The sequence below is a fragment of the Lolium perenne genome, chromosome 1, assembly GCF_019359855.2.
Source record: "Lolium perenne isolate Kyuss_39 chromosome 1, Kyuss_2.0, whole genome shotgun sequence".
Taxonomy (NCBI): domain Eukaryota; kingdom Viridiplantae; phylum Streptophyta; class Magnoliopsida; order Poales; family Poaceae; genus Lolium; species Lolium perenne.
In genome coordinates, this window is record NC_067244.2 from 85,202,352 (window position 1) to 85,490,709 (window position 288,358).

At 42.8% G+C, this 288,358-nt stretch overlaps 2 protein-coding genes across 3 annotated transcripts; both read right to left on the bottom strand.

The window, feature by feature from the left end:
* Window positions 1-1,722: 1,722 nt before the first annotated feature.
* On the bottom strand, window positions 1,723-5,303 carry LOC127304137 (mitochondrial import inner membrane translocase subunit TIM22-3). Its single transcript, XM_051334843.2, has 5 exons — window positions 5,095-5,303; window positions 3,307-3,371; window positions 3,143-3,215; window positions 3,004-3,057; window positions 1,723-2,269 (listed from the first exon to the last, which is right to left on the bottom strand). Exons 1-5 carry the CDS (start codon window positions 5,246-5,248, stop codon window positions 2,034-2,036), a joined length of 582 nt encoding a protein of 193 aa, XP_051190803.1. The 5' UTR covers window positions 5,249-5,303; the 3' UTR covers window positions 1,723-2,033.
* A 6,780-nt stretch (window positions 5,304-12,083) lies between these two features.
* Window positions 12,084-16,757, bottom strand: LOC127304147 (uncharacterized). 2 transcript variants are annotated; one of them, XR_007853355.2, is made up of 9 exons: window positions 16,601-16,757; window positions 16,235-16,315; window positions 14,867-14,984; window positions 14,674-14,768; window positions 14,506-14,577; window positions 13,971-14,300; window positions 13,763-13,871; window positions 13,154-13,335; window positions 12,084-12,512 (listed from the first exon to the last, which is right to left on the bottom strand). XR_007853355.2 is itself a non-coding variant. In XM_051334851.2 (9 exons), the coding sequence occupies exons 1-9, from the start codon at window positions 16,622-16,624 to the stop codon at window positions 12,425-12,427; spliced, it is 1,092 nt and encodes a 363-aa protein (XP_051190811.1). In that variant the 5' UTR covers window positions 16,625-16,757; the 3' UTR covers window positions 12,084-12,424. The 2 variants fall into 2 exon arrangements, 1 of the variants encoding a protein (XP_051190811.1); XM_051334851.2 differs by having other exon boundaries at window positions 13,154-13,328.
* Window positions 16,758-288,358: the final 271,601 nt, after the last annotated feature.

Genomic DNA, 288,358 nt, shown 5'->3' on the forward strand with positions numbered 1-288,358 from the left:
TTTTTTAGCTGACTATATTTGTGGATTAGTAGTATCCATGGAGCTAGAACGTCAGAATTGAGAAAATAACTATCAATATACATTTGAGGCCTTGAGGGTACTACTACTGATGACAAAACGCAAACTAACTTCTCAAGTCAACCCTCTTATGACCTAAATGGAACCTCACAATCACCTACGGCCACCCTTTGTCACTTGCCCCGCCGCGGCCGCCGTGGAAGATACGCACGGATGCACCCTCCCGGTGGTCCAGGAGTCGCAGTTTTTCTTCTTGATCTTCTTCTTCTCTTTTTCACCGGCAACATTTTTGTTCTTGCTATTGTCTTCTTTTCCAGCCTTCGAGTTGTCCGTGATCATCTTCGCGGCCTCTTCGCTGATCTTCCTCCGTACCATCTCTTGTCGCACATGTATTTGCGCATAGCTGAACCCCATAGAGGCCATGTTGACTGGAGTTGGTGGAATGATGCAGGCTACCTTCCTTGTAAGTTAACTGGATCGGATAGAGGCTTGTGTGTGCCTACAACCATGTATTTATAGGTGAGAGTCGGAATTATTGGGGGTGGGGCACCGAGTTTCTTGATGATATATCTGTGGACTTATCCCCTTTGGCGGTAGGTGTCACCAGGGGGAGGTTTTGGAGGCTTCAATCACTCACAGTCGTGTGTGGGTCGGAGGAAATGGTTGTGGCCATACTACCTGTGGGCAGAAGCATACGGTTTTGTGTTCCTGGACAGGCGGCTGCCTACCCTGTGCCGTTGTCAAAAGTGCAGTAGACTCTAGAGATTATCTTTCTGCAGCAAATACAACCTCCGTTTCAAAATAAATGACTCAACTTTTCTAGATATGGATGTGTCTAATACATACGTACCTAGATAAAGCTAATAGGCAGAATACAAGCCAAAGTATCTCTATGTTATTGTTGGTTGCTCTTTAAATTTTACTCCAGATATAGTATCCCATGGGCCGCTAGCCGGCTACCTTTCCATGGAGTTGTGGAAGGATATTTGGACAGATGGAACATTTTCACGTGTCGTTCTTTAACTGGAAGAGAATATTCAGAAAAGCAGGAAAGGGCGAGTTAAGCTTTTGCTTCTTGAAATGGCTTAATTATTAAAGAGTTCATGGGTGGATGAACCTTGTGGTCTATCCATGGCACAATGAAGGCGCCAAACCTTTCGAAGTGGGTGGAGGAGGTGGTGAGGAAAAGCGGTGCGTTGCCAGCAGAGTGGGCAGAAAACAACCACCTCCACTAGAGAGGATTATGATTCAGATGATGGTCTTCCACAATTATTTGATCTGGATGTCTGTCTGTCTATCTACGTGCGTCGTGTGTGAGCCGGCTAGGTCAACTTGAACAGTATGCCTAAAGATATACAGTTCAGAAAATACACACAGGTGAGGTTGACATTTATAAAGATAAGGTGATCACTCAATACTGACAGTCACAGGCGATGATGATCGTTTTAGTGCTATCTGCATGTTTGCCCCATGTATAACATTTAGTATGTACAATAATGCAATTCGTGGATGATACAATCTTATTTTGTTCAATAATTCACTGTGTGATTTTTTTACATCAATAATTGATGTGATAAAATAGAACAGGAGTAAATTGGCAGGATTCAGTTCAGCTGGCTCATTTTATAGGCCCATAATGAAGACAAAAACATCAATGATTGATGATAAAATAGAAGAGTAAATTGGCGATCCAATTCAGCTGGCTTCATTTTATAGGCCCAGACAGAGGACAAAACTTTATTATTTAATATTGTTCTCATGTTATACAGTAGACTTGACAAGAACATCAGACGGACCTAGCAAATTTTGATGATAACCAATCTCATCGATATTGGCTCTTCATTATCAAGGCAAACAACACTTGATGCAACCCATTATAGCTCCACAGCCATATTTGAGCAAGTCCATCACAAAAATGAGCAACAAAACTAATCAGGGATTCGGGAGGCCAAACAGAGAAGAGATAGATAAACTACGGAACTAGCTTTCTCTTGTTGATTTGTCTTTGGATCAGTCTACTGCTTGGGCTTAAACAAGCTCTGGCTGCACGAGGCCAAAGCATCTGAAGCATCCAGAAGTGGTGGAAGAGTGAAGGGGGGCAGAACGCCACCCCCCTCCTGAAGCTTGATGGTCGAGGATGGATGTCCGCCAAGTGTGGCTGCCATGGCAGCCTGTTGCTTATTGAGACCATCCATTATGCAGGAGAACGCCGCAAAGGTGACGCAGCTGTGGAACATTGCTTGGGGTGCACCTGGTTTAGGATAAATGTTAGTGTGATGAATAATAGTCCATGACTGGAGGAAAAAAATTAATCCTGTCTCAAGGATTCTGCAATAAGGAATCCTGTCTCAAGGACTACACCTATTACACTGAACACTAAAAACTACATGCTCAAACACAAGTTTTGTGCTCTGACAGGATAGCATGAAAACATTTCTTGAAACTTCCAAATTTTTGTGTACTGGTATTTACAATCAACCTTAGTGACATAGCTAAGGCACATGTGCCTGGTGTACGACAGCAGACCTTCGAAGGGGGCATTGTGGGTTCGAATCCTCAAAGCAATCAGCGTTTTCTTTTTCTGCCTAAAATTTGTATCTTAATCAAGATAACTGGTCCAAGTTTCCGGGGATCACCTTGCCGGATTTCTTGCAAGGTGCCTTTTTAAACAATAAAGTTTTCCCTGGTGTCTATTGCAAGAGTATAGGACATTCACTGCGTGATGGCGGCCTGTTTCTTGCTAAAATGGTCTATGCTTTTCGAATTTTATTCAACACCAGAGGAAATCAAGAAAACCACGTCAAATAAATAGCACACTTAGTTTATTTCGGAATAACATCATGTAGTACCATGTGAACCTTTTTTATTTTGGAAAAGATACCAAGAAATACTCTCTAATGGTATTAAGTGTCTTTGCGGCACTACTGCAAGCAGCACTAGATGATAAATAAGCTACTCAGTTAATGTTGTTTCATCTAATTTTACCTGGAAAACTCAAAGCAAGTCCTGTGCAACAACCAGCCACACCAGCATTGATCACTGCAGCAGAAGTTCTTAGCTGAGACTACATACACATTTACTTCTTTATATATGCTACAAGAGTAACAGAAAGTAATGTACATACTGTCATCTTTCCCTCGCAGTCTTCTCAACAAGCACAAGATGAAGCTTTGGACACCAGACAATGCTGCAAAAGTCTAAAAACGAAGTGCTGTGAGCAAGCTATCCTGTAGAATGATAGACAGCTTCTCTATTGAAAATATTGCATAAATATTGTGATCAATTAACCTTCGCAGAAGATCCTGCATTGATGAGTGAACCCTTCATACCTTTACTAGTAATCAAACCTTGTCCTGCAAAACAAAATTATCAGAAAACCAACTACTTGAAGTCATGAACCTTTGAAGAATGCAAAATTAGATGCACAATCACAATACCCTTCTCTGATACCATTTTGTAGATTTCATTAATTAATTATCATCCCGGGCTAGTAGTTTCTTTCGAATTCTCTAGAATGAATAAATATAAAATCTTCCTCAATAAGCAGCGAAAGAATACAATACAACCTGAACCTGCATTAGCTAGTACAGTAAATATCTAGTGCATCTAAGAAGTTGCCTTGTAGATACTGCCGCTTTATGTCCATAAAAGGATGTCGAAAGTTTGTCTAAATTTAAATGTATCTAGACATCTTTGTTGTATAGATACATTCGAATTTAGACAAATCTTCGACATCCTTTTTTGGACGGAGGGAGTACTTGCCTTAGGATTCTCTCCTCCCGCTTCCTTTAAAAAAAAAAACATGTACGTGAAGAACATATAGCACTAGCATACACTATATCACAAACTAGCCTACCAGTCGGTTTTAAGGACCTTAAATTCTGTTTAAGAAAAGACTTAACATGTAGGTTATGCAACTTAGTTGGACCTCCGAAATGTGTTTGTGTTCACAAACATCTTGTATCTTCGAATGATTACTCTTAAGTGAAATTTTGATAGGATACATGTTTCAGCCACTAGCACTATCTGCGAAACAATGTGCTATTTCTCAACGTCGGAAATTCCAGATCGATCCAAAACCTTCTTTCAAGACCTAAGGAACTTGGACTTTTCATAACAATGATCTTTGAGCATGCTATACCTTCTTCAGAGCTTTAGAGAACTATCTTAAGAAGTCATCTTCCCTTGGATAATCATAGGGGATAGTAAAGTGTGTTAAATGGTGAAGGGTTCGGTAGATAACAAGAGCCCCCGCAACTTAGTTCCACAATTTGGTTCAATCGCAGCCTAATTCACCTTAAACAGGTGTTGTTTATCCTCTGCTACATCAAAGAAAAAGCAGATCTGTCACTTCTGGAGTCATATGTCTTCACCTGTCTTGTGTTAATCTCTTCAACAAGTTATCCCACTGTCAGTTTGTGAAGCTAGGGATATTATGGATTCTCACCACTCCCTAACTCTACCACGTAATGATATCCTTGAGGAATTAAAACTTCATGATTTTTTATATTTTACTGCATAATTATTCATATTTCCAATTTATCGGGTTCCAACAAAGGGCCTTATCCTGGCAATGGCGCCACAGTTTCCAGATTCTGCCAAACAAATTACATTTCATCGCGCACCTGTCACGGCCTGGGCTGTTGGACGCAGCTGGAGTAGATCATAGGTTTTCATTGTGGTTAACAGGGGATTTGGGGACACTGCCTCCAAATCTGACACTTCCGTCTTCATCTACAATCAACATTGTATATCTCCTTTTATAGGTTGGTGATATTGTTCTTACTGCTCTCTCCGACAATTTTCTTAAATCTATAATTTCCACTCTTGCAAAAGAATCCTCTATGACTGCTCTCGGTCATTTTTTTTCAGGTATTTCAGTCACTTGATCAACTAATGGTCTACACTACACCTATCCCTCAGTGTTATCCCCTGCACCGGCATGACCAAATGAAACCCTGTAAAACTTCCTATCAGCGACGGTGTGCTGTTCGAAAGTCCTACTACAATTTATCGTCGCCAAAGAAAGCAAGAAAGGTAGAGAAACAGGGGGGAGAAAGAGGGAGTGAAGAAGACCGTATCCGACGAGGGAGCCGACGAAGGCGCCGGCTGCCAAGTCCCCGGCGGAGCGCACGAGGCAGAGGACTGGAACGGCGAGGGGCTGCGGCGATGCGGCGAGCTCGTCCCCGTCCCACTCGCGCCCCCGTCCTCGCCCCCGCTTCGCCGCCATCCTTCCGTCTTCTGCTGGTCCTCCCTCTCTGCTGTCTTCGTTATCCTGAGTTTTCTTCTCTGTTCAAGGTCTATTATCGCTGTCAAGTGGGGGCATTGGTGCGGCCTGCGGCGCGTCAGGAAGCAAACCCTATTCCGTACCGCGCGCGCACTTTGTACCGCCGGATCGCCCATAGGGTGGGCCGACGAGCGCTGGCCCATAAGATAACAGGGTATATTTCTTTTTGAGGTAACAACGCTGGGAGATTCTCAAAAAAAAAAAAAAAAAAGTAACAACGCTGGGAGTGCATGAACTTGTCCCGCATGTGCTAATTGGTGCATCAACTAGGCTCTACTGCTCTAGTGGTGCTGGTTTATTGCATTTAGCTCCCTGGATTGTGGCAAACGACGCCTAGCCGCCCGCCTCCAGTTCATCCTCCTCCATAGATTGGTTTTTCCTCCTTCGATCGGCTTCGCCGACATCAGGAGGAGTGGGGAACCCGATCTATGCGTGGAGTTTTCAATAAAAGTACTCCCTCCGGTTCATATTAATTGACTCTAATATGGATGTATCTAGACACATTTCAGTTCTACATACATCCATATTGAAGTCAATTAATATGAATCAGAGGGAGTATTATTTTTATTAGATTATGTTAGGATTTTGGTAGCCGTCTTCTTGTTGGTTTTCCCTCAATGAAGATGGCATCGTCTGCAATTAGTGATCTTCGGCCTTTCGTTCGGCGACGAGATCTTCTTCCTGACGTCAATGGTGGTGTTGAACGATTACAATTTTCTAGGTATGGGCCTTCAGATCTTGCTTCGCCAGATCGATTTTGGATCTTTTGTCGTTGTTGCCGCGAGGAGGGTTATTCTCGCAGTTTTTGTCTCGGTTGCTACGTCCTCGATAATGATGATGCGTACTCTCAGCTCTCCATCGATGACAACAAAGCTAGTCGGTTGTTATTCCCTGACATACTGGTGTTGGTACTCTTGCCGATGTTGAATGACTGCTTTAATGGTTGCGTGCGTGCACGCAACCTTGGCATTGCGGCTCAAAAAATTATGGGAGAACTTTCGTCGGTATTTACAGGTCTATGGTTCGTTATCTATCTTTGGCTGCCTAAAGAAGAGTACAAGATTGTGTTCTGGAAGAAGAAAGAATTTGAAAACCTCGAAGATTTGTTACTATCTTTTAGACTTTATTTTATAATCGTTGGAGTCAGTTCATGTATCTCTACCATGTACTATTTGTTACTATGAATATATGTGGTATTGATTGTCAAAAAAAAGCTCCCTGAATTGTGGCTGTGTGGCAACAATATCTCATAGTTCTGTTCATATAAGCCGCCATGTTCGCGAAGAGCTCGAGGCGTTTGCTTGACGGCGGCGGAGTTGGCGGCCATCGTCGGTGCTGCCGCCGACGATCGAAACTTCGTTGATGGATAATTGACGACGACCCGACGAACCTGGCCCCATATACGGTGAGTCCCCGACGGCGCAATCCTCTCTTTTTTCGGATTTTTTGGGGATTTTCTGTGCGGATAAAGATTTGATGTCGATTTTTTGTTGGTATGATGCTAGGTAGTACTCCATGTGTTTTAGAGAAGAATGTGTGTGATTTGTCCTGTTTGGGTAGAGCCAATAGTGGTAGGATTTTACCGGAATTTGAGAGGCTGAGTGTTGTGATATGATCTTGGTAGAGGAGTGATTACTCACTTGTATCATGATTAAGCAAAAAAAAAAGGAGCTGAATTTATATGAGTTGCATCATCAGTAACTTGTATCCTGGCATTATAGTTTGTTTACTAACTATGACCGACAGATAACTGAACTTTTTCAGTGAAGTACGGCGCTCCTCTTTATTCCCCTCCAGTCTGATTTGTTTGGTGTATGGATATCAACTCTCAGTGTGGCTGGTAGATTAAGTCAATAACTGAGTGCGTAAAAGTAATTTTGTCGGCTCATACATATTCTTAATACCTCAGGGTAAAGCACATTGATACAAATTCCATGGCATTTTAATGGAGCGACTGATCTTGTAAACATAAGCACACCATCTAGAGAACATGAAGTTTGAGGTCATATTGTGTACATTGTGCTTAAAATACATCTTACACTATATAGAAGGAATACACAGTATGTAGAGAAGTAGGTCCTGGAGATGCCTTGTTCTCTGTATTTGTCGCCTACTTTCATCTTAATTATTTCATTTCCATCTAGTTATCCCTGCCGATGGCCAACAAGCATGGCAGTATTTAGTTCACGTAATTGTGTTGTTTGAGTTTATGCTGCTTTTATCTGAATTTTGCTGTCACTTGTCTCAGTCAATTGCAATTTAATATATGTTAGTTCATACTGAATTTATACTCTGCATTTATGAAAATTTAGATCCTAGAGATGGCTTGTTCTCCGTGGAGTTACATCACAGAGGTTTCTTCGGTGGTTGGGGAGAACAGGACTTATATTGATGATAAGAATTGACTTCTTCGACAATTGTGTGGCGGACACATGGTCAATGTTGTGGATGGCAGATTACCTTGACTTGGTTGGAATCAATATAGTGGGAACAAGTGCTACATTGTACTGTATCTTCCAGGGATTAGCACAGGCGTTGGACTGAAACCACTAAAGAGTGATGCAAATTTTGTTGATATGATCAATGCAGCTGCTACAAACAAGACAATGAAGGTGTTTGTTGGTCATGTGAATTTGCTGGTCAGGCAGAACGAAGATGATGCACTAATGTATGGTCACAAAGAGCCTCCAAAATTTATAAGCCCTAGAAAAGGGCAGAGGGAAGCTAAAAGAAAGTACACTTGTGATGAAGGGACAAGCTATAATGCAGCAATCATAGAGGAAGAAGATGAATATATCACAGACAATAGAGAAGATCATTATGGAGAAGAATCTGACTTAGATTTTCATGACAGTGATTATGAGGTTGACAAGGGTGATGATGACCTTTACAATGAAAATGTAGATGAAGTTGGTGATGGTAAGAAAGAAGCAGTAGCTGAAGAAGTAAAAGAAGTTGATGCACTAGATGATCCTCAGCTAGTCATGCCAGACGAATCAAGACAGAAAATAGGCTACAGATTCAAAACGTTTGAACCAGATTTTGACATGAACAATCTTGTGTTCAAGCTAGGGATGAAATTCTCTAATGTGAAGGAGCTGAGAAATGCTCTTGCTTCTTACACTGGCAGGAACAGGGGGGGCATATAGAATGCACTAGGGAGGTCAGGTGTACTAGTGTACTACGCGTCCACAGCCACACGATCAAAATATCGGTGGCCCATATGTAAAGGGAGAAAATTCATGTACACTTCATAATACCACCGTGCAGTTTTGGTAATTCAGCAAAAGAACGTGTGTTCATATGGGGGTTTATAGGTGGTTGAGCACAGTTGCCAAAATATTTTACTATATTTTCATTGGGTTCACTATTTCTGTAGAAAATTTAAGTTTATTCCATAGTAACTTTCCAAATATTTAGCATTTTTCAAAGTCTAATGCTTGCCCAGATTTCACATAGATTTCGTTCATGTTTCTTACAGGAGCATGTGTTTCGTACATGTTCATCCGAGTGAAACACAAACCACAATGGAACTCTGTTGTAACTCATATTTAAGTTTTATGAAATTATGAAACCGGACTGAAACCTATACGAAACCTACATGTGCAAACGAATGTTATGAGAAGTTGCATAATCGTTCCATTCGAGTTTCAACAAAAGAAAATCTTGATTTTCGGAAATATATTGAACATTGATCTTGTTTCCAAGAGTGTGAGACGAAGAGGATGGTGAAAATTGATCCCATATTGGACACCCGGTTCAAATAATATACTGTAGTATTTTCTCTGCTTGGATGAAACAATTAATGCATACTTTAATTGATGAGGAAGAGAGGAGATGGACTGCGGGTTGATTTTGGTACAGCTCAGGCCGTAAGTGTAAAACCATGTGCATGCATTGATCTGGATCAGCAACTCAGGATCCAACGGGCAGGGAATAGCTTAGTACATTAGTACACCTCATGCACCTAGTGCACACTATATGCCCCCAGGAACAGAGTGAAGATAGTAAAAACAAGAAACACCGGATCAATTCTAAATGCACGTTGTGATGGAAAATTAGGTAAGCAAAAAATGTAATTGGTTCTTCAGGGCATCAGATGGTGATCAAGAAATTTTGTGGAGTGCACAGATGCATGGAATGTGAAAGCACTGCTCCTTTTCTGACACAATTTTTTTAGATGAAATTTAGAGATGATGAGAAAATGAGCTTGAAGTCATTTGCAAAACGAAGGTGGGGAAGGCATCTTTACCAGAATTTTCACAAGAATAACAAGGGAGAAACACTCAAGAATAATTTGTGGGCTATAGAAAGATCAATAAATGTGCCAACCTGGGACAAGAATATGGAGAAGATGAAGACAGACAGTCCATCTGCATTTTTTCGATAAAGGGAGTATATTAATATCAAAATATACCAATTACACCCAGCCTCTGCAACAACTCACCATCCTAATGGCACTACGGATGCACACAGCCAAAAAATAGAAAAGAAAACTAAGAAACAAAAATCCCGCTACAGTATCTTGGGCCTAACAACAGCAATACATCCACCACCAAGACGACACCTGAACTCCAAAAACGCCGCCTTCAAGAAGGGAACAATGCTCTAACACCATCGTCACCCGATCAAAGATCTTAGGTTTTCACCCAGAAGATAGTCCCCGCTCTCAAAGCAATGCCTCCAACAAGGTCATTGCATGCCACCCTGAAGATAGTCCATCTGCATTTGATTGGGTTGAAGAGTTAGCACCAAACACTTGGGTACTTTCGTTTCTTGGAACTATTCCTCACATACAATCGTTGTACCTACAGCTACAGCTACAGCTACACAAATACAAGGACCTATCACTCGAGTTTGTACCAAACATCTTAACTATTAGGTACTTTCATTTCTAGAAACTATTCCTCACATACATGGGAATATGATGTTGCCTAAATCAGACGTGGTTGTTACTCTTAGAAATGATGGACCTAACATGGACGTGAGAGACAAGCATTGGAGCATGATCATACATGGAGATGGCAGCAATCATGCAAGGATTGAAGAGGACATCACAAGTGGAGATTTTAGAACTTTGAAGCCACCATAATGATGATTGACTTGGATAAAATATGCAAGATTATACTTCCTAAATTTCGTCCATAGCTTATATGGCGTTGCGTCACCTTTATTTTTGGGTCAGGCCCATATCATTTTCGCATGAAGTAAGTCAGCCACCTTTTAGAGTCCGTATTTTAGGAGAAAAGGCCTTCTAGGGTTTGGTTGTATGCCATGAAACCCCCACCGTTTCCCCCTTAAACCCCCATAGCCGTCACTTTTAGACTTGGATTTTGATTAGATTAAATGTTAGTCAATTGTTGCAACTTCGTGTACTTCTTGTAAGGCCAACAGAACAAGACCGACTATTCAAAATCCCACATTTCAATGAATGTTTCATCTTCATCCGCAATATTTTGATTGCATTATTAGTTCTTACTTGTTCTCGATTTCAGGTAGGAATTAAGACTCTCGCTGGTTAGGCTGATCGTGCGCCCGCAAGATTAGTAACTCCCGAAGATTGTCCTAGCGATTGCATTGACGCACAAACTTTGCACGTGTAGTTGGATCGTCAAGCACGAACTCCACCAACAAATCGATTTATCTTCATCTTATCAAAAGATCGAACACCTTACCCTATCAGAGTTGCTATTGATCAAGAACCGAACTGGCAAGGGGGCAGAGGAGCAATAAGAGCAAGGGGCACTTCTGGTGCTGGTACTAGCATGAGCAGGGAAACAACAAGATCATGTGAAAGGTACAATATTGGACCTGGGAGTACCTATCAGCTTCTTTTTGGTGATGATGGTGCACACAATCAAAATCCCCATGAAATTGTGTCCACACAAAATGCACCTGCCGGGTTCTAGAGATATACTAGTTCAGTGGAACTTTGTTATTTTGTGTTGGAACGCAACTGTTAGTCCCTTTTGTAAGAATATGGTGGTGAATGTTGACAATTATCATACGATATTATATAATATATTTCTCGTCAATTGTTTATGCATGCCGTAATTTCATAGGGATTCCATCCAGATGTTGTTTGTCTTATATTTTCCGTCAAACTGTTTTATTTCTTTCAATCCAACTGCTGTTCCTAATTGCAAAGTTTAGAACTGATCCAACCTCACACATGCTCCGTGTGACTGTAGCGTGGCCTGCCAACTAGGCTTGATTTTGACTGTTCACCGATTTGCACCAAACTGCACCCGCATAACAAGTTTATGTATCTGACCGAATCGGTTTTCAAGTTGATGCACCAATTTGCACAGACGGGACAAGTTCAAGCACTCCTAGCGTTATTACCTCATTAATTATTATCTACTAATAATCGTCATAAGGAAAAAAATCATTGTTCATTGATTTGATTTTTTATGAACCTTCTCGAGCAAAAAAAATCAGGAAAAAATATAGGAGTTTGTTTTATAAGGAAATGAACACATAGCATCTAAAGTACCAAGAAGGCATTTCAATTGAATTAGTTGATGAATTAAATTAGAAGATGGTGTGATGATAAATATAAGTTACAGGTAACTTAAGTTATGGGTAAAAGTTACGTGTAACTTAATATTGTAGAACTAGTTCCGGGTAATATAAGTTAGCAAAATTAAATTTTGTTGTCCTATCATTTAACGCTGCAGTCATGCACTTCTATAGTTGCTGGAATGAATCAACACGCCGTCTGTGTTCACCAATCGTGATCAAAAACTCCTATTGCTAGCCTGCATGCCTCAACACATGAATAATATATAATATATAATATATAAACTAGAAAAATTACATAGCTGTAAATTGGGTCGACCAATGTAACACCTCTAGCAATTCTGAAGGTGTGCTTTCCCATCAGGTGTAAGATAACATATAACACTATAACATCATAGTAACAAAACATGAGTATGAATCAGCATATAAAAAAGAATCTACTATAACTCTTATGTGACTAACAACTACCCCCAGCTTCCCACCCCCAAAGGCCCCAACCAGGCAACCACCCAGAAAGCCGGAAATAAGAAAAGGAGAATAATACAGGGAGGGCAAAACCCTTGAACAACAGCAAGGCAGTACCAGAAACAAACAGCACTACTGAGCCTCATCGTCCGCAAAGTTATCAGAAAGACTGCGCTGTGACAAACGGTAGTAGAGAATTCCCATGGTTGCTACACATGCCCTGCATTAACATACATTTTTAGCACATTGATTCAAATTCACTTATCAAGAGTAATAAGAAATTCATTTCGAACAGAAACTAGTTGAAATACATAGGAGATTCCACAAAAACTATTAGCTTTGCAGAGCTCTCATCTAAGGGATTGTTTGTTCATTCTAAACAAAATTGCTTAGTAATTAGTATGTTACAGATCAAAGCTGAATAGAATGAATGAACCTGAGAGATTTCTATTTATTATTTATACAAGTCGAGAGTACTGAAATGGATATCACTGATGACCACTCCTAAAGGTGCAACAAAATCAAAATGCAAAGTTAGCTACCTTGCTAGTAGTCCAGAACTCAAAAAACAAATTCTGCTACATGTTCAATTACTCAAACGCTAAATTGGAAGCTTTAAAGGGGAAAGCTAATAAAGCTTGGAAGGCCAGTCTGTTCCGAGCTGGCATTATATGTCACGTGTAGATTTCATGTTAGATGTAAATGAATTATCGTGCAAATGTTAGGCAGACATAATTCACTAGTACACCTTCAGCCATTATCAAATGAATATTCATTTTGAACGTTACTGCTAAAGAAATAAAGTATTCATTCCAGGAGACCAGTAGTATGCAAAGAACAACTGCATGGCAGAAACCTTACATGATTGCCATTGCAAGCAAGATCTTTGTGGGATCGATTCGTGATGATCTCTGATGTCGTGAGCGGCCTTCTGGAGCATCATTCTCTTTTTTAGAGGGTGCTGTGACTGGTAATGTTGGCAGTGCACTAGACCAGAAAGGTAGTAGCATCCTTACAAATTTGTGACGGAATGTACCTGTTAACTGAAGCTACGTAAGAAGCAAGCAACCAAGCACTACCATCCATTCAAGCAAATGTTCCACCTCGAATTCGACTAGTTATAATTTATAAACCAAACTAATTACTCTTACACATTCCAGGATTCACATGTATATATTATGTTAGATGTATCATGAACCCATGAATAGAGGTGCATTCTGAAAGAAGGGTGGATAGAGAACCAGGTTAACACATCAAGATGCAATAAAATATGATTGTAATCATTTAGAAAGTGACTGGCAACATGACTATTGTTTGGTAATTAAATTGTGGAGACAGAAATGGGCTATTGATTCTTTTTAATTCAAATCATCTAAAGACAAAAGCTCAGTGCAACTCAAGAAACCGCGGACCTGACATAAAGATACATGTAGAAACATAGTTCTTTGGTAACTGATGCTTCCAGCTTACCCCTTTTAGTATACTTTTTGCGGTTTGCATCTTCATCATCAGCGTAATAGGACATCTCTGAACTTTGTCTCTCAACATAGTTAGCACCTTTCCTTGTCGTGGCACCAGGCTACATAATGAAGGAATAGGATTACTAAACCTGTGTGTAAAGAAAAGCTGAATAGAAGACAAACCAAGCCCCACCATACAAACAAAGCCATGTGCTTACCCCGTGCGGGCTTGGACTTCTGATGAAATTTGACTCCTGTTCTGGGAGCTGGGTTGTTATGAGACTAGGTCCATCTATCTCAACTATTTCTGGTTCCACGTGACTAGGAGTCCCAGAGGAGTACATCCCAGCAGGACGCTTATCCTCATTGGAGAGTACCACTGATGATAAAGTAGCATCTTTCGAAGAGTTAACTGTGTTTGCACCATTAGATTCACTAGAACCAGATAGACGCTTAAGGGGATCTGAAGCAAATGCAGGGGGGGTGCCGACATCAGCTTTAGATGCAGTCACAAAATGATTTCCAAATACATTCTTCTCCAATCCAGTCTGCAATATGTTAGGACAAGTGCAACTTTGTCAAAATGTTCAAAAACAATCTTCCAGTAAATATAATTAGCAGTAGTACATAGGTAATGTGCAATACTGCACCAATTAAGTATTTATAGCAAAGAAAATACAAACAGAGGCAGATTGTTGAAGGAGTATCAGTGCTTTTAATCTTTGCAAGCAGGAACAGATTTGAAGGACTAACCTTGGCTACTACTTCCTTCAGTTTAGTGTGAAGGCGAGATCCGGTATCTTTAATACTCAAAGGAGGCCATATCTTTCGGGAAAATTAAGTATATCATAATATTAGGTCAAAGAACTGTTGGAGCCTCAGAGTGATATAGCATATGGAGCCAGAGAGAGATTAACTTACAGGTATGGAACATGAGGGGCAGACAAATCCTGCTGGTGCTGTTTGGGTTGGAAAACTTTGGACATGTGATATGAAGCATTTTGTGTGCATCACATCTAAAGGATGTCAAGAAGAAAATATACATTATTATATTTAATAAAGTTGGCTCCAAGAGATGAACGATTCAAAACATTCTATTAGAAGCAGTACATACGGAGGCAACCCAATCGCGTAGTTTCTTCATTTCCAGCTTCAAGAACCGAATTACAAAACGAGCAGTGTTGTGGCCAGTCATAATCAGAATTAACAACCCATTCAGCATAGTTTTTTACCTACAAAATAGGTAAAATGAGAATAACAATTTTGTAAAAATAAACACAATATGATTACTTTAACAAATTTGTAAGGATACAGTTTTGTAAAATTAATATAATATGATTACTTTAACAAATTTGTAAGGATACTAATTTGTCAACAAGAAGCCAACAGAACTGTTATGTGTGATTATTAACTTTCTCTTCATGTAAAATAAACAAAACAGAGAAGAGATATAATCGTATTGTGCACATAGTTGATGTCCAAATTTATTACAGCGAAGGCACAACAATAGGACTAAGCAACAGTAAGGAATCCCAAAAGCCTGAGTAAGCAGAATGGAGGTGGAAACTGTACGCCGATGAAGTACAGCAGGGAGTCCTCGCGATTTTGCACACCTAGCGCTACCCCCCCCCCCCCCCCCCCCCCCTGCCTGTTGACGTACCCTTTGCACGACGTCCTCAATTTTGAAGGTGCGTCCATGCTGCAATCCATTAAAAAAAATCACGACCAAAAATCCCCAGTTGAGTCTCTCCCAGTCCACTTCATCACCATGCTACTCTTATAGAATCGCTGCTTACAGCCAGGCAAGTCACGAATCCAGCAGTGACTTCTCCTAGAGTCGCTCCCTCCTAGAAGGGAAGCATGGAACCTGTGGCACCGATGTACTTAGGTCTGGGTGGACTCAAACCGCCTCCACAACTGAACCTTTCGAGTGGAGAACTATGATGTACTGGCAGCAGAGCGGCTACCACCGCAAACACTATTCTAGTTCATCTCCTATTAATTGTGTCCCTACTCTGCACACAACTAATCCCACATAATTAAATACCTCTCCAGTATATTGAATTCATCCCAGAACCACTAATGAATCCACTGTATCCACAACATCTTGTCACAAAAGATCGGTTTTGTACATGTATTTCAGGATTGTCTTTACCAGATTATGCATTCTAGGGAGCAAAGAACAAGCTGGGGTGGCCTGCAGTAAGCTATATATTAAAGGACACTGAGGTCCAGCAAGCATAATGTTGTATCACCTAACCAAGGTCCAGTAAGCATAATGTTGTACAACTAACAAAAACAATATGTCAACATACAATTAAGCTAACATGAAGAGGCAAACTTGTGATGGACTAATCAGTAAACAGGATACAGCACATTGAGCAATCACAAAGTAATAGTATATCAACTACTGTTGTCTACTTTCTGTCAGTATGCTCTTTGCCTGAGCCAATTGGGATGAGGATCAAGTCGAGAAGCTCACCACGCACAACTGATGCTCCGGGAAGCAGATGCACTCGCCGCAGACGGGAACCTGGTGGACGAAGCAATAAACTCTCGTCGCCTGAAAATACAAAGCAAGCAGCGCACGCCCTATCAACAAAAATTCAGGCAGCAACGGCAAATCTCTACAAACCAGCAACAAATCCAAGAAGACCAAACTAGGATTTCGAATCCGCGGCATTCGCGGTGTCCTGTCGGATCCAGACCAGACCATCAACAAACCCGCCACCGCGTACTCGCCCCGCCCAGATCCAAAATCCACCATCACACGCCCATACGCAGCAGAAAGAACACGCAAGACACGGCAGGGGGGTATCGCCGGATAGGTGGAGAGATGATGAATTACCTTGCGGCATCTGCAGACGACCATCGCCGAGGAGCCGGATCGGTGGGCAGAAGGATCGGTTGTCGGGACGGGGAGCGAGGGGAGAAGAAGCACGGCAGATCTCGCAGAGACAGAATGAAGTGTCCGTCTTTTTTCTAAACAGCAAGCGTCGTAGGGGGGTTATGCAAACATGTTAGTAGTACTACCTTTACTCCCTCGATTCTAAAAAATAAATTACCTATTTTTATTTGTCAAAATCAAACTTTATAGTAATATTTGAACTAAGTATTTTTTTTACTTAGTTCAAAAAATATATATGTATACGTCACGATGGTTCCAACACTATTCGATTAGATATTATAGATGTTACTTTTACACAAGATAGAGAAAATAAATATCCATTTATTACAATGAAAGAGAAGAATATGTCTCGCGGACAACAAATTAAAAGAGAAAAAATAAAGTGAGTGATCGCATGAAGCTCATCCATCGCCTCTCCTCCAACATCAATCGCTACTTGGCTCTACTAGGCTTAGAGCTTTATTGCTAGCCATCACCATTGGAAGCACCTTTACATGATCTAGCAGAAGACTCGGATACACACAACACTTCCTAGGCTTTTGCATGCAAGAGGCTATGCTTTTCAACTTTCAACACCTCGCAATGCACATCTTCCAACTGAACTACTAGGAATATGTTTCACACATATATCTGCTAACATGCACTGATCCAACCTGACACACTATCTAAATGCAGTTGTCAGGGGATGACCCCCGGTAGGCTAAGGTGGTGGCCTAAACGGCCATATTAACTCTGTGGGGCCGACTTATAGGGATAAGTCGGGTAACCTTGTTTTGCAGGTAAAGTCATATTGACCGGGTTAGGCATGCCGACATACCATACCGACATACCAATCTCGGTACGCTAGGGCGAGTAGATCTGAACTCGGCCTAACTTGGTTGGCACGAAAGGTGCTAACGATTGAAGATCGACGTAACCTGTCGGAACCGGCATAGGGGTCCGACATAGGGCCAACGGTCATATGTCAACCCCAAAATTCCACGCTCAGGTCACATCCTAGTAATCACGCAACAGGGCAGAAGAATCTCATCATGACAAAGACACGTCGCTAAATTCCAACAATGGGGTTGACCATGCCACTGACAAGGTGTACGGTGGTCAGCGGCATGGTGGCAGAATGCCAAGTCATGTCAAGTAGCGTACTTGTGACAAGATGAAGGCTTCCTGGTAGGGGTAGCTGTAGACTTAGATCCACAAAACATGGCTTTATCCCATGTTAGGGTTTTCTCCCTTGTAACCTGCCCCCCATTATATAACGGGGTGCAGGACCTCCACATCAGGGGTTCGACTCTCCTATTCTTCCTCCTCTCGCATACAGCTCAAGGAGCGCCATTGTAGTGGTATTCCACCGCAAGAGATATACAGATCAGACAAGCAGGAGTAGGGGTTTTACCTCCTCATGTGGGTCCTGAACATGGGCAGTTCGTTCTGTTCGTGTGTGCTCGTTAGCTCACCTCCCCTCTTCTAGATCCATCGGAGTACATCGGCCCCATCTTAAGTCATCCCATGGCATCTGTCTGTTACCACGGCGACAGTTGGCGCCCACCATAGGGCCAGCAGTTGCGCCGGCTGGCGTGTTCATCGGATGCGGTCCATCCTCACACACGGCGAGCGTGTGGTTTCTAGCCGTGTCCAGAGGCTCGGCTCGCTGGATTTCGTCAGTGCCAACACCGGCAACTTCCGCAACGCCTCCTTCCCCAGGAACGGCAGCTTCATCAACTTCGGCGATCACCGCGTCTACGTCGGCACGGTTCCTGTGCGCAGGTATCCTAGTGTGGTACAAGTGGCAGCGGATTCTCCTGTTGTATGTGTATCTCACGGCCGGTGTACCGATCGCCCCGCTAACTGCGTGGAGGTGATGATGGTCGACGCGGACGGCGCTGCCGGCAAAGGTGCGGCTAGTGACAAAGACGTTGCGACAAAGTCGGTGCGGCCGGCCAACCCAGCTTACGAGCGGCAACAGAACCACAACGGCAATGCCAGCACATCAAGCGTGCCCCCTACTCCGACTCTGCTCCAAGCTGCCATCAACAAGTTGGCGACGCCGTCCGTGGCCACTGCCGACTTGGCCATGACGCAGGCCGAGTTGGAGGCGCAGCGCCAGCATATCCTCCAGGAGGACACCGAGATAGCTTGTGCTCGGCAAGAGCTGGACATCACCGATCGTAAGTATAACATTTCCCATGGATTTACTCCTGTTAACAATGAGCCTAGCAGAGTAGGCGATGTTAGAAACCGAGGTAGAAATCTCAACAAGGAGTTGAACGGGGATGGTATATCCGGTGTGTCTATGTCGACAACCTATGTGTCGGCAGGAAGGCCGAAATATAGAACTCATGCTAAAAACCTTAGGGCTGCTCAGGCAGCTAATGAAGATTTACCGATGCTTTAGAGAAGCAACACACCTGAGTTAGAGATTTACTTGTTATATCTAACCAGCAAAATGCATAACTCATCAAGGCAGACCTAGGTGTTGGTGCTTTCCCAGGTCGTTCATTCGGCTGGGGCGTTGTAGGAAAGTCGGTTAGGCAGGCATCGTCTCCCATGTCGAGAGAAAAATAGAAGGGAGTATCAAATCCAAGCAACTCACGTTGTATGATCCAGTCTTAGCCGGAAAACAGAAAACGGGCATGGCAATGCCAGTCAGGGCAATGCTGGTAATAACAATGTTGGCAGAAAAAGCCAAGGTGCTAGCCAAGGCAATGCCGGACATGGCAATGTCGGTCTAGGCAGTGGTGGACAAAATTACCTACCCAAGAAAGGGGCAAACTCGGTTGGTGGAGGTCAGCCTCCTCGCTATTCGGCATATCCTCAAGTCGGTGGCCAAGCCCGGAGCAGATACGATGATGGTCACGCGACGATGGAGAAAACCGGTTATCACAAGAACCCTCTCGGTCACCGAGTGGTGCAAAGGCACCTGCCAGCCCAAGATGTCGCCTTGATAGGATTTACCTGTCCAAGATACTTGAAGCTGAAGGCCCACCTTGTCCGGCGTTCTTTGGGCTCCGGGTCATGAGAGAAGAGCCAGTGCGCAAATTTCAATTGCCCCGAGACACACAAACATATGACGGCAATACTAAGCCGAAAGACTTGCTAATCGATTATGCCACAATGGTGTATGTTTCTGGAGGAAACCGCCGTTGGGCGGTAAGATATGTACCCCAAATGCTGACAGGTCCAGCTCGGATCTGGTTGAACAATTTTCCGGTCGGATGCATCGATGGTTGGCTTGACTGCCTTTGTCAGCAACTTCACCAGCACCTATGATACCTTCGATCTGGATTACATATTGTATTATGATAAACTTTTTCCCTAGTAGACCTATGTTTAATCGAACCATGGAAAGCACTGCTAAAATGGTGTAAAGGAAACGTCTACATGACTTTCTAGTTAATTTGATTTTATGTTTACCGGACCTATCTAGTTTATTTTTAAGGGGGTTGTGTTCAATGATGGAAATAGGCTAGGGTTAAGGTTTCTCCTGCAGCTATGCATACATATATAATTGGAGCGCAAAAGTGTAACACATAAAATAGAGATAAGAGATTTCTGAGCAGCACATCTGTAAATACTCTTGCCCCTAAAGCCAAAGGTGCCAAGAGCCTCTTGGTCCAACCACTATCCTCACAGCCGCGAGCAACAATAATTATTAAGCATATGAATACAGACCAAAGCATTAAGCTAGATGATTGTGTCGTGATCCCGAATGAATCACTAAACATGTACCATTACTTTCCCCTTTCTATCACTGAGGTTTTAAGGTAGCACGCCATTCTCCACTCACCCCACATCTTCCCTTGATTGATCTAAATGATATGGGTACCTGCAGATCATCGAATCTAGGCAAAGAGACAAGGATACAAGATTGCAAAACTCATATTCAATTCTTACACATACTATAAGATTATATGCACATAAACGCTACGAGCATTCACCTCTACTCGCAGCCCGTGAGGACTACTCACACATAATATCAAGATCAATAACAAAGGTAGAAATCATTGTGGCAAATGCTTGGATTGAAATCACAATATTCTTACAATGGTCGTCAATTCTCAAGGAGATCTCTATTACAATGGTGATGGCTATGGCTATGGAGGAGATTGGAGATGGAATGGATGAACTATGGTGGTGGATCTCCTTCGGTGTGGTGTAGATGGGTCTGATGGATGGTGCTCTGTTTGGCGATAAATGGCTCTCTCTTTGGCGTCAGGTCCTTCACATAACTTATAGGGGTTGACCTCGAGAAGTCTGCAACACCCAGTACGGGCGGGGCTTGCCCGTACCGATGCCCGTTAAAGTCCCTGGAACCGCCTCTTCAAGCATAATCAACTATGTCGTACTCTTGACATGATTTTCTTCAGTAATTGCAGGTCCATTTGTCATTATGACGTGATTTCCTGCACACCATTCAAAAATAGAAGAGATTGCACATCTTTGCATTAATTAGTTATTAGTAGCAGGTTGAGAGGTAAACTTAGTCAATTTCTTGACTTAGCTAAGGGTTTAAACGCGAGAAAACATGGCGTATTTCACAGCCATCAACTTCCCCAAGCTTAAACTTGATCGTCCGCGAGCAAGAAACAAAAAACTATAAGGAACTTAGCATTTAAACCAAAATAACAAGAAAGCAAAATCACTTACAAGTGGTAGCATTATGAGTCCAACACTTCTTCCATTTGAAAGCTTAGCATAGTTAGAGAAGTGCCAAGAATATAATACAAGCATCGGTAACTCGAGACAATCATAATAAAGATTATAAGTATGAATAACTAGTTGTGTAAATAATCACTCTAGCTTAAGTAGTTAACTCTCAGTTTGCCAAGGAACACTGGAAGTTTATTATCTTCAAAATAAAGTATGAGCATTCATGTCAAAAGAGGTATAAGCAATGAAGTATCTTAATTACGCCCACATCAATGTATCAAGGTTATCAAAAACACTTACTATCTATTCATTGTCTTTCAAAAATATTCATCTAGTAGTAGCGAGTCCATGCCAAGAGTTGAGAAGTGATAGTTTTTGGATCCTTTCATAGTTTCCAAACAAGATTCATGAATGACCTTTTTAATAAAATTTGCAACACTCTAGGGGATAGTAGTACACACGAGTAGCTAGCTACCCGTGCATTCAACTCGTATCGGAAATTGGGATTTATACCTCAAATAGTTCATAAGCTAGAGGAGTTGCTAGCATCCCAGAGTGTGCACCTTAGTTTGTAGACAAGCTTAAAGCATTATCATACTTTGATTCACAACATTACAGCTTGGCATGTGTCTCAGCTACCACTAGGTATCAATTCTATTAAACAACTCCTATCAAGAGTGCTATCAAGTCTATTCCCAACATCTATGGAGTTAAGTATCTTCAAAGTTGAACCCTTAATACAATCGGTCATCATACAAGTCATAATTGTAGGCTTTTTCTTGTTATACTTGTTTGGCAATATTATTTCCAAGACAAAACTCGGTTAACTAAATGAACTAGAGTAAGAGCTTTCACACTTAATTAAACATACAAATAAAAACTCTACTCCAATTGCTTCAAATCACTCCCACTAATACCATATATTAACAAGTCTACTGACTAGAATAAACAATTTCAAGCTTCTAAAGTGGGATACATAAGACATACCTCTTGTAGGCGACTTCATATTTCTCTTCCTTATGATGTGTTCCTTCAAAACTCTTGGTAAATCTCTCTCATTAATAATATCAAAGCAAAGAGGCAAATGCAATTCAGTTCATGGTGATAGTGAATGTGCCTGGTGGAATAAATGTGATAAGTGAATATGATTCTTCCTATTTATATTTGAGAAAGCAAGCAACCCAAAAGAGAAAAAGACTCATCTTGGTAGATTTCATCTTTATCTGTTGATCCTTCTGCTTGTTACCAAAGCCATGGTCAGCACGTCTATTAAGGTGGTTAAACCAGATGAAAGCTTTAAGCTTGGTGGTTCCTTGTGATTCCCCGAGTATTGCTAGATCCTCTTTGATATCGGTCATGTCACTCGGGGGTCGCTGATTCACTAGCAAACAAGTTCCTGTCTATGAGTTCTTGAGATCATGTTACTTGGGCCTTAAATTAGATAACAACATTAGGTGCACATAGACATTCATTCTCATACATAATCATCTTAATCATAATTTCACAAATAGATGGAATAGAATAGGCTCTCACCAATCCTCTACATCTCCCACGCCTATGGGGTCTACTCTCACATGAGAGGATAAAAGCACAATGATATCATAGAAATGTAAATGGAGTTCATATCGATATTACTGTAGCAAGGCACAATAGTTGAAGATCAAATCAAATACAAACCAGGATGGAATAGAGGTTTCAATCCCTAATCTTGCAAGTATGAATCTCTCTCTCTCTCAGTACAAGTGGGGTGTGATGGATGAGTGGATGATCTTGAGGTGGGCAGATCTTCGCGTGAGTCGATGATGGTCTTCTCCTTTTTCAGATCTGATCTCCTCTGTTCTGGTGTTAATGGTGGTTGTTGCGTTCTGTTTCTTCTATGTGTGTATTTACGAAAGAGGCTTGTATTGATATGAGGAAGGCGGCGACACACAGTACGGGCGGGTGGTACGGTTGGACCCACCTGTACGGGTGCTCGCTAAACACCGCGCTGCGCCAGGATTGATTTGGCCTCAATAGGAAATCTTCATACTTTGTTGCAATCAGCTCATAAATGCCTTGGGATCCTCCATAAGTGATGGTTTCCTGAAATACATAATTCAAAGCAAGTTTTCGCCTGGATTGCGATATTAACATTAGTTGAAACACAAAATACAATGAAAACCCAATGAAAACCCAATGAAACCAAGTGATAGATAGTGAAGAATCCTCAGTAAAAAGCATCAATATTTGGAGCTATCAACATCCCCAAGCTTAGTTGTTACTTGTGAAAAAGTGATAAAAGAACAGTAGCGAGAAATATACTTGAGTAGAAGAACTTACAAGTCCGAAGTGATATCAAATTCATCTTCAAAAAACCTTGCAACTTCAAACATGATCAAAATATATTAAAATGGTTGCACCTAATGTCGCTTCCTAACCACGTATCTTGCCAATAAAAAATAAATCCTAAACCCATGGATAGTGTCAAGAGTTTGGCTAGGCTCGCGAATGCATTGTTTCGTCGCATCTCTTCTTATTGAGAGTAAATAGATATTTTAAGCAATGAATGCTTTGGTTAAATTAAGGGTGCACATGTGTAAGTCAAAAGAGAATTAAACTTAGAGAAAATCATTGACCTCCACATCAAGAATCATGACCTTCTAACACCCAATATTTTCATTATATTTCAAGAACTTCTACTCCTTGGTGATGAGCACATGCCAAACTTTCATCGAAACTTGAATGAATTGCATAAATGCTCATAGATAATTTTTTAAATGCGGTTATATCCATCCACATAATCTAATATTTTTGCCCACGGGCAGCATGTAGCATGCTCCCCATGCCTTCAACTCAATAACTGAATATCGGGACTCTTTGTCCGCAGATCATTCATTGGCCAGCGGAGTTGTTAGTCTCATGGGCAAGGATATAATTGCTAAACTTTGCTGGATACTTTTTTGATTGCCGAAAGTAAAAGCACAAATTTGGTATTCAACTCACACGCCGCAAAGTATCCATTCCTCAAAACAAGTCTTTTCAAAAAGTGATATTAAATCAATTCATCAAGATATATGGTTGAGCACTACTAAGATTAAAACCTTAAGACAGACATATGGCACCAAAGTCATCAAGAGATGCTTGTTCTCGTTATTAAAATGATTGGAATTGAATCCAATAGCGTTTGCTTTTCAAACCTCATTTAGTGATTGTGAAAAACCAAAATGGTGACACTAGCATGGAAATGAAATCTATATGACATCGAGATAAATGGGGAGATAGACTAGAGTGCAACCAAGAAAATAATGAGATGATCATGAATGGAATTACAACGAGATTGAAGATGAGAAATGGTACCTCATCTCACTTGCTTTCCTTGTACCCAAGTCTTGCTCCCTTCCATTCGCATCATGAGGTCACTTGAAGTGAATAACTTACAGAAATTCCAAAGAAAAAGTAAAGAGAGTTTGACAAGATAAAAAAAAATAGAGGAAATTTTATATTTTTTGTGTTTTCAATGATAAATGAAAAACGAGAAGTAAACATGCAAACGGTAAGAAAAGAAATAAAAAATGAATAAACTGAAATATGAATGCAAAGGTGGAGGATTTGAACCTCCCCAAGCTTAGGTGTTTAGCCTAACTTGGCTCATTGCCCGCCACCACCACATTGCGGTGGCTGTGACAAGGTATCGACTTGTCAATGCCTACGGATTGTAGACTAGGGTTTTCAGGGAAGTAGAGGGCAAGTAGATCTCGAGGGTTCAGCCGGAAAAGTACTCGACTGCTAGAAAACTAGGGTTATGTTGACAATGAAATCAATCCTCTCTTTCTCCCTCGACTCCCCCTTATATAGGAGGTGGAGCCGAGGGTTTCGTGATGTACAAGTTACAAAGATCGGGAGACTCTTTGAGTTCGTCCCGTAATAGTTACAAGTTATTATTCCTAATACAACTCTATCTTTCCAAACTATCTCTTAATTGGGCTTCCGGGCTTCATAAACTTCGGGTCGTGGGCCTCTAGTAAACCTCGGGTACCATCTTCGGCAGGCCCATTAGGGATGCCTATGTCAGTAGCCCCCGAGATTTTGCTTGAATCGAAGAATCAGGGAAAATCTTCATCACCACAATTAACACCTGATTTCTTTTGAGTTAATAATTAAATGACTTTCATAAAACAATCATATATTGTATAGGGATATCGGTTGTTGGGGCTGGTTCATCTGACGGATCAGGTAACAGTTAACTGCTCTTGTGGCAATCCTGCAAAAACCTACTTCAAAATCAAGTCCCTGGACATGATCTCGGTATAGTGGCGTAATTCGACATGTGCCGCTTAAGGTCTTACCATATGCCGAACTCCAGCCATGTTTTATCGGGTACCTAACGTGTCCGTTAGGATTTTTCTTCGCATCTGTTGATACGGAAAAAAGTAGCAGAGCGCATTCGGGTGCGATGCCACGCCGCGTAGGACGGATCCTGGGGTCTTACATTCGCAAAGTATTGCGGCATTCAGAGCTTAAGTCACGACTGAGGCGCTCTAAGAATATATTGCCGAGTGCCTTTTTCGGCTGCTGGAATAGCACATTTGTTTGAGTCATATGATGACTTTTATATTTTTATCTTGTCCTCCCGATGGGAGTATATGAAGAGTTATTTCATAACTCGAAATATGCTCACCATGACTTTTTCAATTTCATCGGGTACGCGACCAGCGTTCCCGATGGGAGTAGCCCCCGAGGATACAGCCAAGTGCTTGTACTTGGTTGTAGGCTCACCTTTTTATTATCTTTGTCGCTATATTGTCAACTCTTCTAGTACTTCCATCTTTATCGGGTGCGCGACCAGCGCTCCCGATGGGAGTAGCCCCCAAGGCTACAGTCGAGTATTTATACTTGGTTGTAGGCTCAACTTGTGTTACTTTTGAAAAACTCTATGTTTTTGTCATCCACAGTATCCTCTTATCAGAAGTATAGTCAATACTTCTGATAAGAGTAGCCCCCCGAGCATATTAGCAAATGCTTGTATTTGATCATAAGCTCTCAACTTTTCTTTGTTGAAATACTCGAAATTTCCCTGTCGTTATCTTGATGAAGCTACTCGAAGTTCTCTTCTTACGACGTCTTTGCTGACGATGGTTGTATGCTAATCTTTGTCTTTTTGAATCAACTCCTTCATCAAACTCCTTTTAGAAGTAGCCCCCGAGCATTTGAACAAAAACTTGTATTTGATCAAAGGCTCACGAAATTATCAACAACTTTGTCGCCAATCCTCAAAGCACTGCTTCCGCAATTTTCCTTATAGTGACATCAGTGCCGACGATGGCCACGATTGCTGTATTGGGAAGGTGCGGCTCATGTCTTGTCACTGACTTGTGGGTCCAAAACTTGGCACTGGTTGACACGTTACGCAAGTGGGGGACGCTGATACGTCTCCGACGTATCGATAATTTCTTATGTTCCATGCCACATTATTGATGTTATCTACATGTTTTATGCACACTTTATGTCATATTCGTGCATTTTCTGGAACTAACCTATTAACAAGATGCCGAAGTGCCAGTTCCTGTTTTCTGTTGTTTTTGGTTTCAGAAATCCTAGTAACGAAATATTCTCGGAATCGGACGAAATCAACGCCCAGGTTCCTATTTTCCCCGGAACCATCCAGAACACCCGAGAGCCGCCAGAGGGGAGCCCTGGGGGCCCCACACCACACCCTGGCGCGGCCGGAGGGGGCCGCGCCGCCCTATGGTGTGGGCCCCCGAAGCCCTCTGCGCCGCCTCTTCGCCTATATAAAGCCCCTGGATCGAAAACCACGAGGCGTTCGACGAAAACCACGAAACCTTCCGGAGCCGCCGCCATCGCGAGGCCAAGATCTGGGGGACGGAGTCTCTGTTCCGGCACGCTGCCGGAACGGGGAAGTGCCTGGAAGGCTTCTCCATCGACACCGCTGCCATCTCCACCGCCATCTTCATCACCGCTGCTGCTCCCATGAGGAGGGAGTAGTTCTCCATCGAGGCTCGGGGCTGTACCGGTAGCTATGTGGTTAATCTCTCTCCATGTACTTCAATACAATGATCTCATGAGCTGCTTTACATGATTGAGATTCATATGAGTTTTGTATCACAATTCATCTATGTGCTACTCTAGTGATGTTATTAAAGTAGTTCTATTCCTCCTGCACGTGTGTAAAGGTGACTAGTGTGTGCACCGTGTGGTTCTTGTCGTAGGCTATGATCATGATCTCTTGTAGATTGTGGAGTTAATTATCATTATGATGGTATTGATGTGATCTATCTGGTTATATTGATCTATCTTACACTATAAGGTTACTTAAACATGAGCATTATTGTGGAGCTTGTTAACTCCGGCATTGAGGGTTCGTGTAATCCTACGCAATGTGTTCATCATCCAACAAAAGTGTAGAGTATGCATTTATCTATTCTGTTATGTGATCAATGTTGAGAGTGTCCACTAGTGAAAGTGTAATCCCTAGGCCTTGTTCCTAAATACTGCTGAGTTACTACGCTTGTTTCTTGTTTCTTTGCGTTACTACTGCTGCAATACTACCACCATCAACTACACGCCAAAGCTATTTTTACGCTTTGGTTACTCTTGCTCATATATATTCATACCACCTGTATTTCACTATCTCTTCGCCGAACTAGTGCACCTATTAGGTGTGTTGGGGACACAAGAGACTTCTTGCTTTGTGGTTGCAGGGTTGCATGAGAGGGATATCTTTGACCTCTTCCTCCCCGAGTTCGATAAACCTTGGGTGATCCACTTAAGGGAAAACTTGCTGTCATTCTACAAACCTCTGCTCTTGGAGGCCCAACAACATCTCTGAGAAAAGGAGGGGGAAGTAGACATCAAGCACTTTTACGGCGCCGTTGCCGGGGAGGAAAGGTAAAAGGCACTCATACTCCGGTTCCAGGTAAAGTACTTTTCTGGCGCCATTGTGTTTGTGCTCGAAGCTATTTCCTTTAGATCCTGCAATTGCATCTTTTTGTTTCTTGTTTTACACTAGTAAGGCATAATGGAAAACATCTGTGAGCTCTTTGTACTATTTCCTGAGTCAAGACATGAATGGTTTAATGCGAAAATTAAAAAACCCATGGAACATGTTAGCATGAATACTTTGAATACAATTGTTGCTAATGATATGGAAAATTCTAAGCTTGGGGAAGCTGGTTTTGATGAGCATGATCTTTTTAGTCCACCAAGCATTGAGGAGAAAATTTTCTTTGATGATACTTTGCCTCCTATTTATGATGATTATAATGATAGTGGTCTTTTGGTGCCACCTACTATGGAGAGTAAATTTTGTTGTGATTATACTATGCCTCCTACACTTGATGAGAATAATAATGATAGCTACTTTGTTGAATTTGCTCCCACTACAACTAATAAAATTGATTATGCTTATGTGGAGAGTAATAATTTTATGCATGAGACTCATGATAAGAATGCTTTATGTGATAGTTATATTGTTGAGTTTGCTCATGTTGCTACTGAAAGTTATTATGAGAGAGGAAAATATGGTTGTAGAAATTTTCATGTTACTAAAATACCTCTCTATGTGCTGAAATTTTTGAAGCTATGCTTGTTTTATCTTCCTATGCTTGTTACTTTGCTCTTCATGAACTTGTTTATTTACAAGATTCCTCTGCATAGGAAGCATGTTAGACTTAAATGTGTTTTGTATTTGCCTCTTGATGCTCTCTTTTGCTTCAAATACTATTTCTTGCGAGTGCATCATTAAAACTGCTGAGCCCATCTTAATGGCTATAAAGAAAGAACTTCTTGGGAGATAACCCATGTATTATTTTGCTACAGTACTTTGTTTTTATTTTGTGTCTTGGAAGTTGTTTACTACTGTAGCAACCTCTCCTTATCTTAGTTTTATGTTTTGTTGTGCCAAGTAAAGCCGTTGATAGAAAAGTAAGTACTAGATTTGGATTACTGCGCAGTTCCAGATTTCTTTGCTGTCACGAATCTGGGTCTACCTCCCTGTAGGTAGCTCAGAAAATTAAGCCAATTTACGTGCATGATCCTCAGATATGTACGCAACTTTAATTCAATTTGGGCATTTTCATTTGAGCAAGTCTGGTGCCATTTTAAAATTCGTCAATACGAACTGTTCTGTTTTGACAGATTCTGCCTTTTATTTCGCATTGCCTCTTTCGCTATGTTGGATGAATTTCTTTGATCCATTAATGTCCAGTAGCATTATGCAATGTCCAGAAGTGTTAAGAATGATTGTGTCACCTCTGAATATGTCAATTTATATTGTGCACTAACCCTCTAATGAGTTGTTTCGAGTTTGGTGTGGAGGAAGTTTTCAAGGATCAAGAGAGGAGTATGATGCAACATGATCAAGGAGAGTGAAAGCTCTAAGCTTGGGGATGCACCCGGTGGTTCACCCCTGCATATATCAAGAAGACTCAAGCGTCTAAGCTTGGGGATGCCCAAGGCATCCCCTTCTTCATCGACAACATTATCAGGTTCCTCCCCTGAAACTATATTTTTATTCCGTCACATCTTATGTGTTTTGCTTGGAGCGTCGGTTTGTTTTTGTTTTTGTTTTGTTTGAATAAAATGGATCCTAGCATTCACTTTATGGGAGAGAGACACGCTCCGCTGTAGCATATGGACAAGTATGTCCTTGGTTTCTACTCATAGTATTCATGGCGAAGTTTCTTCTTCGTTAAATTGTTATATGGTTGGAATTGGAAAATGATACATGTAGTAATTGCTATAAATGTCTTGGGTAATGTGATACTTGGCAATTATTGTGCTCATGATTAAGCTCTTGCATCATATGCTTTGCACCCATTAATGAAGAAATACATAGAGCATGCTAAAATTTGGTTTGCATATTTGGTTTCTCTAAGGTCTAGATAATTTCTAGTATTGAGTTTGAACAACAAGGAAGACGGTGTAGAGTCTTATAATGTTTTCAATATGTCTTTTATGTGAGTTTTGCTGCACCGGTTCATCCTTGTGTTTGTTTCAAATAAGCCTTGCTAGCCTAAACCTTGTATCGAGAGGGAATACTTCTCATGCATCCAAAATACTTGAGCCAACCACTATGCCATTTGTGTCCACCATACCTACCTACTACATGGTATTTTCCGCCATTCCAAAGTAAATTGCTTGAGTGCTATCTTTAAAATTCCATCATTCACCTTTGCAATATATAGCTCATGGGACAAATAGCTTTAAACTATTGTGGTATTGAATATGTAATTATGCACTTTATCTCTTATTAAGTTGCTTGTTGTGCGATAACCATGTTTCTTGGGACGCCATCAACTACTCTTTGTTGAATTTCATGTGAGTTGCTATGCATGTTCGTCTTGTCTGAAGTAAGAGAGATCTACCACCATAGGGTTAAGCATGCATATGTTAGAGAAGAACATTGGGCCGCTAACTAAAGCCATGTTCCATGGTGGAAGTTTGATTTTGGACAACAATCCTCAAATCTCAAATGAGAAAATTATTAATTGTTGTTATATGCTTATGCATAAAAGAGGAGTCCATTATCTGTTGTCTATGTTGTCGGTATGGATGTCTAAGTTGAAGAATAATCAATAGCGAGAAATCCAATGCGAGCTTTCTCCTTAGACCTTTGTACAGGCGGCATAGAGGTACCCCTTTGTGACACTTGGTAAAAACAATGCATTGTGATGATCCGGTAGTCCAAGCTAATTAGGACAAGGTGCGGGCACTATTAGTATACTATGCATGAGGCTTGCAACTTGTAAGATATAATTTACATGATACATATGCTTTATTACTACCGTTGACAAAATTGTTTCATGTTTTCAAAATCAAAGCTCTAGCACAAATATAGCAATCGATGCTTTTCCTCTATGGAGGACCATTCTTTTACTTTCAATGTTGAGTCAGTTCACCTATTTCTCTCCACCTCAAGAAGCAAACACTTGTGTGAACTATGCATTGATTCCTACATACTTGCTTATTGCACTTATTATATTACTCTATGTTGACAATATCCATGAGATATACATGTTACAAGTTGAAAGCAACCGCTGAAACTTAATCTTCTTTTGTGTTGCTTCAATACCTTTACTTTGAATTATTGCTTTATGAGTTAACTCTTATGCAAGACTTATTGATGCTTGTCTTGAAGTGCTATTCATGAAAAGTCTTTGCTTTATGATTCACTCGTTTACTCATGTCATATACATTGTTTTGATCGCTGCATTCACTACATATGCTTTACAAATAGTATGATCAAGTTTATGATGGCATGTCACTCCAGAAATTATCTTTGTTATCGTTTTACCTGCTCGGGACGAGCAGAACTAAGCTTGGGGATGCTGATACGTCTCCGACGTATCGATAATTTCTTATGTTCCATGCCACATTATTGATGTTATCTACATGTTTTATGCACACTTTATGTCATATTCGTGCATTTTCTGGAACTAACCTATTAACAAGATGCCGAAGTGCAGTTCTGTTTCTGCTGTTTTTGGTTTCAGAAATCCTAGTAACGAAATATTCTCGGAATCGGACGAAATCAACGCCCGAGGTTCCTATTTTTTCCGGAACCATCGAACACCCGAGAGCCGCCGGGAGGGGAGCCCTGGGGGCCCCACACCACACCCCCGGCGCGGCCGGAGGGGGCCGCGCCGCCCTATGGTGTGGGCCCCGAAGCCCTCTGCGCCGCCTCTTCGCCTATATAAAGCCCCTGGATCGAAAACCACGAGGCGTTCGACGAAAACCACAGAAACCTTCCGAGCCGCCGCCATCGCGAGGCCAAGATGCTGGGGACAGGAGTCTCTGTTCCGGCACGCTGCCGGAACGGGAAGTGCCCGGAAGGCTTCTCCATCGACACCGCTGCCATCTCCACCGCCATCTTCATCACCGCTGCTCCCATGAGGAGGGAGTAGTTCTCCATCGAGGCTCGGGGCTGTACCGGTAGCTATGTGGTTAATCTCTCTCCATGTACTTCAATACAATGATCTCATGAGCTGCTTTACATGATTGAGATTCATATGAGTTTTGTATCACAATTCATCTATGTGCTACTCTAGTGATGTTATTAAAGTAGTTCTATTCCTCCTGCACGTGTGTAAAGGTGACTAGTGTGTGCACCGTGTGGTTCTTGTCGTAGGCTATGATCATGATCTCTTGTAGATTGTGGAGTTAATTATCATTATGATGGTATTGATGTGATCTATCTGGTTATATTGATCTATCTTACACTATAAGGTTACTTAAACATGAGCATTATTGTGGAGCTTGTTAACTCCGGCATTGAGGGTTCGTGTAATCCTACGCAATGTGTTCATCATCCAACAAAAGTGTAGAGTATGCATTTATCTATTCTGTTATGTGATCAATGTTGAGAGTGTCCACTAGTGAAAGTGTAATCCCTAGGCCTTGTTCCTAAATACTGCTGAGTTACTACTGCTTGTTTCTTTTTTCTTTGCGTTACTACTGCTGCAATACTACCACCATCAACTACACGCCCGACAAGCTATTTTTAAGCACCGTTGCTACTGCTCATATATATTCATACCACCTGTATTTCACTATCTCTTCGCCGAACTAGTGCACCTATTAGGTGTGTTGGGGACACAAGAGACTTCTTGCTTTGTGGTTGCAGGGTTGCATGAGAGGGATATCTTTGACCTCTTCCTCCCTGAGTTCGATAAACCTTGGGTGATCCACTTAAGGGAAAACTTGCTGCTGTTCTACAAACCTCTGCTCTTGGAGGCCCAACACTGTCTACAGGAAAAGGAGGGGGAAGTAGACATCAGACGCACGTCCTCCGCTTTATCTGGCACGCGCGCTGTAGCGCCTGTCTAGTTCCTTCGCAATAAAAAGACCATTTTACCCATGAAGACACGTGTAAGGTATTGGATCCATTTTTCCTTCATCCGACGGTGCGGCGGTTTAGTGGCTCGCTATAAATGACCTTCTTCTTCCTCCCTAATCTCTTTCGCTGCACCGCACTCCTTTCCTCTCTCTCTCTCTCCAAAAAAACCTCCATTGCTACTGCGAAGCTCTTATGCCCGTGCTCTTCCTCGACCTCGCCAACGCTCACGTTGATGCCACCGCGGGCGAGACTCTCAAGGCACACCGCTCCAGGAACCGGCATGGCGACAGAAGACTTGGAAATCTCTGAGTGGGAGAGATCCAAGATCTCGAACCAGGACATGAACCTGCTCAAGAAGCTTGGGCTGACGAAGAAGGAAGATGGGCTGATCTTTCCCGGGGAGGAAAGCTTCCCGACGTCCCGCATCGGATACCGGGTAACTTTCGTTGACCACCTCATCTGCGGCCTGTCCACTCCTATCCACGAATTCCTCCGTGGATTACTTTTTGTCTATGGGTTGCAACTACACCAGCTGACTCCCAATTCTATCCTCCATATCTCCATATTCATCACCCTGTGTGAATGCTTTCTCGGGACTCCTCCCAATTGGGGCCTGTGGAAACGCATATTTCTTGTTCGCCTCAACAGCACCCACAACATCGCCTACAATGTAGGTGGTGTTGTTATCTGCGTCCGCCCCGATGTCGAGTATTTCGATGTCAAATTCCCCAATTCCGTCCAAGGGTGGCGCAGAAGGTGGCTAAACATCCGCGAGGAGCACATCGACTCGCATGATTACAATATCGCGCCCTTTGATGGTAGCGCAAAAATCCTTCGACGCTGATCATGGGATGCTGAAGCTACCGAAGAAGAGAAAATGGCGACAGATGCGCTGATGAAGCGCATCCATGAGCTTCAGAATACCCGTGGCAAGGAGTTGTCGGGTATTCAGATTACTGCGTATTTCCTTAGGATCAGGGTGCTGCCTCTGCAGGCTCGCAAAAACCCCCTCTGGATGTATGCCGGCGAAAAAGACGCGGACCGCATATCCAAGGATCTTTCGGTGAAGGATTTGGAGAAGCTTGTCCGACGTATTTCGTCGCTGAGCAAGAAAGACACAATTCCAACCTCTTGTCGCGTGGAACCGTACAGCAGCACCAACGCCGTCCCCAAGGTAAATGACTTGTCCTCTCGAATTTATGTTTTTTCGACTACTATCTTGCTTAACTTGCCTTCCCGAATTTATATTTTTCCGACTGCTGTCTTGCTTAACTTTCTGTTGGTGTAAATTTTCCTTCTTCAGAAACATCAAGTTTTATCCTCCCTGCCTCCCCTACCTGAAGGTGGGGAGGTCGACGAACGAGCCGTCGTTACCGATGATTCGCAGGGTACTTCTCGCCCTGAGAGTGAAGTCGCAGGATCTCACAAATCCGTGGCTTCTTCTGAAAAAGATACAGAATCCGATGCGTCCGAATTAGTGCACTCTCTCCCTTCCGCTACTTCCCCAAGGAATAAGAGGAAGAGGGGTGACGTCGAAGATTCCGGCACCTCCAAACCCGTCGGATCTCCTGCCGAGAAAACTTCTCCCGAGGAAGAGGGTGCCTTCTGTCCTTATGAGGATGCCACAATTAGCTCGTAAGCTACTCTGCCTCCTTTTTCTTTTTATATATTGCTTGTAAATATTCTCATGTTATCTTTGTGGATAGTGCCGAAGAATAAGAAGAAGAACCACCCGTCAGTGTGACTGCTCCGACGAGCAAGTCGCAAACTTTAGTTCTTTTGGAAGCTCGCCGTGCAACAGAGGAAACCTTATCTCCTCATCAAGATTTAGAAACGTTGACTCCTGTCGCCAGCCCCCGAGCCTCCTCGCCAAAGAGAGCGAGAATTGAACTTGGCGAGAAGCACAACTTGGCCGGGAGTTCGACGACCCCTCCCTTGGATGATGTAAGAACCCTTGCAGCTTTTTTGTATTGTTTGTCGAGTTTTTTCCGCTCTGAATCTTTCTATCTTCTTTCTTTCTACAGCCTCTGATGAAACACTTCATCAGTCTCGGTACTCAATTTATTGGGTACCGTGACACTGTCGAGAGTTTGAAAGGTACACCTTCATGTGGATAAGATAACTTTGTTTTTCATCGGGTAAACTATATTGCAATCTTTATCTTAACTCTCCTGCCTTGTTTCCTTCCGCTAGAGGCTCTCCCAAAGCTAACAAACGTGCTGATGATCTCGCCATCAAGCTTGAGCAAAGCGAAAAGGCTCGCGAGAAAGCAAAAGAAGACGCTGCCTCTGTTGGAGATCTTCGAAAAAGGCTTCATCACGCTGAGACTTCTTTGAGCGAGAAGACGACTCTTAAGATTGCGCGTGAAGAATCCATCATACGCCGCTTGGAGTCGCAAAATCGGCGTTTTGTCAGTAAGTTATTTTGATCACTGTTCTCGAGCTTTTTCTAAGATTGGCTCTTCGCATATTGTTTTGATGAACCCGAATTTTGTTTCAGCAGGAAAAAATGGTGATGATTTCGCCCTTAAGGAAGCTGAGGATGATCGTCTTCTCGACGCCCTCTCCATCCTGGAACTTCACGGGGATATGGCGCGCAGCAGTATTGTCGACGCGTGGACCGTATTCACGCGCCTTTTCCCCTACTTCTTCCCCAAGCAAACACAACCAACTACTTTCTCCGCACTTGCTAAGCACTTCCTTCCCAAAGAAGATCTTGGCTTGGCTTTTCGACAGGAGAACTTGAAGGTCGGGGGTCGAAGGTACCATAGCGCTAGTTGCAGAGAGCCAGCAAACTGTTGACTAGGTGAAAGCTGGCGACACAGGGAAGATCAACAAGGAGAAGTGGAAATCCTTGGTGAAAGCTGCCAAGCCGCACTCTAAGAAGATCCTCGCCTTCCTGGGATACAAACCAGTTGCTCCCTCCAGTTCCGCCAGACCGGAGGTCAAGTAGACCAACTTACTCCTCCGTTCTTTTGCTCCCTTTTGTAGTTGTCGATATCTTTGTGATGGACGACTCTTTTCGTCGACTCACTAGGAGTTGGCCTTTTTGTAATGGACCTACTTTTGTAAATATCCCAACTTATCAATGAAAAGGAATGATCCATTGTGTGGTAATTGATGTCGACTTTTTATTTCTTCCAATTGGTGTTTGATAATTATTCTAAGACTACTGGACCATCCCCTGCTTCCCCTGCTACGTCTCGCTCTAAACGGATGGCTGACGACGTTTTCGTGGATGATCCTTCATGCGTTAACTCTGAACTCCTGGAATTATCTGAACTTCGGCAACAACTCCAAGCTATGAAGAAACAGTCCCTTATTGTTATGGATCAATCTCGCAAATCTTCCGAACGGGAGAAAATAGCTCTCCAACAGGCCCAGGAAGCCTTAGCATTGAAAGAAACTGTGACTGCCGAGGCTGCGCAAGCTGTTTCCCGAGAAAATTATATGCTTGACTTGATGGCCGACGCGAGTCTGGATATGGCGGGTATGCTTCGCAATTCTGAGTCTCCTTTATTCTTCTTTCTTTTTCATCTCATTGTATCCTATCCCCTGAATAGGCTCTTTTTTGGATGTTGCTGCCGAAGATCAACGGGTTGATGCGAGATCCAACCTTCTCATTAAACTTGCCTTGGAAAACGATTCTAGCTTTTGGTCTTCTCTGGATCGGACCCGACGGATTGTCAGATTTCAAGACCGCGCGGGTCAGGTTCGAGAGTATCTTGAGTTCTGCACCAAGGCATTGGCTATGGTTTACAATGCTATGTTTCCTCATAATCTTCAGCCCAAAACGCTTCCAGACTTGATGGAAAAATTTAAAAGTGCCCATCAAGTTTATGGGTTTGTGAAGGCTCATTTAATGGCTGGTGCCTGATGCGCGTGAGACACACGTCCGTTGGGAACCCCAAGAGGAAGGTGTGATGTGCACAGCAGTAAGTTTTCCCTCAGAAAGAAACCAAGGTTTATCGAACCAGTAGGAGCCAAGAAGCACGTTGAAGGTTGATGGTGGCGGAGTGTAGTGCGGCGCAACACCAGGGATTCCGGCGCCAACGTGGAACCTGCACAACACAATCACAGTACTTTGCCCCAACGTAACAGTGAGGTTGTCAATCTCACCGGCTTGCTGTAAACAAAGGATTAGATGTATAGTGTGGATGATGATGATTGTTTGCGAAGAACACTAAAGAACAATTGCAGTAGATTGTATTTCAGATGTAAAGAATAGGACCGGGGTCCACAGTTCACTAGTGGTGTCTCTCCCATAAGATAAACAGATGTTGGGTGAACAAATTACAGTTGGGCAATTGACAAATAAAGAAGGCATAACAACGCACATACATATATCATGATGAGTACTATGAGATTTAATCAGGGCATTACGACAAAGTACATAGACCGCTATCCAGCATGCATCTATGCCTAAAAAGTCCACTTTCAGGTTATCATCCGAACCCCTTCCAGTATTAAGTTGTAAACAACAGACAATTGCATTAAGTATGGTGCGTAATGTAATCAACACAAATATCCTTAGACAAAGCATCGATGTTTTATCCCTAGTGGCAACAGCACATCCACAACCTTAGAACTTTCTGTCCTTGTCCCGATTTAATGGAGGCATGAACCCACTATCGAGCATAAATACTCCCTCTTGGAGTCACAAGTATCAACTTGGCCAGAGCCTCTACTAGCAACGGAGAGCATGCAAGAACATAAATAACATATATGATAGATTGATAATCAACTTGACATAGTATTCAATATTCATCGGATCCCAACAAACACAACATGTAGCATTACAAATAGATGATCTTGATCATGATAGGCAGCTCACAAGATCTAACATGATAGCACAATGAGGAGAAGACAACCATCTAGCTACTGCTATGGACCCATAGTCCAGGGGTGGACTACTCACACATCGATCCGGAGGCGATCATGGCGATGAAGAGACCTCCGGGAGATGATTCCCCTCTCCGGCAGGGTGCCGGAGGCGATCTCCTGAATCCCCCGAGATGGGATTGGCGGCGGCTGCGTCTCTGGAAGGTTTTCCGTATCGTGGCTCTCGGTACTGGGGGTTTCGCGACGAAGACTATATGTAGGCGGAAGGGTAGGTCAGGGGGCGTCACGAGGGGCCCACACAGTAGGCCGGCGCGGCCAGGGCTTGGGCCGCGCCGCCCTGTTGTGTGGCCACCTCGTGGCCCCACTTCGTTTCCTCTTCGGACTTCTGGAAGCTTCATGGAAAAATAGGACCCTGGGCGTTGATTTCGTCCAATTCCGAGAATATTTCCTTACTAGGATTTCTAAAACCAAAAACAGCAGAAAACAACAACTGGCTCTTCGACATCTCGTCAATAGGTTAGTGCCGGAAAATGCATAATAATGACATATAATGTGTATAAAACATGCGAGTATCATCATAAAAGTAGCATGGAACATAAGAAATTATAGATACATTTGGGACGTAGCAAGCATCCCCAAGCTTAGTTCCTACTCGCCCTCGAGTAGGTAAACGATAACAAAGATAATTTCTGAAGTGACATGCTATCATAATCTTGATCATACTATTGTAAGCATATGAGATGAATGCAGCGATTCGAAGCAATGATGAAGATAACGAGTAAACAAATGAATCATATAGCAAAGACTTTTCATGAATAGTACTTTCAAGACAAGCATCAATAAGTCTTGCATAACAGTTAACTCATAAGCAATAAATTCTTAGTAAAGGCATTGAAACAACACAAAGGAAGATATAAGTTTCAGCGGTTGCTTTCAACTTCAACATGTATATCTCATGGATAATTGTCAACATAAAGTAATATAACAAGTGCAATAGGTAAACATGTAAGAATCAATGCACACAGTTTACACAAGTGTTTGCTTCTAAGATAGAAGGAATAGGTAAACTGACTCAACAATAAAGTAGAAGAAAGGCCCTTCGCAGAGGGAAGCATGGATTACTATTTTTGTGCTAGAGCTTTTCATTTTGAAAACAAGAAACAATTTTGTCAACGGTAGTAATAAAGCATATGTGTTATGTATAAGACATCCTATAAGTTGCAAGCCTCATGCATAGTATACTAATAGTGCTTGCACCTTGTCCTAATTAGCTTGGATTAACACGGATTATCATTGCATAACATATGTTTCAACCAAGTGTCACAAAGGGGTACCTCTATGCCGCCTGTACAAGGGTCTAAGGAGAAGGTTCGCATTGGATTTCTCGCTTTTGATCATTCTCAACTTAGACACCCATACCGGGACAACATAGACAACAGATAATGGACTCCTCTTTTAATGCTTAAGCATTCAACAACAGGTAATATTCTCATAAGAGATTGAGGTTTTGTATCCAAACTGAAACTTCCACCATGATTCATGGCTTTAGTTAGCGGCCCAATGTTCTTCTCTAACAGTATGCATACTCAAACCATTTGATCATGAAAATCGCCCTTACTTCAGACAAGACGAACATGCATAGCAACTCACATGATGTTCAACAAAGGTAAAAGTTGATGGCGTCCCCAGAAACATGGTTACCGCTCAACAAGCAACTTATTAAGAAATAAGATACATAAGTACATATTCTTCACCACAATAGTTTTTAAGGCTATTTGTCCCATGAGCTATGTATTGTAAAGGCAAAGAATGGAATTTTAAAGGTAGCACTCAAGTAATGTACTTTGGAATGGCAGAGAAATACCATGTGGTAGGTAGGTATGGTGGACACAAATGGCATGGATTTTGGCTCAAGGATTTGGATGCACGAGAAGAATCCCTCTCAATACAAGGCTAGGCTAGCAAGGTTGTTTGAAGCAAACTCAAGTATAAAACGGTGCAGCAAGACTCACATATGAACATATTGTAAGCATTATAAGACTTTACATCGTCTCCTTGTTGTTCAAACACCTCAACCAGAAAATATCTAGACTTAGAGAGACCAATCATGCAAACCAAATTTTAACAAGCTCTATGTAGTTATTCATTAATAGGTACAAGGTACATGATGCAAGAGCTTAAACATGATCTATATGAGCACAACAATTGCCAAGTATCACATTATTCAAGACATTATACCATTTACCACATGCGGCATTTTCCGTTTCCAACCATATAACAATGAATGAAATAGTCCAACTTTCGCAATGAACATTAAAGATAAAGCTAAGAACATATGTGTTCATACGAAACAGCGGAGCGTGTCTCTCTCTCACATAAAGAATGCTAGGATCCGATTTTATTCAAACAAAAACAAAAACAAAAACAAACCGACGCTCCAAGCAAGCACATAAGATGTGACGGAATAAAAATATAGTTTCACTAGAGGTGACATGATAAGTTGTCGATGAAGAAGGGATGCCTTGGGCATCCCCAAGCTTAGATGCTTGGGTCTTCTTAAAATATGCAGGGATGAACCACGGGGGCATCCCCAAGCTTAGAATCTTCACTCTTCTTGATCATATTGTATCATCCTCCTCTCTTGACCCTTGAAAACTTCCTCCACACCAAACTTAAAACAAACTCATTAGAGGGTCAGTGCATAATTCATATATTCAGAGGTGACATAATCATTCTTAACACTTCTGGACATTGCACAAAGCTACTGAAAGTTGATGGAACAAAGAAATCCATCAAACATAGCAAAACAGGCAATGCGAAATAAAAGGCAGAATCTGTCAAAACAGAACAGTCCGTAAAGACGAATTTTTTAGAGGCACCAGACTTGCTCAGATGAAAATGCTCAAATTGAATGAAAGTTGCGTACATATCTGAGGATCACGCACGTAAATTGGCAGATTTTTCTGAGTTACCTACAGAGAACCATGCCCAAATTCGTGACAGCGAGAAATCTGTTTCTGCGCAGTAATCCAAATCTAGTATTGACTTAAGACTTTACTTGGCACAACAATGCAATAAAATAAAGATAAGGAAAGGTTGCTACAGTAGTAACAACTTCCAAGACTCAAATATAAAACAAAGGTACTGTAGTAAAATGATGGGTTGTCTCCCATAAGCGCTTTTCTTTAACGCCTTTCAGCTAGGCGCAGAAAGTGTGAATCAAGTGTTATCAAGAGATGAAGCATCGACATCATAATTTGTTCTAATAATAGAATCATAAGGTAACTTCATTCTCTTTCTAGGGAAGTGTTCCATACCTTTCTTGAGAGGAAATTGATATTTAATATTACCTTCCTTCATATCAATGGTGGCACCAACAGTTCGAAGAAAAGGTCTTCCCAATATAATGGGACAAGATGCATTGCATTCAATATCCAAGACAACAAAATCAACGGGGACAAGGTTATTGTTAACCATAATACGAACATTATCAATCCTCCCCAAAGGTTTCTTTATAGCATTATCAGCAAGATTAACATCCAAATAACAATTTTCCAATGGTGGCAAGTCAAGCATATCATAGATTTTCTTAGGCATAACAGAAATACTTGCACCAAGATCACATAAAGCATTACAATCAAAATTGTTGACCCTCATCTTAATGATGGGCTCCCAACCATCTTCTAACTTCCTAGGAATAGAAGTTTCAAGTTTTAGTTTCTCTTCTCTAGCTTTTATGAGAGCATTTGTAATAAGTTTTGTAAAGGCCAAATTTATAGCACTAGCATTGGGACTTTTAGCAAGTTTTTGTAAGAACTTTATAACTTCAGAGATGTGACAATCATCAAAGTCTAAATCATTATGACCTACAACAATGGAATCATTGTCCCCAATGTTGGAAAAAAAATTAGCAGTTTTATCACAAGCAGTTTCAGCAGTTTTAGCAGTTTCAGGTAATTTTGCACGCTTTGCACTCGGAGTAGAAACATTGCCAACACCAATTATTTTACCATTGATAGTAGGAGGTTTAGCAACATGTGAATCATTATCATTACTAGTGGTGGTAATAGTCCAAACTTTAGCTACATTATTCTCTTTAGCTAGTTTTTCATTTTCTTCTCTTTCCCACCTAGCATGCAATTCAGCCATCAATCTTATATTCTCATTAATTCTAACTTGGATGGAATTTGATGTAGTAACAATCTTATTTTCATTATCCTTATTAGGCATAACTTTCAATTTTAAAAGATCAACATCAGAGGCAAGTCTATCAACCTTAGAAGCAAGAATATCAATTTTATCAAGCTTTTCCTCAACAGATTTGTTAAAAGCAGTTTGTGTACTAATAAATTCTTTAAGCATGGCTTCAAGACCAGGGGGTACACTCCTATTATTTTTGTAAGAATTACCATAAGAATTACCATAACCATTACCATTAGCAGAAGGATATGGCCTATAGTTGTTACCAGAATTGTTCCTATAAGTATTGTTGTTGAAATTATTATTTTTAATGAAGTTCACATCAACATTCTCTTCTTGAGAAACCAATGAAGCTAAAGGAACATTATTTGGATCATCATTAGATCTACCATTCACAAGCATAGACATAATCACATCAATCTTATCACTCAAGGAGGAGGTTTCTTCGACAGAATTTACCTTCTTACCTCGTGGAGCTCTTTCCGTGTGCCATTCAGAGTAATTGACCATCATATCATCAAGAAGCTTTGTAGCCGGCCCCAAGGTGATGGACATAAAAGTACCTCCAGCAGCTGAATCCAATAGGTTCCGCGAAGAAAAATTCAATCCTGCATAGAAGGTTTGGATGATCATCCAAGTAGTCAGTCCATGGGTTGGGCAATTCTTTACCAAAGATTTCATTCTCTCCCATGCTTGAGCAACATGTTCATTATCTAATTGCTTGAAATTCATTATGCTACTTCTCAAAGATATAATTTTAGCAGGTGGATAATATCTACCAATAAAAGCATCTTTACATTTAGTCCATGAATCAATACTATTCTTAGGAAAAGATAGCAACCAATCTTTAGCTCTTCCTCTTAAGGAGAAAGGAAACAATTTCAATTTTATAATATCACCATCTACATCCTTATACTTTTGCATTTCACAAAGTTCAACAAAATTATTAAGATGGGCAGCAGCATCATCAGAACTAACACCAGAAAATTGTTCTCTCATAACAAGATTCAGTAAAGCAGGTTTAATTTCAAAGAATTCTGCTATAGTAGCAGGTGGAGCAATAGGTGTGCATAGGAAATCATTATTATTAGTGTTTGTAAAGTCACACAACTTAGTGTTTTCAGGAGTATTCATTTTAGCAATAGTAAATAAAGCAAACTAGATAAAGTAAATGCAAGTAACTAATTTTTTTGTGTTTTTGATATGGAGAACAAGACAGTAAATAAAGTAAAGCTAGCAACTAATTTTTTTGTGTTTTGTTTTAGTGCAGCAAACAAAGTAGTAAATAAAATAAAGCAAGACAAAAACAAAGTAAAGAGATTGGAAGTGGAGACTCCCCTTGCAGCGTGTCTTGATCTCCCCGGCAACGGCGTCAGAAAACAGTCTTGATGCGCGTGAGACACACGTCCGTTGGGAACCCCAAGAGGAAGGTGTGATGTGCACAGCAGTAAGTTTTCCCTCAGAAAGAAACCAAGGTTTATCGAACCAGTATGAGCCAAGAAGCACGTTGAAGGTTGATGGTGGCGGAGTGTAGTGCGGCGCAACACCAGGGATTCCGGCGCCAACGTGGAACCTGCACAACACAATCACAGTACTTTGCCCCAACGTAACAGTGAGGTTGTCAATCTCACTGCTTGCTTGTAAACAAAGGATTAGATGTATAGTGTGGATGATGATGATTGTTTGCGAAGAACAGTAAAGAACAATTGCAGTAGATTGTATTTCAGATGTAAAGAATAGGACCGGGGTCCACAGTTCACTAGTGGTGTCTCTCCCATAAGATAAACAGATGTTGGGTGAACAAATTACAGTTGGGCAATTTACAAATAAAAAAGGCATAACAATGCACATACATATATCATGATGAGTACTATGAGATTTAATCAGGGCATTACGACAAAGTACATAGACCGCTATCCAGCATGCATCTATGCCTAAAAAGTCCACTTTCAGGTTATCATCCGAACCCCTTCCAGTATTAAGTTGTAAACAACAGACAATTGCATTAAGTATGGTGCGTAATGTAATCAACACAAATATCCTTAGACAAAGCATCGATGTTTTATCCCTAGTGGCAACAACACATCCACAACCTTAGAACTTTCTGTCACTGTCCCAGATTTAATGGAGGCATGAACCCACTATCGAGCATAAATACTCCCTCTTGGAGTCACAAGTATCAACTTGGCCAGAGCCTCTACTACCAACGGAGAGCATGCAAGAACATAAATAACATATATGATAGATTGATAATCAACTTGACATAGTATTCAATATTCATCGGATCCCAACAAACACAACATGTAGCATTACAAATAGATGATCTTGATCATGATAGTCAGCTCACAAGATCTAACATGATAGCACAATGAGGAGAAGACAACCATCTAGCTACTGCTATGGACCCATAGTCCAGGGGTGGACTACTCACACATCGATCCGGAGGCGATCATGGCGATGAAGAGACCTCCGGGAGATGATTCCCCTCTCCGGCAGGGTGCCGGAGGCGATCTCCTGAATCCCCCGTGATGGGATTGGCGGCGGCTGCGTCTCTGGAAGGTTTTCCGTATCGTGGCTCTCGGTACTGGGGGTTTCACGACGAAGAGCATATGTAGGCGGAAGGGTAGGTCAGGGGGCGTCACGAGGGGCCCACACAGTAGGCCGGCGCGGCCAGGGCTTGGGCCGCGCCGCCCTGTTGTGTGGCCACCTCGTGGCCCCACTTCGTTTCCTCTTCGGACTTCTGGAAGCTTCGTGGAAAAATAGGACCCTCGGTGTTGATTTCGTCCAATTCCGAGAATATTTCCTTACTAGGATTTCTGAAACCAAAAACAGCAGAAAACAACAACTGGCTCTTCGGCATCTCGTCAATAGGTTAGTGCCGGAAAATGCATAATAATGACATATAATGTGTATAAAACATGCGAGTATCATCATAAAAGTAGCATGGAACATAAGAAATTATAGATACGTTTGGGACGTATCAGTGCCAGGTTTGCCATGATCATGCTGCAAATCCGCTATTCGAAGTTGGATATGACCAACATTGTTGAAGCTTGTCACGTTAAATTGAGGAAGCGAGGAAGGAATGTCGGTAACATCAACGATGTGGTGACACCCGTAGCCGTGGAAATGATTGATTATCTACTTCGGATGGATGTGATTTCTTCTTGGAAGGCCATTATGCTGATTTCATGGGCGCCTTTGCTGAAGGTGATAGAATAAACACTACAAGAAAAGTTCTGATAGACAACGTCCCAAAATCGTCCGCTAAGGGGTATTTTTCGTCGCCTATGGGCCTAACCCGACGATATGGGTTCTGTTGTCGAAACTGCGTCAGGCAAAGTCCTACGACGATTTTTTCGGTCCGTCACGCTTGGGCGCCCTTCCGCCACGGAAAATCGGACCGTTGCAGAAGTGTTTCCGGGAGCCCATTGACTGCTGACGTCATGCAACCGACACGTGGCAGACGCCGATTAGCGCGGATTAAAGGCGTTAGCAAAGTTTGAAACCCCGTGGTAGATGGTAGGCCCACACGAGGCTGCCACATCTTAAGCGGGCCGGCCCATTAAGTTTGCGGGCCGGGCAGTGATTTAGTTTGACCGGTCAACTATATAGCTGGCTGGTCCATTAGTTACGTGGGCCGGGCCTAACCTCTCTGATTGTTGGTCAAAACTTTAATGGGCCGGCCCACTAAGCATGTGGGCCGGGCCGAATGCACTCGTTTGACCGGTCAACAGGCAAAAGGGCCGGCCCACAAGACATGTGGGACCCACTTTCCTGTTATCGGGCCGGCCCATTTAACAAGTGGGGTCCACCTTAAAGCAACTGGGCCGGCCCAAGAAGTTATTGGGCCGACCCAATTAGCCTGTGGGTCCCACTTTCTTGCTATCGGGCCGGCCCATTTAGTACGTGGGGTCCACAATAGATCAAATGGGCTGGCCCAACAAGAAAGTGGGCCGGGCCAAAAACACATGTGGGTCCCACTTTCCTGTAAAAGGGCCGGCCCATTTAGTATGTGGGGTCCACCATATAGCAAGTGGGCCGGCCCAACAAGATAGTGGGCCGGGCCAAAAACATAGGTGGGTCCCACTTTCCTGTTAAAGGGTCGGCCCATTTAGTATGTGGGGTCCACCATATAGCAAGTGGGCTGGCCCAACAAGAAAGTGGGCCGGGCCAAAAACACAGATGGGTCCCACATTCCTGTTAAAGGGCCGGCCCATTTAGTATGTGGGGTCCACCATATAGCAAGTGGACCGGCCCACCAAGATAGTGGGCCGGGCCAAAAACACAGGTGGGTCCCACTTTCCTGTTAAAGGGCCGACCCATTTAGTATGTGGGGTCCACCATATAGCAAGTGGGCTGGCCCAACAAGATAGTGGGCCGACCCAATAAGCAGGTGGGGCCCACTATCGTGTTAACGGGCCGGCCCAGTAAGTAAGTGGGCCGACCCAAAATGAAAGTGGGTCCCACACTACTGTAAGTGGGCCGACCCAATCTGTTGTAGGGCCCTGGTTGTTTGACTAGTCAACTTGCATTAAATTTCATGAGCCTAAAATCTGATATCAATGATACACACAATTACATACACAAATAAAATAACTAGGAAAATTACAAGGCAATTAATGTGCCCAAATAAAAATACATAGAATCATTGAGGACTTCTATTAGCATCATCAATAACACGTTGACATTTGGCAATCGCCTTGATTGAATCTTGTGTACTCTTGGTCAACATATCAGCTACAGATCTTAAAGCAGCAATACCATGTCTTTTATAAAGTACAGCCTTGATATATTTACTGTTTGATGAAAGGAATGGTCTAGGTTGACGGCTATGAGAGGATGCATCAGAAGAAAGATCAGAACTTTTTGTGGGCCTCTCTTCTGATGAAGATTGCTTCACCACAACTGCATTCTGATAATAATGCAACAAGAGTTAAACGATGAACTATGCAGACGTGTATTAAGCATTGTCGATATGAGATAGTCACAAGTACTAAGCACATACTTACATTATATCGTTGCATAGGCTCACCCCGGAACCTTTTTTGCGCTCTATCTTCTACTAAGGACTTCTTCATTACAACTGCATTCTAGTAATATTGCAAACATAGTTACAACAGTGAACTATTCAAACATTTATTATGCAATGCAGATATAAGATAATAACAAGTTCCATAAATAAGACAATGTATGGAACTTGTACTAAGCTACTAGAACTTACATCATAATGTTGCACAAGTCGCTTTGGCGACTATCTTCTAATGATGACTGCTTCATTAAAATCGCATTACAGTAATATTGCAAACATAGTTACAACAATTAACTATTCAAACATGTATTACACAATGTAGAGATCAGATAACGACATGTAGCAGAAATAAGCACAAGATAAGATAAGATGCATGTACTAAGCACATCTTGGCTCATTGCTGCAGGTCCTTCTCTTGCGTGCACTAGTCGTGGTCGACATGCCTGTCATTTTAGGTTCAGCCATCAAGTGAAATGCTAATCCTCCTGCTCCATTGTCCTTAATCTGTGTTTAGATATCACATTTAAGACCAAGTCATCTGGTTTCAAATAACAAAAAACTTGAGCTGCCAAATGAATAAGCCAATATTTACCAGATATCAGATTAAAACCAACTAATCCATCCGTCCATAAATAGATGCCAAAGATTTATTCAAATTCGGATGTATCTATACACTAAATCGTGACTAGATACATTCAAATTTAGACAAACTTTTGGCATCTATTTATGGACAGCAAAAGAAGCCTGGTGACCGGGTGTATACGTGAGCACGCATCCAGGAAGTGACATGTGGCTAACGGCGTGAGTTTCTCCGTGAGGTGATGTACTACTAAAAAATTATTTCACATGATTCCTTAGACCCTGTCCACCTCCATCGTACGGCCAGCGGCTGTGCCAAGCCAATTGACAATGGGACATGCAACTAGAGGATTACTAGCAGCAATAGTTCACAAAGCAAAAAAATTATAAATATCTCCACAGATCAAGATGTACGGGGAGAGGAAAAAAAATATCAGCCAAGCCTCTATCAGCTGCATCGACGGCCTCCCCAGATACGCGCTCTGCGTTGGCCGCCTGCCAAGATGCAGCGAGGCCTCGCCGATTTGTGGTCATCGGCGGCAGCATTCACGGTGTCGCGCCTCCTCGTGGTCGCCGGCGGCCTGGAGGAGCCCTCGCTGCGCCGCGCCTCCCCTCCCTCGTCGTCGGCGCCTGGTGGAGCCCTCGCTGCACCACGCCTCCTCCTCGGGCCGGGACAGGGCCATAGGGGTCGCAGGACGACGGTCCTGGGAGAGAGAGAGGCGTGGATCCGGCCACTCCCTCGACCATCTCCTAGCGCCTCGCCCCGTACAAGATCATGCTCACCGCCGCCCTGTCTCTTCCGTCCGGGCGCAAGCATCAGAGCTCCGTTGCTCCCGGAAAGCCAAGCGCCACCACCCCTGGTCCCTAAACGTTGCCGCCGCCGCTGCATCACTGCAGGCGAGATGCTCCGATCGCGCCTTCCGATTCGCCCCCAAACTCCCGAGATCCTCCTGTTTCGGCGGGTTACAGCGATTGGGGTGGGCGCGATGGGGTCTTGTGCAGGTCGCCTCATCAATCCCCGCGTTGGGCGTGGCCATGATGGGAGGCCATGGTTCTCGAATTCCAGTCATCGAGCTCGATTGGGAGGCATGGCTCTCCAATTCCAGTCAGCGCTAGCCCAATTCGAGTCAACGCGCGTTGAGCGCCTTCAGTAGTTCACCAAGCGGAATCGAACAAGATCACGTCAGTGGACGAGAGATCTTGTGCTCTCCGGCCGGCGGACGACTTGCAGCGGTGGACGGCGTCGAATCGATAGAGGCATGCCAGAAGCTTGGACACGGTCGAGCAGAGGAGGAGTGGACTAGCTCGGGATCTTGGGCCGCTTCGCTTTTTTTGTACAGGTCGGCTCGCGGTGTGATTAGAAGGACGTCCGGATTAGAGAGCTAAAGCAACTATGTAAGTAAAAAAACATGGCTAGCTTGGCCTGAAAAGTGAGCCAATGCAAGTAGAAAAGTACCCATGGATTAGTAGTTGTTTGTTGTCTACCCGTGACCCACACACAGTCCAGGTCGTGTCGTGCATAAAGACAAAATCAGGTTGAAAAAGGATGTTTCACGCCGTTTGTGCTCCGTTTGTGAGGCCAGCATCTTAAAGCGAATCCAACGGTGATGACCGCGTGCTCACGTATCCCCCTGGTCACCAAATCCACTCTCGAATGGACAGAGGTAGTAGATGTTGCTTTGCATGAGATACGAATTTCAGACATTCAGATTTAGAGTAGGGTAATGCCAAGGTTTTCCACATAAAGTAAACTGGCATTAAGAATGACCAAATGTCAGGTTCAAATCACCTTCGCAGTTGCTCCAAGACAAGCATATCAAATAGGCAGAAACATAGTAAAGCATGAATGGCATTGCTATGGTAGGGTTCCAAGTGTTAATCTCTTGCATAAGAAACAATGCATATAGGTTATAGATAATAACGGAAGTAAACTGCCAAAATTACCAACCAAGAACTCAGATTCCAACCTTCCCTAGCGTCCCCGCTGTTAATGTTGGATATTCTAATAAGTGGTTCGCATGATCAATTACTAGGAAAAATAACATTGACAAGTTAGTCTACGATAATACAAAGACCAGACATGCACGCAGCAATAACTATACAAGCTGTGCGACAGGAGCATTCATGGAAAAAAATAGCTATAAGCTAAAGACGAGGTATAAGAGCAAGAAGATTGGAAATGCACATAGCATGATTATAAAAGTAGTGTGAGAATAGCAGACACGAGAAAACAGCTAGCGGCTAGTGGTGAGCTAATGACGTGGTATAAGAACAACCAGATTGGAAATGCCCATAGCATGACTATAAAAGGAATAGCATGCAGTACAAAAACAGTTGTCAGCAAATGAATGGGTATAAGGCTATAAATATGTGGATGCACACAGGTGTCAGTAGAATGAACAGGATGGTAGCGACCGGATAATGCTTTTGTACTGTACAATATTTAAACGAACTTCATGCGAAGTAACACATCAAGAAAGTTAATGGCATATGAGATCTGCAAATAACTACACAAAACATGGCTAAAGAAACACCGCGATCTAACGGGCCAGCGTACTAACCAAGCTGCGGCGGGTGGACGGGGGCGGCAACTTGCATTCCAGCGGCGGCGAACGCGGGAGACGATGAGTCGACCCTGTTTCAGTAGAAGCGGGCGTTAGTGAAGCAGATATGGTTGGCTGGCAAGGGATTCGGTGAAGTTGATACAGCCGCTGCGCCGAGGTAGTCGGTGGAATAGATCGGCTTCTGTGGAGGGGGGGCCACGGTGAAGTAGACCTGGTTCCGTTGGAGAGGATCCGGTGCGTCGACAGGAAAGGCGTTGATTGCTACGCTGTGGATGAGGTCGGCGGTGAAGCAGATCCATCGGTGGCGAGGTCGGCGGTGAAGTAGATCCGTCGGTGGGGAGGTCGGCGGTGAAGCAGATCCGTCGGTGGCGAGGTCGGCGGTGAAGCAGATCCATCGGTGGCGAGGTCGGCGGTGAAGTAGATCCGTCGGTGGTGAGGGCGGCGGGGGAGCGGATCAGGTGGGTGGAGAGCCAACACGATAAGGCTACGCTGTGGAGGAGTATGCCGGCGGCGAAGCAGATCTAGTACTGTAGAGAGTCAGAGCTTTGGCGTGTGAGAGTATTTTTGAGCTAATGGGGTGAATGGTTGGTGGGTGGGTGTGGGCATGTGGGGAGGGTTCGGGATCTAGGCAAGATATTTCATTGTTACCGAATGAGCCCTCCATGGTCGGTGGGTTGTAGCTTCCGGACCAGGGTTAAAAGGGTAAAACTGGTCACGGGATTTTCGAATGGATGCGGCGGGATGATTTGGCGCGCGGCCGAAATTTTCAGTTTCAACCTACGAGCAGAACGACAAAAATAATGTTCTTCCCCAGGGAGCTCTCATTTCTTCCTCTTCTCTTTCTCTCTCGAGTCTCTCCCACTCCCCCGGCTCCTCTCCCCCTTCTCTCCGGCGGCCTCGCCGGCCGGAGACGAGGCCGACTTCTCTCTGTATATCGTACACCCTCCGAACTAAATTAATTGATTCAACTTTCTTAGACGTGTATGTATCTAGAGTAAAAACATGTGTGGATACATCCATATTTAGATAAGCAAAGTTGAGTCAGCTAATTTGGATCCGAGGGAGTTAGTGTTGTTGTAAGCTTAGATCCAGTGTTTCCCATGAGCAGAATGGCGCAATGGAGTCGGGGATCTCGTCATCGGCTTCAGATCTGGCCTATGGTGAATCTGGCGGATCAGATCTGGCGGATCTTGCCGGCCAAACCCCGATCTGGTGCCATCAAGGTGATGGCGCTAACGGTGAGGCTTGCTTTGGTCAGTGCTTCAGATCTGGCCAACGGGGAAGTCAAGCTGCTAACGTTCACAAGCTCGGGGCATACGACGGCGTCATCCGTCTTGCCCGTGAACATCTTGGCCTTTCAGCGGCCCTTCTCAGAGCCAATATGCCGTTGCTGAGGCCATTCTTCTCCTTCGTCCTGGCGACTACCGGTGACACCGTCCCAAGTGGTGCGTCCCAGGCGACGGAGTTGCTGGAAAGGATGCGGAGCAGAGATCTGATGTGCGGTCCAGAAGGACTCGATTGATTTTCTTCTATATGTTTTGGGGTCCTTTTCGTAAAGTTGCAGGTCCTATTAGTTATTGTCTAGTTCGTTTGGACCTCTATGTAATTTTTTGGACTAGTTTCCATTTGCACTGATAAACTTGAATTTTGACAAGTTCACCGGAAAAAAAATCCTTTACACATATGGCCTATCATGTATGAACATTCTTGAGATTTAAACTATATGTAATGGCCAGCACTTGCGCAAGGGGCTCGTCTAGTGCGCACTAGTTTCCATTAGCACCGATAAATTTGAATCTTGACAAGTTCTTGGAAGAAAAAATTGATTCACATATAGCCTATCATGTATGAACATTATTGGGATTCAAACTATACATAGATGGCCAACACGTGTGCAAGGGGGTCCTCTAATGTGCACTAGTTTCCATTAGCACTGATAAATTTGAATCTTTACAAGTTCTCGGAAAAAAATTGCTTCACACATATGCCCTATCATGTATGAACATTATTGGGATTCATATTATATATAGATGGCCAACACTTGTGCAAGGGGGTACTCTAATTCTTGGGGATTACAATCTCTCTCTCTCTCGATCTATCGTTGGTGGCCAGATCAACACACATATGCATGCACTTTATGCGCAAAGGTGCGGGTGCCTCTAATAATTCATGTGTGTGCGTATATTTGAACATATTCTTGGGGATTTCAATCTCTATCTCTCGATCTATATATCGTTGGTGGCCAAAAAACACACATATATACGCATGCACTTTATGCGCAAAGGCGCGGGTGCCTCTAATAATGTGTGTGCGCACTCGATCGATGATCCCTAAACCTTAAACCATAAAACCCTAAAACCCTAATCCCTCATCACTATACACTAAACCCTAAACCCTAAACCCTAAACCCTAAACACTAAACCCTAAACCCTAAAACCTAAACACTAAACCCTAAACCCTAGACCCTAAACCCTAATTAACCCTAACCCTAACCCTACAACCCTAGCTAAATAACCCTAAACCCTAAACCCTAATTAAACCCTACATATATATATAGGCCAACGACACTTAATTGCGCATCAAGCAGGCGACCAACTAATTAGCGCTGATAAATTAATTAACTTGAATTTTGACAAGTTCTCTCGAATGAAAACACATTTGATTAAGTTGCCTCATAATATATATACAATTAGTGTGCATGCGCGCATGGCATACCTTGCACATATCATTCGTGCATATATTTCAATATATATCTGAACATATTCTTAGGGATATATATATATTTCAATCTCCCTCTCGATCTATATATCGTTGGTGGCCAAAAAACACACTTATATACGCATGCACTTTATGCGCAAAGGCGCGGGTGCCTCTAATAATGTGTGTGTGCACTCGATCGATGATCCCTAAACCTTAATTAAACCCTAAAACCCTAATCCCTAATTAAACCCTAAACACCCTAAACACTAAACCCTAGACCCTAAACCCTAAACCCTAAACCCTAAACACTAAACCCTAACCCTAACCCCTAGTTAACCCTAAACCCTAATTAAACCCTACATATATAGGCCAACGACACGTAATTGCGCGGGTGCCTCTAATAATGTGTGTGCGCACTCGATAAATGATCCCTAAACCTTAAACCATAAAACCCTAAAACCCTAATCTCCCTAATCCCTAAACACCCTTAAAACCCTAAACACTAAACCCTAAACCCTAAACCCTGAACCCTAAACCCTAAACCCTAAACCCTAAACACTAAACCCTAAACACTAAATGATGTCTACGCACGCTTCTATTCCTGTAGACAGTGTTGGGCCTCCAAGAGCAGAGGTTTGTAGAACAGCAGCAAGTTTCCCTTAAGTGAATCACCCAAGGTTTATCGAACTCAGGGAGGTATGATACGTCTCCAACGTATCGATAATTTCTTATGTTCCATGCCACATTATTGATATTATCTACATGTTTTATGCACACTTTATGTCATATTCGTGCATTTTCTGGAACTAACCTATTAACAAGATGCCGAAGTGCCGGTTCTGTTTTTGCTGTTTTTGGTTTCAGAAATCCTAGTAACGAAATATTCTCGGAATCGGACGAAATCAACGCCCAAGTTCCTATTTTCACCGGAAGCATCCAGAACACACGAGAACCGCCAGAGAAGGGGGACAGGGCCACCAAACCACACCCCGGCGCGGCCAGGGGGGGGCGCGCCCCCCTATGGTTTGGGCAGCCCGTGGCCCCTCCGACTCCGACTCTCGGCCTATTTAATCGTCCCTAACCTAAAAACCTCAACAAGTTCGACGGAAACAGAGAAAACCATCCAGAGCCGCCGCCATCGCGAAAGTCCAATTCGGGGACGAGAAGTCGTTCCGGCACCCTGCCGGGACGGGGAATTGCCCCCGGAGTCATCTCCACCGCCGTCTTCACCGCCATCTTCACCGCCATCGCTGCCTCCATGATGAGGAGCGAGTAATCCATCCCCGAGGCTGAGGGCTTCGCTGTAGCTATGTGGTTCATCTCTCTCTCATGTACCTCAATACAATAATCTCATGAGCTGCTTTACATGATTGAGATTCATATGAGTTTTGTATCACAATTCATCTATGTGCTACTCTAGTGATGTTATTAAAGTATTCTATTCCTCCTGCATGGTGTAAAGGTGACTAGTGTGTGCACCATGTGGTTCTTGTCGTAGGCTATGATCATGATCTCTTGTAGATTGTGGAGTTAATTATCATTATGATGGTATTGATGTGATCTATTTGGTTATGTTGATCTATCTTACACTATAAGGTTACTAAAATATGAACATTAATTGTGGAGCTTGTTAACTCCGGCATTGAGGGTTCGTGTAATCCTACGCAATGTGTTCATCATCCAACAAGAGTGTAGAGTATGCATTTATCTATTCTGTTATGTGATCAATGTTGAGAGTGTCCACTAGTGAAAGTGAAATCCCTAGGCCTTGTTCCTAAATACTGCTATCGCTGCTTGTTTACTGTTTCTTTGCGTTACTATCGCTGCAATACTACCACCATCAACTACACGCCAAACCAAGCTATTTTACGCACCGTTGCTACTTGCTCATATATATTCATACCACCTGTATTTCACTATCTCTTCGCCGAACTAGTGCACCTATTTGGTGTGTTGGGGACACAAGAGACTTCTTGCTTTGTGGTTGCAGGGTTGCATGAGAGGGATATCTTTGACCTCTTCCTCCCTGAGTTCGATAAACCTTGGGTGATCCACTTAAGGGAAAACTTGCTGCTGTTCTACAAACCTCTGCTCTTGGAGGCCCAACACTGTCTACAGAAAGGAGGGGGAACGTAGACATCAAGCTATTTTAAAGCGCCGTTGTCGGGAGGAAAGGTAAAAGGTACTCACACTCCGGACCTCGGCTACCAAGCTATTTTCCGCCGTTGTAAGTACTCGAAGCTATTTCCTTTAGATTCTGCAATTGCATCTTTTTGTTTCTTGTTTACACTAGTTAGGCATAATGGAAAACAACAAAAAAATTGGTGAGCTTTTTAGTCTTTTTCCTGATTTAGAATTGTTTGATGCAAAAATTAAAAAACCTATGGAACCTTATTTGCATGCTAGTAGTGATGTTATTAGTATGAATGCAATTACTGCTAATACTATGGATAAGTCTAAGCTTGGGGAAGCTAGTTTATATAAAAATAATCTTTTTGCTCCTCGGCTTTGGAAGAAATATTTTGCTCGATAATGCTTTATCTCCCATATGCGATAACTCTAATGATGCTTCTGATATTTTAAATCCACCTGCCGAAAGTATTCCGTATAAAATACCTATGCAAATTATTGAACGCGTTATGGATAACCGTTATACAGGGGATGGAACTGTCCACCCTGGAGATCATTTATTGTTCTTGCATGAATTATGCGGTTTATTCAAGTGTGCAGGTATTGCTATGGATGAAGTGAGGAAGAAACTATTCTCTATATCGCTGTCTGGTAAAGCGGCGCATTGGTATAAATTACTGGATAATGGGGATTCTCTTGAATGGAATGATATTGTGCCCCGGTTTTATTCTAAATTTTATCCTCCACATGAAGTGCATATTGATAGGAATTATATTTATAACTTTTATCCTCGTGATGGAGAGAGTATTTCTCAAGCGTGGGGGAGATTGAAATCACTAATGCTCAAATGTCCCATTCATGAGCTCCCCCGTAATGTTATTGTTAACAATTTTTATGCGAGACTTTCAGGACAACATAAGGACTATCTGGACGCGTGTTCGGAGGGATCTTTCACAAGCAAGGAGGTTGAAGCTAGGTGGGATCTTCTTGATCGGATTGAGGACAACACTGAAGGATGGGAGAACGACAAAGGTAAAGAGTCAGGTATAAATTATGATTATGAATGCATTGAAGCTTTTATGGATACCGATAAATTTCGAAATATGAGTGCTACTTATGGTCTTGACTCTCAAGTTGCTGCAAATCTTTATAAAGCCTTTGCTTCTCATTTTGAATTACCTAGGAAGAATTTTGATAAATATCATGAACCTTTTAAAGAGGCTTGCATGAAGAATGAAATTGTTGTTAATTATTGCAATAAGCATGCTCAAACTCCTAAGAATGCTATTTCCTATAAGCATGTTAATTTTTGTGGAATACATAGACCTTGTGGAATTAATCAAATCAAAGATGAATATTGTATCCATCATGCTAATGAAAAAACTAGAAAGTGGTTTAGGGCTCTAGATGATCTTGGTAAAAAAGTTTGTGCCCTCTATCCTTTTATTTGTGAAGTTTGCCATGAAGTGGGTCATTTTAATTTTCAATGCTCCTCCAATGATAATTTGAATCCAATGAGTGCTGCAAATTTGTATTGTGATGATGAAATTACTCCTAATCAGCATGATGAACTTACTTTATTTTTGGGGTGTGAAGAACTGTCGAGAAAAATCTCTTTGTTACATATGAGTGATCTGGATATTGATGATGTCCTGCATGGGTGTTTTTCTTATTGCATTGATAATAGCCATACAAATACTTACATACAAAATATTTTAGAAGATGACACCTTGCCAAAATATGATAGGACCGCTGTGTGTTTTCAACTAATTAATGAAAAGGAGGGATCCTCCCAAGTTTCTTCTATTGTTTCTGAAAGTAAATCAGGTTATGCGGACAAGCCACCCTTCAAGCCTCTTCCTCCTAAAGAAGGGAACGAGGAGAAGGAAGAGAAGAAGAAGAAGAAGAAGAAGAAGGGAACGAAGAAGAAGAAGAAGGAGAATAAAAAGAAAGAGGTAACGGCGTATCCCCGCGTGAATGAGATAACGCTAGGTAACCGTAAGTATGTTGCTCCTGATGATTATTGTGATAATGAATCTGAATACGATGATCTTCCTATGCCCTTTACATACATTAGTGATCATGATTTGAATGAGCACACTACTTTTGATATTGCAAATCTCTGGGAAACTAATTCTGAAAATGATGATGATAATAATTGCCATAGTGTCAGAGCTATCCATGCTTCCTCCCATAATGATATAGAAAGCTCTAAGCTTGGGGAAGAGGTGTTTGAAAATCCTTTAGCTACTGGTCATTATGTTCTTGATACATCTCCTTCTAATAACAATGATGGTGTGGACACAGATAAACCGACTTTGAAAGATAATTATTCTATTTCCTATGATGACATTGTGCCTCCGATCTCTGATGATTATTATAAAGAATGCTATGATATAGGTTCTAACTATCCTTATGAAACTTGTCATAGTCATGATTGGATTACCAAAAACAATTCCCTTAATATGCAATTTGTTTACCATGTTCAAATTCTTGATAATAATCTCACTCCAATTACTATTAATGAGGATAACTCTTCTTATGCCAAATTTAATGATACTTCTATGCATATGAACCATGATAAGAATGTTTTAAGTGATGGGTATATTGTGGATTTCATCAATGATGCTACTGAAAGTTATTATGAGAGAGGGAAATATGGTTATATGCATTTCAATAATATTAAGTTTCCCCTCTTTATGTTGAGAATCTTGAAGTTACTCGTGTTTTATCCTCTTATGCTTGTCATTTTGTTCTTCATGAATTCATTTGTGTACAAGATTCCTCTGCATAGGAAGCATGTTAGGCTTAAATGTGTTTTGAATTTGCCTCTTGAAGCTCTCTTTTGCTTCAAATACTATTTCTTGCGAGTGCATCACCAAAACTGCTGAGCCCATCTTAATGGCTATAAAGAAAGAACTTCTTGGGAGATAACCCATGTATTATTTTGCTACAGTACTTTGTTTTATATTTGTGTCTTGGAAGTTGTTTACTACTGTAGCAACCTCTCCTTATCTTAGTTTTGTGTTTTGTTGTGCCAAGTAAAGTCGTTGATAGAAAAGTTCATACTAGATTTGGATTACTGCGCAGAAACAGATTTCTTGCTGTCACGAATCTGGGCCTAATTCTCTGTAGGTAACTCAGAAAATTATGCCAATTTACGTGAGTGATCCTCAGATATGTACGCAACTTTCATTCAATTTGGGAATTTTCATCTGAGCAAGTCTGGTGCCATTTTAAAATTCGTCTTTACGGACTGTTCTGTTTTGACAGATTCTGCCTTTTATTTCGCATTGCTTCTTTCGCTGTGTTGGGTGGATTTCTTTGTTCCATTACCTTCCAGTAGCTTTGGGCAATGTCCAGAAGTGTTAAGAATGATTGTGTCACCTCTGAACATGTGAGTTTTTGATTACGCACTAACCCTCTAATGAGTTTGTTTCGAGTTTGGTGTGGAGGAAGTTTTCAAGGGTCAAGAGAGGAGGATGATATACTATGATCAAGGAGAGTGAAAGCTCTAAGCTTGGGGATGCCCCGGTGGTTCATCCCTGCATATTTCAAGAAGACTTAAGCATCTAAGCTTGGGGATGCCCAAGGCATCCCCTTCTTCATCGACAAATTATCAGGTTCCTTCTCTTGAAACTATATTTTTATTCGGTCACATCTTATGTACTTTACTTGGAGCGTCTGTGTGCTTTTGTTTTTGTTTGTGTTTGAATAAATTGGATTACATCATGCTTGTGTGGGAGAGAGACACGCTCCGCTGGTTCGTATGAACACATGTGTTCTTAGCTCATAATATTCATGGCGAAGTTTCCTCTTCGCTAAATTGTTATATGGTTGGAATTGGAAAATGCTACATGTACTAATTGCTATTAATGTCTTGGGTAATGTGATACTTGGCAATTGTTGTGCTCATGTTTAAGCTCTTGCATCATATGCTTTGCACCCATTAATGAAGAAATACATAGAGCATGCTAAAATTTGGTTTGCATATTTGGTTTCTCTAAGGTCTAGATAATTTCTAGTATTGAGTTTGAACAACAAGGAAGACGGTGTAGAGTCTTATAATGTTTACAATATGTCTTTTATGTGAGTTTTGCTGCACCGGTTCATCCTTGTGTTTGTTTCAAATAAGCCTTGCTAGCCTAAACCTTGTATCGAGAGGGAATACTTCTCATGCATCCAAAATACTTGAGCCAACCACTATGCCATTTGTGTCCACCATACCTACCTACTACATGGTATTTTCCGCCATTCCAAAGTAAATTGCTTGAGTGCTACCTTTAAAATTCCATCATTCACCTTTGCAATATATAGCTCATGGGACAAATAGCTTAAAAACTATTGTGGTATTGAATATGTAATTATGCACTTTATCTCTTATTAAGTTGCTTGTTGTGCGATAACCATGTTTACTGGGGACGCCATCAACTACTCTTTGTTGAATTTCATGTGAGTTGCTATGCATGTTCGTCTTGTCTGAAGTAAGAGCGATCTACCACCTTATGGTTAAGCATGCATATTGTTAGAGAAGAACATTGGGCCGCTAACTAAAGCCATGATCCATGGTGGAAGTTTCAGTTTTGGACAAATATCCTCAATCTCAAATGAGAAAATTATTAATTGTTGTTACATGCTTATGCATAAAAGAGGAGTCCATTATCTGTTGTCTATGTTGTCCCGGTATGGATGTCTAAGTTGAAGAATAATCAATAGCGAGAAATCCAATGCGAGCTTTCTCCTTAGACCTTTGTACAGGCGGCATAGAGGTACCCCTTTGTGACACTTGGTTAAAACATGTGCATTGTGATGATCCGGTAGTCCAAGCTAATTAGGACAAGGTGCGGGCACTATTAGTATACTATGCATGAGGCTTGCAACTTATAAGATATAATTTACATGATACATATGCTTTATTACTACCGTTGACAAAATTGTTTCATGTTTTCAAAATCAAAGCTCTAGCACAAATATAGCAATCGATGCTTTTCCTCTATGAAGGACCATTCTTTTACTTTCAATGTTGAGTCAGTTCACCTATTTCTCTCCACCTTAAGAAGCAAACACTTGTGTGAACTGTGTATTGATTCCTACATACTTGCTTATTGCACTTATTATATTACTCTATGTTGACAATATCCATGAGATATACATGTTACAAGTTGAAAGCAACCGCTGAAACTTAATCTTCTTTTGTGTTGCTTCAATGCCTTTACTTTGAATTATTGCTTTATGAGTTAACTCTTATGCAAGACTTAATTGATGCTTGTCTTGAAGTGCTATTCATGAAAAGTCTTTGCTTTATGATTCACTTGTTTACTCATGTCATATACATTGTTTTGATCGCTGCATTCACTACATATGATTTACAAATAGTATGATCAAGATTATGATGGCATGTCACTCCAGAAATTATCTGTGTTATCGTTTTACCTGCTCGGGACGAGCAGAACTAAGCTTGGGGATGCTGATACGTCTCCAACGTATCGATAATTTCTTATGTTCCATGCCACATTATTGATATTATCTACATGTTTTATGCACACTTTATGTCATATTCGTGCATTTTCTGGAACTAACCTATTAACAAGATGCCGAAGTGCCAGTTCCTGTTTTCTGCTGTTTTTGGTTTCAGAAATCCTAGTAACGAAATATTCTCGGAATCGGACGAAATCAACGCCCAAGTTCCTATTTTCACCGGAAGCATCCAGAACACACGAGAACCGCCAGAGAAGGGGGACAGGGCCACCAAACCACACCCCGGCGCGGCCAGGGGGGGCGCCCCCCTATGGTTTGGGCAGCCCGTGGCCCCTCCGACTCCGACTCTCGGCCTATTTAATCGTCCCTAACCTAAAAACCTCAACAAGTTCGACGGAAACAGAGAAAACCATCCAGAGCCGCCGCCATCGCGAAAGTCCAATTCGGGGGACAGAAGTCGCTGTTCCGGCACCCTGCCGGGACGGGGAATTGCCCCCGGAGTCATCTCCACCGCCGTCTTCACCGCCATCTTCACCGCCATCACTGCCTCCATGATGAGGAGGGAGTAATCCATCCCCGAGGCTGAGGGCTTCGCTGTAGCTATGTGGTTCATCTCTCTCCCATGTACCTCAATACAATAATCTCATGAGCTGCTTTACATGATTGAGATTTATATGAGTTTTGTATCACAATTCATCTATGTGCTACTCTAGTGATGTTATTAAAGTATTCTATTCCTCCTGCATGGTGTAAAGGTGACTAGTGTGTGCACCATGTGGTTCTTGTCGTAGGCTATGATCATGATCTCTTGTAGATTGTGGAGTTAATTATCATTATGATGGTATTGATGTGATCTATTTGGTTATGTTGATCTATCTTACACTATAAGGTTACTAAAATATGAACATTAATTGTGGAGCTTGTTAACTCCGGCATTGAGGGTTCGTGTAATCCTACGCAATGTGTTCATCATCCAACAAGAGTGTAGAGTATGCATTTATCTATTCTGTTATGTGATCAATGTTGAGAGTGTCCACTAGTGAAAGTGAAATCCCTAGGCCTTGTTCCTAAATACTGCTATCGCTGCTTGTTTCTTGTTTCTTTGCGTTACTACTGCTGCAATACTACCACCATCAACTACACGCCACAAGCTATTTTCTCGGCACCATTGCTCTTGCTCATATATATTCATACCACCTGTAGTTCACTATCTCTTCGCCGAACTAGTGCACCTATTTGGTGTGTTGGGGACACAAGAGACTTCTTGCTTTGTGGTTGCAGGGTTGCATGAGAGGGATATCTTTGACCTCTTCCTCCCTGAGTTCGATAAACCTTGGGTGATCCACTTAAGGGAAAACTTGCTGCTGTTCTACAAACCTCTGCTCTTGGAGGCCCAACACTGTCTACAGGAAATGAGGGGGAACGTAGACATCAAGGTAGAGGACAAAGATATTCCTCTCAAGCAATCCTGCAATTAAGATACAAGAAGTCTCTTGTGTCCCCAACACACCTAATACACTTGTTAGATGTATAGGTGCACTAGTTCGGCGAAGAGATAGTGAAATACAAGTGATATAGATGAATATGAGTGGTAATAACAATCTGAAATAAATATGGCAGCAAGTAAACATGTAGCAGAACTTGTTGGAAACGGTGCCAGAAAATAGCTTACTGGCGTGGGAGGCAATTCTCTGTGGTGTAACTTTTCTATTCGGAAACAAGGCCTAGGGATCCTACTTTCACTAGTGGACACTCTCAACAATGATCACATAAATAAATAACTTCTCTTCCTTTGTGCTACATACACTCTCTTGTTGGATAACAAACACCATTCATTGTGTAGGGCTACAAGAGCTCCCTCAAGCCGGAGTTAACAAGCTCCACAACATTCGAAGTTCATATTTAAGTAACCTCTAGAGCATAATAGACCGTTGCAATTTAGACCGAGTACTAACATAGCATACACACTGTCACCTTTAAGCTATGAAAGGGGGAATAGATCACATCAATACTATCATAGTAATAGTTAACTCCATAATCTACAAGAGATTACAATCATAACCTACGCCAAGTACTACATGATGCACACACTGTCACCTTTACATCATGGAGGAGGAATAGACTACTTTAATAACATCACTAGAGTAGCACATAGATTAATAGTGATAAAAAGCTCATCATATGGATCTCAATCATGTAAGGCAGCTCATGAGATCATTGTATTGAGGTACATGAGAGAGAGATTAACCACATAGCTACCGGTAAAGCCCTTAGCCTCGAAGGAGAACTACTCCCTCCTCATCATAGGAGACAACAATGGCGATGAAGATGGCGGTGGTGTCGATGGAGATGCCTTCCGGGGGCACTTCCCCGTCCCGGCGGCGTGCCGGAACAGAGACTTCTGTCCCCCGAACTTGGCTTCGCGATGGCGGCGGCTGCGTAACTTTTCTCGCCCCGTGGCTTATTCCCTTAGGGTTTTCGCGACGGAGGCTTTAAGTAGGCGGAAGGGCAGCCTCGGAGGAGTCCTGGTGGGGCCACACCATAGGGGGCGCGCCTCCCCCCTTGGCCGCGCCGCCTTGTGGGGTGGGGCCCCCTGGCTCCCCTCTGGCCCCTCTTCGGTGCTCTGGAAGCTTCCGGGAAAAATAAGATACTGGCGTTGATTTCGTCCAATTCCGAGAATATTTCCTTTGTAGGATTTCTGAAACCAAAAACAGCACAAAACATGAACTGGCACTTCGGCATCTCGTTAATAGGTTAGTTCCGGAAATGCATCAAAACGATATAAAGTGTGAACAAAACATGTAGGTATTGTCATAAAACTAGCATGGAACATAAGAAATTATAGATGCGTTGGAGACGTATCAAGCATCCCCAAGCTTAGTTCCTACTCGCCCTCGAGTAGGTAAACGATAACAAGGATGATTTCTTAAGTGACATGCTACCAACATGATCTTGATCAATACTATTGTAAAGCATATGAGATGAATGAAGTGATTCAAAGCAATGGTAAAGATAATGACTAAACAACTGAATCATATAGCAAAGACTTTTCATGAATAGTACTTTGAAGACAAGCATCAATAAGTCTTGCATAAGAGTTAACTCATAAAGCAGTAAATTCAAAGTAAAAGGCATTGAAGCAACACAAAGGATGATTAAGTTTCAGCAATTGCTTTCAACTTGTAACGTGTATATCTCATGGATAGTTGTCAACATAAAGCAATATAACAAGGGCAATAAGTAAACATGTAAGAATCAATGCACACAGTTGACACAAGTGTTTGCTTCTAAGATAGAAGGAAGTAGGTAAACTGACTCAACATAAAGTAAAAGAAAGGCCCTTCGCAGAGGGAAGCATGGATTACTATTTTTGTGCTAGAGCTTTTATTTTGAAAACATAGAAACAATTTTGTCAACGGTAGTAATAATTCATATGCGTTATGTATAAGACATCCTATAAGTTGCAAGCCTCATGCATAGAATACCAATAGTGCTCGCACCTTGTCCTAATTAGCTTGGATTTACATGGAGTATCATTGCATAACATATGTTTCAACCAAGTATCACAAAGGGGTACCTCTATGCCGCCTGTACAAAGGTCCAAGGAGATAGATCGCACTTGATTTCTCGTTTTTGATAGATCTCAACAAGGACATCCATACCGGGACAACATAGACAACATATAATGGACTCCTCTTTAATGCGTAAGCATTTCAACAACATATAATATTCTCATAAGAGATTGAGGATTAGTGTCCAAACTGAAACTTCCACCATGATTCATGGCTTTAGTTAGCGGCCCAATGTTCTTCTCTAACAATATGCATACTCAGACCATTTGTTCATGAAAATCGCCCTTACTTCAGACAAGACAAACATGCATAGCAACTCACATGATATTCAACAAAGGTGTAAAAGTTGATGGCGTCCCCAGAAACATGGTTACCGCTCAATAAGCAACTTATAAGAAATAAGATACATAGCAACATATTCAATACCACAATAGTTTTTAAGGCTATTTTCCCATGAGCTATGTATTGCAAAGACAAGGAATGAAATTTTAAAGGTAGCACTCAAGTAATTTAGTTTGGAATGGCAGAGAAATACCATGTAGTAGGTAGGTATGGTGGACACAAATGGCATAGTTTTTGGCTCAAGGTTTTGGATGCACGAGAAGAATTCCCTCTCAATACAAGGCTTAGGCTAGCAAGGTTGTTTGAAGCAAACACAAGTATGAACCGGTACAGCAAAACTTACATAAGAACATATTGCAAGCATTATAAGACTCTACACTATCTTCCTTGTTGTTCAAACCCTCACCAGAAAATATCTAGACTTTAGAGAGACCAATCATGCAAACCAAATGTCAACAAGCTCTACAGTATTTCTTCACTAATAGGTGCAAAGTACATGATGAAAGAGCTTAAACATGATCTATATGAGCACAACAATTGCCAAGTATCAAATTATTCAAGACATTATACCAATTACCACATGTAGCATTTTATGTTTCCAACCATATAACAATTAACGAAGCAGTTTCAACCCTCGCCATGAACATTAAGAATAAAGCTAAGAACATATGTGTTCATAAGCAACAGCGGAGCGTGTCTCTCTCCCACACAATGAATGCTAGGATCCAATTTTATTCAAACAAAACAAGAACATAAAGACGCTCCAAGTAAAGCACATAAGATGTGACGGAATAAAAATATAGTTTCACTAGAGGTGACCTGATAATTTGTCGATGAAGAAGGGGATGCCTTGGGCATCCCCAAGCTTAGATGCTTGAGTCTTCTTGAAATATGCAGGGATGAACCACGGGGGCATCCCCAAGCTTAGAGCTTTCACTCTCCTTGATCATATTGTATCATCCTCCTCTCTTGATCCTTGAAAACTTCCTCCACACCAAACTCAAAACAAACTCATTAGAGGGTTAGTGCATAATCAAAAATTCACATGTTCAGAGGTGACATAATCATTCTTAACACTTCTGGACATTGCACAAAGCTACTTAAAGTTAATGTAACAAAGAAATCCATCAAACATAGCAAAACAGGCAATGCGAAATAAAAGGCAGAATATGTCAAAACAGAACAGTCCGTAAAGACGAATTTTTCTGGGGCACTAAACTTACTCAGATGAAAATGATCAAATTGAATTAAAGTTGCGTACATATCTGAGGATCACTCACGTAAATTGGCAGATTTTTCTGAGTTACCTACAGAGAATACTACTCAAATTCGTGACAGCAAGAAATCTGTTTCTGCGCAGTAATCCAAATCTAGTATGAACCTTACTATCAAAGACTTTACTTGGCACAACAATGCAATAAAATAAAGATAAGGAGAGGTTGCTACAGTAGTAACAACTTCCAAAACACAACAAAACAGTAGCAAAATAAACACATGGGTTATCTCCCAAGAAGTGCTTTCTTTATAGCCATTAAGATGGGCTCAGTAATTTTAATGATGCTCTCGCAAGAAATAAGAGTTGAAGCAAAAGAGAGCATCAAAAGCAAATAATAAACACTTTTAAGTCTAACCCACTTCCTATGAAAAGGAATCTTGTAAATAAACAACTCATGTAAGCATAATGCAATAAGCATAGGAAAACTAGACAAGCGCAACTTCAAGATTTTCAGCAAAAAGAGAGGTGTTTTAGTAACATGGAAATCCCTACAACCATATTTTCCTCTCTCATAAAGATTTTCAGTAGCATCATGAACAAACTCAACAATATAACTATCACATGAAACATTCTTATCATGAGCTACATGCATAAAATTATTACTCTCCACATAAGCATAGTCATTACTATTAATTGTAGTGGGAGCAAATTCAATAAAATAGCTATCATTATTATTCTCATCACCATAATCATCATATATAGGAGGTAAAGTACATGATGCAAGAGCTTAAACATCATATAATAGGTGCAAAGTACATGATGCAAGAGCTTAAATATGATCTATGAGAGCTCAAAACAATTGCCAAGTATCAAATTATTCAAAACCATATACCATTTACCACATGAAGCATTTCATGTTTCCAACCAAATAGCAATTAACGAAGCGGTTTTCAACTCCGCCATGAACATTAAAGATAGAACTAAGAACACCAGTGTTCATATGAAAAAGCGGAGCGTGTATCTCTCCCACACAAGAATGAATTTATTCAGAGAATGAAAATAACAAAACGAAAATAAAAGCACACAGACGCTCCAAGTAAAGCACATAAGATGTGACAGAATAAAAATATAGTTTCACTAGAGGTGACCTGATAAGTTGTCGATGAAGAAGGGGATGCCTTGGGCATCCCCAAGCTTAGATGCTTGAGTCTTCTTGAAATATGCAGGGATGAACCACGGGGGCATCCCCAAGCTTAGACTTTTCACTCTTCTTGATCATAGTATATCATCCTCCTCTCTTGACCCTTGAAAACTTCCTCCACACCAAACTCAAAACAAACTCGTTAGAGGGTTAGTGCATAATCGAAAATTCACATGTTTAGAGGTGACATAATCATTCTTAACACTTCTGGACATTGCACAAAGCTACTGAAAGTTAATGGAACAAAGAAATCCATCAAGCATAGCAAAACAGGCAATGCGAAATAAAAGGCAGAATCTGTCAAAACAAAACAGTCTGTAAAGACGAATTTGTCTGGCACAGTTAGCTTGCTCAGATGAAAAAGCTCAAATTGAATGAAAGTTGCGTACATATCTGAGGATCACGCACATAAATTGGCAGATTTTTCTGAGTTACCTACAGACGGGGCTGCTCAATTTTGTGACAGTAAGAAATCTGTTTCTGCGCAGTAATCCAAATCTAGTATCAACTTTATTATCAAAGACTTTACTTGGCACAACAATGCAATAAAATAAAGATAAGGAGAGGTTGCTACAGTAGTAACAACTTCCAAGACACAACAAAACAGTAGCAAAATAAAAACATGGGTTATCTCCCAAGAAGTGCTTTCTTTATAGCCATTAAGATGGGCTCAGTGATTTTAATGATGCTCGCGCAAGAAATAAGAGTTGAAGTAAAAGAGAGCATCAAGAAGAAAATTCAAAACATATTTAAGCCTAACCCACTTCCTATGAAAAGGAATCTTGTAAATAAACAAGTCATGTAAGCACAATGCAACAAGCATAGAAAGGCAACACAAGCGCAACTTCAAGATTCTCAACATAAAGAGGGGAAACTTAATATTATTAAGATGCATATAACCATGTTTCCCTCTCTCATAATAACTTTCAGTAGCATCATGAACAAACTCAACAATATAACTATCACATGAAACATTCTTATCATGAGCTACATGCATAAAATTATTACTCTCCACATAAGCATAATCAATGTAATTAGTAATAGTGGGAGTAAAACTACCATAACCATCATTGTAATCATCATAAATTACAGGCATGGTATAATCATAATAACCTTTATCCTCCATAGTAGGTGGCACCAAAATACCACTATCATTGTAATCATCATAAATAGGAGGTAAAGTATCATCAAAGAAAATTTTCTCCTCAAAACTTGGGGGACTAAAAATATCATGCTCATCAAAACCAGCTTCCCCAAGTTTAGAATTTTCCATAGCATTAGCAACAATGGTGTTCAAAGCATTCATACTAATAACATTCCCATTAGCATGCATATAAAGTTCAATGGGTTTTTTTAATTCTCTCTTCAAACACATCATGTCCTAATTCAAGATAAGGTTCATAAAGATCTCTCATTTTGTTGTTGTTTTCCATTAAGCCTAACTAGTGAAAACAAGAAACAAAAAGATATAATTGCAGGATCTAAAGGAAATATCTTCGAGCACTCACACACCGGCAACTGTGCTAGGAAATAGCTTAGTAGTCGGAGGATGTGAATACCTTTTACCTTACCTCCCCGGCAACGGCGCCAGAAAATAGCTTGATGTCTACGCACGCTTCTATTCCTGTAGACACTGTTGGGCCTCCAAGAGCAGAGGTTTGTAGAACAGCAGCAAGTTTCCCTTAAGTGAATCACCCAAGGTTTATCGAACTCAGGGAGGTAGAGGACAAAGATATTCCTCTCAAGCAATCCTGCAATTAAGATACAAGAAGTCTCTTGTGTCCCCAACACACCTAATACACTTGTCAGATGTATAGGTGCACTAGTTCGGCGAAGAGATAGTGAAATACAAGTGATATAGATGAATATGAGTGGTAATAACAATCTGAAATAAATATGGCAGCAAGTAAACATGTAGCAGAACTTGTTGGAAACGGTGCCAGAAAATAGCTTACTGGCGTGGGAGGCAATTCTCTGTGGTGTAACTTTTCTATTCGGAAACAAGGCCTAGGGATCCTACTTTCACTAGTGGACACTCTCAACAATGATCACATAAATAAATAACTTCTCTTCCTTTGTGCTACATACACTCTCTTGTTGGATAACAAACACCATTCATTGTGTAGGGCTACAAGAGCTCCCTCAAGCCGGAGTTAACAAGCTCCACAACATTCGGAGTTCATATTTAAGTAACCTCTAGAGCATAATAGACCGTTGCAATTTAGACCGAGTACTAACATAGCATACACACTGTCACCTTTAAGCTATGAAAGGGGGAATAGATCACATCAATACTATCATAGTAATAGTTAACTCCATAATCTACAAGAGATTACAATCATAACCTACGCCAAGTACTACATGATGCACACACTGTCACCTTTACATCATGGAGGAGGAATAGACTACTTTAATAACATCACTAGAGTAGCACATAGATTAATAGTGATACAAAGCTCATCATATGGATCTCAATCATGTAAGGCAGCTCATGAGATCATTGTATTGAGGTACATGAGAGAGAGATTAACCACATAGCTACCGGTAGAGCCCTTAGCCTCGAGGGAGAACTACTCCCTCCTCATCATAGGAGACAACAATGGCGATGAAGATGGCGGTGGTGTCGATGGAGATGCCTTCCGGGGGCACTTCCCCGTCCCAGCGGCGTGCCGGAACAGAGACTTCTGTCCCCCGAACTTGGCTTCGCGATGGCGGCGGCTGCGTAACTTTTCTCGTCCCGTGGCTTATTCCCTTAGGGTTTTCGCGACGGAGGCTTTAAGTAGGCGGAAGGGCAGCCTCGGAGGAGTCCTGGTGGGGCCACACCATAGGGGGGCGCGCCTCCCCCCTTGGCCGCGCCGCCTTGTGGGGTGGGGCCCCCCTGGCTCCCCTCTGGCCCCTCTTCGGTGCTCTGGAAGCTTCCGGGAAAAATAAGATACTGGGCGTTGATTTCGTCCAATTCCGAGAATATTTCCTTTGTACGATTTCTGAAACCAAAAACAGCACAAAACAGGAACTGGCACTTCGGCATCTCGTTAATAGGTTAGTTCCGGAAAATGCATCAAAACGATATAAAGTGTGAACAAAACATGTAGGTATTTTCATAAAACTAGCATGGAACATAAGAAATTATAGATACGTTGGAGACGTATCACTAAACTCTAAACCTTTGGACTAGACCCTAAACCCTGATTAACCCTGACCCTAACCCTAACCCTAGCTAATTAACCCTAAACCCTAAACCCTAATTAAACCCTACATATATATATATATAGGCCAAAGACACTTAATTGCCCATCAAGCAGGCGACCAACTAATTAGCGCTGATAAATTAATTAACTTGATTTTTGACAAGTTCTCTCGAATGAAAACACATTGGATTAAGTTGCCTCATAATATATATACAATTAGTGTGCATGCGCGCATGACATACCTTGCACATATCATTCGTGCATATATTTCAATATATATTTGAACATATTCTTGGGGATATATATATATTTCAATCTCTCTCTCTCGATCTATGTATCATTGGTGGCCAAGACACACACTTATATACGCATGCACTTTATGCGCAAAGGCAAGGGTGCCTCTAATAATGTGTGTGTGCACTCGATCGATGATCCCTAAACCTTAAACCCTAAAACCCTAATCCCTAATCCCTAATTAAACCCTAAACATACACCCTAAACACCCTAAACACTAAACCCTAGACCCTAAACCCTAAACCCTAAACACTAAACCCTAAACCCTAAACACTAAACGTACACTAAACCCTAGACCCTAAACCCTAATTAACCCTAACCCTAACCCTACCCTAGGTGTAGCTAACCCTAAACCCTGAACCCTAATTAAACCCTACATATATATAGGCCAACGACACTTAATTGCGCATCAAGCAGGCGACCAACTAATTAGCGCTGATAAATTAATTAACTTGAAGTTTGACAAGTTCTCGAATGAAAAACACGTACATTTGATTAAGTTGCCTCACAATATATATATAATTAGTGTGCATGCGCGCATGGCATACCTTGCATATCATTCGTGCATATATTTCAATATATATTTGAACATATACTTGGGGATATATATATATATTTCAATCTCTCTCTCTCGATCTATATATCGTTGGTGGCCAAGAAACACACTTATATATATATATGCATGCACTTTATGCGCAAAGGCGCGGTTGCCTCTAATAATTAATGTGTGTGTGCACTCGATCGATGATCCCTAAACCTTAAACCCTTAAACCCTAATCCCTAATCCCTAATTATACCCTAAACGTACACCGGCCCTAAACACCCTAAACACTAAACCCTAAACCCTAGACCCTAAACCCTAAACCCTAAACACTACACCCTAAACCCTAAACCCTAAACACTAAACCCTAAACCCTAACCCTAGACCCTAAACCCTAATTAACCCTAACCCTAACCCTAAAACCCTAGCTAGATAACCCTAAACCCTAATTAAACCCTACATATATATATATAGGCCAACGACACACTTAATTGCGCATGAAGCAGGCGACCAACTAATTAGCGCTGATAAATTAATTAACTTGAATTTCGACAAGTTCTCTCGAATGAAAACACATTTGATTAAGTTGCCTCATAATATATATACAATTAGTGTGCATGCGCGCATGGCATACCTTGCACATATCATTCGTGCATATATTTCAATATATATCTGAACATATTCTTGGGGATATATATATTTCAATCTCTCTCTCGATCTATATATTGTTGGTGGCCAAAAAACACACTTATATATGCATGCACTTTATGCGCAAAGGCGCGGGTGCCTCTAATAATGTGTGTGTGCACTTGATCGATGATCCCTAAACCTTAATTAAACCCTGAAACCCTAATCCCTAATCCCTAATTAAACCCTAAACATACACCCTAAACACCCTAAACACTAAACCCTAAACCCTAGACCCTAAACCCTAAACCCTAAACCCTAAACACTAAACCGTAACCCTAACCCCTAGCTAACCCTAAACCCTAATTAAACCCTACATATATAGGCCAACGACACTTAATTGCGCGTGTGCCTCTAATAATGTGTGTGCGCACTCGATCGATGATCCCTAAACCTTAAACCCTAAAACCCTAATCTCCCTAATCCCTAAACACCCTTAAAACCCTAAACCCTAAACCCTAAACCCTGAACCCTAAACCCTAAACACTAAACCCTAAACACTAAACCCTAAACCTTTGGCCTAGACCCTAAACCCTGATTAACCCTGACCCTAACCCTAACCCCTAGGTAGCTAATTAACCCTAAACCCTAAACCCTAATTAAACCCTACATATATATATATTGGCCAACGACACTTAATTGCCCATCAAGCAGACGACCAACTAATTAGCGCTGATAAATTAATTAACTTAATTTTTGACATGTTCTCTCGAATGAAAACACATTTGATTAAGTTGCCTCATAATATATATACAATTAGTGTGCATGCGTGCATGACATACCTTGCACATATCATTCGTGCATATATTTCAATATATATGTGAACATATTCTTGGGGATATATATATATTTCAATCTCTCTCTCTCGATCTATGTATCGTTGGTGGCCAAGACACACACTTATATACGCATGCACTTTATGCGCAAAGGCAAGGGTGCCTCTAATAATGTGTGTGTGCACTCGATCGATGATCCCTAAACCTTAAACCCTAAAACCCTAATCCCTAATCCCTAATTAAACCCTAAACATACACCCTAAACACTAAACCCTAAACCCTAGATCCTAAACCCTAAACACTAAACCCTAAACCCTAAACACTAAACGTACACTAAACCCTAGACCCTAAACCCTAATTAACCCTAACCCTAACCCTACCCTAGGTGTAGCTAACCCTAAACCCTGAACCCTAATTAAACCCGACAGATAGATATATATATATATAGATATATATATATATATATATATATATATATATATATATATATATATATATATATATAGGCCAACGACACTTAATTGCGCATCAAGCAGGCGACCAACTAATTAGCGCTGATAAATTAATTAACTTGAATTTTGACAAGTTCTCGAATGAAAAACACGTACATTTGATTAAGCTGCCTCACAATATATATATATAATTAGTGTGCATGCGCGCATGGCATACCTTGCATATCATTCGTGCATATATTTCAATATATATTTGAACATATTCTTGGGGATATATATATATATATATATTTCAATCTCTCTCTCTCGATTATATCGTTGGTGGCCAAGAAACACACTTATATATATGCGTATGCACTTTATGCGCAAAGGCGCGGGTGCCTCTAATAACTAGTCGATTCCCCACGCGTTGCGGCGGGAATTTGAGAGCCTCTAATAGCTGCAAAGATAAAAGTTATAAATAAATATTAAAAGTCACTTGCCTTTCCGGAGTAAGTAATATGGGTAACTAATATGCTATTAGTGTGTGTCAATATGTATGTATATGAGAATGTGTTGATATAATTCAACACATGCGAAAGTAAAAATTTAAAATATATTCATTAAAATAGGCAAAAAGTTTCTTGCTAATATCATTGCTTCATAATTTAGGATCCGAGACCAATTTATTCAACAACACCACACCAACAGTCCAACATCACAGATGATCAGAGGAGGCGAGGATGGTCTCCGACTATACTGAAAATCAATGGCAAATATGCACATGGAATGAGATGGAATTAGAAAAAACAAAACAACCGCGAACACCATGAATGAAGAGATTTCTGCACGTGCCTCGCACCAGGTCCTGCAGTTCGTGTGCTGGTCGAGGCAGCACCTCTCGCTAGCTTATTCCCTTTAGCAAAGCTTGATTTCTTAGTACAGTATTTTGTGGAAGGGATTAGCAAGCTGTTCCTGCGCATTTATGTAAAAGAAGGCATGCATCAGGAGAATCTTGCCAGGGCCTAGTAGAAGACGCAAAGGCAAAGGACGTTGTCATGCCGGCAGCCGACGCTTGACCTTGGATTCTGAATAGGCACCTAACAACAACTTGCGATCGAGGAATACTCCAAAGGTCTTCTGTGGAGAAGCGCGTGACTGCGTGAGACAGTCGCACGTACTTAGTCGGCTAGATCCGTGAGAGTATGATGAGTTGATGAAGGATCTCTCGGGGGCGCGTACAATGACGCACTGATCCCTGATCCGCCTGTCATGCCCTCGTCCGGGCCGGCTTGCCGCTTGCCGAATCGAGTTGAATGAAAGGTGCAGGCGGCAGGCCGTTACCCCATGATTCGGCAGTGGCCAGGTACATCGGATGTCGAATAGTAGATGGAGAAAGGTCGGCGCCAGTGACATGAGAAAATGGTGCTAGCGGGAATGGATCAAAGGAGGCACCACGAGAGGCCATGCCCCGGCTCGATGGCCTGTGTAGCTTCGTTCTGCCATGATCAGGTTGTGACAGAGGCGCTCCAGGGGATTAAATAGTTCACATTTGACCCAGAACGAAGAGCTGAAACATCAAGGAGTTACTACGGGGAGTTGATAGAATACGAAGCAACACGAAGAAATTAATGTGGAAAGGAGCAACGTGGGTCAAGAAGCGGAGCGTCGTTAGCAGTTAGCAAATTAACAACGCGGTGAAGAAGACGAAAAGAACGTGGAGGTGGAGGTAGAGGTAGAGGACTGATCGGGTCAAACTAATGGGTTGCGCGTTGTTGGCTTAGAAAATCCAATGCGTCTAACCTTGATCAAAAGGCTGCAATATTTTCAGGTGATGTGGCACATTGTGAGAGCAGCTTGCAAACATTTAATGCAGTTAGTGGGGATCAACTTTATAGATATTATAGATTAATGTGTGTGTGCACTCGATCGATGATCCCTAAACCTTAAACCCTAAAACCCTAATCCCTAATCCCTAATTATACCCTAAACGTACACAAACCCTAAACACCCTAAACCCTAGACCCTAGACCCTAAACCCTAAACACTACACCCTAAACCCTAAACACTAAACCCTAAACCCTAACCCTAGACCCTAATTAACCCTAACCCTAACCCTAAAACCCTAGCTAGATAACCCTAAACCCTAAACCCTAATTAAACCCTACATATATATATATAGGCCAACGACACACTTAATTGCGCATCAAGCAGGCGACCAACTAATTAGCGCTGATAAATTAATTAACTTGAATTTCGACAAGTTCTCTCGAATGAAAACACATTTGATTAAGTTGCCTCATAATATATATACAATTAGTGTGCATGCGCGCATGGCATACCTTGCACATATCATTCGTGCATATATTTCAATATATATCTGAACATATTCTTGGGGATATATATATTTCAATCTCTCTCTCGATCTATATATCGTTGGTGGCCAAAACACACACTTATATACGCATGCACTTTATGCGCAAAGGCGCGGGTGCCTCTAATAATGTGTGTGTGCACTCGATCGATGATCCCTAAACCTTAAACCCTAAAACCCTAATCCCTAATCCCTAATTAAACCCTAAACATACACCCTAAACACACTAAACCCTAAACCCTAGACCCTAAACCCTAAACACTAAACCCTAAACCCTAAACCCTAAACACTAAACGTACACTAAACCCTAGACCCTAAACCCTAATTAACCCTAACCCTACCCTAGGTGTAGCTAACCCTAAACCCTAAACCCTAATTAAACCCTACATATATATATATAGGCCAACGACACTTAATTGCGCATCAAGTAGGCGACCAACTAATTAGCGCTGATAAATTAATTAACTTGAATTTTGACAAGTTCTCGAATGAAAAACACGTACATTTGATTAAGTTGCCTCACAATATATATATATAATTAGTGTGCATGCATGGCCTACCATGCATGCATTCATGCATATATATATATTTTAATATATATTTGAACATATTCTTGGGGATTTCAATCTCTCTCTCTCTCTCGATCTATATATCGTTTGTGGCAAAAAACACAGACATATATACGCATGCACTTTATGCGCAAAAGGCGCGGGTGCCTCTAATATATAATGTGTGTGCGCACTCGATCGATATATGATCCCTAAACCTTAAACCCTAAAACCCTAAAACCCTAATCCCTAAACCCTAGCTAAACACCCTAATTAAACACCCTAGACCCTAAACCCTAACCCTAACCCATGCCATACTTAAAACACATAACCCCTAGACCCTAAACACTAAACCCTAAACCATAACCCCTAGCTAACCCTAATCCCTAACAATCCTAAGCCTAATGACCCTAGACCCTAGACCCTAATACCTAAACCCGAACCCTAATCCTAAACCCCAAACCCTATAAACCCTAAATCCTAGCTCTAGCTATATATATATAGGCCCCAAATGACACTTAATTGCACATCACGCTGGCCAGGGGGGGCTTCGCGGTCCTCTAAATTAAGTGTGACATTAACCCTAACTAAACCATATATATATAACTAACCCGTCCTAGCTAATCAAACCTGGCTACTTAATTAAAACACATAACCCCAAACTATCTTGCTATAACCCGATCTAATAAAAACCTGCTCTCTATATATATAGCTAGCTAGCAAACCCTAGATTAACCCCAATTAATATATATGGCCTATATCGATCATGTATGATCGAACATCCCTGAGATTCATTCATTAATTAATTATACAATTAGCGATGATAAATTAATTAACTTGAATATATTGACAAGTTCTCGAATGAAAACACACACTTTGATTAAGTTGCCTCACAATATATATATATATAATTAGTGTGCATGCATGCATGGCCTACCATGCATGCATATTTATATATATATATATATATATATATATATATATATATATATTTGAACATTCTTGGCGATTTCAATAATCTCTCATCTCTATCTCTCTCTTTATCGATTGGTGTGGCCAGCACAACGACACACATTATGCTTGCGCTTTACGCGCAAAGGCGGGTGCCTCTAATAGTGCATGTCTGTGCACACTCGATCGATCTAGCTAGAGTTTTGATTAATTGTGTAGCACACTAATAAAAAAGTTGTAATTTAATTCACAACAAGTTATAATTAACCCTAACACATAAACCCTCTAAATAAACCATAAAATCCTATATAGCTAGCTATAGGCCAACGACGACCCTTATTAATTGCGCATCAAGCAGGCCAGGGGTCCTCGCGGTCCTCTAATTAAATATATGTGCCATTAACCCTAAACCCTAAACCGTATATATATAGAAAACTAACCTTAGCTAATCAAACCCTCGTTAAAACACATAACCCCAAGCTAATTAATAACCCAATAATCTAATAAAACCTTGCTATATATATAGCTAGTAAACCCTAGATTATATAACCCCAATTAATATATGGCCTATATCGATCATATATATATATAGACATTATTGGGATTCATTAATTATATAATAAGTACTGATAATTCAATTAATTAACTTGAATTTTGACAAGGTCTGAAATGAAAACACACTTTAATTAATTTGCCTCACAATATATATAATTAATATGCATGCATGGCCTAACCATGCATGCTTATATATGTGTTTAATTTGGGGATTTCAATCGCTCTCTCGCCGCTCTCTCGTTGGTGGCCAACAACACACACATGCACTTTGTGCGCAAAGGCATGTGCCTCTAATAATGTGTGCGCAGTCGATCGATCTAGTTTTGATTAATCATAGCACACAAATAAAGAAGTTGTATTTGAATCCACACAACCCTAATCTAAAACACATAGCCCCTAACATGGCATAATTAATTGACCCCTTCTCTCTAGCTAATTAGTGGAAATTGCACAAAATCAAAAGGGGTCCTTCACTAATTATACATATATATCTAGATTGTGATAAACTTTTGCCCCATATTTGGTGGATGGGTGCATCTTGGCATGTAAAACAATTAATGTTTGCAAATGGCGTTGTCAAAATTTATGTACAAATGATTTCTTTCCATCCAAAGTGCATAAAGTGGGAGTTTTAATGAAGAAAGTACAAATAAAACAGCTCAACATGCCTCCACACCCCGATTTTCACACGAAGTAGAGCCTATTTAAAGGATAATTCCAGAGTTTTACTATTTTTCAAGCAACTTTGCTAATTTCCACCCACTCACATGACTTTATGTCGATTTAACGAAAATAGGGCGAATTTAAACTACATGGGCGGGATAGTTTGAATTGTGCGCGCGGCTAAGGGAACTGCCTATTCCTCAACCTTGTGCACGACAAATTACACACGCAACTCCATTAAACACCACCTACCGGGCGGCTAGGCCGCATGACCCCCCACCCACCCCTACAGAAGTTATCCCCGTCCGTGCGAAGAGCTTCCCCTCCCCGTCCCGTCCGTGCGAAGAAGAAGCTTCCCCTCCCCGCCGTTCTTCTCGAGACGCACCGGCGGTCAAGTTGATCCACGGTAGGGCTGCTATCTCTAGCTCAATCATGCGTCGAGCAAGACGGCCTAACGATTTATATTTTCTTGATGCTGCTAAAAAAATCGTCAGTATGCTCGAACTAATTGGCACTTTATAGTTTTCCGCTCGATTTGTCCTCGATCAATTTGTTCATTTGCGTGGGCATATAGAGTCAGTTCTGCACTCGATCCGTTAATATGCTGAAATGCCATGGCAGAGTTTTGTACACGATCTGTTTGCTAAAATATCGATGGGCATTTTTTGTTTTGTACTCGACATGATTGTTGAAATGCATAATCATGTAGTATAGTTTTGTACTCGATGGATATACATTTCCTACTTCGCTTAAATTAATCACCAACCATTGTATCTCATAATTAAACAGATGGACAGAACTTGGATACTGCATGGACACTTATGTTCCCCTTCATATATAAATGGTGTTCAACCCTTTATGGGGTTTATTAGAGCTCATGAAGGTCACAACCTGGACGTGTATTGCCCGCGCTGCACATGTATGAATGGTGAGAAGAGGCCTCACCATGTAGTGGAAGATCATTTACACATTTTTGGGATGGACCGCACATATGTTAGGTGGGTTTATCATGGTGAACCATATAATGATCCTTCAACGGGAGAAGTAGATCTTGCTCACACTGTATGTGTGCTGGCATATGTAGTTAATTATTTATATTGATGCTGCCGCTGTTTCGATCAATAGTTTGCATTGCTGTGCAAGGTTCTGTACTCAAATTTAACTTGTTCCAGATGGATGGATGGGAAGGAGAGAAAAAGCGCTTGTTTCAGGAAACGGGTTTCAGCTCTGGGACATGTGCTGTACCAGATGAGAAGGTAAATATGTAAAACGGCATTTGTTCAGGTTGCATCCCTTAGATGCTTGTCTAATCTGTTGATGTTCTAATTGCAGAAGCATAGAGTTGAAGAGGTCTCTCAGTTTGATGGGAGTTTTGAAGATGAATCTCAGTTTGATGCACCTGTGGATGGTACTGATGACGAGCCTTTCATAGATGAAGGTCCTGCACCTGAGATTATCCAGCCTACAGAAGGAGGCCGTGGACCGAGTACACAGCTTTTCGTTGAAGTGGATGCACGCCCAGAGATCATCAGGGGCGTCCGGGTAGTCTCAAGACCACCCAGCCCTGATGCACCTGTGGATGGTACTGATGACGAGCCTTTCATAGACGAAGGTCCTGCACCTGAGATTATTCAGCCTACAGAAGGAGGCCGTGGACCGAGTACACAGCTTTGCGTTGAAGTGGATGCACGCCCGGAGATCATCAGGGGCGTCCCGGTAGTCTCAGGACCACCCAGCCCTGATGCAAAATGTTGAGCTACTTTATGATTCGTACTCTTATGTTCTGGTTATGTAGTATGTACTATCTTTGTTATGATTTGTACGCCTTTGGCGCTAGAACTATAATTAAGCATTCAGTGGATGATCGCGTTGCAAAATTTGACACCCACACAATCAGTTCATCGTATGAGTAGTAGCACAATTACTTCTACAGCCAGTCCTGCCAGCGCATTAATTGGTAGCATGAAACACTTTCAGGCACTCCCCTCTGATTCATATTAATTGACTCAATTTTGTCTAGATATGGATGTATCTAGATGCATTTGTTAACTAGACTAACAAACTTGAGTCAGTTAATATGAATCGGTGTAAACCGCCCAAGTCCTCGAGCAGCTAGTTTATTGACTCTGGATTCCAAGCCTCTCGCGGCAAGCCATCGATGAAGCTTTGACCAGATCTTGGCCCGCTTTTTTTTTGGCGAATAGCAAAGCTTTGACCAGTTCCTCTCGGGATACAACACGCCGGTGAGCTTGCACGGTTGCCATGAGCACTTTCCGGCGGAACTTCCTCTGCAGTGCCCTCAAGCCGCCGCTGCGAGACAGCACGCAGTGCCTCGAGGTGGACGGAACGGACGAACTCGGGATCTCAGGGCGGGGGGTCCGCCTCGTCCGGGAACGATCTCCAGCGGGTTAACGAGGACATGCATGGCGGCCAGGGGATTTGGTTTTTTTTGTTCTTGTTTGAGCTTGGGATTTGGGGTTTTTTCGAATAGGGGAGGAGGAACCGAGGAAGAGGAAGGAACAGCCCGCGTGCTTGGCGCGTGGCAGTGTGTTTGAATTTCGAATTTTTGTGAAATGTTTCATTTCCCCGCTACAATTCGGGGGTTTTCTTGACGCGCCAATGCGTCCCGCCGGGCAGGTTCAAGTGAATTTGGGGTGCCACACTATGGGCCCCAGTTTCAGTGAGACATGTAATGACTAGTCACATCAGTAAGTTCACTGTGTAATAAAATATGTTACCCCTCCCCTTTATGTAGCCCCCCTTGTCTCTCCCGATCGAGTGCCGACAGCCGACAGATGCAAGCCGCTAGCTCGATCCCCTCCTTTCGCCTCCACCGTCCAGGCATCCAGCTTGGAGGGGCAAGCTGCATCTAGACCAAGCGGATAGGTAGTACTAGTAATGTTCTTTCCTTTCTCGAGATCGGTTCTTTTTTCCTCACCTCGATATCTTGCGCATCTATTTCCTATTCTGGGCGAAGGGGTGTCTTTCTGGTCACCCTCGCGCTGGGAGTGATTGATGGGGGTGGGGGCGGGGGCTACCTTTGCTTGGATTGGGGTGTTCTTCCTTTATTTGTCGACATTTGCAACCTTTGTAGTTTCTGCTGATCCTCACTGTATCTTTTGTCAGCTTGTACAGGAAAGGAAAGACCTCGGTGGTGGTGGTGGGGGGGGGGGGCAATGGAGCGTAAGGCCACCACGCATGTGGGCAGTTGGCTGAGCCTGAGCTGCGTCCCCAGCCCCGCAAAGCAGGTACTCCGTTTGCTTATCCACTCTGTCTGTCTGCATCCTCAATCTGTTCCTGTTCTGGAAAATGCTTAAAGTAGCACATGTCTTCAGCTGTTTGTGCGTAAAGCCTCTGTGACACCATGCTCTATATTCTCTGTATCAGGTTGGTACCTCCAGGTTCCGTCGAGGCTATGGGGAACGATAGCGCCCACTGCTGCAGGAGCATGGCCAGATCTGCAGTACAAGAAGCGAAATGCCACTGCCGAGCTGGGCAGGGACCGCCCAGGGGTAATTTTTTTAACCAACTTACCATGATGTAGTCTGAATCTGATACTCCCTCAGATCCAAATTAATTGACTCAACTATCTGTAGATACGGATGTATCTAGATGTGTTTTAGCTCTAGATACTACTACCTCCATCCCAAAGCTTAGGGCTTATATTATTTTTAGAAAGTCAAACTATACCATGTTTGACTAAGCTTTTACCAAAAATCATTAACATGCAAAATACAAAATTAATATCATTAAATAGGTTGTGAAATATATTTTCCTACGGTATCTACACAATATTATATTTGTTGATAGAATGTTCTAAAATTTTGGTCAAACTTTACTTGTTTTGATTTCTCAAAAATAAATAAGCCTTAAGCTTTGGGATGGAGGTATCTAGACAAAGCTGAGTCAACTAGTTTTTTTTGTCTGTCCATAGCTAGTGTTCATGGTGCAAAAGGCTTTGAGCATCCACTATATGCATCAGTCTATCTCATACAGTAATTCAATATCACTGCTGAGGTCTGCCTTTTGTTTTGCTATTCATATGCAGACTGAAACTTTAGGGCCTTTACTCAAAAGGAAGATCAAAACTGCGGCTGATCAGGCTGCTAGTATGTTGATGCCGCCCCCATCTTCTAAATGCCTCTACAAGCACAAGGCCACGCGCCAGCTGGGTGGTGATCTTTTAATGAATATGGTATATTTTCTTAATCCACAAAACATGCCTTGATTTTTGTCTGTTTATTGTCGGTTTTTTCTAATGCTTGCCAAAAGTTTACAACAGCAACCAAGCCTTTCAGTCCCAAACAAGTTGGGGTAGGCTAGAGTTGAAGCCCATAAGATCTCGAAGCCAAAAGTTTAGAAACACCAAATTCATTTGCTTACAATCATCATACAGTAATGTTCATCTACTCTCCAGTTCCCCTAACCCAACAAAAAATGATGTTAATTACGATTTTTAGATTAAAAGAGCACCATTAGGCGCTGCTAATTACGACTTTGAGATTAAAATGTTATTTGCAATTGCTAATTACAATTTTGAGACAAATGATTAGTTTAACCTCGATCTGTTCTGCTCTCCATTTTTCCCAACCGAACAAAAATGTAACCATTCCATTCCTCTGAAATGGAACCATTCCATTCCATTCCACGCTGTTTCAGAACCAAACACACCCTTGCATTGTTGTGAACTGTTGTCCATACACAGCCATACCCTTCCACTTACATCCAGCACTATATGCATCGATCTGTCTCGTAGTCATTCAATATCACTGCTGAGATCTGTTCCCATTCTTATGCAGGCTGAAACTGCTGCGCCTTTACTCAAGTGGATGCAAAATGAGGCTGCTGTGAGGACGATGGTGCCGGCACCATCATCCGAAAACCTCTACAAGCACGAGGCCATGGGCCAGCTGGGTGGTGACCTTTTAATGAATCTGGTATATTTTCTTAATCCACATACATGATTTTATTATTATCTGTTTAATTACTGTTGGCTTTGCCTAATGCTTACCAAAAGTTCAGAAACACTACGTTTGCTTACAATCATCATACACTAATTTTTCACTTTTCAGTCTGTCTCATCCAGTATATAAACTGTTGAGTTCCGTTGGCTTCTTTTGTAATCATTTGCATTGTTGTCAACTGTTGTCTATGCACAACCCTATTCTTCCACTTACATCCCGCACTATTTGCATCAGTCTATCTCATAGATTTATTAAATATCAATGATGAGTTCTGTTGCTATTCATATGCAGGATGAAGCTTCTGTGCCTCTACTCAAATGGAAAAAAAATGATCCTGATGAGGCTGCTGTGAGGACGATGGTGCCGGCACCATCATCCGAAAACCTCTACAAGCACGAGGCCATGGGCCAGCTGGGTGGTATCCTTTTCAGTAAGCAGGTATATTTTCTTAATCCTCATACATGATTTGATTTGTCTGTTTATTGCCGGCTTTGTCTAATGCTTACCAATAGTTCAGAAACACACACAACCCTATTCTTCCACTTACATCCAGCACTATATGCATCAGTGTCTCATAGATTCATTTTATATATCACTGCTGATGTCTGTTGCTCTTCAATTTTCATATGCAGACTGAAACTGCTAAGCCTTCATTGGTCAAAAGGATTGCAACTGCTGCTGATGAGGCATCTGCAGAGGCTGCCACCAAGTTACTGTCAGCCTCACCTTCTGGATGCTTATATAAGCTCAAGTCCAAGGACCAGCCGGGCCGTAACCATCCAAGGGTTCGGGTATATTTTCTTAAGCCACATATACATGCCATGATTTATGTCTGATATTATCACCGGCTCTGTCTAATGCTTTTTGGAATTCGGAAATGCCAAATTAGCATGCTTATATTCATCATACACTAAATTTTGACTGTTCAGTTTGTAACATAGTGTTATGCACTCGCTTGTCAACATTTGCATTGCTCTGAACTATGCATTTTACACAACCTAATTCTTCCACTTACATTCAGCGCTACACACCAGTAGTACCTCCCATGTTTCCTTCACCATCCCGATGCCGAGCTTGCGGAAATATGGCGGGCCCATGTACATACCCCACATATAACACCTCCTATGGCTCTATCTACCTTTCTAATAACTCCTTCACAGAGTTACAGGTATGTATTCTCAGTGGTTTAGCATGAATTGGCATATAGTAAAGTCTTGTTTTTAGTCTTCCTGCTTCTTACATTAGTATCAATTTTCACCTGCAGATTGTACCTTGTGAACTTCATCCAATGATTAACCAGATGTGTCCGCATGAAGGGTCTTTCACTATGCATGGCAATGGCAAATTGATGAACACCTACACGGTCTATGAGGTGTATGTCTACAAGACGCAGGCCATCACATATTTGTATGGACATGATTGGAGAAAGTTTGCTTTTGACTACGGTCTAAAGAAGGGCGACGAGCTGAGGATCAGAAACTCAAACAGGCAGATATACGTAACTACTTACAGAGTTGGAGACACTTCCAAATATATAATATGTAACTTTTTTGTACTCATATCCTTTGATTACTTCATTCTGAGCAGTTGTTCTAAACCATTCCCTCTGTTCTAGCTTGCTGGGTTTAACATGATCAAAGCTGCAGATCCCCTGATGGAACAGGAGCGGATGTCACAAAGGGCACCCACACCAGCACCGGCACGGGCTTCCCACTCTCCTGCATCAGCACCGGTTCCTGTACCAGCTCCGTTTACTGCATCTACCCAGCAGGCCCCTACACCAGCATTGGTTCCTGTAGAGGCCCCATATACTACACCTTCCCAGCAGGCTCCTGCATCAGCACTGGTTCCTCTAGCTGCACCGTTTACTGCACCTGCCCAACAATCTCCTGCATCAGCACCGCTGATGTCTACGCACGCTTCTATTCCTGTAGACAGTGTTGGGCCTCCAAGAGCAGAGGTTTATAGAACAGCAGCAAGTTTCCCTTAAGTGAATCACCCAAGGTTTATCGAACTCAGGGAGGTAGAGGTCAGAGATATCCCTCTCAAGCAACCCTGCAATTACGATACAAGAAGTCTCTTGTGTCCCCAACACACCTAATACACTTGTCAGATGTATAGGCGCACTAGTTCGGCGAAGAGATAGTGAAATACAAGTGATATGGATGAATATGAGTGGTAATAACAATCTGAAATAAATATGGCAGCAAGTAAACAGGCAGTAGAACTTGTTGGAAACGGTGCCAGAAAATAGCTTGCTGGCGTGGGAGGCAATTCTCTGTGGTGTAACTTTTCTATTCGGAAACAAGGCCTAGGGACACTAGTAGGAAAAGCCTCATCAGTGGCGCACCAAAAATGGATTCTGTGGCGCATGGGAGCTGCGCCACAGAAACGTCGCCACAAAAATAAGGTTTCTGTGGCGCACCTTCCCGTGCGCCACAGAATTAAGGTTTCTGTGGCGCACTTGTTCTTAGGTGCGCCACAGAAACGCGTGCGCCACAGAATTGGTTTTTAGTGCGCCACAGAATTTGCTTGTATTATACACGATTTTGTTCTGCCTGCTATACACATGCAGTTTATAGACAGCAATACATATACACAGGTTATATACAGCAACATTCAGATATAATATAAATATCATGTACATTGCACAGATATAACATAGACATCATCATCACATTACTTAGAACCCGATCGAGATACATATATAGTGGCAAGTGTCAAATGTTTTGCATACAACTCTTAATTCATACAAAATTCACAATTTCAAGATACAAAGTAGTCTTCATCCGGTTCCTCCTTTGCTCCGTCATCTCTACCCACCAGGCTCGCTTGCATCGGGGTCCTTCATCCAGTTCCTACTATGATGAAAATGGAAGAAAGTGAGACCAACAAGTCCGATGCACAAGAGAAATGGAATAAATGCCTCATACATTGTTGGTCAACACAAATATTAACATTCAGGGACGGTGTAAGTGAGACCAAGTCCGATGCACAAGAGATTGATATTTGTGCTATCTTACCAGGCTCACTTACGCTGCCCCCGAGTGTACGGTGACCAAACATTTTAATCATCAGCATTTTGAAAATCTCAAAGCAAATGGAATGACAAAATGGAATAAGTGCCTCATACATTGTTGGTCAACACAAATATTAACATTTAGAGATGGCGTTAGTGAGACCAAGTCCGATGCACAAGAGATTGATATTTGTGCTATCTTACCAGGCTCACTTACGCCACCCCCAAGTGTACGGTGACCAAACATTTTAATCATCGGCATTTTGAAAATCTCAAAGCAAATGGAATGACAAAATGGAATAAGTGCCTCATACATTGTTGGTCAACACAAATATTAACATTTAGGGATGGGGTAAGCGAGGCCAGGTAGGATGCACAAGAGATTGATATTTGTGCTATCTTACCAGGCTCACTTACGCCACCCCCAAGTGTACGGTGACCAAACATTTTAATCATCGGCATTTTGAAAATCTCAAAGCAAATGGAATGACAAAATGGAATAAGTGCCTCATACATTGTTGGTCAACACAAATACTATGGTCAGAAACCATAGTTGCAGTATACACCGCCGTATACTTTGCAGAAGGGCCCCCTTTCCCCGGTTGGCGTTCCGTCAACGGGTGCTTGACGACACAACAACGCCGATCTGCATCTCCGGCGCAGAACCACGCCAGTCCCTCGCTGTCCAGTACGTGAACGAGTCCTTGATGCAAAGACCGTGCCGGCCTGCCCAGCATTATGCCGGGCCGTGTTGCCGCGCTTCAAACCGTGTGTCCACTGATCGACACGGCCTGAAGCACGACAACAGGGGTCGGCATGATGCTAGGGAGGCTGGCACCGTCTTCGCATTAAGGACTCGTTCACGTACTGGACGGCGAGAGAAGAAAAGTGGTGCTGCGCCGGAGAGGCATGTCGGCGTTGTTGTCTCGTCAAGGACTCGTTCACGGAACGGCGGCTAGGGAAAGGGGAGCTCGTCTACAAAGTATATTGCGGCGTATAGGTGACCAAAGAAATATTAACATTCCGGGATGGGGTCAGTGAGGCCAGGTAGGATGCACAAGAGATTGATATTTGTGCCATCGCACCAGGCTCACTGGCCCCACCCCAGAGTGTACAAGTGACCAAACAATTTAATCATCGGCACTAGCTAGAATGGAAGAAAGGCCAATGCAATTAAGAAGTAGCTAGTATGAACTAAATGGAATGCCTCATACTTTGTTGGTCGAAACAAATATGAACATCCCGGGATGGCGTTAGTGAGGCCAGGTAGGATGCACAAGAGATTGATATTTGTGCCATCACACCAGGCTCACTAGCGACACCCCGGAGTGTACAGTTGACCGAACATTCTAATCATCGGCACTAAAATGGAAGAAAGAGCCAAGTGGTATCAACTAAATGGAATGCCTCATACTTTGTTGGTCGAAACAAATATTAACATCCAGGGATGGAGTAAGTGAGGCCAGGTAGGATGCACAAGATATTGATATTTGTGCCATCACACCAAGCCTCACTTGCTCCACCCCCGAGTGTACGAGTGATCGACCAACCATCTAATCATCGACAAGTAAATCACTTGGGGTAATGTTAAAATGTTTGTCTCCATATTTGGGAGACATTTTTAATATTGGAGTCTAGCTAATGGAAATCAAGAACTAGTCTTGATCTCCAAATGGTGATTAGAGGGAATTTATTCATCTTAAGCAACATTAGGGACAAATGGGATCATGCAAGGGACTTGGGTCATTTGGATCATAAGGCATCAATTAAGGAGGCAACCAGGGACAAAGGGAAACATTTGATGATCCATTATCATAGGCAACAAAGCAGCAACTTTTTCCCCTCTAATCTAGCTAGAGTCCTTAAAAGAAATCCATCATAAGCATGGTCAAATACACATATATAGCATGGGGCAGATGCTCCAAAGGGATTATATATTCATCACTTGGTAATTTGGAGAGCAAACAAGCAGTAGCCATATCACTCAATCCAATAATATAGTAATTTGGATCATAAGGCATCAATTAAGGAGGCAACCAGGGGACAAAGGGAAACATTTTATGATCCATTATCATAGGCAACAAAGCAGCAACTTTTTCCCCTCTAATCTAGCTAGAGTCCTTAAAAGAAATCCATCATAAGCATGGTCAAATACACATATATAGCATGGGGCAGATGCAGCCAAACAGCTCACCAGGCAGTGTGCATGCCCAACAGCACACACAGGCCAGTGAGTCACCACATGCTTGCCAGGCCAAAATGGGTAGAATACCCAGTTTGTATCATCATCTGGCTACTAAGCCATTTGGTGGAAGCAAACGAAGATCAGCCAGAAGGAAATCACCAAGGGAACATTGGTATGTCGGTATGGTGACACTACCAGAGAAATCCAACATGGATTAATCCCTAACTAGCCATCCAAACTCACCTAGCACCACACGACTAGTTATACCATCGAATATAGACATTTAAATGTCTATTTTGTTTTCAACAGCAAAAGCTACTGGTAATCTAGTCATGGATCAACCAGATAGCAGGAGAGAGTCACAACAACAGCCACAGTAAAGGGGAGCCACCCTTGGACAACATAAAGGCTGTCAGGGCTACCTCAAACCCATAGGAACATTCACTAAGCCACTGCATCATAACCCAATAGGGCTCAGCATGAGCTAGGGTACCCAATCAATGATTGGCAACCCTCTAGCTACATCCAGTCCATCCATGAGATCATTACTGCTCAACAGTTCATCTCATTTATCTAATCAATCAAGTTAAACTAACCAGATAAATGAAATGCATAATTAACAAAGTGCACCAGACTATTGCAAATGATCCAGAGGATACCAGGTAGCATACCATAGTAGCATTTCATGCATTTAAATGAACCGTAGCATCAAAACCAACCAAATGTCCAACTAGCAAGCAATACCAAGTGAGCAAGTCTTCATTACCTTGTACAGGTTCGAGACAAGGATTTATAGAACAAGTACGAGAGGCAGAGGCAGAGGCATAGACAATTTCTATAAGCATATAGAACACTCCAATTTCTATAAGCATAGACAATTTCATTGTCACATCTTTCTATAAGCATCACTAGCAGCAGCAGCAATGCATATGAACACCATATACAGTGTACGGTTCAGAACAATTTCATTGTCACATTGTACAGGTTCAGTAACAACATATAGAACACTCCAATAAGCATCACTAGCAGCAGCAGCAATGCATATGAACACCATATGAAGCAAAACGATTAGGGGCAATGCATCCAGAGCAACAGCGACAATACATCCGTAGCGAGCATTTCGTCGAGCACGTTGTGCTCGCGCGGGGGAGGAAGAGGGAGGGAGGGGAGGAAGAGGGAGGGAGCTCACCGACGACAACAACGATTGTGGAGGAGCTCACCGACGACGACGGCAAGGGTGGAGGTCGCGGCGGCTCCTCCACCTTGACGCGACGGCGGCCCCTCCTCGCGGCCCCTCCTCGCCGTAGCGGCAGCTTGTGCTGCAGGTGGCGGGGATGGGAGGAGCGTGGCGGCAGGCGGCCCTCGCGTAGGAAGGCGGCGGCGACGGCGACGGCGATGGCGACGACCATGGCGGCGCGCGGTGAGGAGAGGGGAGAGGGGAGAGGCGCGCGGTACGGATCAGAGGTGAACAGGCGTGGGCGGGGGAGGGCACGGGATGATATAGCTAAGTTCCCTTAGTTCTGTGGCGCACCAGAACAAGTGCGCCACAGAATCAAATACTTCTGTGGCGCACCAAAGAAAGTGCGCCACGAAACAGTAATTTACGTGGGCGCAGCGCACCGCGTGCGCCACAGAAATACGTACACTGATAATTGGGGGTGACAGGTTGTGGGGCCCGCCAAGTTTTTGTGGCGCATGGTCGGCTGCTGCGCCACAAAATTAAGCTATTTCTGTGGCGCACCTTGCTTGGTCCGCCACAAAAACAGTTTCTGTGGCGCATTTTTAGTGGTGCGCCACAGAACTAAGCTTTTGCCTATAAGGGTTTTCCTACTAGTGGGATCCTACTTTCACTAGTGGACACTCTCAACAATGATCACATAAATAAATAACTTCTCTTCACTTGTGCTACATACACTCTCTTGTTGGATAACAAACACCATTCATTGTGTAGGGCTACAAGAGCTCCCTCAAGCCGGAGTTAACAAGCGCCACAACATTTGGTGTTCATATTTAAGTAACCTCTAGAGCATAATAGACCGTTGCAATTTAGACCGAGTACTAACATAGCATACACACCGTCACTGATAACCCACAAGTATAGGGGATCGCAACAGTCTTCGAGGGAAGTAAAACCCAATTTATTGATTCGACACAAGGGGAGGTAAAGAATACTTATAAGCCTTAACAACTGAGTTGTCAATTCAGCTGCACCTGGAAAAGCACTAGTAACAGGGGTGATGTGAAAGCAGCAGTAATATGAGAGCAGTAGTAACAGTAACACAGCAGCAATAATATGATAGCAATGGCACCAGAAAATAGTTGATACTACTTCCAATGACATGTAGGAACAAGTATATGATGATGAAAGATGGACCGGGGTTCCCAGCTATCTTCACTAGTGGTAACTCTCCAATAACAAGTGTTGGGTGAACAAATTACAGTTGGGCAATTGATAGGATTGAAATAGCATTAAGACAGAACATCAAGATTATTAATCATGTAGGCATGTTTCCCATATATAGTCATACGTGCTCGCAATGAGAAACTTGTACAACATCTTTTGTCCTACCAGCCGGTGGTAGCCGGGCCTCTAGGGAATCTACTGGAAATTAAGGTACTCCTTTTAATAGAGCACCGGAGCAAAGCATTAACACTCCGTGAAAACATGTGATCCTCATACCTAAGCCTTTCCCTCCAGTTGTCCCAATTTCTGTCACTTTGGGGCCTTTGGTTCCAGACATAGACATGTGCAAACAACTTGTAGATACAATCTAAGCAATAAGTATAGAGCTTAAATCTAAGATCATGCCACTCGGGTCCTAGTGACAAGCATTAAACACAACAAGATTGCAGCAACAATAACTTCACAAACTTTATAGATAGACTAATCATAATGTAACAATCCATCGGATCCCAACAAACACAACACATTACATCAGATGAATCTCAATCATGTAAGGCAGCTCATGAGATCATTGTATTGAAGTACATGGGGGAGAGAATACCAACTAGCTACAGCTAGAACCCGTAGTCCATGGGGGAACTACTCACGGAGCATGATGGAGGCGGTGGCGTCGATGGAGATGGCTTCCGGGGGCACTTCCCCATCCCGGCAGGGTGCCGGAACAGAGACTTCTGTCCCTCGAAACGGAGTTTCGCGATGGTGGCGGCGCCCCTGGAGTCTTTCTGGAGTTTCATCAATTCGTATCGCGTTTTTAGGTCGAAAGGGGTCTTATAGGCGAAGAGGCGGCGCAGGAGGGGCACCAGGGCGCCCTCCCCATAGGCCGGCGCGGCCAGGGGCCTGCCCGCGCGGCCCTATGGTGTGGGGCCCCTGGGCCTCCTCTCCGGGTCTCCTTCGGTGTCCTGGTCCGTCTCGGTGAATTATGATGTTTGGTCTTCATTTCGTCGAATTCCGAGAATATTGCCCGAACAGCCTTTCTGGAACCAAAAACAGCAGAAAACAGGAACTGGCACTTCGGCATCTTGTTAATAGGTTAGTTCCGGAAAATGCATAAAAACATTATAAAGTGCAAGCAAAACATGTAAGTATTGTCATAAAACAAGCATGGAACATCAGAAATTATAGGTACGTTGGAGACGTATCAGCATCCCCAAGCTTAGTTCCTACTCGCCCTCGAGTAGGTAAACGATAAAAAGAATAATTTCTGTAGTGACATGCTACTTACATAATCTTGATCATACTATTATATTACTTTGTGCTGACAATTATCCTTGAGATATGCATGTTGAAAGTTGAAAGCAACTGCTGAAACTTAAATCTTTCTCTGTGTTGCTTCAATGCCTTTACTTTGAATTTATTGCTTTATGAGTTAACTCTTATGCAAGACTTTTGATGCTTGTCTTGAAAGTACTATTCATGAAAAGTTTTGCTATAATGAATGCAAATAAGCTAGTATGTAAGAATCAATGCACAGTTGACACAAGTGTTTGCTTCTAAGATGGAAGGAAGTAGGTAAACTGACTCAACATAAAGTAAAAGAAAGGCCCTTCGCAGAGGGAAGCAGGGATTAAATCATGTGCTAGAGCTTTTCAAGTTTTGAAATCATATAGAGAGCATAAAAGTAAAAGTTTTGAGAGGTGTTTGTTGTTGTCAACGAATGGTAATGGGTACTCTAACTACCTCGTCAACCAGACTTTCAAGAGCGGCTCCCATGAAGGACGTTATCTCTACCAGCAAGGTAGATCATCCCTCTTCTCTTTTGTTTACACATGTACTTTAGTGTAGTTTATTTTTATTTTTGGGTGACACTCCTTCCAACCTTTGCTTTCACAAGCCATGGCTAACCGAATCCTCGGGTGCCTTCCAACAATCACATACCATGAAGGAGTGTCTATTTGCAAAATTAAGTTGCTTACTGATGAATCAGAGCAAAACATGTGAAGAGAATTATTAATGCAAGTTAATTAATTGGGGCTGGGAACCCCATTGCCAGCTCTTTTTGCAAAGTTATTGGATAAGCGGATGAAGCCACTAGTCCATTGTGAAAGTCTGTCAGAAGTAAATGACAAGATCGAAAGATAAAACACCACATACTTCCTCATGAGCTATAAAACATTGACACAAATAAGAGATAATAGCTTTTGAATTGTTTAAAGGTAGCACATGAAGTCTTGGAATGGCAGGAAATACCACATAGTAGGTAGATATGGTGGACACAAATGGCGTAGGTTTTGGCTCAAGGTTTTGGATGCACGAGAAGCATTTCCTCTCAGTACAAGGCTTTGGCTAGCAAGGTTGTTTGAAGCAAACACAAGTATGAACCGGTACAGCAAAACTTACATAAGAACATATTGCAAGCATTATAAAACTCTACACTGCCTTCCTTGTTGCTCAAACACTTTTACCAGAAAATATCTAGACCTTAGAGAGACCAATCATGCAAACCAATTTCAACAAGCTCTACGGTAGTTCTCCACTAATAGGTTTAAACTACATGATGCAAGAGCTTAATCATGATCTAATTGAGAGCTCAAAACAATTGCCAAGTATCAAATTATTCAAGACAATATGAGGCATTTTCTGTTTCCAACCAAATAACAATGAGTGCAATAGCTTCCAACTTTTGTCATTGAACATTAAAAGTAAGAGCGAAGAACACGAGTGTTCATATGAAAAAGCGGAGCGTGTCTCTCTCCCAAACAAGGATTGCTAGGATCCGAATTTATTCAAACATAAACAAAAATAAAAACAAACAGACGCTCCAAGTAAAAGCACATATATCATCCTCCTCTCTTGACCCTTGAAAACTTCCTTCACACCAAACTTCTCATAAACTTCATTAGAGGGGTTAGTACTCAAAAAAACTTTAATCCACTTTGGTCCTGTAGTGACACATTGCAAGAACTCAATAAAACATTAGCTACAGCTCTCCACGTCTAGAAAGCCTCACTTAAAGTCCACAAGAGACAATGCAAAAAACAGAGACAGAATCTGTCAAAACAGAACAGCCAGTAAACACGAATTTTTAAGAGGTACTTCCGTTGCTCAAATCAGAAAACTCAAAACTAATGAAAGTTGCGTACATATCTGAGGAACACGCACGTAAATTGGCATATTTTTCTGAGTTACCTACAGAGAGCCCTGCCCAAATTCATGACAGATAGAAATCTGTTTCTGCGCAGAAATCCAAATCTAGCATCAACTTTCTATTAGAGACTTTACTTGGCACAACAAGGCAATAAAATAAAGATAAGGAGAGGTTGCTATAGTAATAACAACTTCCAAGACACAACAAAACAGTAGCAAAATAAAGACATGGGTTATCTCCCAAGAAGTGCTTTCTTTATAGCCATTAAGATGGGCTCAGCAATTTTAATGATGCTCACATGAGGATGAGAGTTGAAGCAAAAGAGAGCATCAAAAAGCAAGTATGAAACAAATTTAAGTCTAACCCGCTTCCTATGCATAGGAATCTTGTACACAAATAAATTCATGAAGAACAAAGTAACAAGCATAGCAAGATAAAACAAGAGTAACTTCGAAATTTTCAGCATATAGAGAGGTGTTTTAGTACCATGCAAATTTATACAACCATATTTTCCTCTCTCATAATAATTTTCAGTAGCTTCATGAACAAACTCAACAATATAACTATCACATAAAGCATGTTTCTCATGATCCATAAACATATAATTTTTATCAAGCTCAAAAATAGCGGGATTAAACTTTCAAACCCACTTTTATCAACAATATAACAAGATGATTGATCAATCTCAAGAGATATGGGACTCCTAGATAAAGTCAAGACTTCTCCAATCCCTTTTTCATTAGTAGTACAATTAATATTATCAAGTAACATAGGACCATCATCTAGAGATTTATCATAAACATTTGCTAAGCAAAACTCTTTAGTACCATGCATTTCGACATCAGGCACAAACAAAGCATTATCATAAGATTTATCAAAGTAGCATGGATTATCATAGATAACAGTAGCATAATTATTCTCACAAGTTTTACTCATAGGGAATATTTCAAGAGAATCCACAGGAACATAACATTCATCCTCCTTCGGTAAGCATGGAGGACAATCAAATAGTGTAAGAGATAAAGAGTTACTCTCATTAGAAGGTTGGCATGGGTAGCTAATCCATTCTTCCTCCTTTTGTTCATCACTCTCCTCTTCTTTTTCATCCAATGAGCTTTCAGGTTCATCAATTTCTTCTTCCACAGGTTCCTGCAAATTGTGAGTGCATTCTTGTCAATTAATGAGTCTCTCTTTATAATCAATGATATAAGGATTATCACTGTAACTTTCTACGCAAAATTTAAGGATAGAAGAGACATAATCTTTAAGGTCCTTACAAACAACACAAGTTTCATAATTTTTAGATATGAAGGATTCGATCTCAGAAGCTCCCATAAATAAGACAAATTGTTCTACTTCTTCGAACCCAAAATGAAGATAGCTATTCCAATTATAGTTCTTAATTAAAACTTCTTCACTAAAGCCACATTGAAATTTAAGATGTTTAGTATCCTGTTTAGAGCAACAGTTTATATTATGGAGTTTAAGCAAGATTTTAGCAATTGTATCCAATTTTTCTATCACAGCACTCATAACTTTACCCTTTCTTGATTCTCTATAATTATTATATAATACTATAAGCTCCAAATAGGTTGTGGGTTCTCCCATAACAACAGTTTTTAATTTTTCGGTTTTTCAAATTTTTATGGATTTTTGGGTAAACTAGACAAAAGTAAACTAAGCAAAATAATACTAGACAGAAATAAACTAAGCACAAATAAACTAGACAAAAGTAAACTAAGTAAAACAAAATAAAATAAAACAGAGAGAGAGGTGGAGTGTACTCCCAAGGTGAACTTATGAGTAGAGCTATGCCTCCCCGGCAACGGCGCCATAAAATAGTCTTGATAACCCACAAGTATAGGGGATCGCAACAGTCTTCGAGGGAAGTAAAACCCAATTTATTGATTCGACACAAGGGGAGGTAAAGAATACTTATAAGCATTAACAACTGAGTTGTCAATTCAGCTGCACCTGGAAAAGCACTAGTAACAGGGTAGATGTGAAAGCAGCAGTAATATGAGAGCAGTAGTAACAGTAACACAGCAGCAATAATATGAGAGCAATGGCACCAGAAAATAGTTGATACTACTTCCAATGACTTGTAGGAACAAGTATATGATGATGAAAGATGGACCGGGGTTCCCAGCTATCTTCACTAGTGGTAACTGATACGTCTCCGACGTATCGATAATTTCTTATGTTCCATGCCACATTATTGATGTTATCTACATGTTTTATGCACACTTTATGTCATATTCGTGCATTTTCTGGAACTAACCTATTAACAAGATGCCGAAGTGCCAGTTGCTGTTTTCTGCTGTTTTTGGTTTCAGAAATCCTAGTAACGAAATATTCTCGGAATTGGACGAAATCAACGCCCAGGGTCCTATTTTGCCACGAAGCTTCCAGAAGACCGAAGAGGAGACGAAGTGGGGCCACGAGGGGGCCACACCATAGGGCGGCGCGGCCCAGGCCCTGGCCGCGCCGACCTAGGGTGTGGGGCCCTCGTGCCCCCTCCTGACTTGCCCTTCCGCCTACTTAAAGCCTCCGTCGCGAAACCCCCAGTACCGAGAGCCACGATACGGAAAACCTTACTGAGACGCCGCCGCCGCCGATCCCATCTCGGGGGATCCAGGAGATCGCCTCCGGCACCCTGCCGGAGAGGGGATTCATCTCCCGGAGGACTCTACGCCGCCATGGTCGCCTCCGGAGTGATGTGTGAGTAGTCTACCCCTGGACTATGGGTCCATAGCAGTAGCTAGATGGTTGTCTTCTCCCCATTGTGCTATCATTGTCGGATCTTGTGAGCTACCTAACATGATCAAGATCATCTATCTGTAATTCTATATGTTGCGTTTGTTGGGATCCGATGAATAGAGAATACTTGTTATGTTGATTATCAAAGTTATGTCTATGTGTTGTTTATGATCTTGCATGCTCTCCGTTACTAGTAGATGCTCTGGCCAAGTAGATGCTTGTAACTCCAAGAGGGAGTATTTATGCTCGATAGTGGGTTCATGCCTCCATTGATATCTCGGGACAAGGATGAGAAAGTTCTAAGGTTGTGGATGTGCTGTTGCCACTAGGGATAAAACATTAGTGCTATGTTCAAGGATGTAGTTACTAGTTACATTACGCGCAATACTTAATGCAATTGTCTGTTGTTAGCAACTTAATACTGGAGGGGGTTCGGATGATAACCTGAAGGTGGACTTTTTAGGCATAGATGCAGTTGGATGGCGGTCTATGTACTTTGTCGTAATGCCCAATTAAATCTCACTATACTCATCATAATATGTATGTGCATGGTCATGCCCTCTTTATTTGTCAATTGCCCAACTGTAATTTGTTCACCCAACATGCTGTTTATCTTATGGGAGAGACACCTCTAGTGAACTGTGGACCCCGGTCCAATTCTCTATACTGAAATACAATCTACTGCAATACTTGTTCTACTGTTTTCTGCAAACAATCATCTTCCACACAATACGGTTAATCCTTTGTTACAGCAAGCCGGTGAGATTGACAACCTCACTGTTTCGTTGGGGCAAAGTACTTTGGTTGTGTTGTGCAGGTTCCACGTTGGCGCCGGAATCTCTGGTGTTGCGCCGCACTACATCCCGCCGCCATCAACCTTCAACGTGCTTCTTGACTCCTACTGGTTCGATTAAACCTTGGTTTCTTACTGAGGGAAACTTGCCGCTGTGCGCATCACACCTTCCTCTTGGGGTTCCCAACGGACGTGTCAACCACACGCATCAAGCAAATTTCTGGCGCCGTTGCCGGGGAGATCAAGACACGCTGCAAGGGGAGTCTCCACTTCTCAATCTCTTTACTTTGTTTTTGTCTTGCTTAGTTTTATTTACTACTTTGTTTGCTGCACTAAATCAAAATACAAAAAAATTAGTTGCTAGTTTTACTTTATTTGCTATCTTGTTTGCTATATCAAAAACACAAAAAATTAGTTACTTGCATTTACTTTACCTAGTTTGCTTTATTTACTATTGCTAAAATGGCTACCGCTGAAAATACTAAGTTGTGTGACTTCACAACCACAAATAATAATGATTTCTTATGCACACCTATTGCTCCACCTGCTACTACAGCAGAATTCTTTGAAATTAAACCTGCTTTACTGAATCTTGTTATGCGAGAGCAATTTTCTGGTGTTAGTTCTGATGATGCTGCTGCCCATCTTAATAATTTTGTTGAATTGTGTGAAATGCAAAAATATAAAGATGTAGATGGTGACATTATAAAATTAAAATTGTTCCCTTTCTCATTAAGAGGAAGAGCTAAAGATTGGTTGCTATCTCTGCCTAAGAATAGTATTGATTCATGGACTAAATGCAAGGATGCTTTTATTGGTAGATATTATCCCCCTGCTAAAATTATATCTTTGAGGAGTAGCATAATGAATTTTAAACAATTAGATACTGAGCATGTTGCACAAGCATGGGAAAGAATGAAATCTCTGGTTAAAAATTGCCCAACCCATGGACTGACTACTTGGATGATCATCCAAACCTTCTATGCAGGACTAAATTTTTCTTCGCGGAATTTATTGGATTCAGCTGCTGGAGGTACCTTTATGTCCATCACTCTTGGTGAAGCAACAAAGCTTCTTGATAATATGATGATCAACTACTCTGAATGGCACACGGAAAGAGCTCCACAAGGTAAGAAGGTAAATTCTGTCGAAGAAACCTCTTCCTTGAGTGATAAGATTGATGCTATTATGTCTATGCTTATGAATGGTAGGCCTAATGTTAATTCTAATAATGTTCCGTTAACATCATTGGTTGCTCAAAAAGAATATGTTGATGTGAATTTCATTAAAAATAACAATCACAATGATTCTAGGCCATATCCTGCTAATGGTAACTCTTATGGTAGATATGTTTCACCTAATGAAGAAAAGATGCTAGAAATTGAAAGATCCACCAAGAGCTTTATGCAATCACAATTTGAGCAAAATAAATTGTTTACTAAAACTATGAACGAGCAATCTACCTTGTTGAAGAATATAGGGAATCAACTTGAAAATCTGAATAGGGAGATCTCGGGGTTGCAAACTAAACTTGCTAATGCTGAAAACCGAATCTCATACATGTCTGCATCACAATCTTCTTTAATTAATAAAATGGCTGCTAAACCTGAGGATTTAGATGACAAAATTACTACTACAGCAAATGCCATTCAAGTTAGAATTAATGAGAATATAAGATCAATGGCTGAATTGCGTGCTAGGTGGGATAGAGAAGAAAATGAAAAACTAGCTAAAGAGAAGAATGTAGCTAAAGTTTGGACTATTACCACCACTAGTAATGCTAATGCTACACATGTTGCTGCACCTCCTACTAATAATAATAAAAGAATTGGTGTTAGCAATGTTTCCACTTCTAATGCAAAGCGCGAGAAACTGCCTGAAACTGCTAAAACTGCTGAAACTGCCTGTGATAAAACTGCTGAAATTTTTTCCAACATTGGGGATGATGATCCCATTGCTTTAGATTATAATGGTTTGAATTTTGATGATTGCCACATCTCTGAAGTTATAAAGTTCTTGCAAAAACTTGCTAAAAGTCCTAATGCTAGTGCTATAAATTTGGCTTTCACACAACATATTACAAATGCTCTCATAAAAGCTAGAGAAGAGAAACTAGAGCGCGAAGCCTCTATTCCTAGAAAGCTAGAGGATGGTTGGGAGCCCATCATTAAGATGAAGGTTAAAGATTTTGATTGTAATGCTTTATGTGATCTTGGTGCAAGTATTTCTGTTATGCCTAAGAAAATTTATAATATGCTTGACTTGCCACCGCTGAAAAATTGTTATTTGGATGTTAATCTTGCTGATCATTCTACAAAGAAACCTTTGGGGAAAGTTGATAATGTTCGCATTACCGTTAACAATAACCTTGTCCCCGTTGATTTTGTTGTCTTGGATATTGAATGCAATGCATCTTGTCCCATTATATTGGGAAGACCTTTTCTTCGAACCGTTGGTGCTACTATTGATATGAAGGAAGGTAATATTAAATATCAATTTCCTCTCAAGAAAGGTATGGAACACTTCCCTAGAAATAGAATGAAGTTACCTTTTGATTCTATTATGAGAACAAATTATGATGTTGACACTTCGTCTCTTGATAATACTTGATACACACTTTCTGCGCCTAGCTGAAAGGCGTTAAAGAAAAGCGCTTATGGGAGACAACCCATGTTTTTACCTACAGTACTTTGTTTTTATTTTGTGTCTTGGAAGTTGTTTACTACTGTAGCAACCTCTCCTTATCTTAGTTTAGTGTTTTGTTGTGCCAAGTAAAGTCGTTGATAGAAAAGTTCATACTAGATTTGGATTACTGCGCAGTTTCAGATTTCTTTGCTGTCACGAATTTCGACCTGCCTCCCTGTAGGTAGCTCAGAAAAATATGCCAATTTACGTGCGTGATCCTCAGATATGTACGCAACTTTCATTCAATTTGAGCATTTTCATTTGAGCAAGTCTGGTGCCTTGATAAAATTCGTCAATACGAACTGTTCTGTTTTGACAGATTCTGCCTTTTATTTCGCATTGCCTCTTTTGCTATGTTGGATGAATTTCTTTGATCCATTAATGTCCAGTAGCTTTATGCAATGTCCAGAAGTGTTAAGAATGATTGTGTCACCTCTGAACATGTTAATTTTTTATTGTCACTAACCCTCTAATGAGTTGTTCTAAGTTTGGTGTGGAGGAAGTTTTCAAGGATCAAGAGAGGAGTATGATGCAACATGATCAAGGAGAGTGAAAGCTCTAAGCTTGGGGATGCCCCGGTGGTTCACCCCTGCATATTCTAAGAAGACTCAAGCATCTAAGCTTGGGGATGCCTTGGGCATCCCCTTCTTCATCGACAACATTATCAGGTTCCTCCCCTGAAACTATATTTTTATTCCGTCACATCTTATGTGCTTTGCTTGGAGCGTCAGTTTGTTTTTGTTTTTGTTTTGTTTGAATAAAATGGATCCTAGCATTCACTTTATGGGAGAGAGACACGCTCCTCTGTAGCATATGGACAAGTATGTCCTTAGTTTCTACTCATAGTATTCATGGCGAAGTTTTTCTTCGTTAAATTGTTATATGGTTGGAATTGGAAAATGATACATGTAGTAATTGCTATTAATGTCTTGGGTAATGTGATACTTGGCAATTGTTGTGCTCATGTTTAAGCTCTTGCATCATATACTTTGCACCCATTAATGAAGAAACACTTAGAGCTTGCTAATTTGGTTTGCATATTTGGTTTCTCTAAGGTCTAGATAATTTCTAGTATTGAGTTTGAACAACAAGGAAGACGGTGTAGAGTCTTATAATGTTTACAATATGTCTTTTATGTGAGTTTTGCTGCGCTGGTTCATCCTTGTGTTTGTTTCAAATAACCTTGCTATCCTAAACCTTGTATCGAGAGGGAATACTTCTCATGCATCCAAAATCCTTGAGCCAACCACTATGCCATTTGTGTCCACCATACCTACCTACTACATGGTATTTCTCCGCCATTCCAAAGTAAATTGCTTGAGTGCTACCTTTAAATTTCCATTCTTCACCTTACAATATATAGCTCATGGGACAAATAGCTTAAAAACTATTATGGTATTGAATATGTAATTATGCACTTTATCTCTTATTAAGTTGCTTGTTGTGCGATAACCATGTTCACTGGGGACGCCATCAACTATTCTTTGTTGAATTTCATGTGAGTTGCTATGCATGTTCGTCTTGTCTGAAGTAAGAGAGATCTACCACCTTATGGTTAAGCATGCATATTGTTAGAGAAGAACATTGGGCCGCTAACTAAAGCCATGATCCATGTTGGAAGTTTCAGTTTTGGACATATATCCTCAATCTCAAATGAGAAAATTATTAATTGTTGTTACATGCTTATGCATAAAAGAGGAGTCCATTATCTGTTGTCTATGTTGTCCCGGTATGGATGTCTAAGTTGAAGAATAATCAATAGCGAGAAATCCAATGCGAGCTTTCTCCTTAGACCCTTGTACAGGCGGCATAGAGGTACCCCTTTGTGACACTTGGTTAAAACATGTGCATTGTGATGATCCGGTAGTCCAAGCTAATTAGGACAAGGTGCGGGCACTATTAGTATACTATGCATAAGGCTTGCAACTTGTAAGATATAATTTACATGATACATATGCTTTATTACTACCGTTGACAAAATTGTTTCATGTTTTCAAAATCAAAGCTCTAGCACAAATATAGCAATCGATGCTTTTCCTCTATGGAGGACCATTCTTTTACTGTTGAGTCAGTTCACCTATTTCTCTCCACCTCAAGAAGCAAACACTTGTGTGAACTGTGCATTGATTCCTACATATTTGCTTATTGCACTTATTATATTACTCTATGTTGACAATATCCATGAGATATACATGTTACAAGTTGAAAGCAACCGCTGAAACTTAATCTTCCTTTGTGTTGCTTCAATGCTTTTACTATGAATTATTGCTTTATGAGTTAACTTTTATGCAAGACTTATTGATGCTTGTCTTGAAGTGCTATTCATGAAAAGTCTTTGCTTTATGATTCACTTGTTTACTCATGTCATATACATTGTTTTGATCGCTGCATTCGCTACATATGCTTTACAAATAGTATGATCAAGGTTATGATGGCATGTCACTCCAGAAATTATCTGTGTTATCGTTTTACCTGCTCGGGACAAGCAGAACTAAGCTTGGGGATGCTGATACGTCTCCGACGTATCGATAATTTCTTATGTTCCATGCCACATTATTGATGTTATCTACATGTTTTATGCACACTTTATGTCATATTCGTGCATTTTCTGGAACTAACCTATTAACAAGATGCCGAAGTGCCAGTTGCTGTTTTCTGCTGTTTTTGGTTTCAGAAATCCTAGTAACGAAATATTCTCGGAATTGGACGAAATCAACGCCCAGGGTCCTATTTTGCCACGAAGCTTCCAGAAGACCGAAGAGGAGACGAAGTGGGGCCACGAGGGGGCCACACCATAGGGCGGCGTGGCCCAGGCCCTGGCCGCGCCGACCTAGGGTGTGGGGCCCTCGTGCCCCCTCCTGACTTGCCCTTCCGCCTACTTAAAGCCTCCGTCGCGAAACCCCCAGTACCGAGAGCCACGATACGGAAAACCTTACTGAGACGCCGCCGCCGCCGATCCCATCTCGGGGGATCCAGGAGATCGCCTCCGGCACCCTGCCGGAGAGGGGATTCATCTCCCGGAGGACTCTACGCCGCCATGGTCGCCTCCGGAGTGATGTGTGAGTAGTCTACCCCTGGACTATGGGTCCATAGCAGTAGCTAGATGGTTGTCTTCTCCCCATTGTGCTATCATTGTCGGATCTTGTGAGCTGCCTAACATGATCAAGATCATCTATCTGTAATTCTATATGTTGCGTTTGTTGGGATCTGATGAATAGATAATACTTGTTATGTTGATTATCAAAGTTATGTCTATGTGTTGTTTATGATCTTGCATGCTCTCCGTTACTAGTAGATGCTCTGGCCAAGTAGATGCTTGTAACTCCAAGAGGGAGTATTTATGCTCGATAGTGGGTTCATGCCTCCATTGATATCTGGGACAGTGACAGAAAGTTCTAAGGTTGTGGATGTGCTGTTGCCACTAGGGATAAAACATTAGTGCTATGTTCAAGGATGTAGTTACTAGTTACATTACGCGCAATACTTAATGCAATTGTCTGTTGTTACCAACTTAATACTGGAGGGGGTTCGGATGATAACCTGAAGGTGGACTTTTTAGGCATAGATGCAGTTGGATGGCGGTCTATGTACTTTGTCGTAATGCCCAATTAAATCTCACTATACTCATCATAATATGTATGTGCATGGTCATGCCCTCTTTATTTGTCAATTGCCCAACTGTAATTTGTTCACCCAACATGCTGTTTATCTTATGGGAGAGACACCTCTAGTGAACTGTGGACCCCGGTCCAATTCTCTATACTGAAATACAATCTACTGCAATACTTGTTCTACTGTTTTCTGCAAACAATCATCTTCCACACAATACGGTTAATCCTTTGTTACAGCAAGCCGGTGAGATTGACAACCTCACTGTTTCGTTGGGGCAAAGTACTTTGGTTGTGTTGTGCAGGTTCCACGTTGGCGCCGGAATCTCTGGTGTTGCGCCGCACTACATCCCGCCGCCATCAACCTTCAACGTGCTTCTTGACTCCTACTGGTTCGATTAAACCTTGGTTTCTTACTGAGGGAAACTTGCCGCTGTGCGCATCACACCTTCCTCTTGGGGTTCCCAACGGACGTGTCAACCACACGCATCAGTAACTCTCCAATAATAAGTGTTGGGTGAACAAATTACAGTTGGGCAATTGATAGGATTGAAATAGCATTAAGACAGAACATCAAGATTATTAATCATGTAGGCATGTTTCCCATATATAGTCATACGTGCTCGCAATGAGAAACTTGTACAACATCTTTTGTCCTACCAGCCGGTGGCAGCCGGGCCTCTAGGGAATCTACTGGAAATTAAGGTACTCCTTTTAATAGAGCACCGGAGCAAAGCATTAACACTCCGTGAAAACATGTGATCCTCATACCTAAGCCTTGCCCTCCAGTTGTCCCAATTTCTGTCACTTTGGGGCCTTTGGTTCCGGACATAGACATGTGCAAAACAACTTGTAGATACAATCTAAGCAATAAGTATAGAGCTTAAATCTAAGATCATGCCACTCGGGCCCTAGTGACAAGCATTAAACACAACAAGATTGCAGCAACAATAACTTCACAAACTTTATAGATAGACTAATCATAATGTAACAATCCATCGGATCCCAACAAACACAACACCGATTACATCAGATGAATCTCAATCATGTAAGGCAGCTCATGAGATCATTGTATTGAAGTACATGGGGGAGAGAATACCAACTAGCTACAGCTAGAACCCGTAGTCCATGGGGGAACTACTCACGGAGCATGATGGAGGCGGTGGCGTCGGTGGAGATGGCTTCCGGGGGCACTTCCCCGTCCCGGCAGGGTGCCGGAACAGAGTCTTCTGTCCCCCAAAACGGAGTTTCGCGATGGTGGCGGCGACCCTGGAGTCTTTCTAGAGTTTCGTCAATTCGTATCGTGTTTTAGGTCGAAAGGGGTCTTATAGGCGAAGAGGCGGCGCAGGAGGGGCACCAGGGCGCCCTCCCCATAGGCCGGCGCGGCCAGGGGCCTTCCCGCGCGGCCCTATGGTGTGGGGCCCCTGGGCCTCCTCTCCGGGTCTCCTTCGGTGTCCTGGTCTGTCTCGGTGAATTATGATGTTTGGTCTTCATTTCGTCGAATTCTGAGAATATTGCCCGAACAGCCTTTCTGGAACCAAAAACAGCAGAAAACATGAACTGGCACTTCGGCATCTTGTTAATAGGTTAGTTCCGGAAAATGCATAAAAACATTATAAAGTGCAAGCAAAACATGTAAGTATTGTCATAAAACAAGCATGGAACATCAGAAATTATAGGTACGTTGGAGACGTATCAGTCACCAATAGCTATGAAAGGGGGAATAGATCGCATCAATACTATCATAGTAATAGTTAACTCCATAATCTACAAGAGATTACAATCATAACCTACGCCAAGTACTACATGATGCACACACCGTCACCTTTACATCATGAAGAAGGAATAGACTAGTTTAATAACATCACTAGAGTAGCACATAGATTAATAGTGATACAAAGCTCATCATATGGATCTCAATTATGCAAGGCAATTCATGAGATCATTGTATTGGGGTACATGAGAGAGAGATTAACCACATAGCTACCGGTAGAGCCCTCAGCCTCGGGGGAGAACTACTCCCTCCTCATCATGGGAGACAGCAACGGCGATGAAGATGGCGGTGGTGTTGATGGAGATGACTCCGGGGGCAATTCCCCGTCCCGGCGGTGTGCCGGAACAGAGACTTCTATCCCCCGAAACGGAGTTTCGCGATGGCGGCGGCGTCCCTGGAGTCTTTCTGGAGTTTCGTCAATCGATATCGGGGTTTTAGGTCGCGAGGGACTTTATAGGCAAAGAGGCGGAGTCGGAGGGGCACCAGGGCGCCCTCCCCATAGGCCAGCGCGGCCAGGGGCCTGCCCGCGCGGCCCTGTGGTGTGGGGGCCCTGGGCCTCCTCTCCGTCTCCCCTTCGGTGTTATGGTCCGTCTCGGTGAATTAAGATGTTTGGTATTTGTTTCGTCGAATTCCGAGAATATTGCCCGAACAGCCTTTCTGGAACCAAAAACAGCAAAAAACAGGAACTGGCACTTCGGCATCTTGTTAATAGGTTAGTTCCGGAAAATGCATCAAAACGATATAAAGTATGAATAAAACATGTAGGTATTGTCATAAAACTAGCATGGAACATAAGAAATTATAGATACGTTTGAGACGTATCAAGCATCCCCAAGCTTAGTTCCTGCTCGCCCTCGAGTAGGTAAATGATAAAAAAAATAATTTCTGAAGTGACATGCTACCAACATAATCTTAATCATACTATTGTAAAGCATATGAGATGAATGAAGTGACTCAAGGCAATGATCTATAGTTTGCTAACAAATAGATAACATATAGCAAAACTTTTCATGAATAGTACTTTCAAGACAAGCATCAAAAAGTCTTGCATAAGAGTTAACTCATAAAGCAATAGATTCAAAGTAAAAGGCATTGAAGCAACACAAATGAAGAGTTAAGTTTCAGCAATTGCTTTCAACTTCAACATGCATATCTCATGGATATTTGTCAACATAAAGCAATATAATGAATGCAAATAAGCAAGTATGTAGGAATCAATGCACACAGTTGACACAAGTGTTTGCTTCTAAGATAGAAAGAAGTAGGTAAACTGACTCAACATAAAGTAAAAGAATGGCCCTTCGCAGAGGGAAGCATGGATTACTATTTTTGTGCTAGAGCTTTTATTTTGAAAACATAGAAACAATTTTGTCAACGGTAGTAATAATTCATATGCGTTATGTATAAGACATCCTATAAGTTGCAAGCCTCATGCATAGAATACCAATAGTGCTCGCACCTTGTCCTAATTAGCTTGGATTAACATGGATTATCATTGCATAACATATGTTTCAACCAAGTGTCACAAAGGGGTACCTCTATGCCGCCTGTACAGAGGTCTAAGGAGAAAGTTCGCATTGGATTTCTCGCTTTTGATTATTCTCAACTTAGACATTGATACGTCTCCAACGTATCTATAATTTCTTATGTTCCATGCTTGTTTTATGACAATACCTACATGTTTTATTCACACTTTATATCGTTTTGATGCGTTTTCCGGAACTAACCTATTGACGAGATGCCGAAGTGCCAGTTCCTGTTTTCTGCTGTTTTTGGTTTCAGAAATCCTAGTAAGGAAATATTCTCGGAATTGGACGAAATCAACGCCCAGCATCTTAGAATTCCACGAAGCTTCCAGAACACCCGAGAGCCACCAGAGGAGAGCCACAGGGGGGCCACACGCCAGGGCGGCGCGGCCTGGACCCTGGGCGCGCCAGCCTATGGGGGGGACACCCCCTGGCTCCTCCGACTCCGCCTCTTCACCTATTTAAAGGTCCCTGACCTAAATCTTCGATACGAAAAAGCCACGGTACGAGAAACCTTCCAGAGCTGCCGCCATCGCGAAGCCAAGATCTGGGGGACAGAAGTCTCTGTTCCGGCACGCCGCCGGGACGGGGAAGTGCCCCCGGAAGGCTCCTCCATCGACACCACCGCCATCTTCATCACCGCTGCTGTCTCCCATGAGGAGGGAGTAGTTCTCCATCGAGGCTAAGGGCTGTACCGGTAGCTATGTGGTTAATCTCTCTCCTATGTACTTCAATACAATGATCTCATGAGCTGCCTTACATGATTGAGATTCATATGAGCTTTGTATCACTATTAGTCTATGTGCTACTCTTGTGATGTTATTAAAGTAGTCTATTCCTCCTTCACGGTGTAATGGTGACAGTGTGTGCATCATGAAGTACTTGGCGTAGGTTATGATCATAATCTCTTGTAGGTTATGGAGTTAATTATTACTATGATAGTATTGATGTGATTTATTCCCCCTTCATAGTGTAAAGGTGACAGTGTGTATGCTATGTTAGTACACGGTTTAAGTTGCAAAGATCTATTATGCTCTAAAGGTTACTTAAATATGAATGTCGAATGTTGTGGAGCTTGTTAACTCCGGCATTGAGGTGCTCTTGTAGCCCTACACAACGAATGGTGTTCATTATCAAACAAGAGTATATGTAGCACAAAGGAAGAGAACTTATTTATTATGTGATCAATGTTGAGAGTGTCCACTAGTGAAAGTATGATCCCTAGGCCTTGTTTCCAATACTGCAAACACCGCTTATTTACTGTTCTACTGCATTTTTACTTCCTGCAATATTACTACCATCAACTGCACGCCAGCAAGCACTTTTCTGGCGCCGTTACTACTACTCATATACATCCATACAACTTGTATTTCACTATCTCTTCGCCGAACTAGTGCACCTATACATCTGACAAGTGTATTAGGTGTGTTGGGGACACAAGAGACTTCTTGTATCGTGATTGCAGGGTTGCTTGAGAGGGATATCTTTGACCTCTTCCTCCCTGAGTTCAATAAACCTTGGGTGATCCACTTAAGGGAAACTTGTTGCTGTTCTACAAACCTCTGCTCTTGGAGGCCCAACACTGTCTACAAGAATAGAAGCACCCGTAGACATCAAGCACTTTTCTGGCGCCGTTGCCGGGGAGGAAAGGTAAAAGGCACTCATACTTCGGTCCCAGGTAACTAAGTACTTTTCTGTTGCCGTTGTGTGTGTGCTCGAAGCTATTTCCTTTAGATCCTGCAATTGCATCTTTTGGTTTCTTGTTTACACTAGTAAGGCTTAATGGAAGACAACAACAAAATGAGAGATCTTTATGAACTTTATCTTGAATTAGGACATGATGTGTTTGAAGAGAAAATTAAAAAACCCATGGAACTTATGCATGCTAATGGGAATGTTATTAGTATGAATGCTTTGAACACCATTGTTGCTAATGCTATGGAAGAATTTAAGCTTGGGGAGGTCGGTTTTGATGAAAATGATCTCTTTAGTCCTCCGGGTATTGAGGAGAAAGTTTATGTTGATTATGATATGCCTCCTATTTATGATGATTATAATGATAGTGGTCTTTTGGTGCCGCCTACTATGGAGAGTAAATTTTATTATGATTATACTATGCCTCCTACACTTGATGAGAATAATAATCATAGCTACTTTGTTGAATTTGCTCCCACTACAACTAATAAAATTGATTATGCTTATGTGGAGAGTAATGATACTTTTATGCATGTGAATAAGAATGCTTTATGTGATACTTATATTGTTGAGTTTGTTCATGATGCCTCTGAAAGTTATTATGAGAGAGGAAAATATGGTTGTAGAAATTTTCATGTTACTAAAACACCTCTCTATATGCTGAAATTTTTGAAGTTACACTGGTTTTATCTTCCTATGCTTGTTACTTTGCTCTTCATGAACTTGTTTATTTACAAGATTCCTATGCATAGGAAGCATGTTAGACTTACATGTGTTTTGAATTTGCTTCTTGATGCTCTCTTTTGCTTCAACTCTTATTTCTTGCGCGAGCATCATTAAAATTGCTGAGCCCATCTTAATGGCTATAAAGAAAGAACTTCTTGGGAGATAACCCATGTCTTTATTTTGCTACTGTTTTGTTGTGTCTTGGAAGTTGTTACTACTGTAACAACCTCTCCTTATGTTATTTTATTGCATTGTTGTGCCAAGTAAAGTCTTTGATAGCAAGGTTCATACTAGATTTGGATTACTGCGCAGAAACAGATTTCTGTCTGTCACGAATTTGGGAAGGGTTCTCTGTAGGTAACTCAGAAAAATCTGCCAATTTACGTGCGTGATCCTCAGATATGTACGCAACTTTCATTCAATTTGAGCATTTTCATCTGAGCAAGTCCAGTGCCTCTAAAAAATTCGTCTTTACGGACTGTTCTGTTTTGACAGATTCTGCCTTTTATTTCGCATTGCCTCTTTTGCTGTGTTGGTTGGATTTCTTTGTTCCATTGGCTTCCAGTAGCTTTGGGCAATGTCCAGAAGTGTTAAGAATGATTGTGTCACCTCTAAACATGTGAATTTTTGATTATGCACTAACCCTCTAATGAGTTTGTTTTAAGTTTGGTGTGGAGGAAGTTTTCAAGGGTCAAGAGAGGAGGATGATATACTATGATCAATAAGAGTGAAGAGTCTAAGCTTGGGGATGCCCCCGTGGTTCATCCCTGCATATTTCCAGAAGACTCAAGCATCTAAGCTTGGGGATGCCCAAGGCATCCCCTTCTTCATCGACAATTTATCAGGTTTCTTCTCTTGAAACTATATTTTTATTCGGTCACATCTTATGTACTTTACTTGGAGCGTTTGTTTGTTTTTGTTTTTGTTTTTGTTTGAATAAATCTGATCCTATCATGCTTGTGTGGGAGAGAGACACGCTCCGCTGTTGCATATGAACACATGTGTTCTTAGCTTTACTCTTAATGTTCATGGCGAAGGTTGAAACTGCTTCGTTCATTGTTATATGGTTGGAAACAGAAAATGCTGCATGTGGTAATTGGTATAATGTCTTGAATAATTTGATACTTGGCAATTGTTGTGCTCATATAGATCATGTTTAAGCTCTTGCATCATGTACTTTGCACCCATTAATGAAGAACTACATAGAGCTTGTTAAAATTTGGTTTGCATGATTGGTCTCTAGAGTCTAGATATTTTCTGGTTAAGGTGTTTGAACAACAAGGAGACGATGTAAAGTCTTATAATACTTACAATATGTTCATATGTGAGTCTTGCTGCACCATTTCATACTTGAGTTTGCTTCAAACAACCTTGCTAGCCTAGCCTTGTATTGAGAGGAATTCTTCTCGTGCATCCAAAATCCTTGAGCCAAAAACTATGCCATTTGTGTCCACCATACCTACCTACCACATGGTATTTCTCTGCCATTCCAAAGTACATTACTTGAGTGCTACCTTTAAAATTCCATTCCAAAGAAAAAGGCAAGTGACCAAATATCAGGAGCCAAAAATAATCCAAGAAAAGAAATTTTATTGTACATAGAGGATGACATGCGGGTCCCATTTTGCAGCAGCGGTCTCAACGTTTCCAAGGCGGCACAGGACCAAAAGAAAAATGAAGTAGCCAGAAATCAGGGGGTGAAAAAAATCCAAGAAAAGAAAGATTTCAATTGGGCTGCATCTGGACATCTGGGCCTTCGAACTATCCTGCTGGGCCTTTTGACTCGTACAATTTCAGCCCACTCCAAAACAGGAAAGTTTGGATTTTTCTAAAAAACAGGAAAGTCCTATGCTTCGCAAAAACACAAAACAAGGAGATTCAACATATAAGTTTGTTTATGTAAAAATAAATATTTAATTTATCCGTTTGTAATAGCTCAGAGCGAAATACACTGTTTATTGTCTGCAAAATAATCAAGATATCACATGTTTCTTGTACGGGGAGGCTGACATCGGGGACCCATGAGCCAGCAGCGTCGTCAACGTTTTAAAGGCGGCAGGGGATGGAAAGAAAAAATAAACCAAAAATCTGTTGGTAAAAAATCCAAGAAAAGAAACATTTTCGTTCTGAGAGGATGACATGCGGGACCCATGAGGCAGCAGCATCCTCAGCGTTTATTGTTCATAGAGGTTGACATGTGGGACCCGTGAGCCACCAGCATCCTCAACGTTTTAAAGGCTGCAGGAGATGGAAAGAAAAAATAAGCCAAAAATCGTTTGGTCAACAAAATCCAAGAAAAGAAACATTTACCGTTCTGAGAGGATGACATGCGGGACCCATGAGGCAGCAGCATCCTCAACGATTCCAAGGCGGCAGGGGATCAAAAGAAAAAAAGGAAATATCCAGAAATTAATTAGGGGTTCAAAATAAATCCATCAAAGGAAACTTTTATTGTTCATAGAGGATGACATGTGGGACCGACCTGCCAACAACGTCCTCATCGTTTCAGAGGGGGCAGGAGATCAAAAGAAAAAGGCAAATAGCCAGAAATTAGGGGTAAAAAATAACTCCAAGAAATAAAACTTTTATTGTCGTAGAGGATGACATGCGGGACCCATGAGCCAGCAGCTTAGTCAACGTTTCAAAGGCGGCATGAGATCGAAAGAAAAAGGCAAGTGACCAAATATCAGGTGCCAAAAAAAATCCAAGAAAAAAAAGTTTTATTGTACATAGAGGATGACATGCGGGTCCCATGAGCCAGCAGGTTCCTCAACATTTCAAACGTGGCATGAGATCGAAAGAAAAAGGCAAGTGACCAAATATCAGGATCCAAAAATAATTCAAGAAAAGAAACTTGATTGTACATAGAGGCTGACATGTGGGACCTATGAGCCAGCAGAGTCCTCAACGTTTCAAAGGCGGCAGGGGATCAAAAGAAAAAGGAAATAGCCAAAAATCAGAGGGTGAAAAAAACCAAGAAAATGAACTTTTATAGTACATAGAGGATGACATGCGGGTCCCATGAGCCAGCAGGTTCCTCAACGTTTCACACGTGGCATGAGATCGAAAGAAAAAGGCAAGTGACCAAATATCAGGATCCAAAAATAATTCAAGAAAGGAAACTTGATTGTACATAGAGGATGACATGCGGGTCCCATTTACCAGCAGCGGTATCACCGTTTGAGAGGCGGCACGGGATCGAAAGAAAAAGGCAAGTGACCAAATATCAGGAGCCAAAAATAATTCAAGAAAATAAAGTTTTATAGTACATAGAGGATGACATGCGGGTCCCATTTAGCAGCAGCGGTCTCAACGTTTGAGAGGCGGCACGAGATCGAAAGAAAAAGGCAAGTGACCAAATATGAGGTTCCAAAAAAAATCCTAGAAAAGAAAGTTTTATAGTACATAGAGGATGACATGCGGGTCCCATTTAGCAGCAGCGGTCTCACCGTTTGAGAGGCGGCAGGGGATCGAAAGAAAAAGGTAAGTGACCAAATATGAGGTGCCAAAAAAATCCAAGAAAAGAAAGTTTTATAGTACATAGAGGATGACATGCGGGTCCCATTTAGCAGCAGCGGTATCACCGTTTGAGAGGCGGCAGGGGATCGAAAGAAAAAGGCAAGTGACCAAATTTGAGGTTCCAAAAAAACTCCAAGAAAAGAAAGTTGATTGCTCATAGAGGATGACATGCGGGTCCCAATTAGCAGCAGCGGTCTCAACGTTTCCAAGGCGGCAAGGGATCAAAAGAAAAAGGAAGTAGCCAGAAATCAGGGGGTCAAAAAAATCCAAGAATAGAAAGAATTTTGGTTCATAGAGGATGACATGCGGGGCCCATGATCCTGCATCGTAAACGGCTCGATCGGAGAGCGTTGAACGAGATGGCGCGATCGAGAAAAAAAACAATGCCAGAGAGGCTGCCATCTGGGCCCTACATCCCTGGGCGGTGCGGATTTGCGTTGACTCGGCCGGCGAACCAGAGATTTCGAGATGCACCACGTCCCGGGCCACCATACGCGACGTTTTGGCCGTTTTCGTCGGGCTAGGTGGCCTCAAAAACGAGAAAAAAAACGTTTTGACATGCACAACGGAGAGACCAAAAATCATCGGCCATGGTACACCAGCAACCACGGCGCGACTTCAACTTCGTCGGCCATGGCAACTTTTCTTGTAGTGAAACATAGATGATATTTATGAGAATTGACTGAAGACTTATCTCTTGCCGAGCTTGTTTTCCTGAAAAAGAAAATCTTGTATATTGCGAAGACTGTATATAGTTGAGACTATATTTTTAGCCCTCGAGCGTTTCGATCGCTGTATTTTTATGTTTTATTGCTTTGCGAGGTGTTTGGACCAAGGCAAATAACTTATAAGTTGTATATTGTGAAGATTTGTGTGTATATTGAATCTGCGGGTTGCAAGCCCCCGAGCCTGTCGAAGAAAAAGATATATATCACCACTATCTTTACTATATTGCAGCACCGCGAGCCCGCCTCATTAAAAACCTTTCAGCCCCACTCGGTGCCCTGAAAAGAAAAGAGTGCGTCTGAAAACTCGCGGGCTTTTCAGTACATTGTATGTTTACATGTATGACTATTTTTGACTTATGCGTAAAAACGCCTAAGCTGCGCCACGTTCCAAGGGTTTGGCTCTGCGATCCCTGTCTTCTTGTCCTTTATTCTGTATGCTCCTCCTTCGATTACTTCGGTGACGATGTACGGGCCTATCCATGGCGACTCGAATTTTTTATGGCTACCTTGCGTAAGCCGAAGAACCAGATCGCCAACTTGGAAGGACCTTGGTCGCAGACGTCGACTGTGATGATTTTTCATATCTTGCTGGTACTTGGTGACCCTTGACAGCACCTCGTCTCGAGTTTCGTCGAGTGCATCGACATCATCCTCCAGTGCCTTTCTCGAGGTTTCTTCATCAAATTCTGCCGCTCTCGGAGAATTGTGTTCTATTTCTATCGGGAGTACTGCCTCAGCTCCATGAACCAGAAAAAACGGAGTTTCTTGTGTCGCTGTATTGGGTGTTGTCCGTATACTCCATAGCACGCTAGGCATTTCTTCTGGCAAGGTGTGTCGAGCTTTTTTCCATTGGTGTTAGCATACGTTTCTTGATGCCATTGCAGATGATACCGTTTGCTTTCTCGACTTGACCATTGGTCTGCGGGTGCGCAACTGACGCAAAGTGTAGTTTGATGCCTACCTCTGCGCAATATGCCTTGAATTCCTTGGAGGTGAAATTACTACCATTGTTTGCGACGATACTGTGCGGGACACCGAATCGAAAAACGATGCCTTTGATGAAACTTATTGCCGATGCTGCATCTGGCGAGGTTATTGGTTTTGCCTCGATCCACTTGGTAAACTTGTCGACAGCCACGAGCATATATACATATCCTCCTGGCCAAGCCTTATGTAACTTCCCCACCATATCGAGACCCCATTGTGCGAAAGGCCACGACAAGGGTATTGACATCAGCTCTGCTGCCGGGGAGTGGGGTTTTGCCGCAAATCTCTGGCACGCATCGCAAGTACGCACTATGTCCTTTGCATCTTCTATTGTAGTTAACCAGTAGAACCCTGCTCGGAAGACCTTTGGTGCTATAGCTCGACTTCTGGCATGGTGCCCACATACTCCCTCATGCACATCATTTAGGATTACTCGTCCTTCTTCGGGTGTAACGCATCGCTGCAATACTCCCGATATACTCCGCTTATACAACTCTCCTTTGACCACAGTGAAGGCCTTGGACCGTCGAATAACTCGCCTTGCTTCTACCAGATCTTCAGATATTTCTTTCCTTAAGATATATGCGATGTAAACCTGCATCCAAGGAACTTGCACCACCATCACCTCATGTGATTCCTCTTCATCTCCCGATACGTTTGCTTCTGATATTGCTGGAGCCCCCGAGTCTTTCTCGAGCTTCTCCTTTTTCTTTGGCTGTTTCTTCTCCTTAGTTGATCTTTCATTTATCTCCTCTCAAAATACGCCGGGTGGTATTGCTAAGCATTGCGACCCGATGTTTGCCAGAACATCGGCTTCATCGTTGTTGAGTCTGCTGATATGATTCACTTCGCACCCGTTAAAGAGCTTCTCGAGTTCATTGTATACCCCCTTGTATGCTATCATACTATCATTGACTGCATCACATTGGTTCATCACCTGTTGAGCCACCAGTTGGGAGTCGCCAAAGATTTTTAATCGGGTTGCGCCGCAAGCTTTCGCCATCTTCATCCCATGTATGAGTGCTTCATATTCTGCCTCATTGTTAGACGCGTTAGGGAACATCATACGCAACACATATTTCATCTTATCTCCTTGAGGTGACACTAATATCACGCCTGCTCTAGCTCCTTCTAGCCTTTTAGACCCGTCAAAGTTCATAGTCGAGGTTCTCGACAAATCTGGGGGTCCCGTATTTTGCAGCTCCATCCACTCTGCGACAAAGTCTGGTAAGATCTGCGACTTTATTGCTTTTCTTTTTTCATACGTGATGTCCCGAGGGGAAAGTTCTATCCCCCAAAGGGAGACACGACCCGTAGCCTCTGGGTTATTTAATATGTTTGATAAAGGCGCCTCGTTGACCACTATTATCGGATGCGCCAAAAAATATTGCCGCAACTTTCTTGCGGTTGTAAATACTCCATACGCCAACTTCTGATACTGCGGGTACCGCTGTTTTGAAGATGATAAAACTTCACTGATGAAATATACCGGCTTCTGAACTCCATGAAGTTTCCCTTCTTCTCCTCTTTCAACCATAAGTACCGTGCTAACCACCTGAGGTGTGGCTGGGATATACAACAGGAGAGGTTCCTTTTCCTTAGGCGCCACCAATATAGGAGGTTTCGAGATTGTACGCTTAAGGTCCTCAAAGGCTCTGTCCGCTTCTTCATTCCACTCGAATTGTTCTCCTTGCTTGATCAAGGCATAAAATGGCAACACCTTTTCTCCTAGCCTGGCAACGAATCTGCTTAAAGCTGCGACTCGCCCAGTTAGCTGTTGTATTTCCTTTACCTTTGTTGGCTTCCGCATTGTTACAATGGCTTGGATTTTTTCTGGGTTAGCCTCGATTCCTCTTGCTGACACCAGAAACCCGAGAAGCTCTCCTACAGGGACGCCAAAAGAGCACTTCGTCGGGTTCAGCTTGAGGCAGAATTTATCGAGATTGTCGAAAGTTTCCTTGAGATCCTCGATCAAGGTTGATCCCTGCTTTGTTGTTATGACGATATCGTCAATGTATACACTTGCCAATCTGTGTGGCGAGACACTTCTGCATCATCCGATGATATGTTGCTCCCGCGTTTTTAACCCGAAAGGCATTGTTCTGTAGCAAAACACGCCATAGGGTGTTATGAAAGCTGTTTTGACCTCATCTTCTTCTTTTAGTCAGATCTGGTTGTAACCAGAATATGCGTCCAGGAAGGAAAGACGTTCATAGCCTGCCGTGGAATCGATAATTTGATCGATCCTCGGGAGGGGGCAGTGATCCTTTGGACAGTGTTTATTGAGACACGTGAAGTCGACGCACATGCGAAGGACCTCTGTGTTTTTCTTCGGGACCATCACTGGATTAGCTATCCACGTGGCTTCTGTGTGTAACTCTTTGATAAATCCTGCTTCTCTGAGTCGATTAATTTCTGACAGCATAGCTTTGCGGTTTGGTTCCGAAAAGCGCCGCAAAGGTTGCTTGATTGGTCTAGCCATTAGATCCAAGTTAAGAGGGTGCTCGGCAAGTTCCCTGGGTACTCCTGGCATGTCTGCTGGACACCATGCGAAGATTTCCCAGCGCTCACGGAGGAACTCGACGAGCACGCTTTCCTATGCGAGATCCATGTTTGTTGCGATAACTGTCGTCTTCTTGGGATCTGTCGGGTGAATCTGCACTTCCTTTGAATTTTTGGTGGTGTCAAAGGTTGGCTCCTTTAGCGGCGTCCCTCTGTCTGGCAACACGTCGTAATCAGTTGTTAGCCTTGACGCCATACACTCTGCTTGCATCCCGAAGGTTTCTGACAGCCGATGGAAATCCTTGTCGCACTTATCCGCTAGCGCGAAACTGCCTTTTACTGTGATTGGGCCGTTGGGTCCAGGTAGTCTCCACAACAAGTACGTGTAATGTGGTACCGCCATAAACCTGGCATACGCGGGTCATCCCAGTAAAGCATGGTACTGTGACAGGAAATCCACGACTTCGAACTCCAGCTTCTCTCTTCTGTAATTCTTCGGGTTCCAAACTGAACGTCGAGGTTGATCTTTCCCAATGGATAACTTGGCTTGTCTGGTGTGATCCCATGGAAACGCATGTCGGTTGATGTTAAGTTCGCCAAGGATATATTCATCTTCCTCAATGTATCTGCATACATGAGGTTTAAACTGTTGCCTCCATCTATGAACACCCATGAAACGTCAAATCCTGCAATAACCGCTGGCAGGATCAAAGCTGACTGCCCTGGTCGAGGGACTTGCTGCGGGTGGTCCGTTATGGTGAAGCTGATGTCTTGCCCCGACCAATTCAGGTTTTCGATTGTTGGTGGCGGCATCTTTTCTGCCATAAAGACTTGTCGCAAAATCACTTTTTGAGCTCTATTGGATGGCATGCCTTTCTGAATCATCGAGACCGCACCATTGGTGTTGATATAAGGACCATTACTTGGAGCTGCCGCTAATTGCAACTGGTGTCGATTTTCATCCGTAATTGCGGGTGGAGGTGGAAGGTGGATCTCACTCCTTGGTCCCTAAGGGTTCCTGTTTGCTGCCTGTGCATTGGCATGCCCTGCGTACCTATGCAGTGCCTGAAAAGTTCGGCAATCCTTCTGCAAATGCCCCGACTGCCTCTTCCTGTTGTTGTCGAGGAAGAAGTGCATTTGGCATGGTCCGTTCAAGATATCTTCGGGTGACACATACGGCCTTTGGAACCTCGGTCCATTATTTTGCCTGCTAGGACGGGGGCTGTCCCTGTAATCGCTACGTTGTTCACCACTTTTTTGATAATCATCTCGATTATTGCCTCCACTATTTCCTCGGAAGCCAACTGATATTTGGCCGGGACCGTCATAGTCTGAGAATTGGCGAGAAAATCGTCGTCTATTTTGAATATTTCGATTACGATCGTCCTCAGGCGACCTATGTCGTTTGTTGTGAACAGCATCCTCTCCATCTGCCCAGCGATTCGCTATTTCCATGAGTGCTGCTATTGTTTTCGGATTAGTCCTTCCCAAGTCCTCGACTAAATCCTTCCTTCGGATCCCAGCAACAAACGCGCCTATCGCTCGTTCATCAGATATGTTCTCTGCCGAATTTTTGATAATGTTCCACCTCTGGATGTACGTCATCATCGACTCATCATATTTCTGTCTGCAAGCCCGTAGCTGTTCTATTGACGCAAGTTTCTTGCATGTAGATAAGAAATTTTTCACGAACATGTCCTCGAAAGTTTCCTAACTGTCGATAGATCCAGGTGGTAACTTTTTTATCCATGATCGTGCTGCTCCACTCAGATGCACCTGGATGCTCTGCATGGCAGTTGCTTTGGTTCCTCCAGTCAGTTTTACTGTCTCCAGATAATCGACTAGCCAATCCTCGGGATCTTGCAGGTCGTCGAACTTCTTGTAGTTGTCGGGCAACTTGAAACCAGATGGGACCCGCGTTTTGCGAACTCGTCGAGTGAAACAAGGGAGTCCGCACATCTCCTCCTCGTCAACCTCTGGTGAATGCCGACGTTCTCTCCTTTCTTGTCGCGCCCTATCGACCCGCGCTTGTGTCGATGTGTCTCTTGCCACGCTCGTTCTTGGCGGGTCCTGTACTACCAATGTGGGTCGTGGACTATTTTGCCTTGGGACACCTTCGGGAGGTGTACTTGTGCTCGGGAACGCTGTTCCCATGACTCCAACTCCTGCTATAGCCATGTTGTACAATGCTTCTCTTGGATCTCCGGGAGGTGGCCTGTTTGCTAGTATAAAGGCCTAAGTCGCCATATATCCAGCTTCCGGCGTTCTGGGAATAATGTTTCCCCTTGTATCTATTGACATAAAGGACATGTCGAGATTTTGGATCAGATTTTCCCTCTCGCCTTCGGGTACGTTCTGCAGCCTAGACCTTCCCCTATTACGGGCTGCTCTGTGATGAGATTCCGAAGTTCCTGAATGTCGGCTGAGCTCTGCCCTTCTTCGGCTTGACGCAAAAGCCGCGTCTCTCCTCTTATCAAGCTCGGCTTTCTGTTTTTCGAGTTCTCGTCCAGCACGGGCGAGTTTATATTGGTACGCTTGCAACTCTTCGGCTGTGGCAGTCGTAGTCATCGGCTCTGTGCCATCCATGGCTTTTTCAGCTCTGTCCCAAGCCGCTTGCGGAAGTTGCACCATCTGTCGCGTTGCAGGTCCAACATACTTGGTGCTAAACCTCGCATAAGATCAGCGGGATCGATGTATGGATTTCCCACATCATCGAAAGCCTCTGACGTCTCCTCCTGTGGGCGACTTGTTTCTCCAATTACATAGACTTGATGATATTTTGGAGTTTGACTTTCGTCGGGGTTGGTGACACAGTCGCATAGATCGGCGAAGACCTCCCGAACAAAGGTAGATTTGTCGATGAAGTCGAAGCTGTCGATGCTGTCTGAGTCACTGCTTATATTGGAGTCCGCAGACGACCCGACGGACATGCTGCCGAAGATTTCGACGAGTTTTCCGCTTGTCACAGACTTTACGAAGCGTGGTGGCGAGATCTCCTCGGCGCCCAGCTCGAACGATGGCGACGATTCTGAGAGATCGGAGTTGGCCACCGACGATCCCGACGAAACCAGAATCTCGAGACGATGTGATCCCTCTTTTCCGACGCGGAAGTTGAACCTCCCGAACGTCATCTCCATAAGGCTCGTCCAGATACGCATATGCATCCACACGGGAGGGCGGGTGAGGAACAAAATCGACTAGATCAGTTTCAATTTGTTTACCTCTGTCCATCGCGTTGCTTGCCACCGAAGATGTCGACGATGTTGAGCGTGCCAACGAGATCAGCTCCTTGACGCCTCTAATTCCCATAGACGGCGCCAATTGACAAGGTATCGACTTGTCAATGCCTACGGATTGTAGACTAGGGTTTTCAGGGAAGTAGTGGGCAAGTAGATCTCGAGGGTTCAGCAGGAAAAGTACTCGACTGCTAGAAAACTAGGGTTATGTTGACAATGAATCGATCCTCTCTTTCTCCCTCGACTCCCCCTTATATAGGAGGTGGAGCCGAGGGTTTCGTGATGTACAAGTTACAAATATCGGGAGACTCTTTGAGTTCGTTCCGTAATAGTTACAAGTTATTATTCCTAATACAACTCTATCTTTCCAAACTATCTCTTAACTGGGCTTCCGGTCTTCATAAACTTCGGGTCGTGGGCCTCCAGTAAACCCCGGGTACCATCTTCTGCAGACCCATTGGGGATGCCTATGTTAGGCGGGTACGGGTAGTAGCTCTGGAAGTTGGTGGATGATGACCCACAAGTATAGGGGATCGCAACAGTCTTCGCGGGAAGTAAAACCCAATTTATTGATTCGACACAAGGGGAGACAAAGAATACTTGAAAGACTTAACAGCGGAGTTGTCAATTCAGCTGCACCTGGAAACAGACTTGCTCGCAAGAGTTTATCAGTAGTAACAGTTTTATAGCAGTAGCAGTAGCAGTAGTGAAATATCAGCAGTAGAGTAACAAAGACAGCAGTAGTGATTATAGTAAACAGCAGGATTAAAATACTGTGGCACAGGGATGGATGACGGGCGTTGCATGGATGAGAGAAACTCATGTAACAATCAAGGTAAGGCATTTGCAGATAATAATAAAACGGTATCCAAGTACTAATCAATCAATAGGGCGGTGATGTCTACTTCCCCCTCCTTTTCCTGTAGACAGTGTTGGGCCTCCAAGAGCAGAGGTTTGTAGAACAGCAGCAAGTTTTCCCTTAAGTGGATCACCCAAGGTTTATCGAACTCAGGGAGGAAGAGGTCAAAGATATCCCTCTCATGCAACCCTGCAACCACAAAGCAAGAAGTCTCTTGTGTCCCCAACACACCTAATAGGTGCACTAGTTCGGCGAAGAGATAGTGAAATACAGGTGGTATGAATATATATGAGCAGTAGCAACGGTGCCAGAAAATAGCTTGCTGGCGTGTAGTTGATGGTGGTAGTATTGCAGCAGTAGTAACACAGTAAAACAGTAAACAAGCAGCAGTAACGCAGCAGTATTTAGGAACAAGGCCTAGGGATTAGACTTTCACTAGTGGACACTCTCAACATTGATCACATAACAGAATAGATAAATGCATATTCTACACTTTTGTTGGATGATGAACGCATTGCGTAGGATTACACGAACCCTCAATGCCGGAGTTAACAAGCTCCACAATTTGTTCATATTTAAGTAACCTTATAGTGTAAGATAGATCAAAAGACTAAACCAAGTACTAACATAGCATGCACACTATCACCTTCATGCATATGTAGGAGGCATAGATCACATCAATATTATCATAGCAATAGTTAACTTCGCAATCTACAAGAGATCATGATCATAGCATAAACCAAGTACTAACACGGTGCACACACTGTCACCTTTACACACGTGCAGGAGGAATAGAACTACTTTAATAACTTTGCTAGAGTAGCACATAGATAAATTGTGATACAAACTCATATGAATCTCAATCATGTAAAGCAGCTCATGAGATTATTGTATTGAGGTACATAGGAGAGAGATGAACCACATAGCTACCGGTACAGCCCCGAGCCTTGATGGAGAACTACTCCCTCCTCATGGGAGCAGCAGCGGTGATGAAGATGGCGGTGGAGATGGCAGCGGTGTCGATGGAGAAGCCTTCCGGGGGCACTTCCCCGCTCCGGCAGGGTGCCGGAACAGAGACTCCTGTCCCCCAGATCTTGGCTTCGCGATGGCGGCGGCTCTGGAAGGTTTCTGTGGGTTTCGTCAATTGGTGTCGAAGTTTTAGGTCATGACGGCTTAAATAGGCGAAGAGTCGGAGTCGGAGGGGCCACGGGCTGCCCAAACCATAGGGGGGCGCGCCCCCCCTGGCCGCGCCGGGGTGTGGTTTGGTGGCCCTGTCCCCCTTCTCTGGCGGTTCTCGTGTGTTCTGGATGCTTCCGGTGAAAATAGGAACTTGGGCGTTGATTTCGTCCGATTCCGAGAATATTTCGTTACTAGGATTTCTGAAACCAAAAACAGTAGAAAACAGCAACTGGCCTTTCGGCATCTCGTCAATAGGTTAGTTCCAGAAAATGCACGAATGTGACATAAAGTGTGCATAAAACATGTAGATATCATCAATAATGTGGCATGGAACATAAGAAATTATCGATACGTCGGAGACGTATCAGCATCCCCAAGCTTAGTTCTGCTCGTCCCGAGCAGGTAAAACGATAACACAGATAATTTCTGGAGTGACATGCCATTATAACCTTGATCATACTATTTGTAAAGCATATGTAGTGAATGCAGCGATCAAAACAATGTATATGTCATGAGTAAACAAGTGAATCATAAAACAAAGACTTTTCGTGAATAGCACTTCAAGACAAGCATCAATAAGTCTTGCATAAGAGTTAACTCATAAAGCAATAATTCATAGTAGAGACATTGAAGCAACACAATGGAAGATTAAGTTTCAGCGGTTGCTTTCAACTTGTAACATGTATATCTCATGGATATTGTCAACATAGAGTAATATAATAAGTGCAATAAGCAAGTATGTAGGAATCAATGCACAGTTCACACAAGTGTTTGCTTCATGAGGTGGAGAGAAATAGGTGAACTGACTCAACAATAAAGTAAAAGAATGGTCCTCCATAGAGGAAAAGCATCGATTGCTATATTTGTGCTAGAGCTTTGATTTTGAAAACATGAAACAATTTTGTCAACGGTAGTAATAAAGCATATGTATCATGTAAATTATATCTTATAAGTTGCAAGCCTCATGCATAGTGTACTAATAGTGTCCGCACCTTGTCCTAATTAGCTTGGACTACCGGATCATCACAATGCACATGTTTTGACCAAGTGTCACAAAGGGGTACCTCTATGCCGCCTGTACAAAGGTCTAAGGAGAAAGCTCGCATTGGATTTCTCGCTATTGATTATTCTTCAACTTAGACATCCATACCGGGACAACATAGACAACAGATAATGGACTCCTCTTTTATGCATAAGCATGTAACAACAATTAATAAATTTCTCATTTGAGATTGAGGATATATGTCCAAAACTGAAACTTCCACCATGGATCATGGCTTTAGTTAGCGGCCCAATGTTCTTCTCTAACAATATGCATGCTTAACCATAAGGTGGTAGATCTCTCTTACTTCAGACAAGACGAACATGCATAGCAACTCACATGAAATTCAACAATGAATAGTTGATGGCGTCCCCAGTGAACATGGTTATCGCACAACAAGCAACTTAATAAGAGATAAAGTGCATAAGTACATATTCAATACCACAATAGTTTTTAAGCTATTTGTCCCATGAGCTATATATTGCAAAGGTGAATGATGGAATTTTAAAGGTAGCACTCAAGCAATTTACTTTGGAATGGCGGAAAATACCATGTAGTAGGTAGGTATGGTGGAAACAAATGGCATAGTGGTTGGCTCAAGTATTTTGGATGCATGAGAAGTATTCCCTCTCGATACAAGGTTTAGGCTAGCAAGGCTTATTTGAAACAAACACAAGGATGAACCGGTGCAGCAAAACTCACATAAAAGACATATTGAAAACATTATAAGACTCTACACCGTCTTCCTTGTTGTTCAAACTCAATACTAGAAATTATCTAGACCTTAGAGAAACCAAATATGCAAACCAAATTTTAGCATGCTCTATGTATTTCTTCATTAATGGGTGCAAAGCATATGATGCATGGTGGACACAAATGGCATAGTGGTTGGCTCAAGTATTTTGGATGCATGAGAAGTATTCCCTCTCGATACAAGGTTTAGGCTAGCAAGGCTTATTTGAAACAAACACAAGGATGAACCGGTGCAGCAAAACTCACATAAAAGACATATTGAAAACATTATAAGACTCTACACCGTCTTCCTTGTTGTTCAAACTCAATACTAGAAATTATCTAGACCTTAGAGAAACCAAATATGCAAACCAAATTTTAGCATGCTCTATGTATTTCTTCATTAATGGGTGCAAAGCATATGATGCAAGAGCTTAATCATGAGCACAACAATTGCCAAGTATCACATTACCCAAGACATTTATAGCAATTACTACATGTATCATTTTCCAATTCCAACCATATAACAATTTAACGAAGGAGAAACTTCGCCATGAATACTATGAGTAGAAACTAAGGACATACTTGTCCATATGCTACAGCGGAGCGTGTCTCTCTCCCATAAAGTGAATGCTAGGATCCATTTTATTCAAACAAAACAAAAACAAAAACAAACCGACGCTCCAAGCAAAGCACATAAGATGTGATGGAATAAAAATATAGTTTCAGGGGAGGAACCTGATAATGTTGTCGATGAAGAAGGGGATGCCTTGGGCATCCCCAAGCTTAGACGCTTGAGTCTTCTTGATATATGCAGGGGTGAACCACCGGGGCATCCCCAAGCTTAGAGTTTTCACTCTTCTTGATCATAGTATATCATCCTCCTCTCTTGACCCTTGAAAACTTCCTCCACACCAAACTCGAAACAAACTCATTAGAGGGTTAGTGCATAATCAAAAACTCACATGTTCAGAGGTGACACAATCATTCTTAACACTTCTGGACATTGCCCAAAGCTACTGGAAGGTAATGGAACAAAGAAATCCACCCAACACAGCGAAAGAAGCAATGCGAAATAAAAGGCAGAATCTGTCAAAACAGAACAGTCCGTAAAGACGAATTTTAAAATGGCACCAGACTTGCTCAGATGAAAATGCTCAAATTGAATGAAAGTTGCGTACATATCTGAGGATCACTCACGTAAATTGGCATAATTTTCTGAGTTACCTACAGAGAATTAGGCCCAGATTCGTGACAGCAAGAAAACAGTTTCTGCCCAGTAATCCAAATCTAGTATTGACTTTACTATCAAAGACTTTACTTGGCACAACAAAACACAAAACTAAGATAAGGAGAGGTTGCTACAGTAGTAAACAACTTCCAAGACACAAATATAAAACAAAGTACTATAGCAAAATAATACATGGGTTATCTCCCAAGAAGTTCTTTCTTTATAGCCATTAAGATGGGCTCAGCAGTTTTGGTGATGCACTCGCAAGAAATAGTATTTGAAGCAAAAGAGAGCTTCAAGAGGCAAATTCAAAACACATTTAAGCCTAACATGCTTCCTATGCAGAGGAATCTTCTACACAAATGAATTCATGAAGAACAAAATGACAAGCATAAGAGGATAAAACACGAGTAACTTCAAGATTCTCAACATAAAGAGGGGAAACTTAATATTATTGAAATGCATATAACCATATTTCCCTCTCTCATAATAACTTTCAGTAGCATCATTGATGAAATCCACAATATACCCATCACCTAAAACATTCTTATCATGGTTCATATGCATAGAAGTATCATTAAATTTGGCATAAGAAGAGTTATCCTCATTAATAGTAATTGGAGTGAGATTATTATCAAGAATTTGAACATGGTAAACAAATTGCATATTAAGGGAATTGTTTTTGGTAATCCAATCATGACTATGACAAGTTTCATAATGATAGTTAGAACCTATATCATAGCATTCTTTATAATAATCATCAGAGATCGGAGGCACAATGTCATCATAGGAAATAGAATAATTATCTTTCAAAGTCGGTTTATCTGTGTCCACACCATCATTGTTATTAGAAGGAGATGTATCAAGAACATAATGACCAGTAGCTAAAGGATTTTCAAACACCTCTTCCCCAAGCTTAGAGCTTTCTATATCATTATGGGAGGAAGCATGGATAGCACTGATACTATGGCAATTATTATCATCATCATTTTCAGAATTAGTTTCCCAGAGATTTGCAATATCAAAAGTAGTGCGCTCATTCAAATCATGATTGCTAATATATGTAAAGGGCATAGGAAGATCATCGTATTCAGATTCATTATCACAATAATCATTAGGAGCAACATACTTACGGTTACTTAGCGTTATCTCATTCACGCGGGGATACGCCGTTACCTCTTTCTTTTTATTCTCCTTCTTCTTCTTCTTCTTCTTCTTCTTCTTCGTTCCCTTCTTCTTCTTCTTCTTCTTCTCTTCCTTCTCCTCGTTCCCTTCTTTAGGAGGAAGAGGCTTGAAGGGTAGCTTGTCCGCATAACCTGATTTATTTTCAGAAACAATAGAAGAAACTTGGGAGGACCCCTCCTTTTCATTAATTAGTTGAAAACACACAGCGGTCCTATCATATTTTGGCAAGGTGTCATCTTCTAAAATATTTTGTATGTAAGTATTTGTATGGCTATTATCAATGCAATAAGAAAAACACCCATGCAGGACATCATCAATATCAAGATCACTCATATGTAACAAAGAGATTTTTCTTGACAGTTCTTCACACCCCAAAAATAAAGTAAGTTCATCATGCTGATTAGGAGTAATTTCATCATCACAATACAAATTTGCAGCACTCATTGGGTTCAAATTATCATTGGAGGAGCATTGAAAATTAAAATGACCCACTTCATGGCAAACTTCACAAATAAAAGGATAGAGGGCACAAACTTTTTTACCAAGATCATCTAGAGCCCTAAACCACTTTCTAGTTTTTTCATTAATATGATGGATGCAATATTCATCTTCGATTTGATTAATTCCACAAGGTCTATGCATTCCACAAAAATTAACATGCTTATAAGAAATAGCATTCTTAGGAGTTTGAGCATGCTCATTGCAATAATTAACAACAATTTCATTCTTCATGCAAGCCTCTTTAAAAGGTTCATGATACTTATCAAAATTCTTTTTAGGCAATTCAAAATGGGAAGCAAAGGCTTTATAAAGATTTGCAGCAATTTGAGAGTCAAGACCATAAGTAGCACTCATATTTCGAAATTCATCGGTATCCATAAAGGCTTCAATGCATTCATAATCATAATTTATACCTGACTCTTTACCTTCATTGTTCTCCCATCCTTCAACGTTCTCCTTAATCCGATCAAGAAGATCCCACCTAGCTTCAACCTCCTTGCTTGTGAAAGATCCCTCCGAACACGCGTCCAGATAGTCCTTGTGTTGTCCTGAAAGCCTTGCATAAAAATTGTTAACAATAACATTACGGGGGAGCTCATGAATGGGACATTTGAGCATAAGTGACTTCAGTCTCCCCCACGCTTGAGAAATACTCTCTCCATCACGAGGATAAAAGTTATAAATATAATTCCTATCAATATGCACTTCATGAGGAGGATAAAATTTAGAATAAAAGAGAGATGCAATTTCCTCCCAACCAAGAGAATGTCTATTCTCCAACAATTTATACCAATGCGCCGCTTTACCAGACAGCGAAACAGAGAATAGCTTCTTCCTCACTTCATCCATAGAGATACCTGCACACTTGAATAACCCGCATAATTCGTGCAAAAACAGTAAATGATCTCTAGGATGGACAGTTCCATCCCCTTTATAGTGGTTGTCCATAACACGTTCAATAATTTTCATAGGTATTTTATACGGAATACTTTCAGCAGGTGGATTTAAAATATCAGAAGCATCATTAGAGTTATCGCATATGGGAGATAAAGCATTATCAGAGCAAAATATTTCTTTCAAAGCTGAGGAGCAAAAAAGATTATTTTTATATAAACTAGCTTCCCCAAGCTTAGACTTATCCATAGTATTAGCAGTAATTGCATTCATACTAATAACATCGCTACTAGCATGCAAATAAGGTTCCATAGGTTTTTTAATTTTCACATTAAACAATTCTAAATCAGGAAATAGATTAAAAAGCTCACCAATTTTTTTGTTGTTTTCCATTATGCCTAACTAGTGGAAACAAGAAACAAAAAGTTGCAATTGCAGGATCTAAAGGAAATAGCTTTGAGTACTTACGGCGCCGGAAAATAGCTTGGTAGCCGAGGTCCGGAGTGTGAGTACCTTTTACCTTTCCTCCCCGGCAACGGCGCCAGAAAATACTTGATGCTGCCCAGGACTGGTGCGTGGTTGACGAGGGAGGAAATCCCGTTGTGTAGCTTTCTGGTCCCCGGCAACGGCGCCAGAAAATAGCTTGATGTCTACTTCCCCCTCCTTTTCCTGTAGACAGTGTTGGGCCTCCAAGAGCAGAGGTTTGTAGAACAGCAGCAAGTTTTCCCTTAAGTGGATCACCCAAGGTTTATCGAACTCAGGGAGGAAGAGGTCAAAGATATCCCTCTCATGCAACCCTGCAACCACAAAGCAAGAAGTCTCTTGTGTCCCCAACACACCTAATAGGTGCACTAGTTCGGCGAAGAGATAGTGAAATACAGGTGGTATGAATATATATGAGCAGTAGCAACGGTGCCAGAAAATAGCTTGCTGGCGTGTAGTTGATGGTGGTAGTATTGCAGCAGTAGTAACACAAAGAAACAAAGAAACAAGCAGTAGTAACGCAGCAGTATTTAGGAACAAGGCCTAGGGATTAGACTTTCACTAGTGGACACTCTCAACATTGATCACATAACAGAATAGATAAATGCATACTCTACACTTTTGTTGGATGATGAACGCATTGCGTAGGATTACACGAACCCTCAATGCCGGAGTTAACAAGCTCCACAATTTGTTCATATTTAAGTAACCTTATAGTGTAAGATAGATCAAAAGACTAAACCAAGTACTAACATAGCATGCACACTGTCACCTTCATGCATATGTAGGAGGCATAGATCACATCAATATTATCATAGCAATAGTTAACTTCGCAATCTACAAGAGATCATGATCATAGCATAAACCAAGTACTAACACGGTGCACACACTGTCACCTTTACACACGTGCAGGAGGAATAGAACTACTTTAATAACTTTGCTAGAGTAGCACATAGATAAATTGTGATACAAACTCATATGAATCTCAATCATGTAAAGCAGCTCATGAGATTATTGTATTGAGGTACATAGGAGAGAGATGAACCACATAGCTACCGGTACAGCCCCGAGCCTCGATGGAGAACTACTCCCTCCTCATGGGAGCAGCAGCGGTGATGAAGATGGCGGTGGAGATGGCAGCGGTGTCGATGGAGAAGCCTTCCGGGGGCACTTCCCCGCTCCGGCAGGGTGCCGGAACAGAGACTCCTGTCCCCCAGATCTTGGCTTCGCGATGGCGGCGGCTCTGGAAGGTTTCTGTGGGTTTCGTCAATTGGTGTCAAAGTTTTAGGTCATGACGGCTTAAATAGGCGAAGAGTCGGAGTCGGAGGGGCCACGGGCTGCCCAAACCATAGGGGGGCGCGCCCCCCCTTGGCCGCGCCGGGGTGTGGTTTGGTGGCCCTGTCCCCCTTCTCTGGCGGTTCTCGTGTGTTCTGGATGCTTCCGGTGAAAATAGGAACTTGGGCGTTGATTTCGTCCGATTCCGAGAATATTTCGTTACTAGGATTTCTGAAACCAAAAACAGCAGAAAACAGCAACTGGCCTTTCGGCATCTCGTCAATAGGTTAGTTCCAGAAAATGCACGAATGTGACATAAAGTGTGCATAAAACATGTAGATATCATCAATAATGTGGCATGGAACATAAGAAATTATCGATACGTCGGAGACGTATCAGGCGGCGCGCCCCCCTCCAGGCCGCGCCGGCCTAGTGTGTGGGGGCCCTGGGCCTCCCCCAGGCCTGCCCTTCTGGCTCCGTGAATCTTCTGGAAAAATAAGCCCTTCGACATAAATTCTGGGGATTTTCCTGAAAGTTGAATTTCTGCACAAAAACGAGACACCAGAGCAATTCTGCTGAAAACTGCGTTAGTCCGTGTTAGTTGTATCCAAAATACACAAATTAGAGGCAAAACAATAGCAAAAGTGTTCGGGAAAGTAGATACGTTTTGGACGTATCAACTCCCCCCAAGCTTAGCTTATTGCTTGTCCTCAAGCAATTCAGTTAACAACTGAGTTCGATATAAGAACTTTCACGAACACACTTGTTCATATGATGTAAATATTCTCATGATATGGCAAGTACTTAAGCAATTCATAATAAGATACATGCAAATAAAATCATCTAATAGCTATGTCAATCATGGAAAAGGTACCAACAAATTAACAATAAGCATCATGAATCATGTCTATCAGCAGGATTGCAATGTTCATAAAAGGATATGATAAAGTGGTATCTCGCTTGCCCGTATTTGTACATCAAAACATAAATGCTCGGGCACCTTTGAAGTTTGTGGGAAGACTGTAGGTAGAGACTATCAAAGATAAAGCATCAAAGTTATACCACAGTTAATCATATTTTGGGACAAGCATATTATACTAAGAATGACAGTTGTGCTCTCAAGAAAGTGCTCAAAGAAAGGATGGAGACTCAATGTAAAATTAAAAGATTGACCCTTCGCAGAGGGAAGCAGGGATTAACATGTGCTAGAGCTTTTCATTTGTAAAAACAGGAGTAAAATTATTTTGAGAGGTGTTTGTTGTTGTCAACGAATGGTAATGGGTACTCTAACTACCTCATCAACCAGACTTTCAAGAGCGGCTCCCATGAAGGACGTTATCTCTACCAGCAAGGTAGATCATCCCTCTTCTCTTTTGTTTACACATGTATTTTAGTTTCATTATGGATGACACTCCCCCCCAACATTTGCTTACACAAGCCATGGCTAACCGAATCCTCGGGTGCCTTCCAACATTCTCATACCATGGAGGAGTGTCTATTTGCAAATTAAGTTGCTTACTGATAAATCAGGGCAAAGCATGTGAAGAGAATTATTGATGAAAGTTAATTAATTTGGGGCTGGGAACCCCGTTGCCAGCTCTTTTGCAAAATTATTGGATAAGCGGATGTGCCACTAGTCCATTGGTGAAAGTCCGTCCGGAGTGAATGACAAGATTGAAAGATAAACACCACATACTTCCTCATGAGCTATAAAACATTAACACAAATTGAGAAGCATTTTGAAGGTTTTAAAGGTAGCACATGAGAATTTACTTGGAATGGTTTGAAATGCCATGCATAGGTATTTATGGTGGACACTCTGGAATAACTTGGTTTTCAGGGGTTGGAAGCACGAGCAGTGTTCCCGCTCAGTACAAGTGAACACTAGCAATAGACTGGGAAGCGACAATCAAGAAAGCAGTAACTGTCATAATCATGCTTGCGACAAAATAAATTAACGGAGGCATAAAAGTGATACAAGAACTCTGAGGTGAAGTAAATAATCGAGGCTTAATTGACTTTTGTTCAGTCATATGCATGCGTGAGCATGTGCCAAGTTAATTCAAGTGGATTATTCAGAGGAGGATACCACAATGTCATATCTATCTATGAATAAAACAATGCAAGCAAATATTTATTACATGCTACTCATATTAATAAATTGGAGCTAATCATGAGAGATCATGAACTACTAGACTCTCTTAAATGACATATACCTCACATGAACCAACTAAGCATGCTCACATGGATGAATATATGTACAAAAATGAAAACAAATAGAGTTCATACCAGCCTCTCACCACAGTCGGATTGTCGTAGATCGTCATTATTGCCTTTTCACTTGTGTAGCTTGAATAATATGGAATCAAAACCAAGCTCCAACCACCGAAGACCACTGAACTTCATAATGAACTTTACAAAACCAAAGAAGAACAGCAAATATTTTTGGTGTTTTCGAATTGGAAACAAAAACAAAAGGAAACAAGCAAACAAAGCAAAATCTTTTTGGATTTTCTTATAGCAAACCAACGATAGCAAATAAAGAAAAATGAAAGCAAGAAACCAAAATAAACAAATGGTAAAGAGAAACAACAGGAATATTTTTGGTCTTTTTGTGTTTTAGGAAAGAAATAAAGCAAAAACAAGAAAATGAAAACTAGAAGAGTTACATAAACACAAAGCAGCAGGAATTCGTCAAACTTGACAGCAGTACAGTAATCGATTTTTAAGAAATTCTTCCGCTGCCCAGCTCGAAAAGTGTTCAACTAATGAAAGTTAGATAATAACCTGGGGAACATGCACAAAAATTGGCTTCGCAAAATAACGTTCTGGCTGTTTTTGAGATTTTTTTTTGGTAACAGTCCAGAATCTGTTTTCAATCAGCACCTCCCCAAATATCATCTCCCTCTTATTAGAAAACCACTTTAAGGAGCTAAACAAGTATGTACAAGTATCCAACAACAATAATATGCAAAGAATGAGTGATGCCGGTATACCTCCCCCCAAGCTTAGGCTTTTGGCCTAAGTGGAGGTCAATCCCATGGTGCCCATGAAGTGGCACCTCCGTAGTACGACGAAGATGGGTCCTGTTCCGGGTATGTGCTAGAAGACGCACCAGGATACGTGACGGTGTAGTCGTAGGAGGGATCGGCTTCCTCGGAGTCATGCTGCTGGTGGAAACCTTGTATATTCAGTTGCTCATCCACCTCCTCCTTAGAGCGCGACCACGGTTTCCTGTCAATACTAAACAAATTTGGCTGTGGCAAAGGGATTTCCCTTTCTTCCCCGTCAGCAAACAACATTGTATAGACAATATTATCCAAGCTAGAGTCATTTGTAACAAATTGGTGACTCTTCATAGCAGCAATATCAAGCCTTATAGGAGTTAATTTCTCATCAGTAGGGTCAAGAGGAAGATTTAAATATGCCAAAATGCGTGATGCAACAATTCCTCCAAACATAGGCCCATTGTTAGACAAACGGCGAGCAACAAGAGCACCAAGATGATAAGGTGTCTCTCCAGTAAGTGCAGCAACTAAGAAAGCAAGATGATAACTAGAAATATTGCTAGTGTTCTCCCTACCAAGAATGCTAGTAGCAAGATAGTAAGCGAAATATTTAATAGCAGGGAGTTGAATGTTTCTTATCTTGCCACGCAGAATGGTGCGACAATCATCATTGGTGATTCCTCGATAGAGCTCCAGCAAAGCCTTGGGATTGTTCTCAATCCTCTTTGCTGTACCTACAGGGGCAATATCCAATGCAGTACAAAAAATCCTTCAACTTCATAGTAATAGGATCACCATAAATCCTGAATGCAACTGATGGTTGGTAGTGCTTATTGTTGAACTGAAAGCTCTCAACAAAGATTTTAGTTAGCATGTAGTATTGATCCCTCTCATCTTCCATATAGGAGGTTAAGCCCACATTATTGATAAGGACTAGGAAATCATCAAGCAACCCTGCATTACTTAAAAAGTTATAGCATGGAAAAGATGAAGCATTAGGGACTCCATTATCCTCTTCAACTTTGAAACTCGGTGCGATGACATCCTCATTATAGGATCGTCTAATCCGAGTGGATGACCTTGAGGGTCTCCCCGTGCTTGTCGTCTGTCCTTCAAACACTTCTCCAAAGTTATAGTTATCCATCTTCCTTTTCTGAAATTTCCCAACAAACAATATAAAATTTGATTTGGTGACATATAATTGAGGGAAACTACTATAGGAACTTGCTAGAGTACTAAACATGCATCAAAACTAATTTTTACCACTTAGAACAAGCATGCAAGATCACTAAACATGTTACCTACAACAGCAAAATATTCAAGATATACTCAACCAAACAAAATTCTACTTGGATAATCGGAGGAGTCACATACCGGAGAGCAAATGTGCCAAATTTCAGACAGAAATCTGGGCTGAGCAAAGAGATCGAGAAATCTTGAGCTCTTGAGCAGAAACGCGAGTGAGAGAAAGTGAGTACGAGTTTTTTCGGGAGAGAGAGTGCAATGAGTGAAAGAGATGATGAAGTGGGGCAAGGAGGGCCCCACACAATAGGGTGGCGCGCCCCCCTTCCAGGCCGCGCCGGCCTGTGGGGTGCCACCCTGGGGTGCCCCACTGGTCATCCCCAGGTGCTTCCAGGTGCCTCTTCGAAAAATAAGACCAACGGTATAATTTTTGTGAATTTTTGAAAACTTTGAAAAACGCACATTTCTGGGTATTAAATTTATTATTACTGGGCAGAAAAAGATTTTGAAATCTCTAATTAATTAAAGATCTTTACAAAACAAAAGTGCTACAGCAAGTAAAACAAGTGGAGGAAGAAAGAAATGTTGTTTAGCTCTTCTATGCATATAAAATATACTTGTTAACAAGGTTGATCAAGTCTTGCTACCAAATAAATTTTACATAACATAAGAAGAATTAAACCTCAAATCAATCATGTTACCTTATATTGTATTGATACGGATCCAATCACAAGAGTTTGATATTCTTGTTTAGGCTCATATATTGGACAATCAATATCTCCCACTTTGATAGATCTCAAATTAGAAATTGTATTAACTCCACAGTATGCTCCTTGTCATTGATACATCTCCGACGTATCGATAATTTCTTATGTTCCATGCCACATTATTGATGTTATCTACATGTTTTATGCACACTTTATATCATATTCGTGCATTTTCTGGAACTAACCTATTAACAAGATGCCGAAGTGCCAGTTCCTGTTTTCTGCTGTTTTTGGTTTCAGAAATCCTAGTAACGAAATATTCTCGGAATTGGACGAAATCAACGCCCAGGTTCCTATTTTGCCCGGAAGCATCCAGAACACCCGAGAGTCGCCAGAGTGGACCCACAGGGGGCCCAGACCATAGGCCGGCGTGGCCCAGGCCCTGGCCGCGCCGCCCTATAGTGTCGGCGCCCCTTCGACCTTCCGAGGCTGCCCTTCCGCCTATTTAAAGCCTCCGTCGCGAAAACCCTGATGCGTTCGACGAAACCCACAGAAACCTTCCAGAGCCGCCGCCATCGCGAAGCCAAGATCTGGGGGACAGGAGTCTCTGTTCCGGCACGCTGCCGGAACGGGGAAGTGCCCCCGGAAGGCTTCTCCATCGACACCGCTGCAATCTCCACCGCCATCTTCATCACCGCTGCTGCTCCCATGAGGAGGGAGTAGTTCTCCATCGAGGCTCGGGGCTGTACCAGTAGCTATGTGGTTCATCTCTCCCATGTACCTCAATACAATAATCTCATGAGCTGCTTTACATGATTGAGATTCATATGAGTTTTGTATCACTATTCATCTATGTGCTACTCTAGCAATGTTATTAAAGTAGTTCTATTCCTCCAGCACGTGTGTAAAGGTGACAGTGTGTGCACCGTGTTAGTACTTGGTTTATGCTATGATCATGATCTCTTGTAGATTGCGAAGTTAACTATTGCTATGATAATATTGATGTGATCTATTCCTCCTACATATGCATGAAGGTGACAGTGTGCATGCTATGTTAGTACTTGGTTTAGTCTTTTGATCTATCTTACACTATAAGGTTACTTAAATATGAACAAATTGTGGAGCTTGTTAACTCCGGCATTGAGGGTTCGTGTAATCCTACGCAATGCGTTCATCATCCAACAAGAGTGTAGAGTATGCATTTATCTGTTCTGTTATGTGATCAATGTTGAGAGTGTCCACTAGTGAAAGTCTAATCCCTAGGCCTTGTTCCTAAATACTGCTGCATTACTACTGCTTGTTTACTGTTTCACTGTGTTACTACTGCTGCAATACTACCACCATCAACTACACGCCAGCAAGCTATTTTCTGGCACCGTTGCTACTGCTCATATATATTCATACCACCTGTATTTCACTATCTCTTCGCTGAACTAGTGCTCCTATTAGGTGTGTTGGGGACACAAGAGACTTCTTGCTTTGTGGTTGCAGGGTTGCATGAGAGGGATATCTTTGACCTCTTCCTCCCTGAGTTCGATAAACCATGGGTGATCCACTTAAGGGAAAACTTGCTGCTGTTCTACAAACCTCTGCTCTTGGAGGCCCAACACTGTCTACAGGAAAGGAGGGGGAACGTAGACATCAAGCTATTTTCTGGCGCCGTTGCCGGGGACCAGAAAGCTACACAACAGGGATTTCCTCCCTCGTCAACCACGCGCCAGTCCTGGACAGCATCAAGTATTTTCTGGCGCCGTTGCCGGGGAGGAAAGGTAAAAGGTACTCACACTCCGGACCTCGGCTACTAAGCTATTTTCGCTGTCGTAAGTACTCAAAGCTATTTCCTTTAGATCCTGCAATTGCAACTTTTTGTTTCTTGTTTACACTAGTAAGGCATAATGGACAACAATGAGCTTTTGACTCTATTTCCTGATTTAAGACATGGATGGTTTGATCCGAAAATTAAAAAAACCATGGAACATATTAGTATGAACACTTTGAACACCATTGTTGCTAATGATATGGAAAATTCTAAGCTTGGGGAAGCTGGTTTTGATGAGCATGATCTTTTTAGTCCCCCAAGCATTGAGGAGAAAATTTACTTTGATGATACTTTGCCTCCTATTTATGATGATTATAATGATATTGGTCTTTTGGTTCCACCTACTATGGAGAGTAAATTTTGTTGTGATTATACTATGCCTCCAACACTTGATGAGAATAATAATGATAGCTACTTTGTTGAATTTGCTCCCACTGCAACTAATAAAATTGATTATGCTTATGTGGAGAGTAATAATTTTATGCATGAGACTCATGATAAGAATGCTTTATGTGATAGTTATATTGTTGAGTTTGCTCATGATGCTACTGAAAGTTATTATGAGAGAGGAAAATATGGTTGTAGAAATTTTCATGTTACTAAAACACCTCTCTATGTGCTGAAATTTTTGAAGCTACACTTGTTTTATCTTCCTATGCTTGTTACTTTGCTCTTCATGAACTTGTTTATTTACAAGATTCCTATGCATAGGAAGCATGTTAGACTTAAATGTGTTTTGAATTTACCTCTGGATGCTCTCTTTCGCTTCAACTACTATTTCTTATGAGTGCATCATTAAAACTGCTGAGCCCATCTTAATGGCTATAAAGAAAGAACTTCTTGGGAGATAACCCATGTGTTATTTTGCTACAGTACTTTGTTTTATATTTGTGTCTTGGAAGTTGTTTACTACTGTAGCAACCTCTCCTTATCTTAGTTTTGTGTTTTGTTGTGCCACGTAAAGCCGTTGATAGAAAAGTAAGTACTAGATTTGGATTACTGCGCAGTTCCAGATTTCTTTGCTGTCACGAATCTGGGTCTACCTCCCTGTAGGTAGCTCAGAAAATTAAGCCAATTTACGTGCATGATCCTCAGATATGTACGCAACTTTCATTCAATTTGAGAATTTTCATTTGAGCAAGTCTGGTGCCATTTTAAAATTCGTCAATACGAACTGTTCTGTTTTGACAGATTCTGCCTTTTATTTCGCATTGCCTCTTTTGCTATGTTGGATGAATTTCTTTGATCCACTAATGTCCAGTAGCTTTGAGCAATGTCCAGAAGTGTTAAGAATGATTGTGTCACCTCTGAACATGTGAGTTTTTGATTATGCACTAACCCTCTAATGAGTTTGTTTCGAGTTTGGTGTGGAGGAAGTTTTCAAGGGTCAAGAGAGGAGGATGATATACTATGATCAAGAAGAGTGAAAGCTCTAAGCTTGGGGATGCCCCGGAGGTTCATCCCTGCATATTTCAAGAAGACTCAAGCATCTAAGCTTGGGGATGCCCAAGGCATCCCCTTCTTCATCGACAAATTATCAGGTTCCTTCTCTTGAAACTATATTTTTATTTGGTCACATCTTATGTACTTTACTTGGAGCGTCTTTGTGTTTTTGTTTTTTTTTTCTTTTGTTTGAATAAATGCTTGTGTGGGAGAGAGACACGCTCCGCTGTAGCATATGGACAAGTATGTCCTTAGTTTCTACTCATAGTATTCATGGCGAAGTTTCTCCTTCGTTAAATTGTTATATGGTTGGAATTGGAAAATGATACATGTAGTAATTGCTATAATGTCTTGGGTAATGTGATACTTGGCAATTGTTGTGCTCATGTTTAAGCTCTTGCATCATATACTTTGCACCTATTAGTGAAGAAATACATAGAGCATGCTAAAATTTGGTTTGCATAATTGGTCTCTCTAAGGTCTAGATAATTTCTAGTAAGGTGTTTGAACAACAAGGAAGACGATGTATAGTCTTATAATGCTTGTAATATGTCTTTTATGTGAGTTTTGCTGTACTAGTTCATACTTGTGCTTGCTTCAAATAACCTTGCTAGCCTAAACCTTGTATCGAGAGGGAATACTTCTCATGCATCCAAAATACTTGAGCCAACCACTATGCCATTTGTGTCCACCATACCTACCTACTACATGGTATTTCTCCGCCATTCCAAAGTAAATTGCTTGAGTGCTACCTTTAAAATTCCATCATTCACCTTTGCAATATATAGCTCATGGGACAAATAGCTTAAAAACTATTGTGGTATTGAATATGTAATTATGCACTTTATCTCTTATTAAGTTGCTTGTTGTGCGATAACCATGTTCACTGGGGACGCCATCAACTATTCATTGTTGAATTTCATGTGAGTTGCTATGCATGTCCGTCTTGTCTGAAGTAAGAGAGATCTACCACCTTATGGTTAAGCATGCATATTGTTAGAGAAGAATATTGGGCCGCTAACTAAAGCCATGATCCATGGTGGAAGTTTCAGTTTTGGACAAATATCCTCAATCTCAAATGAGAAAATTATTAATTGTTGTTACATGCTTATGCATAAAAGAGGAGTCCATTATCTGTTGTCTATGTTGTCCCGGTATGGATGTCTAAGTTGAAGAATAATCAATAGCGAGAAATCCAATGCGAGCTTTCTCCTTAGACCTTTGTACAGGCGGCATAGAGGTACCCCTTTGTGACACTTGGTCAAAACGTGTGCATTGTGATGATCCGGTAGTCCAAGCTAATTAGGACAAGGTGCGGGCACTATTAGTACACTATGCATGAGGCTTGCAACTTGTAAGATATAATTTATATGATACATATGCTTTATTACTACCGTTGACAAAATTGTTTCATGTTTTCAAAATCAAAGCTCTAGCACAAATATAGCAATCGATGCTTTTCCTCTATGGAGGACCATTCTTTTACTTTATTGTTGAGTCAGTTCACCTATTTCTCTCCACCTCAAGAAGCAAACACTTGTGTGAACTGTGCATTGATTCCTACATATTTGCATATTGCACTTGTTATATTACTCTATGTTGACAACTATCCATGAGATATACATGTTACGAGTTGAAAGCAACTGCTGAAACTTCATCTTCCTTTATGTTGCTTCAATACCTTTACTTTGAATTATTGCTTTATGAGTTAACTCTTATGCAAGACTTATTGATGCTTGTCTTGAAGTGCTATTCATGAAAAGTCTTTGCTTTATGATTCACTTGTTTACTCATGTCATATACATTGTTTTGATCGCTGCATTCACTACATATGCTTTACAAATAGTATGATCAAGATTATGATGGCATGTCACTCCAGAAATTATCTGTGTTATCGTTTTACCTGCTCGGGACGAGCAGAACTAAGCTTGGGGATGCTGATACGTCTCCGACGTATCGATAATTTCTTATGTTCCATGCCACATTATTGATGTTATCTACATGTTTTATGCACACTTTATGTCATATTCGTGCATTTTCTGGAACTAACCTATTAACAAGATGCCGAAGTGCCAGTTCCTGTTTTCTGCTGTTTTTGGTTTCAAAAATCCTAGTAACGAAATATTCTCGGAATTGGACGAAATCAACGCCCAGGTTCCTATTTTGCCTGGAAGCATCCAGAACACCCGAGAGTCGCCAGAGTGGACCCACAGGGGGCCCAGACCATAGGCCGGCGCGGCCCAGGCCCTGGCCGCGCCGCCCTATAGTGTCGGCGCCCCTTCGACCTTCCGAGGCTGCCCTTCCGCCTATTTAAAGCCTCCGTCGCGAAAACCCTGATGCGTTCGACGAAACCCACAGAAACGTTCCAGAGCCTCCGCCATCGCGAAGCCAAGATCTGGGGGACAGGAGTCTCTGTTCCGGCACGCTGCCGGAACGGGGAAGTGCCCTCGGAAGGCTTCTCCATCGACACCGCTGCCATCTCCACCGCCATCTTCATCACCGCTGCTGCTCCCATGAGGAGGGAGTAGTTCTCCATCGAGGCTCGGGGCTGTACCGGTAGCTATGTGGTTCATCTCTCCCATGTACCTCAATACAATAATCTCATGAGCTGCTTTACATGATTGAGATTCATATGAGTTTTGTATCACTATTCATCTATGTGCTACTCTAGCAATGTTATTAAAGTAGTTCTATTCCTCCTGCACGTGTGTAAAGGTGACAGTGTGTGCACCGTGTTAGTACTTGGTTTATGCTATGATCATGATCTCTTGTAGATTGCGAAGTTAACTATTGCTATGATAATATTGATGTGATCTATTCCTCCTACATATGCATGAAGGTGACAGTGTGCATGCTATGTTAGTACTTGGTTTAGTCTTTTAATCTATCTTACACTATAAGGTTACTTAAATATGAACAAATTGTGGAGCTTGTTAACTCCGGCATTGAGGGTTCGTGTAATCCTACGCAATGCGTTCATCATCCAACAAGAGTGTAGAGTATGCATTTATCTGTTCTGTTATGTGATCAATGTTGAGAGTGTCCACTAGTGAAAGTCTAATCCCTAGGCCTTGTTCCTAAATACTGCTGCGTTACTACTGCTTGTTTACTGTTTCACTGTGTTACTACTGCTGCAATACTACCACCATCAACTACACGCCAGCAAGCTATTTTCTGGCACCGTTGCTACTGCTCATATATATTCATACCACCTGTATTTCACTATCTCTTCGCTGAACTAGTGCACCTATTAGGTGTGTTGGGGACACAAGAGACTTCTTGCTTTGTGGTTGCAGGGTTGCATGAGAGGGATATCTTTGACCTCTTCCTCCCTGAGTTCGATAAACCTTGGGTGATCCACTTAAGGGAAAACTTGCTGCTGTTCTACAAACCTCTGCTCTTGGAGGCCCAACACTGTCTACAGGAAAGGAGGGGGAACGTAGACATCAGTCATCGACATTGAAAGTAACTTTTCCTTTATTGCAATCAATAATAGCCCCTGCGGTGTTAAGAAAAGGTCTCCCAAGAATAATAGACATATTATCATCTTCAGGCATTTCCAACACAACAAAATCCGTTAATATTAAGCAGTTTTGAGTAACTTGAACAGGAACATCCTCACATATACCAACAGGAATAGCAGTAGATTTATCAGCCATTTGCAAAGATATATCAGTCGGTATCAACTTATCTAAATAAAGTCTCTTATAAAGAGAAAAAGGCATAACACTAACACCCGCTCCCAAATCACATAGAGCAGTTCTAACATAATTATTCTTGATGGAACAAGGAATAGTTGGTATACCTGGGTCGCCAAGCTTCTTTGGAACCTTGCCATTGAAAGAGTAATTAGCAAGCATAGTGGAAATCTCCTCATTAGGAATTTTCCTTTTGTTAGTGACAATATCTTTCATATACTTTGAATAAGGAGGCAGTTTAATAGCATCAGTCAAAGGGATTTGCAGGAATAATGGTTTCATCCAATCACAAAATTTATTATAGTGTTCTTCTTCCTTTGATTTTAGTTTCTTAGTAGGAAAAGGCATTTGCTTTTGAACCCAAGGTTCTCTTTCATTATCATGTTTCTTAGCAATAAAATTTTCTTTGGTATACTTTTTATTTTTAGCACATTTTTCAGGTTCATCTTTAACCTCTTCTTTATCAGAAGCATCATTCTTATCATTATTTTTATCATGTTCATTACCACTTTCAGTTTCAGCATCAGAAATAGAAATACTATTAGGATCATTAATAGGTTCAGAGGATTCTACAACAGTTTTATGTTTCTTTTTCGTTTTCTTAGATGGAGCACTAGTTTCAGTTCGTTGAGAATCTTGTTCAACTCTTTTCGGATGCCCCTCAGGATATAGAGGATCCTGAGTAGAAACACCACCTCTAGTTGTTACTTCATAATCATGTTTTTCTTTAGAATTATTTTTTAACAAGTCATTTTGCACTTTAGTGAGTTGATCAATTTGAGTTTGAACCATATGAAAATGTTTAACAAGCATCTTAACATCATTGGAGGTTCTCTCCACAATACCATGCAATTCACTAATAGCTCGAGAATTTTCCATTAAATGATTCTCTACTCTCATATTAAAATTTTCTTGCTTAACAATATAATTATCAAACTCATCTAAGCATTGTGCAGGAGGTTTCGAATACGGAATATCTTCCCTAGTAAAGCGTTGAAGAGAGTGTACCTCAATCATGGATGAAGGGGGAGTTATCTTACATAAATCTTCTATGGGAGGTAAATTCTTCACGTCTTCGGATTTAATACCTTTCTCCTTAAGAGACTTCTTGGCTTCCCTCATATCTTCATCATTTAAATTAATCATACCCCTCTTCTTCAATATTGGTGTCGGGGTTGGTTCAGGTGTAGACCAATCATCATGATTCTGGCCTATTCTAGCCAATAATTCTTCAGCTTCGTCTGGAGTTCTTTTCCTGAAAACACAACCAGCACAACTATCCAAATATGCCCTAGCCTCAATGGTTAGTCCACTATAAAATATATCAAGTAAATCATGCTTTTCCAAATCATGTCCAGGCCGAGCTCTGATAAGAGAGAAAAATCTCGCCCAAGCTTCAGGCAATTTCTCTCCATCTTCCTGGTCAAAGCTATAAATTTTCTGCAAAGCAATATGTTGAGCACTAGCAGGAAAGTATTTCCGAAAGAAAACATCAAGCAAATCACTTGGACTATCAATAGAACCAGGAGGCAAACTATTATACCAAGTTTTAGCATCATCCTTTAATGATAATGGACTTTTTTTAGCAACAAAGTAAGTACGCTTCTTAACATCATCAGAAAACAAGCTACTCAAAGTAGATAGCTCAATCATGTGTTCAACAGCACTTTCTTTTTCAGTACCACAAAAGGGTGTTTTCTCAACAATAGCTATATGAGATAGATCAAGAGAAAAATCATAATCCTTATCCTTAATGTTTATAGGAGATGTGGCAAATTTAGGATCAGGAGACAGTTTATATCTAACAGTATGTTGTGCAAGCAACTTTTTAATTTTTCTTGCATCAGTAGTAGCATTGCATTTATCAATAAAATCATCATCAAGTTCCACATAATCTTCATCAGGATCATCACTAGAGTATTCAACAGACTCAGGTGAATTAACAGGTGTAGCAGCATTTTCATTAGGAGTTTCAGTATTTTCAATTTGTCTAGACCTAGCAATTGTAGCATCTAGAAACGATCCTAACGAACCATCATTATCAAGCACAGCAGAAGCATCATCAAAATTATAAGAGGAATTTTCAGATTCAGCAGAAGTACCAGCATGTGAAGCTTGTGGTGGTGAAACAAGTTTATCTATCACAGATGGTGAATCAAGAGCAGCGGAGGTACTCAGAGTTGTACCTTTTCTTGTAGTGGATGGTAATATGGCGACTTTAGTATCGCGAGGTTTACCCATGATGGAGAATTTGCAGCGAACAATATCAATCCTAGTGAACTTCCAAATAAAGCTATGCACCCCGGCAACGGCGCCAGAAAATAGTCTTGATGACCCACAAGTATAGGGGATCGCAACAGTCTTCGTGGGAAGTAAAACCCAATTTATTGATTCGACAGAAGGGGAGACAAAGAATACTTGAAAGCCTTAACAGCGGAGTTGTCAATTCAGCTGCACCTGGAAACAGACTTGCTCACAAGAGTTTATCAGTAGTAACAATTTTATAGCAGTAGCAGTAGTGAAATATCAGCAGTAGAGTAACAAAGACAGCAGTAGTGATTATAGTAAACAGCAGGATTAAAATACAGTAGGCACAGGGATGGATGACGGGCGTTGCATGGATGAGAGAAACTCATGTAACAATCAAGGTAAGGCATTTGCAGATAATAATAAAACGGTATCCAAGTACTAATCAATCAATAGGCATGTGTTCCATATATAGTCGTACGTGCTCGCAATGAGAAACTTGCACAACATCTTTTGTCCTACCAGCCGGTGGCAGCCGGGCCTCTAGGGAATCTACTGGAAATTAAGGTACTCCTTTTAATAGAGCACCGGAGCAAAGCATTAACACTCCGTGAACACATGTGATCCTCATATCACCGCCTTCCCCTTCGGTTGTCCCAATTTCTGTCACTTTGGGGCCTCGGGTTCCGGACGGCAACATGTGTATACAACTTGCAGGTAAGATCATGAAACAATGCATATCATCATGAAACAATAACATGTTCAGATCTGAAATCATGGCACTCGGGCCCTAGTGACAAGCATTAAGCATAACAAGTTGCAACAATATCATAAAAGTACCAATTACGGATACTAGGCACTATGCCCTAACAATCTTATGCTATTACATGACCAATCTCATCCAATCCCTACCATCCCCTTCAGCCTATAGCAGGGGAATTACTCACACATGGATGGGAGAAACATGGCTGGTCGATGGAGAGGCATCGGTGGTGATGATGGTGATGATCTCCTCCAATTCCCCGTCCCGGCGAGGTGCCAGAACGGAGTTTCTGGTCCCGAGACGGAGTTTCGCGATGGTGTCGGCGTACTGGATGGTTTCTGGCGACTTCGACTTCCCGTCTCGCGTTTTTAGATCGAAACCCTTAAGTAGTCCAGAGGGGGGCATCAGAGGCTGGCCGAGGGGGCCACACGCTAGGGCGGCGCGCCCCCCCTCCAGGCCGCGCCGGCCTAGTGTGTGGGGGCCCTGGGCCTCCCCCAGGCCTGCCCTTCTGGCTCCGTGAATCTTCTGGAAAATAAGCCCTTCGACATAAATTCCGGGGATTTTCCTGAAAGTTGAATTTCTGCACAAAAACGAGACACCAGAGCAATTCTGCTGAAAACAACGTTAGTCCGTGTTAGTTGTATCCAAAATACACAAATTAGAGGCAAAACAATAGCAAAAGTGTTCGGGAAAGTAGATACGTTTTGGACGTATCAGTGGAGAACTCGCTGAAGCTCCAGGTGAGAGACAACATGTTGGCGTTCACGTCCTGTAACGTGCTCTCCACGTCACTGACGCGACCCACCAAGGTGGCATACTACTCTCTCGGGGCGTAGTCCTATCTCGGTTGTGGCAGCATGAAGGGTTGTTGCGGCTACTGGTACTGGTGCTGCTGGAATTGATGGTCTTGCTGGTCATCATCTCCAGCTTGGTTGTTTTGATGCTCCCAAGAAGCACTCCCCTCCGGGGTCTGTTCTCGCCCAGCCGCCACCCTCTAAGCGTGGAACTCATCTGGGGAAAGCACCCAAGTGTTCCTCCCTCGAATACCAAAGGCAGCAGAAAAAGGAAGCAACTCTTGGAACAAGTCCCGGTAGGCTCAAAATAAAATTGATAGGCACGGAGTTGATTGTCCGGCCTATACACGCCCATGAACTTTGCTCTAGCCATATGGTTAGCATCCAAATACTTACTCCCCATGACAACATTGCTCGTGGGCATCACAAGGTTGCGGCAATAAGCAATTTGGGTAACCAACTGATGCATGTAAAAGTCATCCATGAACTTTGTCCTTTATCATATTGAATTCCCACATATTTTGCAACATATATGATGTTAATTGATACCTTCGATCCGGATTACGGATTGTAGTATGATAAGTTTTTTCCCTACTAGACCAAAGTTTAATCGAACCTCGGGAAGCACTGCTAAAATGGTGTAACGGAAACATCTACAAGGCTTGCTAGTTAATTTGATTTTATGATTACCTGACCTTTCTAGTTTACTTTTAAGGGGGTTGTGTTTAATGATGGAAATAGGCCAGGGTTAAGGTTTCTCCTACAACTATGCATAAATATATAATTGGAGCGCAAATGTGTAACAAATAAAATAGATATAAGAGATTTGTGAGCAGCACATCCGTAAATACTCTTGCCCCAAAAGCTAGAGGTGACAAGAGCCTCTTGGTCCAACCACTATCCTCACAGCCGCGAGCAACAATAGTTATTAAGCATATGGATACATACCAAAGCATTAAGCTAGAGGATTGTTCCAGTATCCCGAATGAATCACTAAACATGTACCGTTACTTTCCCCTTTCTGTCACTGAGGTTTCGGGGTAGCACACCGTTCTCCACTCACCCCACCTCTTCCCTTGATCGATCTGAATGATATGGGTACCTGCAGATCATCGAAACGAGGCAAAGAGACAAGGATGCAAGATTGCAAAACTCCTATTCAATCCTTACACATACTATAATATTATATGCACATAAACGCTGCGAGCATTCACCTCAACCCGCAGCCCATGAGGACTACTCACACATAATATCAAGATCAATAACAAAGATAGAAATCATTGTGGCAAATACTTGGATTGAAATCACAATATTCTTACAATGGTCGCCAATTCTCAAGGAGATCTCTATTACAATGGTGATGGCTATGTCTATGGAGGAGATTGGAGATTGAATGGATGAACTATGGTACGTGGTGGATGTCCTTCAGTGTGGAGCAGATGAATATGATGGATGGTGGATCTGTTTGGCGACGAATGGCTCTCTTTTTGGCGTCGGGCCTTCACAAATCTTATAGGGTTTGACCCCAGGAAGGGTGCGACACATGGCGGGGCTTGCCCATATCGATGCCTATTAAAGTCCCTGGAACCGCCTCTTCGAACGTAGTGAACTTTGTCGTACTCCTAACGTGATTTTCTCTAGTAATTGCAGGTCCATTTGTCATTATGACGTGATTTCCAGCACACCATTCAAAAATATAAGAGATTGGACATCTTTGCATTAATTAGTCGTTAGTGGCAAGATGAGAGGTAAAACTAGTCAATTTGTTTACTTAGCTAAGGGTTTAAACACAAGAAAAAGTGGCATATTTCACAGCCGTCAACTTTCGCAAGCTTAAACTTGATCGTCCTCGAGCTAAAAACAAAGAACCATAAGGAACTTGGCATTTAAATCGAAATAACGAGAAAGCAAAATCATTTACAAGTGGTAGAGTTATGAGTCCAGCACTTCTTCCATTTGAAATCTTAGCATAGTTAGAGAAGTGCCAATAATATAATACAAGCATTGGTAACTCAAGACAATCACAATATAGATTATAAGTATGGATAACTAGTTGTGTAAACAATCACTCTAGTTTAAGTAGTCAACTCTCAGTTTGCCAAGGAACACTGGAAGTTTATTATCATCAAAATAAAGTATGAGCATTCATGTCAAAAGAGGTATAAGCAATGAAGTACCTAATTCCGCCCACATCAATTGATCAAGGCTATCAAAAACACTTACTATATATTCATTATCTTTCAAGAATATTCATCTAGTATTAGCGAGTCCATGCCAAGACTTGAGAAGTGATAGTTTTTTTATCCTTTGATAGTTTCCAAACAAGAGTCGTGAATGACCTTTTTAATAAAATTTGCAACACTCTAGGGGAAAGTAGTACACACGAGTGTCTAGCTACCCGTGCATTCAACTCATAGCGGAAATCGGGATTTATACCTCGAATCGTTCATAAGCCAGAGGAGTTGCTAGCGTCCCTAGAGTGTGCACCACATTTTGTAGACAAGCTTAAAGCATTATCATACTTTGATTCACAACGTTACAGCTTTGCATGCGTCTCTGCTACCACTAGGTATCAATTCTATCAAACAACTCCTATCAAGAGTGCTATCAAGTCTATCCCAACATCTTGGAGTTAAGTATCTTCAAAGTTAAACCCTTAAGAAAATCGCTCATCATACAAGTCATAATTGTACACTTTTTCTTGTTGTAATTGTTTGGCAATATTATTCCAAGGCAAAACTTGGTTAACTAAATGAACTAGAGTAAGAGCTTTCACAATTAATTAAACATACAAATAAAAACTCTACTTCGTTTGCTTCAAATCACTCCCACTAACACCATATCTTAACAAGTCTACTGACTAGCACAAACAATTTCAAGCTTCTAAAGTGGGATACATAAGACATACCTCTTGTAGGCGACTACATATTTCTCTTCCTTATGATGTGTTCCTTTAAAACTCTCGGTAAATCTCTCTCATTAATAATATCAAAGCAAAGAGGCAAATGCAATTCAGCTCTTGAAGAACAAGGATAAAGGGAAAAATCTTTTTGTATTTTTGTGCATTGGGATTGAGAGGGAAAAAGAAAAAGATTGGCCACAAAGTAAGGAACTAAAAACAAATAAAAAGGAAAATGAACTAAAACGGAAAGCAAATAAAAAGCAAAGTGTTGAAACAAACCAAAACGATTGTTTCAAAGCTTTTTCAAAGAGCTGGAGTACAAATTTATTAAACACAAATAAAAATGCTCGAGGAACATATCCCCAAGCTTAGGCTTTTGCAAGCCCTCTTTTCGAGCTCATTGTGGTGGAGGATAATTCCCAAAGTTCCATTGGCCGCTCCAATGAGTGAACTACAAATTGAGGTCGGTGGTGTTGTCTTGAAGGTTGATGGCGAGGTTGCTCAGGTTCTCAATGCTTCCTTCGAGCGCGTACATGTCCTGATAGGTGGCGAAGTCGTGGAGTGGATGCTGCTCCTGTTCTGGTCCTGCATGTTCTTGTTCAACTTCCTCTTCTCCTTCAGGTTCATTTTGTTGTTGTGGTAGATTTGCCTCAACCTGCGCATCAGAATGCAAACGCCCATCCTCGAGAGAGAATAGACCATTAGGCAGAGGGGTAGCGATCAAGTGATCAACTCCCGGTATGTTGAAGTAATATCTACCATCCATTTTTCTAACCGTACCACATGCATTCAGAGTAGTAAAACCAAGACGGCGTGCCACATTGATGTTAAGTCCTCTTGCCAAGATGGTGATGACTCCTCCTCCTCCACATATGGCGCCCCGAGCTTCAAGTGCTTGGTGTTTCAGGTAGAGGATGAGAAGGGTGCCCAAGTTTGGACGGATGTTGCTGTCTAGGAACACAACATTTGCGAGGATCATCATGTCCTCTTCATTGAGTCTTGTGAAATCACCACGTGCATGCAAGGTGTTAGCAATAACATAGTACAAATAGTGAATAGCATGGCACTCGATGCAATTCCCCTGGGGGAGTGTGCTATATACGCTCATCCTATTAAAATATCTGCTAGGAGATGGATTTAGAGTAAAGCATGCATAGCGGTTAGTTGTGGTGCTATTCTCAAAGCCAAAGTAGTTGCACCACTCACCTATAATTAGCTCATACTCACGGTTCATCAAACGTAATGATATCCGGTTGACTCCGGGTTGATTCCCCTCAGAGTTGTGGTACTATCCCACAGTATGCTTCAGGGTGCTGAGGAACTCGAGTGTCATGCGGCGATAGGTGGCAGTCTCCTAAAAAGCAAAGTTAAGCAAACCAACATTATTGCAAAGAGTATTGAAATCATGGCGTAGGCCTAGTTCGTTCAGAATATGGGGGCATGCCCATTTTGTCGACTTGATCTCGCGGTCCTTGAGACGGTTGAAATGGTTGAGTTGACATCGGTCATCGAACTCGATACCGAGCGAAGCAGGGGTGTCCTCAACCGGTAGTGCAGCCTGTGCAGCAACGGCGCGCGAGCGGCTCCTTGTGTTCACCTTAGAAGTAATTAGTATTTAAGTACCTTAAGCACAAAATAAAAACTTTAATAAAATTAAAAATCCGATTCGATAGAAATAAACATATGATCATCCTCTACACATTTTATAAAAGAAGATTCTCTAATTTCGAAATCTAGCCTGCTCATTAGTGTGATGAAGTTCATAATATGACCTATGCCTAGATTGATAATGACAAGAGCTAGAGCATGGATTCGCGGATAAAAAGTTGGGGATTGGAGGAGAATCATACCATATTTCGATGGAGTGCGAGGAATCAAATAAAAACGAACGAATTTGGAGATCCAAAGGAGTGGGTTTTGAGTTTGGAGGAGGAAGAGAGAGAGAGATGATATGAAATTTTGATTAGGTTTACCTCTTCCCCTGCATATTAGTCGCTTCCGACATGTGGTACGGGCGCATCCCTCCCGTACCAAGTGCTGCCGACTTAGGTTTAAGGCGGTCGACTGTGTACGGTCGAGCGATACGGTCGTATCCCCCCAACTGATGGTCGCAAAAGTTACTGGTTCCTTACCGAAAATTTGGAGTTTCATCGTTGAAGTGGTACGGTCGAGCGGTACGGTCTTGTCTGCCCATATCGATGGCCGTTAAACTTGCGGATGATTTTGACGAAACTTCCAACTTTTCTCTTTCGGGCTGAAGATGTGGTACGAGTGTGTGGTACGGGCAGATCCCACTGTACCGATGGTCATTAAACATACTGGAACCTACGAAACTTTTTAATTTATGTGCATTCCTTCACATGCTCTTGTACATCAACATTACCTCGAAAATGACTAAGGAAAAACAACAGTATATAATATCAAGAATGCTCAACTATTAGTATATAAAATTGAAATGCATTGTTGCTTATTTTCTTCTCTTTTTCAAAGGATCTCATGAACACTCTTTATTAAAAACATAAACAAACAAACAAATAAAACATTAAACTAAACATGAACTAGATAGAAAAATTTATTAAGCATGGGTTGGCTCCCATGAAGCGCCTCTAGTTAAGGTAAATTAGCTTGACCAAGATGGTGATCACCTAGATGTTGGAAGTGGAAGACCCACTCCAAAGTAATTAGCTTTCAAGGTGATTATGCCATTACCATCATGTTTGGCCTTTTCCTTTCTAGGGAAATGTACTACAAATGGATCTTTGGATGGTAGTCCAATTCTCACATCCCCTTCATGCAAATTGATTAAAGCTTTTATAGTTCTTAGAAATGGCCTTCCTAAGATTATAGGAGTCATAGGATCTTCAGGCATGTCCACAATAACAAGATCAATAAGAGAAGGACATCCTTTAATTTATACTACAATATTATCTTTAATTCCTACAACTTGTCTATAATTTGAATCAGCTAAGTGAAGTCTTAGCTCAACAGTTTTAAATGACCCCATTGTTAACTTATCAAATAAGATTTTTGGAAATGTAGAGACGCTTGCACCAAGATCACAAAGTGCATCCACCTCATTTGTTCCAATATGGATCTTAATAGTGGGCTCAAATATGTCATCAAGCTTAGTTGGAAGTTTTTCAACTAGCTTCTTATATTGTTGTTCTAACTCATGAACTTTGCATGCTACTTCATGAATAAATTGGCGGTACATGGCACCATTACCTTCATCGACTCCGGGTGCTTGACCTTGATCATCTTCACTAGATCTTATATGGAGTACTCTGGTGTTGGACCATTGCTATAGTCCAGTTATTTAGGTGCTTCTCCTTCTCTATCGATCCTCATCATCTTGAGGTTTTCAAGGGGGTTTGGTTCTGGCTTACTTGCAAATCTTGCAAGTATTATAGGCTTTCAGTTACATTCCCCAATTGTGCATCAACTGTCTTTGTCCTTTCCTGTAGAACTTGAACATCGATCTTAAGAGAAACTGTTTGATTAGATAAATTCCCTAACATAGTTCTATGATTTCCAGTAAGCTTTGTAAGGATGCTATTATGTTCAGTTTGAGCATGCATAATTTTTTTGAAAGTGTTTTCAATTGAAACATTACCATTGCTTACCATTGATGTAATTATTATTTGGAACTCCTGCAATATTAGTATATTGTTTTAGAAAATTAAAGCCATAGTTTTGACTCTTCCATGCAGGGTTATAAGGATTTCTTCCTATGAAGTCTACTTCCTTAACATTAGAGTTGGTGATGGCATTAACTTGGGTACTTTCCTTACCAGTCAGAATATTTAAAAGCTCATCTACCTATGAAGTAAGCTCTTCATTGTTACCTTTGGTGATTGAATTCGCCTCTCTTAAGGAGGATCTCTGTACATTCCATTGGGCATGGTTGCTCTGCATATCATCTAGAAGTCTCCTTGCCAGTTCAACTGGCTTGCTCATGAATGTTCTTCCAGCTGCAGTATGAAGCATAGATTTGACATTGGGTTAAGGGCATTATAAAATAACTACAAATTAACTAGTCCTCCATTCTATGACTTGGACAGTTCATGCTGGCTTATTTCATCCTTTCCCATGCAAGCGCTAATGGCTCGCGGTCTTCTTGTCTAAAACCTGTAATGTTAGAACGCAGTTGCATAGTCTTTGCTGGTGGAAAAAACTTAGTCATGAATATATTAGTGCATTCATCCCATGAAGTAATAGTGCCTTTAGGCAAAGCTAGAAACCATATTTTTGCTTTTCCTCTTAGTGAAAAAGGAAACAAGCGTAATTTTACCGCATTGGGGTCAACATCTTTAATGCGCATCATATCACATATTTGAGTGAATGTATTCAAGTGCATACCTGAGCCCTCAGTGGCTGAGCCTCCAAATTGATTCTGCTTAACCAAACTCAAAAGGTTAGGCTTCATTTCATAGTTCTCCGCTGTAACAACGGGTTGAGTTATGGGGCACGAATAAAATCATCATTGGGAATAGCATATTCCCCAAACTTCTTTTCTGCCATGGTGATTATCTTTTTGGTATTTTCTACTATGATTGTAAAAGAATAAGTAACTATTTTTTTGGGGGTTTCAAGTTGTCGAGGGTACTCCTCGGCAATGCCCTCCAATAGGGGCTTAGGGTTGATGGAATCCTGCAAGCTGACACGAGACATCGGTTCACAGACAAGCGGGGAGAGCGATTTACCCAGGTTCGGGGCCCTCGATGAGGTAAAACCCTTACGTCCTGCCTGTCTGTTCTTGATTATGATGATAATGGGTTACAATGGGGTGCCGAATAGTTCGGCTGAGATCTCGTCGAGATGGCTAAGTACTAGGGTAACCTAGCTCTAAGCTTCTGTTGGCTAAGATCGCTAAGATTGATTGTGTCCCTCGACAGCCCCTCTCCTGGCCTTTATATAGGAGGCCAGGTCTCAAGAGGTCTAATCGAGTACGACTAGGTTTACAGTAGATCTATATCTGAGCTTTCCTTGTTCAGCTCCTTTCGTGTCTTGTACTTCAAGGAATCTTCCGCCGCACCGTCCTAGTGGCCCACCTTGCCATCGAGTGCCTTCATGGGCCTCCAACTGGACCGTATAGGGTAGAGCAACGTCGGTTACCCGAAGGGTAGTGCCCACGTCAGTAGCCCCCGAGTGTCTAGCCGAACATAGTTCGGGTAGAGACTGAAGCATGTCTTCTTCCGATGTCCTTCTCCTCGATCGTTCTTGTTTTCCTTCTGTCTGCATCATCTTCTTCTATCGGGTGCGCGTCAGTGCTCCCGATGGGAGTAGCCCCCGAGTCTAGTTGCGGATGCTCGCAATCCGTGCGTAGACTCAAGTTGTACCACTCGAACATTTTGCTCTGCCGAAGTTTTTCCGCGAGTCTTCGTAGGTCATCCGATATATTTTCCTCATGCAAGGGATAATGAATAACGTGCCCAACTTTCGCTGGTTAACTACCGATGGCAAAACAACGTTACCCTACACAGAATCAAGTCCCCGGGCATGATCCTGGAGTGCAAAAAAGTTTCTGTCGGGTGCGCGTCCAGCGCTCCCGATGGGAGTAGCCCCCGAGTCTGGGCGCGGGTGCTTGCAACCGGGTGCAGACTCAGGTCAAGCAATCATCTCTTCCTTCAAGGCTTATTTCTTCGAGTCTTCATTCTGTCGGGTGCGCGTCCAGCGCTCCCGATGGGAGTAGCCCCCGATTCTAGGTGCGGATGCTTGCAATCCGTGCGTAGACTCAAGTTGACCATCCGATACCTTTTCATTCCTTCGAATGCTTTGAGCATTTCTCATGACGTCATTGATGACGCTTTACTAATATCTTGATTTTGACTGACAGGACGTAACCTGCTGGGCCTATTCTTTCTTTGTCTGGCCCTTTTCGCACAGTTACCAAGGCGTCTCCTCGATTCCTGCAATCTTTAATAGAAAAGATCCTCTGAATGAACCGGTAGCAACGACACGTGCCTGCACAGCTCTCAAGTTCTCCTCTCCTTAAAATCTCCAAAGGGCAAAAATCCCTAATCTTCTCCCACATTTTCCGTAGCATCTTCTCGTTCTTCTTCTTCCTCCCTTCGCTACTGCTGCGCCGCCACCACCGCTTTTCCGATCTTCCCCAGATCTCGCAATGGTGAAGAAAAAGAGCCTTACTGCCACCGCCAGTTCTACTAGCGGAGGCACCGTCGCCAAATCTTCCTCGAATCTTCCGAAGGGGAGGGCCCCGAACGCTCCTCCCCCAGCTCCGGCGCCACCAGCGCCGCCAAGTTCGGTGGCCAAGCCCGGAGATTGGATAGCGTCAACCGTCACCAAGCGTGACGAGAAGAGATCCCGAAGCCTGGGATTAATCTCCTCTGACGAGGGGAATGTGATCTTTCCAGTGCGATTTCTCGGCCTAATCCCACTGCTGGCTTTACCGTGATGTTCTTGTCGTTCCTATATCGGGGTCTTTCGCTCCCCGCTCATGAATTCCTCCTCCATCTCTTGCGAACTTACGAGATCCAATTATGGCAACTCACTCCCAACTCAATCCTCCATGTTGCTGTGTTCATCACCCTTTGCGAGGCATTTCTGGGCATCAAACCTCATTTTGGGCTGTGGAAAAAGATCTTCTATGTGAAGAGATACAACAGTAGTAATGGATCCTTTGTCACCGGAGGAGTGGGGTTTGTAGCTCGTTCGAAGGTTAATTACTTCAATTTCCCAATGAGAGAATCTGTGCAAGGGTGGAGACTGAAATGGTTTTACGTCAAGGATTCCTTGTCACCCGAATCCCAGCTTCCTTGCTTTACCGACGTCCTTGAAGCCAAGCCCAAGAATTCCTGGAAGAACATTCTCTCTCCCGACGAAACAGTAGCAGCCGATGAATTATTTGCCAAATTTCTTCGAATCAAAGAGGCCGATGGCCAAACCATGGTCGGCACAGAGGTGGCAGCAGTGTTCCTGAAACGTCGAGTCCAACCAGTCATGCCAGAGTTCACCCGATGTGGTTGTATTCAGGTCCAAAGGATGAGACCAGGATTAATGCTGCCGAATTGTCGGAAAAGGAACTGCTCGATGAAGTACGTCGCCTTACTTTCTTTAGTCAAGAAGACTCGATCCCATTGATATCTTCTTACACTCCTCTTGATGCCGACCATCCACCGCCAGAGGTAACTTTCCCTTTCGAATTCTTATCATGCTATTTTTACTTAGTCAACATAATTACCACTATTCTTATTTGTTTTTCTCTTCGACAGACCCCCATAGTCCCTGGGGATTTGCACGATTCGCCGAACGATACTTCTGAGGGAAGAGGCTCTTCAGTACCCGTTGATTTTCACACTGTCGAGCATACAGGCCCAGAGAGCGATCACGATGATCCGATAGATTCCGAAACTGTTCACACCGATCTTCCTCCCTCAGCCGATGACGCTTGCGACACAGAGGGATCAGTGCGTGATGATGACGCTGATCATGATGCCTTTGTTAATGCAGCTGTGGAGGAGACCAGGGCTTCACCCGTGAAGAGATCAACCGGCGGCTTTGCCGACGAAGATGATCTCCTCGATATGTAAGTACCTTCTTCCTTTTTGCTATATTTTTTCCCCTTGTTTCTCGCATTCTTTTCATAACTTCTGTCGATCATTTCCTTTTTGTAGTGACGAGGGTTTCGCTGAGCCTCCGTCTAAGAAATCCAGATCTGATGCTGTTCCGCCGGCCGTTGCAGCTTCCGAAGTTTTGGCTCCTAAAGCAGCTCCCGCGGCTCAGGCATCGACTGCTTCTTCCCTTTCCAAGGGGAAAGATGTTCCTGCCGCCACCACGACTCCTCCTTCTGTAAGTCCTTTTTGAATACAACGCGAATTTCTTGAAATATGCCTTGTCTAATGATTCTTTGTAAAACATCCTTTTTTCCTTAAGGATCTGCGAGGTGTTATATCTTCTTTGGAGGCCTTTGCCTCTCAATTTACCTCTCTGGAGGCGGACAGAGTTTGACTGCAGGAGGAAGTTAAATCTTCCTCTTCGAAGTTGGACGGCGCCATTAAAAAGGCTGCCACGGCTCGCCAGGAGGTCGACTCCCTGAAAGAGGAGCTGGGCAAACTGAAGGAGAGGCTGAAAGAGGAGGAAGCTCGGGCAGCTGAAAAGGATGAGCTCCTTCTTCAGTCTTCTTTGGCTCTACTTGGTAAGCTCTTTTATACACCTCTGTCGATTATTACTCTTACGGATTCGTTCCTTTATCAATGATCTTTTCCAATTCATTTTCTTGTAGAAGCCGCCAACATTCCTGTTGCTGCCTTGGACAAGGTTCCAAACAACTCTCCGGCAAATGGTGTGTCGATGGCTCTTGCCTCCCACCAGCTTACGCGGGAGCTTCTTGAAAAGGGAAAAGGTGCCCTGGCGCGGATGCACTTGATGATTTTCCCCAAGATCAAGCAGGACAAAACTCTGGGGCAGTTGATCGATGCCTTCGCGGTTGACACCAAGGAGGTTATCGAGGTATTCAAGCGTACTTCGCGTACCTATGGTGCCCTCCTTGCCTTCCAACTTATGATGGGTCACGGCTTTAAGGCTGACATCGAAGAAATGACTAAGGAGCTGCCGAAAGAGCAAGATGGGCAATTCGTTGACTTAAGCGCCTTTAAGACGTCTGCCCTTACTTGTGCTCGCCAGCTCCTTGAGCTAGTTTCGTCAAGAAAGACATCGGCTGGACCCAGTCTATCGACTCAGACCCAAGCTCCTTGATTTTTGTAACAAACTTATCTTCGGGCTGATGTGAAACATTATTCTGTTGCAAAACTTGTATTTGTAATAAACTCCGTGCTGGCAATGTTGCTAGCACACCTTTATTATGATATTTTTACTTGCACTTCTCCCGATGGGAGTTTCTTTGGATGCTCAATTTAACCATATATGTCATCCTTTTTAACGTTGTTTCCTGCAGGTTTTCCCAGTGCCCTCATTTGTCGATGACTCTTCGGGTGCTCTTCCTGAGGGTGATCGGATCCAGCGTATGAAAGATCGGATCACTCAGATGGAAAAGGACCTGTGCAGCACTTATGCCTTAGCTGCTATTGTCAATAAGAAGAGCGAGATTGCAGCCGATGTGGAGCGGTACGCTCTTACTGAGCTGCATAAAGCTACCGAGAGTTTGAACTGTAAGTTTCTTGATCCCTGCGCCCTTTTGTCAACAACACCTTGTCTAATCCTCTATTTATTCCTTTGCCAGTCATAGCTCTGAACCGTGCGGAAGAGAACAAACGGATTCACGAGCGTGCGCATGTTTTAACCCAGCTGTCCTCAGCCGAAGAGATTTTCTGGCGGGAACACTCGAAGGCTTCGGCTGTCGCACAATTTCAGGATCGGGTTCAGCAAGTCCACCATTTCTTCGACAAGTGCTACAAAGCTATGAGGGTGGTTTGGAAGACGATGTTCCCTTTAAACGCAATTCCCCCTACGCTGCTGACTTTGATGTCTGAGTTCGGAAATGCCAAGAAGATTCGAGACTTGGTGCGAGCTCAAGTTTTTGCAGGGGCCAGGTTTACACTTGCCCTTCTGCTTGCACGTTATCCCTCAGCAAATCTGCTTGCCATTGCCAACGCGGTTGGTGATTTGGAGACTCTGTATCCGAAGGTATTGCTGCCTGCCAATATAATTGTCGACAAGCTCGAGGAGTATTCGAAGGTACCTGAAGAAAGAGAAACTCCGCAAGGGTGACTTCAGGGATTAGGTTTATTTTATAAATAGGTTATTTTGGCTGCTTCATCCAAGTGTTTGGATTGTGCAATTGAGCCCCTTTGTTTGGTAGATACATGTATATGTACTTTTACCGTGTTAATGCCGTTGGCAAATTTTGAAGGAGCAAATCTTAATTGCCCATTTAAATGTATGTGTACTCGTTGGTCAGCAAATCATTTGAGTGATCAGCTCGTGTTGCAGGTTTTGCTAAACCTGTTGTATGCGCAACTTTGCTTTCAACCGATGTATGTTTCGACAGGCACTCCCGAATATTTCGGGTGCAGTGATTCTGCCGATGAGCCCATTGTTCTTTGATATTTCCATAAGTAAAATATCGAACGTGGGTTGTGTTTATATGTATTTCCGAACTCTTGCTATTTACGGCACTCGTAGAGGCATCTATAGCAAAAGGAAGGATTAACATCCTTGTTTGCTTTGTATCTTTTAGCACTCGTAGAGGCTTTTCTTTTGAAGCACGATCTTCTGCCGCGGACTATGTTGCATGGTGATGCGGCTTAGACGTTTTGAATTACTGCAATGCTTAACAAAGGATCGAAACTTAAGTTCTCATTAATAAGGTAAGCACGAGACTAGAGGGCGAAAAAAGGAAGGCCCTGTTTAAAATAAAGGGGAAAAAATTAAACGCTGATAAATTGCTTAAGCAAGGAAGGGGTTCTTCTCATCTTCTGGCTTTTTCACCACGTTAGTGGTTGCTGCAGCGTTGTTGATTTCACCAGGGGTCTGGGCAGTGGTTGCCAGCGTCTTGCTGTCTCCTATGCCTTCTGTGCCATCAACTGCCGAACCTTTTGCTGCCAAAGCTTTTGCTGCCGAAGCTTTAAGAGCAAGGTCAGCTGGCTTCTTCTTGGTTTCCTTGACATCTTTTTCCTCCTTGATTTCACGTAATGACAGCTTGGGCAGAGGGTCGACGATTTCTTGTTGTGACCCGAACTTTGCAGCAATCCTCTGAAAGTCACGATCACAATTGTCCGAGCGTGAAAAACTTCCATAGACTGTGATGTTTGTCCCGTTGTTCCCAGGCATTTTCAGCTTGAGGTATGCATAGTGTGGCACAGCCATGAACTTGGCATAAGCTGGTCTCCCGAGTATAGCGTGATACTGTGACTCCCAGTTCACTACTTCAAACTCGATCTTTTCCTTCCTGAAATTGTCGGTTTTGCCAAAGACGACATTCAGGTAAACTTTGCCAAGAGAGTAGCCCGGTGCGGTTGGAAGGAACCCATGGAAGCAAGTGTCTGTTTCTTCTAGCATCCTCATGGTGATCCCCATACTTTTGATTGTGTCGACGAATATCAGGTTTAACCCGCTTCCACCATCCATGAAGACTTTGCTCATCTCGAACCCCCCGATTTGTGCCTCGACTACTAAGGCAGCGTGTCCTGGTTTTGGTATGGTCATCGGGTGATCTGCTCGACTGAACGTAATGTTCTGAGAGGACCACTCGACATACTCGGGGATGTTCGCCATGATGCTTTCTGCCAGGTTAATCTCTCGGGTGAGCTTCTTCATCTCTCTTCTCGAGACACCTGTCTTATGGATCATGCTCATCTGCCCACGTGGTGGTGGAAACGCCTCGTTGGGTTGATGAGGTTGAGCCTGCTGGACTTGATGCTGCGGTGGAGGTGGGGGTGGTGGTGGTAGCGGTTGCTGGCCTGACAGCTGGATGAGTTTGTGCATGTCAAGGAACTGCCGGCAGTCCCTGAGCAGGTGACTCGACTTTGTTTTGCCGTCCTTGGAATCGACATACGAGTGCAGGTAACAGGGGGCGTTGATCTGCTCAGCGTAGGGTAGTTCGGGAGTCCTCTGCTGCCGTGGTTTATAGTTGCCACGGTTCCCAGAGTTGTTCCGATTACCGTCCTGTCGATCGTCTCTTCTTTCGTCATATCGATCGTCCTGCCGATCAGAGTACCCTGCGGCTACCAGGTTGTTGTCATCATAGTTGCGGTTCTTCCTTCTCTTGTGACGATCCCTTCGGCCACCCGAGTCGTGCTTCGGCTGGTCATCATCTTCGTTGTCACTACGCTGTCGTGGCCTTCGCACGTTGTCCTAACCATCAGCCTAGCTGTTGGCGATTTCCATTAACTTGGTTATGGTTTTTGGCTTTTTGCGCCCGAGTTCTTCTATGTAGCTCTCACGCCGGACGCCATCGCTGAAAGCGTCGATTGCTCTGTCGACAGATACGTCTTCGGCAGCATTTAGGAGTTTGGTGAATCTCCCGATGTATGAGCGCATCGACTCCTTCTGCTTTTGTTGGCAATTTCGTAACTCTTCAATCCCGACGGGTCTCTTGTATGTTGCTTGGAAATTGGCAACGAAGGCGTCTACTAGGTCGTCCCATGATTTAATGGAACCCTTCGGCAGCCCTCTTAGCCAGGCTCACGCTGAATCCTTCAAGTAGAGCTGCAAGCACTGCATTGCTGCTATCTGGTTCCCCTTATGCAGAATCACAGTCTGCAGGTAGTCGTCTATCCAAGATCTTGGTTCCTGCTGCCCATCGTATTTGGCAGCGTCGGTAGGAGTAGGCTTGAACTTTTTGGGCGGCATCGTCTCGCAGATTTTGTAACTTAAACAGTCGGCTCCCCTGAGTTCGCCGTCGTACTCCTGATCCTCATCCGAAGAATCACTATCGTTGTCCTTCCTAGCGGCGCGTCGTCGCCTTGCTTTGTCGATCCTGCTCTGGGTGATTTCATCCCGAGCATCTCTCGCATGATGTTTTGAACCACTAGCCTGCGCCGTGGTCTTTTCCTTTTGCGGAACTAGATTATTTCCCAATATCGCGAGACTTTCCAGGGCGCCTCGATGAGCTTTAGCCATGGATCCTTCAGGTCGCTGGTTGATGAGGTACGCAGCGAGGTTGGTTGTTGCTCCTGCAACGGTTTTCGACCGTGGCATGCCTGCGGTGTCCGTAGTTATAAAGGACTTGGTCAGGTTTGACGTGATTTCTCTAGCGCCATCTTCCGAAAACCTGGATAGCCTCGACCGGTGTTTGCCTGCCCCCTGAGTATTTCGAGAGGCGCTCCCTTGCGAGCCCCTTCGTCGTTCGCTAGATCGATCTGCCGCAGATAGGCGTCTCTCGAGGGTGGCTTGCTCTTTCGATAGGTGCTCCCGGTTTTTCTCTAGTATAGAGCGATAAGCAGAGGGTTCCAACCGAGGTTCCTGTGGGGAGCGGTGTGTTGTTGAGTACTGCTGCCCTGGCTGCTGCCCACTCCTCGTCCGCGATGGTGTAGTCGCTGTCGTGGTTGCTGGCGCTGTTTTCGAAACTTGCCCGTCTACTGGAACGAGGAGTATGGTCTCCGTCTCCTCTGCGCCTTATGTTTCCCGTGTTATTGGCGACATAAACCTGATGGTGTGCCGTTCTTCGGGTGGTTCCTTGGACGATGCTGTCGATACTGTCCTCTCCCGATGAATACTGGGCATTGCAGATGAACGGCGTGTCGCTCGATCCCAGCCCGTGCTTGGTGTCACAGTTCAAGCAGTAGTACGAAGTTAACTCCGAAGATGTGGGATCGTCGGATCCTACCGACATGGAAGACACGGAACGTGGAGTCGAGGGCGCGGGTGAACTTGTCGAGCCTGTCAGACCAGCCGAAAGGTCGAGTGATGACGACGCGCTTGGACTCGTCGATCCGGAGGTGGGTGATTCCAGCAGTCGAAGGATTCCTTCCGCGTTGACGTTGTAGTGGACGCTGCCGAAGGTCATCTCCGTGTTTCCTTGTAGATCTGAGAAGGTTGAGCGGGAGGAATCGCTGTGCGGGGTGAACTAATAGGAGCCGAACCGAATCGGGCTTCCCGGGTTTGGCGATGACGGTGTCGATGAAGTTGCTGATGAAGTTGTCGGTGAAGCCGCTGGTGTCATGATTGGATCTGCCGATGACCGATCTTGTGCCGACAGGGTTCCCACAGACGGCGCCAATTGTCGAGGGTACTCCTCGGCAATGCCCTCCAATAGGGGCTTAGGGTTGATGGAATCCTGCAAGCTGACACGAGACATCGGTTCACAGACAAGCGGGGAGAGCGATTTACCCAGGTTCGGGGTCCTCGATGAGGTAAAACCCTTACATCCTGCCTGTCTGTTCTTGATTATGATGATAATGGGTTACAACGGGGTGCCGAATAGTTCGGCTGAGATCTCGTCGAGATGGCTAAGTACTAGGGTAACCTAGCTCTAAGCTTCTGTTGGCTAAGATCGCTAAGATTGATTGTGTCCCTCGACAGCCCCTCTCCTGGCCTTTATATAGGAGGCCAGGTCTCAAGAGGTCTAATCGAGTACGACTAGGTTTACAGTAGATCTATATCTGAGCTTTCCTTGTTCGGCTCCATTCGTGTCTTGTACTTCAAGGAATCTTCGCCGCACCGTCCTAGTGGCCCACCTTGCCATCGAGTGCCTTCATGGGCCTCCAACTGGACCGTATAGGGTAGAGCAACGTCGGTTACCCGAAGGGTAGTGCCCACGTCACAAGTAGAGAATAAAAAAGTAAACTAATAACAGTAAATACAAAATTAAAACAAAAATAAAACTGACTAACAAGGTCTCTAGTAACCTTACCGGAATAGCTAAATTGCTTCCCCAGCAACAACGCCAGAAAAAGGGTTGATACCTTCGATCCGGATTACGGAATGTAGTATGAAGCTTTTTTCCTAGTAGACCTTGGTTTAATCGAACCTTGGGAAGCACTGCTAATATGGTGTAAAGGAAACGTCTACAAGACTTGCTAGTTAATTTGATTTTATGTTTACCGGACTTTTCTAGTTTACTTTTAAGGGAGTTGTGTTCAATGATGGAAATAGGCCAGGGTTAACGTTTCTCCTGCAACTATGCATACATATATAATTGGAGAGAAAATGTGTAACAAATAAAATAGAGATAAGAGCTCTGTGAGTAGCACATCCGTAAATAATCTTGCCCCTAAAGCCAGAGGTGACAAGAGCCTCTTGGTCTAACCACTGTCCTCACAGCTGCGAGCAACAACAGTTATTAAGCAATGGATACTGACCAAAACATTAAGCTAGATGATTGTGCCATGATTCTGAATGAATCACTAAACATGTACCGTTACTTTCCCCTTTCTGTCACTGAGGTTTCGCGGTAGCACGCCGTTCTCCACTCATCCCACCTCTTCCCTTGATCGATCAGAATGATATGGGTACCTGCAGATCATCGAAACGAGGCAAAGAGACAAGGATGCAAGATTGCAAAACTCCTATTCAATCCTTACACATATAATAAGATTAGATGCACATTAATGTTGCGAGGATTCACCCCATCCCGCAACCCGTGAAGACTACTTACACATAATATCAAGATCAATAACAAAGATAGAAATCATTGTGGCAAATACTTGGATTGAAATCACAATATTATTACAATGATCGCCAATTCTCTAGGAGATCTCTATTACAATGGTGATGGCTATGGTGATGGAGGAGATTGGAGATGGAATGGATGAACTATGGTGGTGGATCTCTTTCGGTGTTGTACAGATGGATCTGATGGATGGTGGCTCTATTTGGCGACGAATGGCTCTCTTTTTGGCGTCGGGTCCTTCACGAAACTTATAGGGTTTGACCTCAGGAAGGCTGCGGCACATGGTACGGGCATACGGTATGGGTGGGGCTTTCCCGTACCGATGCCCGTTACAGTCCCTGGAACCGCCTCTTCGAGCGTAGTCAACATTGCCATACTCGTGACATGTTTTTTCTTCAGTAATTGCATGTCCATTTGTCATTATGACGTGATTTTTTGCACACCATTCAAAAATAGAAGAGATTGCACATCTTTCCATTAGTTAGTCATTAGTGGCAAGTTGAGACGTAAACTTAGTCAATTTCTTGACTTAGCTAAAGGTTTAAACGCGAGAAAACATGGCGTATTTCAGAGCCATCATTAATACCATGTTTTATATTGATTTATGGGGATTTACCAATGATCCCCTTTATTTGATTTATAACTCTGCAGAACAGGAATTCCCTGTGTTGTTTATTTTTCACTTTCAGAGACATCACCTTTTAAGGTACCGATCTCTGTGCGTATCTGTGCTAGTCCCTGGATCAATCGCTAGCACACACAGTATAAGATGTAATACCAAGAAACAAAGGTCTTTATTACATCGTATGATCTAGAATTTACATAAAGAATTACAAATTGCATAGCACAAGGCTAACTTATCATTAGAGTTTTAGAACAACCAAACTTAGACAACATGAGTCCTTCGTCTTCATGTGCCACAGGCGAGCATGTTGAGGATAAACTCGTAACCCTAATCATCATAACTCACTCATCTATCAAAATATCTGCAACAGGTAAAGTTACAGCCAAAACATTTGGTCAATACTTTGAATATATTAGCAAGATGGCACTTTGGTGGACACAAATGACAACCTAACACATACATGATTATTTGGCTGGTATAGCTTAGGCTTGATTTGCATAAAGAAAATTTTATCCTATCTCTTTTAAGAAAATTCCTCTAATTAAGGCGGTACCATTAATAAAAACCAATGAACCTAGATACTGAGTCCTCCTACCCTTGTTCACCCATCAAGTTTAATTTAAGAAATCTGTTGGAGATATGCCCGAGAGGCAATAATAAAATAGTTATTGTTATATCTTAGTGTTCATGATAAATGTTTACACTCCATGCTATAATTGTATTAACCGGAAACATTAATAATTGTGTGTTTTGTAAACATAAATGAGTCCCTAGTAAGCCTCTTGTTAAACTAGCTTGTTGATTAATAGATGATCATGGTTTCCTGATCATGAACATTGGATGTTATTAATAACAAGGTCATATCATGAGGTGAATGATGTGATGGACATACACCCATAGTAAGCGTAGCATATGATCAAGCATTTAGTTCTTTATGCTTCAAGCTTTAATATGCATAGTAACTTAATCCTTCGACCATGAGATCTTGTTAATCACCTACACCGGATGGATGCTTTGATGACACCAAACACTACTGCGTAAATGGGTTGTTATAAAGGTGTCATTAAGTGTTCAGAAAGTATAGGGTTGAGGCACTTGTATCAATAGTGGGATTTGTCCATCCTAATGACGGGTAGATATACTCTGGGCCCTCTCGGTGGAATGACATCCAAATAGCTTGCAAGCATGTGACTGGTTCACAAGGGATATCATATCACGGTACGAGTAAAGAGTACTTATCAGTAACGAGGTTGAACTAGGTATGGAGATACCGACGATCAAACTTCGGATAAGTAAAATATCACGAGACAAAGGGAATTGTTATTTTATGTGAATGGTTCTTTCGATCACGAAGTCATCGTTGAATATGTGGGAGCTATTATGGATCTCCAGGTCCCGCTATTAGTTATTGATCGGAGAGGAGTCTCGATCATGTCCGCATAGTTCTCGAACTGTAGGGTGACACACTTAAGGTTTGATGTTGTTTTAAGTAGATATGGAATATGGAATGGAGTTCGAATGTTGTTCGGAGTCTCGGATGGGATCTGAGACATCACGAGGAGGTTCGGATGGTCCGGAGAATAAGATCCATACATGGGAAGTCATTTTCCGGGGTTCGGAAAAAGTCCGGTGTTTCGACCGGAGCTTCTAGAAGGTTTTGGAAGGACCGGAATAGTCCGGAATATTGTGGAAGGTTCCAGAAGTGTCCGGGACGACCCGGGCTGTCTAAGGAAGTCCAGAGGGTTCCATAATAGGTGTATCCATGTTTTCCTTAAGGGTTAAGAAGTTTCCCCGAAGGCAGATTCGGATTTGGCAAAAGAGTCCTAGTTCTAGTAGGTTTCGGCTGACAGAAACCTACCGGAACTCTCCCAAATTTTGGGGGCAGGTCTTGGACGACCCAAGGACCTTTTCCACCTATAAAAGGAGGGCAAGGGGATCACCAAGACGTGCACAAGTCGCAGCCCTAGCTCCCTCTCCCCAAACCCTAGCCGTCCCTTCCTCCTCCTCCCTCTTGCACGGCTATGGTGAAGCCCTGCAGGATTTCTCCACCACCACCGCCGCCACGCCGTCGTGCTGTCGGGATTCCGAGGAGGATTTACTCATCCACTGCCCGCTGGAACAGGGAGAAGGACGTCGTCATCAACACCGAACGTGTGACCGAGTGCGGAGGTGCTGCCCGACTGTGGCACCGTCAAGATCTTCTACGCGCTTTTGAAAGCGGCAAGTGATCGACTACAGCAACAATGAGATCTAATCTCGTAGGCTTTGGAAATCTTCGAGGGTTAGTCTCATGATCTTCTCGTTGCTACCATCTTCTAGATTGGATCTTGGCTTGTTATTCGTTCTTGCGGTAGGAATTTTTTTGTTTTCTATGCTACGAATCCCATCAGTGGTATCAGAGCCAGGTTTATGCATAGATTGGTTGCACGAGTAGAACACAATGGTTTTGTGGGCGTTGATGCTTTTGTTGTCTTTGTTATGTGTACTTTGCATCTTGCGGGATGGTGGGATGAAGCGACCCGGGCTAACTTTACATGACCGCGTCTCATGAGACTTGCTCCACGCTTGACATGCAACTTGTATTGCATAAGTGGCTTTGCGGGTGTCTGTCTCTCTCACCATAGTTAAGATTCAATTTACTCTTTCAACTGACAACATTAGTATCACTGTTGTTGTTCATGTTCGTAGGTAGATTGGATCTTACTCGAAAACCCTAAACCACGTAAAATATGCAAACCAAATTAGAGGCGTCTAACTTGTTTTTGCAGGGTTTGGTGATGTGATATGCCCATGATGTGATGATGATTATATTTGATGTATGAGATGTTCATTATTGTATTATGGCAACCGGCAGGAGCCTAATGGTTGTCTTTAAATTTGTTAAGACCTCCATGTCTATTCATCATGTAATAGCTTTATTTCAAGTAGTTGTTATAGTAGCTATAAGTGATGGACAACCATGAAGCGGCGCCATGGACCTTGGTGCAATGCTGATGATGATGGAGATCATGCTCGTATGCTTTGGAGATGGAGATCAAAAGCACAAGAAGAAAGGCCATATCATATCACATATTATGAATTGCATGTGATGTTAATCCTTTATGCATCTTATGTTGCTTAGATCGCGACGGTAGCATTATAAGATGATCGCTCACATTAATATCAAGATAATAAAGCGTTCTCCCCTCGTATGCACCGTTGCTACAGTTCGTCGTTTTGAAGCATCTCGTGATGATCAGATGTGATAGATTCTACGTTCACATACAACGGGTGTAAGCCATGTTGCACACGCGGAAATACTTGGGTTTGCTTGGCGAGCCTAGCATGTACAGACATGGCCTCGGAACACAGGAAACCGAAAGGTTGAACACGAGTCATATGGATGATATGATCAACATGTTGATGTTCACCATTGAAGCTACATCATCTCACGTGATGATCGGTTTTGGTGTAGTGGATATGGATCGTGTGCCACTAAACAACTGTGAGGGATGTTGTATTTTAAGTGGGAGTTCATTAGTAATTAGATTAAAACATGAACTAATTATCATGAACATAGTCTGAATAGTATTTTGAATTAAATTTGTAGAATTGGCATCCGTTATCTACCATGCGCTAGTCTTATAATTGAGATAGAAATACTGTTAAGTCTGACAATAAACTTTACAGACTGGTACCGTATTGTTAAAGTATCAAGAAATGATTAAGTCCTAATGCAAACTTTTAGTAAACCTCACATTTCTGATTCAAAGAGCAATGGTTTCAATTAGTACCTAAAATCATCTTGTCTCCGTGAAACTTGAAGTTCAAATCCGTTTGAAAAGTAAGGAACTGGAAATTTTGTTTTCAGAAATAAGCGAGGTATGAGATATATGTGATATCTAAGACCTTATTGCAAGATGATAGAATATAATCTAGTGAGACTACATAAACTCATAAGTTTTATGGGAATGTATGAAGGTTGAAGACACCAGGCGTCCCAATCCTCCAACAAGTTGGGCACTAACGATATTCGCATATCCATGAAATGATCGTCCTTAGTATGCACTGTTGCTAAGACTCGTCGTTTTGAAGCATCACGTGATGATCGGGTGTTATTGATTCTACGTGTGCATACAACGGGTGCAAGCTAGATTTGCACATGCGAATACTGAGGTTAAACTTTACGAGCCTAGCATGTACAGACATGGTCTCGAAAAGTCGTCATGATATGATGGATATAATTATGAGTGAAATTGTTCATCATATTACAAAGTTACTAATAGTGAAATTTGGAACACTTATCATATGATGATCAACTTCAAAGTAAGAACCTCAAGGTTATTGGTATTTGACCAATGGACCTAGAAGTTATTGAAGGTAAAGTGTTTTCTGAGAATGAGGAAAGCTAAAAGAGAAACTACAAAAGATATTTTGGCAGAAAGAAAGAAAAGACTAGAAAGTCTAGCTCAGGTGTATATAGATGATATACATGTTATGAATGTATTCCTAGTTCGGTCACACAATGAAATTCTTGGGTATTTGTACCATATTGGTTGGTATGAAGTGTCATACAAAACAATGCAATACAAGAATACAATGGTCTAAGTGACTGACAAGGAATATGATAGGAATGCACGTCTGGAACAAAAATAAAGTGTTATTATGTTCGTCGTTGGCATTCTATCTAGCCCTTCAGACTTATAATAAAGAACTTCAAAATTGTTGTTTTGTTCTGGTCAAATGAAAACAATGAGTTGTTCAAATTTTGACAGTATTCCATGTACGATGGATAAGTTATTATAAATCTTTATGGTGAAACACAGATGCATAACACTGACGCTAAAATGCCATAAGGCAAATAATTTGAATTTCACTTATTTGTGGAACCGCCATTTAGGTCATGTTAGAAAGGAACGCATGAAGAAACTCCATGTAGATGGATTTTTGGAGTCATTTGATTTTTGAATCGTTTGGCACTTGCAAATATTTTCTAAAGAGAATGACTGAAATGCCGTTCATAGGCCAAGAGTTGAACGGGCAACTAACTTAGTGGAAACATACATGATGATGTATATGGTTCACTAGGTATAGTTGTGTGCGGGAGATTCTTCTACTTCATGAAAACTTCCAACAATGAATTGAGTATATATATGTGGATATATTCGATAAGGAAGAAGTTTGAAACATTTGAATGGATTCAAATAAATTTCAGCATGAAGTGGAAATCATCGTAATAGAAAAGTCAAATATCTATGATTGGATCATGGTGGAAATATTTGAATTACGAGTTTTAGCGAACATCTAAGAGAGTTATGAAATTGTTCTACAACACACGTTTCTTGGAGTATCATAATGATGATGGAGTATCCAAGAGACGTATCCAAACCTTGTTGGATTAATGATGAGATAATATAAAATGATGCCATTATATTTTTGTGGATTATGCTTTAGAGACTACCGCTTTTACACTGAATAGAGCATCATCATGATCCATTGAAATGACACCATACGAGTTATGGTATGGGTATAAACCCTATATAGTCCTTTCTTAAATTTTGGTATGCATAGCATAAGTAAATGAGTTTACAACCAAAATCGGATAAATGTCTTTGTTGATTATCCCATAAAATTGATTGGGAATTCTTTCCACTATAAAGTCAAAGACAAAAGTGTTTGTCGACGTTTCTTACACGTGGTGCATCTCGAATTCTCGGGTTCGCCGGCCGAGTCAACGCAAATCCGCACCGCCCAGGGATGTAGGGCCCAGATGGCAGCCTCTCTGGCATTGTTTTTTTCTCGATCGCGCCATCTCGTTCAACGCTCTCCGATCGAGCCGTTTACGATGCAGGATCATGGGTCCCGCATGTCATCCTCTATGAACCAAAATTCTTTCTATTCTTGGATTTTTTGACCCCACGATTTACGGCTACTTCCTTTTTCTTTTGATCCCTTGCCGCCTTGGAAACGTTGAGACCGCTGCTGCTAATTGGGACCCGCATGTCATCCTCTATGAGCAATCAACTTTCTTTTCTTGGAGTTTTTTTTGGCACCTCAAATTTGGTCACTTGCCTTTTTCTTTCGATCCCCTGCCGCCTCTCAAATGGTGATACCGCTGCTGCTAAATGGGACCCGCATGTCATCCTCTATGTACTATAAACTTTCTTTTCTTGGATTTTTTTGGCACCTCATATTTGGTCACTTACCTTTTTCTTTCGATCCCCTGTCGCCTCTCAAACGGTGAGACCGCTGCTGCTAAATGGGACCCGCATGTCATCCTCTATGTACTATAAAACTTTCTTTTCTAGGATTTTTTTGGAACCTCATATTTGGTCACTTGCCTTTTTCTTTCGATCCCGTGCCGCCTCTTGATGACCCACAAGTATAGGGGATCGCAATAGTCTTCGCGGGAAGTAAAACCCAATTTATTGATTCGACACAAGGGGAGACAAAGAATACTTGAAAGCCTTAACAGCGGAGTTGTCAATTCAGCTGCACCTGGAAACAGACTTGCTCGCAAGAGTTTATCAGTAGTAACAGTTTTATAGCAGTAGCAGTAGTGAAATAACAGCAGCAGAGTAACAAAGACAGCAGTAGTGATTATAGTAAACAGCAGGATTAAAATACTGTAGGCACAGGGATGGATGAACGGGCGTTGCATGGATGAGAGAAACTCATGTAACAATCAAAGCAGGGGCATTTGCAGATAATAATAAAATGGTATCCAAGTACTAATCAATCAATAGGCATGTGTTCCATATTTAGTCGTACGTGCTCGCAATGAGAAACTTGCACAACATCTTTTGTCCTACCAGCCGGTGGCAGCCGGGCCTCAAGGGAATCTACTGGATATTAAGATACTCCTTTTAATAGAGTACCTGATGCGGGGTGGCCTTCGGACACCTCCACACCAAGACCAACAAGTCCCCCAAGTGGACCGATGACTCGGGCTCGAGTCAAAGCGCTACATGATAAGGTGAACTCGCTCCTCACCACCCTTGACCTCGGTACTCCTTTGGATGGAATGCTACCTCATGCCGATGTGCTATGTGTCATTAGGTACAAGGCCCATCAAGACACCGGAGAAGAGGACAAGCCATGGTCAAGGGAAGGAGAGGAGCAGCGGGACATGAAGATGGACACAAAGCTGGACCCGACGTCACTCGAAGGAAAAGAAGACGCCGGCCGGTCCAGAACCCGGTCAGACCGGACCCCAGACCGGACGACCCGGTTCCAGGCCCGGTCAACCGGTCGCCAACCGGGTTTCCCACGAGCTCGTACCGGAAACCAACCGGACGGAAATCTGCGAGGTTTCCGGTTGGCGACCGGTCGACCGGACCCACGACCGGACCCCCCGGCACCAGGCCCGGTCTGACCGTCCCCAGGACCGGATTCATCGAGAAGGCCCCACCAAACTGCCTAAGTTATGTACCTTTTCGCCTTGCTGGCCATGTATGCCTATATAAGGACCCAGGACCCCTTCCTTATTCCTTAGACATAATTTTGAGCTTAAACCAACTTTGAGCTTAGTCTCCCTAGGGTTAGCATTCATCTTGGACAAGCATCCCTCTGTAATCAAGGCCATCCTTGTTGTTGATTTGGGTATTGTTGAGTGAGATTCTAGTACAAGCTACTCTCTCTCCCTCACCAATCCCTTCTTCTCCAACACCAATCTCTCACCGGGAATTCTGCCGCGTGCCTCTTCCGGGTGATTCTATTGGCGTGGTCCATCGAGCCACGGGGGTAAGTATCGGGTGTATCGGGTTGGTGTGCGTGCGTGAGTACCGGTGTTCTTCGTGTTCCTCGTGTTCCTCGCGTTCTCCCACCTCTTTCCCTTGGATCTTGGGTCAAATCGCGAGATCGGGCCAATCCCTAGATCTCAGATCTCATCATATGGTATCAGCAGCTCTTGGTTACCGCGATTTTAACCCTCCACCCACCCGATTTCGTTTCTAGAAATTTTTCCAAAAAATCCCCAAAAATAGCCCCAAATTGCCTTTGGACGGATCTGTGATTTGGTTGCGTTTTGAGTGGTTTTGGTCCGTGGATTCGGTGTTGCTGTGCTTGATCTACTATTTCCCCAACTTTTAGCCTCCAATTCCATCGTTTCCCGTCGATTTCCTCTTTTGGTTTTGGTTTGGGGAAGAATAGGAGAGAGAAACGCAAAACCCGGTTGAGAACCCGGTCAACCGGCCCCCAGACCGGACAATCCGGCGCAGAACCCGGCCGACCGGTCGCCAACCGGACAACCCGGTCCAGAGCCCAGTCCAACCGGATCCCCGACCGGTCGACGATCCGCCCCTCCTCCGAGCTCGTTTTCGGCTACCACCACCACCACCACCACCACCATCATCGCAGGTATAACTTGCAGCTTTCCCTTGTAACCCTCTTCCTTTTGCGATCTGTCCTATCGAGCATTGCTTGTTTAGTGTTGCGAGACATTGCACGTGGCCCCGATTGTGAGGTGTGTGTGTAGTGTGGAGTAAAGCATCCAAGCAAACACTCGTGTGGCAAGATAGCAAAAGCGAGCTAACACTAACATAGTGTGAGAAAAAGCCGCAAAAACACAAAAAGAGTGCAAGTAGCACCATACATACAAAAGAGTACAAGTGCCACCATAGATACAAAAGAGTGCAAGTGCCACCGTATACAAAAGAGTCATAAGCTTTTAAGCAAAAGAGAGAGGAGAAGAGAGGTCGCGTGCGAATCTAGTTGTTTCTCCATTTGCAACCAAAGCTTTGGCTCTCCTTGTGTTAGTGTGACATCGAGCATCCTTACATACACTTTTCCGCTCACTTTTGGTTGCACTAACCCCGCTTATCTCGTGTGTGTGTTCCACATTTTTCCGTGTTTATAGTGATCGCCACTTTGACATTTGGATTTTGGACCTCACCCACTTTTAACAACATACTTGATCTCGGATTTTGTCTTTTGGTTTTCCACCACACCCTCCTAACACCATATTTGCTAGCTTTTGCGTGTGGTTTTGCGTGTGTCCCCGATACACTTGATCTTGCTTTTGGCTTGGTTGATTGCCTCAATACTATCTTACCTTGGTAAGAGTGCGAGGTAGTCTCCTTCCACTAACATACACAACATAGTTCCTGTCTTGCTATCATGGATAGGCACGGAGACGAAGCTCGGGACGATGAAGTCTTACGCAACACCGAGAGGTTGGCTACCCACCACAATCTTTGGACTCAACGCCAAGAGTTCAAGGAGCAACTCACCTTGTTCGAGACACGCATTGACGACCAATATGAAGAAGTGGCCCACAACTTCTCCCAAGTGAACCAAGATATTTATCTTCTCCGAGAAGCTACGGACAACTTGCATGGCCAAATGGCGGCCAATGATGCGAACATGGAGCGGCGCATGGATAGCCTCGAGCGCGCCATCACCAACTTGGGTCGTCATCGCCGACACCGCTCTATTTCATCATCATCAACCTCGTCACAAGATTACTACTCTCATGGTCACCGTTCGTCCTCAAGCTCCTCTTCAAGGCATGAAGACCATCATCGACCTCATCGCCCACATGCTCGTCATGAAGACTCTCGCTCCAACTCTAGGCGAGGAGAAATCCATCGCCATGCTCGTCCACATGAACGTCCTCCACAAGATCTTCCTCAACCGGCTCGCTGATACGTCCAATTTGCATCACTATTTTATATCATAATTTGCTGTTATTCATTGATATATTTCATATTGGGACACAATACTTATGTTATTTCATCTATTTTGCATGTTTCATCATTATTGGAGGATCGAACACCGGAGCCAGGATTCTGCTGGAAAAAGCACCGTCAGAACGCAATATTTCGGAAGATCAACTCTGGAAGGAAATTATACCAAAAATCCTATTTTTCAAGATGACGAAGGAAGCCAGAAGGAGGAGCCAGGAGCAGCCAGGGTGGGCCCACACCCTAGGGCGGCGCGGCCCAGGCCCTGGCCGCGCCGGCCTATGGTCTGGGGGGCCCACGACCCTTTTCGCCTCCTTTTCTTCGCCAAACCCTTCGTCCCGAAGACCTAAGCCACAGAGGGTACCTCGCGAAGAGTTACAGCCGCCTCTGCGGGGCGGAGAACACCAGAGAGAAAAGAGCTCTCCGGCGGGCAGGAATCCGCCGGGGAAATTCCCTCCGGGAGGGGGAAATCGACGCCATCGACACCGTCATCAAGCTGGACATCATCGCCATCACCATCATCATCATCTCCACCATCATCACCGCCGTCATCACCGCTGGACACCGCCACCGCCGTAGCAATTTGGGTTTGATCTTGATTGTTTGATAGGGGAAACTCTCCCGGTATCGATTTCTACTTGTTGTTGATGCTATTGAGTGAAACCATTGAACCAAGTTTATGTTCAGATTGTTATTCATCATCATATCACCTCTGATCATGTTCCGTATGATGTCTTGTGAGTAGTTCGTTTAGTTCTTGAGGACATGGGTGAAGTCTAAATGTTAGTAGTGAACTATGGTTGAGTAATATTCAATGGTGTGATATTTAAGTTGTGGTGTTATTCTTCTAGTGGTGTCATGTGAACGTCGACTACATGACACTTCACCATTTATGGGCCTAGGGGAATGCATCTTGTACTCGTTTGCCAATTGCGGGGTTGCCGGAATGACAGAAACCTAAACCCCCGTTGGTATATCGATGCAGGAGGGATCGCAGGATCTCAGAGTTTAAGGCTGTGGTTAGATTTAATTCTTAATTACTTTCTTGTAGTTGCGGATGCTTGCAAGGGGTATAATCACAAGTATGTATTAGTCCTAGGAAGGGCGGTACATTAGCATAGGTTCACCCACACAACACTTATCACAACAATGAAGATTATTTAGCCGTATGTAGCGAAAGCACTAGACTAAAATCCCGTGTGTCCTCGAGAACGTTTGGTCATTATAAGTAAACAAACCGGCTTGTCCTTTGTGCTAAAAAGGATTGGGCCACTCACTGCAATTATTACTCTCGCACTTTACATACTCGTACTTTATTCAACTGTTACATCAAACCCCCCTGAATACTTGTCTGTGAGCATTTACAGTGAATCCTTCATCGAAACTGCTTGTCAACACCTTCTGCTCCTCGTTGGGATCGACATTCTTACTTATCGAAGATACTACGATACACCCCCTATACTTGTGGGTCATCAAGACTATTTTCTGGCGCCGTTGCCGGGGAGTGAAGCGCTATTGGTAAGTGGAATTGGTAAGGAAAACCATTCAACTTGTGCTGATTTTATTTCTGCCTGCTGCTATAAGTCATTATGGAGAGATCTTCTCTTCAATTTCTATTTGGGAAATCTACTACTACTGCAACGGTAGTGGATGAGGCGCCAGGTGAGGAAGTGATACCATATAAAATACCTATGAAAATTATTGAACGTGTTATGGATAACCGCTATGAAGGGGATGGAACTGTCCATCCTGGTGATCATTTACTGTTTTTGCATGAATTATGCGGGTTATTCAAATGTGCAGGTATTGCTATGGATGAAGTGAGGAAGAAACTATTCTCTTTGTCGCTGTCCGGTAAGGCGGCGCATTGGTATAAATTCTTGGATAATGGGGATTCTCTTGAATGGAATGATATTGTGCCCCAGTTTTATTCTAAGTTCTATCCTCCAAGTGAAATTCATAAGGATCGGAATCGCATATATAATTTTTGGCCTCATGATGGAGAGAGTATTGCCCAAGCTTGGGGGAGATTGAAGTCTTTAATGCTCAAATGCCCCATTCATGAGCTTCCTGGTAATGTTATTATTGATAATTTCTATGCAAGACTTTCTTTTCAAGACAAGACCTTGCTGGATACTTCTTGTTCTGGATCATTTACACGCAACAAAGAAGAGTTTAAAAGGGACCTTCTTGATCGGATCCAAGAAAATACGAAGGTTGGGAGAACGACAAGGATAGAGAATCAGGTATAATTTATGATTATAAATGCATTGAAGCTTTTATGGATACTGATAAATTTCGTAATATGAGTGCTATATATGGTCTTGATTCTCAAGTTGTTGTAAATCTTTATAAAGCTTTTGCCTCTCATTATGAATTGCCAAAGAAGAATTTTGATAAGTATCATGAACCGTATAAAGATAAAATTGATTCATCTATTAATAAATGCGTTGTAGTTGAAACTGCTGATCGTGTTATTCCTGAAGCTTATATTGAAAAAACTCCTTTCCCTGCTAAAATGAAAGAGTACTCTGTTATAAATAGTGCGGTTCATAAAAGTGAAAAGAAACCTGTAGAACCTAAAGAACAAATAAAAGTTGAACCTTTCTTTGTTGCAATAGTTAAAGATCTTGTGACTGAAAATGTGGAGGATGGTCATATTATTTTCTGTGAAGATGCTTCTAATATTGTTTCACATCCTAATAAACCCAAACAAGCTAGTGTTCCTATGATATCTGTTAAAATTGGTGATCATTGTTATTATGGATTATGTGATATTGGTGCAAGTGTTAGTGCTATTCCGTATGAGCTTTACACGGAGATTATGCACGAAATTGATTCTTGTGAACTTGAAGATATTGATGTGGTTATTCAGCTGGCTAATAGAGAAACTATTTCTCCAATTGGTATTGTTCGAGATGTGGAAGTTTTATGCGGTAAGATTAAATATCCAGCTAACTTTTTGGTACTTGGTTCTGCTGCTAGTGATTATTGTCCAATTATTTTTGGTAGACCTTTTCTAAATACTTGTGGAGCTATTATAGATTGCAAGAAAGAGAAAATTTTGACTAAATTTGCGGGTGAATCTTATGAGTTTAACTTCTCTAAATTTACTAAAACTCCTTATAAAGCTGATTTGCCTAGTAATGATTTTAAAATGGAGCAATGTGCATCTATTGTTCTTGTTCCTAATAATCCTTTGCAGCAACATTTGGAGGATAGCGAGAGCGAAATTTTTAGGAAATAAAGAGATGAGCTTGAGGAAATTTTTCTTCGCCAACCTATTCTCAAGCATGATTTACCGGTGGAAGATTTGGGTACAACACCGCCACCAAAGGAAGATCCTGTTTTTGATTTAAAGCCTTTACCTGATAATCTTAAATATGCTCATATTGATGATAAGAAAATATATCCTGTTATTATTAGTTCTAAGCTTTCAGAGATTGAGGAAGAAAGGTTATTGGAAATATTGAAGAAGCATCGAGGCGCTATTGGCTACACTCTTGATGATTTGAAGGGGATTTCTCCGTCTATATGCCAACATGCTATTAATATGGAAGATGATGCAAAGCCTGTTGTTGAACCTCAGCGTCGTCTAATTCCAAAGATGAAGGAAGTGGTAAGGAATGAGGTATTACGACTTCTTGAAGCTGGTATTATATATCCTATTGCTGATAGTAGATGGGTTAGTCATGTGCATTGCGTTCCCAAGAAAGGAGGTATGACTGTTGTGCTTAATGATAATGATGAGCTCATTCCTCAAAGAGTAGTTGTAGGGTATAGAATGTGCATTGATTTTCGAAAAGTTAATAAAGTTACTAAGAAAGATCATTACCCTTTACCATTTATTGATCAAATGCTAGAAAGATTGTCTAAAAATACTCATTTTTGCTTTCTTGATGGTTATTCGGGTTTTCACAAATTGCTGTTAAAGCTAAAGATCAAGAGAAAACCACCTTTACTTGTCCTTATGGAACTTATGCTTATAGACGCATGCCTTTTGGTTTATGTAATGCTCCTGCTACTTTTCAAAGATGCATGTCTGCTATTTTTCATGGTTTTTGTGAAAGTATTGTAGAGGTATTCATGGATGATTTTTCCGTCTATGGGAATTCTTTTGATAGTTGCTTGCGAAACCTTGATAAAGTTTTGCAGAGATGTGAAGAAACTAACCTTGTTCTTAATTGGGAGAAATGCCACTTTATGGTTAATGAAGGAATTGTATTGGGACATAAAATTTCTGAGAGAGGTATTGAAGTTGATAGAGCTAAAGTTGAAGCAATTGAGAAGATGCCCTATCCGAGGGATGTTAAAGGTATTCGTAGTGTTCTTGGTCATGCTGGGTTTTATAGGAGATTTATTAAAGATTTCTCCAAGATTTCAAAGCCTCTTACTAATCTTCTTCAAAAAGATGTACCATTTGTTTTTGATTATGATTGTAAGGAAGCTTTTGAAACTCTTAAGAAAGCCTTAACAACTGCTCCTATAGTTGAACCTCCTGATTGGAACTTACCCTTTGAAATTATGTGTGATGCTAGTGATTTTACTGTAGGCGCTGTTCTTGGACAGCGAGTAGATAAAAAACTGAATGTTATTCATTATGCTAGTAAAACTCTTGATGCTGCTCAAAGAAATTATGCTACAACTGAAAAGGAATTATTAGCTGTAGTCTTTGCTTGTGATAAATTTAGATCTTATATTGTTGATTCAAAAGTTACTATTCATACTGATCATGCTGCAATTAGATACCTAATGACAAAGAAAGATGCTAAGCCGAGGCTTATTAGATGGGTACTTCTTTTGCAAGAATTTGATTTACATATTGTAGATAGGAAAGGTGCTGATAATCCTGTTGCTGATAATTTGTCTAGATTGGAAAATATTGCTTATGATCCTGTTCCTGTTAATGATAGTTTTCCAAATGAACAATTGGCTGTAATAAAGGTGAGCTCACGAGACAGTCCTTGGTATGCTGATTATGCTAACTTTATTGTTTCCAAGTACTTGCCTCCAACCTTTTCAGCTCGGCAAAGGAGGAAATTCTTTTATGATTTGAGGCATTATTTCTGGGATGACCCACACTTATATAAAGAAGGAGTGGATGGTATTATGCGAAGATGTGTCCCTGAATATGAACAACAAGAGATATTGAGTAAATGTCATGGTAGTGCTTATGGAGGACATCATTTGGAGAAAGAACCGCGCAAAAGGTTTTACAATCAGGTTTTTATTGGCCAACTCTCTTCAAGGATGCGAGAAAGTTTATTTTATCTTGTGATGAATGCCAAAGGGTTGGTAATATCTCCAGACGCAATGAAATGCCTATGAATTATACTCTTGTTATTGAACCGTTTGATTGTTGGGGATTTGACTTCATGGGACCTTTTCCGTCTTCGGAAGGTAACACTCATATACTTGTTGCTGTTGATTATGTTACTAAATGGGTGGAAGCTATACCTACAAAAAGTGCTGATGGTGAGACCTCTTTAAGAATGCTCTTAGATATTATTTTTCCTAGATTTGGAGTACCTAGATATATTATGACTGATGGAGGTTCTCATTTTATTCATGGAGGTTTTAGAAAAACTCTTGCTAAGTATGGTATTAATCATAGAATTGCTTCTGCTTATCATCCTCAAACTAGTGGTCAAGTAGAATTATCAAATAGAGAGATTAAATCTATTTTGGGAAAGACCGTTAATAAAACTAGAAAGAATTGGGCTAGTAAATTGAAGGATGCACTTTGGGCTTATAGAACTGCTTATAAAAATCCCATGGGAATGTCACCTTATAAAATGGTTTATGGGAAAGCTTGTCATTTACCTCTAGAACTAGAGCACAAAGCTTATTGGGCTGTTAGAGAATTAAATAAAGATCCTAAACTTGCCGGTGATAAGAGGTTGTTGCAATTGAGTTCTCTAGATGAATGGAGAAGTGAAGCATATGAAAATGCTAAACTCTTTAAAGAGAAAGTTAAAAAATGGCATGATAGGAGGATTATCAAAAGAGAATTTAATATTGGGGATAAAGTCCTATTGTATCGGTCTCGTCTCGAGATTCTTTGCAGGGAAATTACTCTCGAAATGGGAAAGACCATATGTTGTCGAGGAGGTGTATCGTTCGGGAGCAATCAAAATTAGCTCTCTCCAAGGCAATGCTACGCAAGTGGTGAATGGACAAAGACTCAAGCATTATATCTCGGGTGATTCTTATAATGTTGATGTTGATATTATTCAAGTGGAAACACCGGAGGCCTACATCAAAGGGCAAATTGACAGTCCGCCGAACTCGACTTCGAATAGGTATGATCGGTAATGAAAAGTACGCAATTTACTTTCCGAACTATATTTTTGCTGTTTTTGGAAAATATGAGAAATTACGAGTTCGAAACGGAGTGGAAAGGACGCACGAGGGGGTGCCACCATAGGCGGCGCGGCACGACTGGGCCGCGCCGGCCTATGGTTTGGCCGCCTCGTCGCCCCTTTCCGACTCTGGTTCGATCTGGTGCTTTCCTTTTGACGAGAAAAATTTTGCTATATAATCCCCGGACCTGGAGGTCCGTATATCGTTCTCGACGTGTTTTGTTTCGAGCTGTTTCTGACAGGATCTGTTTTTGGTTTAGAAGCACCATGGTCTCCAAGAACAAGGGCAAGGAGTTTCCGGATGAAGATGATCGAGATCTCGGGTGGAAAGAGGAAGACAAGGACGTCAAGGAAGAAGATGAAGAAGAGGTGGAGGAAGACTCGCGCGCACGCCCGCGTGCTACCATTGCAAGCATCAAGGTGGTGGACAACCCTTTTTGTGCAAACAAGAGCGCAAGAATTCGCACTGGAGGAGCAGTCCCACGTCATTACCTAGCTCCGAAAACATCTCCATCAGGCACTCATCACCCCTTCCACAATCTAATTTTCAATAATCAAATTGAAGGGACTCCCAAGGCAGCATTGCCTAGCCAATGGGATATAGATCGCTCTAACACTGCAGGAGAGAAGGAGCCTGAGGCTGAAGAGTGGGGAAATAACTCCAAGAGCTGGGACTCGCCATCAGACAGACTCTTTAACCGCGTCGAGCACAATTCAGAGATGATTCGCAATCTCATATACAGGATTGACGAGCTTCAGGAGCTTATTGAGAAGCTTGTCAGGAATTCATCACCATCATCGCCAAAGGAGTAATTCATCATCGGTATTGGCATCCCCTTGGTTTGTTCCAAGCTTGGGGGAGTGCCGCGGTATCACATTATCACTACCTTTTACTTTTATTGTCAAGTAGTATCATATCATGAGTAGGGAAGTTATCATATAAGATGGGTTGCGTTTGGAAGTATCTCTCCTTTAGTTGGTTATCTATGTATCCCTTGGTGTGAGTTATCGTTATGGAATATTAATGAGAAGTCTTATCATTTACATATTGCACATCTTATTTTAGTTTGCAACCTCTACCATATGATTCACCTTGTTGTTAGTATTGGTATCACTTTGGGAGCATTGAATAAATCTATTTGGTTTTGGCAAACTTAGCATTGGTCAATAGCAACAACACTTTGAGGTTTAAATAGAAAAGAGAAATACATGTAGATGTTTCATTGTCTTTCTTGTTAGCTCATAGCTTATTATTCTGAAGTTAAAATTGTTTGTACTTACAAGGAAGATGCATGATTGTTTCTATCACATGTATATTTGTTTGTTTCCCTCGACTCTTATGCTTGCTAATTAACCTTGCTAGCCAAAGACCTGTACTGAGAGGGAATACTTCTCGTGCATCCAAACCTTAACCCAAACCTATGCCATTTGTGTCCACCATACCTACCTACTACATGGTATTTTCTGCCATTCCAAGTAAATACTTCATGTGCTACCTTTAAACAATTCAAAACTTAGTATCTCTTATTTGTGTCAATGTTTCATAGCTCATAAGGAAGTATGTGGTGTTTTATCTTTCAATCTTGTTGGGCAACTTCCACCAATGGACTAGTGGCTTCACCCGCTTATCCAATAATTTTGCAAAAAGAGCTGGCAATGGGATTCCGAGTCCCAAATTGATTAAACTAAATAGACACTCCTCCATGGTATGTGATTGATGGACGGCACCCGAAGGATTCGGTTAGCCATGGCTTGTGTAAGCAAAGGTTGGGGGGAGTGTCATCATCATAATAAAGCTAAAATAAAAAGGCACTCCTTCATGGTATGAGATTGTTGGCAGGCACCCGAGGACTCGGTTAGCCATGGTTTGTGAAAGAAAGGTTGGAAGGAGTGCCACACAAAATGAAAATAATATGGGAGCCGCTCTTAGGAGGTTGTCTGGCAAGGGGGTTAGAGTACCCGCTACCGATCGTTGACAACAACAAACACCTCTCAAAATGTTACTTTTATTCTCTTTATATGATTGCAAAAATTGAAAAAGCTCTAGCACATGATTTAATCCACTGCTTCCCTCTCGCGAAGGGCCTGTCTTTTACTTTATGTTGAGTCGGTAAACCTATTTCCCTCCATCTCAAGCAAGCATTTGAGTAGTTGTGATCAAACCATTATATTGTGATTTGCTACATCATGTCTTTTATTCTTCTTTGTTTAGTACAAGTTTTATCTGAATGAATATAGCTTTGCAAGTTATCAATGATCATGAGAAAACCATTATGATTGAGTATGCAAGTTGTGCCTTATAAACTTTAACATGGGAGCGCTGCTCAATGAGATATAATCTGTTAGTTGTTCTCTGACCAAGAACGAAGTTTGCCATCACCAATTATGATTTCTTATGCACCTTTACTTGTGATTACCTTATACTTGTTTCAATATGAGTTATAAGAGATTGTTTACTATAATGTCCTGTGTGAATGAATATGATGCTTCTTGTCCGTATTTTATTCATCGACTCTTCACTCCATAAACATGTGGTCATGTCTATCGAGCTCAGTTTCGCTTGGGGACAAGCGAAGTCTAAGCTTGGGGGGAGTTGATACGTCCAATTTGCATCACTATTTTATATCATAATTTGCTGTTATTCATTGATATATTTCATATTGGGACACAATACTTATGTTATTTCATCTATTTTGCATGTTTCATCATTATTGGAGGATCGAACACCGGAGCCGGGATTCTGGCTGGAAAAAGCACCGTCGAACGCAATATTTCGGAAGATCAACTACGGAAGGAAATTATACCAAAAATCCTATTTTTCAAGATGACGAAGGAAGCCAGAAGGAGGAGCCAGGAGCAGCCAGGGTGGGCCCACACCCTAGGGCGGCGCGGCCCAGGCCCTGGCCGCGCCGGCCTATGGTCTGGGGGGCCCACGACCCTTTTCGCCTCCTTTTCTTCGCTAAACCCTTCGTCCCGAAGACCTAAGCCACAGAGGGTACCTCGCGAAGAGTTACAGCCGCCTCTGCGGGGCGGAGAACACCCGAGAGAAAAGAGCTCTCCGGCGGGCAGGAATCCGCCGGGGAAATTCCCTCCGGGAGGGGGAAATCGACGCCATCGACACCGTCATCAAGCTGGACATCATCGCCATCACCATCATCATCATCTCCACCATCATCACCGCCGTCATCACCGCTGGACACCGCCACCGCCGTAGCAATTTGGGTTTGATCTTGATTGTTTGATAGGGGAAACTCTCCCGGTATCGATTTCTACTTGTTGTTGATGCTATTGAGTGAAACCATTGAACCAAGTTTATGTTCAGATTGTTATTCATCATCATATCACCTCTGATCATGTTCCGTATGATGTCTTGTGAGTAGTTCGTTTAGTTCTTGAGGACATGGGTGAAGTCTAAATGTTAGTAGTGAACTATGGTTGAGTAATATTCAATGGTGTGATATTTAAGTTGTGGTGTTATTCTTCTAGTGGTGTCATGTGAACGTCGACTACATGACACTTCACCATTTATGGGCCTAGGGGAATGCATCTTGTACTCGTTTGCCAATTGCGGGGTTGCCGGAGTGACAGAAACCTAAACCCCCGTTGGTATATCGATGCAGGAGGGATCGCAGGATCTCAGAGTTTAAGGCTGTGGTTAGATTTAATTCTTAATTACTTTCTTGTAGTTGCGGATGCTTGCAAGGGGTATAATCACAAGTATGTATTAGTCCTAGGAAGGGCGGTACATTAGCATAGGTTCACCCACACAACACTTATCACAACAATGAAGATTATTTAGCCGTATGTAGCGAAAGCACTAGACTAAAATCCTGTGTGTCCTCGAGAACGTTTGGTCATTATAAGTAAACAAACCGGCTTGTCCTTTGTGCTAAAAAGGATTGGGCCACTCACTGCAATTATTACTCTCGCACTTTACATACTCGTACTTTATTCAACTGTTACATCAAACCCCCCTGAATACTTGTCTGTGAGCATTTACAGTGAATCCTTCATCGAAACTGCTTGTCAACACCTTCTGCTCCTCGTTGGGATCGACATTCTTACTTATCGAAGATACTACGATACACCCCCTATACTTGTGGGTCATCACTCGCCATGCCCACCATGGGCGTGACGACCAACCCCACGACAACGTCTTCCACAACATGGCGCCACATGGTGATGCTCACGCCCAAGGTCATCAAGAGCACCCGAGGCGTGATTTCCGGAATCATCCTCGCCATGACCAACGTGGACGAGGTGAACCGCAACATGATCAAGATGAGAGGGCCATCCTTGGACGTCGTCAACCACCCCAACAACTTCGTCAAGATCTTCAACAACATCATCCTCGTGAACCAAGTGAGGCTAGTGTTCAACTTCAACGTCAACCCAATGCTATGGTTGGCCGCGGAAGACCTCCCATACCACCTCAAGCCGCAAGAGATGAAGGCATCCGTCCTCGCCGAAGAGATTTGGAGGATGAAGAAAACATGTTTGGAAGGCTCAAGTTCACCATGCCCAAGTTCAAGGGTGAAGAAGATGCCGAGGCCTACCTCTCATGGGCACTCAAGGTTGACAAGATATTCCGCATCCACAACTACTCCGGTGCCAAGAAAGTGGCCATGGCGTCCCTTGAGTTTGAGGATTATGCCAACACTTGGTGGGAGCAAGTTCTCACTCTAAGGGAAGAAAAAGGTGAACCTCCAATTGCCACTTGGGAAGAGATGAAAGAAGAGATGCATGCTCGCTTTGTACCAACCCACTATGAGACCGACCTTTTCAACAAGCTCCAAAAGTTGAAGCAAGGTACCAAGACCGTCGAGGAGTTCTTCAAGGAGATGGAGTTGACTATGATGCGAGTTAACATACAAGAATCCGAGCAACAAACCATCGCTCGTTTCTTCAATGGCCTCAACTATCCCATCAAGCGAATTGTGGAGTTCCAACCTTATTCCAACATGGTTGAGTTGGTGCACCAAGCCTCTAAGGCCGAGCGCCAAGTGAGTGAGGACATCAAGTACTCCAAGTCCAAGTCATACTTTGCCTCCAAGATCGCGACAACAACACCTACAACAAGTGTCAAGCCTACCGCATCCTCTACACCATCCAAGCAACCGACTACCCAAAGTCGCATGAAGCAAACGGTGTCCTCTACCGCCTCCTCTAAGGCCTCTACGGGACCCTCTAATGTCACTTGTTTCAAGTGTGGCACCCAAGGCCACAAATCCTTTGAGTGCAAGTGTCGGGGGGAAGACCCCGGATAGGGCAATGGACGCGGAGCAGCCGGCTGGCCACTGGCCGGCTCGCGGCAAAGGCCGGCTGAGGAGCAGCCGGCTGGCGCCGTGGCCGGCTGGTCTGGAAGCCGGCTGGCTCTAGGTCCTAGTCGGCCTGGCTACGGCCACCAATGCTGTGGTTGGGCCGGCTTCTACAAGCCATATCCGACTGGGGTTTGTACCTCAGACCGACTCGAGGCTGGCGAGTCTTGCACTGGAAGGAACCGGGTAGGTGATCCGGGTTCCCAAAGTCCACGCTGACTCCATCTTCCGTGAAACGCGGGGCACTGTGGAGCAATAGTGCCTCGCGCCGGACAGGCCGTCAGGGCTTACGACGATCCGTACTGAGTACAGTGGCTGACGGCGACAGGGACACCTCCTCCATACCGCTGACCGTGGCAGCCGGATGGGACGGGCCACGATGCCTCAACCACTCCTGACGTCACCGCCTCGGGAAGGAGCGGAAGCCGGAGCCGGCCCAGCCGGCCAGTAAAACTATAGGGTCTTATATGTAAAGTGCCGGTGCCTATATAAGCCGCACTACCCCCTCTCGTGCGGGGGATCGATCATTTATTGCTTTCACCCACCTACAGAGCTGCCCTGTGAGAGAGACCATAGTCTTCCTTAGCCTCTCAGGAGCAGCCGGACACAGCTCTAGGAGCACCATTGTATTGTGTGATCATCATATACACTCATAGCAGGAGTAGAGGTTTTACCTCCCTCGGAGGGCCTCGAACCTGGGTACGTCGCCGTGTCGCTCGTGCCCATACCCGCATCCGGATACCGCCGTGAGATCCCTCAGGAACCACTTCGATTAGCCACCCTATGGCATATGCCGTGACGATACCACGACATTTGGCGCCCACCGTGGGGCCTTCAGCATCCTCGGCCGGTGTCTTCATCCGGACGGGCCTCACCACCACCACCGGCGAGCGAGTCGCTTCAGGCTTGATCTGGAGATTCGGCTCCCTCGACTGCGTCAGCGACAACGCTGGCTGCTTCGCTGACCGGCCCTTCCCAGCCGGCGGCAGCATCATCTCCTTCGGCGGCTTCGACGTCTACGTCGCCACCGTCGCACCGCCGCGCTACCCGCGGCAGGTGCTGCGCTGCGCTAGCCCTCCTCCGCGAGCCGGCAGCAGCGCTCCCGCCAGCCCCGCCGTCGTGCAAGTCATGATGGCTGGCGACGAGCTCCCCACCAAGAACCCGCGCATGCGCGGCCCCGACCTGGAGCGCAACATCGACCCCAATGCCTCCGGCTCGGGCCCAAAAGCGCCGCCACCGCCGTCCCGGCTGGATGCAGTCCGGGCAAAGCTGAGCACCCCGCTCACGCCTGGCGGAGACCCCACCGCCATCGAGGCGGACTTGGAGGCGCACCGCCAGCTCCTCCTCAAGCAAACCGAAGAACTGGCTGCTGCTAAGCGCCAGATGGAGATCACCCAGCGCGAGTACAACCGCGCCCACGGCCTCACTCCAGGCGGCGACGAGCCAAGCCGAGCCGGCCACATCCGCCGCAGGGGCCGCGACCTCGGCGCTGAGATCGCCCGCGACGGCGCTCCTTCGCCGGCTCCGTCCGCGGAGCTCCCCGTCTACAACACCCCCGACAAGAACATGCGCGCGGCAGAAGCCGCCGCAGAAGAGCTGAACCGCCTTCAGGGCGAAGAGTTACGCCGCCAGACCAGGCGGGTGACTGAGCTGCTCAACGCAGCCAACAGGCAGATCGCCGACCCCAGGTATGTCGATGCCCCCAGAGCCTCTCACGCTCGTGGGGCTGCAGGCAACGACAGGGAAGGCGCCAGGGACACGGCCGAGTCCTCCTCCCCAGCACCAAGCCGGCGCCATGATTCCCGAGCCACGCACAGCCATCAAGTCGCAGATCCTCGCGGACTTCTTCGTCGACTGGGCTGAGATGCAGTACCTGCCGCCTGTGCCGGATTCCACACACTGGAAGATGCACTTCGACGGCTCGAAGATGCGCAACGGTTTGGGAGCCGGCATCGTCATAACTTCTCCCAAGGGGGACCGGCTGGACTACGTCCTGCAGATCCACTTCGCCGCCTCCAACAACGTGGCGGAGTACGAAGCGCTCATTCATGGGCTGAAGCTGGCCAAGGAGATTGGCGTGCGTCGCATACTCTGCTTCGGCGACTCCGACTTGGTCATACAGCAAGCATCTGGCGACTGGGACGCGAAGGACGCCAACATGGCCTCGTATCGCTTCCATGTCCAGCAGCTATCCGGCTTCTTCGACGGCTGCGAATTCCACCATGTGCCACGAGCAAATAACGAAGCGGCTGATGCCTTATCCAAGATTGGCTCAACCCGGCAAGCCATTCCGCCGGGTGTCGCCTTGGCGGTTCTCAAGAAGCCGTCCATCATACCGTCACCGGACTCGGATTCAATATTCGTGCCGGCTGACCCGGGGGCTGCTCAGCCGAACCCGGGGGCTTCATCGCCCAAGTCGGGGGCTAACAAGCCAAACCCGCCGGCTAGCAAGCCGAACCCGGGGGCTTCATCGCCAAACCCGGGGGCTTCATCGCCAAACTCGGGGGCTAGCAAGCCGAACCCGCCGGCTAGCAAGCCGAACCCGGCGACCATGCAGTCGAATCCGGAAGCTCCCACGCAGGAGGCCCTGTTGGTCAGCGTATTCGAGATAAGATGCGTACCTTCATGGGCACAAGAATTCCTCTCCTACCTCACCGACGGTGTCTTTGCACGATGATAGAGTCCAGGCCAGGCAGATTGAGAGAAGGGCCAAGGCCTGTACCATCATCAACCACCAGCTGTACAAACGCAGCGTAAGTGGGGTGTTCCAGCGGTGCGTCGAGCCGGCTGAAGGGATTGAACTCCTACGGGAAATCCATCAAGGAGAGTGCGGACATCACGCCTCATCCAGAGCCATAGTGGCCAAAGCCTTCCGGCACGGTTTTCTTGCGGCCGATTGCGCTCGAGACGCGAGAAGATTTGGTGAAGAAGTGCAACGGCTGTCAGCGCTTCGCAAAGCAAAGACACCAGCCGGCTTCCGCCTTGAAAACCATCCCCATCACATGGCCATTTGCCGTATGGGGCTTGGATATGGTAGGCCCATTCAGAACAGCACGAGGTGGCATGACACACCTCTTGGTGATGATTGACAAATTCACCAAGTGGATCGAAGCCAAGCCAATCAAGAAACTGGACGGGTCCACAGCCGTCACATTCCTCAAGGAAATCATTGTGAGATTCGGCTACCCCCACACCATCATCACCGACAACGGCACCAACTTCTCCCAAGGCATCTTCTCTCGCTATTGCGGGGAAATGGGGATCCGGATGGCCCTATCTTCTGTGGCACACCCAGAGTCCAATGGACAAGTGGAAAAGGCTAACGGCTTAGTCCTAGCCGGCATCCGGCCCCGGCTGGTGGAGCCGCTCGAGCGAGCAGCCGGCTGCTGGATTGAAGAACTGCCCAATGTCTTGTGGAGCTCTGCGCACAACGACAAACCGCTCGGTCGGCTTCACACCTTTTCCTCGTATACGGGGCCGAAGCCGTCTTGCCGACTGATATCGAGCATGACGCGCCAAGGATCAAGCTCTACACAGAAGCCGAAGCCAAAGAAGCTCGCGAAGATGGAGTTGACCTGGTCGAAGAGGCCCGGCTGCTGGCTGAGTCTAGATCTACTATCTACCAGCAAAGCCTCCGACGCTATCACAGCCAGAGGGTCCAGCCCTTAGCATTCCGGGAGGGAGACCTAGTGCTCCGGCTGATCCAGAGGACAGCCGGACAGCATAAACTATCATCCCCATGGGAGGGTCCCTTCATCGTGAGCAAGGCAGTAGGCAATGATTCCTACTATCTCATAGATGCCCAAGAGGCTAAGAAAAACAAGCCGGACAAGGCTGACGAGGAGACTAAACGTCCCTGGAATGTCAGGTTACTCCGCCCATTTTACACATGAGAGCAGGAATGTATGTATCCCTTGTATCCCTTTTGTGAGTTATGAAAAAGCTTGCGCCAAGAGCGCTGTTTCCGACAAGTTTTTCGTGTACTTTACCTTGTTTCGCCAATTGGCTTGAACCCTCTCACGCGGTCGGCTCAGTACCGTGATCCGGTTTCCGACAGCCGGCTTCCGACCCAGCTACAGACCGCAATCCGGCTGTCCGGCTGGCGGGAGTAAGGCCTAGGGAGCCGGCACGCGAAAAACGACTAAGGGAAAGAGTAAAAGCGAGTTGACTTGCAACTTTTCATAAAAGTGCCGAAGTGCCGAATTCAGCTCGTTCGACTGAAATACTGTCGGCCTCACCCAGCGGCCCGCTCTTGACCCGGCGACGGATCGCAAGTCGGACGTACGACCGGCAAGGGCACAGCCAAAGAGTGGGGCGGATGGGAAAAAGCGAACGAGTCAAAAGAAAGCAACTCGGCACACAGATGATTAACAAACACATTAAAGCGTGCCTTAATAAAAGGATAATAACATTGTCTTACATATGCACCCGGCATCCCGGGGATTTAACGAATTGTCTTGGCAAAAACATAAGGAAACAGGTAAAAGCTAAGCGCCGGCTGCATCGTCCGCCTCCTCATCCTCAGCCGCCTCCTCCTCGTCGTCAGACGGCGGATTCGGGTCCTCGATGAAGAGGGACTTGTCGACGAAGTCGGCAATGGCGCAGGCACGGGCAAGCCGAGCAGTCTTGTTCTCCGCCGGGAGCTTGTCCTCCACGCCGGCGCGCCGGAACTCCAACTGGTCGAGGCTAACCTCGTTATACCAGGAGAGCACAAAAGATAGCGCCATATCAGCTCCGGCGCGCGTGGCTGACTCCTTCCAGTCCAAGAAGCGGTCGGGAGCCCTGTCCAGCCAAGCGATGAGATTGGAGAGATCTTCTGGCAGCGTCTCCGTCGGCCACAGCGATCGCATCAGCTCCTCCGCCGCCTTCCGCAGCTCCCGGCCGAGCTTGGTGACCGGCTCCACGCGGGCGGCGATGGACGCCAGATAGTCGTCCATGGTGAAGCAGTCGGAGCTCTGCTCCCCAGTGGCCTGCCGGCGATCCTCCCGCGCCCTGCCAACAGCCGCTAACGCCTCCTCCTGCGCCTCAGGGAAGGCCGCTGCAAAGAAGAAAAGCATATCAGAAGCCATCAAAGCCGAAATAAGCTGAAAAATGCAAATTTTCGAAGTCCTAAAGTAAGCCTGGCGGCAGCCGACAAGATCCGACTGCCCCCAGCCTGAAGATGGAGATTCCAAAGCTTTAAAGAAAACCTGGCGGTAGCCGGCAAGAACCGACTGCCCCCAGCCCGAAGATGGAGATATCGAAAAAATCAAGGTTCTGCCGCCGGCTATAACCCTAAGCCGGCAGCCGACGGCCGAAAGCCGGCAAAGGGGAAGGCACAAGACAAAAGACTCACCAGCCAAGCCGCGGTCGAGCGCGCTAAGTTCCCCCAACCACCGCTTGGCGGTGGCCGACAGCTCGTTGGACTTGGTGGTCACCTCCTGCTGGAGCGAAAGCCGCTGCCGTTCCACCTCCTCCAACCGCTTGCTCAGACCCTCCAGTTTCTCCTCCTGCTCCTTCTTGAGGGCGGCAAGTTCCTTGAGATGGTTAGCCTCAAGGAGGCGCAGCCGTTTCAGCTCCCCGTCAGCCACCTTCAGCTTGGCGGCAGCAGCCTGGTTCGCCTCCTCACTTGTGGCACATTGAGCGCGGGCAGCTCGGAGGTCCGACTCAAGCTGCGGGACCCGGGCGGCCTCAGCTGCAAGCCGGCAAAAACAAGCCGTCAGTAAAACAGAAGCGTAAAAAAGAGAGTAAAGGCAAAGAGAGAAGGCCTCACCCTTGACAGCCTCCAACTCGCGAGCCAAGGCGGCCCGCTCGATCTTGGCCTTGTGGTAGCTGGTCACCACCTTGTTGTACAAGACGGTGCGTCGCTCCGTAACCGTCTGAAAGAATCAGTTGCTTAGACGAAACCCGGACCGGCTCCAAGCAGCCGGACCATGCCTCGGAGGGCTACCAGGATAATAACAAAATTGCAAAAACAGAAAGACACCTACCTTGTCAGCATCCTCCAGCGTTGCTAGCTGGGCCAGGGCCTCGGCGGCCTTGTTCTTAAGGGCGGCCCGGTAGCCGGAGAAGACCATCTTCATGGGCGCCGTACCAGGCTGCCCCTCCCGGTTGAACACCTCGCAGGAATCCGCCGAGTGCCACGCAGCCTCCATGGTGCCAGCCGAGCCAAGGCTGGAGTCAGAGGCAGACGGCACCTGCAGCAGCCGGGCCCCCTTGGCCACGTGAAGGCCCTCAGTTGGGCCCGACGGGCCCCTCGTCCTCACCAGAGCCCGGGAATCGGCGTCCTTTGAGCGCCCTGGCTGCCCCCTCGCCGGCTCCTTCCCGGTCGGCTCCCTCCTCGTTGGCTCCGAAGCTGGAGGCGGCGCGGTCGAAGCAGTCGGCCCGGTGGGAGCCGTCGCATCCGGCGCCCGAGGCGCTCCTTCGGAGAACTCTCGGCACCACGACGTTGGCGCGGGCCCGCCGACTCCGGTCGAAGGCGGCACGGCCCCACCAGCTCCAGCTCTGCCGCGGGCGGCATGCCCCTGCCGGCTCCGGCTGCCCGCTCCACAAACGGGCGCGGCGCGGGAACATGTCGTCTAAAGTCGGGCTGGCGCGCCGATCGACCCTGGTCTCCGCCGCCGGGCGCCGCAGAAGAAGACGCCCCCGCGAGAAGGTGGCGTGGCCACGAGCGGCACGTCGCAGCCGGCGGCGCGTGCGCACGCGTCTTTGAAGGTTGCGGGGTTGGCTCCCTCCTTTGCCGCTGAAGCGGCGACGTGACGGGAGGAGCCTGCCGAGAGCCGCCTCCCTGGGTAAACTTAATCGCGGCCCTAGTCGAACAAGCAAGAGAAGATAAATGCAGAGGAAGGAAAGAAAAGGAATCAAACAACAGAGGAAAAAGAACTCACCCGGCTTTCTCCGGGACCTTCTTGGGCGCCAGCCGGCGCTGCTTCTTGGCCCTCGCCTCCGAAGCGGCCGTGGACCCGACGCCGGCCCGCTTCCTCCCCTTCGGCGCAGAAGTCGCCGTGCTAGTAGGCGGCACCGCGCGCAGAGGCACCGCCGGGATGGCCCCCGTGCCGGATTGGGCCGGCTCCGCCTGCCGCTGCTCCTGCTCCTGCTCCTGCTCATGCTCAGGCGAAGGCGGCGGGTTATGCTCCCCCTGGCCGCCCTGATCCTGCGCCACCAGCAGATCGTCGTCGCCGGCTTGGTCGCCGGCTAAGTCAGCCGGGTCAACGAGATCCGGCGTCCAGACCTTCGTCGCCAAGTCGCCATCCTCGATGCCTTGGCGGACGAAAAGCTGAAAACAAGACAAGATAAATACCGAGTCGGCCACGCTGCCGCAAGTCGGAAGACGGAAAAACATCAACTTACCAGTTCAGGCGGCTGCTCCCGATCGTGAGGCGCCAGCCCCCAGTCCCAGTTGTCCGGCATGTTGGCCTTGGTGATGTTGTTCACCCGGTGAGCCACCTGGGCCTTGGAGAGCTCCAACTTCGACGTCCGTGTCGGGTCGAGCAAGCCGGACATGTGGCCGATCTTGTGGACGCGCCACTGGAGCGGTACGACCCGGCGCGAGATGTAGGTGCAGAGGAGGTCCTCGGCACTCAGCCGGCCCTCCGAGACGCAATTGCCCAGGAAGTCCCACAGGAGGTTCACCTCCGCGTCCGGGTTCGAGGACTTGGCGTTGAAGCCCCAGTTGATCCGGCCGACTGGCGGGGCCGGGTTGAATTCAGGCAGATTGAGCCGGTCGAAGGCCGGGCTTTCGTTCCGCACATAAAAGAAGGACATCTGCCAATTCTTTACAGAATCGACAGTCGGAATCCGCGGGAAGGACGTACCCGTACGGGGATAGATGGAGGCGGCGCCGCAGGTCCTCAGGCGGCCTTCGGTCGTCTGCGCCTTGATGTAGAAGAGCCGGCTCAAAACTCCACGTCCGGCCACAAGCCGGCGTAGCCTTCCATGAAGGCCACGTAGCAGCTGAGGAGGATCATGGCGTTGGCCGGCAGGGTGGTGCGGCTGCAGGCCGAAGTGATCAAGGAACCGGCGGAAGAAGTCGGAAGCCGGCACCCAATCCGCGGTCGAGATGCGCGCCGAAGACCACGCGTTCGCCGGGCTCCGGCCGAGGCTCCTGCTCCTCGCCCGGCGCCCTGGTAATCACCCCCGCCGGGATGCGGCGGAGGCGCACGAACCGGGCAATGTCGTCGTCTTGCATGTAGGAGCCCTTCCAGGAGCCGCTCGGCTGGGCCATCGAGGACGAAGAAGAGGAGGTCCAAGAGAGGCGGAAGGGCGAAGAAGAGCCGCTCCTCGCCGGAGGAGATCGCGGTGGAGAAGAGCGCGCCGTCGATGCGCGTGGCCCCGTGGCTCCGGATTGGCGGGCTTGCGGCGGCAGCCCGGCGGAGGCTCGTCGGGGCGACCGCTCGCTGAGATTCGCCAGAAGAGCGGAGGAAGAACGGCGTCGGAGCAGCGAAGCGCTCGAGCGAAGCGAAGGAGCAAGGCAGGAGCGCGAGGAAGAAGAAAGGGGCAAGTGCCGCCTCGGTACCGCCCCCGCGGCATTTATAGCCGACCGCGGCGGTTGGCCTCCAAGTGGCCGACGTGGGCCACGTCTCCGGATTTACTGCGCCATAACTCCTCCCACGACCGCTACCGTTACCAGAAACGGCCACACCACGTCGCCCACTACCGCACCGGATCCGGAGGGACATTGATGTGACCAGACGAACCGGCGGCAGAGCCCTGGCGTCAGGCCGGTCAAGTCGGGCGCAGAACCCGAGGCGGCGGAGACTCCGGCGAGCAGCGAGCCGGAGCCGGACCGGAAGTTCCACTCGAGCCAAAATTCATCAGCAAGGCGGAGGCGCCGTCAAACCTTGCGAGAACGCAAAAACTCCACAAGTATAAAAAACAGCCGGCTAGAAACAGCCGGCAGGAACGAGCCGGATGAGGGCGCAGCCGGCTGAATGGAAATTCTCAGTCGGCCCCTCCAAGTGCCGTCTAATGTATTCAAGAAGCCAGGAAAACCTGCCTAGGTCCTTCTAAACGCAGGACCTTGCCAGCTTCGGGGGCTAATGTCGGGGGGAAGACCCCGGATAGGGCAATGGACGCGGAGCAGCCGGCTGGCCACTGGCCGGCTCGCGGCAAAGGCCGGGCCGAGGAGCAGCGGCCGGCGCCGTGGCCGGCTGGTCCGGAAGCCGGCTGGCTCTAGGTCCTAGTCGGCCTGGCTACGGCCACCAATGCTTGTGGTTGGGCCGGCTTCTACAAGCCAAAACCGACTGGCGTTTGTACCTCAGACCGACTCGAGGCTGGCGAGTCTTGCACTGGAAGGAACCGGGTAGGTGATCCGGGTTCCCAAAGTCCACGCTGACTCCATCTTCCGTGAAACGCGGGGCACTGTGGAGCAATAGTGCCTCGCGCCGGACAGGCCGTCAGGGCTTACGACGATCCGTACTGAGTACAGTGGCTGACGGCGACAGGGACACCTCCTCCATACCGCTGACCGTGGCAGCCGGATGGGACGGGCCACGATGCCTCAACCACTCCTGACGTCACCGCCTCGGGAAGGAGCGGAAGCCGGAGCCGGCCCAGCCGGCCAGTAAAACTATAGGGTCTTATATGTAAAGTGCCGGTGCCTATATAAGCCGCACTACCCCCTCTCGTGCGGGGGATCGATCATTTATTGCTTTCACCCACCTACAGAGCTGCCCTGTGAGAGAGACCATAGTCTTCCTTAGCCTCTCAGGAGCAGCCGGACACAGCTCTAGGAGCACCATTGTATTGTGTGATCATCATATACACTCATAGCAGGAGTAGAGGTTTTACCTCCCTCAGAGGGCCTCGAACCTGGGTACGTCGCCGTGTCGCTCGTGCCCATACCCGCATCCGGATACCGCCGTGAGATCCCTCAGGAACCACTTCGATTAGCCACCCTATGGCATATGCCGTGACGATACCACGACAGCAAGAATACCAAGGTCATGATCACCATGGAGAATGGCGACATCGAGACGCTAAGTGAAGATGAGTATGAAGCAATGGTACAAGCCGCCGTCGCAAATGAAGAAGCTTATAATGAAGATAGTGGAGAAGACCCTCTCTTGTGTGTGCATGACCCCAACCCTTCACTTGTGGTCACAAGAGTGCTAACTACACAACCTCAAGCTATGGAAGACCAACGTTGCAACATCTTCCAAACCCGTGCCGGAATTGGTGGCAAGTCAATCAAGGTCATCATCGACGGGGGAAGTTGTCACAACCTAGCAAGCACCGAGTTGTGTGAGAAGCTCAACCTCACGCTTCGCAAACATCCTCACCCTTACCATATCCAATGGTTGAGCGACAAGGGCAATGTCAAGATACAACATACCGTCACCGTCAACTTCAAGATCGGCCCCTATGAAGATACCATTGAGTGTGACGTGGTGCCCATGACGGTGTGCCACATGTTGCTTGGCCGCCCATGGCAATTTGACAAGAAGGCTATACATGACGGACACACCAATGCGTACACCTTCAAGGTCAAGGATAAGAAGTTCGAGCTTCGCCCAATGACTCCTAGCCAAATCATCGCCGACAATGCGAAGGCTTTAGCGAGGGCACAACAACACTCCCACCATAGTGAGTTGAGAGGAGAGGGAGTGACCCACCAAAAGGAAAGTGAGCGCCACAAGCCCTATATGAGTGAGAGAAAGAGCGTCCTCCTAGCCACCAAAAGCGAGTGGAGAGAAGTGCAAGAAAACCCATCCACCATATTGCACTTTGTGCTAATTTGCAAGGGCCCGTCATCGGAGACTAACGACTTAACCAACATTCCTTCGTCTTTGTTGTCTCTTTTGAAGGAATTCCAAGACGTCTTCCCCGACGAGCTACCTCATGGACTTCCACCGCTTCGGGGCATCGAGCACCGCATCGACCTCATACCCGGCGCTCCCCTTCCAAACCGTGCCGCCTACCGCACCAACCCCGAAGAAACAAAGGAGATTCAACGCCAAATACAAGATCTCCTCGCTAAAGGGTACGTGCGAGAAAGCCTTAGCCCTTGTGCCGTTCCCGTGATTCTTGTGCCTAAACCGGATGAGACGCAACGAATGTGTATGGATTGCTGCCCCATCAATGCCATTACCGTTCGTTACCGCCATCCCATCCCGCGTTTAGATGACATGCTTGATGAATTGAGCGGTGCCACTATTTTCTCTAAAGTCGATTTGCGTAGTGGTTACCATCAAATCCGCATGGCAATTGGTGATGAATGGAAGACGACATTCAAGACCAAACTTGGTCTCTATGAATGGCTTGTCATGCCATTTGGTCTTTCAAATGCTCCGTCAACTTTCATGCGCCTCATGAATCACATCTTGCATCCTCTCATTGGCAAGAGTGTGGTTGTCTATTTCGATGATATTCTCATTTATAGCCAAAATCTCGAGGACCATGTGCAACATGTGAGAGAAGTCTTATGCATCTTGCGTCATGAGAAGCTTTATGCCAATCTTCCCAAATGCACTTTTGCCCAAAACAAATTGGTTTTCCTTGGTTTTGTGGTTTCCGCCAATGGCATTGAAGTTGATTCTTCAAAGGTTGAGGCCATCCACAATTGGCCTACCCCTACAAATGTCGCCCAAGTCCGAAGTTTTCATGGACTCGCCGGTTTCTATCGCCGCTTTGTGAAAGATTTTAGCACCATTGCTTGCCCTTTGAACGAGCTTACCAAAAAGAATGTTCCATTTATGTGGGGCAAGGCCCAACAAGATGCTTTTGATGAGTTAAAGAAACGCCTTACCGAAGCTCCCCTTCTCGTCCTTCCAAATTTTGCAAAAACTTTTGAGATTGAGTGTGATGCGAGTGGACTTGGTATTGGTGGAGTCCTTATGCAAGATGGTAAACCCGTGGCATATTATAGTGAGAAGTTGGATGGCACACGCCTCAACTATCCTATATATGACAAGGAGCTTTACGCTTTGGTTCGTGTTCTTGAGGTTTGGCAACACTATCTTTGGCCGCAAGAGTTTATCATTCATTCCGACCATGAGTCTTTGAAGTATTTGAAAAGCCAACACAATTTGAACAAAAGACATGCAAAATGGGTTGAGTTCATTGAGTCCTTCCCATATGTAATCAAATACAAGAAGGGCAAGGACAATGTAGTGGCGGATGCTCTTTCCCGCAAGCTCACCCTTTTACTCACTCGTTTGGATTTTCATGTCTTGGGACTTGAGGAGATCAAAGAACTCTATCCTTCCGATTCTTTCTTTGCACCGATATTTGAGAAGTGCTCCGTCGAAAGAGGAGTTGATGATTTCTATTTGCACCAAGGATTCTTGTTCAAAGGAAACAAACTTTGCATCCCTATGTCCTCGCTTCGCCTTTTGCTCTTACAAGAATCACACGGCGGTGGTCTCATGGGTCACTTCGGAAGAGAGAAGACATACGCCATGCTCTCAACCCACTACTATTGGCCAAGAATGTACCGCGACGTGGAACGCCTTTGCCGCCGGTGCACCACTTGCTTACAAGCTAAGTCTACCTCCAATCCTTATGGCCTTTATACGCCTTTGCCTATACCTTATGCACCATGGACCGATATTAGCATGGATTTTGTACTAGGGTTGCCTCGCACCAAACATGGTCATGATTCGATCTTTGTGGTAGTGGATAGGTTCTCTAAGATGGCACATTTCATACCTTGCCATAAGAGCGATGATGCTTCACACATTGCTTCATTGTTTTTCAGGGAAATTGTCCGCCTACACGGAGTACCGGTAAGCATTGTGTCGGACCGAGACGTCAAATTCATGAGCTATCTATGGAAGTCGCTCATGGCAAAGTTTGGAGTGAAGTTCTTATTCTCATCATCCTCGCACCCTCAAACCGACGGTCAAACGGAGGTGGTCAATAGAAGCCTCTCTACTCTCCTACGCATCCTCGTGAAGAAAAACTTGAAGTCATGGGAAGAGTGCCTCCCACACGCGGAATTCGCCTACAACCGCGCCAAACACTCTACAACATTAAAGAGTCCCTTCATGGTCGTCTACGGCTTCGACCCTCCCACGGCACTCGACATACTACCACTCCCCCTTCATGAGAGAACGAACATGGACTTCGACAAGCGCACCACCGCCATGAAGAAAATACATGAAGAAACAAGAGCAACTATTCAAGAACATGTGCTTCATCAAGCTACACGCCTCAACGCTAAGAAGAAGGAACGCATCTTTGAGGAAGGCAACCTCGTTTGGATCCACCTCCGGAAGGAAAGATTCCCTCATGAACGCAACTCCAAGCTCAAGCCAAGGGGCGATGGCCCATTCAAGGTCCTCAAGCGCATCAACAACAATGCATACGTCATCGACATCCCGACCTCCAAGTACTTGGTGAGCAACACGTTCAACGTGTCGGACTTATCGCCATATCATGAAGATGAAGAAGAACAAGAGTCGAGGATGACTCTTTCCCAAGGGGGGGGGGGGGAGATGATGCGGGGTGGCCTTCGGACACCTCCACACTAAGACCAACAAGTCCCCCAAGTGGACCGATGACTCGGGCTCGAGTCAAAGCGCTACATGATAAGGTGAACTCGCTCCTCACCACCCTTGACCTCGGTACTCGTTTGGATGGAATGCTACCTCATGCTGATGTGCTATGTGTCATTAGGTACAAGGCCCATCAAGACACCGGAGAAGAGGACAAGCCATGGTCAAGGGAAGGAGAGGAGCAGCGGGACATGAAGATGGACACAAAGCTGGACCCGACGTCACTCGAAGGAAAAGAAGACGCCGGCCGGTCCAGAACCCGGTCAGACCGGACCCCAGACCGGACGACCCGGTTCCAGGCCCGGTCAACCGGTCGCCAACCGGGTTTCCCACGAGCTCGTACCGGAAACCAACCGGACGGAAATCTGCGAGGTTTCCGGTTGGTGACCGGTCGACCGGACCCACGACCGGACCCCCCGGCGCCAGGCCCGGTCTGACCGGCCCCAGGACCGGATTCGTCGAGAAGGCCCCACCAAACTGCCTAAGTTATGTACCTTTTCGCCTTGCTGGCCATGTATGCCTATATAAGGACCCAGGACCCCTTCCTTATTCCTTAGACATAATTTTGAGCTTAAACCAACTTTGAGCTTAGTCTCCCTAGGGTTAGCATCCATCTTGGACAAGCATCCCTCTGTAATCAAGGCCATCCTTGTTGTTGATTTGGGTATTGTTGAGTGAGATTCTAGTACAAGCTACTCTCTCTCCCTCACCAATCCCTTCTTCTCCAACACCAATCTCTCACCGGGAATTCTGCCGCGTGCCTCTTCCGGGTGATTCTATTGGCGTGGTCCATCGAGCCACGGGGGTAAGTATCGGGTGTATCGGGTTGGTGTGCGTGCGTGAGTACCGGTGTTCTTCGTGTTCCTCGTGTTCCTCGCGCTCTCCCACCTCTTTCCCTTGGATCTTGGGTCAAATCGCGAGATCGGGCCAATCCCTATATCTCAGATCTCATCAGTACCGGAGCAAAGCATTAACACTCCGTGAACACATGTGATCCTCACATCACTACCATCCCCTCCGGTTGTCCCGATTTCTGTCACTTCGGGGCCATTGGTTCCGGACAGCGACATGTGTATACAATTTGCAGGTAAGATCATAAACAACGAATATCTTCATGAATCAATAACATGTTCAGATCTGAGATCATGGCACTCGGGCCCTAGTGACAAGCATTAAGCATAACAAATTGCAACAATATCATAAAAGTAACATCTACGGATACTAGGCACCATGCCCTAACAATCTTATGACTATTACATGACCAATCTCATCCAATCCCTACCATCCCCTTCAGCCTACAGCGGGAGGATTACTCACACATGGATGGGGGAAACATGGCTGGTCGATGGAGAGGCGTCGGTGGTGATGATGGCGATGATCTCCTCCAATTCCCCATCCCGGCGGAGTGCCAGAACGGAGACTTCTGGCTCCCGAGACGGAGTTTCGCGATGTGGCGGCGTTCTGGAGGGTTTCTGGCGACTTCGACTTCCTCCCGTGCGTTTTTAGGTCGAACGCAATAAGTAGTCCGAAGGAGGGCGTCGGGGGCCAGCCGAGGCCGCCACACACTAGGGCCGCGCAGGCCCCTCCTGGGCCGCGCCGGCCTAGTGTGTGGGGCCCTCGTGCCCCCACCTGGCTTGCCCTTCTGGCTCCGCCAATATTCTGGGAAAATAGGACCTTCTGCATAAATTCCGAGGATTTTCCTGAAAGTTGGATTTCTGCATAAAAAACGAGACACCAGAACAGTTCTGCTGAAAACAGCGTTAGTCCGTGTTAGTTGTATCCAAAATACACAAATTAAAGGCAAAACAATAGCAAAAGTGTTCGGGAAAGTAGATACGTTTTGGACGTATCAACTCCCCCCAAGCTTAGCTTATTGCTTGTCCTCAAGCAATTCAGTTAACAACTGAGCGATAAAAGAACTTTCACGAACACATTTGCTCATATGATGTAAATATTCTCATGGTATGGCAAGTACTTAAGCAATTCATAATAAGATACATGCAAATAAGATCATCTAATAGCTATGTCAATCATGGAAAGGTACCAACAATTAATAATAAGCATCATGAATCATGTATATAAGCAGGATTGCAATGTTCATAAAAGAGTATGATAGAGTGGTATCTCGCTTGCCCATATTTGATCAGCAAAACATAAATGCTCAGGCACCTCTGAAGTTTATAGAAAGACTAGAAATAGTGATTGTCAAAGATAAAAGCATCAAAGTTATACCACAATCAATCATATTTTGAGACAAGCATATTACACTAAGAATGACAGTTGTGCTCTCAAGAAAGTACTCAAAGAAAGGATGGAGACTCAATGTAAAAGTAAAAGATTGACCCTTCGCAGAGGGAAGCAGGGATGAACATGTGCTAGAGCTTTTCATTTTTATAAAGACAGAAGTGAAATGGTTTTGAGAGGTGTTTGTTGTTGTCAACGAATGGTAATGGGCACTCTAACTACCTCATCAACCGGACTTTCAAGAGCGGCTCCCATGAAATTTTATTTTTGGGTGGCACTCCTTCCAACCTTGCATTCACAAACCATGGCTAACCGAATCCTCGGGTGCCTGCCAACAATCTCATACCATGAAGGAGTGCCTTTTTATTTTAGTTTTATTTAGATGACACTCCTCCCCACCTTTGCTTTCTCAAGCCATGGCTAACCGAATCCTCAGGTGCCGACCAACAATCACATACCATGGAGGAGTGTCTATTTGTAAATTTATGAAAGTTAGTTAATTGGGGCTGGGAACCCCGTTGCCAGCTCTTTTTGCAAATTTATTGGATAAGTGGATGTGCCACTAGTCCATTGGTGAAAGTCCGTCCGGAGTAAATGACAAGATTGAAAGATAAACACCACATACTTCCTCATGAGCTATAAAACATTAACACAAATTGAGAAGCTTTTTGAAGGTTTTAAAGGTAGCACATGAGAATTTACTTGGAATGGTTTGAAATGCCATGCATAGGTATTTATAGTGGACACTCTGGAATAACTTGGTTTTCAGGGGTTTGGAAGCACGAGCAGCGTTCCCGCTCAGTACAAGTGAAGGCTAGCAAAAGACTAGGGAGTGATACGTCTCCAACGTATCGATAATTTCTTATGTTCCATGCCACATTATTGATGTTATCTACATGTTTTATGCACACTTTATGTCATATTCGTGCATTTTCTGGAACTAACCTATTAACAAGATGCCGAAGTGCCAGTTGCTGTTTTCTGCTATTTTTGGTTTCAGAAATCCTAGTAACGAAATATTCTCGGAATTGGACGAAATCAACGCCCAGGGGCCTATTTTTCCACGAAGCTTCCAGAAGTCCGAAGACGAAACGAAGTGGGGCCACAGGGTGGCCAAACCCTAGGGCGGCGCGGCCCACCCCCTGGCCACGCCGACCTATGGTGTGGGGCCCCTGTGCCCCCTCCTGACTTGCCCTTCCGCCTACTTAAAGCCTCCGTGACGAAACCCCCAGTACCGAGAGCCACGATACGGAAAACCCATCGAGACGCCGCCGCCGCCGATCCCATCTCGGGGGATCCAGGAGATCGCCTCCGGCACCCTGCCGGAGAGGGGATTCATCTCCCGGAGGACTCTACGCCGCCATGGTCGCCTCCGGTGTGATGTGTGAGTAGTCTACCCCTGGACTATGGGTCCATAGCAGTAGCTAGATGGTTGTCTTCTCCCCATTGTGCTATCATTGTCGGATCTTGTGAGCTGCCTAACATGATCAAGATCATCTATCTGTAATTCTATATGTTGCGTTTGTTGGGATCCGATGAATAGAGAATACTTGTTATGTTGATTATCAAAGTTATATCTATGTGTTGTTTATGATCTTGCATGCTCTCCATTATTAGTAGATGCTCTGGCCAAGTTGATGCTAGTAACTCCAAGAGGGAGTATTTATGCTCGATAGTGGGTTCATGTCTCCGTGAATCTGGAGGGGTGACAAGAACCACTAAGGTTACGGATGTGCTGTTGCCACTAGGAATAAAACATTGGTGCTATGTTCAAGGATGTAGTCACTAGTTACATTACGCGCAATACTTAATGCAATTGTCTGTTGTTAGCAACTTAATACTAGAGGGGGTTCGGATGATAACCTGAAGGTGGACTTTTTAGGCATAGATGCATCTTTGGATGGCGGTCTATGTACTTTGTCGTAATGCCCAATTAAATCTCACTATACTCATCATGATATGTATGTGCATGGTCATGCTCTCTTTATTTGTCAATTGCCCAAATGTAATTTGTTCACCCAACATGCTGTTTATCTTATGGAAGAGACAACTCTAGTGAACTGTGGACCCCGGTCCAATTCTCTTTACTGAAATACAATCTACTGCAATACTGTTCTACTGTTTTCTGCAAACAATCATCTTCCACACAATACGGTTAATCCTTTGTTACAGCAAGCCGGTGAGATTGACAACCTCACTGTTTCGTTGGGGCAAAGTACTTTGGTTGTGTTGTGCAGGTTCCACGTTGGCGCCGGAATCCCTGGTGTTGCGCCGCACTACATCTCGCCGCCATCAACCTTCAACGTGCTTCTTGACTCCTACTGGTTCGATAAACCTTGGTTTCTTACTGAGGGAAACTTGCTGCTGTACGCATCACACCTTCCACTTGGGGTTCCCAACGAGCGTGTGCTTTACGCGTCATCAAGCTAAATTTCTGGCGCCGTTGCCGGGGAGATCAAGACACGCTGCAAGGGGAGTCTCCACTTCTCAATCTCTTTACTTTGTTTTTGTCTTTCTTAGTTTTATTTACTACTTTGTTTGCTGCACTAAATCAAAATACAAAAAAATTAGTTGCTAGTTTTACTTTATTTGCTATCTTGTTTGCTATATCAAAAACACAAAAAAAAATTAGTTTACTTGCATTTACTTTTCTTATTTCATCATGTTTCCTTTTAATTTTACCACAAAAGACATACCGGTAGGACGTGGGTCTATAGTTGGGAGAAATAATATAGAAGAATTTTTCAATCATGTTAGTACCATTGAAAATTTTGAAGATAGACACTTGGTAGACCTTGCGCCTACTTATGAAATTGCTGCCGCGCATTTAGTTCGCCTGTTGGAGACTAAATTTGTTAATCTTAATCCTATAATCCAACACATGTTTCTTACACTTGGTGATATGGAAGAAGGGGAAAAGAAAGATTTTGTTTTAGAAACCCTTCTTAGAGAATTTGGTGGTCTAGCAAGAGAAGCTAGAAAGGTCTTTGCTAAATTTAATATGCTTGGTTCTCATACTAATTTTGTTAGTCTCCTTGAAAAGATGGACATGGATAGAATAAGATACACTAATAATATTGATGATGGTGGGGAGATCAAAGCACCAATACCATGTAAACTCTTAGCTATGAATGATGCACTAGAAAATAACTATGCTTGGCTTGTTCCTGAAAATTTGTTTGATGAGAGTAGCACGCCTAAGACTAATGAAAAGGGAGATGCTAAAACTTATGTATCAAATATACTATGCCTAGTTGAGAACGATTCACACCCCGCTGAGAACACACCACCCTTCGATAATACTTGATACACACTTTCTGCGCCTAGCTGAAAGGCGTTAAAGAAAAGCGTTTATGGGAGACAACCCATGTTTTTACCTACAGTACTTTGTTTTTATTTTGTGTCTTGGAAGTTTTTTACTACTGTAGCAACCTCTCCTTATCTTAGTTTTGTGTTTTGTTGTGCCAAGTTAAGCCGTTGATAGAAAAGTAAGTACTAGATTTGGATTACTGCGCAGTTCCAGATTTCTTTGCTGTCACGAATCTGGGTCTACCTCCCTGTAGGTAGCTCAGAAAATTAAGCCAATTCACGTGCATGATCCTCAGATATGTACGCAACTTTCATTCAATTTGAGCATTTTCATTTGAGCAAGTCTGGTGCCATTTTAAAATTCGTCAATACGAACTGTTCTGTTTTGACAGATTCTGCCTTTTATTTCGCATTGCCTCTTTTGCTATGTTGGATGAATTTCTTTGATCCACTAATGTCCAGTAGCGTTATGCAATGTCCAGAAGTGTTAAGAATGATTGTGTCACCTCTGAATATGTTAATTTTTATTGTGCACTAACCCTCTAATGAGTTGTTTCGAGTTTGGTGTGGAGGAAGTTTTCAAGGATCAAGAGAGGAGTATGATGCAACATGATCAAGGAGAGTGAAAGCTCTAAGCTTGGGGATGCCCCGGTGGTTCACCCCTGCATATATCAAGAAGACTCAAGCGTCTAAGCTTGGGGATGCCCAAGGCATCCCCTTCTTCATCGACAACATTATCAGGTTCCTCCCCTGAAACTATATTTTTATTCCATCACATCTTATGTGCTTTTTCTTGGAGCGTCGGTTTGTTTTTGTTTTTGTTTTGTTTGAATAAAATGGATCCTAGCATTCACTTTATGGGAGAGAGACACGCTCCGCTGTAGCATATGGACAAGTATGTCCTTGGTTTCTACTCATAGTATTCATGGCGAAGTTTCTCCTTCGTTAAATTGTTATATGGTTGGAATTGGAAAATGATACATGTAGTAATTGCTATAAATGTCTTGGGTAATGTGATACTTGGCAATTGTTGTGCTCATGTTTAAGCTCTTGCATCATATTCTTTGCACCCATTAATGAAGAAATACATAGAGCATGCTAAAATTTGGTTTGCATATTTGGTTTCTCTAAGGTCTAGATAATTTCTAGTATTGAGTTTGAACAACAAGGAAGACGGTGTAGAGTCTTATAATGTTGTCAATATGTCTTTTATGTGAGTTTTTCTGCACCGGTTCATCCTTGTGTTTGTTTCAAATAAGCCTTGCTAGCCTAAACCTTGTATCGAGAGGGAATACTTCTCATGCATCCAAAATACTTGAGCCAACCACTATGCCATTTGTGTCCACCATACCTACCTACTACATGGTATTTCTCCGCCATTCCAAAGTAAATTGCTTGAGTGCTACCTTTAAAATTCCATCATTCACCTTTGCAATATATAGCTCATGGGACAAATAGCTTAAAAACTATTGTGGTATTGAATATGTAATTATGCACTTTATCTCTTATTAAGTTGCTTGTTGCGCGATAACCATGTTCACTGGGGACGCCATCAACTACTCATTGTTGAATTTCATGTGAGTTGCTATGCATGTCCGTCTTGTCTGAAGTAAGAGAGATCTACCACCTTATGGTTAAGCATGCATATTGTTAGAGAAGAACATTGGGCCGCTAACTAAAGCCATGATCCATGGTGGAAGTTTCAGTTTTGGACATATATCCTCAAATCTCAAATGAGAAAATTATTAATTGTTGTTACATGCTTATGCATAAAAGAGGAGTCCATTATCTGTTGTCTATGTTGTCCCGGTATGGATGTCTAAGTTGAAGAATAATCAATAGCGAGAAATCCAATGCGAGCTTTCTCCTTAGACCTTTGTACAGGCGGCATAGAGGTACCCCTTTGTGACACTTGGTAAAAACATGTGCATTGTGATGATCCGGTAGTCCAAGCTAATTAGGACAAGGTGCGGGCACTATTAGTACACTATGCATGAGGCTTGCAACTTATAAGATATAATTTACATGATGCATATGCTTTATTACTACCGTTGACAAAATTGTTTCATGTTTTCAAAATCAAAGCTCTAGCACAAATATAGCAATCGATGCTTTTCCTCTATGGAGGACAATTCTTTTACTTTCAATGTTGAGTCAGTTCACCTATTTCTCTCCACCTCAAGAAGCAAACACTTGTGTGAACTATGCATTGATTCCTACATATTTGCTTATTGCACTTATTATATTACTCTATGTTGACAATATCCATGAGATATACATGTTACAAGTTGAAAGCAACCGCTGAAACTTAATCTTCTTTTGTGTTGCTTCAATGCCTTTACTTTGAATTATTGCTTTATGAGTTAACTCTTATGCGAGACTTATTGATGCTTGTCTTGAAGTACTATTCATGAAAAGTCTTTGCTATATGATTCACTTGTTTACTCATGTCATATACATTGTTTTGATCGCTGCATTCACTACATATGCTTTACAAATAGTATGATCAAGATTATGATGGCATGTCACTCCAGAAATTATCTGTGTTATCGTTTTACCTGCTCGGGACGAGCAGAACTAAGCTTGGGGATGCTGATACGTATCCAACGTATCGATAATTTTTTATGTTCCATGCCACATTATTGATGTTATCTACATGTTTTATGCACACTTTATGTCATATTCGTGCATTTTCTGGAACTAACCTATTAACAAGATGCCGAAGTGCCGATTCTTTGTTTTCTGCTATTTTTGGTTTCAGAAATCCTAGTAACGAAATATTCTCGGAATTGGACGAAATCAACGCCCAGGGGCCTATTTTTCCACGAAGCTTCCAGAAGTCCGAAGACGAAACGAAGTGGGGCCACAGGGTGGCCAAACCCTAGGGCGGCGCGGCCCACCCCCTGGCCGCGCCGACCTATGGTGTGGGGCCCCGTGCCCCCTCCCGACTTGCCCTTCCGCCTACTTAAAGCCTCCGTGACGAAACCCCCAGTACCGAGAGCCACGATATGGAAAACCTTACTGAGACGCCGCCGCCGATCCCATCTCGGGGGATCCAGGAGATCGCCTCCGGCACCCTGCCGGAGAGGGGATTCATCTCTCGGAGGACTCTACGCCGCCATGGTCGCCTCCGGTGTGATGTGTGAGTAGTCTACCCCTGGACTATGGGTCCATAGCAGTAGCTAGATGGTTGTCTTCTCCCCATTGTGCTATCATTGTCGGATCTTGTGAGCTGCCTAACATGATCAAGATCATCTATCTGTAATTCTATATGTTGCGTTTGTTGGGATCCGATGAATTGAGAATATTTGTTATGTTGATTATCAAAGTTATATCTATGTGTTGTTTATGATCTTGCATGCTCTCCGTTATTAGTAGATGCTCTGGCCAAGTTGATGCTAGTAACTCCAAGAGGGAGTATTTATGCTCGATAGTGGGTTCATGTCTCCGTGAATCTGGAGGGGTGACAAGAACCACTAAGGTTACGGATGTGCTGTTGCCACTAGGGATAAAACATTGGTGCTATGTTCAAGGATGTAGTCACTAGTTACATTACGCGCAATACTTAATGCAATTGTCTGTTGTTAGCAACTTAATACTGGAGGGGGTTCGGATGATAACCTGAAGGTGGACTTTTTAGGCATAGATGCATGCTGGATGGCGGTCTATGTACTTTGTCGTAATGCCCAATTAAATCTCACTATACTCATCATGATATGTATGTGCATGGTCATGCTCTCTTTATTTGTCAATTGCCCAACTGTAATTTGTTCACCCAACATGCTGTTTATCTTATGGGAGAGACACCTCTAGTGAACTGTGGACCCCGGTCCAATTCTCTTTACTGAAATACAATCTACTGCAATACTGTTCTACTGTTTTCTGCAAACAATCATCTTCCACACAATACGGTTAATCCTTTGTTACAGCAAGCCGGTGAGATTGACAACCTCACTGTTTCGTTGGGGTAAAGTACTTTGGTTGTGTTGTGCAGGTTCCACGTTGGCGCCGGAATCCCTGGTGTTGCGTCGCACTACATCTCGCCGCCATCAACCTTCAACGTGCTTCTTGACTCCTACTGGTTCGATAAACCTTGGTTTCTTACTGAGGGAAACTTGCTGCTGTACGCATCACACCTTCCACTTGGGGTTCCCAACGAGCGTGTGCTTTACGCGTCATCAGGGAGCGACAAATCAAGAGAGCAGTAACTGTCATAATCATGCTTGCGGCAAAATAAATTAACTGAGGCATAAGAGTGATACAAGAACTCTGAAGCAATGTAAATCATCGAGGCTTAATTGACTTTTGTTCAGTCATATGCATGCGTGAACATGTGCCAAGTTAATTCAAACGAATTATTCAGAGGAGGATACCACAATATCATACCTATTTATGAATAAAACAATGCAAGCAAACATCCATGACATGCTACTCATATTAATAAATTGGAGCTTAACATGAGAGATCATGAACTACTAGACTTTCTTAAGTGACATATACCTCACATGAACCAACCAAGCATGCTCACATGGATGAGTATATGTACAAAAATGAAAACAAATAGAGTTCATACCAGCCTCTCACCACAATCAGATTGTCGTAGATCGTCATTATTGCCTTTTCACTTGTGTAGCTTGAATAATATGGAATGAAAACCACGCTCCAGCCACCGAAGACCATTGAACTCATAAAGAACTTTACAAAACCAAAGAAGAACAGCAAATATTTTTGGTGTTTTCGAATTTGAAACAAGAACAAAAGGAAACAAGCAAACAAAGCAAAATCTTTTTGGATTTTCTTATAGCAAACCAACAATAGCAAATAAATCAAAATGAAAGCAAGAAACCAAAATAACAAATGGTAAAGAGAAACAACAGAAATATTTTTGGTCTTTTTGTGTTTTAGGAAAGAAACAAAACAAAAACAAGAGAATGAAGACTAGAAGAAACACATAAAAGCAGGATGACAGAAATCTGCCAAAACCTGACAGCAGTACAGAAATCGATTTTTACAAAAATCTTACGTTGCTCAGATCGAAAAGTGTTCAACTAATGAAAGTTAGATAACAACCTGGGGAACATGCACAAAAATTGGCAGCTCAAAATAACGTTCTGGCTGTGCGCACGAATTTTTCTAGTAACAGTCCAGAATCTGTTTTCAGGCAGCACCTCCCCAAATATCATCTCCCTCTCATTAGAAAACCACTCAAAGAAACTAAACAAGTATACACAAGTATCCAGCAACCATAATATGCAAAGAATGAGTGATGCCGGTATACCTCCCCCCAAGCTTAGGCTTTTGCCTAAGTGGAGATCAATCCCATGGTGCCCATGAAGAAGCACCTTCGTAGTACGACGAAGATGGAACATATTCTGGGTATGCACTGGAAGAAGCACCCGGATACGTGACGGTGTAGTCGTAGGAGGGCTCGGCGTCCTCAGAGTCATGCTGCTGGTGGAAGCCTTGTATCTTCAATTGCTCATCCACCTCCTCCTTACAGCGCGACCATGGTTTCCTGTCAATACTGAACAAATCTGGCTGCGGCAAAAAAATTTCCCTCTCTTCCCCGTCAGCAAACAATATTCTATAAACAATGTTATCTAAACTAGAGTCTGCTGTAACAAATTGGTGACTCTTCATAGCAGCAATATTGAGCCTCATAGGGGTTATTTTTACATCAGTAGGGTCAAGAGGAAGATCTAAATATGCTAAAATGCGCGAAGCAATAACTCCTCCAAATATAGGCCCCTTGTTAGACAAGCGGCGAGCAACAAGAGCACCAAGATGATAAGGTGTGTCCCTAGTGAGTGCAGCAATTAAGAAACCAAGGTGATAGCTAGATATGTTACTTGTGTTCTCCCTACCAAGAATGCTAGTGCCAATGTAATAAGCAAAATACTTAATGGCGGGGAGTTGAATGTTTCTTATCTTGCCGCGCTGAATGGTGCGACAGTCATCATTGGTGATCCCTCGATAGAGCTCCAGCAATTCCTTGGGATTGTCCTCGATCCTCCTTGCTGTACCTACAGGGACAATACCTAGTGCAGCACAAAAAAATTCCAACTTCATAGTAATAGGTTTACCATAGATCTTGAATGAAACTGCCGGGTGAAAGTGCTTATTGTTGAACTTGAAGCTCTCCACAAAGATTTTAGTGAGCGTGTAGTATTGCTCACTCTCATCTCCCACATAGGTGGTTAAACCCGCCTTACCGACAAGGGTCAAGAAATCATCCAACAACCCTGCATTTCTCAAAAAGTCATAACATGGGAAGGATGAAGCATTAGGGGCTCCATTGTCCTCTTCGCGTGCGAAGCTTGGTGCGATGAGGTCCTCATTATAGGATTGCCTGAATCGGGTGGATGACCTCGAGGGCCTCCCCGTGCTTGTTGTCTCCCCTTGGAACACTTCTCCAAAGTTATAATTATCCATCTTCCTTTTCTGAAATTTTTCAACAATCATTATAAAATTTGATTTGGTGTCATATAATTGAGGAAAACTACCATAGGAACTTGCTAGAGTACTAAACATGCATCAAAACGAATTTCTAACACTTAGAACAAGCATGAAAGCTCACTAAACATGTTACCTACAGCAGCAAAATATTCAAGATATACTCCACCAAACAAAATTCTACTTGGATAATCGGAGGAGTCACATACCGGAGAGCAAATGTGCCAAATTTCAGACAGAAATCTGGGCTGAGCAAAGAGATCGAGAAATCTGGAGCTCTTGAGCAAAAACACGAGTGAGAAAAACCTGGTGCGAGTTTTTTCGGGAGAGAGAAGAAAGTGGGAGGAAGAGATGCTGAAGTGGGGCAAAGGGGGACCCACACACCAGGGTGGCGCGCCCCCCTTGCTGGCCGCGCCGGCCTGTGGGGTGCCACCCTGGGGTGCCCCACTGGTCATCCCCAGGTGTTCCTAGGTGCCTCGTCGAAAAAAAGGACTACTGGTATAATTTTTGTGAATTTTTGAAAACTTTGAAAAATGCATATTTCTGGGTGTTAAATTTATTATTACTGGGCAGATTTTTTTTTTGAAATCTCTAACTAACTAAGGAACTTTGCAAAATAAAAGTGCTACAGCAAGTAAAACAAGTGGAGGAAGAAAGAGATGTTGTTTACCTCCTCTATGCATATAAAAAGTATTTGTTAACAAGGTTGATCAAGTCTTGCCACCAAATAAATTTTACATAGCATAAGAAGAAATAAACCTCAAATCAATCATGTTACCTTGAATTGTATTGATATGGATCCAATCACAAGAGTTTGATATTCTTCTTTAGGCTCATATATAGGACAATCGATAGTTCCAACTTTGATAGTTCTCACATTAGAAATAGTATTAACTCCACATACTTTATCAATCCTCTTGGGGAAATAGACGGTGTGCTCCTTGTCATCAATATTGAAAGTAACTTTTCCCTTATTGCAATCAATAACAGCCCCTGCGGTGTTAAGAAAAGGTCTCCCAAGAATAATAGACATATTATCATCTTCAGGCATTTCCAACACAACAAAATCACTTAATATCAAGCAGTTATTAGTAACTTGAACAGGAACATCCTCACATATACCAACAGGAATAGCAGTAGATTTATCAGCCATTTGCAAAGATATATCAGTCGGTATCAACTTATCTAAGTAAAGTCTCTTATAAAGAGAAAAAGGCATAACACTAACACCAGCTCCCAAGTCACATAGAGCAGTTTTAACATAATTATTCTTAATAGAACAAGGAATAGTAGGTATACCTGGGTCGCCAAGCTTCTTTGGAACCTTACCATTGAAAGAGTAATTAACAAGCATAGTGGAAATCTCCTCATTAGGAATTTTCCTTTTGTTAGACACAATATCTTTCATATACTTTGAATAAGGAGGCAATTTAATAGCATCAGTCAAAGGGATTTGCAAGAATAAAGGTTTCATCCAATCACAAAATTTATTATAGTGTTCTTCTTCCTTTGATTTTAGTTTCTTAGCAGGAAAAGGCATTTGCTTTTAAACCCAAGGTTCTCTTTCATTACCATGTTTCTCAGCAATAAAATCTTCTTTAGTGTATTTTTATTTTTAACATGCTTTTCAGGTTCTTCTTCAACCTCTTCTTTATCAGGAGTATCATTCTTATCATTATCTTTATCATGTTAATTACCACTTTCAGTTTCAGCATCAGAAATAGAAATACTATTAGGATCATTAACAGGTTCAGAGGATTCTACAACATTCTTATGTTTCTTTTTCTTTTTCTTAGATGGAGCACTAGTTTTAGTTCGTTGAGAATCTTGTTCAACTCTTTTGGGATGTCCTTCAGGATATAGAGGATCCTGGGTAGAAACACCACCTCTAGTTGTTACTTCATAAGCATGTTTTTCTTCAGAATTATTTCCCAACAAGTCATTTTGCACTTTAGTGAGTTGATCAATTTGAGTTTGAACCATATGAAAATGTTTAACAAGCATCTTAACATCATTGGAGGTTCTCTCCACAATATCATGCAATTCACTAATAGCTCGAGAATTTTCCATTAAATGATTCTCTACTCTCATATTAAAATTTTCTTGCTTAACAATATAATTATCAAACTCATCTAAGCATTGTGCAGGAGGTTTCGAATACGGAATATCTTCCCTAGTAAAGCGTTGAAGAGAGTGTACCTCAATCATGGATGAAGGGGGAGTTATCTTACATAAATCTTCTATAGGAGGTAAATTCTTCACATCTTCAGGTTTAATACCCTTCTCTTTAAGAGACTTCTTAGCTTCCCTCATATCTTCATCATTTAATTTAATCATACCCCTCTTCTTCAGTATCGGTGTCGGGGTTGGTTCAGCTGTAGTCCAATCATCATGATTCCGGCCTATTTTAGCCAATAATTCTTTAGCGTCGTCTGGAGTTCTTTTCCTGAAAACACAACCAGCACAACTATCCAGGTATGCCCTAGACTCAATGGTTAGTCCACTATTAAATATATCAAGTAAATCATGCTTTTCCAAATCACGATCAGGCCGAGCTCTAATAAGAGAGCAAAATCTCGCCCAAGCCTCAGGCAATTTCTCTCCATCTTCCTGGTCAAAATTATAAATTCTCTGCAAAGCAATATGTTGAGCACTAGCAGGAAAGTATTTCCGGAAGAAAACATCAAGCAATTCTTTTGGACTTTTAATAGAATCAGGTGGCAAACTATTATACCAAATTTTAGCGTCATCCTTTAATGAGAATGGAAAGATTTTAGCAACAAAGTAAGTACGCTTCTTAACATCATCAGAAAACAAGCTACTCAGAGTAGATAACTCAATCATGTGTTCAACAGCACTTTCTTTTTCAGTACCACAAAAGGGTGTTTTCTCAACAATAGCTATATGAGATAGATCAAGAGAAAAATCATAATCTTTATCCTTAATGTTTATAGGAGATGTGGCAAATTTAGGATCAGGACACAGTTTATATCTAACAGCATGTTCTGCAAGCAACTTTTTAATTTTTCTTGCATCAGTAGTAGCATTGCATTTTTCAATAAAATCATCATCAAGTTCCACATAATCTTCATCAGGATCATCACTAGAATAATCAAGTTCAGGTGAATTAACAGGTGTAGCAGCATTAGGAGTTTCAGTATTTTCAATTTGTCTAGACCTAGCAATCGTAGCATCTAGAAAAGATCCCAATGAACCACTATCATCAAGCACAGCAGAAGCATCATCAATATTATAAGAATTTTTAGATTCAGCAGAAGTACCAGCATGTGAAGCTTGTGGCGGTGAAACAAGTTTATCAATCACAGATGGTGAATCAAGAGCAGCAGAGGTACTCAGAGTTGTACCTTTTCTTGTAGTGGATGGTAATATGGCGACTTTAGTATCGTGAGGTTTACCCATGATGGAGAATTTGCAGCGAACAATATCAATCCAAGTGAACTTCCAAATAAAGCTATGTACCTCGGCAACGGCGCCAGAAAATAGTCTTGATGACCCACAAGTATAGGGGATCGCAACAGTCTTCGCGGGAAGTAAAACCCAATTTATTGATTCGACACAAGGGGAGACAAAGAATACTTGAAAGCCTTAACAGCGGAGTTGTCAATTCAGCTGCACCTGGAAACAGACTTGCTCGCAAGAGTTTATCAGTAGTAACAGTTTTATAGCAGTAGCAGTAGTGAAATAACAGCAGCAGAGTAACAAAGACAGCAGTAGTGATTATAGTAAACAGCAGGATTAAAATACTGTAGGCACAGGGATGGATGAACGGGCGTTGCATGGATGAGAGAAACTCATGTAACAATCAAAGCAGGGGCATTTGCAGATAATAATAAAACGGTATCCAAGTACTAATCAATCAATAGGCATGTGTTCCATATTTAGTCGTACGTGTTCGCAATGAGAAACTTGCACAACATCTTTTGTCCTACCAGCCGGTGGCAGCCGGGCCTCAAGGGAATCTACTGGATATTAAGGTACTCCTTTTAATAGAGTACCGGAGCAAAGCATTAACACTCCGTGAACACATGTGATCCTCACATCACTACCATCCCCTCCGGTTGTCCCGATTTCTGTCACTTCGGGGCCATTGGTTCCGGACAGCGACATGTGTATACAACTTGCAGGTAAGATCATAAACAACGAATATCTTCATGAATCAATAACATGTTCAGATCTGAGATCATGGCACTCGGGCCCTAGTGACAAGCATTAAGCATAACAAGTTGCAACAATATCATAAAAGTAACATCTACGGATACTAGGCACCATGCCCTAACAATCTTATGACTATTACATGACCAATCTCATCCAATCCCTACCATCCCCTTCAGCCTACAGCGGGGGAATTACTCACACATGGATGGGGGAAACATGGCTGGTCGATGGAGAGGCGTCGGTGGTGATGATGGCGATGATCTCCTCCAATTCCCCGTCCCGGCGGAGTGCCAGAACGGAGACTTCTGGCTCCCGAGACGGAGTTTCGCGATGTGGCGGCGTTCTGGAGGGTTTCTGGCGACTTCGACTTCCTCCTGTGCATTTTTAGGTCGAACGCAATAAGTAGTCCAAAGGAGGGCGTCGGGGGCCAGCTGCCCTTCTGGCTCCGCCAATATTCTGGGAAAATAAGACCTTCTGCATAAATTCCGAGGATTTTCCTGAAAGTTGGATTTCTGCACAAAAAACGAGACACCAGAACAGTTCTGCTGAAAACAGCGTTAGTCCGTGTTAGTTGTATCCAAAATACACAAATTAGAGGCAAAACAATAGCAAAAGTGTTCGGGAAAGTAGATACGTTTTGGACGTATCACCTCTCAAACGGTGATACCGCTGCTGCTAAATGGGACTCGCATGTCATCCTCTATGTACTATAAAACTTTCTTTTCTTGAATTATTTTTGGCTCCTGATATTTGGTCACTTGCCTTTTTCTTTCGATCCCATGCAGCCTCTCAAACGGTGATACCGCTGCTGCTAAATGGGACCCGCATGTCATCCTCTATGTACAATCAAGTTTCTTTTCTTGAATTATTTTTGGATCCTGATATTTCGTCACTTGACTTTTTCTTTCGATCTCATGCCACGTTTGAAACGTTGAGGAACCTGCTGGCTCATGGGACCCGCATGTCATCCTCTATGTGCTATAAAAGTTTATTTTCTTGGATTTTTTTTCACCCTCTGATTTTTTGCTATTTCCTTTTTCTTTTGATCCCCTGCCGCCTTAAAAACATTGAGTAAACTGCTGACTCATGGGACCCGCATGTCATCCTCTATGTACAATCAAGTTTCTTTTCTTGAATTATTTTTGGATCCTGATATTTGGTCACTTGCCTTTTTTCTTTCGATCTCATGCCTTGAAACGTTGAGGAACCTGCTGGCTCATGGGACCCGCATGTCATCCTCTATGTGCTATAAAAGTTTATTTTCTTGGATTTTTTTTCACCCTCTGATTTTTGGCTATTTCCTTTTTCTTTTGATCCCCTGCTGCATTGGAAACGTTGAGTAAGCTGCTGACTCATGGGACCCGCATGTCATCCTCTATGTACAATCAACTTTCTTTTTCTTTTGATCTCAAGCCGCATTTGAAACGTTGAGACCGCTGCTGCTAAATGGGACCCGCATGTCATCCTCTATGTACAATAAAGTTTCTTTTCTTGGATTATCTTTGGCTCCTGATATTTTGTCACTTGCCTTTTTCTTTCGATCTCCTGCCGCCTTTGAAACGTTGAGTAAGCTGCTAGCTCATGGGTCCCGCATGTCATCCTCTATGAACAATAAAAGTTTTCTTTCTTGGAGTTATTTTTTACCCCTAATTTTTGGCTATTCGCCTTTTTCTTTGATCTCCTGCCCCCTCTGAAACGATGAGGACGCTGTTGGCAGGTCGGTCCCACATGTCATCCTCTATGAACAATAAAAGTTTCCTTTGATGGATTTATTTTGAACCCCTAATTAATTTCTGGATATTTCCTTTTTTTCTTTTGATCCCCTGCCGCCTTGGAATCGTTGAGGATGCTGCTGCCTCATGGGTCCCGCATGTCATCCTCTCAGAACGGTAAAAGTTTCTTTTCTTGGATTTTGTTGACCAGACGATTTTTGGCTTATTTTTTCTTTCGATCTCCTGCAGCCTTTAAAACGTTGACGCTGCTGGCTCACGGGTCCCACATGTCAACCTCTATGAACAATAAACGCTGAGGATGCTGCTGCCTCAGGGGTCCCGCATGTCATCCTCTCAGAACGAAAATGTTTCTTTTCTTGGATTTTTTACCAACAGATTTTTGGTTTATATTTTCTTTCCATCCCCTGCCGCCTTTAAAACGTTGACGACGCTGCTGGCTCATGGGTCCCCGATGTCAGCCTCCCCGTACAAGAAACATGTGATATCTTGATTATTTTGCAGACAATAAAAGTGTATTTCGCTCTGAGCTATTGCAAACGGATAAATTAAATCTTTATTTTTACATAAACAAACTTATATGTTGAATCTCCTTGTTTTGTGTTTTTGCGAAGCATAGGACTTTCCTGTCTTTTTTAGAAAAATCCGAACCTTCCTGTTTTGGAGTGGGCTGAAATTGTACGAGTCAAAAGGCCCAGCAGGATAGTTCGAAGGCCCAGATGTCCAGATGCAGTCCAATTGAAATCTTTCTTTTCTTGGATTTTTTTCACCCCCTGATTTCTGGCTACTTCATTTTTCTTTTGGTCCTGTGCCGCCTTGGAAACGTTCAGACCGCTGCTGCAAAATGGGACCCGCATGTCATCCTCTATGTACAATAAAATTTCTTTTCTTAGATTATTTTTGGCTCCTGATATTTGGTCACTTGCCTTTTTCTTTCAATCTCATGCCGACTTTGAAACGTTGAGGAAGCTGTTGGCTCATGGGTCCCGCATGTCATCCTCTATGAACAATAAAAGTTTCCTTTGTTGCCCCTAATTTCTGGCTATTTGCCTTTTTCTTTTGATCCCCTGCCCCCTTTGAAACGATGACGACGCAGCTGGCAGGTCGGTCCCACATGTCATCCTCTATGAACAATAAAGGTTTCCTTTGATAGATTTATTTTTGACCCTAATTAATTTCTGGCTATTTCCTTTTTTTATTTTGATCCCCTGCCGCCTTGGAATAGTTGAGGATGATGCTGCCTCATGGGTCCCGCATGTCATCCTCTCAGAAAGGTAAATGTTTCATTTCTTGGATTTTGTTTACCAACTGATTTTTGGCTTATTTTTTTTGTTTCGATCTCCTGCCGCCTTTAAAACGTTGACGACGCTGCTGGCTCATGGGTCCCCAATGTCAGCCTCCCCGTACTGCAAATCCTCTTTCTGCAAAGGTTGTATTTCTAGCTAGATAGCTAAGGTGGATTCGAATCTGCCGTGGTTCAGGCAGCTCAGGTAAGCCTTCTTGCACTGATTAATGGAACTAGTGTATAGCAAGGTCAAGACATGTGGCTCGGTGTAATGAATCTATTTGAATCATGTTGTGGATTCAATCTGATAGTTCTCTAAAAGGTCAGCCAAAATAGAAATTAAGTTTTTTTTTAAAACGGAAATGCAAATTAAGATGAACACAAACATTAGTTATCATAATAGCTGATCATACATGCATACTTGCTAAGAGCAAAAGCTTGCCAGAGTTTTACCACCCATACAATTAATTAGCAGTTCAGATAAGATAACCTTATATAAGTATAAGTACAAATGCATTTGCTAAGGGCTCATGGGACAACAGAACTAGACAACCGCAAACTTTATGACCAGCATGTCACAGCGGCATCGAAAGATATTGACCTTCAACTTTGATCCAATGTGAAGTTTGGCACCGTCAATGAACTTTTTCCACCTGGAAGTAACAGCCAAGCGGCCATCTGTGGGACTGACGGAGTACCGTCCCTCCATGGTGAGACCTTCACTCTCCATGACGAGGGAAATCTTGCCCCTTCGGCCAGCATTGAGATCCTTGGAGATACTTTTAGGCAATTTCTGATTCAAAGCAAGAGATACCACCAAAAATTAGTCAATGGCACCAATGCACTGAAGACTGAACCATGTGAGACTTTGAGCAGAGAAGACATCAAGATAAGAGCAGTTATGCTGTCACATACTCACGAACATAGCCTTCAGATGCGTCCTGGTCACCACACGGGTGGCCACGGCAATGAGCTGAGACCTCGGTGATCTGGCTGGGGCAGGTGCAGGAGCCTGGGCTGGTACACGAGCTGGTGCTGATGCAGGAGACTGCTTGGTAGGTGCAATAAACGGTGCCTCTAGAGGAACCGGTGCTGATGCAGGAGACTGTTGGGCAGGTGCAGTAAACGGTGCAGCTAGAGGAACCGGTGTCGATGCGGGGAGCCTCAAGGCAGGTGTAGTATATGGGGCCTCTACAGGAACCAATGTTGATGTAGGGGCCTGCTGGGTAGATGCAGTAAACGGAGCTGGTACAGGAACCGGTGCTGATGCAGGAGAGTGGGAAGCCGGTGCCGGTGCTGGTGTGGGTTCCCTTTGTGACATCCGCTCCTGTTCCATCAGGGGATCTGCAGCTTTGATCATGTTAAACCCAGCAAGCTAGAACAGAGGGAATGGTTTAGAACAACTGCTCAGAATGCAGTAATCAAAGGATATGAGTACAAAAAAGTTACATATTATATATTTGGAAGTGTCTCCAACTCTGTAAGCAGTTACGTATATCTGCCCGTTTGAGTTTCTGATCCTCAGCTCGTCGCCCTTCTTTAGACCATAGTCAAAAGCAAACTTTCTCCAATCATGTCCATACAAATATGTGATGGCCTGCGTCTTGTAGACATACACCTCATAGACCGTGTAGGTGTTCATCAATTTGCCATTGCCATGCACAGTGAAAGACCCTTCATGCGGACACATCTGGTTAATCATTGGACGAAGTTCACAAGGTACAGTCTGCAGGTGAAAATTGATACTAATGTAAGAAGCAGGAAGACTAAAAACAAGACTTTACTATATGCCAATTCATGCTAAATCACTGAGAATACATACCTGTAACTCTGTGAAGGAGTTATTAGAAAGGTAGATAGAGCCATAGGAGGTGTTATATGCGGGGTATGTACATGGGCCCGCCATATTCCCGCAAGCTCGGCATCGGGATGGTGAAGGAAACATGGGAGGTACTACTGGTGCGTAGCGCTGAATGTAAGTGGAAGAATTAGGTTGTGTAAAGTGCATAGTTCAGAGCAATGCAAATGTTGACAAGCGAGTGCATAACACTATGTTACAAACTGAACAGTCAAAATTTAGTGTATGATGAATATAAGCATGCTAATTTGGCGTTTCCGAATTCCAAAAAGCATTAGATAGAGCCGGTGATAATATCAGACATAAATCATGGCATGTATATGTGGCTTAAGAAAATATACCCGAACCCTTGGATGGTTACGGCCCGACTGGTCCTTGGACTTGAGCTTATATAAGCATCCAGAAGGTGGGGCTGACAGTAACTTGGTGGCAGCCTCCACAGATGCCTCATCAACAACAGTTGCAATCCTTTTGACCAATGAAGGCTCAGCAGTTTCTGTCTGCATATGAAAATTGAAGAGCAACAGACATCAGCAGTGATATATAAAATGAATCTATGAGACACTGATGCATATAGTGCTGGATGTAAGTGGAAGAATAGGGTTGTGTGTGTTTCTAAACTATTGGTAAGCATTAGACAAAGCCGGCAATAAACAGATCAAATCATGTATGAGGATTAAGAAAATATACCTGCTTACTGAAAAGGATACCACCCAGCTGGCCCGTGGCCTTGTGCTTGAGGAGGTTTTCAGAAGATGGTGGCGGCACCATCGTCTTCACAGCAGCCTCATCAGGATCATTTTTTTTCCATTTGAGTAGAGGCACAGAAGCTTCATCCTGCATATGAATAGCAACAGAACTCATCATTGATATTTAATAAATCTATGAGATAGACTGATGCAAATAGTGCGGGATGTAAGTGGAAGAATAGGGTTGTGCATAGACAACAGTTGACAACAATGCAAATGATTACAAAAGAATCCAACAGAACTCAATAGTTTATATACTGGATGAGACAGACTGAAAAGTGAAAAATTAGTGTATGATGATTGTAAGCAAACGCAGTGTTTCTGAACTTTTGGTAAGCATTAGGCAAAGCCAACAGTATTTAAACAGATAATAATAAAATCATGTATGTGGATTAAGAAAATATACCAGATTCATTAAAAGGTCACCACCCAGCTGGCCCATGGCCTCGTGCTTGTAGAGGTTTTCGGATGATGGTGCCGGCACCATCGTCCTCACAGCAGCCTCATCAGCCTCATTTTGCATCCACTTGAGTAAAGGCGCAGCAGTTTCAGCCTGCATAAGAATGGGAACAGATCTCAGCAGTGATATTGAATGACTCTGAGACAGACTGATGCATATAGTGCTGGATGTAAGTGGAAGGGTATGGCTGTGTATGGACAGCAGTTCACAACAATGCAAGGGTGTGTTCGGTTCTGAAACAGCGTGGAATGGAATGGAATGGTTCCATTTCAGAGGAATGGAATGGTTACTTTTTTTGGTTGGGTAAAATGGAGAGCAGAACATATCGAGGTTAAACTAATCATTTGTCTCAAAATTGTAATTAGCAATTGCAAATGACATTTTAATCTCAAAGTCGTAATTAACAGCGCCTAATGGTGCTCTTTTAATCTAAAAATCGTAATTAACATCATTTTTTGTTGGGTTAGGGGAACTGGAGAGTAGATGAACATTACTGTATGATGATTGTAAGCAAACGAATTTGGTGTTTCTAAACTTTTGGCTTCGAGATCTTATGGGCTTCAACTCTAGCCTACCCCAACTTGTTTGGGACTGAAAGGCTTGGTTGTTGTTGTTGTTGTAAACTTTTGGCAAGCATTAGAAAAAACCGACAATAAACAGACAAAAATCAAGGCATGTTTTGTGGATTAAGAAAATATACCATATTCATTAAAAGATCACCACCCAGCTGGCGCGTGGCCTTGTGCTTATAGAGGCATTTAGAAGATGGGGGCGGCATCAACATACTGGCAGCCTGATCAGCCGCAGTTTTGATCTTCCTTTTGAGTAAAGGCCCTAAAGTTCCAGTCTGCATATGAATAGCAAAACAAAAGGCAGACCTCAGCAGTGATATTGAATTACTGTATGAGATAGACTGATGCATATAGTGGATGTTCTTAGCCTTTTGCACCATGAACACTAGCTATGGACAGACAAAAAAAACTAGTTGACTCAGCTTTGTCTAGATACCTCCATCCCAAAGCTTAAGGCTTATTTATTTTTGAGAAATCAAAACAAGTAAAGTTTGACCAAAATTTTAGAACATTCTATCAACAAATATAATATTGTGTAGATACCGTAGGAAAATATATTTCACAACCTATTTAATGATATTAATTTTGTATTTTGCATGTTAATGATTTTTGGTAAAAGCTTAGTCAAACATGGTATAGTTTGACTTTCTAAAAATAATATAAGCCCTAAGCTTTGGGATGGAGGTAGTAGTATCTAGAGCTAAAACACATCTAGATACATCCGTATCTACAGATAGTTGAGTCAACTAATTTGGATCTGAGGGAGTATCAGATTCAGACTACATCATGGTAAGTTGGTTAAAAGAAATTACCCCTGGGCGGTCCCTGCCCAGCTCGGCAGTGGCATTTCGCTTCTTGTCCTGCAGATCTGGCCATGCTCCTGCAGCAGGTGGGGCGCTATCATTCCCCATAGCCTCAACACGGAACCTGGAGGTACCAACCTGATACAGAGAATATAGAGCATGGTGTCACAGAGGCTTTACGCACAAATAGCTGAAGACATGTGCTACTTTAAGCATTTTCCAGAACAGGAAAAAATTGAGGATGCAGACAGACAGAGTGGATAATCAAACGGAGTACCTGCTTTGCGGGGCTGGGGACGCAGCTCAGGCTCAACCAACTGCCCACATGCGTGGTGGCCTTACGCTCCATTGCCCCCCCCCCACCACCACCGAGGTCTTTCCTTTCCTGTACAAGCTGACAAAATATACAGTGAGGATCAGCAGAAACTACAAAGGTTGCCAATGTTGACAAATAAAGGAAGAACACCCCAATCCAAGCAAAGGTAGCCCCCGCCCCCCACCCCCATCAATCACTCCCAGCGCGAGGGTGACCAGAAAGACACCCCTTCGCCCAGAATAGGAAATAGATGCGCAAGATATCGAGGTGAGGAAAAAAGAATCGATCTCAAGAAAAGAAAGAACATTACTAGTACTACCTAATCCGCTTGGTCTAGATGCAGCTTGCCCCTTCAAGCTGGATGCCTGGACGGTGGAGGCGAAAGGAGGGGATCGAGCTAGCGGCTTGCATCCGTCGGCTGTCGGCACTCGATCGGGAGAGACAAGGGGGGCTACATAAAGGGGAGGGGTAACATATTTTATTACACAGTGAACTTACTGATGTGACTAGTCATTACATGTCTCACTGAAACTGGGGCCCATAGTGTGGCACCCCAAATTCACTTGAACCTGCCCGGCGGGACGCATTGGCGCGTCAAGAAAACCCCTGAATTGTAGCGGGGAAATGAAACATTTCACAAAAAATTCGAAATTTAAGCATACTGCCACGCGCCAAGCACGCGGGCTGTTCCTTCCTCTTCCTCGGTTCCTCCTCCCCTATCCGAAAAAACCCCAAATCCCAAGCTCAATAAACAACAAAAAACCCCAAATCCCCTAGCCGCCATGCATGTCCTCGTTAACATGCTGGAGATCGTTCCCGGACGAGGCGGACCCCCCGCCCTGAGATCCCGAGTTCGCCCGTTCCGTCCACCTCGAGGCACTGCGTGCTGTCTCGCAGCAGCGGCTTGATGGCGCTGCAGAGGAAGTTCCGCCGGAAAGTGCTCATGGCAACCGTGCAAGATCACCGGCGTGCTGTATCCCGAGAGGAACTGGTCAAAGCTTTGCTATTCGCAAAAAAAAAGCGGGCCGAGATCTGGTCAAAGCTTCGTCGATGGCTTTGCCGCGAGAGGCTTGGAGTCCAGAGTCAATAAACTAGCTGCTCGAGGACTTGGGCGGTTTACACCGATTCATATTAACTGACTCAAGTTTGTTAGTCTATTTAACAAATGCATCTAGATACATCCATATCTAGACAAAATTGAGCCAATTAATATGAATCAGAGGGGAGTGCCTGAAAGTGTTTCATGCTACCAATTAATGCGCTGGCAGGACTGGCTGTAGAAGTAATTGTGCTACTACTCATACGATGAACTGATTGTGTGGGTGTCAAATTTTGCAACGCGATCATCCACTGAATGCTTAATTATAGTTCTACCGCCAAGGGCGTACAAATCATAACAAAGATAGTACATACTACAGCACCAGAACATAAGAGTACGAATCATAAAGTAGCTCAACATTTTGCATCACGGCTGGGTGGTCCTGAGACTACCGGGACGCCCCTGATGATCTCCAGGCGTGCATCCACTTCAACGCAAAGTTGTGTACTCGGTCCACGGCCTCCTTCTGTAGGCTGGATAATCTCAGGTGCAGGACCTTCGTCTATGAAAGGCTCGTCATCAGTACCATCCACAGGTGCATCAGGGCTGGGTGGTCTTGAGACTACCCGGACGCCCCTGATGATCTCTGGGCGTGCATCCACTTCAACGCAAAGCTGTGTACTCGGTCCACGGCCTCCTTCTGTAGGCTGGATAATCTCAGGTGCAGGACCTTCGTCTATGAAAGGTTCGTCATCAGTACCATCCACAGGTGCATCAAACTGAGATTCATCTTCAAATCTCCCATCAAACTGAGAGACCTCTTCAACTCTATGCTTATGCAATTAGTACATCAACAGATTAGACAAACATCTAAGGGATGCAACCTGAACAAATGCCATTTTACATATTTACCTTCTCATCTGGCACAGCACATGTCCCAGAGCTGAAACCCGTTTCCTGAAGCAAGCGCTTTTTCTTTCCTTCCTGTCCATCCATCTGCAACAAGTTAAATTTGAGTACAGAACCTTGCACAACAATGCAAACTATTGATTGAAACAGCGGCAGCATCAATATAAATAATTAACTACATATGCCAACACACATACAGTGTGAGCAAGATCTGCTTCTCCCGCTGAAGGATCATTATATGGTTCACCATGATAAACCCACCTAACATATGTGCGGTCCATCCCAAAAATGTGTAAATGATCTTCCACTACATGGTGAGGCCTCTTCTCACCATTCATACATGTGCAGCGCGGGCAATACACGTCCAGGTTGTGACCTTCATGAGCTCTAATAAACCCCATAAAGGGTTGAACACCATTTATATATGAAGTGGAACATAAGTGTCCATGCAGTATCCAAGTTTTGTCCATCTGTTTAATTATGAGATACAATGGTTGGTGATTAATTTAAGGCGAAGTAGGAAATGTATATCCATCGAGTACAAAACTATACTAGTACATGATTATGCATTTCAGCAATCATGTCGAGTACAAAACAAAAAATGCCCATCGACATTTTAGCAAACAGATCGTGTACAAAACTCTGCCATGACATTTCAGCAAATTAACGGATCGAGTGCAGAACTGACTCTATATGCCCACGCAAATGAACAAATTGATCGAGGACAAATCGAGCGGAAAACTATAAAGTGCCAATTAGTTCGAGCATACTGATGATTTTTTTAGAAGCATCAAGAAAATATAAATCGTTAGGCCGTCTTGCCCGATGCATGATTGAGCTAGAGATAGCAGCCCTACCGTGGATCAACTTGACCGCTGGTGCGTCTCGAGAAGAACGACGGGGAGGGGAAGCTTCTTCTTCGCACGGACGGGACGGGGAGGGGAGGCTCTTCGCACGGACGGGGATAAGTTGTGTAGCGGTGGGTGGGGGGTCATGCGGCCGGGCCGCCCGGTAGGTGGTGTTTAATGGAGTTGCGTGTGTAATTTGTCGTGCACAAGGTTGAGGAATAGGCGGTTCCCTTTGCCGCGCGCACAATTCAAACTATCCCGCCCATGTACTTTAAATTCACCCTATTTTCGTTAAATCGACATAAAGTCATGTGAGTGGGTGGAAATTAGCAAAGTTGCTTGAAAAATAGTAAAACTCTGGAATTATCCTTTAAATATGCTCTACTTCGTGTGAAAATCGGGGTGTGGAGGCCTGTTGAGCTGTTTTATTTGTACTTTCTTCATTAAAACTCCCATTTTATGCACTTTGGATGGAAAGAAATCATTTGTACATAATTTTTGACAACGCCATTTGCAAACATTAATTGTTTTACATGCCAATATGCACCCATCCACCAAATATGGGGCAAAAGTTTATCACAATCTAGATATATATGTATAATTAGTGAGGGACCCCTTTTGATTTTGTGCAATTTCCACTAATTAGCTAGAGAGAAGGGGTCAATTAATTAGGCCATGTTAGGGGCTATGTGTTTTAGATTAGGGTTGTGTGGATTCAAATACAACTTCTTTATTTGTGTGATATGATTAATCAAAACTAGACCGATCGACTGCGCACACATTATTAGAGGCACATGCCTTTGCGCACAAAGTGCATGTGTGTGTTGTTGGCCACCAACGAGAGAGCGGCGAGAGAGCGATTGAAATCCCCAAATTAAACACATATATAAGCATGCATGGTTAGGCCATGCATGCATATTAATTATATATATTGTGAGGCAAATTAATTAAAGCGTGTTTTCATTTCAGACCTTGTCAAAATTCAAGTTAATTAATTGAATTATCAGTACTTATTATATAATTAATGAATCCCAATAATGTCTATATATATATATGATCGATATAGGCCATATATTAATTGGGGTTATATAATCTAGGCTTTACTAGCTATATATATAGCAAGGTTTTATTAGATTGGGTTATTAATTAGCTTGGGGTTATGTGTTTTAACGAGGGTTTGATTAGCTAAGGTTAGTTTTCTATATATATACGGTTTAGGGTTTAGGGTTAATGGCACATATATTTAATTAGAGGACCGCGAGGACCCCTGGCCTGCTTGATGCGCAATTAAGGGTCGTCGTTGGCCTATAGCTAGCTATATAGTGTTTTATGGTTAATTTAGAGGGTTTATGTGTTAGGGTTAATTATAACTTGTTGTGAATTAAATTACAACTTTTTTATTAGTGTGCTACACAATTAATCAAAACTCTAGCTAGATCGATCGAGTGTGCATAGACATGCACTATTAGAGGCACCCGCCTTTGCGCGTAAAGTGCAAGCATAATGTGTGTTGTTGCGCTGGCCACACCAATCGATAAAGAGAGAGATAGAGATGAGAGATTATTGAAATCGCCAAGAATGTTCAAATATATATATATATATGCATGCATGGTAGGCCATGCATGCATGCACACTAATTATATATATATATTGTGAGGCAACTTAATCAATGTGTGTGTTTTCATTCGAGAACTTGTCAATATATTCAAGTTAATTAATTTATCAGCGCTAATTATATAATTAATTAATTAATGAATCTCAGGGATGTTCGATCATACATGATCGATATAGGCCATCTTATATATATTTACTAATTGGAGGCACCGTAAAAGACTCCACGTTAATCCACATCATCCGAATAATTACGACAGTTAGATCTAAAAGTTATGGTTAAGATTAGTCAAGAAAATCGAGATTTATAATGTACCACATGAAGTTACGTTGGCACGTTAACGGACATTACCTGGCCGCCACAAGTTATGTAGGCACGTACCTCACGTGAGGCAGATCTTTTATCCGCAGCACCTATCCGATCACAACACATCTAAATTGTTTTGCCCAGTTGTATTCTTCTTGGACTCCTTCCCGTGATAGCAAATCCTACCACCCTCCTAACCTACGCATGCCAATATCAGCGGAAATCAGGGTGCTTCTCAATGGTGAGGGCGACGCCATCTTGGAGGCTGCTTTCTGTGCTCCTGTTGCCGGTGCCGTGGCCGCTGGTACGTGGTCTATTACAGTATTACTACATCAACTATGATCCCTGTGAGTTTTGTTTAATTTTTTGTTTGACTCTCTTCCCAACGATCAGTCATGCAGGCACAGCAGCAAACACCATCATAGCACAATGCAGTTCAGTATTGAATCATGTGCGATCGTATGTCAAATCTGAAATAATTTTGCTTGATGGTATTTGTAAAATATTACTGCTGCATGTCAGATCTATTTTTCGTGTCATGTCCATGGTATATTTTCCTAATTAGTACTCTGGGAATAAGCTGCTATCCATGCATGGCTCCAGGATGCACATAGCCTGAACGGACGTTCTCATGGCTGCTAGGAGCAGCGTATTATGCGGATGTGGTGGCATAAACGGTGCATATATATACGGGATTCATGAGCATCGATAGCACAAAGCTTTAGGTGCGGCTGGTGCTGAACAGTAATTGGTAAGAAATCTATTGATGTTTGGCTTTCTCACAGACGCAAAGTAAAATATGGATTAATTATTTACTTCAAAAAAAATTAAACTCTATTGTGTAATTTATTCTGATATATCATGCTGTCTCGGTGGCTCAGAAACAAAGAAGCGTTATGGTGCAATGAGGCCTAACAGCTTAAGGAGATGTATAGTTCCTCTACTGCTTGAGCAAGGTACGCCTCTATATATTCTATGACCACTTGCCCTTTTCTTTCTGCAGTTTTATGTAATTTGTGATTTATTCCACTAAAGTTGTTTATTAACATATCAGCTAAATTCTTAATGAATTAGGCTGATGGCATGTATTTTGCTTTCTTCTAGAGCTATGTTTCTGTCATTGGAATCGCATGCTTTCTATTTTCATGTCAATGTTTAGATTTATCTCGGTCACAATGTTTGGATCCAATTATGGCTTTAATAGTTCATACAGTCACAGCCCATGTATATTACTTACCAATGTGCCTCCATGAATAAAGGGAGCTACTGTGGAAGCTTGAAAAAAGAAAACAAGTCGGTTGAATTGAAACCAAGAAAATATAAGAATCAACGAGCTCTCAATCACAAAATCCCAGGTGTCGATATACTGAAGTTGCTTTTGCAGTTGACATTCCAAAATCTTCCATATTAATTCGTGTTAACCGAAGAAACATGAGTTTTTATTTACTTTCATTGCTTCGCGATCAAAAGATGCCCATGTGCGTCCAACCCAGAAGAGATGGCTTGGAGGCGATGATAATCCATCCCTGATCACTGAAGTTTGCAAATGTTCATCTTTTATTCTTTAATCGAATGGATGGACCGAGTTTTGTAAAATTAGTGGTGTTAGTTGGCTAATAAATGGCAGGTTGCATGTGTACCACACTCTGTCTCTAAGGTATTTTAAAGCGTCATTGCCTCCCAGCGCCAGTATGCTCTGATTAAATGAAGCAGGACTAATAATTCCATGCAACTTATCATATTCTGTCTGCCCAGAATTAACTAACTCACATGTATCAACTCACAAAATATGTATATAAATACATATACATATGAATATAGACGAATATGAGTCAGTTAATTCCATACGAAGTGGGTATTATTTTCCACACTAAAAGAAGGTGAAAATAGCTCAACTATTGGGTGTATGGATGTATTTAGTCAGGTCCAAATTCACTTGATATTTAGTACCACCAGTAGAAAATTCATTAATTTATATTTATTGTAGTTTTACATCTCATGTAAACAAATGTACTCCCTCCATCCCAGTTTACAGGGCTTACGCGTATCCCTAGATCGTAAATTTGACGATGATAATACAACATATGTATTACAAAATATATATCATTAGAAAGCTTAGATATTCTACTTTCCAATGATATAATTTTTATATTATAAACATAATATTATGTTGGTCAAATTGATAACCTAGGGAGACGTGCAAGCCCTATAAACTGGGATGGAGGGAGTACTTATCTTCGCGTGAGGACGTAGCTTTATGTGAACATATGTCCATAAAAATGTAGAAATACAGTTAGGTCTCCAATAATGCCTTCCGATAGTAGTAAAATCTGGCGATTAAATTGTGGAATATTTTGTGATAATAAGAAATTTTATTAGGTAGTAATAAATACCGCAATATAAATTCAAAACAAATTTCAACAAATCTCGCATAAAATATGTGAAATGATGAAAAGCTTCTACACTTTATTAACAATCAGAAATTATAATGAAAATCCAAAACAAACATATCTGGAGTAACAAGTAAGTCATCAAATTTAAAATCATATTGTTATGGATATTGGCATAATATACAAACCAGCCCGCGCGCAGATGCGCGGGTTGGCGACTAGTATATATTAATTGGGGTTAATCTAGGGTTTGCTAGCTAGCTATATATATATAGAGCAGGTTTTTATTAGATCGGGTTATAGCTAGTATAGTTTGGGGTTATGTGTTTTAATTAAGTAGCCAGGTTTGATTAGCTAGGACGGGTTAGTTATATATATATGGTTTAGTTAGGGTTAATGTCGCACTTAATTTAGAGGACCGCGAGGCCCCCTGGCCTGCGTGATGTGCAATTAAGTGTCGTTTGGGGCCTATATATATATATATATATATATATATATAGCTAGAGCTAGGGTTTAGGGTTTATAGGGTTTAGGGTTTAGGGATTAGGGTTCGGGTTTAGGGATTAGGGTCTAGGGTCTAGGGTTATTAGGGTTAGGGTTGTTAGGGATTAGGGTTAGCTAGGGGTTATGGTTTAGGCTTTAGTGTTTAGTGTTTAGGGTCTAGGGGTTATGTGTTTTAAGTATGGGTTAGGGTTAGGGTTTAGGGTCTAGGGTGTTTAATTAGGGTGTTTAGGGTTTAGGGATTAGGGTTTTAGGGTTTAAGGTTTAGGGATCATATATCGATCGAGTGCGCACACACATTATATATTAGAGGCACCCGCGCCTTTTGCGCATAAAGTGCATGCGTATGTGTGTGTTTTTGGCCACAAACGATATATAGATCGAGAGAGAGAGAGAGAGAGATTGAAATCCCCAAGAATATGTTCAAATATATATTAAAAAATATATATGCATGAATGCATGCATGGTAGGCCATGCATGCACACTAATTATATATACATATATTGTGAGGCAACTTAATCAAATGTACGTGTTTTTCATTCGAGAACTTGTCAAAATTCAAGTTAATTAATTTATCAGCGCTAATTAGTTGGTCGCCCGCTTGATGCACAATTAAGTGTCGTTGGCCTATATATATATGTAGGGTTTAATTAGGGTTTAGTGTTTAGGTTTTAGGGTTCAGGGTTTAGTGTTTAGGGCGTTTAGGGTTTAGTGTTTAGGGTTTAGGGTTTAGGGTTTAGGGTGTTTAGGGATTAGGGATTAGGGTTTTATGGTTTAAGGTTTAGGGATCATCGATCGAGTGCACACACACATTATTAGAGGCACCCGCGCCTTTGTGCATAAAGTGCATGCGTATATAAGTGTGTTTTTTGGCCACCAACGATATATAGATCGAGAGAGAGAGAGATTGAAATATATATATCCCCAAGAATATGTTCAAATATATATATATTGAAATATATGCACGAATGATATGCAAGCTAGGTATGCCATGCGCGCATGCACACTAATTATATATATATTATGAGGCAACTTAATCAAATGTGTTTTCATTCGAGAGAACTTGTCAAAAATCAAGTTAATTAATTTATCAGCGCTAATTAGTTGGTCGCCTGCTTGATGCGCAATTAAGTGTCGTTGGCCTATATATGTAGGGTTTAATTAGGGTTTAGGGTTAGCTACGTACCTAGGGGTTAGGGTTAGGGTTAATCAGGGTTTAGGGTCTTGGGTTTAGGGTTTAGGGTCTAGGGTTAGGGTTTAGGGTTTAGGGTTTAGTGTTTAGGGTTTAGGGTTTAGGGTTTAGGGTGTAATGTTTAGGGTTTAGGGTCTAGGGTTTAGAGTTTAGTGTTTAGGGTGTTTAGGGTGTACGTTTAGGGTATAATTAGGGATTAGGGATTAGGGTTTTAGAGTTTAAGGTTTAGGGATCATCGATCGAGTGCACACACACATTATTAGAGGCACCCGCGCCTTTAGGCATAAAGTGCATGCGTATATATAAGTGTGTTTCTTGGCCACCAATGATATATAGATCGAGAGAGAGAGAGAGATTGAAATATATATATATATCCCCAAGAATATGTTCAAATATATATATTGAAATATATGCACGAATGATATGCAAGATATGCCATGCGCGCATGCACACTAATTATATATATATTATGAGGCAACTTAATCAAATGTGTTTTCATTCGAGAGAACTTGTCAAAAATCAAGTTAATTAATTTATCAGCGCAAATTAGTTGGTCGCCTGCTTGATGCGCAATTAAGTGTCGTTGGCCTATATATGTAGGGTTTAATTAGGGTTTAGGGTTTAGGGTTAGTGATAACCCACAAGTATAGGGGATCGCAACAGTCTTCGAGGGAAGTAAAACCCAAATTTATTGATTCGACACAAGGGGAGGTAAAGAATACTTATAAGCCTTAACAACTGAGTTGTCAATTCAGCTGCACCTGGAAAAGCACTAGTAACAGGGGTGATGTGAAAGCAGCAGTAATATGAGAGCAAAGAGTAACAGAATAACAAAGCAGCAAAGAGCAGTAATATGAGAGCAATGGCACCAGAAAATAGTTGATACTACTTCCAATGTCATGTAGAAACAAGTATATGATGATGAAAGATGGACCGGGGTTCCCAGCTATCTACACGAGTGGTAACTCTCCAATAACAAGTGTTGGGTGAACAAATTACAGTTGGGCAATTGATAGGATTGAAATAGCATTAAGACAGAACATCAAGATTATTAATCATGTAGGCATGTTTTCCATATATAGTCATACGTGCTCGCAATGAGAAACTTGCATAACATCTTTTGTCCTACCAGCCGGTGGCAGCCGGGCCTCTAGGGAATCTACTGGAAATTAAGGTACTCCTTTTAATAGAGCACCGGAGCAAAGCATTAACACTCCGTGAAAACATGTGATCCTCATACCTAAGCCTTTCCCTCCAGTTGTCCCAATTTCTATCACTTTGGGGCCTTTGGTTCCGGACATAGACATGTGCATACAACTTGTAGATACAATCTAAGCAATAAGTATAGAGCTTAAATCTAAGATCATGCCACTCGGGCCCTAGTGACAAGCATTAAACACAACAAGATTGCAGCAACGATAACTTCACAAACTTTATAGATAGACTAATCATAATGTAACAATCCATCAGATCCCAACAAACACAACACCGATTACATCAGATGAATCTCAATCATGTAAGGCAGCTCATGAGATCATTGTATTGAAGTACATGGGGGAGAGAATACCAACTAGCTACAGCTAGAACCCGTAGTCCATGGGGGAACTACTCACGGAGCATGATGGAGGCGGTGGCGTCGATGGAGATGGCTTCCGGGGGCACTTCCCCGTCCCGGCAGGGTGCCGGAACAGAGACTTCTGTCCCCCGAATTGGAGTTTCGCGATGGTGGCGGCGCCCCTGGAGTCTTTCTGGAGTTTCGTCAATTGGTATCGCGTTTTTAGGTCGAAAGGGTTTATATAGGCGAAGAGGCGGCGCAGGAGGGGCAACAGGGTGCCCTCCCCATAGGCCGGCGCGGCCAGGGGCTAGCCCGCGCGGCCCTATGGTGTGGGGGCCCCAGGCCTCCCCTCTGACTCCCCTTCGGTGTCCTGGTCCGTCTCGGTGAATTATGATGTTTGGTCTTTGTTTCGTCGAATTCCGAGAATATTGCCCGAACAGCCTTTCTGGAACCAAAAACAGCAGAAGACAGGAACTGGCACTGTGGCATCTTGTTAATAGGTTAGTTCCGGAAAACGCATAAAATCATCATAAAGTGCAAGCAAAACATGTAAGTATTGTCATAAAACAAGCATGGAACATCAGAAATTATGGATACGTTGGAGACGTATCAGCATCCCCAAGCTTAGTTCCTACTCGTCCTCGAGTAGGTAAACGATAAAAAGAATAATTTCTGTAGTGACATGCTACTTACATAACCTTGATCATACTATTACATAAAGCATATGAGATGAATGAAGTGACTCAAGGCAATGATCTATAGTTGCTAACAAATAGATAACTTATAGCAAAACTTTTCATGAAGAGTACTTTCAAGACAAGCATCAAAAGCCTTGCACAAGAGTTAACTCATAAAGCAATAGATTCAAAGTAAATGCATCGAAGCAACACAAAGGAAGATTTAAGTTTCAGCAGTTACTTTCAACTTTCAACATGCATATCTCATGGATAATTGTCAACATAAAGTAATATAATAAGTGCAAATAAGCAAGTATGTAAGAATCAATGCACAGTTGACACAAGTGTTTGCTTCTAAGATGGAAGGAAGTAGGTAAACTGACTCAACATAAAGTAAAAGAATGGCCCTTCGCAGAGGGAAGCATTGATTGCTATATTTGTGCTAGAGCTTTGGTTTTGAAAACATAAAGAGAGCATAAAAGTAAAGTTTAGAGAGGTGTTTTTTGTTGTCAACGAATGGTAGTGGGCACTCTAACCCCCTTGCCAGACAAACCTTCAAAGAGCGGCTCCCATTTTATTTTTATTTTTGCGTGGCACTCCTTCCAACCTTTCTTTCACAAACCATGGCTAACCGAATCCTCGGGTGCCTGCCAACAATCTCATACCATGAAGGAGTGCCTTTTTATTTTAGTTTTATTATGATGACACTCCTCCCCACCTTTGCTTTCTCAAGCCATGGCTAACCGAATCCTTCGGGTGCCGTCCAACAATCACATACCATGGAGGAGTGTCTATTTTTGTTAATTAATTTGGGACTGGGAATCCCATTGCCAGCTCTTTTTGCAAAGTTATTGGATAAGCGGATGAAGCCACTAGTCCATTGGTTAAAGTTGCCCAACAAGATTGAAAGATAAACACCACATACTTCCTCATGAGCTATTAAACATTGACACAAATCAGAGGTGATAAATTTTGAATTGTTTAAAGGTAGCACTCAAGCAATTTACTTTGGAATGGCGGAGAAATACCATGTAGTAGGTAGGTATGGTGGACACAAATGGCATAGTGGTTGGCTCAAGGTTTTGGATGCACGAGAAGCATTCCCTCTCAGTACAAGGCTTTGGGCTAGCAAGGTTATTTGAAGCAAACACAAGTATGAACCGGTACAGCAAAACTTACATAAGAACATATTGCAAGCATTATAATACTCTACACTGTCTTCCTTGTTGCTCAAACACTTTTACCAGAAAATATCTAGACCTTAAGAGAGACCAATCATGCAAACCAATTTCAACAAGCTCTACAGTAGTTCTCCACTAATAGGTTTAAACTACATGAAAAAACTTAATCATGATCTACTTGAGAGATCAAAACAATTGCCAAGTGTCAAATTATTCAAGACAATATGAAGCATTTTCTGTTTCCAACCAAATATCGATAAATGCAGCAGTTTTCAACTCCGCCATGAACATTAAAATAAAGCTAAGAACACCAGTGTTCATATGAAAAAGCGGAGCGTGTCTCTCTCCCACACAAGGATTGCTAGGATCCGAATTTATTCAAACATAAACAAAAACAAACAGACGCTCCAAGTAAAGCACATATGATGTGACCGAATAAAAATATAGTTTCAATAGAAGAAACCTGATAAGTTGATGAAAAAGGGGATGCCTTGGGCATCCCCAAGCTTAGACGCTTGAGTCTTCTTGAAATATGCAAGGATGAACCACGGGGGCATCCCCAAGCTTAGATTTTTTCACTCTTCTTGATCATATATCATCCTCCTCTCTTGACCCTTGAAAACTTCCTTCACACCAAACTTCTCATAAACTTCATTAGAGGGGTTAGTACTCAAAAAACTTTAATCCACTTTAGTCCTGTAGTGACACATTGCAAGAACTCAATAAAACATTAGCTACAGCTCTCCACGTCTAGAAAGCCTCACTTAAAGTCCACAAGAGACAATGCAAAAAACAGAGACAGAATCTGTCAAAACAGAACAGCCAGTAAACACGAATTTTTAAACGGTACTTCCGTTGCTCAAATCAGAAAACTCAAAACTAATGAAAGTTGCGTACATATCTGAGGAACACGCACGTAAATTGGCATATTTTTCTGAGTTACCTACAGAGAAAACATCCCAGATTCGTGACAGATAGAAATCTGTTTCTGCGCAGAAATCCAAATCTAGTATCAACCTTCTATTAGAGACTTCACTTGGCACAACAATGCAATAAAATAAAGATAAGCAGAGGTTGCTACAGTAGTAACAACTTCCAAGACACAACAAAACAGTAGCAAAATAAAGACATGGGTTATCTCCCAAGAAGTGCTTTCTTTATAGCCATTAAGATGGGCTCAGCAATTTTAATGATGCACTCGCAAGAAATAAGAGTTGAAGCAAAAGAGAGCATCAAAAAGCAAGTTCAAAACACATTTAAGTCTAACCCTCTTCCTATGCATAGGAATCTTGTACACAAATAAATTCATGAAGAACAAAGTGACAAGCATAAGAAGATAAAACAAGAGTAACTTCAAAATTTTCAGCATATAGAGAGGTGTTCTAGTACTATGCAAATTTCTACAACCATATTTTCCTCTCTCATAATAATTTTCAGTAGCTTCATGGATAAACTCAACAATATAACTATCACATAAAGCATACTTTTCATGATCCATAAACACATAATTTTTATCAAGCTCAGAAATAATAGGATTAAAACTTTCAAACCTACTTTTATCAATAATATAACAAGATGATTGATCAATCTCAAGAGATATGGGACTCATAGATAAAGTCAAGACCTCTCCAATCCCATTTTCATTAGTAGTACAATTAATATTATCAAGTAACATAGGACCATCATCTAGAGATTTATCATAAACATTTGCTAAGCAAAACTCTTTAGTACCATGCATTTCGACATCAGGCACAAACAAAGCATTATCATAAGATTTATCAAAATAGCATGGATTATCATAGATAACAGTAGCATAATTATTCTCACAAGTTTTACTCATAGGGAATATTGCAAGATAATCCACGGGCATATAACATTCATCCTTCTTTGGTAAGCATGGAGGACAATCAAATAGTGTAAGAGATAAAGAGTTACTCTCATTAGAAGGTTGGCATGGGTAGCTAATCCATTCTTCCTCCTTTTGTTCATCACTCTCCTCCTCTTTTTCATCCAATGAGCTTTCAGGTTCATCAATTTCTTCTTCCACAGGTTTATCGCTCTTTATAATCAATGAGTGCATTCTTGTGCATTAATGAGTCTCTCTTTATAATCAATAATATAAGGATTATCGCTGTAGCTTTCTATGCAAAAATTAAGGATAGAAGAGGCATAATCTTTAAGGTCCTTACAAACAACACAAGTTTCATAATTTTTAACAATGAAGGATTCTATCTCAGAGGCTCCCATAAATATGACAAATTGTTCTACCTCTTCGAACCCAAAATGAAGATAGCTATTCCAATTATAGTTCTTAATTAAAACTTCCTCACTAAAGCCACATTGAAATTTCAGATGTTTAGTATCATGTTTAGAGCAACAGTTTATATCATGGCGTTTAAGCAAGATTTTAGCAATTGTATTCAGTTTTTCTATCACAACACTCATAACTTTTCCCGTTCTTGATTCTCTATAATTATTATATAATTCAATAAGCTCCAAATAGGTTGTGAGTTCTCCCATAACAACAGTTTTTAATTTTTCGGTTTTTCAAATTTTTATGGATTTTTGGGTATATGAGAAAAGTAAAACAAAACAAAAACAAACTAAACAAAAGTAAAATAAGTAAAATAATACTAGACAGAAATAAACTAAGCACAAATAAACTAGACAAAAGTAAACTAAGTAAAATAAAACAAAATAAAACAGAGAGAGAGGTGGAGTGTACTCCCCAGATGAACTTATGAGTAGAGCTATGCCTCCCCGGCAACGGCGCCAGAAAATAGTCTTGATAACCCACAAGTATAGGGGATCGCAACAGTCTTCGAGGGAAGTAAAACCCAAATTTATTGATTCGACACAAGGGGAGGTAAAGAATACTTATAAGCCTTAACAACTGAGTTGTCAATTCAGCTGCACCTAGAAAAGCACTAGTAACAGGGGTGATGTGAAAGCAGCAGTAATATGAGAGCAAAGAGTAACAAGAATAACACAAAGAGCAGTAGCAGTAATATGAGAGCAATGGCACCAGAAAATAGTTGATACTACTTCCAATGTCATGTAGAAACAAGTATATGATGATGAAAGATGTACCGGGGTTCCCAGCTATCTACACTAGTGGTAACTCTCCAATAACAAGTGTTGGGTGAACAAATTACAGTTGGGCAATTGATAGGATTGAAATAGCATTAAGACAGAACATCAAGATTATTAATCATGTAGGCATGTTTTCCATATATAGTCATACGTGCTCGCAATGAGAAACTTGCATAACATCTTTTGTCCTACCAGTCGGTGGCAGCCGGGCCTCTAGGGAATCTACTGGAAATTAAGGTACTCCTTTTAATAGAGCACCGGAGCAAAGCATTAACACTCCGTGAAAACATGTGATCCTCATACCTAAGTCTTTCCCTCCAGTTGTCCCAATTTCTGTCACTTTGGGGCCTTTGGTTCCGGACATAGACATGTGCATACAACTTGTAGATACAATCTAAGCAATAAGTATAGAGCTTAAATCTAAGATCATGCCACTCGGGCCCTAGTGACAAGCATTAAACACAACAAGATTGCAGCAACGATAACTTCACAAACTTTATAGATAGACTAATCATAATGTAACAATCCATCAGATCCCAACAAACACAACACCGATTACATCAGATGAATCTCAATCATGTAAGGCAGCTCATGAGATCATTGTATTGAAGTACATGGGGGAGAGAATACCAACTAGCTACAACTAGAACCCGTAGTCCATGGGGGAACTACTCACGGAGCATGATGGAGGCGGTGGCGTCGATGGAGATGGCTTCCGGGGGCACTTCCCCGTCCCGGCAGGGTGCCGGAACAGAGACTTCTGTCCCCCGAATTGGAGTTTCGCGATGGTGGCGGTGCCCCTGGAGTCTTTCTGGAGTTTCGTCAATTGGTATCGCGTTTTTAGGTCGAAAGGGTTTATATAGGCGAAGAGGCGGCGCAGGAGGGGCAACAGGGTGCCCTCCCCATAGGCCGGCGCGGCCAGGGGCTAGCCCGCGCGGCCCTATGGTGTGGGGGCCCCAGGCCTCCCCTCTGACTCCCCTTCGGTGTCCTGGTCCGTCTCGGTGAATTATGATGTTTGGTCTTCGTTTCGTCGCATTCCGAGAATATTGCCCGAACAGCCTTTCTGGAACCAAAAACAGCAGAAAACAAGAACTGGCACTGTGGCATCTTGTTAATAGGTTAGTTCCGAAAAACGCATAAAATCATCATAAAGTGCAAGCAAAACATGTAAGTATTGTCATAAAACAAGCATGGAACATCAGAAATTATGGATACGTTGGAGACGTATCAGTTAGCTACCTAGGGGTTAGGGTTAGGGTTAGGGTTAGGGTTAATCAGGGTTTAGGGTCTAGGGTTTAGTGTTTAGGGTTTAGTGTTTAGGGTTTAGGGTTTAGCTAGGGTTTAGGGTTCAGGGTTTAGGGTTTAGTGTTTAGGGTGTTTAGGGTGTTTAGGGTGTTTAGGGATTAGGGATTAGGGAGATTAGGGTTTTAGGGTTTTATGGTTTAAGGTTTAGGGATCATCGATCGAGTGCGCACACACATTATTAGAGGCACCCGCGCAATTAAGTGTCGTTGGCCTATATATGTAGGGTTTAATTAGGGTTTAGTGTTTAGAGTTAGCTAGGGGTTAGGGTTAGGGTTAGGGTTTAGGGTTTAGTGTTTAGGGTTTAGGGTTTAGGGTTTAGGGTTTAGGGTTTAGTGTTTAGGGTTTAGGGTTTAGGGTCTAGGGTTTAGGGTTTAGTGTTTAGGGTGTTTAGGGTGTATGTTTAGGGTTTAATTAGGGATTATGGATTAGGGTTTTAGGGTTTAAGGTTTAGGGATCATCGATCGAGTGCACACACACATTATTAGAGGCACCCGCACCTTTGCGCATAAAGTGCATGCGTATATAAGTGTGTTTTTTGGCCACTGATGTCTACGTTCCCCCTCCTTTCCTATAGACAGTGTTGGGCCTCCAAGAGCAGAGGTTTGTAGAACAGCAGCAAGTTTTCCCTTAAGTGGATCACCCAAGGTTTATCGAACTCAGGGAGGAAGAGGTCAAAGATATCCCTCTCATGCAACCCTGCAACCACAAAGCAAGAAGTCTCTTGTGTCCCCAACACACCTAATAGGTGCACTAGTTCGGCGAAGAGATAGTGAAATACAGGTGGTATGAATAAGTATGAGCAGTAGCAACGGTGCCAGAAAATAGCTTGCTGGCGTGTAGTTGATGGTGGTAGTATTGCAGCAGTAGTAACACAAGAAAAACAAGTAAACAAGCAGTAGTAACTCAGCAGTATTTAGGAACAAGGCCTAGGGATTACACTTTCACTAGTGGACACTCTCAACATTGATCACATAACAGAATAGATAAATGCATACTCTACACTTTTGTTGGATGATGAACGCATTGCGTAGGATTACACGAACCCTCAATGCCGGAGTTAACAAGCTCCACAATTCGTTCATATTTAAGTAACCTTTAGTGTAAGATAGATCAATATAACCAAATAGATCACATCAATACCATCATAGTGATAATTAACTCCACAATCTACAAGAGATCATGATCATAGCCTATGACAAGAACCACACGGTGCACACACTAGTCACCTTTACACACGTGCAGGAGGAATAGAACTACTTTAATAACATCACTAGAGTAGCACATAGATGAATTGTGATACAAAACTCATATGAATCTCAATCATGTAAAGCAGCTCATGAGATCATTGTATTGAAGTACATGGAGAGAGATTAACCACATAGCTACCGGTACAGCCCCGAGCCTCGATGGAGAACTACTCCCTCCTCATCATGGAGGCAGCGGTGATGAAGATGGCGGTGGAGATGGCAGCGGTGTCGATGGAGAAGCCTTCCGGGGGCACTTCCCCGCTCCGGCAGCGTGCCGGAACAGAGACTCCTGTCCCCCAGATCTTGGCCTCGCGATGGCGGCGGCTCTGGAAGGTTTCTGTGGTTTTCGTCGAACGCATCAGGGTTTTCGATCCAGGGGCTTTATATAGGCGAAGAGGCGGCGCAGGAGGGCTTACGGGGGCCCACACCATAGGGCGGCGCGGCCCCCCCTCTGGCCGCGCCAGGGTGTGGTGTGGGGCCCCCAGGGCTCCCCTCTGGCGGCTCTCGGGTGTTCTGGATGGTTCCGGGAAAAATAGGAACCTGGGCGTTGATTTCGTCCGATTCCGAGAATATTTCGTTACTAGGATTTCTGAAACCAAAAACAGCAGAAAACAGGATCTGGCACTTCGGCATCTTGTTAATAGGTTAGTTCCAGAAAATGCACGAATATGACATAAAGTGTGCATAAAACATGTAGATAACATCAATAATGTGGCATGGAACATAAGAAATTATCGATACGTCGGAGACGTATCAGCATCCCCAAGCTTAGTTCTGCTCGTCCCGAGCAGGTAAAACGATAACAAAGATAATTTCTGGAGTGACATGCCATCATAAACTTGATCATACTATTTGTAAAGCATATGTAGTGAATGCAGCGATCAAAACAATGTATATGACATGAGTAAACGAGTGAATCATAAAGCAAAGACTTTTCATGAATAGCACTTCAAGACAAGCATCAATAAGTCTTGCATAAGAGTTAACTCATAAAGCAATAATTCAAAGTAAAGGTATTGAAGCAACACAAAAGAAGATTAAGTTTCAGCGGTTGCTTTCAACTTGTAACATGTATATCTCATGGATATTGTCAACATAGAGTAATATAATAAGTGCAATAAGCAAGTATGTAGGAATCAATGCATAGTTCACACAAGTGTTTGCTTCTTGAGGTGGAGAGAAATAGGTGAACTGACTCAACATTGAAAGTAAAAGAATGGTCCTCCATAGAGGAAAAGCATCGATTGCTATATTTGTGCTAGAGCTTTGATTTTGAAAACATGAAACAATTTTGTCAACGGTAGTAATAAAGCATATGTATCATGTAAATTATATCTTACAAGTTGCAAGCCTCATGCATAGTATACTAATAGTGCCCGCACCTTGTCCTAATTAGCTTGGACTACCGGATCATCACAATGCATTGTTTTTACCAAGTGTCACAAAGGGGTACCTCTATGCCGCCTGTACAAAGGTCTAAGGAGAAAGCTCGCATTGGATTTCTCGCTATTGATTATTCTTCAACTTAGACATCCATACCGGGACAACATAGACAACAGATAATGGACTCCTCTTTTATGCATAAGCATATAACAACAATTAATAATTTTCTCATTTGAGATTTGAGGATTGTTGTCCAAAACTGAAACTTCCACCATGGAACATGGCTTTAGTTAGCGGCCCAATGTTCTTCTCTAACATATGCATGCTTAACCCTATGGTGGTAGATCTCTCTTACTTCAGACAAGACGAACATGCATAGCAACTCACATGAAATTCAACAAAGAGTAGTTGATGGCGTCCCCAGTAAACATGGTTATCGCACAACAAGCAACTTAATAAGAGATAAAGTGCATAATTACATATTCAATACCACAATAGTTTAAAGCTATTTGTCCCATGAGCTATATATTGCAAAGGTGAATGATGGAATTTTAAAGATAGCACTCAAGCAATTTACTTTGGAATGGCGGAAAATACCATGTAGTAGGTAGGTATGGTGGACACAAATGGCATAGTGGTTGGCTCAAGTATTTTGGATGCATGAGAAGTATTCCCTCTCGATACAAGGTTTAGGCTAGCAAGGCTTATTTGAAACAAACACAAGGATGAACCGGTGCAGCAAAACTCACATAAAAGACATATTGAAAACATTATAAGACTCTACACCGTCTTCCTTGTTGTTCAAACTCAATACTAGAAATTATCTAGACCTTAGAGAAACCAAATATGCAAACCAAATTTTAGCATGCTCTATGTATTTCTTCATTAATGGGTGCAAAGCATATGATGCAAGAGCTTAATCATGAGCACAATAATTGCCAAGTATCACATTACCCAAGACATTTATAGCAATTACTACATGTATCATTTTCCAATTCCAACCATATAACAATTTAACGAAGAAGAAACTTCGCCATGAATACTATGAGTAGAAACCAAGGACATACTTGTCCATATGCTACAGCGGAGCGTGTCTCTCTCCCATAAAGTGAATGCTAGGATCCATTTTATTCAAACAAAACAAAAACAAAAACAAACCGACGCTCCAAGCAAAACACATAAGATGTGACGGAATAAAAATATAGTTTCAGGGGAGGAACCTGATAATGTTGTCGATGAAGAAGGGGATGCCTTGGGCATCCCCAAGCTTAGACGCTTGAGTCTTCTTGATATATGCAGGGGTGAACCACCGGGTGCATCCCCAAGCTTAGAGCTTTCACTCTCCTTGATCATGTTGCATCATACTCCTCTCTTGATCCTTGAAAACTTCCTCCACACCAAACTCGAAACAACTCATTAGAGGGTTAGTGCACAATATAAATTGACATATTCAGAGGTGACACAATCATTCTTAACACTTCTGGACATTGCATAATGCTACTGGACATTAATGGATCAAAGAAATTCATCCAACATAGCGAAAGAGGCAATGCGAAATAAAAGGCAGAATCTGTCAAAATAGAACAGTTCGTATTGACGAATTTTAAAATGGCACCAGACTTGCTCAAATGAAAATGCCCAAATTGAATGAAAGTTGCGTACATATCTGAGGATCATGCACGTAAATTGGCTTAATTTTCTGAGCTACCTACAGGGAGGTAGACCCAGATTCGTGACAGCAAAGAAATCTGGAACTGCGCAGTAATCCAAATCTAGTACTTACTTTTCTATCAACGGCTTTACTTGGCACAACAAAACACAAAACTAAGATAAGGAGAGGTTGCTACAGTAGTAAACAACTTCCAAGACACAAAATAAAAACAAAGTACTGTAGCAAAATAACACATGGGTTATCTCCCAAGAAGTTCTTTTCTTTATAGCCATTAAGATGGGCTCAGCAGTTTTAATGATGCACTCGCAAGAAATAGTATTTGAAGCAAAAAGAGAGCATCAAAAGGCAAGTATGAAACAAATTTAAGCCTAACATGCTTCCTATGCATAGGAATCTTGTAAATAAACAAGTTCAAGAAGCATAATGCAACAAGCATAGAAAGATAAAACAAGTATAGCTTCAAAAATTTCAGCACATAGAGAGGCATTTTAGTAACATGAAAATTTCTACAGCCATATTTTCCTCTCTCATAATAACTTTCAGTAGCATCATGAGCAAACTCAACAATATAACCATCACATAAAGCATTCTTATCATGAGTCTCATGCATAAAATAATTACTCTCCACATAAGCATAATCAATTTTATTAGTAATAGCGGGAGCAAATTCAACAAAGTAGCTATCATTATTATTCTCATCATCAAATATAGGAGGCATATTGTATTCATAATCAAATTCATCCTCCATAACAGGTGGTAACAAAAGACTACTATCATTATAATCATCATAAATAGGAGGCAAAGTATCATCAAAGTAAATTTTCTCCTCAATGCTTGGGGGACTAAAAAGATCATGCTCATCAAAATCAGCTTCCCCAAGCTTAGAATTTTCCATATCATTAGCAACAATGGTGTTCAAAGTATTCATGCTAACATGTTCCATGGGTTTTTTAATTTTCGCATTAAACCATTCATGTCTTGACTCAGGAAATAGTACAAAGAGCTCACAGATGTTTTCCATTATGCCTAACTAGTGTAAACAAGAAACAAAAAGATGCAATTGCAGGATCTAAAGGAAATAGCTTCGAGCACAAACACAATGGCGCCAGAAAAGTACTTTACCTGGAACCGAAGTATGAGTGCCTTTTACCTTTCCTCCCCGGCAACGGCGCTTAAAAGTGCTTGATGTCTACGTTCCCCCTCCTTTCCTGTAGACAGTGTTGGGCCTCCAAGAGCAGAGGTTTGTAGAACAGCAGCAAGTTTTCCCTTAAGTGGATCACCCAAGGTTTATCGAACTCAGGGAGGAAGAGGTCAAAGATATCCCTCTCATGCAACCCTGCAACCACAAAGCAAGAAGTCTCTTGTGTCCCCAACACACCTAATAGGTGCACTAGTTCGGCGAAGAGATAGTGAAATACAGGTGGTATGAATAAGTATGAGCAGTAGCAACGGTGCCAGAAAATAGCTTGCTGGCGTGTAGTTGATGGTGGTAGTATTGCAGCAGTAGTAACACAAGAAACAGTAAACAAGCAGTAGTAACTCAGCAGTATTTAGGAACAAGGCCTAGGGATTACACTTTCACTAGTGGACACTCTCAACATTGATCACATAACAGAATAGATAAATGCATACTCTACACTTTTGTTGGATGATGAACGCATTGCGTAGGATTACACGAACCCTCAATGCCGGAGTTAACAAGCTCCACAATTCGTTCATATTTAAGTAACCTTTAGTGTAAGATAGATCAATATAACCAAATAGATCACATCAATACCATCATAGTGATAATTAACTCCACAATCTACAAGAGATCATGATCATAGCCTACGACAAGAACCACACGGTGCACACACTAGTCACCTTTACACACGTGCAGGAGGAATAGAACTACTTTAATAACATCACTAGAGTAGCACATAGATGAATTGTGATACAAAACTCATATGAATCTCAATCATGTAAAGCAGCTCATGAGATCATTGTATTGAAGTACATGGAGAGAGATTAACCACATAGCTACCGGTACAGCCCCGAGCCTCGATGGAGAACTACTCCCTCCTCATCATGGAGGCAGCGGTGATGAAGATGGCGGTGGAGATGGCAGCGGTGTCGATGGAGAAGCCTTCCGGGGGCACTTCCCCGCTCCGGCAGCGTGCCGGAACAGAGACTCCTGTCCCCCAGATCTTGGCCTCGCGATGGCGGCGGCTCTGGAAGGTTTCTGTGGTTTTCGTCGAACGCATCAGGGTTTTCGATCCAGGGGCTTTATATAGGCGAAGAGGCGGCGCAGGAGGGCTTCTGGGGGGCCCACACCATAGGGCGGCGCGGCCCCCCCTCTGGCCGCGCCAGGGTGTGGTGTGGGGCCCCCAGGGCTCCCCTCTGGCGGCTCTCGGGTGTTCTGGATGGTTCCGGGAAAAATAGGAACCTGGGCGTTGATTTCGTCCGATTCCGAGAATATTTCGTTACTAGGATTTCTGAAACCAAAAACAGCAGAAAACAGGAACTGGCACTTCGGCATCTTGTTAATAGGTTAGTTCCAGAAAATGCACGAATATGACATAAAGTGTGCATAAAACATGTAGATAACATCAATAATGTGGCATGGAACATAAGAAATTATCGATACGTCGGAGACGTATCAGCCACCAACAATATATAGATCGAGAGAGAGATTGAAATATATATATATATATATATCCCCAAGAATATGTTCAGATATATCTTGAAATATATGCACGAATGATATGTGCAAGGTATGCCATGCGTGCATGCACACTAGTTGTATATATATTATGAGGCAACTTAATCAAATGTGTTTTCATTCGAGAGAACTTGTCAAAATTCAAGTTAATTAATTTATCAGCGCTAATTAGTTGGTCGCCTGCTTGATGCGCAATTAAGTGTCATTGGCCTATATATATATGTAGGGTTTAATTAGGGTTTAGGGTTTAGGGTTAGCTAGCTAGGGTTTTAGGGTAAGGGTTAGGGTTAATTAGGGTTTAGGGTTTAGGGTCTAGGGTTTAGGGTTTGGGGTTTAGTGTTTAGGGTTTAGGATCTAGGGTTAGGGTTTAGGGTTTAGTGTTTAGGGTTTAGGGTTTATGGTGTAGTGTTTAGGGTTTAGGGTTTAGGGTTTAGGGTTTAGTGTTTAGGGTGTTTAGGGTGTACGTTTAGGGTATAATTAGGGATTAGGGTTTTAGGGTTTAAGGTTTAGGGATCATCGATCGAGTGCACACACACATTATTAAAGGCACCCGCGCCTTTGCGCATAAAGTGCATGCGTATATATATAAGTGTGTTTCTTGGCCACCAACGATATATAGATCTAGAGAGAGATTGAAATATATTTAGGGTTTAGGGTTTAGGGTCTAGGGTTAGGGTTTAGGGTCTAGGGTTAGGGTTTAGGGTTTAGGGTTTAGTGTTTAGGGTTTAGGGTGTAGTGTTTAGGGTTTAGGGTCTAGGGTTTAGGGTTTAGTGTTTAGGGTGTTTAGGTTGTACGTTTAGGGTATAATTAGGGTTTAGGGATTAGGGTTTTAGGGTTTAAGGTTTAGGGATCATCGATCGAGTGCACACACACACATTATTAGAGGCACCTGCGCCTTTGCGCATAAAGTGCATGCGTATATATAAGTGTGTTTCTTGGCCACCAACGATATATAGATCGAGAGAGAGAGATTGAAATATATATATATATATATCCCCAAGAATATGTTCAAATATATATTGAAATATATGCACGAATGATATGCAAGGTATGCCATGCGCGCATGCACACTAATTATATATATATTATGAGACAACTTAATCAAATGTGTTTTCATTCGAGATCAAGAACTTGTCAAAATTCAAGTTAATTAATTTATCAGCGCTAATTGGTTGGTCGCCTGCTTGATGCGCAATTAAGTGTCGTTGGCCTATATATGTAGGGTTTAATTAGGGTTAGGGTTAGTGTTAATTAGGGTATAGGGTCTAGGGTTTAGGGCTTATTAGTGTTTAGGGTTTAGGGTTTAGTGTTTAGGTTTTAGGGTTTAGGGTTTAGGGTTTAGTGTTTAGGGTTTAGTGTTTAGTGTTTAGGGTGTTTAGGGATTAGGGATTAGGGTTTTAGGGTTTTATGGTTTAAGGTTTAGGGATCATCGATCGAGTGCGCACACACATTATTAGAGGCACCCGCGCCTTTGCGCATAAAGTGCATGCGTATATATATGTGTTTTTTGGCCACCAATGATATATAGATCGAGAGATAGAGATTGAAATCCCCAAGAATATGTTCAAATATATGCACACACATGAATTATTAGAGGCACCCGCGCCTTTGCGCATAAAGTGCATGCATATGTGTGTTGTTCTGGCCACCAACGATAGATCGAGAGAGAGAGAGAGATTGAAATCCCCAAGAATTAGAGGACCCCCTTGCACAAGTGTTGGCCATCTATATATAATATGAATCCCAATAGTGTTCATACATGATAGGGCATATGTGTGAAGCAAAGTTTTTCCAAGAACTTGTAAAGATTCAAATTTATCAGTGCTAATGGAAACTAGTGCACATTAGAGGATCCCCTTGCACACGTGTTGGCCATCTATGTATAGTTTGAATCCCAATAATGTTCATACATGATAGGCTATATGTGAATCAATTTTTTCTTCCAAGAACTTGTCAAGATTCAAATTTATCGGTGCTAATGGAAACTAGTGCGCACTAGACGAGCCCCTTGCGCAAGTGCTGGCCATTACATATAGTTTAAATCTCAAGAATGTTCATACATGATAGGCCATATGTGCAAAGGAATTTTTTTCCCGTGAACTTGTCAAAATTCAAGTTTATCGGTGCAAATGGAAACTAGTCCAAAAAATTACATAGAGGTCTAAAAGAACTAGACAATAACTAATAGGACCTGCAACTTTACAAAAAGGACCCCAAAACATATAGAAGAAAATCAATCGAGTCCTTCTGGACCGCACATCAGATCTCTGCTCCGCATCCTTTCCAGCAACTCCGTCGCCGGGGACGCACCACTTGGGACGGTGTCACCGGTAGTCGCCAGGACGAAGGAGAAGAAGGGCCTCAGCAACGGCATATTGGCTCTGAGAAGGGCCGCTGAAAGGCCAAGATGTTCACGGGCAAGACGGATGACACCGTCGTATGCCCCGAGCTTGTGAACGTTAGCAGCTTGACTTCCCCATTGGCCAGATCTGAAGCACTGACCAAAGCAAGCCTCACCGTTAGCGCCATCACCTTGATGGCACCAGATCGGGGTTTGGCCGGCAAGATCCGCCAGATCTGATCCGCCAGATTCACCATAGGCCAGATCTGAAGCCGATGACGAGATCCCCGACTCCATTGCGCCATTCTGCTCATGGGAAACACTGGATCTAAGCTTACAACAACACTAACTCCCTCGGATCCAAATTAGCTGACTCAACTTTGCTTATCTAAATATGGATGTATCCACACATGTTTTTACTCTAGATACATACACGTCTAAGGAAAGTTGAATTAATTAATTTAGTTCGGAGGGTGTACGATATACAGAGAGAAGTCGGCCTCGTCTCCGGCCGGCGAGGCCGCCGGAGATAAGGGGGAGAGGAGCCGGGGGAGTGGGAGAGACTCGAGAAAGAGAAGAGGAAGAAATGAGAGCTCCCTGGGGAAGAACATTATTTTTGTCGTTCTGCATGTAGCTTGAAACTGAAAATTTCGGCCGCGCGCCAAATCATCCCACCGCATCCATTCGAAAATCCCGTGACCAGTTTTACCCTTTTAACCCTGGTCCGGAAGGTACAACCCACCGACCATGGAGGGCTCATTCGGTAACAATGAAATATCTTGCCTAGATCCCGAACCCTCCCCACAGGCCCACACCCACCCACCAACCATTCGCCCCATTAGCTCAAAAATACTCTCACACGCCAAAGCTCTGACTCTCTACAGTACTAGATCTGCTTCGCCGCCGGCATACACCTCCACAGCGTAGCCTTGATCATGTTGGCTGTCCACCCACCTGATCCGCTCCCCCGCCGCCCTCGTCACCGACGGATCTGCTTCACCGCCGACCTCGCCACCGACGGATCTGCTTCACCGCCGAACTCGCCACCGACGGATCTGCTTCACCGCTGACCTCATCCACAGCGTAGCAATCAACGCCTTTCCTGTCGACGCACCGGATCCTCTCCAACGGAACCGGGTCTACTTCACCGCGCCCCCCCTGATACGTCGCAAACGTATCTATAATTTTTGATGTTCCATGCTTGTTTTACACCAATTACTATATGTTTTAAGGGACTAACCTATTAATAGTTGCAAAAGTGCACAAGTTCTTGGTTTCAACTTTGTTGTGCAGGAAATAGGCAAATATGGAAGGAAATAGCTCAGTATGGTGAAATCTGGAATTTCCAGGAATCTGTCCCTGCTGAACACTTTTCAAAGATCGCTTTGAAACTCCATCAAAACGACGTCCAATGGAAAAGTCGTAAACTATAAAGTTGTAGAGAATTTCAAACCGAACAATTTGGACATCTTATTCGTCCAGAACGGACAACGGATGCATCCGGCAGAGCAGAATTACTGCAGAGGTTCGTGCAGTCTCGGGACTCCGAAAGTTGGTGACGTATTTGACACAAACTCTTTCCATACCTGGATATTTCGGCCCAGCCACGAGTTGTGAGGATCATGAAGGACAGAGGGGAGTCCTAGGAAGGTTCTAGAGGTGCCCAAGAGCCCTTGGATTAAAGGGGCATCCATCCCATGGCCTAGATTGCATCTCCAACACTATATATTGATGGGAAACTCTATTTTTGGAGGCCCCCAAGCATTATCACGAAAATCCTCCTCCTTGGCAGCAGCCAAGGAGGGGGAAACACTCATCTACACCAGCACCAACTCAAGGAAGAAGAAGGCTAAGGGGCGGCGCTCCCCCATGATGTCGGCGGCGGGGAAGGAGTCCCCCGCGCCACCGCCGGCGCCACCCGCGCCTCCGCCTCCCGGCGCTCCTCGCTGAGCCCCTCTCCGACATCTTCACCGCCATCTCCATCACCAACTCCTCATTGTATTCAGTGGTCCATCCTCTCACAAACCTCTGTACCGCCCTATGTAAACATGGTGTTTGATGCTATAAGTTATAATCCTATGATCTATGTCATGTTGCCATAGTTTATTTGTTCATTGATTGATTGGTTGTTTCTCTTTGGTTCATTAGAGTTGTATGTTGATATGTTACCGTCCTTGGTGCCCATTATATTTGTGCGCGCATGGATCAAGCACCATAGGGTTGGTAGTAATTGTATACTAGAACGGGGAAGTTCTGCCGGAGTGACAGAAACCTGAGGACGCGAACCGGATAGTTGCATGTATGGGAGTAAGAGGACCATTTACTTAAGGCTATGGTTGGGGAAACCTTAATGCTTGCTAGTATTTACGGATGTTTGCTAGCAAGCCAATCATACAGTACTTGTAATCCCGGAGGGAGAGCATGTATATTTAGCCTCTCCTACATAGAAAGCTGCATCGAAGACATTGAACCCAAGATCCTCACTAATTGATCTTGGACAAAGCCACCACTATTACCACCGCCTTTCCACACTCATGGTACTGTTAGTTTAGTTTGTTTTATTGCTGCAGCATTAACATTTATTCCGTGTATTTTATTGTTCTGCAAAGTCACCTCTCATACCCGTTACCGCTCTAGTTTTATTTCCTAGATATTGCAAACGCTTAGTGTGCGTAGAATTGTATCAGTGGTTGATAGAACTTGAGAGAATGTTTATCCTACCTTTAGCTCCTCGTTGGGTTCGACACTACTTATCGAAAAGGCTACAAACGATCCCCTATAGTTGAGGGATATCAAGACCTTTTCTGGCGCCGTTGCCGGGGAGCCATAGCGTAGGTGAATATTTTCGTGTGCACTTGTTTGCTTTATCTATAAGTAGTTTTACTTCATGTACCTAGTTGTTCTCTATCTCTTGTATGGATAGGGAATGCGAATTACAAAAAAAAATTAGTTGTACTTCTTATATAAAAAAATAAAAAAATGTTTTCAGAAAAGAAAAGTGATTGGCAAGATGAGTAATGGTGAAGTGGGGGTCGACCTTGAACACTTGTGTTCATGCCTGCTAAACCAAAACAATTCTTTCCATGGAAGCTTTTCATTAAAAACTTGTAAATAGTGTATATAGTGTATATTGTGTACATATCCCGCTGTAAATAGAATGTATAGATAACCCCTAGTTTGTTATGCAAGTTTGTCACTATGCTGCCTAGAAAACCGATTTCCTGTGCTCCACTGTAGAAAATTTTAAAAATCACCAGAACGTGATCTTGCTCTGAAATTCCTTGAGTGCGTAGTAGTGCTTGCTATCTAACTTTCGTTAGTTCTGACTTTTCTGATTTGAGGTACGTAGACAGATCTAATAATTCAATCTTTACGGACTGATTCTGTTGAGACAGATTTCCTGTGCTGTGCTGCAAAAATTCGTGAAAAATATCAGTATGGCATTTTGATCTGAAATTTTTTGTGCATAGACCTAAGGTTATGATCTGTCTTTCATTAATCATGAGTTTTTCGATTTGATCTACGTAACTATCTCATTGAGTAACATCTTTACATAGGGTTCAGTTCTGACAGATTTCTATTCTCTTTGTTTAAATATTGTACTTAGGATTCAAAAGTTTCCTTCGTTTTCGACGTACGAATGAAATAATAAGAAACCTCAGTATTATAGTGGCTAAATATTTGATAGATTTTATAGAAATTAGGGATACTTGAACACTTGTGGATTTTATTTAATGAGTACTAACCTACTAATGAGTTTTGTGAAGCTTTATGTGGATGCAGTTTTTAAGTTCCAATCAATATGGTGATATGAGATGAGCAAGAGGATGCAAGAGCTCAAGCTTGGCGATGTGTAGATGGATCCCAAGAGAATATTCAAGAAGATGCAAATATCTAAGCTTGGGGATGCCCGAGGCATCCCCTATTCATCAACCAACATGAGGTTGTCTCCTTCAAACTCAATATTACCCATCCACATGTAAGCATTGTATATAGTTGCTTTTATTATCTTTGGTTTTATCCTATTTAATTTTATTAGGTTATTTATTTGGTTCTTGTCTCTTTGTCAGTTTCACTTATAATTGGAAAACAACAAAAAAAAAAGGGGTTTGAGAGCTCCATCAAATAATCATGCCCATCTTAAATGGCTATAAAGAAAGAGCTTTATGGGAGACAACCCAATATGTTTATATTTCTATTATTTAGTGCTTTGTTGAGTCTTGGAAGTCATTACTACTGTAATGACCTCTCCTTAACATGTTTGTTTTGTTTTTGTGCCAAGAATTGCCTCTAATGGTAAGAAAGTGGTATTAGGGGGATTTGCAATCTTGTTTACTGTTTCTGGTTCGTCACGAGAAAAATCGCAAAAAATCACCAGAACGTAAGTTTGAGCTGCCAATTTACGAGCATCTTCCCTAGGTATTTGTATAACTTTCATTAGTTCAGAGTTTTTCGAGTTACGCAGCGTAACTATTTTTCAAAAATCATTTTTTACGAACTGTTCTGTTTTGACAGATTCTTGCACTGTTTTGCATTTGCATCTTTTTGCCCACCTTTTTGAGTTCTCTTTATCAAAGAACCTTATTGAAGTTTAGCTACAGTAGCTAATGCTTATTAAAATGCTTTTCATATGTCATACTGAACTTTGTAGATTTGATTAATATTATCATTGCACTAACGCTGCTAATGAGTTTTGTATGAAGGAAGTTTTCAAGTGTAGGAAAGAAGAATGATGAGATGAGATGAAGAATGGACAAAAGCTCAAGCTTGGGGATGCCCATGTCACCCCAAGATATATTCAAGAAGTACAAGCGTCAAAGCTTGGGGATGCCCAAGGCATCCCCTTCTTCATCAATAAAAATATCAGGTCCTGTTTCTGTTCACTATATTTTTATTGCTTCATATACTATGTGTTATTCTTGGAGCGTCTTTATTTTCTGTCGTGTATTTTATTTTCAATAAAGTGGACACCATCATACCATGTTTGTTTGGGAGAGACACATGCTCCGTTTTAATTGTATGAACGCTCTAGTTTTCACTCTTATTGTTCAACGAGCGTTTTATTTTTGCTAGTACTGCGTTTAGCTCTGGTTTTTCACTCCTATTTTTTCAGAGCTTGTTAGTATGCTTCAGTTATATATGATTAGCTCTCTGATCTTTAATGAATATTATACATGAGAGTTGTTTCAAATAAGTTGATTGGTGTTGGATACGAGTAAAAAGGTTTTATATTAATACTGATGCAAATGGAAGATCTCCTCTGATGTTTCAATTGGGTTGAATTGATCATTTAGTTTAGACTTTTAATATCACCATATGCTTTAATTAATAAGTTTTGTCGCTATGCATGATTATGACCATTATTGCTCTCTTAGTTGGTCGCTATCTTTCTTTTTGCTAGCCTTCATTCTGTACTGAGTATGATCTCTACTCGTGCATCCAACCACCAAAAACCAAAATATGCCAAAAGTGTCCACCATACCTACCTATATGTGGTATTTCACCGCCACTCCAAGTAAATTTACATGTGCTACCTTTAAAACCTTCAAAATAATTCCTTGTTTTTGCAATACATAGCTCATGGGAAAGTAGCCTAAAAAAATATTGTGGTGAGGAATATGTCACTTATGTATCTTAGTTCTTATAAGTTGCTTGTTGTGTGGCAACCATGCTGACATGAGGACACCATCATCATATTTTTCATAAATATCATGTGAGTTACTATGCATGTCCGTCTTGTCTGAAGTAAAGGAGATAACCATGATAAAAGGTTAGAGTATGCATATTGTTAAAGAAGAACCTTGGGCTGCTAACCAAAGCCATGTTTACATGGTGGAAGTTTCAGCATGGACATTAAAACCTCAAAAATATCTTATGAGAAATTTAGGTTGCCAAAACCTTTAAGCTTAAAGAGGAGTCCATTTGTCTGTTGTCCGTGTTGTCCCGGTATGGATATCTAAGTTGAGAATAATCAAAAGCGAGAAATCCAATGCGAACTTTCTCCTTAGACCTTTGTACAGGTGGCATGGAGGTACCCCTTTGTGAAACTTGGTTGAAACATATGTAATGCGATGATAATCCATGGAAATCCGAGCTAATTAGGACAAGGTGCGGGCACTATTAGTATTCGATGCATGAGGCTTGCAACTTATAGGAAGTTTTATACATAACCTATATTACTTATTGCTACCGTTGACACAATTGCCTCTCTTAAAATTTTATATCTCTATGTTTTCAAAATAAAAAGCTCTAGCACATGTTCAATCTCTGCTTCCCTCTGCGAAGGGCCATTCTTTTACTTTTATGTTGAGTCTTCATCTTCTAAGTTATATGCACCGTCTTATGAGAGCATAGTTGTCATTCTTAGTTCTATGTGCATGGTCCCAAAATTATTATTGATTGAATCATGAATGTGTTATTACTTGTTCTTAAATTATTTGTATCTAGTCATCCTTTGAACTTTGAAGGTGCATGTCACCTCAAAAATTATTCTTTTTATCACTTACCTACTCGAGGACGAGCAGGAGTTAAACTTGGGGATGTTGATACGTCGCAAACGTATCTATAATTTTTGATGTTCCATGCTTGTTTTACACCAATTACTATATGTTTTAAGGGACTAACCTATTAATAGTTGCAAAAGTGCACAAGTTCTTGGTTTCAACTTTGTTGTGCAGGAAATAGGCAAATATGGAAGGAAATAGCTCATTATGGTGAAATCTGGAATTTCCCGGAATCTGTCTCTGCTGAACACTTTTCAAAGATCGCTTCCAAACTCCATCAAAACGACATCCAATGGAAAAGTCGTAAACTACAAAGTTGTAGAGAATTTCAAACCTAACAATTTGGACATCTTATTCGTCCAGAAAGGACAACGGATGCATCCAGCAGAGCAGAATTACTGCAGAGGTTCGTGCAGTCTCGGGACTCCGAAAGTTGGTGACGTATTTGACACAAACTCTTTCCATACCTGGATATTTCGGCCCAGCCACGAGTTGTGAGGATCATGAAGGACAGAGGGGAGTCCTAGGAAGGTTCTAGAGATACCCAAGAGCCCTTGGATCAAAGGGGCATCCATCCCATGGCCTAGATTGCATCTCCAACACTATATATTGATGGGAAACCCTATTTTTGGAGGCCCCCAAGCATTATCACGAAAATCCTCAGCCAAGGAGGGGGAAACACTCATCTACACCAGCACCAACTCAAGGAAGAAGAAGTCTAAGGGGCGGCGCTCCCCCATGATGCCGGCGGCGGGGAAGGAGTCCCCCGCGCCGCCGCCGGCGCCGCCCACGCCTCCGCCTCCCGGCGCTCCTCGCTGAGCCCCTCTCCGACGTCTTCACCGCCATCTCCATCACCAACTCCTCATTGTATTCAGTGGTCCATCCTCTCACAAACCTCTGTACCGCCCTATGTAAACATGGTGTTTGATGCTATAAGTTATAATCCTATGATCTATGTCATGTTGCCATAGTTTATTTGTTCATTGATTGATTGGTTGTTTCTCTTTGTTTCATTAGAGTTGTATGTTGATATGTTACCGTCCTTGGTGCCCATTATATTTGTGCGCGCATGGATCAAGCACCATAGGGTTGGTAGTACTTGTATACTAGAAGGGGGAAGTTCTGTCGGAGTGACAGAAACCTGAAGACGCGAACCGGATAGTTGCATGTATGGGAGTAAGAGGACCATTTACTTAAGGCTATGGTTGGGGAAACCTTAATGCTTGCTAGTATTTACAGATGTTTGCTAGCAAGCCAATCATACAGTACTTGTAATCCCGGAGGGAGAGCATGTATATTTAGCCTCTCCTACATAGAAAGCTGCATCGAAGACATTGAACCCAAGATCCTCACTAATTGATCTTGGACAAAGCCACCACTATTACCACTGCCTTTCCACACTCATGGTACTGTTAGTTTAGTTCGTTTTATTGCTGCAGCATTAACATTTATTCCGTGTATTTTATTGTTCTGCAAAGTCACCTCTCATACCCGTTATCGCTCTAGTTTTATTTCCTAGATATTGCAAACGCTTAGTGTGCGTAGAGTTGTATCAGTGGTTGATAGAACTTGAGAGAATGTTTATCCTACCTTTAACTCCTCGTTGGGTTCGACACTCTTGCTTATCGAAAAGGCTACAAACGATCCCCTATACTTGTGGGATATCACCCCCCTCCACAGAAGCCGATCTATTCCACCTACTACCTCGGCGCAACGGCTGTATCAACTTCACCGAATCCCTTGCCAGCCAACCAGATCTGCTCCACTAACGCCCGCTTCTACTGAAACAGGGTCGACTCATCGTCTCCCGCGTTCGTCGCCGCTGGAATGCAGGTTGTCGCCCCCGTCCACCCCGCCGCAGCTTGGTTAGTACGCTGGCCCGTTAGATCGCGGTGTTTCTTTAGCCATGTTTTGTGTAGTTATTTGCAGATCTCATATGCCATTAACTTTCTTGATGTGTTCGCCAGTGGCAGGACTGGTTAATGTGCTGAAAGAATGGTGTGTGGAGAAGAAGGTTCGATGTGTTCGGCATGTCAGCAGGGACCTAAATTCAGTTAGTCATATCTTAGCTAGAATTGGCTGCACCACAGAGTGTACCAGGGTCTGGATCCGTGATGGACCAGACTTAATTAGAGATGCTTGTAAACAGGACAAAACTCCATTGCCTTGATTAATATATTTTCCATTCGCAAAAAAAAACTTACTTGATGTGTTACTTCGCATGAAGTTCGTTTAAATATTGTACAGTACAAAAGCATTATCCGGTCGCTACCATCCTGTTCATTCTACTGACACCTGTGTGCATCCACATATTTATAGTCTTATACCCATTCATTTGTTGCCAACTGTTTTTGTACTGCATGCTATTCCTTTTATAGTCATGCTATGGGCATTTCCAATCTGGTTGTTCTTATACCACGTCATTAGCTCACCGCTAGCCGCTAGCTGTTTTCTCGTGCCTGCTATTCTCACACTGCTTTTATAATCATGCTATGTGCATTTCCAATCTGCTTGCTCTTATACCTCGTCTTTAGCTTATAGCTAATTTTTCCATGAATGCTCCTGTCGCACAGCTTGTATAGTTATTGTTGCGTGCTTGTCTGGTCTTTGTATTATCGTAGACTAACTTGTCAATGTTATTTTTCCTAGGGATTGATCATGCGAACCACTTATTAGAATATCCAACATTAACAGCGGAGACGCTAGGGAAGGTTGGAATCTGAGTTCTTGGTTGGTAATTTTGCCAGTTTACTTCCGTTATTATCTATAACCTACATGCATTGTTCCTTATGCAAGAGATTAACACTTGGAACCCTGCCATAGCAATGCCATTCATGCTTTACTATGTTTCTGCCTATTTGATATGCTTGTCTTGGAGCAACTGCGAAGGTGATTTGAACCTGACATTTGGTCATTCTTAATGCCAGTTTACTTTATGTGGAAAACCTTGGCATTACCCTACTCTAAATCTGAATGTCTGAAATTCGTATCTCATGCAAAGCAACATCTAGTTGGTTTTAATCTGATATCTGGTAAATATTGGCTTATTCATTTGGCTGCTCAAGTTTTTTGTTATTTGAAACCAGCTGACTTGGTCTTATCTAAACACAGATTAAGGACAATGGAGCAGGAGGATTAGCATTTCACTTGATGGCTGAACCTAAAATGACAGGCATGTCGACCACGACTAGTGCACGCAAGAGAAGGACCCTGCAGCGAGCCAGTATGTGCTTAGTACATGCATCTTATCTTATCATGTGCTTATTTCTGCTACATGCTGTTATCTGATCTCTACATTGCGTAATACATGTTTGAATAGTTAATTGTTGTAACTATGTTTGCAATATTACCAAAATGCAGTTTTAGTGAAGCAGTCATCATTAGAAGATAGTCGCCAAAGCGACCCTGTGCAACATTATGATGTAAGTCTGTGCTTAGTACAAGTTCCATACATTGTCTTATTTATGCAACTTGTTATTATCTTATATCTACATTGCATAATAAATGTTTGAATAGTTCACTGTTGTAACTATGTTTGCAATATTACTAGAATGCAGTTGTAATGAAGAAGTCCTTAGTAGAAGATAGAGCGCAAAAAAGGTTCCGGGGTGAGCCTATGCAACGATATAATGTAAGTCTTTGCTTAGTACTTGTGACTATCTCATATCGACAATGCTTAATACATGTTTGCATAGTTCATCGTTTAACTCTTTTTGCATTATTATCAGAATGCAGTTGTGATGAAGCAATCTTCACCAGAAGAGAGGCCCACAAAAAGTTCTGATCTTTCTTCTGATGCATCCTCTCATAGCCGTCAACCTAGACCATTCCTTTCATCAAAAAGTAAATATCTCAAGGCTGTACTTTATAAAAGACATGGTATTGCTGCTTTAAGATCTGTTGCTGATATGTTGACCAAGAGTACACAAGATTCAATCAAGGCGATTGCCAAATGTCAACGTGTTATTGATGATGCTAATAGAAGTCCTCAATGATTCTATGTAATTTTTTTTATTTGGGCACATTAATTGCCTTGTAATTTTCCTAGTTATTTTATTTGTGTATGTAATTGTGTGTATCATTGATATCAGATTTTAGGCTCATGAAATTTAATGCAAGTTGAATAGTCAAACAACCAGGGCCCTACAACAGATTGGGCCGGCCCACTTACAGTAGTGTGGGACCCACTTTCATTTTGGGCCGGCCCACTTACTTATTGGGCCAGCCCGTTAACACGATAGTGGGCCCACCTGCTCATTGGGCCGACCCACTATCTTGTTGGGCCAGCCCACTTGCTATATGGTGGACCCCACATACTAAATGGGCTGGCCCTTTAATAGGGAAGTGGGACCCACCTGTGTTTTTGTCCCGGCCCACTATCTTGTTGGGCCGGCCCACTTGCTATATGGTGGACCCTACATACTAAATGGGCCGGCCCATTAACAGGAATGTGGGACCCACCTGTGTTTTTGGCCCGGCCCACTTTCTTGTTGGGCCAGCCCACTGGCTATATGGTGGACCCCACATACTAAATGGGCCGGCCCTTTAACAGGAAAGTGGGACCCACCTGTGTTTTTGGCCCGGCCCACTATCTTGTTGGGCCGGCCCACTTGCTATATGGTGGACCCCACATACTAAATGGGCCGGCCCTTTAACAGGAAAGTGGGACCCACCTGTGTTTTTGGCCCGGCCCACTTTCTTGTTGGGCCAGCCCATTTGATCTATTATGGACCCCACGTACTAAATGGGCCGGCCCGATGATACGTCTCCAACTTATCTATAATTTCTTATGTTCCATGCTAGTTTTATGACAATACCAACATGTTTTAGTCATACTTTATAATGTTTTTATGCATTTTCCGGTACTAACCTATTAACAAGATGCCGAAGCGCCAGTTCCTGTTTTCTGTTGTTTTTGGTTTCAGAAATCCTACACAAGAAATATTCTCGGAATTGGACGAAACAAAATCCCACGGTCCTATTTTCCACGGAGCCTTCCAGAACACCGAAGAGGAGACGAAGAGGGGACGCGAGGCGGCCACACCATAGGGGGCGCGGCCCCACTCCTGGCCGCGCCGCCTTATGGGGTGGGCCCCTCGAGCGTCCCCCGACTCTGCCCCTTCGCCTATTTATTCTCTCCGTCGCGAAAACCCTAGTACCGAGAGCCACGATACGAGAAAAGTTCCAGAGACGCCGCCGCCGTCAACCCCATCTCGGGGGGTTCTGAAGATCGCCTCCGGCACCCTGCCGGAGAGGGGAATCATCACCGGAGGGCTCTACATCACCATGCCCGCCTCCGGACTGATGCGTGAGTAGTTCATCCTTGGACTATGGGTCCATAGCAGTAGCTAGATGGTTGTCTTCTCCTCTTGTGCTATCATGTTTAGATCTTGTGAGCTGCCTATCATGATCAAGATCATCTATTTGTAATGCTACATGTTGTGTTTGTTGGGATCCGATGAATATGGAATACTATGTCAAGTTGATTATCGATCTATCATATATGTGTTATTTATGTTCTTGCATGCTCTCCGTTGCTAGTAGAGGCTCTGGCCAAGTTGATACTTGTGACTCCAAGAGGGAGTATTTATGCTCGATAGTGGGTTCATGCCTCCATTGAATGCAGGACGATGTGTGAGAAAGTTCTAAGGTTATGGATGTGCTATTGCCACTAGGGATAAAACATCAATGCTTTGTCTAAGGATATTTGTATTGTTTACATTACGCACAGTACTTAATGCAATTGTCTGTTGTTTACAACTTAATACTGGAAGGGGTGCGGATGCTAACCCGAAGGTGGACTTTTTAGGCATAGATGCATGCTGGATGGCGGTCTATGTTCTTTGTCGTAATGCCCTAAGTAAATCTCATAGTAGTCATCATGATATGTATATGCATCTCTATTTGTCAATTGCCCAACTGTAATTTGTTCACCCAACATGCTATTTATCTTATTGGAGAGACACCACTAGTGAACTGTGGACCCCGGTCCATTCTTTACATCTCAAATACAACCTACTGCAATCACTGTTCTCTGTTGTTCTTTGCAAGCAAACATCATTCTTCACACCATACGTTTAATCCTTTGTTTTCAGCAAGCCGGTGAGATTGACAACCTCACTGTTAAGTTGGGGCAAAATAGTTTGATTGTGTTGTGCAGGTTCCACGTTGGCGCCGGAATCACTGGTGTTGCGCCGCACTGCACTCCTTCACCAACAACCTTCACGTGGCCTTCATCTCCTACTGGTTCGATAAACCTTGGTTTCTTACTGAGGGAAAACTTGTTGTTGTACTCATCATACCTTCCTCTTGGGGTTCCCAACGGACGTGTGCTTTACCGTCACAAGGAGCTGCCTCACACGCTAGCAGCACCCGATAGCAGGAAAGTGGGACCCACAGGCTAATTGGGCCGACCCAATAACTTCTTGGGCCGGCCCACTTGCTTTAAGGTGGACCCCACTTGTTAAATGGGCCGGCCCGATAACAGGAAAGTGGGTCCCACATGTCTTGTGGGCCGGCCCTTTTGCCTGTTGACCGGTCAAACGAGTGCATTCGGGCCGACCCACATGCTTAGTGGGCCGGCCCATTAAAGTTTTGACCAGTCAACCTTAGAGGTTAGGCCCGGCCCATGTAACTAATGGACCAGCCCAGCTATATAGTTGACCGGTCAAACTAGGTAAGCTAGCCCGGCCCGCAAACTTAATGGGCTGGCCCGCTTAAGACGTGGCAGGCCTCGTGTGGGCCTACCATCTACCACGGGGTTTCAGCCGGTTAACGCCGTTAACTGCCAGTTAACGGCGTCTACCACGTGTCAGTTTGCATGACGTCAGCAGTCAACGGGATCCCGGAAACACTTCTGCAACGGTCCAATTTTTCATGGCGGAAGGGCGCCCAAGCGCGACGGACCGAAAAAATCGTCGTAGGACTTTGCCTGACGCAGTTTCGACAACAGAACCCATATCGTCGGGTTAGGCCCATAGGCGACGAAAGTGGCCCTTAGCGGACGATTTTGGGACGTTGTCTATCAGAACTTTTCTTGTAGTGAAAATACTATTCAGACTATGTTCATGATAATTTGAGTTCATTTTTAATTCTTAAATTAACTAGGTGAACTCCCACTCAAAACAACATCCCTCGCATTGTCTTAGTGATTACACGAACCAAATCCACTACACCAAGTCCGATCTTCACGAGAAAAGATGTAGCTTCAAATGCGAACACTCAAAGTGTTCATCATATCATTCATATGACTCATGCTCTACCTTTCGGTATCCCGTGTTCCGAGACCTAGGCTCGTCAAGGCAACCTTAGTATCCGCGTGTGCAAATCTGGCTTGCACCCGTTGTATGCACATGTAGAGTCTATCACACCCGATCATCACGAGATGCTTCGAAACGACAAGTCTTAGCAACGGTGCATACTAAGGATGAACACTTTATTATCTTGATATTTAGTGAGAGGGATCATCTTATAATGCTACCGTCGCGATCTAAGCAAGATAAGATGCATAAAGGATTAACATCACATGCAATTCATAATATGTGATATGATATGGCCTTTCTTCTTGTGCTTTTGATCTCCATCTCCAAAGCACACGATCATGATCTCCATCATCACCAGCAATGCACCAAGGTCCACGGCGCCGCTTCATGGTTGTCCATCACTTATAGCTACTATGACAACTACTTGAAATAAAGCTATTACATGATGAATAAACACGCAGGTCTTTAACAAAAATTAAAGACAACCATTAGGCTCCTGCCGGTTGCCATAATACAACAATGAACATCTCATACATCAAATATAATCATCATCACATCATGGCCATATCACATCACCAAACCCTGCAAAAACAAGTTAGACGCCTCTAATTTGGTTTGCATATTTTACGTGGTTTAGGGTTTTCAAGTAAGATCCAATCTACCTACGAACATGAACCACAACGGTGATACTAGTGTTGTCAATAGGAAGTGCAAATTGGAATATTCACTATGGTGGGAGAGACAGACACCCGCAAAGCCACTTATCCAATACAAGTTGCATGTCAAGCGTGGAGCAAGTCTCATGAGACGCGGTCATGTAAAGTTAGCCCGGGCCGCTTCATCCCACCATCCCGCAAGATGCAAAGTACACAAACTAAAGCAACAAAAACATCAACGCCCACAAAACCATTGTGTTCTACTCGTGCAACAGATCTATGCATAGACATGGCTCTGATACCACTGATGGGGTTCGTAGCATAGAAAACAAAAAAATTCCTACCGCAAAGACGAATAAATCCAAGATCTAATCTATGGAACACTCAAGATCTAATCTACAAGATCGGAGCAACGAGATTGATATGAGACTAACCCTCGAAGATTTCCAAAGCCTACGAGATTAGATCTCGTTGTTGGTGTAGACGATCGTCCCCAGTGCTGCAATCCGGCAGCACCTGCGTACTCGGTCGCGCGTACGGTGTCGATGAAGCCCTTCCTCTCCCCATTCCAGCGGGCAGCGGAGGTGTGGTAGATCTCCTCCAAGTTCTAGCAGCATGACGGCGTGGTGGTGGTGGTGGAGGAAGAAAAGCTGCAGGGCTTCGCCTAAGCCAGAGCAGCGTATGGTGGAGGAGAGAGGCAACCAGAGGAGGGGACAATGATGGGATGGGTGGCCGGCCACCCCCTCCCCACTTTATATAGGGGGCCAGGTCGGTGTGGTGGCCCCCTTTCCCATCTAGGGTTAAGGGGGGCGGCGGCCAAGTGGGGGGAGAGAGATTTCCTCCCCCCCCCAAGTTGATCCCGCCTAGGAAAACCCTAGGGGTTGGCCGGCTGGGCCTTGAGGGGCATGTGCCCCTGGCCCATTAGGCTAGGGAGCACCCCCTCGGCCCATGCTAGGCCTCCTAGGGTCGTGGGCCCACTGGTGGGACCCCCGGAACCTTCTAGAACCTTCCCGGTCATCCACCGGAAAAATCCCGAACTTTTTCGAAACCTAGAAATCAACTTCCCTTATATGAATCTTATTCTCCGGACTATTCCGGACCTCCTCGTGACATCCTGGATCCCATCCGAGACTCCAAACATACTTCGTCTCCATACCATATTCAAATCTACTTATGCGACATCGAACCTTAAGCGCGTCACCCTACGGTTCGCGAACTATGCAGACATGGTCGAGACTCCTCTCCGAGCAATAACCAATAGCGGGATCTGGAGATCCATAATGGCTCCCACATATTCAACGATGACTTAGTGATCGATTGAACCATTTACATACGATGTCGATTCCCTTTGTCTCGCGATATTTTACTTGTCCGAGGTTCGATCATCGGTATCTCCATACCTTGTTCAACCTCGTTACTGATAAGTACTCTTTACTCGTACTGTGGTATGCCATCTCTTATGATCCAATCATATGCTTGCAAGCTAATCAGACGACATTCCACCGAGAGGGCCCAGAGTATATCTATCCGTCATCAGGATGGACAAATCCCACTATTGATCCATATGCCTCAACTCACACTTTTCGAATACTTAATCCCATCTTTATAACCACCCATTTACGCAATGGTGTTTGATATAATCAAAGTACCCTTCCAGTGTAAGTGATTTACATGATCTCATGGTCGAAGGACTTAGACAACTATGTATTGAAAGCTTATAGCAAATTGAACTTAATGACTTGATCTTATGCTACTCTCATTTGGGTGTATGTCCATTATTCATTCACCCAATGACATAACCTTGTTATTAACAACATCCAATGTTCAAGACCACGAAACCATGATCATCTATTAATCAACAAGCTAGTTATACAAGAGGCTTACTAGGGACTCCTTGTTGTTTACATAACACACATGTATCAATGTTTCGGTTAATACAATTATAGCATGGGATGTAAACATTTATCATGAACACTAAGATATAACAATAACTAATTTATTATTTCCTCTTGGGCATATCTCCAACAGGAATATGGTAGGAATACATGTCTGGAACAAAATAAAGTGTTATTATGTTCGTCGTTGGTATTCTACCTAGCCCTTCAGATTTATAATAAAGAACTTCATAATTGTTGTTTTGTTCTGGTCAAATCAAAAACATTGAGTTGTTCAAATTTTGACAGTATTCCATGAACGATGGATAAGTTATTATAAGTCTTTATGGTGAATCACATATGCAAAACACTGACGCTAAAATGCTATAAGGAAAATGATATGAATTCCACTTATTTGTGGAACCGCCATTTAGGTCATGTTAGAAAGGAACGCATGAAGAAACTCCATCCAAATGGATTTTTGGAGTCATTTGATTTTTGAATCGTTTGGCGCTTGCAAATCTTTTCTAAAGAGAATGACTGAAATATCGTTCATATGCCAAGAGTTGAACGGGCAACTAACTTAGTGGAAACATACATGATGATGTATGTGGTTCACTGGGCATAATTGTGTGCAGGAGATTCTTCTACTTCATGAAAACTTCCAACAATGAATTGAGTATATATATGAGGATATATTTATTCGATAAGGAAGAAGTTTGAAACATTTGAATGGATTCAAATAAATTTCAGCATGAAGTGGAAATCATCGTAATAGAAAAGTCAAATATCTATGATTTGATCATGGTGGAAATATTTGAATTATGAGTTTTAGCGAACATCTAAGAGAGTTATGAAATTGTTCTACAACTCACGTTTCTTGGAGTATCATAGTGATGATGGAGTATCCGAGAGACGTATCCAAACCTTGTTGTATTAATGATGAGATAAAATAAAATGACGCCATTATATTTTTGTGGATTATGCTTTAGAGACTACCGCTTTTAAACTAAATAGAGCGTCATCATAATCCGTTGAAATGACACCATATGAGTTATGGCATGGGTATAAACCCTAATAGTCCTTTCTTAAATTTTGGTATGTATAGCATAAGTAAATAAGTTTACAACCAAAATCGGATAAATGTCTTTGTTGGTTATTCCAGAGAATTGATTGGGAATTCTTTCCACTATGAAGACAAAGACAAAAGTGTTTGTCGATGTTTCTTACTTATTTCCTAGAAATTGTTTCTAGCGAAGTATTTGTGTGGGAGGACAATGGAACTTGATAAGGTTTATGAACCTGAGCATGATGATCAGAGTAGCGCAGTATCGGAAATGGTTCCGGAAGCGGGCACGAAGATCATAGCTCCCATGTCTACAAAGAGTTATAGTCATGGAGATCGAAGTACCCATTGAACCTTGTAGGTATGGTTTACTTTGTGATCAAATAAATGATTTGTGGACAAAGGATTGATTTTGAATAATAATGAACCAACTACATACAAAGAAGTTATGATGGGCCCTGACTCCGTTAAAATGGCTAAGCGCCATTAAATCCAAGATAGGTGAATACTTTTTGAAAGTAAATGAATCTATAAAATTGATGGACTTGGATGGAATATCTTTGAAGAAGCTCGACTTGTCGAAAATTTGTTTACGACAAAGTTTAAAGAGTTGAATATGATAAGATTAGATCTTCCGTAGCGATGTTTATAGTCTATGTGGATTATTCTAGTAATCACTACATATATATTTCTTTTACGATATATGTAAGTAGGATGGCAAAAATACATTCCTTACCAGAAGTGTGTATTAAGGATGTATACTGGATACAACCAAAGAGTTTTGCTAGTCCGTGGAATACTAGATAGGTATACAAACTTCACTGGATGAAGTAAGTATCACGGAGTTGGAATCTTTACCGGATGAAATAATCAAAGAGTTTTGATTTCATCAGGAACGATGAAGATGCTTGCATTTGCAAGAAATTAAGTGGGAGCGCTGAGACATAGTTATAATATTACATGTGGATGACATATCATTGATTATAAATGATGTAATTATATACTTGATGTGATTAAAAGGTTTCATTGAGAATTAACTTCAGTGAAAGGATATGGACTGAAACATATTTAGTGTCAAGATCTATGAAGATAGATTGAAACACATAATAAGTTTAAGTCAAAGTACATAGAATGAATATTGAAGTAGTTCAATATAAAAATATTAAGAAGGTGTTATTTTCCATGTGAAGGTTTAACAAGACATGAGTGTATTTGACACTCAATGAGTAAAAACTTATGAGTGATTTTAGATCATGAATAATATGTACACAATCAGATGTCCTGTCCTCTAAAGTGTTATGAGCATGTACCAGAATGATTCATGTGATGATCATTGGACGACAGTAAGAATATCCTTGAGTACTTTAGAAGAACCAAGGATATATGTAGTTTTGTATGGGGTAATGACAAACAAATCGCTGTAAGGTGTTGCACCGATATTAGTTTGGTCACATATAAAAATGAATTTCAAATCTCAATTAGGATAAGTGTTTATTAAAAGGTAGCACAATGCTAGATTTAGATGAGTTCTAAATATTGTGACAGATTCTACAAACGAAGGCAGAGTATGTCATTGTTTTGACAAATGACCGAGGATGTTAAGTTGAGAAGTTCTTTGAGAACTTGGTGTAGTTCCGATAGTGTCAGAACTTTGAAGCTATATTGTGTGTGACAATATTAGTGACATATTTCAGACCACGGAATTAAGGTTCCGCCAGAAGACTGAAGATATATGATTAATGCCGACTCATTTGGAAAATGAGTGATGCGTGGAGACGCAAATGAATTGCAAAATACATACGTTTCTGAGCTTGTCGGATTCGTTGACTGAAACCTCTCCCGTGAGCAAAACATGATAAGCACCAGAAGGCCAAGGTGTTATATCTTTACAAATGTAAACTAGATTATTGACTCTAGTGCAAGTGGGAGACTGTTGGAGATATGCCCGAGAGGCAATAAAAAAATAGTTATTGTTATATCTTCGTGTTCATGATAAATATTTACACTCCATGCTATAATTGTATTATCCGGAAACATTAATACTTGTGTGTTTTGTAAACATAAAGGAGTCCCTAGTAAGCCTCTTGTTAAACTAGCTTGTTGATTAATAGATGATCATGGTTTCCTGATCATGAACATTGGATGTTATTAATATATAACAAGGTCATATCATAAGGTGAATGATGTGATGGACATACACCCATAGTAAGCGTAGCATATGATCAAGTCATTTAGTTCTTTATGCTTCAAGCTTTAATATGCATAGTAACTTAATCCTTCGACCATGAGATCTTGTTAATCACCTACACCGGATGGATGCTTTGATAACACCAAACACTACTGCGTAAATGGGTTGTTATAAAGGTGGAACTAAGTGTTCAGAAAGTATAGGGTTGAGGCACTTGTATCAATAGTGGGATTTGTCCATCCTAATGACGGATAGATATACTCTGGGCCCTCTCGGTGGAATGACATCCAATTAGCTTGCAAGCATGTGACTGGTTCACAAGGGATATCATATCATGGTACGAGTAAAGAGTACTTATCAGTAACGAGGTTGAACTAGGTATGGAGATACAGACGATCAAACTTCGGATAAGTAAAATATCGCGAGACAAAAGGAATTGTTATTTTATGTGAATGGTTCTTTCGATCACGAAGTCATCGTTGAATATGTGGGAGCTATTATGGATCTCCAGGTCCCGCTATTAGTTATTGATCGGAGAGGAGTCTCGATCATGTCCGCATAGTTCTCGAACCGTAGGGTGACACACTTAAGGTTTGATGTTGTTTTAAGTAGATATGGAATATGGAATGGAGTTCGAATGTTGTTCGGAGTCTCGGATGGGATCCGAGACATCACGAGGAGGTTCGGAATGATCCGGAGAATAAGGTTCATATATGGGAAGTCATTTTCCGGGGTTCGGAAAAAGTCCGGTGTTTTCACCGGAGCTTCTAGAAGGTTTTGGAAGGATCGGAATAGTCCGGAATATTGTGGAAGGTTCCGGAAGTGTCCGGGACGACCAGGGCTGTCTAAGGAAGTCCAGAGGGTTCCATAATAGGTGTATCCATGTTTTCCTTAAGGGTTAAGAAGTTTCCCCGAAGGCAGATTCGGATTTGGCAAAAGAGTCCTAGTTCTAGTAGGTTTCGGCTGATAGAAACCTACCGGAACTCTCCCAAACTTTGGGGGCAGGTCTTGGACGACCCAAGGACCTTTTCCACCTATAAAAGGAGGGCAAGGGGAGCCCCAAGAAGTGCACAAGTCACAGCCCTAGCTCCCTCTCCCCAAACCCTAGCCGCCCCTTCCTCCTCCCTCTTGCACGGCTATGGTGAAGCCCTGCAGGATTTCTCCACCACCACCGCCACCACGCCGTCGTGCTGTCGGGATTCCGAGGAGGATCTACTACATCCGCTGCCCGCTGGAACAGGGAGAAAGATGTCGTCATCAACACCGAACGTGGGACCGAGTGCGGAGGTGCTACCCGACTGTGGCACCGTCAAGATCTTCTACGCGCTTTTGAAAACGGCAAGTGATCGACTACAGTAACAACGAGATCTAATCTCGTAGGCTTTGGAAATCTTTGAGGGTTAGTCTCATGATCTTCTCGTTGCTACCATCTTCTAGATTGGATCTTGACTTGTTATTCGTTCTTGCGGTAGGAATTTTTTTGTTTTCTATGCTACGAATCCCATCAAAATCAGGATGAGGAGATCCTTTGAACAGCTTCAAAATCGAGTCGCTCAATATTGTCCATAACCGGGGACACGGCTAAGTACTTAGTTTTGCACTCTGCAGAGGTTGTGCACTTTTCCCACAAAACTGAGTCAACCCACTTTAACCATGAAGCTCATTGTAGTCAAATGGTCGGGAGAAGACTAAGACGAGACCTTTCAGAAGCAATCCCCCAACCACAACGGATGCGCTCCGTCCTACCCACAACTACCACCCTCTGTACGTTGGGTTGGGTTCTCGCGACTTAATTAGTCAAGACAGAGCCCATATGATATGTGGCTGCAATGGAAGCTTCTCAACTTGAACGTCTCCAAATCTCTTTGTTCCTGGGTGGCCGTCCACAAGTGTGATACACTCGACTACCATAGACATGGCTCCCGTGTAACCACTCAACATAAACCAAGCAAGTCCCATTTGCACCCAGGTAATTCATTAAATTTAGTTTTTTTTGTAAACCACTATTTAAAACATTTTCATGGCATGGCTAAGCAACAACCAAATTTAATGACGACAAGATACAAATCAAGGAAATGATACCTATACTACTAGGATTGAAAAGCAAGGCACAACAACAACCTACACATGCATGCTACAAAAAGAATTTACATGCATAGATAAAAAGTGGGACATTTATGATTTTATGTGCCACTTGCCTCTTTGATAGTTGAAGATCGTTTCCTTTTCTCTCCATCAAAACACGTAGCTCTCCGTACAATCTATAATATTAAAGTAGCACCACATAAACACATCATTCAACAAGAAAATCAAGCAAGGCAAACAATTTAAAAGATTTAGTTATTCATTTTATTTTAAAGTTTATCTATTTCATTGATCAATGAGAAATAAGGTATGGCATGAGGCGAGGCTTGCAACATATGAATTTCATAGATTGAATGGCTATAGTCAATTACTTAGAAATGGATCGTCTGAGATATATTGAAAATAATTGATTGATAGGATCCTCAAACATAGATGGAATTTGAATGACCCATGTGAATAGGATTCACACTAGTCTCAAATGATGCAACTATAATACTATTAAATATAGTATGACAACACTTACAAAATTAGTACAAGTTTCACATAGGTTCGGGTATGGGCAAATGATATGTTGAATTACTCAAATAACTCATTTGCCATTTGAATAATTTAAACTCGACAAACATGATAGATATGTTTGGTAACTAAATAAGGTGGAAGAGTCTAAAAGAGAATGGTGGATAGGTACGATCAAACGATTCACTTTAGCAAAAAGGAATCACGTCGGAAAAAAATATAGAATGAAATCTATAATGAACATACACTCAAATTCTCATTTTTAAATTTGAATATTTGCAAATGAGTTCAACTATTTTAGTAGTGGTTCTACTGGATACATAAATCAAATATCTTTCATTCTGCAAAATGATTCAGCCTAAAAGAATCTGCGTATAATAAAATATGATGATAGAAAGGTTTTAAATAAAATATGTAATAAACCAGATTAGAAATTTGTAAAGTTACATATCGGTGTGCTACCGGATGGAGAATGGAATTTGTGACATTGTGCAAAAAGAATCATCCGAAACGGAGCTTTAGATTTGTAGATATAAAATTTGGAAATTTTGGCATGAGCTGATCGGTCTGCTAGCGTTAGGAGTTCTCTCTACCCCTATCTCATGCTACCAGGGCAACAACGTGCGTCGGCAACAAGGCGTTTGGTTTCTGTTTTGTGAAGTAAACAACTACGGGCAGGGGTCGCAACAATCTAGTGCTTCAATTCTTGGGTTGATGGTGTTAGAAAAATCAGTTTTCAGCGTTGGATCTTTGATATATGTAGCATGGTTGTATAGGAAAGGTAGCAGCAACTTACTAACGAGAACAGATTTTGGTTGCTGGAAGCTTTCAAGGCTGGCGACGGGCTTGGCCCTGGACAAAGTCGACGTTGGGAAGATCTCCGGGTTGATCGAAACGCACGAGGGTTACTCGTCGTCGATCTGGTGCTCCTGGACGTGATGACAAACTTGTTCGTCTCCTACGACTGTGTTGATCCTTGGCTTGAGCGGCACCGGCGGCGCGACCAACATCACCCATACGGCTTATGACCATGTCCAAGAAGTAGGCAAAGGTAAGATGACAAAAAGGAATCGAGCTAGATGTTTATCTACGCAACGTACCGTTGCGATGAACTCCTCCGGTGATATCGGGGCCAACCGCGACAACTTGATGCATAACTATGTCCTTGAAGTATACACCGTCGAGATGAGTCTCCTGGTGCAAGGAACTGTGGAGATGATCACTGAGGGCGAGGACATCTAGCGGTGAACTCTAATTTTGGGACTGACTATGGCATGGTTGGTATGGTCTGCATATAGCTTATCCTATATAACTAAGAAGTTCATCCCCACTAACATATTTCTCTTGACATGCAGCCTGTCCACGTCAGCAAGATTGCCACTTCAGATCGGAACCGTTCGGTTTCTTTCTGTCCAAACCACGCACCATTTTTCTGAGGTCTCAACCTTTCAAGTTTTACAATGACTCTTAGCGTGGGCTTCCACTTTCAATGGTGCCTCTTCGTTTCATCTCCCCCAGTACCCACTGTAACATACGAGCCAGACGAGCGGGCACAGCTGCAGCTATATTTTCCTCCGGCCGTCCACCTCCATGCACAGCCGCGAGTCCTCCTTCCAGCAGCTCTCCCGTTTGCCCATTTTGCTGTCTGCATAACCTGCACTTCAAATCCCAACCTGACCCTCTCCGGCCGACTCAATTGACTCCGCGTGCTCCCGCCGTGAAGAAGCAGAGGAAGCACATGCGTCTTTGATCTCAGACCGTCATCTCCAGGTCAAGATCAAGGACTCAAGTAGCAGTATTGCAGGCTTGCAGCGACCCATTTTCTCCATGCCCAACTGATAATCTTTCTCACTGATTGACGGGTATTTGAACTTCTAGCACTGTTAGTTGAGCATGGAGGTTGTTTGATGAAATCTCTGAGAGAAGTGTTAGAACATATACACTACTGGAAGTCTAATCGTTGTATTGTGTTTTCTTTTGTTGTGTGCAGATGGGAACAGACACACACACACACACACACACATAATGCCGTAATGGGTTGCAGTCAGTTGCAGTAGACCAAACGGACATGAGCAAACAGATAAGATCCACCTATAGGTAATGATCTCCTGTACCTACAACTAATTAATGAATTATGGCTTGGCAGGCAGCTATTTGTGCAGATTTTATTTTTAAAATTATTTGATTAGTTTCTACACCTTCTGCATATCACAAGTTTGAATTTAATCGGATGAAGTAATCAGTTTTTTCATCCATGCCTAATTCATTACTCACTTCAGCATCAAAGAATACCGATTTTTGTGGCTGCAGCAACTACAAGCTGCATGATATGCCATTGTCCATGTTCCTATAAACTGGATGGTGGACGTTGATAAGAGTTCCTGGAATGAGGGAGCCACTCTCCTTGCTCACCTTGATCTTCCATTATTTTTTGTCAGTTAGGTTTGATGTCTATCACCTAACTAGATGGATGTGGAATTGTTCTACAGTATTAATCATGTCATCATGTGTTGTTTCAGGCACGCCATCTATACAGGTCCAGTCAAACTAAATTACCATGTATGTTCTACACATTTTCATCTAATGGTTTTATGTCACTCTTTTGCGAATGATATCACATTTTCTTCTTAACGTGACATTATACCATGCAATTTATTTGTCTGATTATATTTTGAAAGCATGTTCCATGCTCATTGCTCTAAAATACCCTGTTCCTTTGTGTCATAGATAAAAAAATGGCACCCTATTGCAAAACTGCATACACACCTCTGTATTAGCTTATAATATGGTGCCTCCTTATTGGTTGCTACTTTGTTAGGCGTTCCCCACTCCTCAACAACAGGTCAAGATCAGCAAATATGTTTTTTCCCGGAGTCTAATGGGTGCGGCCAAAATGCTTGATGCAACATGAATGAGGCACTGGGGATTAGTGAAACTTGAGTACACAAAGATTGATGCATTTTTATTATTGTTGATGGTTTTCATATTTTCCTGCCAGTGCTTTTTCTCCTAATATATTGAATCAAGGAAATTTGCTTTCTACGGTTTCACCATCAGTAGACATGATTCAACTTTCCATGCAAGGCTATTTGCTGGTCACACACTCACACTGCAAAACCTGAGGTATGGGAGCAATTCTGCTCACATGATTGATTCCAGTGCCAGACTGGGCTTCAATCAAAGTTTTATTTTGTTGCCTCCAGGTTAAATGGCTGCACAATCAATCTGCGGCAAACACTTTTCAGTGTTCAGTCTACTTTATCACTGAATGAAGGTTGTCCAAAATCATAGAAGCAATTGAATCTAACAAGAAAGGATATTATAACACTTTTACCAATAAAAATATTAAATTTAATACTTATCCTTTTTGTAATGTTCTATCGTTCTATTTTGAGGTAAAAATAGACAAATAGATCATGTTTTAAGGCCCTGCCGGTGCTGGTCTGGTGAAGACAAATCCGATTCGCTTATATCAGCTCAGTGATGCACGTTGGATCTAAAAAAAAATCATATGGTTACATGGCAAAGTATATTCCAAAGTCGTGCCATTATATTTCTGGGTTAATTTGCAATATAGAGATGTTTATTCAATTATCTGACACATTAGCTTTTGTTTTTTTTTATGTGTTTTGTTACACATTTTTTACTCAGTTCAAAGCACTCATGTCGGCATGTGAGATCACTATTGGTTAATGTATGTACAATTTATTACATTCTGAAGTTCAAATCACGGCATGTGTGTCTACTACCGATAGAACTTCAAAATAACCATCTTCTTTATTGCACGATTTCCTCAGTTTAGTTGCATAAATTGCCGCAACAGTGTGCGGGGTATTATCTAGTTTGGAGAAAGTGTGAGAACAAAATTGGGGGACGAAAAGATGGGTCGCACCGAGGATATCTCGGTTCACAGTGATATACACTGAGGAAGGAGATTAGATGTTGTATGCCAACGGTCGTTCGGGGCGCCGGTCTGATTTGGGTAATTAAGACAATAAAGTGGGAGCTATTTTCCTGAACGGATTACCCAAATTTTACTTTGTTAAGACAATAAAGTTTCTTAAGACAAATGCGGTGACCCAGCATACCACTGCATGTTGTAGTATACAAGTCGTTGATATGATCTTTGTGAAGGGACTTCTTCACAAATTGCCATATCCCTCAGAGTGGTACAACAGAAACATTGCAGGTCATAACACTCCATACTTTATTACAAACATTGTCTTAACAAGTTGGTATTCTCACAGGTCCTATGAGAACACCCTAAGATACTACTTAAGTACGATTACAACTCATAACAAATATAAAGAGCTCAACAACTTATTTAGGTAAGCGCTACGTTGCTCGGCTCTATGATGCTAGGGTATGTCACTACTCCTCCACCTCCGTGTCATCTGGTCCGTAGACTATTCCATAATCTACGCCTTCCACTCCGCCGGTAAGATCAGGTTCTTCGTAGACCAGCTCGTAGCTTCCTTCTGGTGCTCCATCGTTGATAGTCTCCACTTCCGGATCACAGTCTAGCAAGGGTGTCGAAAGAAAGTGAGTACAGAGGTACTCAGCAAGTTCTAAAAGAATAAAAAGGTGTTTGATGCACTAGCTACGACCATTGATCAGGAAATCGCAGGTCAATGCATGTTTTGAAAACATTTCTTCAAAAGGTTGCTTTTATTATGAAAACTATGCCCGTCAGTCTTCACAGGTTGACCAGAACTTCGTGGAGTTCCTTTCCTGCCGCGTTCGCAGTTCCCTCCCGGAACAAGGAGTGACAGCCACAATTTGATACACTCTGCAGAGGTGCGTTACTTTTCCCACAAGAGATCTCACCCTTTTTGCCATCCGCAGGGACTTGCCCCCGTTCACACTTCCTTTGGTGTGAGGCCAGGTATAAAGATCCAAGCCCACACCGCCTTCTCCGCGACTGCAAACCCACCCTTTTGTCCACCCGTACACCTCCAGTAGACTTCCCCCGATAATACGGCTTTACTCATGGTGCACTTTGGACAATCCTTCATAGATCGTAGAGCCATCATCACTAATGGATGGGGATTTAAAAGGCCATCCCAACCTACGGCAGTGCCTCCAACACCCCGCCGGCTCTACCAATCCGTTGGCGTGCAGAAGGGAAAAGATACGACTGGCTTCCCCAGAGCCATTATAGATCTCATGGTTAACGCGATTTGTACGGCGCTAGAATCACTGGACGGCATTGGTAATTAATCCTAGGGTGATATAACCCATTGCAATGGAACCTCCACCATATCAACACATACCATGGTTCCATTGCCAGCCACATAGTTATATTCATAGTTGGAAAATATTATTTTATTTGCGATGCAGGAATGATAAGTATATAGCTTTGCATTAAAGTAGTAGAAAATAATCAAGTTGACATGAGCAAGGGTGAACTTGCCTGTGGACTGCGAGATAGTGCAGTTCAACGCAGTTGATGGAACCTGAACCTCGGGTTCTGTAAGAAGCATCATTGTCCGGTAAGGACAATGTTATAAAATCCAAATAATGCAATCATGGATGGATTATTTTATGTTGAATCCCTTTACCCCAATGAGTTATTACAATTTAGGGTTGTATTTAAGATTTATGTCTTTGACGGTAATTTACAATTGATTTAAAAGTATTAATCATTGTAATTCACACAAAGTACAACAATTCAAAGTAAAATGATTTTACTTAATGATTACCTTAGTCATTCCAAAAATAATTTGAAATTATAGAGTAACCTCTATAGTTTTTGGAATAAAAAGGAATATAGTATTTTTCTGGGAAAATACCCTTTTTCAAAAGAAATGACTTGGAATAGTAGAATTTTATTTTGAAATGTTTGAAAATAAGTATTTGAACTTATTTGAGATTTTTCCTTGAATTTTAAATACAAGGAAATAATAATTTTTAAATTCCAAGTTATTATTTAAATTCTGAAAATTCATAATTTTGAATTTGTTTCATAAATTCCATTTCATATTTCGTTCTTGTTAAGATTTATTTTTCATTCATAAATCCAATTTTTATTGGATTTTTAGAGTTGTTTATGATTTATTAAAATTTGGTAAAGTTTTGGCCTTTTATTAAATGTTAAAAGACCAAAATACCCCTCTGGACCCATATTGGGCCCAGCCCAATAACTTAAACCCAGGGACGGCCCAATAAGGCTGGTCCCCTTTTGGGTTCGGTGGCGCCGAAGTGGCCCACCTCACTCACTCTCACTCGGCCCTCTCACTCACTCGACCTAACCCTAACCTTTGGCGACTCCCGTGGCGATGGCGTCGCCGCCATGGCCGCCGCCCTGCTCCGGCCATCGCCGAGCTCCTCCGCCGTAGCCACCTACCGATCTAGAACCGCCGCGTGCAGATCTATCGATCTGTCCGCGCAGTTTTTCCCTTCTCGTCCTCTCCTGGCGAATCGCCTCCGATCTGGATCTCGTGGAGAATCGCCTCGACGAACTCCGGCGAGATCTCGTCCTCGCCGATGATGGTACGCGCCTGGGGTTGACCTGGCGCGGGTGCTGCGTGCAGTACTCGTGCCATCGCCTCAGGTGCTTGCTACGGTGGTGCTGGTTCGTGTCTGGGTTCGCCGGCGTAACGTCGGCGCCTTCCCTAGACTTGCAGCTGTTAGGGCCGCGCGAGCACTGCCTCGCCATGCCCTAGCCTCTGCTTCCAGGCGCAAGTAAGTGTTACATCTCCTCCTTCTCCTCTGTGTGCCTCCCCTCGTTTCTGTTCTTCTTCCTCCTCATACTCTGCTGCTCTCTGGTGATCCTGTGATCATCTAGAGCCATGCTATGGCTGCGCAATCTTCCTGTGCTTATGTCTACTGCAAGCTCATGGCCAATTCACCATTTACTGGTACTGGCACATGCTGCTTTGCTTGCTGTTCATGCTGTGCTTGCTGTTCATGCTGTGCTTGCTTCTCTACTGCTCCTAGCATGCTCTACACTTGCCATGCTCTACTGTGATTGCTCAACAGCTAACTATACCATGCTATGCTTGATTATGGCTTGCTTGTGCTTACTGGTAAATCATGCTTGCTTGTCTAGGTGTACTTGTGATGCATCTGTGACACTTGTGTGTGTGCCAGTGGTGCCTGTGATATACTTCAGTGCTTTCTCTGCAAGCCAATGATCCATTGGATCATTCCTTGCTTGTTGGCTAACTTCCCTGTGTAGCTTGGCTTACTATAATTGACCCATTTGATCAATTGATTGTCAGTGATAGCTTACTGGCTAATACTGTGGCTAAATGATTCAATTTTCTTGTGATGCTGATGCTCAAGCCTCACTGTGCTGTTGCTTACTTGTGCTGTGGCTCATCTTAGCTACCTAGACTTGCTCTAGTGGCTATAGATTAAATTGTGTTGCTTAACAGTATGCTACTGTCATGCTTAGCATGGATCTGTGATAAATTCATGCTTGTATTACTTAAATTATGATGAACTGCTTATGCAGTGATGATTTAAATGACTTGCTTGTATATGAGTTTGCTGTTCATGATTCTTTTACAAGCAATTAGAGTCTGAATCCATTTCTGGATAGTGATGTGATCTATTTGGCTTTCTCTTAATTGGTGCTAAGTGTGATGTGACCTCAGTAGCCTTGCTACTGACTGGTTGCTCACATGGTTGGATTTTGTTGGCTACTCATCTTTGCTTGCATATTTGGGGATCATAGTAAATATGAATGCCAATATGCTTGCCTGTGAAGAAATCTAGGGTTTCTGATGGTTGTATGCTTAGGAGTTACTGTGTAGTCTTAGCTGCTAATCTTTGCCATCTACTGGTGCTATCTGTGCATGAGATCTTGCTAGTGTGTGCATCTGTGCATGATTTCTAGCTTCTGTGCACAAGATGTATCTGGATGATTTCTATCTTAGTGGCTTTTGACTGGCAGTAATCCTTGGTAAAAACCAAGTGATGATCTACCCATATGAGCATCTGCTCATCCCATGCTTATTTCATGCATATGATGGATTAGATCCCTTGGATCTTTTCCAGGAACTAGGTATACCTTGTTCCAGCTCCTAGAAAGAAATGTTTTGTTGATGCAGACTTGGGTTTGTGTCACAGCCCTTCACCTCCAGATCTTGGATGATCTTCTCAGGTCACCATGATCCCTGGTGGTTTGAGTGGTTGCGTGTGTTGGTTCTGTTCTTGCTCAAGAACTGGATGAACTGAGCTTGTTCTAGCTTCACCCTTACCTGGTGAATCTTATCTGGTCGACTGGTCACTGATTCTAGGGTTTGTGCTCCTTTTATATGAACACTACTTTTATCCTAGCATTGACACACAAGCCTGGCTTGCTTGGTGACTAAGCTGATGCATGGCCTTGCTGTTGCTGCCCAACACACTTGAGCTGTGTGCTCTCATATGCTGAAACTTGAGCCCCTGGTGTGTGCTCAGGTTTGGTCTGCTGCTGCCCTTATCTTGTGCTGTCCATAGTTTTGGACAAGCACAAGTGTACTGTGACAGTTTGCACTGTCCAAACTGAATCTTGTGTTATTTTTCTAACTGTCCAAACTGAATCTGTTGCTAACACTAACATTCTGGCTAGTGTTGGTTCTTTGTTTTGCAGGTTTTGAAGATGGACATGACCAGAAGTTATTCTCCAAGTCATTTAGTCTAGGTTTTAGTTTAGGAGCAAAATTGTAATCTTTATTTTCATTTTTGTTTATTATTCATCCATTCTTGTATCAAGAATATTGTAAAGACTTTGTAATCTGTTTTGTGATATCAATAAAGCCCAAGTTTTTGTTTATGAGCTTTTGCTTTATGTAATATTTATATTCTGGAATAAACATTGTATTTATGATTCACTTTGAAATTCAAAGTTGTTTGAATTCATAAGTTTGTGTTTTAAATTATGAATTCTATTTTTATATTGTTCAATGCTTATTGTTAAATGTATTAACACTTGTCAAATGAAATCAATTCCCCAAATTAACAAGATACAAAAGAGATCATGTCGAAATTTCCCTAACTCACATTGCCTAACCCTAAGTGCAAAATGAGAGAGAACCTCGATCCCTCTTAGGTTTAGTTGCAATAAAGCGCGAAAATTTCCCCCGTTTTGCGATGAAATGCACATCCCATTTCTAAATCTACCCTTCGTTGTTCCTATGTTCTGGGTTATTATAGCCTCTCCCCCTTAACAGAAACTTCGTCCCGAAGTTAAGATTGGTACCTGAACATCTCGGGGTAAGACTTCCTTAATTCATCTTCTGTTTCCCAAGTAGCTTCTCGCTCAGGATGATGTTGCCATTGCACTTTACAATATTTGATTGCCCTGTTTCTTAACTTCTTCCATTGTACTTCTAAGATCTTTTCAGGCCTTTCCACATAAGTTAAATCAGATTGCAATTCTATTTCCTCATAGGTGATAGGATCATCCGGTGCCTTCAAACACTTTCTGAGTTGTGATACATGAAATACATTATGAACTTGACTTAGTTGTGCCGGTAATTCCAACTCAAAAGCTGTTCCTCGATTCTGACTGAGTATCTTAAATGGTCCTATATATCGAGGACTTAACTTTCCTTTCACTCCGAACCTCTTAAGTCCTTTCATTGGGCTAACCTTTAAATATACCATGTCTCCCACTTTCGGTTCCCAATCTCTTCTCTTTAAGTCGGCGTAACTCTTCTGACGACTCTGAGCTATTTTGAGTCTATCCCGGATCATCTCGATGACTTCTTGTCTCTCCTTGATGTAGTCCGGTGTAAATTCCTTGTTCTCTCCGGTTTCATACCAACAAATTGGTGATCTACACTTCCTTCCGTACAATGCTTCGTACGGTGCCATCTGAATGCTACTCTGATAACTATTGTTATATGAGAACTCCGCTAAAGGTAAATGATCCTCCCATGAGCCTCCAAAGTTCAGAGCACAAGCTCTAAGCATGTCTTCTAGTATCTGATTGGTTCTTTCGGTTTGTCCTCCGGTTTGTGGATGATATGCTGTACTGAAATCCAACTTGGATCCCAAAGATTCTTGAAGTTGTTTCCAGAATGCTGATGTGAAAATTGAACCTCTATCTGAGACTATCTTCTTTGGTACTCCATGCTTACTCACAATTTCCTTCACATATATATCCACAAGCTTTTCTGCAGTATCTTTTGTGTTTACGGCTATGAAATGAGCACTCTTGGTAAGTCTGTCCACTATTACCCATATCATATCCTTCCTCTTACTAGTCATTGGTAAACCAGTAACAAAATCCATTCCTATTTCATCCCATTTCCATTCCGGTATCTCTAGTGGTTTGAGTAATCCCGCAGGACTCTGATGCTCTGCCTTTACTCGTTGACATGTATGACATTCCGAGACATATTGTGCTATTTCTCTTTTCATGTTGTTCCACCAGAACATCTCCTTCAAATCCATATACATCTTAGTACTTCCCGGATGTATTGAATAAGGGGTTTCATGTGCTTCTTTTAATATGATTGATTTCACTTCTGGATCATCTGGTACACAGATCCTTTTCTGGAAGTATAATGAATCAAAATCCCCTAGATGGAATTCTGATGGTCTTCCTTCGCCAATCCTCTTGATTTCCTCTTGGATGAACAAATCATCCGCTTGCTTTCGGATAATCTCATATTTCAAATCTGAATATATCTCATCCATAATCCTCATGGTTGCTATACTTCCTTTGGCATCACCTTGAATAAACAGAATCTGAGCATCTTCTAACTCTTTCCGAAGTTCCTTTGGAATTTCCCATTCCGTAGGTTGATTCTCCGTACTCTTCCTACTTAGGGCATCTGCTACTACATTAGCCTTGCCTGGTGTATAGTTGATCTTAAGATCGTAATCCTTAATCAACTCTAACCATCTCTTCTGTCTCATGTTTAATTCTTTCTGGGTGAAGAAATATTTCAAACTTTTGTGATCGGTGTATAACTCACACTTGGATCCATATAAAAATTGTCTCCAACTCTTCAGAGCATACACAACTGCCGCTAACTCGAGATCATGTACTGGGTAGTTGTGTTCATGTGGTTTTAACTGTCTTGATCCATAAGCTATTACTTTCCGATCTTGCATAAGAACACATCCAAGTCCATTCTTGGAAGCATCACAATACACCGTGTAATCCTTTCCAGGTTCAGGAACTGCTAACACCGGTGCTGTGGTTAACTTATCTTTGAGTGTTTGGAAGCTGGCTTCACACTCATCGGTCCACATAAATGGAGTATTTTTCTTGAGTAACTTGGTCATTGGTCCTGCAATCTTCGAAAATCCCTCTATGAATCTCCGATAGTAGCCTGCCATACCAAGAAATCCTCGTATCTCCTTAGCATTTTTAGGTGATTTCCATTCCAATACGGACTGAACCTTGCTTGGATTCACCGCTATGCCTTCTTTAGTTATGACATGTCCAAGAAATTCAACACTATCTAACCAGAATTTGCACTTGCTGAACTTCGCATATAGCTGATGTTCCCTCAAAGTTTGCAAAACTATCTTCAAATGCTTGGCATGTTCTTCTTTATCTTTGGAATAGATTAGAATATCATCTATGAACACTATCACAAACTTGTCTAAGTACTTCATGAATATCTTGTTCATCAAATTCATGAAAATTGCTGGTGCATTGGTTAGTCCAAATGGTACAACCAAGTATTCATGGTGTCCATACCTTGATACGAATGCTGTTTTTGGTACATCTTCCTTCTTGATCTTGATTTGATGGTATCCTGACCTTAAATCTATCTTCGAGAAGACTCCTGCTCCTTGAACTTGATCAAAAAGATCTTGGATTCTAGGTAAAGGATACTTGTTCTTGATAGTTACATTGTTCAAATTTCTGTAATCTCCACACATCCTCTTTCCTCCATCTCTTTTATCCACAAAAATAACTGGTGTACCCCATGGTGACACACTTTCTTGAATGAATCCCTTCTGTTCCAGTTCATCTATCTGAGCTTTCAGTTCCACTAACTCCTTTGGTCCCATCTTATATGGTGGTTGTGCTATTGGTGCTGTGCCTGGAATCAGATCAATTGTGAATTCTATCTCTCTATCGGGTGGCATCCCCGGTAGTTCCTTAGGAAATACATCCTTAAACTCCTTTACTACAGGAATATCTTCAATTCTCACTTCCTTCAGGCTATTTAGTTCCAATCCGATCTCCAACTCACTATACTTATCTCCTTGGAACACTATTCGACCTCCGATGGAGTTGCGTAGTGATACTGTTTTGTCTCCACAGTTAATCACCGCTCCATTTTCTGTCAACCAATCCATCCCTAGGATGACTGATATGTCCTTCATGAGTATGATGAATAGGTCCGCGAAATACACACAGTCACATATGGTTAGGACTTGTGCTTCTTTCACGTGGGTTACTAAGATCGTTCCCCCCGCGGATAGAACAGTTATAGGGGTTTCTAACTTAGAACATCTAAGCCCGAATTTTTCCACAAATTCCAATGCAAGAAATGATGTGGTTGCTCCAGTATCAAATAATACTTTGCCAGGATGAGTAAGAATGCTTAGCGTACCTAAGACTGTTTGATCCGACTCTTCCGCTTGTTCCAAAGATGTGCAATTCAGCTTTCCATAAGGCTTTCCCTTCTTGTGGTTGTAGTTGTAGTTGCGGTTGTTATTGTTGTTGTTGTTGTTGTTACGGTTGTTGTTGTTGTTGTTTCCACCTCGTCCTCCAGAGCTCTGTCCGCTCCATGACGACTTGTTTGGACACTCCGGCTTGATGTGTCCTTCCTTCCCACAACCATAGCAGATGATTCTGGGTTTCTAACAATCCTTCTGCAAATGACCCTTTAGGCCACAATTGTTGCAGATGATCTGGTTGATTGGGTTCTGACTCTGACCTCCCCGGTTGTATTGGTTACCAGTAGTAGGTCGGTATCGAGGTTTGAAACTTCGATCAGGTATTGGTTTACTGATTGGGTACTTCCTTGGCTCTATACGAGCCCTCTTAGGTTTCTACTAACGCCATTTCCCCCTAGTCCTGTAACAAAGAGCGATTACTCATAATTACACCATGCGAATGTTTTCTGAGCTCAACTCATTGCCCAGAACTAGTCACACAATAAAATCAAGAAGCAAATCCAAAACAAACATTTATTATGTATATACACCGTATAATACATAACACACTCACAAACTTATATTACATGTGGTATATATAAACCACTTATTTGGCTCAAAGCCCAAGCCAACGGGAATTTAAAATACGTTCTATTACAAAACCACCTAGATTACTTTATTCTTCCTTGGAGCTCTACTCCTCATCGTCTTCATTCGCCTCCGCATACATTCCTGGGGTCCATCCGGTACAGCGACTTGTCTTCCGGACACCCTCCGGAACAAAGGTCCTTCCAGTAGGTATGTAATCTGAATCGGACGAAGTGCCGAGACAGAGATCAGTCATGCCTAAGTAGCTAGACAATGACTCGTACATATCCCCAGTAGGATACATACCTCCTTCTTCCGTCATCCATGAAGGATTTCTATTCACCTGACCCCTCATCTTCTTCTTCTTCTTTTTCTTGGTTCCAGAACTCTCACCTACTTCGTACTGTGATGGTTTAGATAATCCCATCTCCAAATCCAAAGAAATGGAATCAGTACCTTTCTCTTCCTGCCCGTAATGTTGGTTAACCCCACCACTCTCATCTCCTGTATCACATGGAATTGGCTCCTCCTCATCACCGAAAGGTTCCCCGAAACGCCAACCCGTCGAGTTCTCGATCGGTGACTCCGAGCAATTTATGTTCCATGAGTGGTCTCCCCCATATCCAGTATCATACGATGCTGACACGTGTGGATAGTGCGGGACAAAGTTGGGTGTAAGTGGATCTTTCTTGGGCATCTGGTCACTCAAATCTACATAGCTGTCTAGGCTAAAGAACGGTGTAGTATGTTGTGGTTGTGCTCTCAAATCATGCATCCGAGCTTGGACTTTATCAGGGTCCGTGAATTCAGCTAGCATGTGGTCAATCTCACCTCTCATCTTCATGTGTAAAAGATACATCGTGGTCAATAAAGACTTACAGCTATCCATGTGCCGTGTCTTTGTGACCTCGGGACTTACGTGTGCTAACACCAAATGATTAAGAGTGGGATCCTCATCTTCCTCGGCATGAGGTATATGAGAAAACTACGAACATAGCAGTTCATCGACTTGTGCTGCCTTATCTCAAGGATTGCCTTGAATAGGCCCATATGGTAGGCTGTGGTGATAGTTTTGGCTTCTCCGTATGGCATGATACGACTCATCAGCAGTTTTTCCGGTAGTTGGACCGATACTCTGCACTTGGCTAGGATTTCCCCATCATAGTAGGTATACTTGATAACAGGTATCCGTGGATCACAATGAAGTTCCTTCAGCATCCCACACAGGAGAGCTGTTATTGGTCCATCATAATCACCGAGCCAACCCTCAACCTTCCTCAAAGTCCTCTTAGGAAACGTGTACGCCATTATGGCTGTATACAAAAGCAGAATATTAGTAGTGATAATGCATCATAATAGGTGTAATAAAGAATTATCGCACTAAAATATATGGTTTTGCTATTCTCAAGTGAATAACCACCATACTTCTAGAGAATCCTTTACTATTTCTACGAGACTCCTACAGGTTTCCTCCCTATACTAGGTTTTTCCAACCTAAGGTCGCAACATTTGCTCTGATACCAGCTGCGGTGACCCAGCATACCACTGCATGTTGTAGTATACAAGTCGTTGATATGATCTTTGTGAAGGGACTTCTTCACAAATTGCCATATCCCTCAGAGTGGTACAACAGAAACATTGCAGGTCATAACACTCCATACTTTATTACAAACATTGTCTTAACAAGTTGGTATTCTCACAGGTCCTATGAGAACACCCTAAGATACTACTTAAGTACGATTACAACTCATAACAAATATAAAGAGCTCAACAACTTATTTAGGTAAGCGCTACGTTGCTCGGCTCTATGATGCTAGGGTATGTCACTACTCCTCCACCTCTGTGTCATCTGGTCCGTAGACTATTCCATAATCTACGCCTTCCACTCCGCCGGTAAGATCAGGTTCTTCGTAGACCAGCTCGTAGCTTCCTTCTGGTGCTCCATCGTTGATAGCATCCACTTCCGGATCACAGTCTAGCAAGGGTGTCGAAAGAAAGTGAGTACAGAGGTACTCAGCAAGTTCTAAAAGAATAAAAAGGTGTTTGATGCACTAGCTACGACCATTGATCAGGAAATCGCAGGTCAATGCATGTTTTGAAAACATTTCTTCAAAAGGTTGCTTTTATTATGAAAACTATGCCCGTCAGTCTTCACAGGTTGGCCAGAACTTCGTGGAGTTCCTTTCCTGCCGCGTTCGCAGTTCCCTTCCCGGAACAAGGAGTGACAGCCACAATTTGATACACTCTGCAGAGGTGCGTTACTTTTCCCACAAGAGATCTCACCCTTTTTGCCATCCGCAGGGACTTGCCCCCGTTCACACTTCCTTTGGTGTGAGGCCAGGTATAAAGATCCAAGCCCACACCGCCTTCTCCGCGACTGCAAACCCACCCTTTTGTCCACCCGTACACCTCCAGTAGACTTCCCCCGATAATACGGCTTTACTCATGGTGCACTTTGGACAATCCTTCATAGATCGTAGAGCCATCATCACTAATGGATGGGGATTTAAAAGGCCATCCCAACCTACGGCAGTGCCTCCAACACCCCGCCGGCTCTACCAATCCGTTGGCGTGCAGAAGGGAAAAGATACGACTGGCTTCCCCAGAGCAATTATAGATCTCATGGTTAACGCGATTTGTACGGCGCTAGAATCACTGGACGACATTGGTAATTAATCCTAGGGTGATATAACCCATTGCAATGGAACCTCCACCATATCAACACATACCATGGTTCCATTGCCAGCCACATAGTTATATTCATAGTTGGAAAATATTATTTTATTTGCGATGCAGGAATGATAAGTATATAGCTTTGCATTAAAGTAGTAGAAAATAATCAAGTTGACATGAGCAAGGGTGAACTTGCCTGTGGACTGCGAGATAGTGCAGTTCAATGCAGTTGATGGAACCTAGACCTCGGGTTCTGTAAGAAGCATCATTGTCCGGTAAGGACAATGTTATAAAATCCAAATAATGCAATCATGGATGGATTATTTTATGTTGAATCCCTTTACCCCAATGAGTTATTACAATTTAGGGTTGTATTTAAGATTTATGTCTTTGACGGTAATTTACAATTGATTTAAAAGTATTAATCATTGTAATTCACACAAAGTACAACAATTCAAAGTAAAATGATTTTACTTAATGATTACCTTAGTCATTCCAAAAATAATTTGAAATTATAGAGTAACCTCTATAGTTTTTGGAATAAAAAGGAATATAGTATTTTTCTGGGAAAATACCCTTTTTCAAAAGAAATGACTTGGAATAGTAGAATTTTATTTTGAAATGTTTGAAAATAAGTATTTGAACTTATTTGAGATTTTTCCTTGAATTTTAAATACAAGGAAATAATAATTTTTAAATTCCAAGTTATTATTTAAATTCTGAAAATTCATAATTTTGAATTCGTTTCATAAATTCCATTTCATATTTCATTCTTGTTAAGATTTATTTTTCATTCATAAATCGAATTTTTATTGGATTTTTAGAGTTGTTTATGATTTATTAAAATTTGGTAAAGTTTTGGCCTTTTATTAAATGTTAAAAGACCAAAATACCCCTCTGGACCCATATTGGGCCCAGCCCAATAACTTAAACCCAGGGACGGCCCAATAAGGCTGGTCCCCTTTTGGTTTCGGTGGCGCCAAAGCGGCCCACCTCACTCACTCTCACTCGGCCCTCTCACTCACTCGACCTAACCCTAACCTCTAGCGACTCCCGTGGCGATGGCGTCGCCGCCATGGCCGCCGCCCTGCTCCGGCCATCGCCGAGCTCCTCCGCCGCAGCCACCTACCGATCTAGAACCGCCGCGTGCAGATCTATCGATCTGTCCGCGCAGTTTTTCCCTTCTCGTCCTCTCCTGGCGAATCGCCTTCGATCTGGATCTCGTGGAGAATCGCCTCGACGAACTCCGGCGAGATCTCGTCCTCGCCGACGATGGTACGCGCCTGGGGTTGACCTGACGCGGGTGCTGCGTGCAGTACTCGTGCCGTCGCCTCAGGTGCTTGCTACGGTGGTGCTGGTTCGTGTCTGGGTTCGTCGGCGTAACGTTGGCGCCTTCCCTGGACTTGCAGCTGTTAGGGCCGCGCGAGCACTGCCTCGCCATGCCCTAGCCTCTGCTTCCAGGCGCAAGTAAGTGTTACATCTCCTCCTTCTCCTCTGTGCGCCTCCCCTCGTTTCTGTTCTTCTTCCTCCTCATACTCTGCTGCTCTCTGGTGATCCTGTGATCATCTAGAGCCATGCTATGGCTGCGCAATCTTCCTGTGCTTATGTCTACTGCAAGCTCATGGCCAATTCACCATTTCTTGATCGGCACATGCTGCTTTGCTTGCTGTTCATGCTGTGCTTGCTGTTCATGCTGTGCTTGCTTCTCTACTGCTCCTAGCATGCTCTACACTTGCCATGCTC

Coding starts and splice junctions, on each gene's coding strand:
- LOC127304137 (XM_051334843.2), bottom strand. CDS start 5,248: ATGGCGGCGAAGCGGGGGCGAGGACGGGGGCGCGAGTGGGACGGGGAC. Junction 3,216..3,306: donor ATGCAGGATCTTCTGCGAAG/GTTAATTGATCA, acceptor CTTCGTTTTTAG/ACTTTTGCAGCATTGTCTGG. Junction 3,058..3,142: donor ACTGCGAGGGAAAGATGACA/GTATGTACATTA, acceptor CTTCTGCTGCAG/TGATCAATGCTGGTGTGGCT.
- LOC127304147 (XM_051334851.2), bottom strand. CDS start 16,624: ATGGTCGTCTGCAGATGCCGCAAG. Junction 13,872..13,970: donor GAAGTCCAAGCCCGCACGGG/GTAAGCACATGG, acceptor TTCATTATGTAG/CCTGGTGCCACGACAAGGAA. Junction 12,513..13,153: donor TTGCTTGCAATGGCAATCAT/GTAAGGTTTCTG, acceptor ATGTTAATGCAG/GGCATGTGTAGCAACCATGG.